The sequence below is a fragment of the Phragmites australis genome, chromosome 20, assembly GCF_958298935.1.
Source record: "Phragmites australis chromosome 20, lpPhrAust1.1, whole genome shotgun sequence".
In the NCBI taxonomy this organism is placed as follows: domain Eukaryota; kingdom Viridiplantae; phylum Streptophyta; class Magnoliopsida; order Poales; family Poaceae; genus Phragmites; species Phragmites australis.
The window spans coordinates 819323-1075790 of NC_084940.1; the positions used below are offsets into that span (position 1 = coordinate 819323).

At 44.8% G+C, this 256468-nt stretch overlaps 28 protein-coding genes, 1 long non-coding RNA gene, 1 other non-coding gene and 3 pseudogenes across 53 annotated transcripts; 14 read left to right on the top strand and 19 right to left on the bottom strand.

Annotated features, from left to right (window-relative positions):
- Positions 1-7479: 7479 nt before the first annotated feature.
- On the bottom strand, positions 7480-10707 carry LOC133902488 (uncharacterized). 6 transcript variants are annotated; one of them, XM_062344090.1, is made up of 6 exons: positions 10299-10707; positions 10074-10132; positions 9600-9765; positions 9356-9487; positions 8721-9113; positions 7480-7871 (listed from the first exon to the last, which is right to left on the bottom strand). In XM_062344090.1, exons 3-6 carry the CDS (start codon positions 9743-9745, stop codon positions 7733-7735), a joined length of 810 nt encoding a protein of 269 aa, XP_062200074.1. In that variant the 5' UTR covers positions 9746-9765; positions 10074-10132; positions 10299-10707; the 3' UTR covers positions 7480-7732. The 6 variants fall into 6 exon arrangements, with proteins under 6 accessions (XP_062200074.1, XP_062200075.1, XP_062200073.1 ...); XM_062344091.1 differs by lacking the exon at positions 10074-10132 and having other exon boundaries at positions 10319-10707; XM_062344089.1 differs by lacking the exon at positions 10074-10132.
- Positions 10708-10960: 253 nt separating this feature from the next.
- LOC133902289 (uncharacterized) lies at positions 10961-12319 on the bottom strand. The gene is made up of 3 exons (XM_062343895.1): positions 11628-12319; positions 11384-11515; positions 10961-10976 (listed from the first exon to the last, which is right to left on the bottom strand). The coding sequence occupies exons 1-3, from the start codon at positions 11780-11782 to the stop codon at positions 10961-10963; spliced, it is 303 nt and encodes a 100-aa protein (XP_062199879.1). The 5' UTR covers positions 11783-12319.
- Positions 12320-35311: 22992 nt separating this feature from the next.
- Positions 35312-37499, bottom strand: LOC133902111 (F-box/kelch-repeat protein At5g42350-like). The gene has a single exon (XM_062343693.1). It carries the CDS (start codon positions 37218-37220, stop codon positions 35532-35534), a length of 1689 nt encoding a protein of 562 aa, XP_062199677.1. The 5' UTR covers positions 37221-37499; the 3' UTR covers positions 35312-35531.
- Positions 37500-42008: 4509 nt separating this feature from the next.
- LOC133902031 (protein PIN-LIKES 7-like) lies at positions 42009-49620 on the bottom strand (annotated as a pseudogene).
- A 17766-nt stretch (positions 49621-67386) lies between these two features.
- Positions 67387-68735, top strand: LOC133901832 (RING-H2 finger protein ATL80-like). The gene has a single exon (XM_062343346.1). It carries the CDS (start codon positions 67598-67600, stop codon positions 68189-68191), a length of 594 nt encoding a protein of 197 aa, XP_062199330.1. The 5' UTR covers positions 67387-67597; the 3' UTR covers positions 68192-68735.
- A 10740-nt stretch (positions 68736-79475) lies between these two features.
- Positions 79476-84853, top strand: LOC133901210 (transcription factor SRM1-like). 7 transcript variants are annotated; one of them, XM_062342499.1, is made up of 7 exons: positions 79476-79529; positions 79612-79721; positions 79808-79861; positions 79989-80090; positions 81441-81564; positions 81678-82118; positions 83965-84853. In XM_062342499.1, exons 6-7 carry the CDS (start codon positions 81700-81702, stop codon positions 84584-84586), a joined length of 1041 nt encoding a protein of 346 aa, XP_062198483.1. In that variant the 5' UTR covers positions 79476-79529; positions 79612-79721; positions 79808-79861; positions 79989-80090; positions 81441-81564; positions 81678-81699; the 3' UTR covers positions 84587-84853. The 7 variants fall into 7 exon arrangements, with proteins under 7 accessions (XP_062198483.1, XP_062198481.1, XP_062198482.1 ...); XM_062342497.1 differs by adding an exon at positions 80708-80933 and having other exon boundaries at positions 79482-79721; XM_062342498.1 differs by having other exon boundaries at positions 79482-79721; positions 79808-79886; positions 81438-81564.
- An 8767-nt stretch (positions 84854-93620) lies between these two features.
- On the bottom strand, positions 93621-95711 carry LOC133902209 (uncharacterized). Its single transcript, XM_062343808.1, has 3 exons — positions 95554-95711; positions 94110-94217; positions 93621-94016 (listed from the first exon to the last, which is right to left on the bottom strand). Exons 1-3 carry the CDS (start codon positions 95614-95616, stop codon positions 93777-93779), a joined length of 411 nt encoding a protein of 136 aa, XP_062199792.1. The 5' UTR covers positions 95617-95711; the 3' UTR covers positions 93621-93776.
- A 1525-nt stretch (positions 95712-97236) lies between these two features.
- On the top strand, positions 97237-99054 carry LOC133901275 (uncharacterized). Of its 2 annotated transcripts, XM_062342583.1 has the most exons (3): positions 97237-98374; positions 98516-98595; positions 98698-99054. In XM_062342583.1, exon 1 carries the CDS (start codon positions 97496-97498, stop codon positions 98321-98323), a length of 828 nt encoding a protein of 275 aa, XP_062198567.1. In that variant the 5' UTR covers positions 97237-97495; the 3' UTR covers positions 98324-98374; positions 98516-98595; positions 98698-99054. The 2 variants fall into 2 exon arrangements, with proteins under 2 accessions (XP_062198567.1, XP_062198566.1); XM_062342582.1 differs by having other exon boundaries at positions 97237-98595.
- Positions 99055-100009: 955 nt separating this feature from the next.
- Positions 100010-104548, bottom strand: LOC133901274 (nicotinate-nucleotide pyrophosphorylase [carboxylating], chloroplastic). 2 transcript variants are annotated; one of them, XM_062342579.1, is made up of 11 exons: positions 104074-104548; positions 103034-103097; positions 102773-102906; positions 102598-102661; positions 102406-102488; positions 101951-102034; positions 101700-101852; positions 101311-101487; positions 101050-101117; positions 100641-100774; positions 100010-100559 (listed from the first exon to the last, which is right to left on the bottom strand). In XM_062342579.1, exons 1-10 carry the CDS (start codon positions 104527-104529, stop codon positions 100678-100680), a joined length of 1380 nt encoding a protein of 459 aa, XP_062198563.1. In that variant the 5' UTR covers positions 104530-104548; the 3' UTR covers positions 100010-100559; positions 100641-100677. The 2 variants fall into 2 exon arrangements, with proteins under 2 accessions (XP_062198563.1, XP_062198565.1); XM_062342581.1 differs by lacking the exon at positions 103034-103097.
- Positions 104549-105188: 640 nt separating this feature from the next.
- On the top strand, positions 105189-108249 carry LOC133901276 (nudix hydrolase 23, chloroplastic-like). Its single transcript, XM_062342584.1, has 7 exons — positions 105189-105552; positions 106043-106174; positions 106447-106523; positions 106962-107097; positions 107189-107329; positions 107430-107488; positions 107790-108249. The coding sequence occupies exons 1-7, from the start codon at positions 105352-105354 to the stop codon at positions 107848-107850; spliced, it is 807 nt and encodes a 268-aa protein (XP_062198568.1). The 5' UTR covers positions 105189-105351; the 3' UTR covers positions 107851-108249.
- A 490-nt stretch (positions 108250-108739) lies between these two features.
- On the bottom strand, positions 108740-114506 carry LOC133901273 (UTP--glucose-1-phosphate uridylyltransferase). The gene is made up of 21 exons (XM_062342578.1): positions 114332-114506; positions 114183-114230; positions 114006-114097; positions 113795-113885; positions 112430-112490; positions 112266-112343; positions 112118-112168; positions 111939-112012; positions 111659-111731; positions 111057-111114; positions 110904-110950; positions 110764-110829; positions 110518-110550; positions 110344-110396; positions 110199-110274; positions 110013-110069; positions 109836-109919; positions 109658-109756; positions 109373-109477; positions 109077-109148; positions 108740-108989 (listed from the first exon to the last, which is right to left on the bottom strand). The coding sequence occupies exons 1-21, from the start codon at positions 114409-114411 to the stop codon at positions 108963-108965; spliced, it is 1425 nt and encodes a 474-aa protein (XP_062198562.1). The 5' UTR covers positions 114412-114506; the 3' UTR covers positions 108740-108962.
- A 3755-nt stretch (positions 114507-118261) lies between these two features.
- On the top strand, positions 118262-118864 carry LOC133902282 (histone H4). Its single transcript, XM_062343889.1, has one exon. It carries the CDS (start codon positions 118368-118370, stop codon positions 118677-118679), a length of 312 nt encoding a protein of 103 aa, XP_062199873.1. The 5' UTR covers positions 118262-118367; the 3' UTR covers positions 118680-118864.
- Positions 118865-120305: 1441 nt separating this feature from the next.
- Positions 120306-129455, top strand: LOC133902345 (uncharacterized). Of its 3 annotated transcripts, none has more exons than XR_009906851.1 (8): positions 120306-120533; positions 120696-120801; positions 120932-121048; positions 123424-126103; positions 126798-126935; positions 127351-127496; positions 127867-127941; positions 128951-129455. It is a non-coding gene; the product is annotated as an uncharacterized LOC133902345 (long non-coding RNA). The 3 variants fall into 3 exon arrangements; XR_009906852.1 differs by having other exon boundaries at positions 123424-123478; XR_009906853.1 differs by lacking the exon at positions 123424-126103.
- Positions 121946-125157, bottom strand: LOC133902344 (NAC domain-containing protein 54-like). Its single transcript, XM_062343935.1, has 3 exons — positions 125001-125157; positions 124638-124915; positions 121946-122554 (listed from the first exon to the last, which is right to left on the bottom strand). Exons 1-3 carry the CDS (start codon positions 125155-125157, stop codon positions 122339-122341), a joined length of 651 nt encoding a protein of 216 aa, XP_062199919.1. The 3' UTR covers positions 121946-122338.
- On the bottom strand, positions 128027-130414 carry LOC133902342 (NAC domain-containing protein 54-like). Its single transcript, XM_062343934.1, has 3 exons — positions 130077-130414; positions 129603-129886; positions 128027-128728 (listed from the first exon to the last, which is right to left on the bottom strand). The coding sequence occupies exons 1-3, from the start codon at positions 130231-130233 to the stop codon at positions 128423-128425; spliced, it is 747 nt and encodes a 248-aa protein (XP_062199918.1). The 5' UTR covers positions 130234-130414; the 3' UTR covers positions 128027-128422.
- Positions 130415-135352: 4938 nt separating this feature from the next.
- LOC133902291 (F-box protein SKIP23-like) lies at positions 135353-137485 on the bottom strand. The gene is made up of 2 exons (XM_062343897.1): positions 136288-137485; positions 135353-135492 (listed from the first exon to the last, which is right to left on the bottom strand). The coding sequence occupies exons 1-2, from the start codon at positions 137483-137485 to the stop codon at positions 135353-135355; spliced, it is 1338 nt and encodes a 445-aa protein (XP_062199881.1).
- A 9120-nt stretch (positions 137486-146605) lies between these two features.
- LOC133902429 (U-box domain-containing protein 44-like) lies at positions 146606-150066 on the bottom strand. The gene is made up of 4 exons (XM_062344015.1): positions 149753-150066; positions 149134-149633; positions 148744-149053; positions 146606-148456 (listed from the first exon to the last, which is right to left on the bottom strand). Exons 1-4 carry the CDS (start codon positions 149790-149792, stop codon positions 146832-146834), a joined length of 2475 nt encoding a protein of 824 aa, XP_062199999.1. The 5' UTR covers positions 149793-150066; the 3' UTR covers positions 146606-146831.
- Positions 150067-152234: 2168 nt separating this feature from the next.
- Positions 152235-155648, top strand: LOC133902022 (uncharacterized). Its single transcript, XM_062343591.1, has 4 exons — positions 152235-152605; positions 153052-153840; positions 154773-154820; positions 154897-155648. The coding sequence occupies exons 1-4, from the start codon at positions 152393-152395 to the stop codon at positions 155122-155124; spliced, it is 1278 nt and encodes a 425-aa protein (XP_062199575.1). The 5' UTR covers positions 152235-152392; the 3' UTR covers positions 155125-155648.
- A 1620-nt stretch (positions 155649-157268) lies between these two features.
- Positions 157269-166118, top strand: LOC133901390 (DNA mismatch repair protein MLH3). 5 transcript variants are annotated; one of them, XM_062342762.1, is made up of 25 exons: positions 157270-157586; positions 157646-158014; positions 158102-158153; positions 158238-158285; positions 158878-159035; positions 159128-159185; positions 159395-159452; positions 159557-159649; positions 159746-159911; positions 159994-160009; positions 160091-160314; positions 160519-160597; positions 160696-160740; positions 160838-162310; positions 162391-162484; positions 162583-162682; positions 162784-162984; positions 163458-163502; positions 163582-163635; positions 163741-163847; positions 164319-164367; positions 165025-165084; positions 165288-165360; positions 165456-165541; positions 165630-166118. In XM_062342762.1, the coding sequence occupies exons 2-25, from the start codon at positions 157889-157891 to the stop codon at positions 165816-165818; spliced, it is 3654 nt and encodes a 1217-aa protein (XP_062198746.1). In that variant the 5' UTR covers positions 157270-157586; positions 157646-157888; the 3' UTR covers positions 165819-166118. The 5 variants fall into 5 exon arrangements, with proteins under 5 accessions (XP_062198743.1, XP_062198744.1, XP_062198745.1 ...); XM_062342759.1 differs by having other exon boundaries at positions 157269-157586; positions 163582-163847; XM_062342760.1 differs by having other exon boundaries at positions 157269-157586; positions 157870-158014; positions 163582-163847.
- Positions 166119-170800: 4682 nt separating this feature from the next.
- On the bottom strand, positions 170801-170872 carry TRNAT-CGU (transfer RNA threonine (anticodon CGU)). Its single transcript has one exon. It is a non-coding gene; the product is annotated as a tRNA-Thr (tRNA).
- A 1297-nt stretch (positions 170873-172169) lies between these two features.
- LOC133901204 (HMG1/2-like protein) lies at positions 172170-174098 on the bottom strand. The gene is made up of 8 exons (XM_062342487.1): positions 174008-174098; positions 173861-173906; positions 173626-173703; positions 173477-173534; positions 173348-173392; positions 172753-172833; positions 172573-172650; positions 172170-172482 (listed from the first exon to the last, which is right to left on the bottom strand). Exons 2-8 carry the CDS (start codon positions 173896-173898, stop codon positions 172471-172473), a joined length of 390 nt encoding a protein of 129 aa, XP_062198471.1. The 5' UTR covers positions 173899-173906; positions 174008-174098; the 3' UTR covers positions 172170-172470.
- Positions 174099-179296: 5198 nt separating this feature from the next.
- Positions 179297-182807, top strand: LOC133901887 (G-type lectin S-receptor-like serine/threonine-protein kinase RKS1). Its single transcript, XM_062343423.1, has 7 exons — positions 179297-180904; positions 181024-181125; positions 181203-181396; positions 181485-181695; positions 181786-182023; positions 182134-182284; positions 182432-182807. The coding sequence occupies exons 1-7, from the start codon at positions 179578-179580 to the stop codon at positions 182723-182725; spliced, it is 2517 nt and encodes an 838-aa protein (XP_062199407.1). The 5' UTR covers positions 179297-179577; the 3' UTR covers positions 182726-182807.
- Positions 182808-186501: 3694 nt separating this feature from the next.
- LOC133901646 (uncharacterized) lies at positions 186502-188129 on the top strand. Its single transcript, XM_062343081.1, has 3 exons — positions 186502-187565; positions 187763-187820; positions 187931-188129. Exons 1-3 carry the CDS (start codon positions 187250-187252, stop codon positions 187953-187955), a joined length of 399 nt encoding a protein of 132 aa, XP_062199065.1. The 5' UTR covers positions 186502-187249; the 3' UTR covers positions 187956-188129.
- A 243-nt stretch (positions 188130-188372) lies between these two features.
- Positions 188373-192553, bottom strand: LOC133901645 (formyltetrahydrofolate deformylase 1, mitochondrial-like). Of its 2 annotated transcripts, none has more exons than XM_062343079.1 (8): positions 192328-192553; positions 192097-192209; positions 191574-191724; positions 191337-191410; positions 191095-191254; positions 189141-189239; positions 188974-189060; positions 188373-188594 (listed from the first exon to the last, which is right to left on the bottom strand). In XM_062343079.1, exons 1-8 carry the CDS (start codon positions 192463-192465, stop codon positions 188448-188450), a joined length of 969 nt encoding a protein of 322 aa, XP_062199063.1. In that variant the 5' UTR covers positions 192466-192553; the 3' UTR covers positions 188373-188447. The 2 variants fall into 2 exon arrangements, with proteins under 2 accessions (XP_062199063.1, XP_062199064.1); XM_062343080.1 differs by having other exon boundaries at positions 192101-192209; positions 192328-192470.
- Positions 192554-193483: 930 nt separating this feature from the next.
- LOC133901350 (valine--tRNA ligase, mitochondrial 1-like) lies at positions 193484-201704 on the bottom strand. 2 transcript variants are annotated; one of them, XM_062342693.1, is made up of 22 exons: positions 201523-201704; positions 201333-201371; positions 200848-200895; positions 200561-200620; positions 200273-200442; positions 200094-200166; positions 199871-199936; positions 199693-199776; positions 199049-199126; positions 198727-198810; positions 198538-198617; positions 198346-198403; positions 197950-198252; positions 197665-197835; positions 196846-197036; positions 196327-196729; positions 195384-195635; positions 194809-195309; positions 194621-194718; positions 194434-194533; positions 194002-194147; positions 193484-193892 (listed from the first exon to the last, which is right to left on the bottom strand). In XM_062342693.1, exons 1-22 carry the CDS (start codon positions 201529-201531, stop codon positions 193727-193729), a joined length of 3180 nt encoding a protein of 1059 aa, XP_062198677.1. In that variant the 5' UTR covers positions 201532-201704; the 3' UTR covers positions 193484-193726. The 2 variants fall into 2 exon arrangements, with proteins under 2 accessions (XP_062198677.1, XP_062198676.1); XM_062342692.1 differs by having other exon boundaries at positions 201333-201374.
- Positions 201705-207009: 5305 nt separating this feature from the next.
- LOC133901888 (G-type lectin S-receptor-like serine/threonine-protein kinase At1g11330) lies at positions 207010-210329 on the top strand. The gene is made up of 7 exons (XM_062343424.1): positions 207010-208420; positions 208626-208727; positions 208823-209022; positions 209153-209360; positions 209448-209685; positions 209774-209924; positions 210027-210329. The coding sequence occupies exons 1-7, from the start codon at positions 207121-207123 to the stop codon at positions 210327-210329; spliced, it is 2502 nt and encodes an 833-aa protein (XP_062199408.1). The 5' UTR covers positions 207010-207120.
- Positions 210330-210949: 620 nt separating this feature from the next.
- Positions 210950-212053, bottom strand: LOC133901889 (chlorophyll a-b binding protein of LHCII type 1-like). The gene has a single exon (XM_062343425.1). The coding sequence runs from the start codon at positions 211970-211972 to the stop codon at positions 211184-211186; it is 789 nt and encodes a 262-aa protein (XP_062199409.1). The 5' UTR covers positions 211973-212053; the 3' UTR covers positions 210950-211183.
- A 917-nt stretch (positions 212054-212970) lies between these two features.
- LOC133901144 (protein GET1-like) lies at positions 212971-215639 on the top strand. Its single transcript, XM_062342409.1, has 7 exons — positions 212971-213133; positions 213499-213578; positions 213668-213738; positions 214020-214090; positions 214183-214264; positions 214903-214952; positions 215231-215639. Exons 1-7 carry the CDS (start codon positions 213053-213055, stop codon positions 215315-215317), a joined length of 522 nt encoding a protein of 173 aa, XP_062198393.1. The 5' UTR covers positions 212971-213052; the 3' UTR covers positions 215318-215639.
- Positions 215640-225053: 9414 nt separating this feature from the next.
- On the top strand, positions 225054-232384 carry LOC133901627 (uncharacterized). The gene is made up of 10 exons (XM_062343046.1): positions 225054-225470; positions 226043-226079; positions 226268-226343; positions 226439-226484; positions 226583-226681; positions 230326-230394; positions 230482-230860; positions 230998-231152; positions 231282-231783; positions 231890-232384. Exons 1-10 carry the CDS (start codon positions 225198-225200, stop codon positions 231955-231957), a joined length of 1704 nt encoding a protein of 567 aa, XP_062199030.1. The 5' UTR covers positions 225054-225197; the 3' UTR covers positions 231958-232384.
- Positions 232385-234690: 2306 nt separating this feature from the next.
- LOC133902293 (uncharacterized) lies at positions 234691-236086 on the bottom strand (annotated as a pseudogene).
- Positions 236087-236963: 877 nt separating this feature from the next.
- Positions 236964-239697, top strand: LOC133902294 (U11/U12 small nuclear ribonucleoprotein 31 kDa protein-like; annotated as a pseudogene).
- Positions 239698-239733: 36 nt separating this feature from the next.
- LOC133901298 (protein NLP1-like) lies at positions 239734-247756 on the bottom strand. The gene is given in 5 exon segments (XM_062342608.1): positions 239734-241331; positions 245298-246180; positions 246469-246516; positions 246720-247477; positions 247480-247756. Coding segments are annotated over 5 exon segments (2595 nt in total). The 5' UTR covers positions 247505-247756; the 3' UTR covers positions 239734-240450.
- A 3532-nt stretch (positions 247757-251288) lies between these two features.
- Positions 251289-253887, bottom strand: LOC133901160 (uncharacterized). 3 transcript variants are annotated; one of them, XM_062342432.1, is made up of 4 exons: positions 253696-253887; positions 251787-252553; positions 251571-251654; positions 251289-251418 (listed from the first exon to the last, which is right to left on the bottom strand). In XM_062342432.1, the coding sequence occupies exons 2-4, from the start codon at positions 252544-252546 to the stop codon at positions 251300-251302; spliced, it is 963 nt and encodes a 320-aa protein (XP_062198416.1). In that variant the 5' UTR covers positions 252547-252553; positions 253696-253887; the 3' UTR covers positions 251289-251299. The 3 variants fall into 3 exon arrangements, with proteins under 3 accessions (XP_062198416.1, XP_062198417.1, XP_062198415.1); XM_062342433.1 differs by having other exon boundaries at positions 251787-252559; XM_062342431.1 differs by having other exon boundaries at positions 251787-252568.
- Between the last annotated feature and the right edge of the window lie 2581 nt (positions 253888-256468).

Sequence of the window (256468 nt, forward strand, 5' to 3'; positions counted from 1 at the left end):
ACGTAAAATCAATTTAGAATATAATAATTTAAAAAAGTAAAAAAGTATAGCATTTCAAAAGAGAGATTTGCATGCATAAAATTCACAATATGATCATGTAATTTCAGAAGAAAGGAGAATGACGAGTTACTAGATAGGAGGGTGGAGGAGACCGTATCGCCCAGACTTAGCCATCCGTAGCAACGCTATGAAGAGAATCAAAATGGTGATCAATTTATGAGGAGATAAAAATAATTATTACATAGTATCTTGGTGTAAAGATAGCGCAATGGAGACGATCTACATGGTGGATGGCGGTGAAGGCGATGTGCGGACGGCGGCGCACCCTCACTAGAAAGTCAGTGATGTAGGTGAAGTGTGAGAGGCGACACACCATTTGAAGAAACCCAACGGTGAATATATGGAAGATAAATATTAAACGTCTAGGTATAAAAAACAAATATTGTATATGTAGATATGAAAGGTAAATATTAGTAGATTGAATGTATTTTTGAAATTTATGAAAGATAAATAATATGATATTAAATGTATTTTTAGAAAAAGGAACAAATCTAATTTTGCATGATGATTGTTCGATTAATTTGGATGAATGGTGAAAATCGATCGATGTATTTTTATAGTAGTATAGCTGAGGAACAGCGATGCATGCTTGCCTGGTGCAAAAATAACCGTTAAGTTTTTCATTCTTCCTACCGTGCATAACGTCAGCGTATCGCTTACGATCCCTTACCTTACTTCTAACAGCATAAACAGAGTATAACTACTCGCTAACCCGTGCATAGGATCTGGCAACACAGCGGTTCATATTTGTAAGATCCCAGTGAAATGTCAATCTACTTATCTATTCCCGTAATTCCAAGATTTAATATTTTGTATTTGTCAATATTAAAACGCGATGAATGATAGCTCTGGTGATAGCTAGCTATATCTTCTACAGCTTTTCTAGGACCGTGACACGAAGACACGTTTTAAAAGCTTGCATAATTCTTTAATAAAATCGGCAGATCGCGTATCGTTTTCGAAGAAAAAAAAGCTTGCATAATTCTAGTCAAACGCCTCCTTGCAATTTGCATGAGCTCAGATGAATCTTGAAATCTTGCGTGCTTCTTTCTCCCAAGTTATAGTCTAATTCAGCGCTGATAGAAAATGGTGGATGATACAATTGTACTTGTCCTAAAAGAAACAGGAAATTATTACGCTCGGGTGGTGGTAAAGCAGCGGAGGTCCTTTGCCCGTCCCTTGAACCGATACTTTACGTTATCTAATACTTTATCTGATTATAAGTACATATCGTTTTAGATAAAACACGGTTTTAAATGCATAATTTCGATCGCTACTTTTTATTAGGATATATTTATAAAATCCATTAAATTTATGATATTATAAAATTATTTTTCAAGATAAATCTACGTATACTATTTTAAGGTTTACAGACTAAATATTTTAAAAACTATTGTTTATTAAAATATTCAAAGTTTGATGATCTTTTTTAAAATGATATGTATTTATGATCGGAGGAAGAAACAAGATACCGAGGCCGTTGGTTGTGCCTGATTAGTGAGTGTTTATGGTGAAGGAATATATGGCATGCAGGAGGAATCCGCAGTACGAAGCAGGTGATGATTGATGAGGAGCCTTCCGTTTATCGTTGCCGAAATATTCTACGGAAGGGAACCTGCGGAAGGGACGGCTCAAGCTCGATATGCGTCTGCTATTCCACGGACAGCCGCACAGAGTTCTGACCTGACTGACGTTCATGTCCACCGCACATCGCGCAAAGCTGGTGGATGTTGGGAATGAAGCATCTGGTGCAAGGGCACGAGCTGCTTATTAAAACTTGAATAGAGGAAGAGGAATCACCTCGTCGACCAGTCAGTGCCAACAGCCATTTCTGAGAACGGGCCTCTGGCCCGATGGTACAGCGTTGTTTCGCTCACGTACCGACGAGCGTTCGAGCCGTTTGTTTCTCACCGGGGCTAAGCCCCATCTTCTCCTGGGTTGGATCCCAGTCCAGGGTACGCACACGCCTACGTGGGTATTAATTTGTGTGTGGGTATTTCTTGTTTCCAACATTGCAGTTTGCAGGATCTGAGTGATGGCACTGTGAATGATCAAATTTGTGTGTTGTTCTGGAATAGATCTTTCCATACAATGTTTTGTAGGGTTCTGTGAGTAAAACTGATATTGGTAAATATTGGGATGAAGAAGGGTTATTAAGTCGTAAAGTTGAGTCGAGTCGCCACGCTACCAACATCTCGACTAATCATGATTAGTCGCGACTAGGAAAAGCTAGTCGGTCCCATAGCCTAGGCTATCCAGCCCACTGTCAAAGCTGACCAGACCACTAGAGCTTCTTTTACTTACATGAAGCCCACAACACAATAACATACTAGCACACAGCTCTCTCCCTCTCCCGTAGCAGCTCTTGTTGTATTTTCTTGAAAATTTTAATGGGCTCATTTTGTTTCTGTCCGTCGGGCCTTCCTCTTCTATTTGGGCCGAGCTCCTTGGCTGGCCAGCTATAGGAGATGCCTAGGTTTTCTTGTGCTTGGCGCATTCCTAGGAGAGCTGGGCGCGCTGGGAAGGGGCTGGCGGCTGCTGAGCTTTGGTGGCGGACGGCGCAACTGCCTCCGCTTCCTTCGGGAACGGGGGCTGGAGGGCGCCTGTGCGCGGCTGCTATTTGGGGACGCCGGCCTCCTCTGCTTAGGATGAGTTTTTCCCCTCTTACTTCTGTTCTTCTTCACTGGTTTCTTCGGTGGTTCTGGGAATCATCTGCTAGTCCATCCGTGCGGGGCTTGGGCTGTGATTTGATTCAGGAAGGAATCTGTGAGGGAGTTCTGTGTTTGGAGCTTTTGGTGCTGCGATTGTCTAGGCTCGCCCGCACGCGCCGTCAGCGGTGTGGTGAGGATTTGTACCTCCGTCTTCCACATCGGCGTCAACGACGGCGAATTGGATTTCTGGGGCAGCGGCTTCATCGCCGTGCTTATCCTCTGTGACTGATTCACTTGCTTCACTCTCTGTGAGTTTCCCTCTCTGATCTGAACTGTAGAATGCTCTTATACCATGCTCTGTGATGATCCAATTTAATGAGATTAAATTAGAATGTTGAGTACAATAGATGTATTCTTGATGCTCTGTTTAGTTTAGGCAGTGACCTGTTTTTGAACTTGTTCGGCAAGATCACTATCAGTTTTTGGATCTAGCATTATTCTTTTGCTGTCACTGTTTGGAGCGCTATACTTGGGCAGGAACATTATGCTGTGATCTGTTTGTGCTATGAGATTTGATGACCTGATTTAGACCGCAGCATGCCATGGGAATGTTTCTGTCTCTGAGATGTTTCAGTCATCTTTGGATTGTGCTGTTGATAGACATTTTGGTTCATCTGCTGTGTATTCATCTGTTTATACAGGTGCTGTTCTTTTGCCCAAGTATATGCCATTTTCAGAGCTCACTAGATCAAGAATGCTATCTAGGTGTGATCTCATATTCTAATTTAATTGATGATATGTTAATTAGATCAGTTATGGTACAAATCCTTGAAGGTTTGAGGCCAACTGATATTAGTGATCTGAGAGCCACCTTAATAAAGCATGACATTCAGTTCAGATTCAGATACATATTGTTTTTGTACTGTTATTACTTTTTGACAGTCATTGTTTCCATATTCATATATCTGTTTTGTGGCTCTTTCTACTCATATTATATGTCTTGTGGAATATGTATATGTATGCTCCTTATATCGCAAATTCTACAACAGCTCTATCTCTCTCTCCAGCAGCGGAGCATCCATGGCGAGCCCTCCATCCTCCTCTCCCAACGGGTGCTCCATCCGCTCGCACCTCCTCTCCTCCCGGCCCCCGCCCCTTCCCACCGCCTATCGCCTGCCGCTGCTCGCACCTCCTCTCCGCTCGACGGCATCCAAGTCGAGCGTCCAGGCTTGGGTGGCTAATCGTGATGAGTCACCGATTAATCGGCCGATCGGACAACTAGCTCAATAAGTCGAGTCGCCAGCTCTAGTCGGTGCTCAGTAACCGACCAGATGACTAATCTACAATTAATCTACGATTAGTCGTTGACTTAATAACAGTGGGATCAAGTGAGTTTTTCGGAACAAATTAATTGTTATAGCTTACTCGTAGCTGAAGTAATCCTTATAACCCCTAACCTTGAAATTGATTTTCATCCTCTTCAGCTAACTGTTGAAGATGCGCGCAATATCCTGCCTATTAAGCCTATGAAAATCAAGGTCATTATTATACTAAGTTTCACCCCACAAAATATTGAGACAAAATTTAAAATTACGATGGAAATGCAAAATTTTCAGGGTCTCTCCGGCGAAATACTATACCGGCTGATTGAGAAAACTGAACCAACGGATCAATTTTACAATACTGCCAATGGAATGAAGGTATGGTCTGTTAAGTAAGCCTTCGTCCGCATGCATACTGTATTTATCTTCCTTCCATTTTTTTTTTTTTTTGCTCGGCAGGTTATTATCGATAGTCCTGAGAAGATATCATCGGATGAACTTTTTGCGTTGAGCGAAGACGTATTGTTCCATGTTACATCCACTTGATTTGTCTAACATTAAATTGAAACACAATACAGGTGGCATGGTGGTTTGATCATAGGGAGGCGGAAACCTTAAAAAGTGATAAGAATCTGTTGGAGGAAGACGCAGAAGAAAGCAGTCGCATGTGCTGAGTATCTGGGTGTACAATGCGGTTCTGCTCTGAGATCAACTTTAATAGACATCAACAAGTTCATTCAGAGGGTTCCAGTGCCAATCCGGTTTGTATATTTCCTATTCTTATGTATCTCTGAATGCTCCAAACATATTAAAGTCTGGAATTTTTTCAACTCATTGATGCTGTTCTGTAGGATATCATGTTGAACAGAGATGATATCAGTAACTTCTGGGATGATGTGAGTTATTTGCAACAAATAGATTCTTATAGCTTACTCAATTCCAGTTTTAATCCAAACCCCTAACTATGGATTTGTCTGTTACGCTATCCAGCTTACTCCTAATGAGGTTCGTCTGATCTTGTCTTTTAATGGAATGAATATAGAGGTAACCATCATTACTGACTTATCTCCACAAAAGTTTATTGAGACAGCAATCTAAGCTAAACTGGAAATGCAAATTTTCAGGATTTCCGAGGGAAAAAACTTGCACGGATTTTGGGAAATGTTGATCCATATTCTCCACTCGCCAATATTGCTCAGCAATTGAAGGTATGCCTTTTCTTGTAACTTGCCTTTTTTCGCATGCATATTGTCTTTTGCATATTGTATATAGTAATTTCGTTTTGTTTTCTCTACAGGCTATTATCAGTAGGTCTGAGAAAACAGCATCGAATGAGCTGTTTGCTGTGCTTGATAAAGCCAAGGAGGGAACCTTGTTCTGCACAGACGTGGTTGCAGAGATAAGTTAAGGGGAGTACATACTGGGAAAATATGTAGTGGAAACCACATCTTCGGTAGAACATACTGGGAAAATATGTAGTGGAAACCACATCTTCAGTGGAAACCGTAGAAATCATCACATAGAAGTTTCAAAAAATTTCTCAAAAATCACATACATGTAGGGAAGGGGATATTAAATAACCACACAAAAATTCAAAATCAAAGTCGATTTCATTTGTGAGATATAAAATTAACAAATATCGAAGAAAAAAATACTATTCCTGGTTTTTTGTCTTTTTCTCTACTATTTATCGATTTTATATCTCACCAACGAAATCAACTTTTGATCTTGAATTTTTGTGTGGTTATCTAATATCTCCTCCCCTACATGTATGTGATTTTTGAGAATTTTTTTAAAACTTCTATATGATGGTTTCCATCGAAGATGTGGTTTCCACTACATATTTCCCGGTACATACTTACCCACACCTAGTTTAAGCAACGTGCTTGGATGTAAAGATGTCCAAATGAGCCGTGCTACATGGGTCGGCCCGAGGCACGATATTGTTGGCATAGCCCAGGCATGGCACGACATGACGGCTAACGGACCAGGCCGGCATGGCACGATGACTTGGGCCGTACCTGGGTCGGAGCCGCGGCAAGACAGGTCGGTACGGCACGATCCATTTAACTGTTCATATTTTTGTAGTATTTTATATAATTTGTTTAGATCTAATACCACATAGGATATGTGGTGCAATAGTAGTGTGTTTGACTTCAAAGTAGAAGGTCGGGTGTTCGATTCTAAGTGAAAATAAGTTTTTGTGATTTTTTTCAATTTTCTGCGGGCTGATGGGCAAAAAAAATCATCGGGCCTACTGTGCCGCGGGCCGGCATAGCACGACCCGGTCTTAAACGGGTCGTGCTTGGGCTGGAGTCGCGGCACGTGGGTCGGCACGGCACGATCCGTTTAGCTAACGGGCCTAAACGGGTCATGCCTAAACGGACCGTGCCTCGATGGACCCGTACCGTGCCGTGCCGGACCGCGCATTTAGCCATCTCTGCTTGGATGTGTTAGTTACATGCTGGAGAGGAGATTGGTAGGTCCTTGCATAGTGCAAAGTAGTTGTACTGTTACATGCTTCAATTTCATTCATTTGACCTTGACTAATATACATACAAGTCGAGAAATGGTTTGATTTCAACGCTGCAAAAGCAAGAAAAAGTTAAGGGGCACCTTTTGGATGAAGATATACAACAGGAAATAAGGTTACAACTTTTACATGTTCTATTTTTTAATATGCTACCGAGGTGAAACCTATATTTACATTGGTGTTGTGCAATATGTAGTGATGCTTCAACAGCAGAATGCGTGGGTGAAAGGAGGGATCTGGAGATAAGGTTATCACTAAGTTCGACAACTTTTACGTGGTGTTATCACTAATTGAGATGAAACCTATATTTACATGGTGTTATAATATGTAGTGGTACAACAAAACCGGAATGCGTGGGTGAAGAGAGGCCTTCAGAGAAAAGGTTAGCACTAACTTTGACAAGTACTTTGTTACTAACTGATATGAAACCAATATTTACAATTTACATGTTTCTATGCGGGTACTTCATAAGTTTCCATCATAGGATGTGACTGTATAACTTCACTTTTCTCTTTTTCATACACCCAATTAGCGCTCCAGGCTCAGTATGTTGCTTGGCTACTGATTTCGGTTAGGTTTGGAGTTCTACTTTTTACATGTTAGAAGTATATATACCGAGAATGTGGCACTGTTTATTTTTTCCCTTCAATGTTGGTCATAAATATTGGTGGTTTCATTTGATTACATTTCTTTTTGCATGAATATCATGGGAGGACATTATCATGGGAGGACATTAACACAACAGGCATATAATTTTGGACCGTTGCAATACACGAGCACCTTACGAGTAACAAAAACGGGAGTAAGGTATTGATCTGGGACTTCGATTATAAAGCATATGGCTCTAGCAATGCGTAAGTGATAATCACTAATCACGTATAAAAGCAGTCATTTTTGTGACCTGTGCACGAAATTCTAGGCATGCATGCATATACTATCGAATATATAAACCAGTGGGTCAAAAAGACCCGTTCAGCTCAATATGGAACATCTCATGTACTATCAGGCAGCCATTGATAACACAAGAACCAAACTAACTATGCTTCAAACGACAAAATAATTGCTGAGACAAACTGAGCTAATTGAATGAAGATCTGGTCATTGCTACGTATGTTACAAGATCAGCGGCAACAAGGTACGCTAACAAATGTCCCTGCTGCTATCCATCAGGGCAAGCTTGGAAGAGTAACTTCATCGAAGGAGAGAAAGCTGACCCGTCCATTATCAACATGGCAATACTTCAGAGGAATGCCCCCGAAATTGTTTTCCACAGTTTCCAATTCAACCCTTGAGGGTGGCTTATCCCTGCACCAGATTGAAAAATAATATGTCAATGTCTTTCTTTTAGGATTAAATGTCAAAGTTTTGATAGAAACATGAATCATCAGAGTATGAGACCAATCCTAAACACTATGATGTTATTAATTGTATTCATGTACCGTGACCATTTGTCATCTTCACCTACTTTTTTTTACTTCCATGATAGTATTTTCTGCAGTTTATGACTTTGCGAACTCTTAGCCTACTGAATGCACAGAAGTCAGCTATTTTCTTTCCTTGGGAAAAAAAGTTGGTGACCAAATGGAAAGAAAATGTGATAAGTTGCAATTGACAGACATAGTGAGAATGTGCATGCAAGAAATCATGGTTGATTGTACAATTTGATGGCAACTGGGCAAGACAGAATCCAACTAACTGAGAGCCCACTTAGTCGCTTCAAATTTCCATTCAGCTTTGATACTGAGCTATTAATTTCTTCTGTTCATATAGCTAACAGATAGGTAACCATTGTGACTAGATGTACCAGAGTGAGAAATTAATTTATGTACACACAAATGCAAAGAACAACACATTATCCTGCATGCCAGGACCAATCTTGGGCCTCCATGAAACTCAGCTCATGTGTGCCAGGGGCACTCACATGCATTTCAAACAAGAAGATATTACTAAAATCACATCAAAAGCACCGCAAAAAAAGATGCATTTATGTTTAAAGATAAATAATTCAGTAATTCAAGTACAGCCTGAATGAAGATGTACCTTGTTCCTACACTAAAAAACTGAAAGACCCACAGGAGATGAATTATTGTAAGATGAAACTGCACATAATTTTTTAGCATAAATGCATAACTGACTGAATAAAAAGAACACTACCTTAACAGACACAAGAGGAAACTAGGGGCTCCTGGGGATGACTTTTTAAACTTGCTGTATGGAAGATAAACTTCAAAGGATGGAGATATCCCATCAATGTGCATTTCCTTGAGCAATTTGGTCATGTCATTGCAGGTGTCATCGACTCTATTGAAGCTCTGATCAGTGTCAATCATACTCGTGGGGGGACGAATAGTACCACTATTTGTCATTGTCCAGGGAACACCATATCGTCCAACAATATATCCAAGCAATTTCAAGTGCTTATAAACTTGGAAAGCATCCCAGGAGCACCCATACTTTCCCCCAGCAATCTTTTCATAGATGCCCTCCATTCCTATCGTTCCATTCTTATCATTGAGAAGAATCAAAGCACCTCTTTCTGCCAAGAACCTGTATGGATTCATCAACCAATAAGCCTATACTAGAAAACTCAATTATTCGAAAAATAAAACCCACGACATGCAATTCATGCATAATCCATTAACAATGACTTCAGAGCTTCAAGCAGTGCAGCACTATGTGCAGGTCTGCTGGATGCACATCACACCATGGCTAAAGGGCGAATACAATCAAACATGATGAATCTGACAAATGCTGCACAACTACGGCATTTCGTCGAACAAGTGGCGTACCCGATCTCCTCGACATTGTAGTACAGCTTGCCACCGCGGGTGACGCCGGTGGTCAGCCACAGCTTACCCTTGCTGTCTACCACCTCCGCGGCGCCGGCCTCCTCCAACCACCGCGCGCGCGACGCCACCTTCCTGTGTTGAGTCCGCCGCCGTCATAGAACGCAGCGAGCGAGTCAGACTCACAGGACGAGCCAACACAAACAGCACAGGCAGAGAGCAACCGCAAGCAAGGCAGAGCGCGAACCTGAACTGAACCCTCGAGGAGGCGGGCAGTGCCACGTCGAGAAACGGGTTGAGGTGCTGCTCCTCTCCATCCTCGTCCGCGGCGGCAGCGGGAGCGCGGCTCCTTCGCCGGCGGTCGCGCCCGCTTGCCGGCGGCAGGTCGGCCATGGTCACTTTTCTTCTTCCCCCTACAAAATTTTTCAAACTAGTTAGTACCCCGCGCATTGCCGCGGGCAAGCTATTTCAAGAAAATTGATGCAATATACATGGACAATGATAACAGCACATGTATGTGGACATTAGCCTAAGGCAGGTTCTATATGAAAGTAACATAACTTCATTTACATCTCTATTAGCACTGCATCATTTTTTTTGTGAGAATAATTGCATGTGCCAGCAGCCAATCAATTATGTATCTCAATAAAGAATGGTAGCAATACTTGTGCATAAACAGAGAAATCAGGAAATTAATCCGCAAAAGAGAATCGATGATTACATGTAGGGAATATATTGGCATATGATTTGAGGTTGCAAAAGGATGATTAGCCACACAGTCTGAGAAAGGAGCGACATTACTTTAGACAGTGAAAGATATGCATAAAGCACATGGAAATCATCTAATTGCTTGTATGGAATAGAACCTAGGGCATGATTTATTGACTAAATATTAGAAACCATTGGTCCAAAGATCAATTAAGTCTGCTGAAAGATTCAAGCTTACATAAATTAAACCAGGATTACAATGCTATGCAAGATCCATGCTCTTTATACTGCATGGATCCTATTTCACAAATGGCTTTAACACATTAGTAATCATATGGTGCCGGGGTCCGGGCAGGGGCGGATCCACCACTGTGGCGAGGTCGGGCGGCCGCCCGAGGTATCCCGGCGGCAGAACGAGCAGATGAACGCGTTGGCGCCTGTCGGAGTTGGAGACAAGGTGAACCGCGACGGAATCGGGCTAGGCGAGAAGAGTGGAGGCGGGGAAGGTGAGGTTGCAGATTGGGTAGAGAGAGGAGGAGAGCTCCGCTTTTAATCAGAAGAGGAGCTGCCGGGTCCGCCGGCGACCGAGTCCCAGTCCGCCGGGAGAATTCTCGGAAACCTAACGGCAGCCGAATGGGCTAAATGGGCTGCTCGGCATTAAGCCAACTGCTGCATGTTTCCTCTCTCTTTTCCTTTTTTTTCAATGAAAATTCCACATTTTAAATTTAGCTACAAACTCAAATTCGAAATTTATGGAAAACCTCCTAAATTTTCCAACAGTTCTTAATGAAAGATTAAGGTGTGGCCCATTGAGTGTTGTCATTGAAATATTACACTTGGATATTAAATATTCAATCTATATGTGGAATCATGCTTAAAAATTTAATTCAAAAACACACACTATGCCATATTGTACCTTGTTAGAAATATATCAAAATTGTTATAAGTTTTATGCATACTCTAATTTGTAATATGGTATAACCATTAGCAATAATATTTATTATACCTTAGTCAAGATTTTATTGTTCCCCCCACTAATCCATCTATATTTATCTTTACTTAATTTATAGGTTTATATTTTTCTATTGTCTTTTGTTGGGGAATTAATATGTTCTCTTCATTATTAAAGTATTCTTCTTTACTTAGACTCCGTGTCTCCGTCTTAGCTCAAAATTGTTCATGGATCTATCACTGACCAAGGTGGTAAGCTTCGCAATGTGACCACTTGCACTTGGTTTACCTTAAGTGATGCATGTCTCACCTTAAATGTTTCTTTATTCTCATAAGAATAGATATAAAATTCTTTCGTTACAAGTGGCGTACCCGATCTCCTCGACATTATAGTACAGCTTGCCACCGCGGGTGACGCCGGTGGTCAGCCACAGCTTACCCTTGCTGTCTACCACCTCCGCGGCGCCGGCCTCCTCCAACCACCGCGCGCGCGACGCCACCTTCCTGCGTTGAGTCCGCCGCCGTCATAGAACGCAGCGAGCGAGTCAGACTCACAGGACGAGCCAACACAAACAGCACAGGCAGAGAGCAACCGCAAGCAAGGCAGAGCGCGTACCTGAACTGGACCCTCGAGGAGGCGAGGGGCGCCGCGTCGAGAAGCGGGTTGAGGTGCTGCTCCTCTCCATCCTCATCCGCGGTGGCGGCGGCAGCCGCGGGAGCGCGGCTCCTTCGCCGGTGGTCGAACTCGCTTGCCGGCGGCGCCTCGGCCATGGTCACTTTCTTCTTCCCGCCACAAAATTTTTCAAATTCGTTTATGACTCGGAGCAAGATCTCACTGAAACTGAGGCCCCACACTGCATCGTGCGGTGCCCACCTGCCAGTGCCACCCTGAGGAGCCTGCAGATGTTGAAAAGTTGCATCAGGTCAGAATCAGAAAGGGAACGAAGTAGTTACAAGGCATCGCAAGAAGCTATAGTTTTGTGGCCATACTTTGATCCTGAAACATCAAAGCATACACACTCAACAGGAAATTTGCATCTAGCTACACATCCTATACATATGTAAATGCAGTGTCTCAAGATCAGTAAAATGGTGGGAATGCCATTATAGTTTATACAAATACAGTTACATGATCAACAAATATAAACGTTGAGTTGCATGCACACTGGACAATGTGGTATCTCTTCAAAGAGGGAGACACAACCAAGTAAAAGACCATGTAGAAACATACTTCGTTAACTGCTAACCAAGATGATATGACAACCAAATTTAGTGGTATGAAGAAAACTGAGGATACATTCAAATAGAAGGTACAGCAAAAAGGCCTCAAGATACACCCCAATAGCAGATGAAGCAACACTTCGTTACATACTACTCCCTTTGTTTCGCAATGTTTGTGCGGTACAGAAGTAGTAATCAAGAAAAATTGCAATCACATTTACTGGAATGAAAGAAAAATGATATAAATACCAAGAAATAACAATCAGACTAGTAACTAACTTACTCTAGCTTATCACTTCCACATTTATTTCCACAATTCCACTGCATCCAATGTTTTCAAGTTGGAAAGTCGAGTCTAGTCGCCTCGGTGCCAACTAGGACAACTAATCGCGATTAATCGGGTGACTTTACGACTAATCATAGTTAGAATCAAGTCGCCTCGGCACCGACTAGGATGACTAATCGTGACTAATCACGATTAGTTGGACGACTTGAAAACACTGACTGCATCACAAAATACGATAATGAAATAACAAGCAAGAATTGACAAATGTTGATGTCATTATATATTATTTGAATTATAGCTTAGGGACTACATTAGGAACTATTATGTACTCTGTAGCCGATGAGAAGATTACTTACTCTAGTTTACCACTTTCACATTCATTACCAATACAGCTCAATTGCTATAGGAATGACAAAGAAGACTTTGAAACAAGCTGACCTTATATAATCAAACCACAGTTGTGCACTGTGTATCCCAAACAAATAACAACACAAGCTGAATTTTACAAATATAAGTATTTCCTGATATGGTTGGTTGTCTCTAATCTAAATTTCTAATATCTTTGGTTATCTCATCTTAAGTGAAGATTTATAAAAATGAACGAGCACTCAGCCTTCTAGATCTAAAAACAACAAAGACTAAACCAGCAACGAGAAATGAATGATGCATCCGTCTTAGTTTTGAGACCTTTGTAATTGAGCAACAATTCATCACTGCGGTAGTGAAATCCCTAGTGACAATAGAATAGCATAGCAGATGGTAAAGAGAAACACCATGCCTCACATGTAAATAAGAACAACAAATGTGGTTCAATTTCAAATTATCCTATCAGTTAACAAATTTATTACGAAGTATCCTTGATCTGTTTAACCATTCAACACAAACTTTGGTATTTGCCAAATCTACTTGGTCATTTCAGTCTTCCCTAACATCCTATGTTGTTAACTTATTTTCAGATTCGTAATTCCATACGCAATACCTAGCATCAATTGCTCCCGAACCCATTTGACTAATATGTACGTACCATAATAGAAATTAAATTGCACGTACTATTGCATTGTTTGAACACAATATATTAATTAAATTTCACTTTCTTAAAACAACACGCATCTTAATGATGAATAGCCTAGAACAATCACCACAGAAACTCAAACTAATCCACCATCAAGAGAAAAACAATCAAGCAAAAACCATCCAGATTCTAGGCTGCATCGTGGAACCCTAGATATGGGATTACCTCGTATAGGTACCTACCGACCAAACCCTAGATTTAAAATGTCTCGTGTGGTCACCGGAATCGCACCGACCAAACACTAGAGCTAGACCACCTCGTTTGGCTACCGCAAAGCACTGCATGAAACCCTATGACCAAGCACTTGTCGAGATCTCGGACGAATTAACCAAATCAAGTGGAATTGGGGCTCAGATGAGACAATACAACCAAATAGTTTCCCTAAAAAAAATACAACCAAATAGGGTTAGAGTGCAGGGTGTAGTACCAAAATCATGAAGTGCCAAAGCGGCGGAGGGGTCGGACATGGGAGGATGGTGAACGGTGGTCGTGGTCTCAATGCAGGAGGGGTGTGGACCACGGCTACATTCGAGATCGTGGGATTCGCGCCTACGAGGGGGCCTGCGGCGTGAGGTCGGCCTCGGGGCTCTCACCGGAGGCAACCGCGACCTCAATTCCCATGGCGATCGTGACACGAGGAGTCAGGGAAGCTTCTAGATGGGGGGGGGGGGGGGGAGGAGGAGGGACGCGGCGACTGACAGCTGTTTCGTTGCTGGATCCTAGATGGACCGTGTCGTGAGGCCCATTGAATTGAATGATTCTTTATGCCAATTGTTGGGTATAAGGTGTATAAGGGTTTCTCTGGACTCCAGTAGCTTCAAATGAATGAGTGGAGGGGTATTTATAGCCTTAACCCCGTAGACTAGCCGTTGCTCCAATGCTCAACTTTACTGTGAACACCGGATGGTCTGGTGATAACAGTAGTACAAGCACTGTACCATCCAGTGTGTACATATGAGGAAAATAGCCATTGGAACTCCACTCACAATTCTTCTGATCATCGGATTGTCCGGTGTATACTCCATCTCCATCACTGAACTATCCAGTGTGTATATCTGAGCCTGACCGCGCCACTTCTTCTCTGCACAAATTGCTCCGGTGTTCATTGTCTTCATCACCAGACCTTCCGGTGTGTAGAACTTTGTTTTTTCTGAATTCTCCACACACACTTTGATAAATGCTCCGGTAAAGCCTCCGGTGTGTTGATCTTCGATCTTTGATCTTCCTCGTTGAAAGCTTCTCTGCAACAAATGCTCTGGCGTGTTCATTCCTTAGCACCGGACCATCCGATGAGGCTAACAGCCTTTTGGACACAATGCTCCGGTAAGTACAGTTCTTCCAGCGCCGGACCATTCGGTGAGTTCATTTTTTCTGAGACTTCTCCAATTCAATCAAATTTTGCCCCGGCTACGGTGGCTTCTTCATGTACTGCATTCATGAGACCTACTAACATATATTCTTGACAAATATGTTAGTCTCATTGACTATGTTGTCATTAATTACCAAAATCACAATCATAGCCTAATATGACCATTTTCGCTACAATCTCCCCATTTTTGGTGATTGATGACAACATAAACAAAACAAGAGGAAAATTATACCAATTATGAAAATACATGATTTCAAAAGTTCATAAAGCCATACCTCTTTGCTTGGATGCATGGTAAGAACAAATTATAATATCAATTGTAAGACAACCATGTTCTTACCAATTTATATCTCCCTCAACATTATGTCCCCCCTTTTTGTTGTGGCTTCGATGTATATGGTTCTTCATTTATTCATTACCACTATCTCCCTTGATTCACCCATACAAGAGTTTCTTCTTCTCCTTTGTCCTCTCAAGATACATCCCTCTTTGTCAACAATCTACCCGAAATAGTTCTTGCATCTTGCTTTGGTCTCAAAATTCTTCCACTTTGTCAACAATCTCAAAAAGGCTATAAACACATGTTGAACTAAAGAGAAAAATATTAGGCATTTGGGAGAGAGCTTCATAAATCATGATCCATATGAATGATACCACTTATGCGGCTATGAAGAATTATGAAGTATTGATACCAATTAAAAAGATATACTAATTGCAAGCAAATGACGTATTGATATCAGTTGAACAAAGACAAACAAGGATCATAATTCATGAAACTCACATGATATAATCTAAATTCCCCCTATATGTGTGCATACATATGAAGAGACCCACTTGTGAATACCACTTGTGAGTATGTAGCAATATATGCAAACTAGATAATATGTAGAGATAGAAAGTTTAAGATATATCATGCATAGAGGTAGCTTAAATGTAGAAATGAATTGACAATGATACCAATTAAAGTCTTTAACCATTGCATACCTAATCAAGGGATTTTTATCCCATATGAAAGGATCTAATGTCCCTAGAGGGGGGGGGGGGGTGAATAGGACACTAATCAAATTCTAAAACCAACTAGTTAATTCTAGAATAAGGAGCAACCTTAGCCTAGAATAAGGAAAAGCAACTAATCGAGCAAGCAAGCTAGAACAATAAACACAAACATGCAAGCATATAAAACATAAGTAAATTGTGGAATTGAAACTTGCATGAAGGAGAAGCTAGAAGTAAAATATGGAATGTAACAAGAGAAGGGAAAGAGGACACCGAGTTTTTCCCGAGGTATCAAAGAGTTGGCACTCTCCACTAATCCTCGTTGGAGCATCTACACAAGGATATCACTCGCCCTTGAGTCACCAAGACTCAAGTGCTCACTAGTGATTGCCACTTCTCCATCTCCGGATTGACGGGTATCAAACCAAGTATACGCTCTTCCCGGGGCTCCCACAAGAACTCCAAAAGCTCACCGAGAACACCTCCAATATCCACGGCTGGCTAGGTGTTGCCAACCACCAAGAGTAACAAGCTAACTGGTTCACTTGATCCCTATCAAGCCTAAACAATAGCTAGATGCACACTCGCTACTCTTGAAGCACTAATAAAGTCCTTAATCTTCAATTAGGGACTTGGAAATCAAGTCAAGTGCTCTCTCTTGCTTCTAGAAGGCACACACAATATATGAATTCTTCTGGGTTGCAAGAGAGCCGAATGAAACCAAGTGAGGGGTATATATAGGCTAGAGGTCCAAATCTAACTATTGCCCAACCACTCACACTTTCTGTGAACACCGGATGGTCCGGTGAACACGCCTCTGTCAACACCGGATAATCCGGTGAGTAACCTTTTTCCACGAGCTGGCTTGCCAGCTGTCAGTAGCCGTTGTAAAATGCTCTGGTGTTCCCTATATAGCTTCACCGGACAATCCGGTGAGTTATAATGTTCTGCACCGAGACAGAAGTCTCAAAATGGTCCAGTGTGATGTCCATTCCTACATCGGATCATCTGGTGCCTTAAAATCCATTTCCTCCGAAAATTCCAACATTTTGTTAAATAGTCTGGTGTTAAGTCCATTTGAGTCACCGGACAATCCGGTGCATGTAACTCACATTTTCTTCAAAAAAATGACTCTTCTGTTAAATGCTCCGGTGCACATATCTTCTCATCACCGGACAATCCGGTGAGGTCAACAGATTTCTTCACAGAGTGGGAAAATAGTCCGGTGAGTATACTCCTTCTCACACCGGACAATCCGGTGAGAACAAACTTTCTAAAACTCGTCCAATTCAGTTGACTTTGAGTTCTAACTTCTCGACTTCTCACTAATGGGCTTCTTTGAGCTACCTAGTGCTAGATTTTCGCAAGTGTTTCGCAAGTGTGCATCCAACTATGTCTAGACTCAACTAGGTTAAGCTACAACACTTAGCCCTCTTTATAGTACGGTTAAAAGACTAAAAAGGAACATATATCTAATCTAAGTGTCCTTTATTACCTTGTGACACTTAGAACTAGAAGATACTTAATCTTGCCTCAAATGTCTTTTAATCGTCCAATAGAATTTTATGGGGGACCAAGAAAACCCATTCAATCATTGTGAACTAAAATTTGATTCTCTTCAAAACACACTCATTAGTCACAATAAAATGGTTGTCATTAATCACCGAAATACTTACCACTTACTTATGGGCCTAGATGCTACAATTTCTCCCCTTTTGGTGATTGATGACAACATAAATAGGAATATGGAAATGGATTGGATTACACCCTATCATACTAGGCATTTAACGGCATATAACAATTAAGTAAGAGAAAGCCTAGCATAAGAACAACCTATCATGCTAGAAGAGTAAGAATTAAAACAGAGGACGAAAGGAAACACAATGCGATGACAAGTGAAACACATCGATTAAGAGTCAAATAGCTTGTTATTACATCAAAACCATGAAGATCCAATATTCCGACCCTAGACTACCCAAGTTCTCCCTAAGTCTACGAACTAGAAAGCTCACTCAACTATCTCTCTCCAAAAAAACTCCCCCTATCACCTAGACTCTCTCCCCCTTTGGTATCTAAGCACAATAAGAGCACAGTCCTAAACATCTGGAACCGGAGGAGAGGAGGAAATCAGCGTTGCTGGAGACGATCGCACCTTGAACTGTGAGCATGAGTCTGTATCTAAATCTAATAACTCAACAGTCGCGGGGTCAACAACTGGCTAAGGAGGCTGAACTAAATCTGAAGGTGCCTCTGAGACTGGAGCAGGGGCTGAGCTGGTAGTACTAGTACCCTGAGTAGCCATCTCCTGTAATGCTACATCGAGCTCCACCCGAAATACTCTTACGATCCACACAGCATCCGGCAAAATTCGAATCCGAGCAACCCAAGAATAGGAAACTAACACCTTTGAGATATCACAAGCCTATGCTAGGTGTATGCTTAAGATATCTCAAGATTCTTTTTACGGTGTTAAGATAAGATTATTTAGGATTAGCTTAAAAGCGAGCGCACATGCATACACTAAACATAATATCGAGTCTAGATGCGGTAAGGTATATGAGAGACCTAATTATAGAATGGTAAAACTTTTGGTCAATAAATTTACCTGATTCATCTAAATCGAGATGTTCATTGGTAGGTATTAAAGTCTTGATTAGCTTGCAATCATCCATCTTGAATTTTCTTGAGAATATTCTTTGTGTACTTCTCTTGATGGATGAAAGTCACTTTCTTAAATTGTTTGATTTGAAAACTAAAAAAGTAGTTAAGCTCGTCAATCATCGACATCTCGAACTCTCTTGACATTAAGCTCCTGAATTTCTTGTAAAATTCCTTATTAGTTGAACCAAAGATTATATCATCAATATAATTTTGATAAAAAAAATATATATTATCAATGATCTTTATGAACCATAGTTTCTACAATAGATGGCAGGCCATACATCTACCAACATATATAGATATAATAGAATACACATCCATAAGTCCATTTACACACATACAAGTCCTCATGGAAATAACGTCGAGCACATGCCGCGCACCCCACTTGCCCAAGTCTCCACGAGAAGAGCGCGATCCAATCCCTTTTGCTCTGATTTGTCGCAAATGATTACACACCTAGCACCATGAGCAGGCGATGCAAATCAAGTACAGAAAAGCACGGATTTTTAATCTCTCCTAATGCTTCTTGGAGTTGATGTAGTCCTGGAGCGCCTCCATCTGCTCCCTGGTCGGCGGCTGCTCGTTGTTCTTGATGGACCGGTGGACGTCGTACGTCGTCGCCCCAAACAACGCCAGCCTGCGATTCAATCAGGCGCGTGAACATGGCGCAAATTGAGGAAAATCGATAGGGACGACGGGCACCTACCCTGCGGCGAACATGACGATCTGCCTAGGGAAGACGTGCTTCCCGAACAGCCTCATGCTGCCTGCCGCCTCTTCTGTGTTGCTAGCCTGCCCCGGCTTTCGCCCTACTTATCAGTGGTTACAATCCATGTTCAGCCCATGGGCTGAGCGAGCGAGCAGGTTCGTGTCACTACATCGGCCTTGCATAAGCTGCCGCGATTCTCTGTTCTCGGAATTTATACATACATACATACATACATATACATATACATATATATATATATATATATATTCCCAATACTTTCAAATTTGTACGGCCGTTTTAAAAAATTGTAATAATAAGCTACCGTCGGTCTTACCTGATGAACGGGTGACACCTTATAGAATCCACCTGTAAAGTAATAAAAAATCTGGTGCTCCCACGTGTCGCCTATTCAGCGAGTGAGAATAAGGTCTCGCCATCTGAGCAGGCCCACCCAAAAGGTGTCGCCCACTGTTCAGGCGACACCTTTTGGTGCTGCTTAGCTCATGGCTGTGCGGGCCCAAGAGCGCATGGGCACGCGTGGAGGTCGCGGCGTGGCTTGAGCGTGCTCCGCAGGCGTATGGCAGCAGATGGAAACAAAAAGATCAATAGGAAGATTCCCACGCATGACGGCAAGAGAAATATGGTGGCCAATTTTTCCTTTTGTTTATTGTGACATCCCAGTTTTTAACCAAAAACCAAACTTCAAAATCTTCTCAAAATTCAATTCAAAACCATCTCAAAATGCATTTTCAAATCTAATTTCAAAATCAAAAACCATTTCTTCTCTCCTCGGGCTCAATCCTTCACTCCTTTCCCTTTTCCAGCCCGGCCCACCTTCCTTTTCTTTTTCTCCCCGGCCCGGCTTCCTCTTTACTCTCTGGGCCGATCTCCCTCTATTTCTCTCCCCAGCCCGCTCTCTCCGTTCCTCTCTTCTTTCTCTCCCGCAACCTGCGCGCTAGCCCAGCCCTCCTCCTGCACACTTCTTCCTCCTCGTGCTCGCGCAAACCCAAGCACGCGTGGTATCCGGGCCCTGCCGAGCCCACGCCTCCGCCACTGCCGTGCCACCCTCGCCATCTCTGCTCCCCTCCCTCTCACTGTGCGGTCGCTGCGCAACAACGCCAGCGACGAGCGCACAGGCCACCGAAGACTGCTCGAGCTGTTGTGACACCCTATCTCCCTCCCCCCCCCCCCCTTCTCTCTCGCTCTCCGAGCAAGCACGCTCGCGAGTATTGCTCCTCGATGATGTTGGCCCCGCCATCATCTCACCACACGCCATGGCTGGCATGCCCGCCATGTAACCCGGCGTTTCACTGTGGTAACTCCACCTCCTCTGCTTATATAAAGGCCAGCCCGAGCTCCTCTGCATCTCACCGCCCTTCACCGAGCGCGCTCAGGCAAGCCTCGCCCTCCTTTTCCCCCTCCTCCGTTGTACTTCCTCTTTGCCAACGGTAGCCACCGTTGATCCACTAATCAGAGCCGCCGCCGGTTAAATTGACCTCACGACGAGCTCCACCCGACCACCCTCGACCTCCCAAGCCCCTATTTCCCGCTTAGCTCCCCCTAGCCCGAGCCAGCACTGTGCCATCACCTCCGCCGTGCCCCATTGCCATCGTCGTCCATCGTTGAAGCATCACCGGCCAAGCCAAGCGTTGGCATACCTTCCCCGTACCACCCACGTGCTTCCAGTGCCCTCAAACTTGAGCCAAAGAGCCTTCCCGCGCGATTCCCGCGTCAACTGCCACTACCTCCATCTCCGGTGTGCAATTGGCATTGTTCCGGTCATCATCACCGATGACATGTCCCGTCATCACCTCCACCACGTCGTGAGGATCACAGAGATCCCTTCCCCGTCCTAAACCGAGGCCGGGAACCGCTGACGGTGAGTTCTCCGGCGAGCTCCCGCCATGGATCCCCTCGACGCCGCCGTCTTCGCGCCGCCCCGGCGACCCTGCCATTTGGCGCCATCAGCCGAGCCGCCGTCATCTTCCCCCTCTCTCTGTGTAAACCTAACAGGTGGGCCCAGCCGCTGATGCCGTCACCCGCCCACCGTTACCTCCCCTCAGGCCGAATGGGCCGCCTCAGCCCATAGGCCGATCCAGTAGCTTGAGCCCAACCGAAGCCCATCTCCACAGAGCCGGCCCGCAAGCACAATAGCTTTTCTCTTTTTCCTAAAAACCAGAATTTCCAGAGAATATTATGGGAATATTACCCCTTTTCTTTTTCTCAATTTAATATGCTGGCCTACTTCCAAAGCCCATATTTCCTCTGATTCAACTCTGATTTCGATGATTCTTCCACCGATATTCATCTAAATTCAAAGTCTATCTTTTCATACCAGTTTTATATTTATTTCAAATTTATTTATATTTTATTTGTATTTAATTATGTGTTTGCTTTGTTGTGTGCCATGTTTAGAGACCGGAGAGTTCGTCGAGGAGGAGGAGGAGGAGCCGGGAATACCGGAGTTTGAGCAGGACCTTCTCGAGGACTTCAATGAAGGCAAGTCTCAATCCATTTTCCCTTTGATCATATTGAACCCAATTTTATCACCACGACCCATAATAACTATTTTCCACCGATATATTGTATGAGATATTACTAGTTGACATATTTTAAACTGTTGATCTAGCTAAGACCTAATGTAGATTAGCCAGCCTATTTGTGATTATCCTAAGTATTATCTTGGTAACACTAAGACTTTCGTCTCAGCTACTTTACTCATGCTTAGATGATTACCTTATTACTAGTATGCTTAGGATGGTAATCTTTACTATTACATCATGCTTAATCATGTTTAGCTTTTCAAAATGTGTAAAACTTGGTGCTTAGTGCTGCGTGAGTTATGGGATGGAAACCCTTGCCGGATAATAATGATGATATTTGAGATCAGGTTAGAGCTGGGGCAAATCAGGGTTCTGTTGGAAACGTCTTGGGAATTAAAGTGTTGCCTGTGTTGCAGGCTTCGTATGGAGATATTTGCCTTGGCTCGCTTAAGGACCGAGTTGATGTGATATACTACATAGTCTTTACAGTACAGTCATTCGACCATGTATGTCGTATGGTTTAGTCTAAACCCACCAGCTAGTATATTGGTTGTCCAGAGGCAGGTGTGCAACGGGAGACCACGGAGCAGGTGCAAGCGGTGCAAGCTTGGTGACCCGGTTGGAGGCCTAGTTAAAGGTCAGTGTGAGGAACCGTCCAAACAGTATTCTAATTAATTATTAAGTTGATCATTTACTTAATTACAACTTCAATGATTAACATAATATTATTTCGGTAGTCCCAGCATGTGTTTTATGTCTAAGATCGGAACACATGTATTTTCAACATATTGCATCACAACACAGCTTAAGAAAGAGCAAGTAATTAAATTATATTACAAGTTCTTAAACATGCACCAAAGTTATTACAATTTACAGCAAAAGAGAGCTAGAAGGAGACTAAAATCTGCTCAACTCCTAACCAGCAAAAAAAACTAAGCAGCGGAAGACTAAAAACTGAACAACAAAAGGAGGATGGAGTCATATGCCCTTAGGCTCCATCGCAAAAGTACGCTAACTGAGTAGGGTGCACTACTCATGCCTGCCACCACCCTCGGCAAGCGTGAAGTAGCCAAAGATCAACTCCTCCTCACATGCAAAACCTGTAGAGTAGCTAAGTATGAAGGTACTTGCAAGACTTAATTCATATAAGGTACATATAAATAACCCAACTCCAAAGATCATGTATTGAGCTATTAGCAAGGAAACGACCACAAGGTTAAGTAAATTAATATGCTTAAGCAACCTAAACATAGGTGTGAGCACCTATACTTGACCAACATAAACTTAAACCCAACAACTGGTACATATGTGTAAATAGAACCATAGTAATGCATTAGAATTATCACCAACAACATTTCCCAACAATCGCCCATACCACCCTTACCCACAACGGAACACTACGATGGTGCGCATGGATAGAAAGCATGCTAATGACCGAGAACGCGGCATTTCAAAATGTTTTTACACCCTACAGGGGATACTCCTTTACCCAGACGACACGAGGATCATTCAGCTTGTGCAACCCGCTAAAGTCTACACAAGGGGGTACTCATGACAACATTTCCCAATAAGCCCCAATCATTTGATACATGCATCACTCAACGCGGAGGTATCTAGAACTACTCTCGGAGTAAACTAGATACCTCTACAAGCCCGCCCATTCGCACCGTCGATGTTCAGGCCCAAATGATCATAGCTATAAAAGTATTCGGCTTACCTTACCATTAGATTAACATGTGGTGAGTACGGTAAGTGCTTAAGCCAACAGTGGCCAATGGTCGGTGCTTAACCGATGCAAGACCGTCTACAGTATCCGGACTCCTACGCCGAACTACCCCGGGAACCTCCTCCAGGGCAGATGATACCCCTAACACCGCCCGCATCTCGCCTCATCCTCACCACTCATCCAACCAATATCATCAATATTATCAGTGTGAACAATAAGTAAACCTATAGCTCGCGAGCGATGGAACATTCCACCACTCGACTTCTACCGGTGACCTATGCATTTCTAAGTATCTCATATCTCTTTTAAGTTAGGCGTCATCATGTTTACACCTGGGCTACAAGGAATACGAATCATCAACAATATAAGGTAGAGGTAATACATCAATATAGGTTCTACCCATATCAACCCGACATCGACTCAAACTCACGCATACATACATAAAGCATATTTATCAATTTATATCATACGATCCAAAGTATTGGGAGAAGTATGCTTAGATGCTTGCCTTGCTGCTCTGGAGTTTGTCTTATGCTACACGCGTAACACTCGCAGAAATCCGGTATCTCGGCGTTGTCTTCCACCACGGCCGGGTCACGTGCTGGTTCTTCGTTCACTAAACAAGAACACATGTAATGATGGGCATGAATGAAGTGCAACAAAGTATGCCACAATATGCATATGATGAAATGCCATAAACTATGCTTTATAATGCAAGAAAATATCTTTTCTAGATGGCACTAATCATAATATGAACTGACCAAGACGTTTCATAATTTTAGGACATGGCATTAATTAACCGTGATCTAATCAAGCCAAAACACATTTATTTAATTAATTAATTATCAAAAGTATTTTCTTGAGTTCCAAAAATTTTAACATGTAGTTCATACTCATAGGAGGCTAACACATCTGGTTTCATGATTTTTGAAGCTTGCATGAATTAATTATGAAATTTTCGAGCTATCAGCACAAAAGGAAAAGCTTGATAAACAATAACTCCGGAGTCTCTGGAGAATTTCTCGGAGTCTCCAAACTTATCCGGACTATCCGAAAAAGTCTACGGACTCTCCGGATATGCGGACACTCCGGAGAAATATCCGGACACTCCGGGCCTTGCGCAGAAAGAAATTTCGAGGGGTAACTTTGGTTGATTCGATTCCAACCCAAAGAGCAAGGTTTTGCATTGGCTTACTCACTAACCTATCAACTCGATTCCTAACTCAATTCTCACCCAAATTCTCTAATTTAGCTCCAAGCTCAAGAACTCAAGAACTTCACAACCCTAACTCCAAATTTGAAATCCCTCCATCCAAAATGCGGGTTCTTGCCATGGATGCCTAGGAGACTCACCCAAAATGCTCTGCCGAGCTTGGGGACCGGTCGTTGAAGGAAGAAAACTCGGGAAGAGGAAGAACGCCGGTGTTCCTTGTGCTTCAACTATGAACACCAAAAGACATCAAAACCGGCTCGAATCCTTAGGGAAAATGAAAATAAGTTGGAGTGATGGATAGCTTACGAGCTAGTGATCGCGTAAACACCACATGCACACCTCGACTTCACTTCTAGAGAGAGAAAACTGAGGAGAAGTGAGAGAGGGAGCTTGAGAGGGAGAGAGAGCACGGTGGGGAGAGAGAGTGAGCTGGGAGAGTGAGGGAGAGGGGGTGGGTGGCTGCCCAAAGGGGTGGTTGGCCCACATGTGGGGCCCACATGTTAGTGAAAAGGGTCCATTTTAACTGTGAATTATATTCTTTTCTCTCCCGAAATTCTTTCTCATCCAAATGACGCAATTCTAAGTGCTCTAATGTTCCAAAATAAAAGTGTTCAATATTTAAGCATGATGCTTAATGACGCGCGCTTAGGCTTAATTTCATAATTACGATTTCGGGACATGACAAACCTCCCCCCACCCTTAAAAGAATCTCGTCCCGAGATTCGGTACGAGTCAGGGAAGAGTACGATGAATCTAGGAGCCACACTGTAAGGAGATACTATGCTGTGAGAAATGGAAATTAATACCCTACTCATAGGTTGGAGAAGAACTCAGGGTAATTAGCACGAAGCTGATCTTCACGTTCCCACGTCGCTTCTTCTTTGGAGTGATTACTCCATTGAACCTTGAGAAACTTAGTTGAGTGAAGTCGAGTCTTACGTTCCGCTTCATCCACGGCGCGGATTGGATGCTCGCGATAAGAAAGATCCGGTTGCAAATTTTAGTTTGCAACTTCAATGACCTCGGTTGGGACTCGAAGGCACTTCTTCAATTGTGAAACATGGAACACGTTATGGATCGCGGAGAGGGATGGAGGCAAGTCCAACTGATATGCCACCTCTCCATGCCGAGCAACAATTTGAAATGGTCTCACGTATCAGGGTGCTAGCTTCCCTCTGACTTGAAAGCGACGAACCCCTTTGAGTGGAGATACCTGGAGGTACACAAAATCTCCAATTTCAAACACAAGTTCTCTCCGGTGGCGATTTGCATAGCTCTTTTGTCACGATTGTGCCGTGAGGAGACACTTCCGAATAGTCAGAACATGCTCTTCTGCCTCTTTAACTAAACCTGGGCCTAGAAAAGCCCATTCGCGGGATTCAGACTAATTCAACGGTGTTCAGCATCTTCAGCCATAGAGAGCTTCAAATGGCAACATTTCAATACTTGCTTGATAGCTGTTATTGTACGAGAATTCTGCAAATAGCAAGTAAATCTCTCACTTCTTCCCATATGTGAGAACACAAGCCCGTAGCATGTCTTCGAGGATTTGGTTTACTTGTTCAGTCTGATCATCGATCTGAGGGTGGTATGCAGTGCTGTGGAAGAGCTCAGTTCCCATAGCTTCATGGAGTCTCCTCCAGAACTGAGAAGTGAACTGAGTGCCTCGATCGAAAATGATCTTCTTTGGAATCCCATGGAGGCAAACAATCCGAGTGAGATACAACTCTACATATTGCTTGACTGAATACATGGTCTTGACAGGAAGAAAATGAGCAGACTTTGTTAATTGGTCCACAATGACCCAAATCGAGTCATAGCTTTGAGAAGTCCTCAGCAATCTGTTAATAAAATCCATGCCGATTTTCTCCCACTTTCAGGAGGGGATGGGTAAAGGTTGGAACATACCAGCCGGCTTGAGATGCTCGGCCTTGACTCTTCGACAGATATCACACTTAACAACATATCGAGTGATTTCTCGCTTCATGCGAGTCCACCAAAAATGTTGCTTGAGGTCTTGATACATTTTTGTGCTTCCTGGATGGATGCACAACAAATAGTCATGAGCTTCATCCAGAGTTTTCTTCCTCAATGTCTTAATCTTCGGAACCACTAACTGGTTCCCAAACCACAAAACACCTTGACCATCCTCAGAGAAACACTTGGCCTTGCCTTCCTTCATTTTGTCTCGGATTCAGGCCATGCCCTTATCACCTTCCTGAGCTTACTTGATTTCATCCAGAAAGGTGGACTTGATCTCCAGGTTAGCAAGAAAACCATTCGGAACCATTTCAAGTCTAAGCCGACGGAATTCATCACAAAGTGTGACATTCCCGGGCTTGACCACAAGGCAATTGTATCGAGCCTTCCGGCTTAAGGCATCGGAGACCACATTCACCTTGCCGGGATGATAATGAACTTCTAGCTCATAGTCTTTGATCAATTTGAGTCATTTTCATTGCCTCATGTTCAGATCTGCCTAAGTGAAAATGTATTTAAGACTTTTGTGATCCGTATAAATACGGCACAGATTTCCTAGCAAATAGTGGCACCAGATCTTCAGAGCGTGCACAACTGCCGCAAGCTCTAAGTCATGAGTTGGATAGTTCTCTTCATGATGCTTCAACTGACGTGAGGCGTAAGCCACAACTCTGCCCTCTTGCATAAAGACACATCCGAGGCTTATGCGGGAAGCATCGCAATAGAGGTCGAAACCCTTACCCACATCAAGCTGAGCGAGAATGAGAGCGGTCGTGAGCAGTTTCTTCAAAGTCTAGAAAGCTGACTTGCATTCACTCGACTACTCAAACACACTTCCTTGCTTCAATAGCCCAGTCATTGGCTTGGCAATCTTGGAGAAATTCTCGATGAACCGGCGGTAATAGCCCGCAGGTCCGAGAAAACTCTGGATATCGGTGATATTCTTGGGCTGCACCCATTTTAGCACATCATGTACCTTGCTCGGGTCAACTGTGACACCATTTTCAGACAATACATGTCCCAGAAAAGCGACTTCCTTGAGCCAAAACTCGCATTTGCTGAACTTGGCATATAGTTGGTGATCTCGAAGGCGGCCAAGAACCACACGGAGGTGTTCTGCATGTTCTTCCTCAGTCTTGGAGTATATAAGAATGTCGTCGATGAAAACCACGTCAAGCTTGTCAAGTTCCTCCATGAACACAGTGTTCATCAAATACATGAAGAACACCCTAGCATTCGTCAAGCCAAAGGACATGACGGTAAACTCATAGAGCCTGTAACGAGTCGAGAAAGCTGTCTTTGGAATATCCTCTGGTCAGACCTTGATTTGATGATAGCCCAGTCTCAAGTAAATCTTTGAGAAAACCCAGGCACCGATCAACTGATCAAACAGAATATCGATCATAAGAAGCGGATACTTATTCTTGACCGTGACCACATTCAGTGGACAGTAATCAACACACATCCGCAGGGTACCATCCTTCTTCTTCATAAAGAGTGCCGAGCATCCCCAATGTGAGGATCTCAGACATATAAACCCCTTCTCTAGCAACTCCTTTAGCTGCTTCTTCAGTTCTGCCAATTCCTTTGGTGGCATCTTGTAGTACCTCTTCGAAATTGGGGCCGTTCCGGGAAAAAGATCAATCCAGAATTTCACTGCTGGGTCGGGTGGCATCCCTGGCAACTCATCTGGAAAGATGTCAGGAAATTCACACACCGCTGGGATATTCATGAGATCTGTGGTGGTGACGACCTTCAGGGCATAAACACAAGGATCAACGTCCTCAAGCTTCAAATGAACTCGGGTGCCGGATAGACCATTAAGGGTGATAGTCCGCTAAGCACAATCCATGACTGCCTTATTCTTGGTGAGCCAATTTATTCTCAAAATGATGTCTATCCCTTTGGAGGCCATCACTAACAAATTTACTCCGAAGGATGTATCATTGACGACAACTGATGCTCTAGGCACACAGTGACTAATCAAAATGTTGACTCCGGATGCATATACGAGATAGGGTGTGGAGGTGGCGCTAACTTTCAGCCCGTGCCGCCGTGTATAACTCATCGCTATGAAACAGTGAGAAGCCTCAGAATAAAAAAGAATGACCGTAGGAATGATGATAGAATTAAAACTCATAAGCGGTGGTGTGGCGTGCTCGTGAACTCCATCAGCGGTGGTGTGGCGTGCTCGGCCAGGCTTGAGGACATGCAAAGCCATGGAGGCTTGATGAACGGATGGAGGGGGTAGTGGTGGCCATGGAGCAGTCACCGTGGCACCCGGCTTTAGATGAGGGCAATCCTGTGCATAATGCCCGACACACCCATAATTGTAGCACGGGCCGCCGGCCCACCCGTCACACTTGCTTGAGATACGACGGGTCTTGGAGGGTGTCCCTGCGGAGTTGAGAAGGATGGACGCCGCACCATCCACATCGGCCGTGGAGGAGTCGAGGTCGACATGTGAGATAGTGGAGGCTAAATCTCCATACGCGCATGTTGAGAACTCCCGCCCACGGAAGGCGACGGGACCCTCTTGCGCTTCTTCTCCTCCTAGTGGTTCTTCAACTTGAACTCCACCGTGAGAGAGATGCTCACCAACTTGTTAAAGTCGGTGAACTCATGAGCCGAGAGGCGATATTCCATCTAGGAATTAAGGCCGTTCACAAAGCGGTATTGCTTCCGCTCGTCGGTGTTGACCTCATCCTGAGCATATTGTGCAAAGTGATTGAACACTTGCACGTACTCCATCACCGATTTGCCTCCTTGCTTGAGGTCCATAAACTCCCACATCTTGATCTCCATGAGGCCTTTAGGAATGTGAAAGTCACGGAATGCCTGGTGGAACTCCGCCCAAGACACCCGGTGATTGGTGGAGTACATGGCCAAGAAGTTGGACCACCACGCGCCCGCCACGCCTTGGAGTTGATGGCGGCACAGAGTGCCTTCTTGTGGTCTTCGCATCGAAGCAAAGCGAGCTTCTACTCGATAGTCCAGAGCTAATGGTCGGTATCCAGAGGATCCTCAGCCCACGTGAAGGTGGGCGGTTGAGTCCTAAGGAAGTCCACAAAGTCATCTCGGAGCCCGGCTCCACCTCCTCCATGAGGGCCAAGTTGCGCATGAGATCCTCGAGTAGCATCGTCTGAGCCTTACGGTTCTGCTCAATCTGCATGAGCACTTTCGCCATATTCGGTGGTGGAGGCGGCGGAGGGTTGCTCTCATTCGAGGCCTAAGGAAGGTCTCCGAGATCTCGATGGGTTCTCATCCTGTTTTGGCGATAAGACGAAAAAAAGAATGGTCAAACTTCGACATAGCATATTAGCGTCAGCCGGATACCAATCCCAAGTGACGCACACTAAGGCATCACACATTAACGAAAAATGCACTTCAAATGTGTGGAGAGTCCGCAAAAATTTGCGGAGTGTCCGCACAAATGTGGAATGTCCGCAAAATCTCCAGAGTCTCCGCACTTCTGCGGAGGATCCGCAAAAATGTGCTCAGTGTCCGCAGTTTGGCAAAAATTTCAAACTTAGATCTTGACAAGTAAAAATGCATGCTCAAGGGTATGGTGCGAAATGAACAATGGAACATGAAAGTATGCTCGATCCTTATCTTTGCGTTTCTTTCCCGAATGCATCTCCAGAAAGTCGCTCATCGACAAAGTCACTTCCAAACTTCCCACTTGGAAAGCTAGGCTCATCTCCAGAATCGGGCGTGTTACCCTTGTCAGGGTTGTGCTCTCCTCCTCCTCGCTGCATACGTTGATGTCCATAGTTGTTGCACCGTGGGTACTCAAGGAAGTCGACAAGTTTCGCAAGGGCTTCTTATGGATAAGTGATCGCATGGTTTCCAGGGGTCGCAGTACCATCGCTTGGCAAAGAGTATGCAAACCGACGCTATACGGCGGCCTGGGCATTGCCAACCTGCAGTTTGCCGGCATCGCCTTGCGCCTAAGATGGCTCTGGTTACAGAGAAGTGATCCTTCGAGACCATGGGCTGCACTACCTTTACATCATGAGCATGCTGCCTCCGCTCTCTTCGACGCTTCGGTCACCTTTCATATCGGTGATGGAAAATCAACTTTGTTCTAGAGAGACGCCTAGATCGATGGCCGCTCCATCCGATCCTTGGCGCCTGACCTTCTAGACCTTGTTTCCCCTTCCTGTCTCAACCGAAGATTAGTCAGCGAGGCTCTGCTTAATCGATGTTGGGTTTGGGATATCACCGGCCCTCTCACCTCTACTGCATTCTCACAGTACCTTCAGCTGTGGTCTGCGCTCCAGCACTTCAATCTCACTGAAGATCATGATCGAGTGGTCTGGCGATGGAATTCTTCAGGCGTTTATACAGCCAGATCAACATATAATCTCTTATTTCTAGGTTCTACCCGTTTCGCAAGGGTTGACCTCTTATGGAGAACTTGGGTGCCTTCCAAAGTAAAGTTCTTTGGTTGGTTATGTCTCCACGATCGCGTGTGGACTACTGCTCGAAGGAAGAGGCACGGTTTGCAGCCGAATGATTCGTGCACGCATTGCTTGCAAACCCCAGAGACTACAAACCACCTTCTTCTCCACTGTGTGCTGTCAAGGGAGGTATGGTGGCGAGTGCTTGGCACTTCCCCCTCTGAACACTTCTCGTTTCTCGACTGGTGGTCGAATCTTCATGATAGGGTGGCAGGTCACCTCCGCAAAGGCCTAGACTCCCTCCTCACAGCTGATTACTCCTTTTTTTCATTTTAAAGAGTGGCATCCTATGTCCACTATCTCCTCCTCACCGCTTGGCGCATTTGGCTCTCGCGTAACGACAGCGTTTTCAACAACCGCTAAATCTCTTCCGATGCCTTAGTGACCAACATTAGGGAGGAAGCAGCTCGTTGGTGCGATGCCGGGGCCAAGAACCTGGCTGCGCTTTTGGAGAGGCTAAGCACGTTTGGCTCCGTCGTTTAAATCCGTGTTCTTCTGTTTCTAACAATGGTTGATGCATTCTGTGATAGTTTATTATGATCCCTTTGTAAAGACCGGCTTACGGTCGCCGTGTAAACATTATCTTCTTTCTTAATTCAAAGATACGGAGCTCTCCTGCATATTCGAGAAAGAAAAAAAATTATATGAAACTTACCATTGGGAAGACATGAGAAGGCTCAGGAAGCTAATGAAAGAGTGGGGAACAAAAAAAGATATGGGTGTTACATGCATCCATGAATTTGGAGTGGAAGACATTAGGCATGAAAGTTCAAAGGAGATACATGCGGCAGTTGACCAGTTGTCATATCATTTGGTTTCTCTGCATGTCTTGGCTGTGCAACCAGAAGAACTATTTGAAGAGTGAAACGATCTCTTTGGGATTCTTGGCAGGGTCAATTAGAAGCTCAGAAGCTACAGAAGCAGGCTCTATACAAAACGAAGATGAATGATGTGCTTTGCCTGCACAAGCTAATATTCATTGTCAAGTTCCCTCTGTTGAAAGCCTGAAGGTAGGTAATGTTGACAGCACATTTCTGAAAGTGCATCCAGATTCATCTAATCCATGGATAAAATAACTGTAGACACTCAATTTAAGGTACAAATTCAACTTATATAGAAAATAACGCAAATCACAGCTTATTCTTTGTCCTTTGGCATAACCTTCATTTAGCTTGCTAATTAGTTTGATTTATTGCTTTCTGTAGATGTCATTGTTCGCGGGGCAATCCGCTCAGCCAACCATACAGATAATTGGTGGTTGTATTACGTCCACAAATTCAGTAGTCGCTGTCTTGTGTGATGTTTCAACAATATCTGGAGAAACATCTTCGAAATGGAAAAAAAAGCGATATCAGAAACAACGAATTCATCAAAGATTAATAAGGAAGCATTTTGATCAGCAACTGGTATGAATCTAAACTATTATCTTTTCTGGAGACTGACCTGTCTACTGACATGTGTATTTCTTGTTATTTTAGCTCACGACCAGTTTGATTGCGCCATGGTGATGTATTTTTTTTTTCTTCATATTTTGACCTTTTTTGAAAATATTTTCTGAAAATGAACCAGCGGCAAAACTATTTTCAGTTTTAACCCGAGGATCCACGTCATGACCGATGGCTGGCGCGAACACGGTCAACATCTGTTCCATCGGCTGTGGCGCCGTCAAAACCATTCCCAGTATTGACCCTCGGGGTCCGCGCCACAACCGATGGCGTTAATGTTGGCCGTGTTCACACCAGTCTCTAGGGGTTAAAACTGAAAATAGTTTTACAGTAGGTTTGTTTTTAAAAAATGTTTTCAAAAAGAGTCAAAATATGAAAAAAAAAAAACACCATGGTGATCATTAGTTTGAGACTCCATTTCTCAACCGACCTAAGGATAGTATTGACACCTTTGGTTGGTTGAACAGCCGCAAGATGGGATCGATCCATGCCCACATTAATCTGCTCGTGATGCTTGCCACATGCTTTCTTAATGGTGCAGCTTGTTACACTATAGCACATCAGTTAAGTAGGGGCCTGCACTTTGCCGCTGCCCGGTTGAACGCAATGCAAGGTGACCATGTGTTGTGTGCTGTCGCAGTTAAAGGAGTTTTTTTTAAAAATAATAGTAGTTTTTGAAAAATTGTAAAAATAATAGTTAAATTTATAAAATTGTAAAAATAGGTACATGTCGGTACGCGAAATGCCGACATGTATCTAGTTGGCATTTCGTGTGCCGACATATTACGTGGCAGTGAGTCTGGGACCTGTTGGCACGCGAGCAGTGAGTCTGGCGGCTATAGGTATTCCGTATACCGACAGGTTCTATGTCTCGTAGACGATATTAAAAAATAATCATAACTTTTTGATATAATCTCGGATGTAGATGATCTTTATATGAAAATTGTGACCCTTGATGAGATCTACATCTTTTTAGTTGAACACTTTTCCATCTGAATCATTTTAGATGCCCAAAAGGTGGCTACAAGTTACAGATCTAATTTTTTAATCTGAAATTTATAACCACTTTTTGTGCATCTAAACGGACTCAAATGAAAAGGTGTTCAACTATAAAGTTATAGATCTCATAGAGAACCATAATTTTCATCTAAAGATCGTCTTCATCCAAGTTAATATCAAAAAGTTATGGATTTTTCTTTAAATATCGTCTGCGGTACCTAAGACCTGGCGGCATGCGGAATGCCAACAGACCTCTCGGCTCACGACCACGTAGGATGTCGGTATGTGGAGTGCCGATATGTACTAATCGGCATACCGCATGCCAACTAGAGACTTATCAGTATTTCGCGTGTCGACAGGTCTTACAATTTTGTAAATTCAACTATTATTTTTACAATTTTAAAAAATACTATTATTAAAAAAATCGCAGTTAAGCGCCGAAAAGTTTTCAGTTGCCACTGGCACACCACGCACATTATTGGCCATCGAGAGTTCGAGAGTCCAGGGAGCCCACTTCACCTTCTCATCGATCTGGATTAGTAGCTTACTGGTTGGCACGCTTTTGCTGTTGCAAGTAGATGGCGAGATGCTTTGGTTCTGAGTTCTGACTAATGGGAAATTGGGAATACATAGATGCTTTTGGAACTTGCTTTATTCTTCTTTTTTCTTTAGAAAGCATGAGAACTGCTTTTTTTCTTTTGAGTTATGATATCGAATAAAGCATGTTCCGAAAGCTTGCTTATGGTGACTTGCATTGGGCCTTACTTTAGGAATTAAAAAGGAAGACAAAGTACCTACCAGAATGATGAAGATTTCATTTTGTTTGTCAAGGATGCCAGAATGATGATTATTTCATCATATTTGGCAAGGATGACCTATATGATCACAAGAGAGAGGAAGAATAAACCAGTAGACAGATCTATACTAGCTTATAATTTGCAAGAGTGGAAGATGTGGCCCCTCCCCATTTGTTTGTAGATTCTGATGATGCAAACATATCTAATACCTTTTCCGACCATGAGCACAATTGTTCACTGAGCAAAAGAAGCTACGATCTGCAAGTCCAGGTAACAAAGCTTCGATTGACATAACCCGCAAATGACTGTTTTGTAACATGGTAAATTTCTTAGACATGTCAGGATGCCTCCCACGGTGCATCTAACGGACAATTTGACACCATTTGATATTCCATACCGTACTCACAATATGCAGAAGCCAACTACTGAATCCATGGTTTGTACAGCCTGCAAGTGCAGGATCAGGATAATTAAGCCCCATTGCCCATGCCCCACGTCTTAAATTAAACCACGGCCTCGCTGGATCTGTACCAACCAAATGAATCAATGATATATAATCACCGAGACAAGGTTGTTAATGGTGGTTCTTGTCGAAAGGGATTTGACAACCATCAAGCATTCAAAGGTGTACAAATCCAGAGAAGTTGGTTAGTGTGGCTCTTGACAGAAGCAAGCAACAAGAACTAGGGCTCATCAATTACAAGTGGCTAAGAATCTTAATCCTTGGAACACTTATAACAAGTGTCGGAATTCGACTTGGATTCGGAGTGTCCGATTTGGCAAAAAAAATTGAACACTGCTCTTCAGGGAACACCGTAAGTAACTGGAATATGAATCTGATCAGTACCATTGAAACACCACTTCTTCTACAAACCAAGTTGGGAAAACATGAGTATGGATTGTCACTGTAATTTCTACAAGCAATGCAATGGCTGTTGTCAACTGTATGTCTGCTCAGGCTCAGGGAAACAACAAATCTGCGCAGAAAGAACAACAAACTGCAGAAGAGAGGGAGAAAGAAGACTGAAAGTAAGCAGCAATTACAGGGGCAACACGGCCATGGATTTCAGCCTGCAGGACATGGAGTCGGCCTCCGCCACTGCATTTTTTCGGCCAACCCGGCTCCATTTCTGCTCGGTGTCGGAAACCCGGTAGGCCGTCACGAAATCAAGGACCTTGCCGAAGATCCTGAACATCTCCACGGCGTAGACCCTGTCCTGGCCGACGGCAAACGCCGCATTGGGATCCATCGGCGCGTCGGGGTGCGCCGACGCCTCAGTCCACTGGAGTGAGCTGAGGTCAAGCTCAAATAGCTTCCGGACCACCTTTTCCCTCCGGTTAACCTGCCCGTGGCGGTCGCACCAGGACACACAGAGCATGAAGAGACGAGACGCGCAGCACACCAGCGTTGGGGCGTAGTCCCGGAGCCGTGGAGGCAGGCGGGACGTCTGGATGACAACCCAGAAGCCCTTGTCCAGATGGTACGCGACGAGCGTGTCAGACTCGCAGCACACATAGAGCATCCGCCCACAGACGGCGCCGGAGCAAGCCAGCCCGACGTCGGTGGGGAACCCAGCAATTTCAACCCACTTGTCGATCACCGGATTGTATATCTCCCCAGACACCAGTGGTTGATCCCAATGCCCACGCCCGCCGACGGCGATGAGGGCGAACCTTGGCTCAGCTCTCACCTCCTCTTGTCGGGCAAATTTGCCATGAGACGAAGCGAGCTCCATTGAATCAGTGTTCTCGTTCAGCATGTCTTTGAGACGGAGGCGCCGGAGGGAAAGCCGGTGTGGGTCCTCGTACACAACCGAGGTCCCTCCCAAGCGAGACTTGCCACCAGCTTTGGCGCGTCGGACATGCGTCTCGGCGCGAGCGTGGAGAATGCTGCAACTGGCAGACATCTCAAACACCCCAAGCACCGGCCGAGACCGTGCGGTCCGCATCGGGGCCGCCTTCCGCCACGAGCTGGTGAGAGGGCTGAACACCAGGACTCCCTTGTGGGTCTTCACCTTGCTGCCCTCCGAGCCGCCGGACCGGCCACCGACGACGTAGAGCTCGTCCCCGACGCCGGCGACGGAGAACAAGAACCTCCCCTTCAGTCCGCCTGCCCCGACCCGGCGCCACCGGTGCGCGGCCACGTCGAGCGCGTGCACGGCCGGGGCAGGGGCGGCACCCCACCCGACATCCCCCTCGACCCCGAACAAGAACAGCCACGGCGTTCGGTGCGGACCCTCCTCGCAGCGCATCTGCAGGAACTGCGGGGCGAGGGTCAGATCCCTCCACCGCCTGCACACACACCGCGCGGCCAGGAGCGAGGCCAGCGGCAGCCGGCACAGCACCATCTCCATCACGTCGTCCGGGAGGACTGACAGGGTCACCGCGGTCTCCATCACCGCCACCACCACATCCCCACCACGTCCCGACGGCCGATGCGGCGCGGCGGGGCCCCCCTTCTTCCAGGAGAAGCACTGCACCGCGGCGTCCTCCTCCACATCCTCCTCGGCTCCCGGAGGGCGCCGGCGTGGGGCCGCGGCGGCAGAGTCCATCTCGTCGCAGGCGCAGACGCGGCACCCACCGGCGCCAAGGGGAAACCTGATGCAGCTCCTCCGGCGGCGATGGCCATCTCGCTCGCCCCGCTTCGCGTCGGGAGCACCGTCCGCCGCCTCGGCGCGCAGCAGGGAGGAGAGGCTGTTGCTGCCAGATCTCTGGAGAGCTCTAGGCATCGGCGCGGCTCAAGCGAGTGTAATTCGTTAGGTGGAGAAGAAGTGGTGCGAGGATGGGAGCGTGGGGGCGTGGAGGTGGAGAAGAATGCCGCGGAGGAGGATGCCAAGAAGCTTGGCGAGGGAGGAGATAGAGAGCATCGCGCTGGGTGGGGGCGTGAACGTGGGATTGTTGCGACGATGGTGGTTGGAGTAGGAGTTGGGGAAAGTGGACGAGGTCGAGAGCCGACGAGCAGGTGTGTGGGCGCGGGTGACGCACGGATGGACAGGAGGACGCTACCGGAGAGTCGTTGAGATGGAAACGGATACTACCGGTATTGTCTTTTTTACGGTGTTGCTGATCTCGAGTCTGTGGCCAATCATTTCTCTGTATAGTCTCTGACAAATAGTCCTCAGGGAATGAATATTTTGTTTTACAACGTGGATTATAACGGTCGATGAAATATGTACCGTAGTTCTTTGTTATACTAAAGTTTGTTTGGGTGCTAACCATATATTACCATAAAATTCAGTGATGGATCCAAATTCAAACCAGGAGGGCTGATTTCTAAGCATAAAAATTTTCACCTCTCAATGGAGATGGGCAGATCAGGTGCTACTGCTACAGTGCTACCGACTAACTCAACGACTCACCACCCAACAGAGAAGAGTAGATCAGTAGAGCAAGGCCTCATTGGTTAGTGCCTCGACGGGTCACTGCTCGGCATTCATTGCCATCGGTTGTCGCTGGGTTCTCCACTCTCCATCTCTAGGTGACCAGGTCGGATGGCCTTGCTAGTGGGGCGATGGGATCTGTTGACGGGGTTAACCCATGATAGGATGCGATGGACTGTGTTTTACCCTAAATAATAGGCTACTGAATATTTAAGCCTAAACGTAATGGGCTGTGAAGGAGGGGATATCCAAGATATTGGGCCCATTTAGCAAGCCACCGGTTATTTTAAAGGCCAACATATTGAATTGTGTTTGGTAATTTCTGCTAAAAAAAGAAGGGGGCCGACTATATCACTCGACTGAAATCAAGGGGGGCCTTCAGTCGATGCACTAGGGCTATCCATTCTCCATCCAATGGCCTTGTGCGGTTCTTCTTCCTCTGGCCGCTCTCTTCTCCGACGCGACATCTTTCGATACGAGCTCATCGCGACGCCCCCCCATCTCTCGCTCATCGTAGACAGGTCAGCCCCCGCCACGCTAACCCATCAGCACATGTAACACCCTAATTTTTAAGTTTTGAAATAGTAAAAAATATATTCTTTTTTTAGTTGAGGCCGTTAATCTTTGTCTCAATACCCTAGGTGTAAATTTATTTTCTAAATTAAAGAAGTAATTTGGGCTATATTTATTTTAATGTGTTGCATTCATGCCGAGTAGAAGCACTAGAGTTTTATTGAGTGAATTTTTTTTTGAAACATCGAGGTGCTCTGTTTAGATTTTTGGCAAAGTTTGAAATTGATTCCATAAAAGAAAAATCCCTTTTTCTTTCCTCGGGCCGAATCTCCTTCCCTTTTTCTTTTTTTTCTTCCTTTTTCTTGTGGCCCACTCTCCTTCCTTTTCGGGTTGAGCCCGTTTTCCCCCTCTTCTCACCCTGCCTTCCGCCTAGGCCGTGTGCGCGCCTGGCCAAGTTCTTGGTCCATTCGACCGCGCCCCAGCCAAAGCGTTTCCCTGTTGCTTCACGCTCGTGCCCTTTTCCTCCGCGCGTCGCGCCGCCCATCTCCGATTCGGACACCATCACCGTGAATCCGATCCGGACGCCAACTATGCCACTGCCTCCTTCGTTGGCCCCACGAGCCGCCCACCTATAAATATAGGGGCCTTCGCTCCCTGTTTTTTACATCTCCTCAAAACCCTAGCCCTAGCGCGCCGCCACTGAGATCCTAGCCGTCGCCGCCATTACCTCATGTGGCCGAGCTCACCGCCCGCTGCTCTCACCGCCTTCCTGTCGCATCCGAGACAAGATCTGGCACCACACGCTCGTGAGGAATCGATTTTGCCACCCCTCATCGACTCTCTGCCGCCGGAAAGCCCTCTTCGCTGATGCCCGTGAGCCGTCGCTAGGCCAACCCGCTGCCTCTCCGGTCTTCGAGATCACCTAGGTGAGTTCATTGCCCTTCTGTGATGCCTTTTCACCGCTCGTCCTTGTCACCGATGAGCCAGAGCTCAAGTCCGACGAGACTCTGACCGTACGTCGCCATGCCCAAGCTCCTTCGTCATCTCGGTTCAAGCTACCAGCTGGCTAACCCCCTCCCCCAACCCTCAGCCGTTGGATCTAGAGGACACGGTCAAGATTATATCTAAATATACCCCTTCGCTACCCAATCTAAAGCCGCTATATGTCCACATGATCTTAGTCAGCCACAATGCCGACGTGGCATCCTTGTCATTAGCCACATCAACCGATGCGTCGATGTGTCAAACCACATCAGCATAGCCTTTTCCTAGTCGGCCGGATTTGTTTTTAATTTAGGAAAATTGGCAATTTTGCACTTTAGCCTCTAAACTTTTCTGTATTTTCCAAACAGCCATATCGTTTTACAGTTTAGCCCCTAAATTATTCCATAAGTACAAAATGGTCCCTCTATTTTACAAAAGGCCCCTAAACTTTCTGTTTTATTCAAAATAGGTCATTTTATTTTTCAAAATTAACCCTAAACTTGTTTTTAGCGTAACTTTCCCGTTTTAGCTCTGATTTAGATGATTTTCGCGCTCTCGCGTTCGTAGCAGCATGTACTATCTTTTAGTGCCTTTACATAGATGTTAGCTATTGTTTAGTGTATTATTCTTAGATAGTTTTATTGTTCTTTTTAGTGTGCATTGAGAGTAGATGAGGAGCAGTTCGAGAATGTTCAGGATCAAGTTTTTGAAGAGTCTGAGCAGCAAGTTGGAAGAGACAAGTATCCTTGAACATTCTGATTCTAGTTTTTCAAATATGCATGTTGTTAATTCTAAATCCCATCTACTTATAGTATCATGTTCCATATACCTCTTGTCGTCCTAGTTGTCAGTAGTGGTTATATTAGGTAGCTTATGCTTAGCTTTACATAAGGGTATGGTTGGGTTGTTGGTTAAATATGACTAATGATCTATGCAACTATGAGTTGAAAATACTGGTAATTGTGTAGCAACTTGGAACATATGGATATTGAGCAGAAGGTTAGATGATAATGGTGCGGGAATGCATAGGTGTGTGGAAGCACTATAGTTGGTGGTAGTGTCTACTCATTATTCTAAGGACCGGTTCATGGAACGAGTAACTCTGATTAACAGTTCAACCACGAGGCTTATATGGGTACGACTTGATCAATTAATTAGCATATCCTTAACATAGTATAAGCCAATTGTGGTGTAGAAATATGAGGAACCGACCAAATAGTATTCTAATTAATCACCAGGACAATCATTTGCTCAATCACGACCACAATGATTAACCAGAATACCATCCCGGTAGTCTCGACATGTGTTTTGTGCCTAAGATCGAAACGCATGCCTTTCTAACAAATAACATCCTAACAAAGCTTAAGAAAGAGCAAGTAATTAAATTATATTACAAGTTCGTAAGCATTTAATCATTTACAATGATTTACATCAAAAGGGATCTAGGGGGATAAAGAAACAGATTACCTCTTAACTAAACTAGAAATTACACAGCGAAAAATTAACATCTATCAACACCCAAAAGCTAGGTGAAGTCATATGCTCTTAGGCTCCACCTAAAAGCATGCCACACGACTAGTTTACACTACTCATTCCCGCCACCTATATCAGTGGGCGTGAAGTAGCCAAACACGAACTCCTACTCACTGGTAGAACCTAAAAGAGCAGCCTGAGTATGAAGTTACTCGCAAGACTTAATCCATAATGGGTATATATAATATCCCGACTCTAAGGATTATGCATTTAAGTCATTAGTAAGGAGTAGACTACAAGGTTAAGTAAATTCATATGCGTAATCAACCTAGACTTCTATGTGTGAGAATTTATACTTAACTCAAGGCACATCTACCCTTCAACATCAACCTGCACATAATTATAAAAAGAACCATCTCCTATAATCAATAAACATGAACAACCAAACCAATCAACCCAAATCTGGAAACTCTACGACCGACACAGATGGACAGAAGCATGCTTATAACCAAAAGAGCGGTAATTAAAATTATTCAACTTTACCCACATGACCTAAGTCTATCCTCTTGCCGCCCCCCCCCCCCCCCCCGAGACAACCTTCCTCGTATTCGGAATTACCCACTTGCACATACCCCTATGGCATCAGGGTTACCGCGAGCGTGTCCCAGACACCTTTGGCTCCCCATCATCTTGCTTCTCCTTTTATTTTTCTTACATGTTATAGAGCCGCAAGGCAAGTATCAGCATGATTTATAATACTCAGCTCATTCGTCCATTATCCGAATATATGGTTGTACAAAAAGTGCTAAAGCCAATGACACCGATGGACGGTGCTTAAACGATATAAGCACGAAGTAGAAGAGCACCACCACCACTGCCATTGCTCACCATTGTCTCGGTGGTGGGAGATGACATGTCACAAGATTAAAAGTCCTTAAATAAGCATTAGAAGTTCCTTAAAAAACTGAACATAATTTCCCTTCAAAGGCAAAAGTGCAGCATGATGTGCAACCTCATCTGAAAGTGTATAGTAGCTGTAGAAGGGAAAGAAATTCTACTAAAACATGTACATATATGATTTATCAGAACTATTTATTTATATTGATATTTATGCTAGAGCGGCAGATGAAAAACCATAGAATATATGACAGAATCAATATATAGATAAATATCACGTGGGAGTGATGAACGGTAGATAGACTCTTTGTGCGTAAAGACGTTGCATTTCCCTTGCAGATTATAGACACGGGGTACACTTGTGTTGTGTAGGCAATAGGTAAATTGTGCAGCGTGTCCTTGGGTCCCTGCAGATGTACACGATTCGGCACTTTGATTCCCTGATGTGCTGAGGCAGCAGGGAGTAGGGCTGGTGCGTGGAAGGCAAGCGCGGAGAAGGCAGCGGCGTTGTTGTCGTCGGCGAGCACGGAGCCCAGCTCGAGGAACTTGCCGTTGTTGTATAAGGTCTCCACTTCTTTTTCTGAGACCGATCACCATCTTTTCTCCCCACCCTTCCTTTTGTTGAGCTGGATCATTGAGCACCGCCATGTCCCACAAATGCAACCACGCCTGGTGACTTCAAGACAGAATGGACATGAAGGTCGTCGACCACGTCGTCAGCGCGATCGCGGCAACGAGGTAAGTCCAGAGAAAGATCACGGAGCATTCCTATTGTCCAACGTCAAACAGCTGAGCCATAGTTCCTGAACCAGAGCTCAAAGATGGTTAGCTTTGCTGGCAACCCAAGCAGACGTCTCTGTAAAAAGTTTCCACACAGAATAGAACGGCATTGGTTTCAGAGCTTCAGTGCTTACCAATGTTCATTTCAGGAGGCAGGGCGAACTGCACCATCAGCACATAGCGGTACAGCGGGTCGTGAGGCAGGAACACGACTCCATACGCGGCATGAACCACGGCGATCCCGATCACGAAGCGTATGCAGACGACTGCGATGCCGACCGTACGCTTGAGATTCGACCTCCGCAGCCCTGCGTGCGTGTCCAGAGTGATTAATTTCAGTAAATATCCAGGATGACTCACTGAAACTGCTAAGATTCTGACCAGTATATATAACACCCACTTGCGTCAGGTTTCCACCTAGGATGAGGGCGATGCAAGGTATCGTGCCATCGCTGCAAGAGAAACAAATTGTGAGCCACATTTGATTTGAATAAACACTGAAAATGTGCTGCAGGCTGGCTGCAGTCTGCAGTATGTGCTTACCCCATTAGTTGGAGGGAATTGTTAGAAAACGTGTTAGTTCAGATTAGTTTCGGTTAGTTAGCCACGTTCGCGGTGATCAAGTCATGGTGACCGCATCTCTCGTTTCTGTTAGCTGACATGCAGGCACGTCCCTGTTGAACTGGATCACAGATCCTGTAACGATGTAATCTTCCTTTGATTGATATAAATAGAATACGATCCCAAGAGGATCAGTGCGTTTTGGCAAACTCTTTTATGGTACCCAGAGCCAACAGATCCTCCATCCACGCTCTGCTATGCTCGGCAGTCCGCAATCATCGATCTCCGGCAGTTCATCCGCCACAGCAATCCACCTCAACTCCATGCCTACGCCCTCGATCAATCATGTGATCAACGTCAAACTCACGCAGGAAAACTACCTGTTATGGTCGATGCAGATCCTGCCATCTAAGAAGCCAAAGCCTCGTCGGCCATGTCGACGGCTCCTTGCCGGCGCCCAGCCAGACCGTCATGGTCACACCGTCTGAAGAAACCGGCGGCCGCAGGATCATCGTCAATCCGGAGTACACCAGCTGGTACCACCAGGATTAGCTCATCCTCAGCTTCATCAACTCCTCCCTCAGCGAGGACGTCCTCGCCAACATGGTGGGAATCACCACCGCTCACGATGCGTGGACCACTCTGGAGAAGATGTTCGCGTCAAGCTCGCGAGCACGGGCTATGCAGATCCGCATGCAACTCGCCACCATCCAGAAGAAGGACCTCAGCATCGCCGACTACTTCCGCAAGGTGAAACGGCTCGGCGACACCCTCGCCGCCATCGGCAAGCGGATCGAAGACGAGGAACTCATCTCGTACATGTTGCGCGGCCTCGGCCCCGACTACGACTCACTAGTGACAAGCATCACCACGCGCGCCGACACGTACACCATTAGCGACGTCTACGCACATATGCTTGACTATGAGATGAGGCAAGAACACAACAACACTATTATTCAGGTGTCTTCAGTTAACAATGTTAACAGGAATGCCATCCGTGGTGGTGGCAATACAAGCCGGAACGGCCATGGACGAGGCCGAGGCAGTGCTGGACGCAACCAAGGTGGACGTTCCAATCAGCCACCTGCAAGAACGCACAACAACAAGTCCAGCAACAATGACCCCCTCTGCCAGATCTGCCACAAGCCCAATCACGATGCACTGCAGTGCTGGCATCGCTTCGACCAGTCATATCAGGCTGACGACCATGTCAAGCAAGCGGCGGCCATTACCAATGGGTACTCCGTCGACCCCAATTGGTACGTCGACACCGGAGCTACAGATCATATCACCAACGACCTCGAGCGGCTTACCACCAGGGACCGCTACACTGGAGGAGATCAAGTCCAAGTAGCAAATGGAGCAGGTTTGTCTATTTCTCATGTTGGTCATTCATCCATTGCTGGTTTAATTCGACCTCTTCATCTGAACCACATCTTGCATGCACCTAAAATCAATAAGCACTTAATTTCAGTCCGCAAATTAGCCTCTGATAATGATGCCATTGTTGAATTTCATCCCAACACTTTCTTTGTTAAGGATCGAGCCACGAAGAATCTGCTCCTCAAAGGCAAGTGTAGGAACGGACTCTACGTCTTGCCGAACAACAGCCAAGCATTGTTGTCCACCACAATATCTCAAGAACAATGGCATCGAAGACTTGGGCATCCAGCATCACCTATTACTCTTAGAATTCTGCAAGACAATAATATAGCTGTAGACACCAAGATTTCTCCTTCCTTGATCTGTAATGCATGTCAACTAGGAAAATCACATCAGCTGCCTTTTAGTTCCTCACAACATGTATCCACTGCTCCTCTACAGTTAGTCCATACTGATGTTTGGGGACCTGCTCTCCCATCAGTCAATAATTCAAGATACTATGTTTCTTTCATTGATGATTATAGCAGATATGTGTGGACTTATTTTCTGAGGTGTAAGTCTGATGTTGAGGCTGTATTCCTTCAATTTCAGAAGCATGTCGAACACATGCTCAGTTCTAAAATTCGATCAGTTCAGTCCGATTGGGGAGGAGAGTATCAGCACTTGCATAAATATTTCCAAGCCACTGGCATAGATCATCGCATATCGTGCCCACACACTCACCAGCAAAACGGGTTGGCAGAGAGAAAACATAGGCATCTTGTTGAAACTGGACTTGCTCTCCTTGCCCAAGCTCAAATGCCGCTTCGGTTCTGGGACGAAGCGTTTAACACGGCCTGTTACCTGATAAACAGGATGCCCAGTCGTACAATCGAGCATGATACTCCCCTGCACAAACTCTTTGGCACACGTCCTAATTATTCTAGGTTGCGTGTGTTCGGTTGTGCATGCTGGCCCAACCCGCGCGCCTACAATGAGAGGAAGTTGAATTTCAGAACCAAGATGTGTGTCTTTCTAGGCTACAGCTCCACACACAAGGGTTAAAAGTGTTTTGATCGCACTACTGGCCGGGTTTACATTTCTTGAGACGTAGTGTTTGATGAATCTATCTTTCCCTTCACAGATCACACACCTCAAACTTCTCTGACACCACAAACTGCTCATCATCCCACCATTCTGCCTGTGCTAGCCAAAGCCACCCAGTACACTGAAAATTCCCTCATCATTCCTCAATCCAATGAAACCTTGAGCCCAACTGAACCAGCAGTAGATTATATCAACATGATTAATAGCCAATCTAATCCTGCTACTGACAATGATCTGTCCAGTACTAGTTTGTCTCCTGCAGGTATTTCAGCTAACAGGTCTGATGATCCAGATTCAAGTGTTTCGGCGAATAGCCCATCTCCACCACCTGACACTAGTAGATAGCACCCAATGAGGACAAGGCTTCGTAACAATATTGTGCAACCCAAGGAGTTTACTGATGGAACTGTCAGATATTCAGAGAATGCACGTGGATTTGCCTGTTCAGTACCTGACGGAATTCCGGCAAGAGCATTGTCTGCTGTCACAGAGCCGTGCAATCTTCAAGAGGCAATGGCAAGTTCAGAATGGAGAAAGGCAATGGATGTTGAGTACTCTGCACTGTTGAAGAATGACACTTGGGAGCTAGTACCCTCCAAGAAAGGGATTAATCTCATTGACAGCAGGTGGGTTTACAAGGTGAAAAGAAAAGGTGATGGTTCAGTAGAAAGGCTCAAAGCAAGGCTGGTAGCCAAGGGATATAAGCAGAGGTATGGTGTGGATTATTTTGATACATACTGTCCAGTAGTTAAACCTGCCACAATTCGAATTATCCTGTCACTAGCAGTATCTCAAGGCTGGAGCATGAGACAAATAGATATTCAAAATGCATTCTTGCATGGGGTTCTTCAGGAAGAGGTGTACATGAAGCAGCCTCCAGGTTATGCTGATCCTAGTAAGCCATCAAACTACATTTGTCGATTGAGGAAAGCACTTTATGGGCTGAAACAAGCACCAAGGGCATGGCATTCTCGATTGACCAATAAACTACAGGAGTTGGGATTCAGTTCTTCAGTAGCTGATGCCTCCCTTTTTATATTCAGACAAGGTGGAGTAACAATTTATATATTGATCTATGTTGATGACATCATCATTGTAAGTTCATCTAGTGCAGATACTGACAAACTGATTCAGAACCTAATGGCTGACTTTGCCGTCAAGGATTTGGGGCCTCTTGAATACTTTCTGGGAATTGAGGTCAAGCAAGAGAAAGATGGGATTTTCCTCTCCCAGAAACGCTATGCTCTTGACCTGCTGAAGAAAGCCAACATGGACAAGTGCAAAGTCATCTCCACACCAATGAGTGCCACTGAAAAGTTATTCAGAGATCAGGGGAAACTACTGACAGGAGAAGAACAATTCAAGTATAGAAGCATAGTTGGTGGCCTACAGTATTTAACCATGACACAACCTGATTTGGCTTTTGCAGTGAATCGAGTATGTCAGTATGTTCAGTCCCCAACTGATGCACATTGGGCTGTTGTAAAAAGAATTCTTCGATTTGTCAAGGGAACAGTAGACTATGGTCTGAAAATTCAGAAGTCTACAAATACAATGTTGTCTGGCTTCTCTGATGCCGACTGGGCTGGGTGCCTTGATGATCGACGATCCACAAGTGGTTTTGCAGTTTTTCTAGGGACGAACCTGGTGTCATGGAGCTCTAGAAAACAGGCAACAGTCTCGAGATCAAGTACAGAGGCTGAATACAAAGCAATTGCGAATGTCACTGCAGAAATGATATGGGTTCAGTCACTGCTGAAGAAACTTGGAATATTTCAACATAAACCACCTCGACTTTGGTGTGACAATCTCGGAGCTACCTATCTAACAACCAATCCCATGTTTCATGCAAGAATGAAGCATATTGAAGTCGATTTTCACTTCGTACGAGAGCAGGTAGCTCACAAAGCAATGGAGGTCAGGTTCATTTCGTCAGAAGATCAACTTGCAGATGTCTTCACGAAACCCCTCTCGAGGGCACCCTTCACCAACAATTGTCGCAATCTCAACGTCTGCGCTTCTCGTTGTGATTGAGGGAGGCTGTTAGAAAACGTGTTAGTTCAGATTAGTTTCGGTTAGTTAGCCACATTCGCGGTGATCAAGTCATGGTGACCGCATCTCTCGTTTCTGTTAGCTGACATGCAGGCACGTCCCTGTTGAACCGGATCACAGATCCTGTAACGATGTAATCCTCCTTTGATTGATATAAATAGAATACGATCCCAAGAGGATCAGTGCGTTTTGGCAAACTCTTTTAGGAATCTTGTATGACTTTGAGAGTAGCCCCGTCGCCGATGATTAGGGATTTCAACCATGGGACTAGACCAACAGCAAACCCAATTATCTGACCAAAAAAGAAGGTAGCATCACATAATATCAGATTTAGTGCAGTCTTGTGCTATTGTGAAGTGAGAAGTAGTGAAAGGCTGAGAGATGATACGATGACAAAAGTAGTGACTAGTTAGGCAAGAACGTACTGCAGATATTGTTGGAGGTGCCATCAGCTCCTCGATAAACTGGTGTACCGCATCCTTCATATTTGTCCAGAATCCTTTCTCCCCAACCTGGCTTTCGCAGGACAAGAGAGGGGCCTCCTGCATTTCTGACAAGTCAGTTTCTCCGAAGACGTCAATAGTAACAAATTATTGTCGCCTATGGATACAGTGGACAGTTTCTGAACTTACCATTTGGTTTTCCTCCCAGTGTTCACCAGGCTTAACTGAGGTCGGAAGAGGTGCCTCCTCGTCAGTGCAGGCAGCTGCACCATCTTCTTTGGCTTGCTCCGCGTCTTGCGAAGAATGCTCTTCGTCGCTGTCGGCTGGGCACTGAATGCTTTTAGACTGCATCTTGTGATACAATTTGCCCGCCTTCTGCATGAGGCTGTATGTATGCATCCATATGAAAAGGCCACCAAGCTGCAGAATACAGAGTAAAACAGCTCATTCAGACAACAGAACAACTAGCCTGTTCCGTCAGGCAAGATGATGCAGAGATATTTTCTTACAGCCATGGACAACGACGAGTAGGAGAGCCCGCGTGAGCGGCAAATGCTCCGATCCTTCCCAAACGGGTTCCCGTCTTCATCGCAGACAGCCGGAACAACGATCAAGAGCAAGTTTCCAAGATTTCCTGCATTTGACAGTAGAGGTCACTGCTAGTATCAGCATCAGTGAAGTAACAAGTAAGTATATACTCTATAAAAGGGCAGGAAATGAAACATAAAACCGCTGAGGAAACTGAACCTGCTGAGCAGAAGGCAATGATCAAGCCCCTGAAGTGCTGTGGTGGCTTCAAGATGTTGCATGCTATCCAACCTAGAATGCCACCAACCATAAATGTGATTGCGATATTAACTGGCATAAACCACCTTCAGAATACAAAGCTTGTGTTAGGGGCAGGGCACTCAAGTTACAGGCTAGCAAAAGTGCAGACTTGTAGTTACTGTGTTCTATCGTTGCTTTCCTCTAGACTCTGAAAACATGTCAATTATACTTACCAAGAAATGACGTCGGCAAGCGTGACATCTTCGCCAGGCTAGCGAACATCAGAGATGGGGTGAAGACAGTAAAAACAACCTGTCAGAAATTTAAGTAATTAGGTTTTGATAAAATCCAGTTAATTTTGAAAAGTTCTGTCATCATTAGAGCTCACCTTATTCATATCCCTTCGAGCGCTTGTCGTCAGAACATTGCTGTAACCAGAGGCAAGGTAGGCTCCAATGACACCTATGAGCAGGACCTGGATGATTGGCATAGAAGCCACAAGAAACAATGACAAGAAACCCATCCTTTTCTGATGTATGATCAAGCTTTTGTTTATGTCTGCCTTCTTGATCTGCTTGCTTGCTCTATGATGCCAAAGGACGATTTGAGCCGTCCCTTATTTATATGACAAGGGATTATCCAAATTCTGTACTAGATGTTTCACACGGTAGTATAATTAAACAATTGAGTACAAGTGTAGATGATAAGATGAACCGGAAGAGAGAGAAAGTATAATCCTACTTTCTAGAAAATGCTAGTTGAAATTTGAAAAGAACAGCTCCATATCGCTTGGATTGTCTTGTCAATCCACGCGTGGTGAAGTCGTGATGCACCTCGCTAGCTAGTTATGAGAAATCATGCCAATAATGACAGGAACAAGTTAACATGTTTCGTTTTCAAAAATTAAATGCAAAGGAAGAATTTATATATATAGAGAGAGGGATAAATAGCAGAGAAAATAAACGTCCATCCAAACTTTGAAGCCGCAAATTTCCATGCACGTCAAGAGCTTAAGCAGTTATCTTGTTCCTTTTAGATTTCCTTTGGATGGGCCTAGGCCTTGCGGGTGCGTTGTCTAGTCCAAACAAACCTTTAAACGCGACAAATGGTAACTAGTTTGTTTGATGAGTAGTTCTAATTATTTTTACATTTTAAGTCGTAACTAGTGGAACTCCGCATCTATAGGTGCATGTTCAAACGATCAGAGCTCAATCGGAAAAGGTTAACACGGGTATTATTTGTATACACTTTAACGGGTGACACAAGCCGAATGTTTCTCGTATCGTGTGGATAAAGATGTAACCCTGCAGGATGTAAAATGATTAGTATAGATTTTCTATAATCAACCATAGTTCTAACCTAAATGGTGAACCCAGGATATCTCCATGGCAATGGATCAAAGCCCAGGAGAGAGAGAGAGACGCAAGTGACTGTGATATAATATGGCAAGTCGGCAACAAGATGCGGTTACCTGAGGAACGCGCAAATGGTGGAGGAGACAACAAGAATAGCGTGCCGCCGGGGAAGAGTAGCCAATGGGGAGACGGAATTGTGTTCGGAGCCGGCAGGGAGAGAGCCTTGCCTCTTATATACCAGGCGGGTTTAAACGGCATGCAGGCAGACGCAGCCGCCGGGGGGGGGGGGGGGAGGGGGACGAAGGAAGAGATGCCGCATCCACCCGGGCGCCAACGCAGCAGTCAGCACCGTGAAGTTGCTTTTCTGATCATGTCCATACTTACGTTTGGTTTCGTTTTAGTAGTACCATTTGTTGGCCTTTTTTGTAGCATTTGGCTGCAACGATGTAATAATGGATGGCTATGTGCATGCCTAATACAGAGGCTGGAATAATAAAATATTCCCTAATCTAAAAATGTCCAACTCTTGCAGCTGCCAGTTCAATCTCGTCTTGGCTGATGCCGATTAATGGGAGCAATTTGCTTCGCTGCTTCCTTCCTTCCTACTACGTGCGCCTGTCGCCATCTCCCGCCAAATTGGGCTCCTGTGCATGCAAAATAACGCACGTGACTGCTGCTTGATTTCTCGATGCGACATCTCCTCTCGATATCGATCGCTGTGTATTTGCAATAGCCAAGATGATCGTGATGGCACATATCTCAAGAACTAACCCAAATCCTACTTGGTCTGCAACTGCTACAAAATTTTACAAATGCAGCAACATTTTGCATCTCAATCGTGGGAACTTGGCCACAACACTAACTGTTGGGATCGTCATTAAGAACTTAGATGTCTTTGTCTTGCAAGCCTACCGCCTTCGGATCACAGATCTTCTAAGGCCCATCAGGACTCTAGGCTTCGGGACTCTTCGGAGCCTCTGCCCTTCAAAACCTGGGTGGGTTCTACGGAACCCCTATCCTCCGAAGGATAGGGTAGCCTCTCCGAAGCCCGAATGATGAGTTATCAGGTCTTGGCAAAAGATCAACTAGAGTGGGTCCACCAGACGTTCTTCGCCTGCAAGCAAGTGATCGACATTTAATACCCATGCAAGTGGAGGCCATCCTGGCATCTCAGCGTAAGTGGTGACCGGCCTGACACCCTTAGATAGTACGGTGTCGTAATATGTGGTTGGCCTAGTACATCACTCTTAGGATCACTTGCACCATTGTATTTACCTTAATGGATAATATCTTCTAGGTAGGGGTAAAAATATGATGTCTAGACCGAGACTGTGTGATTCAACCGGCCCTAGGTCTATGTGGTATAGCGATGACTAGTATCGCTATCTCTGTAAGGGCAAACTTGTATACTTGCACCATGACGACACTATAAGTACAGACCCTTGGCCATCAGACCAAAGGGAGAGATCTTTTTTATCAATATCAACAACACATTTGATATTCTTTCCTCTCCACTGCTTCTCCAAGCGCGAGTCTCCTCTCTAGAAGAGATTCTCGCTGCATTTGTTTGTGGAAGACGTTTTCTTTCACCAACAGCACACCGTCTGTGGGTAACGAACGTAGAAGTACTAGAGATGTAGGATGCCACTAAAAAAGAAGACCACCAATGCCACAGTACAGGCGGCCGACTCCCCAGCCACGCCTATGTGAAGGTCCACACGACCGCTATAACTGAGCTTGCGATACGCCAACAACAGCCCCCCAACTAGTGGGAATGGGGCCCTGGGACCACCACCGGCCCGGCCACGACCCTTGTCATGCCTGACGCTAGGGGCCCACTGTCTCGGAGGCCCTCCAGCAGCAGCACAGCAAGACCCCCATTGCATCCCTAGGGGCTGCAGCTGAAATCGTCGCTGCAAGAGCCGTCACGACCCCAGTTGTGGCTGGCGCTAGGGAGCCAACCGTCCCAATGGCCCTTCAACAGCAGTGTAGCGAGACCCCCGCTGCATCCCTAGGGGCTGTAATCAGAGCCATCACCACAGACGCTGCCATGGCCGGCCAGCAGTCTTACGTGGAGTCCCTTCAGGCTTAGCTAGAGGAGCTGCAGGCCTGCACAGCAACCCACGCACTTGACCGCAGTTGCTCCCATAACAGCCAGCGTTATGCTGGTCAGGGCTCTGAGGGCTGGTGGGAACTTCGGGCATCCCAGCCTCTTGTCACCATCAGGCACCACCGTTAGCTGGTACGCGGGATCCGGAGCCTCAGGCCTGTCGGCACGAGGTTCCGTTACTAGACCATGATTCTTCCCCGTAAGCAGACCTGTAGGTCATACCCTTCCCAAAGGGGTTTTAAACCCCCAAGCTACCCAAGTCTAGGGGTGATTCGGATCTGAAGGAATTTGTTCGCTCGTACGCCCTCGCCATAGAGGCCAATGATGGCGGGCAGGACACCATGGACAAATGCTTCCCTCTCGCCCTTGAGGGAGTAGCCCTCCGATGGTTCTAGGTGCTGGATCCAGGGACCATGACGCCTGGGCCCAGCTCCGAGATGCCTTCTGCAACAATTTATGGGGCACGTTTGTCGAACCAATAACCTCTGAGAGCCTGTTCACCATCAGGCAGCAACCATAAGAGACCATCCATTATTACTTCTGGAGGTTTTCCCAAACCAAGGCTCAAATCAGAGGCATATGAGAGTTGTCAGTCATTGATGCTACAACCCAGGGCCTGGCCGAAGGGCCCCTCTACGATCAATTGAACCGACACCATGTGCCCTTGGTGGAGGCACTCATATGCAAATTTGAGGAATACGCACGAGCGGAGGAAGAAAAGCTCCGCTAAGGTTCGCACATGCTACAACCAGAGGGGGATATCAAAGATGTTCCAAAGCCACAACCGGAGGGGGATATCAAAGATGTTCCAGCATGTCTGGACCACCCCGACCGAACTTTCCAAATCGGGGTGAACCTCCCTCTAGAACAAGAATCTGGCTCCTAGCCATCCTGCGGGGCAACCTCGATGTCTTTGCATGGTCCCCAGAGGATCTTCCTGAAGTCGACCGCTGCATCATACACACCCTTCGGGTTGTCCGAGGGCCAGACCAATATGCCAAGTGCTCCGCAAGTCTCCTCTGAGTGAGAGAAGGCCGCTAAGGATGAAGTCTAGAAGCTGCTGAAGGCTAGAGTCATCAAGAAGTTATACACTCCGAGTGGCTCTCAAACCCCGTCCTGGTCAAGAAACACAATGGGAAATGGCGCATGTGCATCGACTTCACATCACTCAACAAAGCCTGCCGTCGAGATCCATACCTTCTCCCTCGCATCGACTGGCTGGTAGACTCCACCACTGGCTACGAGTTGTTTTGTTTTCTAGACGTGTACTTCGAATACCATTAGGTGTGGATGGCTACAGAGGATGAGAATAAGACTAGCTTCATCACCCCCTTTCGAGGTATATTGCTACATTCGGATGCATTTTGGCCTCCAAAATGCCGTAGCCACTTTCTCCCATTTGGTACACAAAATCTTGGCGCAACAATTAGGTCGCAACATCGACGATGTCATTTTGAAGAGTAAGCTTGAGGCTGACCATGTTGCCAACCTTCAGGAAACATATGACAACCTCCGGGCAACAAGCGTGCGACTTAATCCTGAGAAGTGCGTATTCGGCGCCAAAGCTGGCAAGCTATCGTAATACCTTGTCTCCTAGAGGGTCATCGAGGCCAATCCTAGCAAGATCCGCATCATCATAGAGATGCCACCCCCTACTAAAGCGAAGGGGGTCCAATGCTTGGCTGACCGCCTTGTGGCCCTTAGTCGTTTCCTATAAACCTTTATGATGGACTTTGAAATTCCAGGCTGCCTTCGAGGCCCTCAAAGCCCACATTTTCAACCTCAAGACGCTCATGATACCCCTTCTCGGCGTAGGGCTCCTCCTGTACTTATCCGCCTCTGCCTTCGTTGTAAGTGCTGCACTAATACAGGAGGAGGAGAGTGAAGGTCGTTCTATATAAAGAGCCGTGTACTATGTGTCAGAGGCCTTATTCGGGGCCAAGATACGCTACACCGAGCTTGAGAAAATTGTATATGCCTTTCTGATGGCCTCGCACAAACTTCGATACTACTTTCTCGCCCATGACATCACTGTACCAACCTAATGCCTACTTGGCGACATGTTTCGCAACCGGGAGGCGACCAGACATTGGCAAGTGGGATGTGGAGCTATCCCCCTTCGTGGTAAAGTTTGTGGCCCATACAGCCATCAAGTCACAGGTTTTGATCGACTTCATCGTCGAATGTACTCCAGCAACTCCAGGACCCCCCACAACCCGTCCTCAAGATGTATGGACAATATACACCGATGAAGCTTACTGTTCCACCGATGCAGGGGTCGGTGCGGTCCTCATCTCCCTCATAGGCCAGCGGGCCGAGTTCGCTGCCTGCTTGGAGTTCAAGACAACTAACAACATCACTGAATATGAAGCCATCCTCTTAAGCCTCCCGAAGGCCCAGGCCTTAGGAGCCGCTAGAATCATCATCGAGACCGACTCTTATGTCGTTGCTGGGCACATGGACAAGAGCTTTCGGGTTCGGCATCTGGACCTGAGAGATACCTCGAGGCCACCGAAGGGACGAAGTGTGCATCTATGGTATATCAGTACGAAGCATACCATGAGTGGACAACCAACAGGCGAACACCCTAGAAAAAGCTATCGCTGGGGACGGAGATATGCTGTTAGGAGCCTTCCATGAGGTCCTTTACCACCCGGTGGCCGGCACCCCAGATGAGACGGCTGCCACCATCCTCCCTATTGAAGCACCAGACTAGAGGGCCCCCCTCTTATCCTTCTTGAGCGGAGCGGAGGAGCCAAACGACCCCTTCGCGCTCCGTCGCATTGAACACCGTGTTAAGGGCTACCACTTGGTGGATGGGGCCCTTTATAAAGCAGGAGTCTACGCTCCCCTCTTCTGTTGTGTCATCAAGCAGGAGTAGGCCGCCCTCCTCTAGGAAATTCACGAGGGACTTTGCCGCAATCATCTAGCGCCCCACGCTTTGGCCGGTAAAGCACTCCGGTAGGGGCTCTACTAGCCAACAATTATGTCTAACATAGAAGCCCTTGTTCGCAACTGCCAAGGATGCTAATGGATGGGGCACCGGAAGCACCAGCCCCTGGTTCCCCTGCAACCGATCGCACCTGTGTGGCCCCTAGCACGTTGGGGAATGGACCTCATCGGACTATTCCCTCGTGCCAAGGGAAACCTTCGGTACGCAGTAGTGGCATTGAAGTACTTCTCAAAATAGGTCAAGGACGAGTCCCTCATGGCAATCAAATCAAAGAATGTCCAGAAATTTTTCTAGAAAAATGTAGTCTGCCACTTCAGCGTTCCACGACAACTCACAGTCAACAAGGAAACATAATTCGACTCCGAACCATTCAGAGAATTTTGCACCGAACTCGGCATCAAGCTGTGCTTCGCCTCCGTCCGTCACCCACAGTCCAAGAGGGCTGTCGAGCACGCCAATGGTAACATCCTCTCATGCCTAAATTGACACCTCATCGGCCTGGCTAAAGGCATATGGGTTGAAGAGCTTCCAAAGGTCTTGTGGTCCCTTCGCACCACGGTCACACGACCCACAGGTTTCACCCCCTCCCGCCTCCTATACGGAGATGAAGCTATGACTCGAACCAACATCAAAGGACGCTCACTTTGGGTCCGACTGCCACAGACTACCGAAGAAAGAGAGCTCTCCCTCGACCTCACTGAAGGCACGTGGCTCTACGCCATCTAGAATCTCGACCATTATATCACCAAAATCAAGGCCTGATATAATTCTAAGGTTGTGCCTCGAATAGGGATGGCAATTGATCTCGATTACCCGTTTACCCACGAGTAAATACCCGAATATGGTAGGATATGGGAAGCAAATGGTACTCACAGGTATGTTCATGGGTAAAAAATACTACCCGACGGGTAAACGGGTACAGGTATGGGTAAGGCATAGTCATACCTGCGAAACCCGTATACCCGCCATATATCTTACCTCCAAACCCTAACATTATATATCATATAAATACCCCGCTGCATCGCACCGCCCTGGCCCACCCCATCTCACCGCTGACGCCCCATGCCACCCCGCGCCACCCCACCACATCGCCTTGCCCTGCCCTGGCCCACCCCACCACCCTGTCTCACCACCAACGCCACCACACCGTTCTGTCATGTCACGTCACCACACCGTCCAATGGATAAACGGGTATACCCGCGGGTAACAGGTTTGGGGCTGACTCTTCACCCGTGGGCGTTCGTGGGTATACCCACGGGTGGGTAAAAAAACGGCAGGTACGAGTATAGGTGAGCACTACCCATCCCACCGTACTCGATTGTCATCCCTAGCCTCGAAGCTTCGAACCCGGAGACCTAGTTCTTCGGCGCCCCCAGGCTCTAGGGAAACTGCGCAACAGATGGGAATGCCCATACCTAATCCTTGAGTTCAACATGATAGGCTCCTACCGATTAGCAGACACCAAAGGGATCCCTCTAGAGCACAGTTGGAATGCAGAGACCCTCCGCAAGTACTATGCGTAGGAGGTGTCCTGGAACAGCCTAATGCACATACGATACACTCTATCAATTACTCCTCCAATTCAGCATTGTAGTTCACTTTCGACCATTACATGGCTTACCAATAACCTTAAAGTTGATGCTTGTTGTGAATAGCCAACCGAGCTGGGGATAGTATTTACTGCAATTAGCTATTCGCTCATAATAGTATATATAAAACTTAGCTAGAGATGTATCATTCCTCAAAATCGCGTTGATCCACTAGCAATATAATATTTAGATCCACTCCCACCAAACGCAACTAAGCACCTCTAAAATAATCGTATCCTCCGGCCTCTATCGGTCGCAAAATGCGAGGGGTCTAGGAAGGGGAGACAAACAAAGCGTCGGTGCGATAAAAAAAGGCAAGAAGTGAAACAAACATGCTGCAAGTTTATTCATGCACGACATATACAAACATTATACCCGACTAGCTGCCATATATTGAATCTAGGCCTAACAAATGCGCTAACCAACCATGCCTCCCTGGAGTACTATGGGATGTAGAAGGTGCTAGACCGTCGCTCCTCCCCAAAGCACCACGAGATGCGGAGGATCAGCTCCCATAGAGACACATGGAGTGGCGATGCGGATACCCCTGGTGCAAAAATCTTCCACCTAAGATGGAATCCCCCCAAGTCCGAGGAGGTGAAGGATCCGCCCGGAAGGGGTACGTAATGAAAGCCGAAAAATCCAGCTCTTCCTCTGGCAATGCCTCGCAGCCTCAACTTCCTCCTCCTTGATCTCGACCATGACGGCCTCGAGGATATCTGACGGCACCCTTCCGTCAAGACCCTATAGAAGAACAAGATGAAGAGAAATGTGTGGGCCAGAGGCCTCCCAAGCTATCCACCAATCATCCTTCTCAACAAAATATGCCACCGAGGTAAGAGCAGAAGCAGATGTGATGGGGTCCCCCGGCTCCCCCTTAACCAAGATGTCAGCGGCCACCTCTGAAGCCATGTGCCCTTAAGAACTGTGAGACAAGGTGAAGTGATATTGTTGTTGCCTCCAAAAAGGTAGGGTGACCCCGGACTATCGGAATGCACTAGACCCCTCCCCGGAGGCTGCATCCCGAGCACGAGTGAGGTCCCATCTAGCCTTGGGTCATCACACATGTAGGCACAAATCCTACTCAAGTTAGCCACGTGGCACGAGCATTCTAGAACAGCACAAATATAGATATTTACAAAGTAGGAAGCAGACATTGCCCCATTTAGTGAATGAAGCCAAATTACATAAAGCGAGGGAAGGTGGTCAACATACTAGGACTCCAACCCGCACAGGAAGAGAAGAAAACCAAAAATAGCAACCTACTTAGAGCTACCTCAACAGGCGGGTCATGCGAAGCATCGTCCTCACGTGGAGATTGTTCCTGCGGAGCGACAACCGGATGCGAAGGATGTCCAAATGACGGCGGTGTGTCTGGGAGCTCCAGACGAGGAGCCTGCCCCCCCCCCCCACGAAATAGCCCGAGCAAGGAGCTCCTCTGTCGCTTGGCTTCACATGAGCTGCCATGAAACGCGGCGTCATGGTCCGGCCATGCTTCCCCCAGACACCCCGATGGATGTTGTCCAGGGCCACGCGAGTCTCCGCAGGGGGCGCCTTTGGCTGAAAACCTGTGATCATGGAGTCCGGCACTAACTGCTCCAACGCTTTGAATTGGTGGAGCCCTGCCTGGTATAGCAAGGCCAGCTGGAACGCCAAGGCCACACGTATGCCTGACTTCGCGTAGGCCTCGACAACATTAGTGTTCACCCTCATGATAGATCGGAGCCAGCGGAGTGTTGGGACCAGCGCATCCGAGCCAGAAGGTATTGACAAGCCTACAGCCTCAAGTCCACTCAAGGCATCGTAGGTGTCTTGGGCCATCTCCGATGCACGCTCTGCTAGCCCGTGGCGCTCTGCGTGCAGTACCTTTTCCGCCACCTGATCCTGCCCCAGCTCCAGCTGGACTTCAGCCACCATAATCTGGAGGACTTGGGTATCACCCTCTGCTAACAAACGGCTATAACAACCGCTTCAATGGATGCCTCCACTTCCCAGAGAACTTCAGCAGTCTTCCACGACTCAGCCTCTACACACTCCCACCGTGCCACCTCCTCCTGTTGGAGGCACTCCTCACACTCCCGTTATGCTACCTCTTCCTGCAGACGACCCTCCGCAGACTTCGCTCACCTCTTGTCCTCCACCAAGGAGCTATGAAGCCTTGCTGCTTCGTCTCGGATCGCGTCACGAGCTGCAGCGAGAGCCTGGCGCCACTCACGTCCTAGCGCCCCCTTCAAAAGCAGTTACTGCGGAACACGATACATGAAAGATAAGGTGAGCAGCCCACAAAACCACGACCAAGGAAACCTTGGGCAAGAGCGTACCTTTCAGGCTGCCGCTTCTAGGCGCACCTCCACATCCTCCATAGGGCTCCGAGCCATAAACAACTCAATCTCTCTGCTCCTAAGGCAAGATGAGGCAGAGGCAAAAGTTTTCAGTGCCTCCAAGCGAAGCGCGAAGTCTTCCAAAATCAAGGCCTCAAAGCCAAGGCCCCCTCTACCGGTGCGATAGTAGTCGCCACGAAGGGATCGACTCCCCCGGTACTGATCGCGAGGGCCAAAGCATGAACTGGCATGGTGTCCTGGGGTGTCGAAGCCATCACCTCTGGAGTGTCCATCATGGACACCACCGGAAGGGTCATCATGTTCTGCTGGGGCTCTAGAACCTCTAGAGCGGTGGCCACGTACGGGTCTATCTCGGTGCCCACTAGAACACCCCAAAATGCAAGTTAGGATCCTGGAACATCGCTATGGTAGGATATAAACCAACAGAGTAACGTCTCACCAGGGCCCTTAGTCCATTCATCATAGGGGCCCATGACATCCTCGCCGTCTGAATCAACGAACCCCCAATCCATATCAAAATACAGGGAGGCACCGCCCCCTCTTTGGCTCTGGCTGTGGGTGGACGGGTCTGGAGGGGTCGGAACCTTCCCACGATCGCTTCCTCTGAGCCAGGTCTCACCTCCGGGCATGCCGCAAGCGACATCAACGTTCGTGACATGCCTCTGGTGCTTCGCCCCATCCATCTCTCCCTCGGAATACTCAATCGCAAAGCTGGCATGCGAACCTTTGGAAGCATGAGGGAGTCGTGCCAAGAGAGGTCTTGCAGAGATCGCAGAGGCTACGACACCAGGAACCGCATGCCCTCGCTTCCCGGTGACCTTGGGCTCTGTCGGATCTAGCCACGCTGGAGCCACCACCCCAAGGTGGAAGTAGATGCTATTGTACCGCTCCCAACTCCCAACCAGATCCATACGCTGGTCCCACTCCGCCGTGTAGGTGGGCCCAAGAACTCCTCCATGACTTCGGCCACTTGCTCTAATAGAAGGCAACCTCTAAAACAAAAACATATGTCACATTTACGAAGCCAACGATATAAACAAGGAAGACTCACCATAACTGGTGGTGGGCCCGGAGTACATGTTCGGCTCGTCGTCCCCACCTTATGCGAAGACGTGGTCCGCCCGAAGGGGCTGGATATGTAGCATCGTGAACTCCTCCGCGAGATCACACATGCTCATTCTCTAGGCCACCCTCTGGAGAAACACCAATCACGAAGCAAGCTAGGCATCGGAGATTTCCGCCATCGGGGTTCGAACACACTCAATGTCTCAATTCGTAGGATGGAGGAAGGACTCGATGCCAACATCGTAGTAGAACCACCGCTCCGGCCACCCGGTGTACCATCGGCTGTTGATGGCCTTCGCCGAAAACGCATCCTAATATTTCGACTGGAGCTAAAAGTTCACGTTGCCAAAGCTAAGGGCCTTCATCACTTCGTCCTCCATCCAGGTCTTTGGCTGCCAACTCACCTCATGGATAGAGGTGAAAAGTTATGCTCTCCCTTCGCAGCCCTTCGCCCATATGGCCTATTCAAAGATGGCAAGCGGCCAATCGTGTTGACCGCGAGCTGTGGTAGCTATACGTAAACAAGGCGGAGCACTCCCTCGAGAAGCCACACTGCTGGGAACCCGAGACCCACGTCGAAAAAGGCTTTGAACACCGCGGTCACGTGGCCCTGAGCCTCTAGAACTGCTTCATTCCGCGTTGCCCGGGCGATGGACCTAGAGGGGATCTTCCCCTCCTCGACCATCCAGTCAAGCTCGGTCTCACCGATGGCAGATTCCCCTAGCACGCTGGTCTACCAAGGATACTTCCTGCTAGCGCGACGGAGCTCCATACCCGGCGGCGGCTTGGGTAGTGGTGGAGGAATCACCGACGCTTGAGCATCTGTCGCCCCGCACACATCGACGGCCCCGCCTTGAGCACCGGAGCTAACCATGATGGTCCCTAGAGGGCGACGAGAAGCGTTGGATGACGATGGAAGATGAGAGTGCCATGGCTAGCCGCACATGTGGGCTAAAGCATATGTAGATGGAAGCGGATGCGTTAGATAGGGCTTCCAGTCGGCCAGGACCTCCACCTTATAAACTGAGGGGGGGTTATTTCCTCCTGGGAACACGCATGCATGCTCCGTCCTTTCACCCCATGAGGCCACGGTCATAGGGGAGCAAAACCGCCCCTCACAACCCTCCAACAACGAGGCACTACATGTCCAACTACTGCTCGATAAGGCGTGACACGATGACACAGGACGCATTGAATGCCCCCTCACATGTGTTACCAAACGCTCAGTTCAAATTGGTTGGTCTGACTTTCCAAAACAACTCAAGCAAAACAAAGGACCATAGGCCAGCCACGGAGCCAAAGACCGCCGGAGGCCCTGTTCCGAAAAACCGTGGGGCTGGCCGCTCTGCTGGTCACCCTCGCAAGAGGCTACTGTTGGGGGTCATCATTAAGGACCCCCCACGCCTCTCGCCCCGCCAGCCTACGACCTTCGGATCACGGATCTTCGAAGACCCTTCAGGTCTCTAGGCTCTTGGGCTCTCTGTAGCCCCTGCCCTCCAAAGCCTAGGCGGATTCTTCGGAGTCCCTATCCTCCGAAGGATAGGGCAGCCTCTCTAGAGCCCGGAGGGTGAGCCATTAGATCTTAGCAAAAGATTAGACAGAGGGGACCTGCCAGACATCGTCCGTCTGTAAGGAAGTAACTAGCATTTAATACCTATACAAGTGGAGGTCATCATGACATCCTGGCGTAAGTGGTGGCCAGCTTGACTCCCTTGGATAGCACGGCACCGTAATAGGCGGTCGGCCCAGTACATCGCCCTTAGAACCACTTGCACCGTTATATTTACTATAGTGGATAATATCTTCTATGTAGGAGTAAAAGTATGTTGTCTAGACCCAGGTTGTGTGATTCAACAGATCCTAGATCTATGTGGTATATCGATGACTGGTATTGCTATCTCTGTAAGGGCAAACTTGTTTATTGACACCTGACAACACTATAAGTGCAGACTCTTGGCCATCATATCAAAGGGGGAAATTTTCTTATTAATATCAACAACATATTTAGTATTTCTTCCTCTCCACTGCTTCTTCAAACTTGAGTCTCATCTTTAAAAGAGACTCTCGTCGTAATTGTTCATGAATGACTTTTTCTTTTATCAACAGTAACATATGAGTACCATCATTTGTTGGCAACGAGCGAGATTGGCGTTCCGTTTCTAGGATGAGTAATGTATGTCTAATACTTTTGTGGTTTAAGGTAAAATGATTGATACATATCCTCAATTGTCTTGTGCATGCAGCGCCTCTTTTTTTCTAAGGAAACGCTGAAGTAGAAACTTTGCCCAAGGGAGCCTAAAAATGCAATGAGTAATCAGCCATTCAGGCCAGGCTATATATCGTCCTCGAAGTTAACACTTTTGTCAACTCCAGAATCTTCCAGTATTTTCCTTTGTTTTGTTGGTTCTGATCGCTGCCAATTATGTGACTGAACCATGAGATGAATAGGATAAAATGGAAAGTAAACACTGAGAGGAACACATGCGGATGATATCGCAAAGCTCATAAAAGCATCTTGCCCCATCCTATGCGGAATTTCTTCCTCACCTTTTGCCTTTTTGGATACAAGTCAACACGATGCGATTTGAGGCGTGTGCACTGATTTTTTTTTTTTTTTTTCACGTGAACCGTGAGATACTGAGATGTCCGGGAATGATGGAGATTTGGGCATCAGGCCTAGCTTTTTTTAGATAAAGGGAGTCTTATTTCAGGCCTAGCTATACGCAGGCATCGTGCATCAAAGGAGCCTGCAGGAAGGCGGAAGGTAAGCAGTCACCAAGTCCAAAGTGTGTGCGCCCTGTGCTGGTTGACATATGAAACATTATGTACTGTGGCTTGTTATATTTTCTCCCTTTTGTTTCACAATTCTGTTATGTGGCAGGATACTCTGGTGCGACCGCCGCTGCCACTGCCGTCCGGCAGTAGTGGTGGCAGCCGGCGGCGAGCCAAGTGGCCTCCGTCGCCCTCCCTTTCATCCTCTTCTCTCCTCTCCCTTCCCTCCTTCTCTTTCTCTTTCTATTCTATGTTCTGGCGATGACGGTCTTGCGGTGCGCGGGCATGGAGTTTCTTTGCTCCGCGCAGCTCTTCTCCTGTAGGAGCGCAGCCGTCGGGTTCCTGGTGCTAGAGGGCTAGATCCGCTGCGCTGCCAGTGGGATCCAGCTGCTGGAGGGCCGGATCCGTTGCGCCGCCAATGGCATCCACGTAGGGGCATCCTCCTCCTTCTTCATGGCGTCCGGCCTTCACAACATGTCGTGTTCCACGTGTCGCCAGTGGGGTTTCGGGGCTGCCGCCTTTGCCGTTGGGCTACATGGTCAGGAGGCGGGAGCGCTAGGACTTTCTTTTTTTACAGGCGAGTAATAAGTGTACGTGCCTTTCCCTTTCCATACGTGTTTTCATCATCGGTGGTTGCGCCATAGCTGACAATGATGCGCTGGGCCCAGCCACGCTTCTGCTGCGTGTGCTCGTTGGCGGCGCACCGAGGGTCATTCTGGTGCTGGTGGCACCGTGGCGGCTTCACATTGGACCATTTGCGATGTTTCATTGGGGAGAGCGTTGGCACCTCGGACCCTATTGTTGGCAAAACAATGTTACACAAGTGGCTAGCATCGTCATGATGGCTATATCTCCCTGAGCCTATCAATGTGCCTCGTCTTCAGTGTCACTAATGTGCCGCTCGTGCGTAGAGTCAAGGACAACACCTTGCTGCTCCTGAGTTTTGTCTGTCTTGCTGCCAAGTTGAGGGGATGCCTCTTCTTGTCCTAGCGTTCTATCATCAGTGGTCGGAGATCCTAACTTTACATGCTCACCATGGTTAGTCTCCACCACGGATAACATGTGGTTCATCGTTTCACTGCTTCTTTTCTTCTCTCTCAAGCTTTGTGCGTTGGTGGTTCGTTGCAATATCTAGGTTGTCTCTGGCAATGTAGGCTCAGGAACACCTGGCAAAAGCTCAGTTCGGCATCCTGCCGATGCTAGCACCGGTGACGTCCTTGGGCGTCGTTTTCCTCTTTGGAGGCTTGTGTTGTTCCCTGTCAATCCCGAGAGGGTCACCAAGTGAAAACTCATTTCTGATGTGTTGAATCGATCGATAGTGGAGTCTTCGGCGGCGTGCCCTCCTTTGAGGTGTCAACTTGGAGCAGCCCTCCTAGTGGGTTCAAGTGTCTTTTGTTTCAAGACGTTGTCAACCATCTTAGACCTAGTTTTGCTAGGTAGATGGTTAAGAGTTAAAGTCGTCTCTTACTTTTTGTGATACTTTAGATCTAATTTAGCTAAATAGTGTATCTGTTGTGTCTAGTGGTTGCCCTTCTGCTTTTGGTGCCCTCCTGCTGGCCCCTCATGATCATGTGGTAGCTATGACGGTGTGACCTGAGGACTGAGGTGTCGGCTTGACTTGTCGACAGGGCAGGTAAGAATGGTGGCGATCGGCGAGGGTGGCTGCGATCTGATCATATCTGGTTGGCTCTACTGCCTTTTCCATTCATTTCTCCGAGCAATATTCTGTGGTAGCTTCGTAGGTAACAATGGCCGAGCCAAACAAATATATCCACAAAAGCCATCAAAAGAAAATGGTGTTCGATTATTCGTAACTATTATTTTAATCGGGATCGACAGATATAAATATACAAACTTAATTTGGTTTAGAAGTGAAAGTCGATGTGAGCTTCACTTTATAGCTTGATCCTACGCATAGAAACTCTGCATCTATTCATGCTGACAACTCCCTTATTATTATCATAAAATTATCATCATACAAATAGCTAATTATAATCTTAATTTTTTATCTATTCATACAGCATCAAATTCAATCGACAAAACAGAAACTCAACTCAGACTATCTAGACATATACAATCAATTAAACACTATTTTTTTCAATAAATATAACTCCACTCAACCTACTTTATATTAACCTACTTATATAATACAATATAGCTTTATAAAATCTCTTAGAAAAACCAAACACGGCCTAGTGTAGCTCTCGCCGAAGCCGCGGGTGATCTCCTTTCTCCTCGGTCGCATCACCCAAGCAACGTACGTCTCGTGTGTCCTAACTCGTGTCGAACCATCAAGCATTAATTCCGGCCTCCGGCGTTGCGCAGCTCACCTCCCAACACCGACGTCGCCGACTCCCCTTAGTCAGATCAATCAAATGACGCTACCCCTTCCGGTGTTCCCGGTGAACCTGCGCCTTGGGCACTTGGCCATCGTCTTTGTAGGCCTCTTCTTATTAAAGAGTCCAAAAGAAATGCAGTGCGATCAACAAGGATCCTGACGATCCAAAAAATAAACTGTACCTGCAGTAGTTGATATGAACCGCCAAGGATGCGGACGAGATCCTAATTGCATCGCATTTCTCATTTCTCTGCCACAAAGTGCCAAGAAAAGTCGCTCCAGCATCCGCAACTGTATTACCGCGTCAAAAGTCAAAACGGAGCTCGATCAGATAAAAAAAAAAAAAGTAGTACAATGCCGTAGAGACAAGCATCTTTATCTGAACAAGAAGGCTCCAATGCCGGCAGGACAGCAGAAAGACAACGCCCCGTCCCAATCCAGCATCTAATACCCAAAGCGCCCCTGAATTGACCGCCGAGGCAGCCGAAGAGCGAGCAGATCAGAGCAGGACGCGCCACCGCACCAGCGTCCAGTCATCGAGCGTTTCTTTGAATCTTAAGCTCTCGCGCTTTTGTTACTTAGCTGAACTGATAAAGGCATCGATCAGCAATCAGCAAGCCACATAATCAGTTAACCACAGCCCAGTGATGAGTGACCGTTGACCATGGGGATGAACAGGCAAATATACAACCTTATCCTTTGCCCGGTGGTGAGTAGGCAAGTGCACTCCTGCTCGCACTTTATCCCGTCCTTTGCTGCCTGCCCCCTTTCGATTTCTAATCGCCATGATTGCCACCCAGATTGGATTTGCGATCCAGATAACGCGCAGCGGCTGACAGAAAGAAGGGCGCGGCCAACTTGGCCTCGGCGGCCGTTGTGATTCGAGGCAGCCGAGCCGGGGCGGCCGCACTCGAGTGAGCCGAGCACCATCAGCTCGCCAGTCCACTCCGCTTTACCTGCCCTGCCGCCAGTGAGAAAAAAAAAGAGAGAAAAGCACGGCGTTCGTACGGCGCACTCGGCGAGGGGACGAATGCGCGCCGGCGCCGTTGCTTTCGGATCACGCCCACTTGCTCGGCATCGGCGTCAGTGAGGGATTTAGGTAGGCACGTGTGGGCTCCCAGTCGGCACCGTGCCGTGAGCCGGTCTTTGCGATGAGAAAACAATGCTTACTTCCAATAATATCGTTGCCTCATACTTTGCTGCTCCAATGGAGCTCTCCGGACCTGTTGGTGCGGTGTACTGTCCAGGATCACGTAAAATACTAGCTTCACTTCGTTCATTGAATCTGGACCAGCTTCATTAGTTTTTTTTTCTTTTTAAGCAGCATATCATGTGCCGTACAAGAGTACAGCCAAGGAATGAGAATGAACAAGGATAAGGCTGGTACAGCATTTCCTCAAAGGTGGGTACAGCGGTGACTGTGATCCACCCTTCTCTCTCCTTTCTCTTCCTTTTCTTCTTCTATCTTTTCTTGTTCTTCTCCCTCATCCATGGTAAAAAAAAAATTATTGAAGAGCTCAAGAAGCTTTCACTGACTGCGAAGTTGTAGATCCAGCGCCCCTTGGATCCGCCCCTGGTGTTATCTGAATGGGAGTAATATTGTACTCGCACTATGACATGTACCTGACGTGGTTGGGAGCCCTACACATGGGTATGGTCGGTCTCATGCTACGTAGGACGGTAGGGGGATACCTTTTCCTCTCCATCGTTCCGTCGATCTCGCGCTTTGTTTTTAGCGTTTCATCTTGGAATCGCATGCTTCAATTCTTGCATAGCTGCATGCCTCCTTTTTCAAGGCCACACATGTGCGGCAGGCCTGCACTTCATGCTCATTTCCTTAGTCCTATTCCCATTGCAAGTTGCAACCGGCTGTGGACTGTGCTTTCAAGCTTGACGGCCGAACTGCACCTCGGACAGAAACCGGACATGCCTGCACAAGATTAGCTCACACCTAATTTAGAAAAGGACTTGCATCCAGTTGTAGCAAAAGAGGTAGTAAAAGAGACTGAAGGAAGAGTGGAGCAATGAACCATGCTGCCAAGAATTTCTAAGAAGAAGTGTTGGAAAGTGACAGTACACTTATGAAGCTTGTGAATTATCCATATAATATCCTGCACTATCGCTCGCGCTATAAAAACGCAGCCCCGGCGCCTAACTCTGGCCTCCTTCCAATTCACCAGCTCCACTCCACTGACCTAAACTGGCCCCTCCTCCTCTGCACCAGCACGGTGGCATCGATCCTGTCCCACTCCCGCGCCTAGCATGCGGTACTTGCAATCTTCCGCCGAGCACCTGGCCGCGATAGCCGCCACGCCGCCGCCGGCGTCCGTGGGCGTCCACACGGACACGTTCCTCATCCTCGCCGGCGTGCTCTGCTTCCTGCTCTGCGTCATCGGGCTCGCCTTCGTCGCGCGGTGCTCGCGGCTGTGCAATCCCTCGGCCTACTCCGTCGACGCGGAGCCGCCCGCCGCGGGCGACGCGGCAATGCCGACGTGCAAGGGGCTCAAGAAGAAGGCGCTGCAGTCGCTGCCGACCGTGTCGTTCGAGGTCGACGACGAGGTGGGAGAGGAGGCGGAGGAGCGGCCGGAGTGCGCCATCTGCCTCGCCGAGTTCGCGCGCGGCGACGTGGTCCGCGTGCTCCCGCCCTGCGGGCACGGGTTCCACGCGGCGTGCGTGGACGTCTGGCTCCTGTCCACCTCGACGTGCCCATCCTGCCGCTGCGCCCTTCTGGTGGCGCCGGCGCCGGAAGCCACGGACCCCCCGCCGTGTTACGCGATGGCGCAGGCCTCGACTGAAGCAGAGTACTCCGTCGCCGTCGCCGGCGAGCGCGGACCTTGCCAGACGTCGGTACCGTAGGCAACAAGCGTCCGTCTTTGTGCACCTACCTTTTGTACATAAACGTGCATACTTGCTCTCAAATTTTTTCGTTCCGCTGCTGCAAATGCAACTGTACAGCGTGCAACATTAAGGGGTGTTCGATTTGAGGGATCTATCCATCCTTGATGGAATGGTCCTTCGTGGGTTAATCCCTGGTGTTTACAAGCAGACAGGCAGCAACATATTACAGACTATCAGCTAAGATATTATTGACTCGCACAAGGAGTGATTAGCACGATGGGATAGTAGTGCAAATTCACCCTTGAACTCTTTAATCACAAGGGTAAAGAGAGTGACCCCATTGAACATAATATTGTCCCGATGTATCCAAAGGGTTCAGCAAGCACTAATCAGCAGCTCCTTGAAACATTCGAGTCGTAGGCGTTCCTCGAGCTCAATCAACATGCCATGCATAGATAGGGACGTGTTCCTACCGATGTGAAGAAATGTCCATCAAAATTGACTGAATTCATACTTGAAAAAGAGATGCATTACAGTTTCTTCCAATCCATCAGTGCAAAGTACACAATTATTTCAATCCATCAGTGCAAAGTACACAATTATTTTCAATCCATCATTACAAAAACACAATTATTTATATTAATTAAGTGCTCGTGAGGAACAAGGTGTAATGAATCAACTCATCATATTCCTCAGTCCAAACGAGTGGACTCGGTTCGAAGGTAGGATCAAATGACGAGATGATCCATCACCAACTTATTTGTCAAACCAAACAACCTATAAATGATGCATCATTTGCGTCTGCTGTAACGTTTTAATCCGTGAATACACGAACAACTTAGACATTACCTCGCAAGTTTCTCTTATTCTTGCGTGCTCGCGATCTGCACGCGATTCTTCTTGGTTTCCTCTCGTAATTAACTGCAGATGCTCGTTACAGAAGAGCATCAAAGTGTCACTTTTTTTTACTAGGGAATCGATCATGGCGGCGGTCGTGTCACTCGATCACATCGTGGTCGGCATGGTGGCATGGTGGCATGGTGGCATGGGATATTTTGGCCGCTGTTTCGCCAGGGAAGGACCGTTTGGTTACCGTTTGGTTCGCGCATAAGGTTAGTCACATATATTTTTTTAAGTAAATGTTTGATTGATGTAATTGTGATAATTTATGTTTTGTTAGTTATTTAGCTTATACGTTTTTTTCGAGAACGTGCCTTAGCGCGTTATTTCATCAAAAGTAAAGAGCATAGCGAAACAATACAAGCGACCTGAGTTGCCGTGTCTGGGTGAATCAAAGCAGCTGAGAACGCATATGGCGATTACACAGAGAAACAAAGATGATCTACAACAAATAGAACACTTGACCTAAGTTTAGAGGAGCTCCAGCAACCACCTATTCCCGGCACGCACCCAGCAACGCCCTTCGTCCATGATCACTTTGCTCAGATCACCCGCCAACATAGCTGAATGATTGAAGATTTGTTAGTTTCTCTCCTACCAGATACACCAGCTGCCAATAATGAAAAGGGAATCAAAACCACATCTAATTTCCTTTTGAAGCTGCTTGCGAGTCAGAATCCACCAATCGACAAGGTCCATGTCTGCCCGTGGAGTGAAATGTTGAAGCCCTCACAGCCTTAAAAAGTGGAACTAAACCTCACGGCTGTAGACACAATCGAGGAGTAGGTGTTGAATGGTTTCCGACGCCTGATGACATAGGAAGCAAGGACCTCCATTCCTAAGGTTGTGCCTCTGCAATCGGTCATTCGTCCAGCAGCGCCCAAAGAGCGCCAACCACAAGAAGAACTTGCATTTTGCTGGCGTCTTCGTCTTCCATAGTTGTTTGGCTCCTAGGAGCCCCGTTTGTCCATGGAAGAAAGCTCTGTAGGTTGAAGATGATGAGTATTGCTGATTGGCTGACCATTTCCTGACGAATTTTATCTGGAGCATCAGACAAATGGACCTGATCTACATCATCCCAAAAACGGAGATACTCGGCCAGAACCGGCGTTGTCAGAGAACCTGTGATGTCCTGCACCCACCGCCGGTTGCATAAGGCATCTGTCACCAGACGTGTACACGTGACGCGCTTACTCACTGCTTGAAATAGATGCGGCACCATTTGCTAGATAGAAGCACCAGCTAACCATTTGTCAGTCCAGAACAAAGCCTTGGTGCCATTGTCAAATTCGACCGAGAAGGAATCATCGAACATTGAACGGACGATGTGCTCAGTTTTTGTTGGTACAGTTACCCAGGTTCGCACATCGTTCACTCGACGCGGCCATTCCCAATGGAGGCGAAGTGTGAAACTTAGATACGAGAGGTTGAAACCCCCAAACTGCCAAGCGAGATCGGTCGATAAACACGCGGCCAAGACACCAGGAAGTGCCCACCGCACACCATGTTAGTGTCGTGCCAGAGGAACGCACGTTGGAGTTTGTCAATAGCCTCAAGCGCCCATGACGGAAGGCAAGTTGCGATGGATATATAAATTGGAATCGCCATAAGAGTCACCTTGGTCAACATAACGCGGCCGGCGGTGGTGAGCAGGCTCTATTTCCATGTTAGCAGCCTTTCAGCCACGACATCCACGAACGATTGAACGTCGCATTTCAGTAGCTTTGTTAATGATAAAGGGATTCCAAGGTACTTAACCGAGAAGGTGGCAACCTGACAAGGGAATAACTTTCTCACAGGCAACATATCCCCCTCTTGGCATTGAATCGGCGAAAGCTGACATTTGTTCAGATTGGAATAGAGGCCCGATGCTACCGCGAATGCATCGAGGATGGCCTTGATCAGCACTAGGTCCTGCATGCGTGGCGAGATAAATACCACCAAGTCATCTACGAACAACAAAGCTCTATTCTTAATCCCAGCCACCCCAAGATCATCAAACAATCAAAGCCTATCAACCTTTAAGAACAAAGCATTCAGGGCCTCCATCACAAGCATGAACAGCATCAGTGATAAAGGATTACCCTAGCAGAGACCACGGGCATAGAAAACATGCCTGCCAGGTTGATCACTGAGAAGAATCCTAGTGCTTGAGGTGGATAGAAGAATAGCAGCCCAATTGATCCACCGACGTGAGAAACCCAGGTGACGAAGCATGTCAAAGAGGAACACCCATGAAACAGTGTCAAAGGATTTCGCAATGTCAACCTTCAAAAGCAGGCTCAGACACTTTTTCGATGTAAGAGTCGCGCCCCCAATTGAACGGCTCTAAAGTTATCATGTATATGGTGACCTCTTTTGAAAGTGGATTGATTCGGTTTCACCAGATGCTGCAGCAGTGGTGCAAGGCGCTTGTCGGTGATGTGGGATCCAGGGGTTCCCGAGTCCCGAGACCAGGACAACGCAGTGCCACATGGCGCCTTCCCTCGGGGACCACCTCCCCGAGGGCTCGAGCGAAGCCAGGTCCGGGAGGGGGTGCTCGGGGCCAAGAACAGTTGGCCCCAGAGTACCCAGAGTGCCCCGGGGACCCGAGAAAAGCCAGGTCCGGGAGGGGGTGCTCGGGGCCAAGAACAGTTGGTCCGAGTACCCAAAGTACCCCGAAGACCCGAGAAGAGCCAGATCCCGGAGTGGGCGCTCAGGGCCAAGAGCAGTTGGTCCCCGAGGACCCAAGAAGAGCCAGATTCGGGAGTGGGCGCTCGGGACCAAGAGCAGTTGGTCCCTGAGTACCTAGAGTGCCCCGAGGACCCAAGAAAAGCCAGGTCCGGGAGTGAGCGCTCGGGGCCAAGAGCAGTTGGTCCCCGAGCACCCAGAGTGCCCCGAGCACCAGGCAAGCCCCATGCCGGTGGACCCCGTAGGGACTCTACGATGGGGTGTCGGTCGGTGGGAGGCCCGATGCTGCATTTAATGGGGAGCGTGGGCGGTCACATCCAACCACTCTCCCCCACGTCTGCTGTACTGAATACGCCAATCCCCCACGCCTGCTGTACACAATTAATGCGGCGGATCCCATCGCATGTCCTCTCGCGGGGCCCATGAAGAAATACGGCTTGAACATATCTTCGATGGGCTTGAGGCTTATCACCTATCGCCCTGTTGCATCAGACCATGTCAAACCTACTCTAACCAGACGGGCATGAGAGGGTACTCAGAGGCTGGCCAGTGGGCGCCCCTACGCCTACTAAAGTTGGGACGTGAAGACCGATGGGACCGTCCGAGGGATGCATTTTCAACCCTCTGTAACATCAATTGTAGACCCATGATGGTTGCTTTCCATTTATTGTTTACGGGAACTTGTGATCCCATTCTGGGCACTCCCTGGAGGGCCTCCCCCCTGGTAGATAAAAGGGGGGGAGCACTTCATAGAGAGGGGACTTCGAACAGCCGAGAGATAGAAAAGAAGACCTTGTAACACAGAGAAAAACGAGAGAGCTAGAGATCCAGAGAAAGGCATTCGAAGATCATTGATGATATACTAGACACACAGGAGTAGGGTATTACGCCTCCGTGCGGCCTGAACCTGTCTAAACCCTTGGTGCATTCTACCAGCTGACGACGATCCATCCTGCCTAAGTCCTACACGCATTAACCCCACGTACGAGGTAGTTCCAGGCACAGCCCCCCCGGCCGAATCTCAAAGGGGGTCCCTCAGGATCCCTGCTTGCGGTGTTCATCCACCAACAGCTGGTTCAGGAGGCGGGATTTCGGCAGAATGCCGCTGATGTTCGACGCTTCCCGACGGCTGCCTCCTGCCCTTGGCATTTTTAGAGGTGGGAAGTGAGCTAGAGGTGGCTGGAGTCAGGGTGCACTAAAGGCTGAAGAGAAGGCTCCCAGTACTCAAGAATGACAAAGGCAAGAATGGCAACGGCAAGAATGGCGATTGAGGAAGGTAACGGTCCGTTGCCTCTCCCCTTTTCTATCGTTGGGAGTTCAAACGTCTTATTCCTCGGCGCAATAAGCGAGGCACGTCTTCCTCGATCCGCGCGAAAGCCTGGGGCGTCTCCCGCCTCGTCATCACCTTCCTCGAAATTCAAAAGGGCACATGGACTTTTGGCTCCTCCTTGGGTTATACCAAAAGCTTGGGCCTAAAAATTACAAGGCCCGCAAAGATTTCGGCACCGGGCGATAGAAAGCCACGTGGCACCAATGCTGTGATCGGCCTCGAAGAAATAGGGCCCCACCCGCAGTCTCTGGACCATCGCCTGCCGATGGGCCCGGGGGCTGCTGTCGGTGATATGGGATCCGGGGGTTCCCGAGTCCCGAGGCCAGGACAGCGCAGTGCCACATGGCGCCTTCCCTCAGGGACCACCTCCCCGAGAGCTCGAGGGAAGCCAGGTATGGGAGGGGGTGCTCGGGGCCAAGAACAGTTGGCCTCCGAGTACCCAGAGTGCCCCGGGGACCCGAGGGAAGCAAGGTCCGGGAGGGGGTGCTCGGAGCCAAGAACAGTTGGTCCCCGAGTACCCAGAGTACCCCGAAGACCTGAGAGGAGCCAGATCCGGGAATGGGCACTCGGGGGCCAATAGCAATTGGTCCCCGAGTACCCAGAGTACCCCAAGGACCTAAGAAGAACTAGATCCAGGAGTGGGCGCTCGGAGCCAAGAGCAGTTGGTCCCCGAGGATCCAGAGTGCCCCGAGGACCCGAGAAGAGCCAGGTCCGGGAGTGGGCGCTCGGGGCCAAGAGCAGTTGGTCCCCGAGCACCCAGAGTGCCCCGAGCACCCGGCAAGCCCCATGCCGGTGGATCCCGCAGGGGCTCCACGATGAGGTGTCGGTCGGTGGGAGGCCCGATACTGCATTTAATGGGGAGCGTGGCGGTCACATCCAACCACTCTCCCCCACGCCTGCTGTACTGAATACGCCAGTCCCTGCCGCCGCCTGGCACGAAGGCGTGGGCACAATTAATGTGACGGGTCCCATCGCATGTCCCCTCGCGGGGCCCATGAAAAAAGACGGCTTGAAGATATCTTCGATGGGCTTGAGGCTTATCGCCTATCGCCTTGTTGCATCAGACCGTGTCAGACCTACTCTGACCAGACGGGCATGAGAGGGTACTCAGAGGCTGGCCGGTGGGCGCCCCTGCGCCTACTAAAGTTGGGACGTGAAGACCGATGGGACCGTCTGAGGGATGCATTTTTAACTCTCTGTAACATCAATTGTAGACCCATGATGGTTGCTTTCCATTTATTATTTACGGGAACTTGTGCCCCGTTCTGGGCACTCCCTGGAGGGCCTCCCCCCGACAGATAAAAGGGGGGAGCACTTCGTAGAGAGGGGACTTCGGACAGCCGAGAGATAGAAAAGAAGACCTTGTAACACAGAGAAAAACGAGAGAGCTAGAGATCCAGAGAAAGGTATTCGAAGAGCATTGATAATATACTAGACACACAGGAGTAGGGTAGTACGCCTCCGTAAGGCCTGAACCTGTCTAAACCCTCGGTGCATTCATTACTACTAGCCGACGATGATTCATCCCGCCTAAGTCCCACACGCATTAACTCCACGTACGAGGTAGATCCAGGACCAGCCCCCAGCCGAATCTCAAAGGGGGTCCCTCAGGATCTCTGCTTGCGGTGTTCATCCACCGACAGCGCCCAGCGAGAACTTTGATGAACAACTTGCTAAAACTATGTATTAAGCTAATTGGGCAGTAATCTTTGATCTCCTAAGGCTCCCTTTTCTTCCTAAGCAAAATCATGAGCGACTCATTGACAAGGTTGAAACTCTTGCTATCTAGCGACCACAAGGCATTGAAAGCCGGTATGATGTCTGACTTGATTACCTCCCATGCCGTTTTGTAGAACATACCCGAGAACCCATCAGGCCCTGGAGCCTTTTTAGCTAGGATTTCCTGAATGATTCTCTAGATCTCAGCCTTAGGGAAACAGATGTCGAGTTCCTTAAGGCTTAGAGATGGGATGTCCAGAGAGTGCAAATTGAAAGCCAGGGACCTCTCCTCATTCGTGCCTAGAACCTCATTGAAGTAGTTGAACACCGTGACCGCCTTGTCATTCTCATTGACCATAGTTAGTCCCTGCACTTGAAGTGTCTCAATGAGGTTCTTGGGCCAACGGTGACACTCCTGCAATTGGAAGAACATTGTGTTGGTGTCACCCTTGGACAACCATAGGATTTGGGAACATTGGCGAGCTATGGTACGTGCCAGGGACGCCAAACCCAGGCACTTACACTTGAGCTCCTTCTGCAAATCATGTTCATCAGGTGAAAGTTGTTGTTTGTCCAGAGCGAGGTCTAGCTGGTAGACAACCCCTCTAGCTATGGCAAGCTGCAAACGCACATTGCCCACGAATTATTGGGTCCACCGTTTGAGGGCTTTTGCTGTATTGCGCAATTTGTAATCTAAAGTGCGGAAAGCATCAGTATTGTCAAACATGCATTGCCAAACTCCCCAGACTGTTTCCATGTACCCTGGAAACTGTGGCCAAATCGACTTGAATCAGAAGCAAGTTCATGTTTGTATGGAGGAGGATGGGAGCATGGTCGGAGCAGTCAGAGCAAAGGTTGCGCAATCGGTGATCCAGGAAGTCACCCTCCCACTCTAGAATGACAAAAACTCGGTCAATGCGTTCAAGAGTCAGGTGTTCGCGTTCGTTACTCCACGTATACAACCTTCCATGCAAGTGGAGTTCCTTGAGCTCTAGATCTTTAAGGAACTGCCAAAAGCGACCTATCGAGCATATGTGCAGCACTATTATTTTTTACCTCCGCCTTATATATCATGTTAAAATCACCACAAAGCATTCACGGCCCAATAACACCCTTGCTTCAAATCTCGAAGTTCTTGCAGGAAAGAGACCTTATCATGCTCCCTCTGAGGTCTGTAGACCGAAGTCAGTCACCATGACGACACGCTCGACAAGGGGACTTTGACAGTCAGCGAGTATTCCTTAAGCGTGATATTTGAAACAGCCCAAATATCAGCATGCCAAGCGATGAGGATCCCACCACGAGTATTCACAATAGGCAAGAAGCAAAATTGGAAGGCGACACCTAGCATATCCAACATAATAGTGTTCTCAGTTGCATTGAGCTTAGTTTCCTGAAGGCAAAGCAGAGAAACGCCTTCCTGATCCACAGTTTCACGAACTGCATCACGACGCATCCGGGCATTGAGTCCACGGACGTTCCAGACTAGAACAATTTTGGAGTCCATGGGGTTTGTAGCAACCCACCCCTAGCACGACCACGCCACTCAAACGGCCACCGCCGGCAACAAAGGCCTAGGCGAATCCCCAGGAGCTGCCTTAGGGAACAGCTCCCTAATTGTTGCCTGGCGTGAAGCAGACAAAGGCACCTCGAACATGCGCTTGTATATATTCAACAAACGTCGTAGCGTCGGGCAGTCGAGACTCTGAGGTAATGTCGAGGCTTCACATTAGCGTCCCGGTGGATTGGGACGCAGCAAGTGGCGTAGGAGAGGGCGCTAGTGACACTTCCGGAGAGGCAAGCACACGCGATCTCTCGGGGAAGGAAAATGTTCGCGGAGGTGGTGGGTAAAGGTGAGGCTGCCGAAGGGGCTGAGACAACGAGGGAAGACATGAGTTCTAATGGAAGCGCGAACCAGACAAGGCCACCCGAGAATGAGGACGCTTGCACTATCGTGCCTGGTGACCGTCCTGTTTGCACCTCAAGCATCGCAACGCATTACGGCAATCAGCTGCAACATGATCAGTGGAGAGGCAGTTGAAGCACCACCCAACTAAGTCAGTCGGCACCGACCGGGAGGACGGCTATGGTGGGTGAGGCATTCGAGACCATCGTCTGCGCTTCTTCACGACCAGCTACAAGCCATCGACATCAGGAGCTGAACGACGCAGTGGCGGGGCCCTTTCTCTAGTTGACAGCTCTGACGGTAGCTGGGATTCCTGCATGTTGTTGTTACCTTTGGTCATGTCGAGGAAGGACGGCAGCTAGGATGATGAAAGCACATCGGAGGCCAAGGAAGAGGTGGACGAGGGGTTAAAGAGCAACCAATCAGGTAGCTCCAAACCTAAGCTGGAGGGTCCTACCAAACCAGATCTAAAAGAGGTGGCATGGGGGTTGAGGTTGGACGATCCGACCAGAGAGGCTGACACCGAGACCAGGTGAGGTACCAAGAGTGGCGAGGCATAGGATGGTTCCGATGACAGAGGGGGGCTGTACAAAGCGAGCGCTCATCCCTCCCTTTTCACAACACTTCCAACTCAACCCTTTAGTTCTTGCTACCAATGGAAGAAAGACTAAAGCCATGTAGCTGCTTAGCACATACTACGTTATACACATAAATTTTTAATTAATTTTATCATATTTATAGATAAAAATATATTAGTCATATTTAATTAATAGACGTAGCAAATTAGATAGTGAACAAACTTACTCAAGTTAGGTCCCCGAGCCGTAACTTACCGAGAGCAGCGCGAGTGCGAGCAACGACCCCGTGCCAGCTGCCAAACGATACCTGCCTAAACTCTCCAACTGAACGTACGGCAAGCTTGTATGGGGGTACGTCCTTGCCGTAAACGTGGCATGGCCATGGCCAACGTTGCTTGCCATCATCGTATAACCCGAGGAAGAATTCGATGCTTTTGCACACGCAAGGTTAATCCAAGTGTTGGTCAAGACTGATTGGTCAAGGTAAGTTGGTTACTAATGTCTTTTTTGGGGGGAGGTGTTGTGTAATGCCCTTGTCTATTGTCAGGCACGATCATGCTGACATGCACAGTCAGCTACGTACATATTAAAATGCAAAAGCTAGAATAATTTTATTCCTTTATTTAAAAAAATGCTGACATGCACGTAAGCACGTTATCCCGGTAGATGCTAGCACTTTTGACGCAGACCGGTGGATTTGCGAATCGCGAGTTGGCGACGTAGTAAGAAAACTTGGTGAACTTGTTGCGCCCAACCTAGGGCACGTTGTAAACTTTGGTCTATTTGTGACCCTTTATTCTATAATAAAACGTGACACGCGTAGCTTTTGCGTGTTTGAAAGAATAAAAACTTGGCAACGAGTAGAAAAATCGGGCGTCGTTTCTGGATGTCGCTAATTCACGGACGCACGCTGGAAAGCTAACTAGCATGTGTCAACATTTATTTTCTTGATAATAGTGAATCTCGTGGTTATAAATTCTAGCATAATGTAGGCAGCTAATGTATTGGCTGTTTTTCCATGACTCCTCTTGTAATGTTTAGAGGATAAATTCTTCCATAGCTACCTGTGCAGAATCACAGGTGGTGACTACATTCGTTACAATCTTCATTAAATGTTATTGTGATTCACAATGGTTCATACAGCTTACATTGGCACTCACATGCAGGTCCATTCCCTTGCAAGAACGATCAAGAGCAGTTGCTGTTGTTTTTGGTGGTTTGAGCTTTGGAAGTGTCTTAGGGTATGTATTTTTAGAATTTTTTTGTAGGTCAATATGTTCGTGATCTTTTATACTACATTTTACATACTTCCATTTATACGCTGATGCATGTAAATGCTGAACTCAAAATATATAGTATTTTCCATCTATGTTCGGCTCTAAAGTCTAAACAGCGGCTTACATCTTTTCCGAGATAATTGATATGAGTACTATCTTAAGCTATTGTGTTTCTACCTGAATTTCTTGACGACCATTGATATTTTCCATTTCTTCTTTCAAGTAAAGAATTAAAAAAAGTATTCTGCTGTAAGTTCTGGGCATCTAACTTGTTAAATATAAAAATAAAGAAAATTCCAGCCATATGGCGTCGTAGGTCTTTCCACGATCCATTTACAGAATGAGCCGCGATCCATTCCAGTTGAGGCTAGGCTTTGGATCACGATGGTACTCCACGATCCATTCCCGTCTCATATGGGTCTCGGATCGCGAGTATTCTCCATGATCCACTCCCGTTTGAAGTTTTATTTTTATTTTTTAAATCTATTTTTTAAAAATATATAATTTTTTAAATTTTTTGCAATTATATACTCAGGTTACCCGGTTGGAAGGATGGCCTTGAGATTACGGTCCGTTCCGACACGAGCTGGACTGGACGACCCTCGAAAAATAATTTTATCAGATTTTTTTTTTTTTTGACACAAATCCTATCAGATCTGATCCATGTATTTACGACTTGGACCGTGTCCCATATTTCTTTTTATTTTTTCGTTTCAAAACGACGCGCAGCTTCGCCAGCTTCTTTCGGTCATCCGCTTCGGCTCCGCCGCCGGACCCCTGGCGCCGCCGCGCGCCTCTCGTCGGCTCCGCCTCGTTCGCCGCGCGGGAGGGCTCTTTTAGGCACGTTCTGTTATGATTATGTTGATCCGGTGCTGATTCGTTTCGATCTCATTCTCACTCGATGCCATTTCGACGTTGCAGTATCGGGCGGAGATGGGGCGGTGGCGCCTGGAGGCGCGGCGGGCATCGCGCCCAAGTCGTTCTCCGCGGCCTTGTACATGTGAGATCGATCTGCGACTCTTTGTGCCTGCTCATTTGGTGGTTTGCATCGTACGCAGGATGGTCCAGTGTGCGTGGCGACGCGGGAGCATAGGGGATGAGGGTGGTAACCGAGCTGTGGTAGATGGGCGACAGATTGGGTGGTGGAGCAATGGCTGATGCCGATCGGGTCAGTTTCACTTGTGTATCTGCATCTCTGCTGAAATCATTGTGAAACTTGTGTATTGAGTGGTGTACACTTTGTATTGTGAACAGGCCCTGTGAGTTCCTGAGTGCTAGGCTGAAGCTATACTTTGCATTATGAGCAAGGTCAATGAATTCGTGTCTTGTTGAGGTGTTCTGTAGTTAGCTTACCTCTGTCTCCGTGGATATTCAGTTTCAGTGCTTGCTACTGATTCGTCTGATGGATTGAAGCTGAATGTTCTGGATTTTGCAGGTACTTTATTGGCTGATGAGTGATTTGGATGTCATACTGGGTAGGGAAGCTCGGAGCGTTTGCTTGACGAGATGCCAATGGAACGGGCATGAGGCCATAATGGTAAAAGCTGCCGCTTTTATCCCTGTGTTGAAGTATACAAGTATTTGCCTCATGTCGCCCAACATATAGATAATGGTATCAAGGGTTGTCATTTTGTTGTTGTCATGGTCATTTACAATTATTGTCATCCCATGTGTTTGCATGGGCTACAATTTTCATTTGTGACAGTGTTAGTTTGATAAATATGGTCAATTAGAAAAGGATGATTCACTCATGCAGGGATGCACCTTTTCATCATCCACAGTAGAGAGAATTCATTTGACTCTTAGGCGTACGCCAGATACACTTTTGAAAAAGTAGTTCTGCACATCAATCATTTGTCATAACAGTGGCATTTTACTAAATGTGACAAATATTTTTCATGACTACATAATTCCACAACTTAATGTAATATAGCACCACTAAACAAACTATTTATTGCTGATTTGGTGTATCACATGCATAAGTAAACAAATTAAGCGGCTAGTTCATATGAGGCAGTGTCGGGTTAGCCATGACCTGTGCAGGCGGTAAACAACCCCCCCCCCCCCAACACACACACCCCAAGTGTTTTTTTCTCAGTCACATAAAACATCATTTGAAGGGTCAAGAATGTAAGTTTATAGCTATATTCGCAGGGTAAAGGATATCCAATCATTCATTGCAAATAGGAAGTGTATTACAAAGGAAATAAAGTTGATACGAAGTCAACATATGGCATTGGTAGCAAATGGCTTAGCGCTTACACGTAAGCAGTATCTCCCAAGGATATATTTGTTGGATTTTGGTAAGAGGGTCGCATAGGAGATATCAATGGATGCCAAGAAGTTTAATGCGATATCTTGAATCAAATCTTTCAGAGCTGTAAGTTTCGTCTTGAACATACGATACTTTTTAAATAAGGTGTTACCGTGTTCGGCAGCATCCAATCTCTCTACTTATTTGTATAATAGTTTGATAAATGTTGTTGTGCAATATCTAGATAATAAGTTGGGTGTATACATGTATGCTGCACAAAAGATTGTTCTCAATTATGACTAGTGCATCGTAGTAATGTTAAGCCCTCTATGTATTCCATACATGCAATTGGGAACATAAATGCATAGTCCCTATCTGATACGGCTAGATACATTTTTATTGTCACATGAGGATATTTGCACTGGACTTTGTGTTTTGATGAGTTCCTGTTGACCTTGAACAGTAACAAAGATCACTCATCAATGTGTATGATTGCCACGCGTAGCTTCATCAAAGCATTGCATGCATGCTTCGCATAGTTTTGACACCTGAATCTTCTATTCTTATTTTCCATTAATCAGAGAGTTCTATATATATTCCCTTTTAAGGCCCAACTCTTATTGACATTAGCAGATCCCAAGCTTTCCCCTTCCACCAAGAGTGAGAAGATTAGATCCTTGCTCATGGAGAAGTGCTAGATGGTTATGTTGTTCCGTTCCTGAATTCTTTTTTTGAGATTGAACAATCTGGATATAAGGTAAGGGGGGTGATGACTATGTTTTTTGCTTGACTTATTTCTTACCGATGCAGATCTCGACTGTCAGCTTTGATTGGATTGGTTATGCAATTATATCATTACCTTAACAACAGGGAATACAAATTCTTGGAAGTTATGGATCCAATGGCTATCCAAGAGTGGACATCCTGCGAAGTAGAGGAGTTCAAGGCACTCATTGCCAAGATAAGAAATGAAAAGTCATGTAACAGGATGGAAGCTCTTGCAAAGAGGTTCCCTGCAAAGACTATGCAGCAGTTGAGCGATCAATATGTTGAAGTCTTTGCGGAGATGCTCTGTGATGACATAGATGATGAGCCCAGCAGCGATGATGCGATTATTGACTTGAATGATTGGTACAAACTTCTAGAAGGAGACACACATGACTCACTTCTAGGCCCATCAGTTGAAACACCGTTGAACCAACCTTCCAAACTATTGGTGGTCGAAGCAGAAGGCAATCAGATGAAAATGCAACGATCACACTGCAAATCAACAGATAAGAGGAGACGGTTTTGGACTGCTGAGGAACACAGGTTCTTCCGTCCTCTTTTAATTGATTTTCATTAACTTGTCATTCCTGTCTTTTTGAAACTTTTTACTTTGCTGCTTATGTAGTTTTGTATGTGGTCTTGTTCTTTGTGTGTTAACTCACTAAAGAGATGCATATAGTACAAATTTATTTCTGTGCCAACCTGTTGATTTCTCACTATATCTGACGTTGATGTTCTGCTAAATGCATCAGAGTAGGTTGAGTTTAACTGAAACATCATTTGTTATGGTAACACACACCAGATTTTGTTTTAGCAAAGGTTGCTAGGCTAGGAGGGTTCACTTCCAAGTTTTTATGAAGAAAAAAGAGAGCCACTACTATATTTCTAGTAGAAGTTTTATTATTTGGATATTATCACCATATTCCCTCTAGTCTATTTTACTTGTTTAGAACATTCACACAGTCTCCATTTCTCACCTTTGAACTATTTTTCTTCTAATTATATGGTAGCAAAAGTTCTTAAAATGTATTCTGTATATGCATTGAGTTGATGTCCCATCTAATCCCCATGCTGTACAATACAGCCTCTCTTTGAATAGGGAGAAATATGTAGACAGACGCATGAAGGGTTCACCAATCCTATTTTTAAGGTCTCAAAACATTGCACACTCCATATTGTGTTTTTATGGACATGCGATAAAAAAGATGTAGGCATTTAACAAAAATTGGAATCTACTATCAACTAATCACCATTTTAGTTGCTACAGCAAATAATCATATGTATATCAAGCATGCTTTGTTGAAAAATCCTTTCCAGCGAGCACTTGTGTACTTAAATTGAACAAATTTGATCATTTTAGCCTTCTTTGAGACCTCTGGTGTCTGCTGTTAGCCTGTTATAATGATCTTCAGGTACATCACTAATATCCAATACATGTAAATGTGGTATCTTGGTAATATGATTTCAGTATTTTTATCAGGAAGCTATGCACAGAACAATACTTTAGTTATTCATCAAACAGTACGATATGGTTTTCTGTATATCTATTTTAAGAAACCTTGTGTTTTAGGTTGACATGCCAAAAAAAAAACTCGACTGGCCTAGGAGGAATTAGGTGGTGTTATATTAAGAAGAAATAGGCACCCAAATTCGAGTTGAAGAGGACTCAAACCTGGGTGGTAGAGGTGTGCACCCACACCTCCCACCAACTGAGCTAGGCTCAGTTCCTGGTTGACATGTCAAAGGAAAGACTTTTGCTTACATAGTATGATAAATATACCCTTCTAATAATTTGGCTCGTCTATTTTTAGAAACTTGATTTGGTCATCATTGGGAGGATATTTGTAGCTAGCATACACGGGCATTATTACCATGACAATTTCCTATAAGTGGAAGGTAGCAATACTTGCATAGTGTGACTATGGCAACTGTGTTCTTTGCCATTTCACTAAATTTGAACTTTCTTTTACTGCTAAGTGTTTGTACCGTAGCAATCCTTAGAGGTTAATTTGGACATGTGATATAAATAGTTGTATAAGATATGGGCTGGTAAATGTTTGCTTTCGTTATTGAGTCTAGAAAATATCTTGTAACTATTAGACCAAATAAGAGTCAGGTAACGTAGATATGAATATATGACCTTGCCTACGTCAATGCCCCTCTTACATTTTATATATCCATATGTTGTCAATAGAGCATACCAACATCCTTTTCAAATCGAAACATGTATTGTGGGGATTGTTATTATTCGCAAATTCCATTTGAGTCTCTCAAATGGAATTTCCTTTGATTATAGTGCTATAAAATTGTTCAAATGAATATATTGAGTTTAGAGCTGTCACTTCATTCCCTGGTAGAATGCAACTTAACAAGCTACCTGCACATGCAGGCAGTTTCTACGTGGTGTGCAGCGTTTGGGGCGAGGTGAGTGGAAAGCCATTTCTAGGTATTTCGTCCCTTCCAAGACCCCAGTACAATTAGCAAGTCATGCTCAGAAGTTTTTCAAGAGAATGAAGCAGAATGAGACGTATGACAAGAGGCAGAGGTATAGCATCAATGATGTCAAGCTGGTCAATCATGATCTGAGGATTCCACCACCAATTCCAACAGAGGACATGGATTTTCTGGATGATCTGGCACAAGGGATGCCTAGTTTTGGGCTGGCGGGTTACAGTCCAACCAAATTAGAAAGACAGATGGCACTTAGCAATCATATACTGGAGAGCCTGCGGTGGGAAGTCTCAAGCACCCCTTCACCCATAGAGCAGGGGAGTGATCTGCTTGATCAGACGGGAGGAATTAGCATAGAAAATATGAACCATCCTTCCCGTAGGAAAAGAACCAATCGGAGCCGCAAGAACAATAAAAGAGTACTCCCTGGTGCCCTCACTGCCCGAACCCCACCAGAAGTTCTGCCTTCTGGGCAAGGAAGCAACAGCGCAACCAACTTTACTAGTGAGATGGCGCCCAACAACCAGTACAATTTACACCCAACCATGCCACCATTCTGAAGCATGGTGGAAGCGCTGTTACTTGTTAGAGCAAGCAAATATACCCTGACTTGCTCTTCCAAGTCGATTATGTAAGGCTCGCAGTGGCCGGTAGAACTAGTATAATTGCCCGGCCACGTAATAAGGAAGCCGTGTTTGGCTTCACTAGCACCTGACTCATGGTGAGATGAGGAACCAGTTAATGTTTGCTTTATGGTACAATGATATTATGTGGACTTATCTAGCTACCAGTTTGTTCGAGACATACCCTTTGTTATATATTTGGCTGTGGTGTTGATTTATTTACGTATTATACGTTCTAACCACTACAACTTGTATGAGATTTGGGTGGTTTTGAATTCATGAAGTGCAAAGTTCTGGGCGAAATTTGATCCCTCTATGAATCTTTGGTAGTATCCCACTAATCTAAAGAAATTTATGATTTCTGTCATATTAGTCGGTGATTTTCAATCCGCGACTGCTTTGACTTTAATAGGACTCACTGCTACTCCTTCTATTATGATGTGTTCAAGGAAAACAACTTTCTTTAGCCAAAATTCACAATTGCTGAATTTGGCATAAAGCTCATAGGCTTTTAACCTTTCCAAGACTATTCGTAGGTGTTGTTCATGCTCTTTGGCACTTTGAGGGTAGATGAGTATATCATCAATAAAGACTACGACAAACTTATCTATCTTTTTCATAAGTATTTTATTTATCAAATTCATAAAGTAAGCAGGAGCATTAGTTAATTCAAAGGATATTACTGTGAACTTGTATTGTCCATATCGAGTTACAAAGGTTGTTTAGGTATGTCACTTTCTTGAACTTTTAGCTGGTAATAACCTAATCTCAGGTCAATCTTAGAGAAGAATTTGGCTCCTTGTAGCTAATCAAAAAGGTTATTGATCCTGGGTAGTGGATATTTATTTTTTATTGATACACCACTCCAGGCTCGATAGTCTACACAAATTCTAAGACTGCCATCTTTCTTCTTTATAAACAAGACTGGTGATCCCCACGGAGATGAACTAGGTCTAATATATCCTTTCTCTTGTAACACTCCTAGTTACTTTTTTAACTCTACTAGTTCATTTGCTGCTATTCGATAGGGTCTCTTGACTATTGGGGCTGTTCCAGGGACAAGATCTATGATGAATTCTATTTCTCGGTCAGGTGACATTCCTGATAGTTCCTCTAGGAACACATCTGGATATTCCTTTACCATAGGCACTTCATCCAGAGTTGTGGCTACCAAGTTAGACAACATGGGCCTGAGTTTAGTCCTTTGGGCTGACATTCCACTTTAATGCCATTGCGGTTAACTAGGGTGACCTTTCGGATGCCATAAGCTATGTTGCCTTGATACTTGACTAAGTAGTTCATTCCAAGGATGATATCTATCCCATCAGATTAGAGAACTACTAAGTTCGCTAGGAACTCTATCCCACTTATTATGATTTTAACTTAGGGACATCCTAATAGACACTTGATTTTTACTCCGGGAGAGCGTATCATAAGGGGTTTTTTTAAGTAAAACAGTTGGAATTCTATGCTTAGCAACAAACTTTGATGATACAAATGAATGCGAAGTTCTAGAATCAAATAATACTGTTGCTAGAGTTGAATTGATAATGAACCCACCGAATACGACATCCGATGCTTCCTAGGCATCATGAGCATCAATGTGGTTGACACGACCTCTCTCAAAGGATTAGGTGGTCTAGGCCCCGAGAATCTTTCCTAATGCCTATGCTTATGTTTTGGCTTCCTCTATGATGATGGCTCGATTTATCATCGTGTTGAAGTCCGAATAAGTGCTGGCAGACAGGTGCGTCTTCAGAATACTATGTAGTCCCCTTCTGAAACGGTATTGCTTCTTTTATCCGTATTCACATCTTATGTGGCATAGTGGGAGAGCTTGGTGAATTTGTGGATGTACCGATTTACAATCATGGCCACTTGCTTCAAGTTACAAAACTCTGTTGTTTTGATCTCTATGATTCCTTCAAGGATGTGATACCTCCTAAACTCCTCTTGAAATTCCTCCTATGTGATGGCATTGGCATCCTTTACGGCTTCTCGATAGTTTTCCCACCATTCCAAGGCTGCTCCCATCAACTGGTGAGATATCAAAAGAACCTTTTCACGGCCACTAGGATTTATGACATACAGGTTCCTATTGATAGCCAATCATCTGCTGCTAGTGGGTCATCTTCCGTGTGATCGAATGTGGCTGGTCTAAGTCTCATAAACTCGATCATCTTGGACTGTGGTGTACATTTTCACTGTTGTCTTATATTCCTTGTGCTATGGCTTCCGTCAAACGATTAGCCATTACTGCCATTCTTCAACAGACGATAGGGGTAGTAGCTATCCTCTCAACTAGTTATACTGGTCATATCCCTCGTGTCCTTGATTTCATCCTCATTGTCTTGCTCTTCCATAGCTACTCCTTGGGCTCGGGAAAACATGGGGGCATGCCTAAACCATCCACCTCGGTTCTGATGTCCACCTCTGGTTCATGATCTTCCTCTAGGTTGTTGTCCTACTTGAGCTTCACTGGCGGCTTCATGGCCAGCTTGAGCTTGATGCTCCTGATGTTGTTGGGTCCTGGCTGACCTCTTGGATGGCATCTGTTTTTAAGGGTATAACAAGGGTAAGACTTTAGAGGAGATAGCTAAGCATTAGGTTATTTGGTTTGTTTTAAGAACACTTAGGTTGATTATAGCACACAACATCAAGCACATAAGATTACATCACACAAGTTTCAATACACATATAGGCATTGGAGCTAAGGACTCTGAGCGACACTGAACTACTACAGGTATGGATTGCGTTACTATGACACGATACATGATACTACTAGAATAACTAGCACACGGTAGACTGACGATGCACTAGTCTTGACAATGCTCTTGAGTCATGCTGCTACTGCTGATGGTGGAGTGACTGCCTTCAGGGGTGGTCTGCATGCCATTCTACGGCGAGATTGATGTCATCATTGTTGGCTAGTTTCAGGTCCCGCATCTGCTTAAAAGCTCTAGCCATGTTCTCCTCATCACCATCCAGGTCTACGATGTTATCTCCAACGGACTCTTTACCACCCTTAGAATCATCGCCGTGCACAAACTTGCGCTCGATGAGGTCTTCTTCTTCAGAATTATCTTCATACATCTGGTCATCCTGCTCTGCTCCTAGAACTAGTGGAGGTGGCGGTGGCACTATAACTGGTGCTGGTACAACTTTGCCTGATGCAATCGCATTGGCTACTCCTAGATGGAGGAGGGGAATTCTGAGTAACTCCAAGCGTCTGACACTGTCAATTGGGGGTAGATGAAAAAGTCATCTTCCTTGTAGTGAGCTTACGGTGGGGTCCTCTGTGACTCCTGTGGTAAGACAAGTAGGCTTCGTTGAGCTCCTTGACATGATACTCAGATGTCTCTATCAGTGCCTTAGTAGTCTCCTCAGCACACTTTTCTGTAGTTGTTGCCTGCTCTCGATCTTGTTATAGCTATATCCTCAGAGCTCTCTCTCGAGTCTCAGGATTTTCAGCCCTATGGATGCATGCATTCTACTCAAAGTGATGAGTCTCATACTGCTGGTCTAGGGCAAGGAAGTATTTTACTGTGGCAACCAAGGTAGGGTTGTCCTCCCTTTGACCTAAACCTTCCAACTTTCTCATCCTGCTACACCACACAACGCGTGTGCGGTCACTGACTGGGAAGAACTTCACTGGGGTACTTACAATATCCTTCTCATGCCTTCGGTAGAAGTAAAGAAGGGTCTTGTGGGCTGCTGCCTGATAGGTATCATTGTACTCAGCTCCATAGGAGAATAGTGCTCCATGGTTGCCAGTCTATATACTCAGTTATCTCAAACATATGGATATGGACTTCACATTTGTTGGTGTTATTCTCCCAGAACTCTCGTCCACGATACTCTAAGCGCTGAGTGTACCCAAACCTCATCCGGGTTTCCCAAAGGATGAGGGGGAAGCCTTGCATGTCCAAGTAGTAGGTGGTGGTTCATCCGTCTCCTTCCATCTGCCAAAATTTTGAAAAAATGTGAGTCGGGATCGAGTGATAAACCTTTTTATAAAAATGGAACATCAAGGTAAATAGGCAATGGGGATGATAGAAAAATTTATTAAAATAGTTTGTTATAAAATTATCACTTATTTACTTGATCAATCCTAAGGTTTCGCCCTACAGTCAAGTATGACTCTAATACCACTCTATTGGACCCCTCCTTTGGGTCATCTTGTGCAACTCGTACCAGTCCCTAGATCAGTAGCTAATACGCATAAATTTTCATCAGAAGTAGAAATAACTGACATACATCGATTAAAGTATGATATTATGGTATAAGACAGAGTTCATTACAATAAAGGCCCGTAGGCATAATTAAACAAAGCCTCATAGTACAACAGAGACAACGCAAAAGCGACCTAAGCTCTACAGGTAGCTTGAGTGCGGATGAAACCCAGCTTTTCTATTCTTCATCTTCACCTTCGACAAAGTCGGTATTTGGACCATCTGAATACACATATAGCAAGAGTGAGTACATAAGTTACTCAGCAAGTACTACCTCAAGGGGAGATATTAGATGCATAAAGGTAGATTAAGAATAAGGTTGTAGAGTCTTTAGATTTTGCAAAAAGCTAGTTTTCGGTGCAAGATTCAATTTGCAAAGACTATCTTAAAATATTTTTTAAGGAAAAACATAAGTTGAGTTTATAGGGTTATTGGCCCTGGGGGAGATACTTCTACCCCATCAGTTCCCACACTTCTTTTGCCGGTATGAGGAACAGTCGCGGCTCAAACCTGAGAGGCTTGCCTGTGGTGCTGCCGCAGTTGCAGTAGAGGTGGCACCAGACGAAGAGCATCTCCTTGAAGTCGGCCCTACCCTGTTGCACACGGGATGGTATGGTCTGCACGGCGCCGTCACACGTCTCCTTCTTACGCACAGCCACCACGAGGCGCAAGCCGTTCATGGACGACAATAGGCCCTGTGCGGTCACCACCTCCACGGAGAAGAGGCAGCCCATCCGCTGAATGCCTATGTGCGATAGTGCGCGGATCGGCTTCCAACTCCATATCCCATTCTTCTCCCTGGCCAAGGCTGGTGCCATGGTCACTATCGAACCCCTCCTTCGGGTCACCTTGTGCAACTCATATCAATCCCTAGATCAGTAGCTGGTACGCACATATTTCTAACAAAAATAGGTACCATAGACATACATCGATTGAAGTATGATATTAGGGTGAATACAAAATTCATTACAATAAAGTCTCACAGCACAACAGAGATAACGCAAAAGCGATCCAAGCTCTACAAGCAGCTTGAGTGCGGACGAAACCCAACTTTTCTATTCTTCATCGTCACCTTCGACGGAGTCAGCCTTTGGATTATCTGAATCCGCATATAGTAAGAGTGAGTGCATAAGGTATTCAGCAAGTCCTACCTAAATGGGAGATATTAGATGCATAAAGGTAGATCAAGGATAAGGTTGTAGAATCTTTAAGTTTTGCAGAAAGCTAGTTTTCAATGCAAGGTTCAATTTGCAAAGACTATCTTAAAATATTTTTTGAGGGAACACATAAGTTGAATTTATGGGGTTGTTGGCCTCAGGGAGATACTTCCATCCTGCCAGTTCCTACACTTCTTTTGCCGGTGGAGACACAGTCCAGGATACTCCAGTCACATAGTCAATATTTTTTTTAAAAAAACACAGGTACATTGTCCACTCACACGCTAGGAGATACACACTCTAAAAAGCTAAGCATTGTGACCGAACCATAGCATGTCCTTGACTGAGGACGCGGCTATTCAGATAAGTTTAACACTCTGCAAAGGTTGTACACTTTACCCACAAAGTATGCACAAACTCTAACCTTAGCAACTAGTGAAACTATCATAACGAGACGCAACGTCATCACAGCATAGCCACAATATCCACCCACATGGCATTAAGATACCAGATGCCTTAGAATATTCATGAAAAAGACCACTTAGCAATCCCAAGGCTCTAGCATAGCCTAATCAATATCACCAGCTGGATCTTGGGTTACGCACTGCTCAAGTCTTCTTCTGGTCTCCGTTGCTATTATCGGCCTTCGAGTGGGTACTGAACTAAGTTGAAGAGGTTGGGTCAAATCCTACCAAGGTCATGTGGTTATACGATTGAATACTAGGTAGGATGTCATAACGAATCAGTCCTTATATGACCCAGGCAAGTATCTCTCAACAAGAACATCACAAAGATGAACTTTTATTCTAAGGTAATTCCCATCTTTATGGGGTACCTTATTCATCTCATAAAAAATACAATAGAGTTTTCATGAATATATCTTACACACACACCAAGCACACAACACTTCACACTTCTTGAAAAAGCATGATTAATATATGTAATTATCCTGGTTCTTTCTTTTGAGCAAAGCAATCCTAAGCGTGCTAGTAAACAAGTATTCATCCAAATAATTATTATAGTTGATATTAGGGACCTTCTAGGGTTTTAATAGAATAAAAGTGACAATATGAAGACATGGTATAAACAAGCTAGGTCATAACTATATTAGCATATTTATAAAATTACAGTTATTAACTTAAGCATTCATATCCCTATAATTTGAAACAATGGCTCTACGGGTTGTGTTTGAAAATAAAGAATCAACATGATCAACGGAGTATGACTTGTCTTTGTTGAAGTCCTCGTTCGTTCCTTCTTCAAACTCCAGATCCTCTAGGTCTTCCTCGAACGCGTCTTCCTCTAACAAACGCAACAAAATGACAAAAGCGCGCGCACAAGCAATCAATCAAATGATTATATTAAAAACTAATTAAATTATAAAAATTATGAAATTAGCATGATTGGGTAATCTCGAATTTAGATGAATATCGATGGAAGAATCATAAAAAACGGAGTTAGAACGGAGGAGAAACGGGCGTTTGAATCTTGCAAGGAGGTAAAATCAGGAAAAGGAAAATGAATATTCTCAGAATATTCCCTGGCTCGGCTAGCTCTTAGGTGGCTCGGCTTTAGCCAGTGGGATGGGCTCGTCTCGGGGTGGATTTTGGCTCGGCTCAGGTCAATATGGCTTGGCTTGGTTTCAATGGATTGGGCTTATTTTAAGTAGCTCAGCTCAGTTCTTTTTCTTTGGCTTGGCGCACATAGGGAGGTGGTTCACGGCTCGGCTAGGGGGCTTAGCTAAAGTGTGGGACCCACACATCAGCACGAAGGGATAAGGAAGAGAGAGGCAATGGTCATTCTGTGGCTCCGAACAGATCGAGAGGGAGACAATATAGGGAGAGAGGGGCGATGGGGCGGCGGCCAGAGGCGAATCGAGGCGGGCGAAGCTCTGGTGATCGGCAAAATGGAGCGAGGATGACTGAATCTACACCATGGTGGAGGCGGCTTGTGACGAGGCTAAGGTATGGCGCTGGATTTAAGGATTTTGAAGCTTCTCGTTTGGGGAAGAGAGGAAGAGGGGAAGGGTGGTGGAGCTCACTGGTGGCAGGTTTGGTGTGGTGGTGTCAGTGGTGCTTTGCTCGGGTGGAGGTGAGGGGGAGAGAGGGAGGCAGTGTTGTACGGTGTGGAGGAGAGTGGGGAAGAGTGCAATGTTCTTCTTTACAGGGGCGACGACATGGGCACGACGGCAGTGTGGGGTGTGAGGCGGAGCTCGGGGCTCAAGGAAGTGGTGCGAGGATGACTACGACGCATGATGATGACCGCGACGCATGACGATGGGACAGGTGGCGCGGCGTAGAGCTCTGGCACGTGCGGCGGCGAGCGGCGCTGGGTCAGGGGATGGGACGGAGGACCATATCTTAGGATTTTTTTTTTCTCAAAGAAAACACGAGTGTGACAGCCACCACGACAAAGCTCTGTCTCTTGGACGTCACCGTCACGCCTACGAGACCCAGCCCCGCGTCATCGTCATCGTTCTCATTCTTGTCCAGCTTAGGCCTCAACTGGAACGGCAACATGGACAAGCGGCGTCAGGAGAGCGGGCTTGTCAGGCCCGACCGTGGGGGGGGGGGTCGAGCGGGGCGGCCGCCCCGGGCCCCTAAAACCCAGATACCCCATATATATATGTATACTGTATATATTGGTCTAAAATAAAACTAAAAAATTAGATCTGTACGATTTATATTTAATATAATATGGCTTCATTTTTAATCTCGTCTCATGCCACTGAAATGTCAAGACAGAGCCTGGAGGGAGCGCGAGGGAGGTTGTTCGGCGCTTGGTGTGCGCCTGTAGAGCGTGTGGCTGAGCGCGTCGAGGTTTGGAGGATTTGGTCGTTGGACTTGCTGTCATCGGTCATGGCGTTGCAGCACTGCTCGACCTCACCCGCAGCTAGGTACCTAGCTAAGCTCGTTAAGCTAAGAAGCAAGTGAAGGCCGTAGAGTGGATAAGAGAGGGAGTGCCCTCCGAGACAGTGAAGTGTACGGAGCGGGACGAGAGGGTCGACGTTGACGACGCCATGGTTGGTGACAGTTTTGGAGGGATTTGGAGCGAGCGGATGGAGGAGAGGAGACGGGCAGCCTGTGGTTTTCTTGCGGCCGTTGGTTTGGCGCCAAATTGGAGCTAGCTTGAGAAGGTTTGGGGACCAGCTGCACGGTTGCAGAGACTTGGCACGGATACATGCCGATTTGGATAGTTCGATCCCCTGTGAATGACACAGCAGAGCTCATCGGGCACACACAGGTTCCAGAGGATAATGTGTGGATGATATGTTGCAGTCCACGTGGCACGTTGGATTAATAATCGTGGCAAACAATTCGATTGACTGGTAATGTGAGAAACTCGTGCTATCCAATGATAAAAAAATGTGCGTTTTCCAGACAATATCATACTACCCTTAGTTCTCTCTGGTCTTTTTGATCCAGGGAAGTGTAGAGACAATGCTCAATGATGTATATGCTGCAAACTTGGCGCATTTCAAGAGAGAAGTTCGACAGTTGCTACCTGCATACATTTCCGGCTTTGAAACTGAACTAGCAACCAGAAAAGTGACAGTCAAAGACCAGCACAAGGCCTCACGTTTAAATTTTATCACCTCGCTCATTATTGACTTATTGTACATGACAATCATGTGTGCTTATTGTTGATTTTGTCAAAAACTTTTGATACATGTAGTGATGTAAGCGCTCATTTGAATGAACATATGGAAGGTTGATACAAACTCACAAGGTGAAACAATTACAGCCCATGTGCAAGCTGTTGTTTGGAATTCTCCTGCTCTTCCTGGTTGCCTTCACTGCTTGTTCCTGCAAACCCCCGTCTCTCATCGGCAGACGCAGTGATGACGGGCATCCAGATATTAGCAGTGCTGCTCAAAAGAGACTTCACTTCCGGATCCGAGGCCATGGCAGATGATATCATCTTGTCGACGTTATCTAGCCTTGCTGATAGTTTGTCCAGCTCTGCAGCTATTTCTAGCTAAAAACGGTTTTGAACAGAAGCTAATGAGACAAAAGAGCAAAGGTCCATGGTAAGTAGGGCAATTAGAGATGATAAGAGTATCGCATTTACCTCATCAAGATGCTTAGGTGCCTGCTCTGGTACCTTAGTAACTTCTAATCCTAGTGCTTCAATCTTAGCACGCAACTCTACTTCTTCCTGGTTGCTCATCGACTCCACCTACATTTTCTCAATAAATAACAATTTGTTTAATTACAATTCAGTCATCAAAGACAAATGTTTCTGTATTTCTATTATCATAACTCGGAAATATGAAACTAGAAGAAGAAGAAAAAACATGCATATGTATGCATGTAGCCAGGGCCCAGTTTGCCAAAGATAATGAAATGTACAAATTGGCATGTCAATAGTAACAAAACTATACTACATGTAATGGAAATACTACTAATTTACTTTACTAGAGTGTAGATGCAAACAAATGGGAGTCCAATGTAAAATAAACAAACAAACCAGACATCATCACACAAATAAATTTGGACACTAAAAATGCAACGGAAACCCGTCTTGCTTTTCTCCAGATCTGTCATGAGACTGAGACTTCTTAACTAAAGATAAGTAGGCTCCAGACTCAACCTCTCTAGTTTGTGTAGGCTCCGGACTCAACCTTTCTAATTTGTGTACCTTGGGCGAGATTTTTACGTGCAGACTCTGCCCTTAAAGGTTAAGTGGTGAAGCGTTACCGTTGTCACCAACACTGGCTTCCAAGCTATTAAAAAGCAGAGTTATGTTCTTTACAGGGTAATCTGTCAAAACTGCTGGCAGATGTCCCTGGTTGTTTTCAACCAGACTGGTGTATCCAAAAAAACCCATAATGGATTTGCATGGACAGCCTGGTCTTTGTTGAACCCAAGGGAAGCAGCAAACAAGATTCTGGCCATCCCTATTTTGTCTTGTCACACACACACACAAAAAGTTCTTAAACGAAAGGAAAAGATGTTTTATTAGTCAGTCAATAAACCTGGGGAAAGGCGTCTCCACATGAAATTTTACTTTCCAAATAGCTGAAACTGTCAGGAATCACAGGGAATTGGGCTAGTTTGACCGCTGTGTTGTTTGCTCAGGTGGGTGCAAATCACTCATACAAAATTCAGCCAGCAATACTTCCCCTAAGCAGTAAGCTGATAACCATTGAGTTAAACGGCGTGATATGGTATGGTCTGATGACACTAGAAAGGAAAAACACCAGCGGCGATCCATGCTAGCATGCCTTAGCACTCTGACAGGTTACTTACAAAAGTCCCTAACCCAACCAAGCTAGCATGCCCTTCCAGCTATACAGTAACACAGGCACAGAAGATTAGGTTTTCCGAGCTAAGAGATGAGATACCGCAACTTGAATGACTAAGCCTAACGGGATCAACAAACAATTGGCAGTGCTAGTGCGTTCCTCTAGCTGAGATACCGACCGACGACGCGCGGCGATGCTCCGGATCGGCGGCATGACGAATCTCCCCCAGATCGGCGGAATTGAGAGATGGGTACGGTGGAGGCGTACCTGCTGGAGAAGGTCAGAGAGGAGCTGGAACAGCGGCAAGTCCGGCTTCGTCCCCTCCGCCATCGAGACTCGCCTGTGCTCTCCGCTCGAAACCTCCGTGGGATTGGCGCTCTGTTCTGTTGGTGCCCTTCCTCCTCCTCGCTGGTGTTCTTACGCGTGCACCGGTTGGGGATTTGCCGGTGCTGGCTGGCTTGGGCTTGGGCTCTCGTTGGGCTTCGGCCCAACTTGTTTGTGGGTTGGTCTTGGGCTCTCGTTGGGCTTCGGCCCAACTTGTTTGGTGGGTTGGGCTTGGTCTATCGTTGGGCTTCGGCCCAACTTGTTTGGTGGGTTGAGCTTCGGCCCATCCGAACAGTGCCAGGCAAAGCAACCGCCGTTTGCTCGGCGAGGTCGCCCACGGCTCGAGTCTCCATTGAGACCGACGAGGTCTCGGTGCCGCCGCCGCCGTGTGCACGCGGAAGCAGCCAGGCAGCCAGCCATGGCGTTGCCTACTAGCAGCCTGGTAGGCATCGACTTTTTTTTTTTTGGCGAGAGTCAAAAAGGAACTGACGTGATGAGGCTATTGGACCATGAGAGGAACGTCTAACGAAGGTTCTTTTCTTTTGACTCGCCGGCCAACGTGTTTAACTGATCACGACTTTTCTGAAATTCTCTCTTATTCACTTGGTACAATTGAAATAATGTGCATACACGAAGTCAAGTAAAAATTCTCTGTGGTCTTTATGCACGCATGTATCTCGCAGTCCATTTGTTTGGCGAGAGTCAACGAGAAAATTAGGGGCAAAACTTGAGCAGATTTTGTTCGAAACCTTAGCTTGACCCAAAATATGGATGATAGAAGGATCATAAATCTCTCGGAGAGCTAAACATGTTGGAGGGGGAGCTCATCGAAAAGTCCAATCTTCCTTTTTTAGCTAAGAGTTACAGAGAGTAACCTCTCGTTTCTAGCACATCTTGGAAGCCACGTATTATGGATGCTTTTGTGTGCAAAAAATAGCTCAGACTGTTTCTTCGTGAGTTGTGGTTATCATTCTTAGACACACAACTGTTTCTCAAGAAATTTCACGTGACACAACTCAGTACTTTAATTATAGAGGGAAAAAGTAGTCGGTATTTAGTTGTATTTTCAAGTCAAAAGGGTATTGTGCATTTTTCGAGTTGCGTTAACTTGTTTCCTGGTAAATAACTATTAAACCTATTTATACAAAATACAATTTTTTATTTGCTATTAATACCTTGATGAAATCACACATTTGCTTACGCCTGCAATGCATTACTTATTTATAAAATCAGTAAAAAAAAACACACAAGGTAAACCGCTTTATGGTATCATCTTATTAAGAGTGAATTGAGAGGATACAGCTTCTATCATTTCGCAGTTAATAAAACCCTTAATAATTTTTTTATTATAAATGAGGCAGAAGAACTTATATATGGTTTAAAAACCAAACATCTCATCGAGGAAAAAATATTAACCGTGCACCTTTTGCAGTTTGCTCCGAAGCACGCCCAAACCCAAACCCAAACCCAAACCCGAAGACGTCCGTTGGCGGCACAGCCCGTGCTGCCCGTCCGCGACACGCAACCGCACGCACCCCTGCCCAGTCCATCTCCACCGTCCGGTTCCCGCAACCGCCGATCCAGCCGTCCGCCCCCCGCCCACCTCCCTTTATATACCCGCGTACCCCCTCTCCCCCACACCTTCCTGACTACGCCGTCTCTCTCTCTCTCTCTTCTCTCTCTCCACCTCGTCTTCCTCCTCTCCCTCAATTCGGATCAAACGAATTCGTTAAATAATCTCTAAAAACACACGGTGAACGGGATCCAAGAGATTAAAACGAAACGTTCCGATCCGTGATTAGGGCTCGGAGCTAACCGTGTGATTTTTGGGGTCGTGATTTAGAGTTAGGGTTTCGGATCTGGAGGATTAGCTCCGAATCAGACCATGAATGAGCAGATGATGCGACCTCCGCCGCAGCTGCCGTACCAGATGTGGGCGGCGGCGCCGGCTCCGCTCCCGCCGTTGATGGAGCCTCCGGTGGGGTTCGTCGGGGGGAAGCCGGCGCGGCCGGCGTGGAAGCGGGCGGGGTGGAAGCGCAGGGCCCCGGCGCCGGCGGGCGCGAGGTGGGGCGGCGCGGCGGCCCCGCGCAACACGACATCGTTCCTGATCCGAGCGAAGCGGGCGGGTGGCGTGGCGTCGCTGGTGTCGCCGTGCCCCGTGACGCCAGCGGTGCTGCCGACGCCGCGGCTGTCGCCGGCGCGAGAGGTGCTGGTGGAGATGGCCAAGGAGGCGTGGGGCGTCGACGGGTACGGCTCCATGAAGGGCCTCATCCGCCTCCGCTCCCAGGCCGCCGCCGACGCCGGGGGCGCTGCCGGCGAGGACTCCGGCTCCGGCGAGAGCGACGTGGAGGAGCACGTCGAGGTGGAGCGACGCCTGGACCACGACCTCAGCCGCTTCGAGATGGTCCAGCTCCCGGCCGCGGCCGCCTTCGGTTTCGACGACGACGAAGCCGACGAGGACGACGAGGCACGCGCGGCGCGGCTGGAGGAGGAGAACCTGACCCTCCGTGAGCGCCTCTTCCTGATGGAGCGCAACATGGCCGACCTCCGCCGCCGGCTCCTCTCCGTTGAGGAGCTCTGCCGGGACCGCCACCGTGACGGCTGCGTGGTGGATGCCACCGCAGGTGCTGCCGACGAGGCAGGGCCCTCTGAAAGCATGGTCGATGTCGTCTTTGCCGGCGCCGGCGAGGCGGCGGAAGCCATGAAGAAGTGAAGCACACCTACTTGACCAGGCCAACTCGGCTGTACTGAAGCTGTACATACGGTTTGCATTTCCCTGTGCAGATGTCACTGTGGAGAGTAGGCGGCAGCAGCAGCATAGCTTAGAAATTTACTCGTTTTTGCATCTCGTTGCATCTTGCTCGTTTGATGTCTTGTAGATTGATTTCATTTCATGTTCTTGTAGAACCAATCCGTCCGTCCGTCCGTGGTCGAACGATGAAATGTGCAGGCAGGAACACAAGATCCTGGTGTCCTGCTGCTCTCGTAGATCTCTACCACCACTTCCCCAAACTCTTACCAACTTTTTAGTAACCTGTCGTTGGCTGTGAAAAAATTGTGATTCCGTCATGCTGCTTGTTTCATCAGTGTTGTGCCATTCCGCGCCGTGCTCACGGATTGTTTGGTGATTGGTATGGGAAGACGGTGCCGCCGAACAGGAGCATCTGATTGATGAAGCCTTCAACCAGATCATAAAATCTTTTAGGTGTGCGTGCGTTTCAGCGTTTGTGGTTGGGTGTGCCAAAACATAGCCTGTCGAACTGTTTGCTACTACTAGTAAATTGCGCCGTGCGGAATGTCGGTTTGAGATTAGGCTGGGTGATCGAACACGAAAATACCGTAAGGATATGCATACTAAGGTTATTTCTGGTAGATACATTAAAAATTCGTTTTTTATAACACTATTTTGTTACAATATTCTCTAATATTATTATAATATTTTTATTTTTTATTTCTAACAGTTAACTTATTTTTACGTTTCATTATTTTTCACGGACATACTTTATAAATAGTGATAGAGTTGAGAAACAGAATCGGCACATATATTTGTTACGTTTGCATTACTGTTGCAATTGAAACCTGCATCACTGTGCGTTTATTGTAGCGCTGGAATACGACTCTGATAGAGTTGGCTTAAAATTATTATTTGTATTGAGATTTATAAAAGATAAAAAATTAATCAACGAATGAATAACCACCCGTGTGATTTAGGAATTCATGTGTATATGGATGGGCCTGCCAATGCGAGGAGAGAATATAGGTAGCATCGCATCGGGAAAGCTAGCTTGAGGAAGATGCTGAAAGCTCCAACTGACCTAGTCGGGACGAGGCTTCCTGCGTCCCCTTTTTTTTCCCACTCGGAATTTTCATTCAAAGGAAAAACTTTGAATATTCTTCTCTCAGCTCTGCCTTTTATATGTGGCGCCAAGATTCTCGTCTCTCGCGGACTTTGTTAAACTAGCAACGTTCCCAAACTTACGTGCTGTACATTTGGTCATGGTCAGAACACGGCCTTGACACCGTTGGTTTTCTGCCCCTGAACGACTTGACGAAACTGACGACGCAAATGCGTGGTAGAATAGAATGGCACAAAATATGACCCAAATGGTAGTAGCCAAGGACAGCAATAAGCTCAGTGTGTTAGCAATGACGAGTTACAGTTACATCAGTGAAACCGCTTCCCTGATCAGAACCGCATGGCCCAAGGGTAGGGAGTGCGCGAAACACCTCCCTGTGCAGCAGGCTCTTTATATACATCAAGATTCGGGACTGTGTTTCTGATCAACATTAGTATGCAGTACTACCTAGCCAGAAAAAAAAAATCTAAAAGTACCTCGCGAAAAAATTGACCCTACGGCCTGGCCTATATTTTCTTTCTTTCAGCGAATGAGAACGAGAATTGAGAAAGGGAATTGATTATGTAGAGTACACGAGAATGAGATACACATTACCAGTACTAGGGGTGAGATGACAGTGTTAACTGATGTAAAGTACAGAGTTGACCTTCTAACCTCTCACTTTTGTTCATCGAAATAATGACCCTTCCTTTTAGTCACAAACGGCAATTCTGGTAAGATAGGCATCTTTATTCTCAAACTTCCATTATTCTGTGGTATTGCAGGTTCAGTGCGACATCCCGTTTACAGTGATCCACCTGTCGAGAAAGTCAATTCTCTTAACTGGGAGCAAGAAGAACTACCTGGCTAAATGCCGCAGGATGCAGCTGTCGCTCCTTTTCCAGCTTCCAAATTTGGTGCTAGAATATATATTCCAGAAACAACAGGTCCTCCTGAATATTATTCTGTTCTACATATATTGTGGTGTTGGTGTAATTTTGGAGAAAACTAGAAAATGGATCCCTTATATTTGCAGTCAGAGCTCTCAGCTCCATGAGCGAGGCGTGGATTTTAATATTGATCTAGGTTGATTTGCCACGCTAGGTTATCATCCTGGCGACACAAGCAAAAGGGTGGACTGGTTTAGAGAAGTAGGAAGATAAAAGTCAAGTTATATAAGGAAGCAGAACTTACTTGTAAATGTGGCAAGGTATACAATAATGCTGTAGAGTCAGGCACGATTTGTGCGTCTTCCAACTTGAAGAGCGAGTTCAGTGTCGATCTTAAGAGATATGTCAAGTGCCTTCACAGAATGAGTTAATGCTCCACTGAAACAAATCAAAGAAACTGTTGGACTAATTGCATAATGATTAAAACAGGGGGTTGTACATTAATTTCGAAATACGTCAGAGACAAAAAGGGCAAACAAGAGCTGTCCCATTAAATACAAGTTGAAATCAGTTAAAACCGCACAATAAAAATATGAGTTGATAAGTTGCTCCGGGAAGCAAAAATATTTCAGCTCAACCAAATGGCAACGCACATAAAATGGCTTTACAATGAACATAGTTAGTACATGTTTAAAGGAAGCAGATATTGGTACCTTGAAATATAGGTGACTCCTGTTTCTCCGATTTTCTTTACTGTATCAATTGTCACATTTCCAGATGCCTGCAGTAAAAAATAATGTCACTACCCTTCAGCCCCAATCTGCCAGTAAAAGAGAATACCAGTTGCTTTCAACAAACTAGCACTGCAACGAGCACAAATCGTCATTAAACCTATCAACAAACTCACAGCTACAAAGGTAACCAAGAAAAGAGTAACTACATTAAACAAAGGTAACCAAGTTCAATTTGCGTACCTCAGTCTCAAATTTACCATTTATCAACTGAACTGCATCTTTAAGCATTGATACATCTACATCCCCATTTGGAAGAGGGACAACCATATTGTCCAACATTATACGGGTTAATGAAGTTTTGTTCTCAGCAGCATACTTCAACACATCTTTTACTTCTTCAATTGTCCTTGTCTCAACCTGATTAATGAAATATGACCGTTGTCAAGATTTGTGCATTGATTTTCTTTCCTATTCTATGACACATATGCACATAGTTGAAGAAAAGTTTTTTCAACAAGTAAACAGGTGGAGCAAACAAATCAGACTAAAGAAAGAAGATGAACCACAAAAATATGAATACATAGACACATAGTTACATCTTTTTCAAAATGTGTATCACTAAATAGTACCTCGACAGGAAGTGCAAGTTTTTCCTTCTCCAAGAATTGGTCAACAGATCTCATTGCATTTGCAATCCCTCCAGCAACCGAAATATGATTATCCTTTATCATAACCATATCAAATAAACCAAGCCTGTGGTTCTTTCCGCCACCAATCAGTACCTACATGAGCTCGAAGGACAAGCAAAGCTGCAACATGAGGATTAAGAAAGAAGCTAAAAGTGATGAACAACAACAAAATGGAAGACAAGTATGCTTACCGCCCACTTGTCAACCAGACGTAAACCTGGGGCAGTTTTCCTTGTTTCCAGTATGCATGCTGGACGGGCAGCATCAGACATAGCCTGGACAGAATAAGCACAGAAGGTTTGCTGAAATATCAAATGACAAGGATATGATCTGGAAAAAAAGAAGAAGGTTTGTGAAATATTAAATCTGAAGAGCTAGCATTTGGAAGCTATTTGTGGCAATCAGAAAAGCAACAATATTAGGTGCAGACTCCAAGACAAAGGAAACAAACAGCTCTGTAAGGATGGAAGTCCAAATAACTGAAAATTGAATAATATGCATGTGTTGGACGTATCAAGAAAAGATGTAAGGAGCACATAGAGTTCAAAACTGTAACATTGTCAAGGCTCTACGACAAGCAAACAGCATTTAAATTCATCCAGGAAGGGGGTGCATCCGTAATTATGTAAATAAGGACAGAAATAACCTTTGTTAGGGTCGCAATGCCACTCATCCTCTGCATGAAATTGAGCACAACTCTTTCAGCAACAATGATACTCCGAGCGCACCCTTGATACAAAAAGGGAATTGGGAAAAGGATGTTAGACTTAAAGAATTAACAACTTCAAAATTTTAACTACTGCCAAGTACAACAGATTGTCTTTTACATGCATTTTACCATGTACTTTGCCAAACTGAAATCCTTTGTGGACAAAATTTCCATCACTTTCAAACCATTGGACCTGCAAAATCGGTCAAGAAAGAACAATTGGTACAGTTAACACCGCCTGTAATGCCTATAGAATCGTATCCTACCAAAACCTCAAATGGGAGAAAAGATGCAAAGTAGATACCTTCAACGATGGATCAACCTGGTTAAATATCATATCTGCTAGGCTTATTCCAGCAATGACACCATCTGCTTTAGCAATAAATGTGGCTTCAGCTTCCACATCAGACGGTATGGTGGCCAAACAAGACACATCCCCTGAAGGTGTTAACAATCAATCACCACACTATTGTACTAACAGATGTACATCCATCAAAATAGAAATAGCTTCACATAAAAAATATGAAGAAACAGCAAGTTATATCGCAACATGCGGAGGAAAGACCTGACTGGAGTTTACTGAAGGGACCCAAGTGGCATTTAACTTCTTTAGTCAACATACCCATTATCTACACTCTTAAAAGGGAGAAAACTCATGAGTAGGTTAAGAAGAAAGCAGCACGCACGATTGGATGAAAATCTGGACCCAGATGACCGAAATAAATAGAGTTTCTAGTACTGCTGAAGAACAGGAACTGAGCTGTGCGGATCATAGAAATTGCATATACATTGACATTATACATTGACATTTGTTCTCAACTGACCCTTACAACTGAAAGATTATTTAGAAGGCAGTGGTATGGATGTAAGAGATGAAAAAGTGAAGGTGCTTTTGGGTACTGGATCTAGTTTGGTGGTATGGGTGTAATTTCTTGTTAATCATTCTTGTCCATTCTGCCTTCGTAAATAAACTTTACTATAGCAGATGCATGATAACAAAAAATCAAATAGAAAACTTGAATTCTGCATCCCTATCGCAGCAAATTAGACAAGAAATTGTGGTCTTCTCTCAAATTCTTTAATCATGTGAGTGCTACCTATGGCATCCTTTGATACTGCATACTGAAAGCATGCTGATTATCGGATGCATAGTGTTATTGTGCACGAATAGCAGGTAAAGATTTAAGAATGTGGACTGACTAATTATTTGCTTCTACTCCATGTTATCAGTTGCAGACTAAAGTAATAGGACATCATCATCATTTCAGAAGATGAAAACCAACTTTCGTACTACTCTTCCTAAGATGTTAGCTCGGAAGCTGCTTTCTTTAACTTCGAGCACCAAATTTGCGCACCAAGGGTCAGCACCAGTCACTACGATGTCCGCAAGTCCAATTGCGATCACGACACGCTCACTAACGGTTTGAGATGAAGAACGTATTACATATATGAATGTAGCTAATACATAGATGAATGTAGCCAAAAAAAAAAAAAATGTGCTGCACAGTACAGGAACACGGTTGTGCTAGCGACAAAACTGGGGTAGTAGTGTCGTGGAATCCGAATCGCAAGGAGCGAATGGTACGCGAGAGTGACGCTGCGCACCTCGATCTCCGGCGTCCTCGGAGAGGGCGAGCGCGATGACGGCCTTGAGGTCGTAGGTGGGGTGCGCCGGCGGCGCCACCGGCGACTCGGACGCCCGCGCCTCGGCGGACATGGCAGCGGCGCGGTGGCGGAGGGGAAGGCGCAGCAGGTGGGTGGGGAGCTGGTGGTGGCTAGAGCACGGCGACGGGGAGGGGGAGAAGACGGGGAGGCGGCTGTGGCGGGCGAGGAGGATGCGGGCGGGGCCGGGCGCTGGGGCGGTCGGGATCGCGGGCATCGCTCGCAGCCGGCGGCCGGGCAGGGTTGGGAGTTGGGACACGCGCGACGCGAGAGGTGAGGGAGGGACGCCGCCGCCTTTTTTGTTGTGTGCGCGGGGCGCGTCGCTGCAGTGGATGGGATGGGTGACGGCGGCGCGCTGAGCGAGAGCTGGACAAGTGATTTGCGCCGCGCCTTCTTCATCCATCCAGGCCACCAGAGTCGTTCGATTCTAACATAGCTGGTCTGTACGGACTCAAGTTTTCTGTTTTTTTATTAGATTGATCTAAAACTAAATAAATAAGCTAAAATTCACTCTTGCCTAAGGTTCACGACTGCGTTTAAGCACGGAAATGCGTTCCAGCGCATTCTTCGAATATTGCGAATATCCATCAAAATTCAAAGAATTTAGTCAAAATTCGTAATTTTTTAATTTAAATTTAAATTCAATCAATATGTGTCGGTTTTCATAATACGACCGAGCTCGAATCGGTTGATATTCGTGAATATCGCTCGAATTGTGAACCCTACTCTTGTCTAATTAAGTTGAGAAAAAAATAAATTGATGATACAGAACTATTAATTAGGTATCCATTTACACCTATACTGCTCGGTCCACGTTAGAGACGACAGGAGAGATTTTTTTTTAAGAAAAAAAACGAAAGTGGAGCTCTGCCCGTTCAATCGAGCGATTCGCAGGTGTTTAGCCATATCTGACTATCGAGCTCTACGTTTTTAGAGCAACTTTTTTATTAATATTTTTTAGGTTGGAAAGGAACCAGGATAATCCTGACACGCCAGCAATTAATCTTTCTCCCTTCCTCGCAAAAAAAAACTAATCTTTCTCCCAACCGTCCCCATAAACCGGTGGCGACCAATCGCGCGGCGGAACGTGTTGGGCGGCCGACCTCACCCTCCCCCGGCCGCTCTCTCCCCCGCGTCGCCGCCATTCTCCTCCCCACCCCACCTCACCGCACCACCAACCCCCCGCGCCTCCCCTTACTAAAGCCGAGCCCACCACCCACCATGCTCCCCCTCCTCAGATCCCACCCGCTGCTCCTCCACCACGCCGCCCGCCTCTCCACGCCGCGTGCCAGCCTCCTCCTCCTCCGCTGCGCCGCGCAGCCGCTCCCGCCACCGCGCGCCCGGCCCCGCCCGCCGATCCACATGGCGGCCTCCTCCGGCTCCAACGCCAGCTCCCCCGCCCCGTCGCCGCCGCCCCCCGTGGTGAGACCCGCCTCCCCGTATCACTCTGCTGTGTGGCAATTAGGCGACTTGTAGTACTAGTAATAGCTGAGATGCGTGCTTGCTGCCGAGTCGAGCCAATTAGGGCGTTGACTCAAGAATCCAGTGACCGTGCCAATTGCCAAATGGGATTGGCTACGCGTGCAGCTCCAAACTCTAGGGATGCTCTCTAGTAAAATACTAGTGTTCTCTATGCCCCAATCATCTACCATGTCTTTGTTATGGCATCCAGAGTGCAGCGAAGTTATCAATTGTTTCAGCTCTCCTGAGCTGCATATGGTTAAAGCTATATTAGTGTGAGTGCTAACTGTTAACTGAACGAGAGTCATCTTCATAAAGGTTTGTGATGCTGCCTTGCCCGTCCAGCATGGCCCCGCAATGTTTATTTCCCGGAATATACATTCATTTAGCTGTTGCTGCGAGACAAGTTGCCGAATGCATGTTTAATCTCGGCCAACCATTCCCTCTGCAGGTGCACAAGTCAAAGATCCGATTTTGCCCTGCTTGTGGAAGTCCAACGAAATTGGCTATACCAGATGGGGATGAGAAGATGAGGGCTGTTTGTTCGTCTTGTGGAAGAGTTCACTATGAGAACCCGAAAATGGTATGTACCGAACCAAAAGAAAAGGAACAGATGCATATGCATTAAGATTTTAGATCTAAGTCACTGTAAATTGTTTGATTCAAATAGCTGACAATCGACTCCCAAGTCCCTACTGCTCCTAATGAACAGACCTGCTCCTCTTTTTTTTCATATCTTTGTTGAATTATAGTTGAAACAGGGGAATATAAATAGCAATAAAGAACTGTATTATATATGTATGACATGTTTTGGCTGTTATATTCTGTCTTTGATAATCTATATTATATGGATAGGTTGTTGGTTGCCTCGTGGAGCATGATAATAAGGTCCTCCTTTGCAGAAGAAAGATTGAACCAGCTTATGGCCTCTGGTAAGTTGCCTCCGGTTATTTGTTGTGGTTTTACTCTGCACTACATTAGAGAATGACGTAGCTGTACTGTGTTTTGATATTCTCATGCAACAAATTTTTGAAGTATGTACAAAAGATGTGGAATACACTGACCAAAACTTTGCCTGTACTGTTATTAATATGAAGCCATATTATAATATAGTTTCTTTTCATTGTTGTTATTTTGTTATTCAGGTTAGGAATGGCTCGTTTCTGTTTCACAAACCCCTTGCTGATAGGACTCTGTTTTTTCTTATGTTTTAACACAATACCCATCATTACAGTGCCATATCATGTTTCCAAGTCTTCCTGTCACATTTTTTCCTAGTCTTGTGCACCATGGCTAAATTTCTTCTTTATTGAAGAACATGGCAAACATTTTACTGCTGCCTTCCATTTTAATCAAGGTTGCGTTAACAGGACTCTTCCTGCTGGTTATTTGGAGGTTGGGGAGTCTGCAGCAGAAGGTGCCTCTAGGGAAACATTGGAAGAAGCATGTGCAGATGTAGAGATAATCTCACCTTTTGCTCAGTTGGATATTCCGCTGATTGGCCAAGTGAGTGAAAAGTGGCATAGTCAGAAAGTTGTGCTTTACTCCGTACACTACTAAGTTGATTCTTCTTGTGTATTACGATGAGATGCAGTAGAGCTACATTATTTTCCGAGCAAGATTGAAGACCCCCAACTTTTCACCTGGACCTGAGTCACTAGAATGTGCACTTTTTGCTCTGGATGACATACCTTTCGATTCTCTAGCATTTTCTTCAATCATCGTCACCTTAAGGATGGTATTCCTCTCTCCCATTCTCCCTGCCTACGCCACATTTGCTCTTGCCATTTCTAGTTTTAACATCATAAGCTTTAAACATGTCTACTAATTGTTTGCAGTATACTGAAGACGTGAAGTCCGGAAACATCAAATTTCACTATTGCACTATAAACAAAAGGTATAGCTTCACTTCCTAGTAGTCACTGATCATTGTCATCGTTGACAACTCTGATGGCTTATAGAACTTAGGAAGTTTGATGAACTCAAGAATTTTGCTCTAGTTTCCTCTATGCTCTGTTCATGTTTCTCTGCAATCTTTCTGCGGCACTCACCTATAAAACTTTTTAAGTTCTAGCCTTAATGTTTTCAGCTGCTATCAAATCCCATATGAACAATCTTGCAGCATCCCCAACTGAAGCATACTGTTTGATCTTGGTTGTATTCGCAGCATAATTTGTTTTGTACTACTTTATTTGCAGGCTAGGAGCCAGTCCGTCAGATCTTCGAAGTTTCGACATTGATAACCATATAGCTGTGTGAGGTCGGAAAGGTTGTAAACTTTTCGTGATTGCTGAGATTAATTTCGGCATACAGCAGTCATGAGCCATTGAGACAGCTGATTGCATCGATTATCATTTCGACCAGTCTTGAGTGTTGAACCTCCATCAGAACCTTGTTTGGCATCTCAAGGCACATTGGCACAGATTTCAAGTAGGTGCTGGAACTGTAAATGCTTGGGTTTCGTAAAGTTTTTTTAGCCTTCTAGGAGACTCCGCAATTCCGCATTTTGTTTTTTGTGGGAGGACCAAAAATCGTGGCGAATCATGCCATGGCTGTGCCGCTGTGAAGGCATCTGGGCGTTGTAATTTCGTGACAACTCCTGCGAGTTGTCTACAATATGTTGCTGCAATTTACAAAGCGCGTGCTGCATTCCGGTGATGTTTGCTCTGCGATTGTTTTCCCCAATTGAACTGGCCGAGTCCATAGAAGGCCTCAGGCGGCTTAAAGCTCCATTTCAGAAACGTCTCCCATTTCTCAAATGAGTTGAAAAGAGATACAATGCTTACACTATACCATGATCTAGGTTCAGAACCTAGATTATTGGCCGAGGTCCTGGCGATGTGCGAGTGCAGAAGCCATAGCCGCGGTGGAATGAATACCGGAGGGCTGACTTGTGGTGTACCTAGCCCGTCTCCTATGATGGAGATCGATCAACACTACGATCCACAGCACATCACATTCATGAGGTGGGCAGCAGATAAGAACTCCAGATCTGAGGCTACCATGGACCCGGCCAAGGACTCGGATTACTGATCTTGTTAAGCCGAACGCCCAAATGTAACCTTGGAGCAAAGACCACTTCGTGCATGGTGCAACGACCAGCGTGACAGCAATGAAAGACTATTCAACAATACAAGACACCTCTACGTTATGCAAAACTATGGTAGTGTCACTCGATCAAAATATACATCCCTGGCACACCCAAAACAGAAGTACAGATGCACCAAGATGATTACAATTATTCTGTAACGGGCTCACAAGACCCTCACAGTGGAATGCACATGACAATTACAAAAGATGAAACTCTGTGGGAGCGATTAGGGCAGTTCCTGTGACATGTCCTTGGAAAAACTGGTGCCGGTAAGCATCGCTCAGAGATCCTCGGGGCCATTGACATGCTGGAGTGAGCAAAAGCCATGTGTCAGACCGCGCACACCGAAACACATTGCAATTGGGAATTTCAGATGATGACACGAGGCTCATACCTTGTTCTCAAGCACAACTCCATCTGGAATCTCCAACTTCACTCCGGACTTGGCAGTGATGGTCACCTTGCCCTGTAGGCAAACATCAACAATGATTCAGGCACTTTTTTTAAAAAAACACAAATGCCACAACTCGATAAGGGGCCAGTATGAAGTGAAGTGAACAGATACGAGATCAGAATGGACAGATAAATTGGTAATTTAGCATTACGTTCATTTACAGGACAATTGACAACTAAGCACCACGGATGGCAACCATGGAAAACCAAGAAATCATCCAATCACTAGAGGTTTACCTTGAGTGTAATTCCAGAGCCAAACCAGACATCACCAGAAACCTTTAAGCTGTCAAGATCGACAATGCTGGGGATCGATTTGAACCGGGCCAGGAAATTGGCAACCTATAATTATTGGGGAAAAGAAAAACAGATAAGCTATGGCCGCACTCCAGTTTCCCCTGATCAATGATTTCATCAATATCCGTTCTCTATACTATTTTTTGAAGGAATAGCAGGACTATTCAACTGATGAAGCTCTATAGTTGAAAATGTCTTCAATATCTTGCAAACGAACTGCTTTACCTTCTTGAATTCAGGCCCAAGCTCAATGGAAGGGTTAGATGGATTCGCTCTAGCTGGGTTGCGGATAACAAAACCATCAACCAAGGTGTACAGATCAGACTGTGGAACGAAAGTGAGCTTAGCAGCAGGCTTATTGTGATATAAAACCAACAAAACTTCTAGATGATTTCAGAAATACCTGAACAAGCAATAAATCAGATGCAGCCTTCACCGGGAGAAACCTTGAGCGGGGAACATTAATTCCGATGGCTTTGTCGAAGAACTGGTTAAAGGAAAGAAAAACATTAGAGCATTAGTCAATGAAAACAAACAGATGGAGCACTGAGGCATCATATGATGAAAGCTGTTTGTATACCCGAATAGCTGCCCCAGCTGCAGTTTCTAGTTGCAGGACTTTCACACCATCAACTTCCTGTAAATGCCAACTGCTTAGTAGAACTCTAACATTCTTAATAGCATTCAATAAAGAATTGTACTGATGTACTCCTATATAAATGCTACGCATAAGTGCATATCATAAAAATTCAGACAGATGGGATACCTTGGGGTTTGGAATAATTTCCATCTTAAGAGCCTCAGCTTCTACAAGTCTCTTGATAGCCTTAAGGTTCACCCACCTGATGACACCAAACTGTTAGAGGCGGCATTTTTTTCTTAATTAAAGGCAGACAGGTCAGGTTTCATACAAGTTGTTAGTGTTGAATATCTTAAACTTCTCAATTGACTTGAACTCATTCACCTGGACAGAGAGAAATAGAATAAAAAAGTAGAACAGGTTGTGTTAGCTCTTACTACCCCCAAAGCTGATGAAATCATGGAACAAATTAACAAACTAAATTCATGCAGAAACATCAACATACATGCTCATCAGGTACTTGGGCAATCTCCAAAAGCTGCATAAATATAATAGAAAGAATCAGCATCACCTAATTGTCTCGCATGCCAGAACCATCAGGAAATAAGCATGATGCTCTGTTTCAAATATAAAATCGCAGCTTCAAGTTCTATCAAAGCCTTCCTTGATGTTAAAACCAGCAACAAGCATGAGAACGAAACAGCAGTGTACCAAGTACTTATTCAAGTTGAACAGCAAACAAGCAGTGTACCTGAACTCTTCCTTCGTAAGAGATGAGGGTACCACCTTTAACATCAGCCAGTGTTTTTGGAGTAACCTGGATAAATACAGTACTTGAGTTTTATGTTGCACAAATTCAAAAGCAACACAAAACAAGCTATTATTGCATACCTCCATGCAGTACTCATTCTGGTTATTGATCAGGTGGTTTAGGATCTCTGTGCTGGTTAAGGACACAATTTACAATTCAAAGCACATGACAATTTTAAGAAAGTATCAATTAAGTCAAGAAATTGCACAAGTTTGATCATCTTATTTGGATACTGATGTCAACTATAGCACCCAAGTTGTCCGAGTTCGCAACAAAGACGTACTCCTTGCCCTGGGATAGTAACAGGAAACAGATAAGCAAAGGAATATGCAATAAAAAAACAAGACAGATGTTCAGTCAAAGCTTTCCATGTGCTATTTCAGTTCATTAATTAGTCCCTAAAAAAGGTTGTTCAAGTTGCATAGTTATTTCAGTTTTTATTTCTCAGGAAAGTGAGGAACACGCTGAAATTTTCAACTGTCTTCAGAAATAGTACTATTGTTACTTTGCGCCTCTTTACAAAGCAAGCATTGAAGTGTTGAACACTAAAACATGATTTATGAATAAAGCATAAAAACAGTACATTATAAAGGAACAAAACGCCTTTTCTTTTGATCAAAAAATAGGGGACCCTTCGCAATGTAAGAGGCAGGATATGAATAGAACATAAAAAATAGGATACATGGCCACATTTACAGATATTTGAATTTAAGTGAAATCTAGCCATAACAAGGTTAATATTCTGGAAACCATAGACTACAGAGTACAGAACTACTTTTGGAACCACTTATGCTAGCCAGATATCAGGACAAGACTACTGCAACTTTTTGCTTACCTGTGCCAATAAGATGTCAAGTTTCCCACTGTTGTTCAAAGAGGGGAACACATCACCATGGCCTGGAGGATACCTTCACATCCAAAAAATCATAAGAAATTGATGATCAGATATGAGGGCACTGAATCTATCCAACTAAACTATAAATGGTGTAAGGTTCAAACTATACATATAAACCTTCAGTATAAAGTATCCATGAAGAAAGGTGAGATTTCATTCAGAGTATGCATTGACATAATATGGTGACTTTATAATAATTAAAGAAGAAGAAGAAACTAACCAGCCATCCTTCCCTGTTTTTCCTTTGCTTGGAAGTGGCGAGAAGTCCTCAGTAACAATACGAGGATACTGGCTCTGTTGAAGAGAATGCAATTCTATCAGCTAACATTGCTTGTCATGTAAAAATGCCGTGTAGCTCAAATAAATGAAGTTGATGTATAACAAAAACAGGCTGTGAACCTGATTGAAAGTGTGAATTTCAATGTTGGAGTTGGAATACTTCTCAACAATCTTCAGGAAAAAGAAAAGAGTAAGTAGCAAGCATGTTAGTACAAGTGCTAAGAAATCATCGAGCTTATGTGAGACAAAAGCAAAGGGAAAATGGAACCTTCTGGGTGTCATCGTGAGTGTTGAAAGAGTTCATTAGAAGTAAAGGGACATTACATCCATACTTCTTGTTCAGAGACTGCAGACAAGTGCAACTTATAAGGCACAGACCGGTACACATCATATCAGTCATTAAAGAAAATTGTCAGGATAAATTAATAATACCTCAATTTGAATCACAATAAGGTCAAGGAATGTGAAGCCATTGCGAACTTCAATGACAGACCTGCAAGGTACAGGAATCTTAATTTTGATACTTGCTTCAGGGGCTACCATCTCAAAGATGAAGAGATAAATATAATATTTCTAGTTTGCCAAATGTTTCCACATTGCAGTCCTGCAGCTAACATCTCAAAGATGAAGCAAGGGTTATAAGATTTCTAGTTTACTAATAATTATCATCTGCATCAAAGTGTTGCTAAAGCAAACCATGTTTGGCATACAGCCAATCACGACATTGTTATGAATTGATAAAACTCTTCATTGATCCCCTTGGACCAACAGTGAAAGATCATGTATAGCAGTGCAGACAATAAAACTATGTAAGAAAATACAGAGTATTCGGCCTAAGGCAGCCAATACCTAACAGAAAAATTAAATATATTTCGCTAGATTAAGTGAACAGAGTGATCAGTTTTAGAGCACTGGATCCAGCTCAACAAGCAATGCTGTATATGTCAAGGAGCTTAACGACACCTAACTAACCAACAAAACAATTATGTGTCAAGGCATCAAAGGTCAGCACATTATGACCTGGCCAGATAAAAAAAATCACCATACTATATCAAAATAACAATTATATCATGCAGACAACATAAATGCAAAGCCAGTAGCAAATTTTAGCCATTCATAAATTCATCTAGAAGCACAGAAGGTGGTCTACACCTATTGGAGCCCCAATACAGTGACCAAAAGACAAATGTATGAGCATATAAAAGCGACAACTAAACTATTCCATTTTCCATATTCTTCCGGATCACGGTCACAGACATTGAGAGCTCCTCAGCTAGGGGCATAAAAATCAGAATCAATAAGAACAGGTCACAATATGTCATAAGCCCAATACCGACGAACATTATATATGGCATTTGAGCAGGCACACCAAATTCTAAAGAATAACATTGATATGGTATTTGTTTACTCATTTGTATGCATTAGAAAGACCAAGATTTACTAAACGGAGCAACTACAAAACTAACGACCAGGGAACTAACGAACAGAAGTAACATAACCCAGAAACAGACAGCTAGAATATTATATACTATATTATTGGTGCTCTGCCATGTCACAGAAACCATGTTCAGGAAGATCAACATCTAGTTTGTTCTGCTGCTCAGTGCATGAATCTAACCAACAAATACATGATCCACACATGCTAATTAAAAAGCAACACGCTCTCTAGATTATTTCACAGTTCAGCACTTGCCTCACACAATTGTAATGAACAAAGCTAGATACGTAATCAACAGATCTCAGAACTGGTACAATTCAACTGATCAAAAGCAGTGAAGAGGATGGAAGTATGCTTACTTGGGGCCAGTGCAGCCCATGGTCGTCCCGAGCCCTCCATTGAGCTTCAGCACGACGAGCTTGTCCAGGAGCTTCTTCGTCGCCTCGAGATCTGCATCACACCAACACGATCCAGTCAGTGTTCACACACAGTCACTAAAACATACCCGATCCGATCCACAACCACCACCCCCACACTCATCTCGGATCAAATCGGAGCGAGTGATCGTACCTTCGGGAGGAGGCGCGAGGGTGTCATACGGCACCACCACCTCATCAGTCGGGGTCTGGATCTTGCTCCACTCGATCTGCTCCGCCTCCCCGCTGCCAAGCGTTACCACACCCATCAAACCCCCCAAATCAATGGTCACAAAGCAATTGAAGCGAATTTTCTACGGGATCTAAGTACCTGAGGTAGCGCGACACGAGGCTGATGAATCCGGCCTTCTCGTTCTCGCTGCGCGAAAAAAAAAAGGAACAACTCAAAAATCAGCACAAAAATCGGTGAAACGATCGCCCGGCAGGCGAGATCCGGTGGAGAGGGGGTGGGGTACTCGCCTGATCTGGTCGAGCTTGGCGACCTCAGCGCGAAGCTTCTCGAGCTTCTCGTCGGCCGAAACGGCGGCGGCGGCGGCCATCTCGTGGGCGCGTCGCGACGGGATTCGCGATGCTTCGAAAAGCAAGGCCGGGAGGAGATGTCAGACGAGCGGCCAAGTGCGAGCGAAGCGGTGTGCGTGAGAAAGAGGGAGCAGTAGCGCGGGCTCTCTTTTATAGCGCCCACGGCTTCCGTCACCCGCCGTGACGGAATGTGCGGCAGGGAAGCGGTATGTGCCGCGCGGGTAACGGCGTTTTACACGTGGCGGGAGGGGAGGGGACCGGCCGGGCGACTCTTGGCGCGGGGACGGCGTGCTCCGCCGGCGTCGCGATCGGGAAAAACGGACGGCGCCGCTGAGCTGGCGGTTTTTTTTTTTGTTTTGCGGGCTGGGGGCAAGGTTCCACTGCACGTCTATTGTACACGCGCAGCACGTAGGATCCGTATGCGGGTCACCACTTAACTATGCACATTTTTATATATTATTTCTTTTAAAATTTAATTTTAAAAAATATGAGTATTTGTGTCGAGTTTAGAACTTGACCGGTGAACATATGACCCTAGCCAACTAAACTATATTCAGTTCACTAATCATCATCGTTAGTATTTTCTTTTTTTAACTGAGATGTTGTGTTACCTTTTCAAAGGGAGTTTTTCTTTTTTTTAAAGACCTTTCAAGGAATTGTTACGAGTATGTTATGTGCATGTTGTCGTGGAGAAGTACAAGAAAAATTGGATTTTGTAAACCGAAATATGGTGGGCGCCCGTGGTCTGATCCTGCGTGATGGTGGTGAAACATTGAAAAGTTTAAGCCGCTGGTCAATGTCTAATAGTATTATTTAGTTTAGACTTTTTATGAACTGAACATCGATTAGTTTAGACTAAAAGCAATGCACTATGTAATTAATAACATCTTTTCAGAGAGAAAAAAACTCTAAACTCCTGATCAAGGCACAGTGTAGGTTCGACCAGTTAGGTAGAGGAATTCCATTGTGGGTTCGAGCATGTGCTTTACTGTGCCTAGGTCTAGAATGCCTTTCTCCATCTTTTTGTTTTTTGAAATGGTGCATCTTTGTAATTGATCTTTCATTGTTAGGAACTAAGATATTGTTTGGTTCCACAAATGATAATGTGAATGGTAATGAAAATGAATTACATGGGGAGATCACTGATTCCCTACTTAGTTTGGTTGCACAAGGTAATAGTAAGCGAAATGGATTATAATATTTGGTTGCAGTTCAGGGAAAGGAAGACATTTTTCAAGTTCGAATACTTTTATGAGACCTGGTCTACTGACGGACCAACCAATACAGTGCATAAGATACTCTGCTTCTCTTGAATCAGTGCTAACTAAAAATGATCATGTAAGCAGGTCAGATCATTTTAAACTAATCATGTATCAATTATGAAAGAAATTCAAAAGGAACATGCATGTTTACATTTGAATGCCCTCATGGAACTCATAGAATATAACTATGAGCTATCTTGAGAACATATTAACTCCAAAGTAGTACACCGTACTTCAGAAATGCTACTTGAACCCGAATAAGAGCTGATTACAGTATTTGCATATTTCAAAGCTGAAGTAACAATTTTTAAAGCTCCAAGAGCAAGTTGCATGCATCAAAGCTGAAGCTTGAGGTCCAAACATCCTGAATTGTGACACCCTCTTTTTTGTTTCTAGCTTCTAATCACTTCTTATTTGCTTCTTCTGTAAAAAACAAAATAAATTATAATATGGTATGAGATGCCATACTTTCGTACAAACAAATAAAAAGAAATGGCATACGGTGTGCTAGTACAGTCCTAAAAAGGACATGGAACAATAGACAGATGAAGGGTATTATAATCTAAAAAAGAAAAGAGCTCAGCATGATTTTCACATTTGACAAAAAAAAAGACAAGGGACAATAGTCAAATGAAAAAAATACATAATTAAATAATGAGCCCAGTGTCTATTAGAATACAGGTGTATTTCAGGTTTATTCACAGGTTTGTTTCACCACGTTTCTTTCTTCTTGTTATTTTTGTTTGTCATTGATCGCCATGTGGCATTTCTTTCACTCCCTCGAATTAAGCAAGTGCTCATAGTATAATATTATCAACACTAAATTCAACACTGGACTAATAGTTTTTTAAGAAAAAAAAGGTAATTTGTGAGAGATCATATGAATATCTGATATAATGACAGTTTCAAACATTAAGACACGCTAACCAGTGATCACAATCTGAGGCTACAAAATCTTAACCACTTAAGCTTTGCAAGGAACCCTCCCACAAGCAAGCTTTGCAGCTCATTGAGCCACACATCCTTCAATTTCCAACCATATATGCTATGATTAGGTGTCAAGGCGCACTTAAAATTATTGTACTGTGGTTTGTGCAAACCTCATGTTCCACGTAGGGATTAAATTTTTGGTGAAATTTTTCAAATTTAAAGGGGAACGAAATATCTAATTTTAGAATTTTCTTTCAGTAACATACGAGGCATACGAAACGAATGATGAAAAATGACCCAAAATTTGATGATATTTTGCGAATTTTGGTCTTTTCACATGTGAACAAAAATTTATACAACGAAATTGAAATCCCTGTTCCACCAACTATGTCCCATTTAAATATTTTTGTATTTTATTTTCCCGCGCGTGTCGGTTCATGCAAAGAGTGATGTCCAAGCTATATTTGTTGTTGCGTGAACAAAGTCTGGTAAGTATCACAAGATGAATCAAATAGTATTTTCTTTTCTTTTTTTCAAGCAGTGAAAATGTTGATCATTAGCTCTCACCTGGGAATTCATAACTGACAGACAGATCAGTCAAGAAAAATTGAACACTCCTTCAGAGTTCAAAGTTACTGTACTTTCCCTGCAAGTCTACGGATTGTATCTCGTTAACCTCCATTCAAACAAGCTCTTAATCTTATATGAAATGTATCTCGTTAGCCTCCATTCTACAGACCTGCCTTTGAGCAGTGCAAAGTTTGAACAAAATTTTTTGGCAAAATTAAGTGATACCATCATAAAAAATGTTTATATTGAAAAATAACATTAGCTATGAGAATGATATATGAACTCGATGATATTTTTTAATTTTTATGATATTTATGATACTACTTAGCAAATTGACATAAAAAATTTATGTCATCTTCATCACTGACAACGGACGGTGTGTTTGGATCCTCCGTTCGCTTGCCTCGCCTTGCTACGCCAGGCAAGCGAATCCTTGCCAACATAAACTTTGAGATAAACTAGCCACCCATTCAAACGCTTGGTTTTCTTCGTATCGTCGCTCAGCAAGGCGAGACCAGTTTTACCGGAGGTTCCAAACACTCTCGGACGAGGCATATGAAATTTCGCGAACTGCGAAACCCCCACCATCATGACTAACGAGTACGAATTTAACAATAACATTACTTCATTTTCTCTACTCAAACATATTCGATTTGAAGGCGTCCTTGCTTTATTACCGCCTTTAGGTACGAGTTGTGCAGAAGGAAGCCGCCAATTTTGTAAGCTAGCAGTAAACTTCTTTCCGCCTTCTAACCAGCAAACTGAGCCCACGGGCCCACTGTCATCGACGGATCAATCTAAAATTTGGCGACCCGCGAAACTCCCCGCGCAACTCCAGCCATCCAGAACCTCCCGGACCCACCTGCCATCCACCCACCGACCCACGAAAGACGAAACCACGTCTCCCTCCGAAATCCGTGGACCCCGCCACATCCTCACAAAAGAAACACACCTCCCGCTCCCCACCACGTCACCGATCCGCGCACCCTCACTTTCCTCCACTCCCCGCCATCCATCTCCCATCCAACGGCGGTCAACTCGAGTCACGCGGATCGCACCCCGTCGTCTCCACCAAAACCTCGCTTCTATAAAACCCAAGCCCACACGCCTCCACCACACATCTCACCGGCAGTCCCCTCTTCACACGAGCGCAGCCACCACCAGTCCACCACCCACAACATCTCAAGGACTCGAAGCAGCAGCGAGCGGCGGCGATGTCGGGGAGGGGAAAGGGCGGCAAGGGGCTCGGGAAGGGCGGCGCGAAGCGGCACAGGAAGGTGCTGCGCGACAACATCCAGGGGATCACGAAGCCGGCGATCCGGAGGCTGGCTCGCAGGGGCGGCGTGAAGCGCATCTCCGGGCTGATCTACGAGGAGACCCGCGGCGTGCTCAAGATCTTCCTCGAGAACGTCATCCGCGACGCCGTCACCTACACGGAGCACGCCCGCCGCAAGACCGTCACCGCCATGGACGTCGTCTACGCGCTCAAGCGCCAGGGCCGCACCCTCTACGGCTTCGGCGGCTAGGTTTCTACCTTACGCCAGTCTGGATGTAGAGAGAATCGAATCGAATCGGTGGTAGTAGCCCGCGTCTCCCTCTCTTTGTTCATGTTGCCGTTGGTGTAGTAGTTGTCTGATTGGTCACGGTGCCATGTCGTTGCAATTGGATTGGATGGGGAATGAGTAAAAGCCATTAGTTGTTTGCTCTTCAACTTTGCATTCAGTCGGTGCTTGAGTAAATTTCCACCAATCCCATTAGTCTCTCCTTGTGCAAGCATTGTGCAAACCGTTCTGTTACGATGATATGCCTGCTTAAAGAATTTTAAAGCCTCCCTTTCCCTTTGTGTTGGCACACGGTAATAGTTTGCTCAGAATTGTGGAACGTTTCACTCAAATTGATGTTCCAAATCATCATGAAATTGCTGCACTGAACTACCCAGAACTCATCCATCGCTTAGAGATGCGGCTAAAATCCGATCGCAGCGCTGAAACTGTGAATCGTGGTTGCTATTGGGAGTGGAATCGTGACGGTACTTTGGGTAGAATGTGCGATTTGGGCGTCCGTAAGATTAGAACGTGATTCAAATCGAAGTTTCAAATCATCCTGAAATTGTCGAATTCGAACCGTCATGAACAAAAGCACAAAAAGCGTCAGTGCCCAAGCTCCACCCATTGCGCCTACCAGCGGCACCGAACCAGCTCTTGAAGCACCGGCTCAAGCCCGCCGTGATTTGGAGCTGGGGAGAAGCGACGATGTGGCGGACGACGTGGGCCTGGGCTCGTGCGCATTCTGCCGCCGGGAGTTCTGGTCCGCGCAGGCCCTGGGCGGGCACATGAACGTGCACCTCCGCGACCGCGCAGGCGCAGCTAGTGGTCGCGTCACCGGCCACATGCGAGGTGCCCCGCGCCGCGGCGGCGACGGAGTATGCGTATGCGGTGCTGTTCCCGATACTGAACTCTAATGCTGCCAGCGGGGACTTACGGCTCTCCACACCCGTGGTGCTGGGGCCCGCGCACCACCAGTGCTACGGTTTCACAAGACCTCTGGTGGCTGTGACCGATTGAGAGAACAGAGAGCGAGAAGATGAGGATGACCGTGGACGCGCTGCTGCTCGGATGCCCTCGGGTGGACGACTGCGTTCGGCGAGATAGCGACCCTGGCGTGGTCGGGAAACGAAACAAAGACCGGGGGTGGACGGTAAATGAAATACTGACCACCAGTGGTGGAGCGTGAGCTGAAATCAGTTGCGGCGGCCCTCGACGAGCAAGGAGGCCGAAAGAGGTGAGCGCAGAGAAGGGAGCAGAGCCCAGTTGGTCTCCACTACGCTCCGCCCCTGCTAACCACCCCTGGGTAACTCGTGGCCGTTGGATCGGAGTTGTGTGGCCAGGATTGGCGTGGGTAATTTACAAAGGGGTACCCTTTTCGTCTTCCTTCCTCTACTGGTCTTCCCGCTCGACGATTCGCCGGAACGCGGCACCGGCCGGCGATTGGTGTGGGTAAGAACAACGCTCCAAATTGAGGACGCACGACTGTACTCCAGGTCGGCGGAACCAATGGAGACGGATGGAGCCTGCGCGGTGTCTCCATCGCGGATACGAGACGTGTGACCAGTGTGTGAGCAGTTTGGGGGGGGGGGGGGGGGCGCAAAACAAACAGCAGGTTGGAAGGGCTGCAGTCCAAATCTCCAGGCTCTAGCAGGACGCACCAGCAGATGGAGAAAGACAAGAGACAACGGCCTCCAAAGAAGCTTTGCTCCTTCTTTTGATAGTTTGCATTGGGAGAGTGGAATCGTGACAGTATTTTAGGTAGGACGTGCGATTTGGGCGTCCGCTTCGAAACCTTCCCCCTTTCTGATGGCACGGCACGATGCATTTCACTCCGTAAGTGTAGAATGCGATTCAAATCGAAGTTTCAAATCATCCTGAAATTGTTTAATTCGAACCGTCAGGAATCCTTCCATCTCTGAATCTGTGAATTCCTGTTGGGATTGGTGGAGTGCTATTGTGCTAACCTGACTAATTTTGGGGATTTGGCTGGAGAAGGGTTTGCAAACTAGCACCCGCAGCCTGCAGGTGCCCACCGCCACCAGCCCCAGACCGAAGCATCCGATGGTACGTACACTCGGCAGCATCCGTGGCGTGGGCACAGGTACGAGCTCAAACCCCTCTCCCAGTTCAGCGATTTCGTCGAGCACCTGTGAGGCGTCGCCGCCTGTGCTGTCGGAAGGCGCTGGCACACCGATCACTCATCCGTTCACTCATTCTTACGTCTCCTGCAGGCCGCGGCCCGTGCCCCGGCGCTTGCTTCCTCGTTGCAGGGCGGCGCGGCGGCAAAGTGCAACCAGGCTCGGAGTTGCTGTCCGCTGGGGCTCGGATTTCGCTTTCCTGCTCGATCGGTATTTGATTTCCCTTCCTTTACTTGTCCTTATTAATGCCTATCGGTGTTGATTTCCCAAAAGCTGCTCCGATTAGCTATCAGTGGATTAGTCTTCCTGAGGGTTCTTGTTCCCTGGGTGTGGCTTTCTCAGCCCAGCTAGTACCCATGCTACTTCCGTCGTTATCACGCTATCTCTGGTTTGTCGATTGAATCAGGTATTTCGGTTCAGCTGTTTAGGATTGAATCATGACCCTTGAGAGTTTGACACCAACTTTCTGGAATCGGTGTCAGTCTGGAATTTTTGAACTTAGCATCAGTGTCTGACCAAAGATATGGAATTGTGCTAACATGCAGATAGTTTTGTTGGTGGAACACTAAGATTGAGTGCAGGTATTCAGTAGCAATTTTTATTTTGAGACGAGGAGCAGATACTTCAAAATCATCGTGGTATCGAGTAATCGAAGTAAAAGTACAATTTTTTTTAGGGTTATACTATGTAAATCTAATTGTTAACCAAATTCTGAATTTGCAACCTGCCACGAAAGGCTCAAAGTATGAAACACTTTGAAAATGGTGTGGAGCTTAGGCTATGGAAATCTATTATTTGCTACCAGTCCAGCATCAGTCTTGTACTAATTTTGCAACTCAGAAACCTCATAACATTAGTCACGATGGTTCACTAGCATCCTCATACCATAGTGTTTCTAGTCTAAATCCAGAAATTGAAAGTTGACAGTTCAAAACCAATCGATTCTTCAGAACTGTACCATACTGCATTTCTGACTTGTGGTGCCAATTGTTAGGTCATAGTTTTTGTTTTTTTTGGAAAACTTTAGCAGGTGCTCTGCTATTTCATTAAAGTAGAGTGCCAAGTAATTGCATAGGTAACAACCCTCCTTGTGGCTGGACTAAAGATTGAAGGTCATATTCTATTTACTATGGGGATTGCCAACTTTTGGTGGCCTTTACTGTCAAATGATATTAATACCGTATATAGGAGTACAAAATTTATATGCATCAAATTAGATTTCTGCTTCTGTATCGTACCTTTTTCACTATAAATCACTGTGTTTGATGATAGAAACAGGAAAGCTGAAACGTAAAGTACAAAGAAGGATGTTTATCTATTACAGTACTACAAGAGGAAAAGTAGAACCTACATGAAGAGTTAAGAGTCCATACTTAGGTGGTCATCCTGTCCAAACTCCGAAGTGAGATGTGTTGTTATCAAACATATACAAAGTCACGGTACAACTGATAACGGAATTTCTAGTTAGATGAAGTTAAATAACTGGTCTTGTCGATTCCATTACTTTGCTTTGTTGCACCAAAGATCATCAGCTATGAACTGCATCCATGAGTTGTCTTTACCATGCTCATTTGAACCAGATGACTGTCCGGCATCCCTGAAGTTTGTAAATTGCTCTTGATTTCCTTTAGCCTGTGATGAGCTGCACTCATATTTCTTCTCAAATTCACCAAATGCCACGTTTTTCTTGAAAACCCGACACAGTGCAAATGAGTCCTGTAAAATAACAATAAGAATCAGCAATAAATTGACTTCATTTCTGTTTCCTAAAAAAAATCAGATGGGTTGTTTCTTTGTTGAGTAAATTTCGCAAAACTACAGATATTTTGACAAAAATTATCGCAAAACTACAGATTTAAGCAGTAGCTTCGCAAAACTATAGATTCCAATTTTATTGTAAAACTACAGATACTTTTTGCAAAACTACAGATTTAAGCAACAATTTCACAAAACTACAAATTTAGCACCGATTTTATCACAAAACTACATATTCTAGAGGAGTTATTCTCAGTCCCGTTACCATGATGACCGGGCCCTGCTTGCAGTCTCACAGCAGCTGCCAGCTCATGAAACGGGTCATCCAGGAGTTCATGTGACCGCAAATAGGGCTCATTTGTCAGGTTAATAAGTCTACGATAGAATATATAGTTTTACGATAAAATCGACGTTAAATTTGTAGTTTTATGAAATTGTTGCTTAAATCTGTAATTTTGCGATTTGCGATAATTTTGCTAAAATATCTATAGTTTCATGATCTCCCGAACGGTCCGTTTGATGAGCTGACAACTGTTGTGAGACTGCAAGCGAGGCGCAGTCGTTATGGTAATAGGGCTGCGGATAACTCCTCTAGAATTTGTAGTTTTGCGATAAAATTAGCGCTAAATCTGTAGTTTTGTGAAATTGTTGCTTAAATATGTAGTTTTGCGATAATTTTGCTAAAGATATGTAGTTTTGCGATAAATTTGGCATTAAATCTGTAGTTTTGTGAAACTATTGTTTAAATTTGTCGTTTTGTGATAATTTTATCAAAGTATATGTAGTTTTGTGAAATTTACTCTTCTTTGTTTTGCATGTATCATGGGAAGATTTCAAGTTTGACCATGTGGATGAAGAATTATTGCCATGCAAAATTGAATATAAGTATGTTGCTTCTTAAACTTCCTTCTACCCTTCAGTGAATAACATAAGTTTTGCTGCTAGAAACTTTTCTTGAGTTAAATGCCCTGTTTGTTCAAATTACACTTCATGTTTATCACTTGTCTTAAGAAAAAAAATCCCAGAGTCAGGATTCAGCATCAAGTGCAGCAGTAAATTAATAGTGCGCAGATTCTGAACTGATATCATGCTGCTGAATAATTCTCTTAGAACACGAGCAATCACCCATACCCCAAACAGTTTTACTGTGATACTTGCTTTGAAGCCAAATTAAAATTTCATGAATGGTTGTAGTTCAGCTCTTGTTTTGGTTCATAGAAAAGTCAACTAATGCAATTTTTTTTTTGACGAAACTAATGTACATTTCAGAGTGAGTAACATCCTAATTTCATTTTTAGCTTGTAAATGCCCTGTGCAGTTCGATCTAATTTACACTAAACATGGGATCAGACATTTTATCAGTCCTGGCTTTGAGTTTTTTACTATTAAGTAAAATAAGAGTGGGACATGGAGAATAAAGCGGAAAGCCACCGACACAACAATGGGGCACAAAAGGATGTCTAAGCTTCAAGGTAGCATCCACATGCAACTGACCTAGATTATGTATATTCTGAAGTCTGCATCATGAGGTGATGACGGCACCTAACCCGTACAATCATGTAGTATCATTTCATATCATCTACCAGGAATTGGATGTTAAATTTGTCTTATCAAGAGCACCAGAAAAAGCGTACCATGTCTGACCCCATTAGAGAACTGGAAAAGAAACTTCTGTACTTTGTAAAGTAGCTATGGTCTATGGAAGCAAGGAATACTTTATGGCTACCTCTGATGGATATGGGGAGAAAAAGGGAGAACCCTAACTTTACATGCACTCCATGCATAAACACGTAGGTTCCTTAAACTAAGAATGCCCTAATTTGTTCTTCTATCTGTCTCATCATCAAATTTCTCTTAGCATCATATCTATAAAAATTCTTGCGTATTTAAGGATATGGTTACTACAGCATTACATAAATACAGAGAATGCACATCCTTTTATCTGAGAATGCTGGCTAGAATTCTAACTCAGGTCACTAAATGCAACAGAAGCAACACACAAGGATTTAAGTGATACTGATGTCTAGGAGGATGAATGAGTCACCTGAATCCCCATGGTGTTCTCACACTCACTTTCCTCGATGCGATATTCATGCATCACCCAGCTGGTCCTGAGCCCCTGAGGAGCTCGACCCTTGTAATAGACCAATGTCTTCTTCATACCAATTGATCTGTTCTGGTAGTTGATCCGCCGATCTTTGCCAGTCGATTTCCAGTATCCTGCTTGGGTTGCGCGGTTTGTGCGGCATCCATTGGGATACTTCCTATCCCTTGGCCCAAAGAAGTACCACTCAGGATCTCTGCTAGGCAGGAATGATTTCTCTTCCAAAACAAAGATATCTCAAGTTCAGTCAGAAGTGATGAAATCTCAGGATGAGCAACTGAATGGGCTTGAATTTCAGGTTACCTGCCAGCTGCCAAGGCTCACATTTGTAGAGGTCTACTTCGGGGATTATGTCGAGCTCGATGCTGAGTCCATGGACCTTCCTCTTGAGATAGTAGTTAACAAGCTCCTCATCAGTTGGATGGAACCTAAAGCCTGGCGGGAGATCAGCCGGCGCCATGACCTCCCAGCTCGCCGCCGTCCTTTCTTGCTGATCTTTCTCTTTGTCTTTACCCTGTCTTTCCCTTCCGCCTCCGGCCACTGTGCTCTTTACTCTTTATCTCCTCCGTGAAACGATTCAAAGCCTGCCCTACAAGTAGCCGTGTTTCCCTTTACAGGATTCCCACACAATCTCTGGACGTCTTACAGCACCGCAGGATCTTCTTTTCTTACTTTTTAATGAAACCGACTTTCATTTTATTTTTCTTGATAACACACTTTTATGATATTTTTTTCTAAACACACAGGATAGCTACGCATCTTTGTATTAAGGGAAAATAGAAGTTTACACAACGACCTTACCGGGTCACAAACTTACAAAAAGAGGTAACTAGGCAAGGAAATTACGAGAGGCGTAACAACAAGGAGCTGAACCGGTGACTCAAGTTAGATTAAAGAACCGAAAGCAAGCAGCCATTCTTTGAGCATTGCTAGATTTGTCGCCCCTGCGCTGCACCATCACTCGATGTCATCCCAGATGCGAGCCACCATGGGGTCCGAAGAGATGCGATGGTTGTTGAAGACCACATCATTTCTTGCTAGCCAGATTCTCCAATAAATAAGCAGAATTATGGAGTCGAGGCCCTTCTAGAACGCTTTGTCGACACCCTTTCGTAGCTCCGACCACCAGTCCAGGAGTGTAGTGTCTGCAAGCGGCGTATGGATCCCCAGGACGCGTCACCAGAGCTCCCTTGCGGAGACGCAGTGCAGGAGGAGATGATCGGTTGATTCCTGGAGCTGAGCACACATGGTGTAAGAATCATCATCCCGAAGTCCGTGGCGCTTCCTGCGTGCCGCTGTCCAAAGCCTGCCATGGATCGCAAGCCAGCCGAAGAACCTTACCTAGATTGTGGAGGCCTGTATTGGGATTCGAAAGTTGTCACGGCACTGCCCACTTGCACCGTGAGGTATGTTCTTTTGTTCACTGATCTTGTTTTTGTGTCTCAGAAGCTTAGTCTCTATGAAGTGTCATAGAGAAGAAGAGAACTAAAGGCAATGTCAGGCTGCTATAGTAACATGTATCTGTATCTTGGGATCAGCATTGCAAAACAGAAAGTTTATGGATGGTAAAAAGAAAAAGAAAGGTTCATGTAGCCATGAGACCTTCCAGTGTCAATGAGCTTGCATTGCTTTCTATTTAGCCATCTATATCAGACAGAACTTTTAGGTTTAGATTCTGATAAAGGATTACTCGAGTACTACGGATCATCAATCACCTTTTTAGTTGAGCATATATATGTCTCTGGAAGCATAAGCTTGATTGTCTTCCATAGAAAGCTCCTTAAAGTTTAATAATAGATATGATCTAGATCCTTTCTTTGTTAAACCAAAGATTTAAATACAATGATCACAATCTCAATCAATACAACAGAGATTTTATTTGCATTGCAACCTTGGATAGGGGAAATGTCCTGTTCATCCCTTGGTAACTCGCTGCTTTTTTCTTCTTAACTTCCCCAACACTACTATGATAACAGGCATGCAAAGAGGTCTGCAAGTAGTCTTACCCAGTTTTACTGGAAAGACAGGCATCCTCGTCAGATGCATGTGATCTAAAGCAAGTTTTGTTGCTAAATGTAGTTTTGCAAATTACTTTTGCAGTCGATATGCCTGTCGAAATAGCGGAACGGTTCAAAGGTGGTGCCAGGGTACTGTTGACCTGAGAGGGGCACTCTGAAGTCTGAACATTGCAGAGGCAACACGCTCACAGCAAAGTTGCACAATGAAGATGCGTATAAGGTAGACCGCTGAACTTTGAGATAATTCCTTGTATGCCATCGATTTTTTTTTAAATCCTCAATTTGCCAAAAAAAAGTTCTTGTCTCTCATTTGCCACTGCTTGAAATTTTCCTTTCCCTGTGTACCACTACCGTCGTAACAGAGCTGACGGCAATGGCACACAAGGAAAGAGAAATTTAGTGTTTTCATTCACTATGTGCCATTAGAATTAACACTATTACGACGCCAATGACATTAGGATAAGGATAATTTCAAGTAGTGGCATATAAATTATGAGAACTTTTTTGGTGGCAGATCGAGGATTTTGACAACTATATTGATGGTATACAGGGAATTGTCTCCAAAATTTTTGTTTCACCAAAAGCTACAGAAAAGTATTCCTCAGCATATGGTTATTGGAAAACTGTTGTTGCAGCACTTCTCGGAGAATAATTTGCTGCGTCATGTGGAAAAATGCAGTCCAAGATTTTAAGGTTCGGAGGGTCCAAAGCATCTCTCTTATATTTATTGACCTGGAAGGAATCCTGATTGACATTCCAGGGCTACTGCCAACAGCATGCGGTAACCTTCGATTCTTGCTTGTGGAATAGTATTCCTTCAACCCTTTGCGAACCCAAGTATTTCAGCTTAGTAAGCCTCGCAACTGAAAGCATGTAATGGAACGCTGCTACTAGGTTTTTCCATATTACCAAATTTATAGAGTTCTTCATATGTGATATGGTACAATTAGAATCAAACCTGTTTGAAAAAGTAAGCCTTTCAGCCTTTTCAGTTATATATTTTTAAATGGCAAACCTGTTTTTGACAATTCTACAACCTCTTCACTAACGTTATATATGTATGTGAACAGCCTCATCTTATGGTAATGTGTACACTGATCAGTTAGTCTTTGAGTTGCGTTTTGTGTTCATTTTCCCTTTTTCATTTACAGACTGTAGATGCATTACATAAGACGATCAAAATCAGAGGTGCCAGATTTGGAGCTTAACACTACTTCAGAAGACAGGTATAGTTGGCATAATTGTCTTCATTTTTAATTCATACTAGGCTTTTTGTTAAATAAAATTATATATAGGCACAAAACAAAAAACTATGCAATGGCATAGCTATATTCACTCTGCTTCACAGAAAAGAGAAAAAACTTCACCCAAGAAGCACAATGCATTCGAAGAACAAAAAAAGGAAAAAAATATGAAGAAAAGAAAAAAAACATCAAGTAGCTGATTGTTCCTGTATAGTATAGAAAATATAACCCTCCTTATGAACTCAACTCAAGGAAGGACTCCAACAACCTTGAGGCAACGATCCTTCAACTCCCAGCAATAGGATGTAAGTTGAAAACCAAAAGGATGCCTTATTGCTATGATCTTACAGCTTGTAGCTTGATCGGTAGTTATTGATAGCTAGCCAGCAGCATCGATCACAAAAGGAAAGAAAAATAGTTATTAGTAGAATTTCCATGAACAGATCAGAGAGCCAGCCTCTCATCAGCTGGCCAGGGCGACGCAGGAGGTGCTCTCCTCGGCGCCATCCGCCGTGCTGGAGCACCAGGCGTCGTCGGAGATGAACTGCATCCAGGAGTCGTCCTTGTCCGCGTCGTCGTCGGCGCCGACGGAGGTGGACCCGACGGGCACGTCCGGCGACGGGGTCTGGTACTCCTGGCTGCCGCTGGCGAGCAGCTGCTGGCAAGCGCCCTCCACCAGCGCCATGCTGCACTGCGCTTGCAGTTGCAGGTCGTCCACCTCGGTGCCCATCGCGTTCTTCTTGAAGACCCGGCATAGCGCGTAGGTGTCCTGATCGAGAGAATGCAATTAAGCGCAGAGAAAAGCAAAACAAAGTCGATTAACACATATGATCTATCTATCTTTGGCAACAGTTCATGTGCTACACCGATGCATGATTATGTTTGTACTTTGTACTACATCCTACATACGCTAAGTGAATTTTGAGCAAATTAAACACAAACGATGCCCTTTACTAATGTTTACTGTGTTCTATTCTACTCTTGCTATCAGAAAAGAGAGGATTTGATTTGCTATTCAGCATGGAATAAAGCGGAAAGCGCGCGACACCGACATGCGTGGCCATGAGAGCGGGGGCGCGCCAAGAGGGCGCGCGAGATGGCTTGCTTTGCTTTAGTTTGCCCTTTAACACCTCATGATCAATGCACAGCCCAATCCAGATCGTGTCTGCTGATCTTAAGGAGAAGATTAGAAGATCAATATATGCATGGCAGTAAACAGCTGGTAATACAACTTGTTAAGACCCCGGGTAAATTTTCCCTTTGTTTCTGGTCAGCAAGGCAACAGATTTGTCTCATCGGAGGACAGAAAAGCAAAGCACGCCACTGCTACTACCGCGCGGTACGTACAGACGACGACGCAAGAAAGGAGTATTCAGAAAATTTGGGCCTTGTTCTCAAAGCCCTACTAGCTGGAGTGTCCTATATTATGTAACAAGTGCACGCAGTACATGATGATGATCATGTAACCATATGTAAAGAGGCAAAGACCAAGATGACACGAGAGCAGTGCAAACGAGCTAGCTAGTATTGTAGCTATTCAATTCTTATGACTGCAGTGCTGCAGTTGAGCGCTACAATGCAGATTCGATCGGCACTTACGTCGTGTATCGCGTACGTACGTACAGCTGCAGGTAGGTACTAACCTGGATGGGCAGTGTGTCCTCGGCGTCCTTGTCGTCGAGACGGTACTCGTGCATGACCCAGTCGGTGCGGACGCCCTGGGGCGCGCGGCCGCGGTAGTAGACGAGCGTCTTCTTCATGCCGATGGGGCGGCGGCCGCCGTGGTGCAGCACGCGCCGGTCCTTGCCCGTCGACTTCCAGTACCCGGCCCGCGTCGCCCGGTTGGTGCGGAACCCATTGGGGTACTTGCGGTCCCGTGGCCCGAAGAAGTACCACTCCGGGTCACGGCTCGGCAGGAACGACTTGTCTTCATCATATCACCATGCATGCAAATCGATTAAGACATGCATCCATCACTATGCAACGTATAGTACATGATCACTAGCCAGAGATCGATCGATCATCTATCAGGACACTAGCTTCGTTCTGTGGATGCAGGCATCATGCATGCATGCATGCTTGCAACAGACGTCGATCGCGAGTATATATGTGCGTACCTGCGAGCTCCCACGGCTCGCACTTGTAGAGGTCGACCTCGGGGATGATGTCGAGCTCGATCTTGAGGCCGTGGATCTTGCGCTTCAGGTAGTAGTTCACCAGCTCCTCGTCGGTCGGGTGGAACCGGAACCCCGGCGGGAGCCCCACCGGCGCCATATATCGTATGTAGGTGGTGATGATCGATTGATGTCGCCGGCCGGTCGGCGATCAAGCTGGTCAGCTGGAGGAGGGACGGCCGGCCGCCGGTGCAGCAGCGGCGAGCTACGAGGATCCCTGCGCGCGCAGGTTGTGGGCGTGGCCAAAGACACCTTGCTTCTTATCTGGTCCTCTTTGGGCACCGCTGCTGCGGATCGATGCCTTTGCCAGCTACCCCCCTTATAAGTAGGTTTTTTCTCAAGATCGCGCGCGTCAGCTGGGGAAGAGTACCAGTCGACACAGTCATGCCTCTGTCACGATTTTGGGCGATCGGATGGCCACCTTTAGTTCCTCTTTTCCAGATTCCCGAGCTAGTAGCCCTCACAAGCTTGACCCTTTTCCACGGGCTCCATCGATCGATCCGGCCCCGGCCTCTAGATCTCTCTTTCTCTCTCTCCAACCCCCTGATTTTGATAAAAAAACGTATGCCTGACTCTCTCATCTAACTGCAGTGGGCCACTGGTTTTACTAGACTCTAGCTATCTATGTCTTTCGCTGAGAATTGAGATCAGTGCATATCTTGTCCATTTTCTTGATTTATTTATGAGTGATAAATGGTTCTATGATCTATCTCCAAGAGTTGCGTCCCTCATATCCTGTGGTTTTTGTAAATGTATGTTGTGGGCGCCGATGATAGTCACTCGATCGGTGGATAATATTATTGGGCCAATCTAAACCACCGGATAAGAAAAATGGACGGCATGCACTCATTTAGGTGTACTGTAAAAGTCCTCTATATATATACGCGAATATAGTATCAGATCTTCTTATCATTAAGTTGCATTTATTTCCTCTTGATATATATCTCAAATGGTATGCGCAATACTAGTAACGAAGTTTTCCGCTCTTTAAATATTGGTGGCTACATATGCACATAATATTTTTGGATTTTTTTTGTGTAAAGGAAATACAATTAGATACACATGTGTGGTGGATAGAGTACGTAGTTATTGGGAGATCGATTTTGTACCAACATTTTTCATATGTATGTAGTGGGCTAGTGGCTCAATTGATACAATTGATGTATGCACTGCGTGACAAAAAGAAGAAACAGTGAAAGAAAGAATGGTTGGGAAAATATCTTTAGAAGTCTTGAGGAAGAAGGGGATACAGAGAAGCTTTGCTGTCGTAGCGAGCCGCGCTTGCTTTGGTGTGCGACATGCATGCATCAGCTTTTCCTTTGGGATCGGACAGAAGTGTTCTTCACCTTTCGATCCATGGTTCCACAACGCAAGTGATGATGATGATGATGAGCGAAAGTACATTATGCAAATCAGAGAAAATGCAGGTACAAGAACTGATGGACGTTGATGCATCTATGTCTTGTCAGTTTTTACTCAAACCAAAGCTATACACAATCGTCTAGTCTCTGACTAATCTGGCCGGTGGGGATATGCATGGAACTTTTGAAGTCCAAGTTTGGACTCTGGAGTTTGGACGATCCATCTGTCTTCATTCCGCTATATTGAGCGATTCGCACAGTCGTACTGTCTCGATTATATTAGGTAGGAACAGAACTGAAAGAGCATGCAATAATCTAGCTTAAGTACTCCATGGCCAACAAGCTCCAATAATTAAGTTTTGCGCGGGCGCGAACGGCGACTTGCGCGCCCTCGACGAGTCGGCCGGCGTGCGCGGGCCGCCGCGCCCAGGCATAGGAACAGGCCGGCGCGGCCGTCCGGCGAGAGCGAGAATGGCCGCCGTGCTGAGGAGGCGAAAAACGCAAGCTTCATGCAGTGCCGCCACGACCACGAGCATGAAAAGATCGAACGGGCTCGATCGCCGTGAACGCAGCCCACGTCGGTCGCGATCGGTTTCCCAAGGAACGGGGACGCAGCTCGGGCTTCTCACCCTCGACCCGTTTTCCGGAAGAGGCCTGCTTTTGCTTTGGTCGCGCTTACGCGAACAGATCATCGGCAAATCCAAGAAGACCGTAGTAAGCCTCCCTCATATTCATCTCTCATCTCTGTTGTGTTGTGAGCATAGTCCTTTCTCCATCTCAATCATATCGATTATTACTCCACCTAAGCCCGGGGGGGGGGGGGGTGATTCATATTCATATAGTTTGATCGGTTGATCTAAGCGGGTTTTTTTTTTCTTTCTAAAATTGAACCAGCAGGAAACCTGTCTGCTGTAGTAATATCAAGAAAGCTGACAAACTGAAATGTTCAGTTAATTAAGAAAAACTAAGTAAAAACTATTGTACCAAAAATAATCATATTAGATTATGATGGTGATTTTGGTAATTGATAATAATATAGTCAATGAAACTAATATGTTTGTCAAAAATATATATTAGTAGGTCTAATGTATGTAATATATGAAAAAGTCACCGCACCCAGAATAAAGTTGAATCAAATTAGAGAAGTCACAGGAAGATTTGGCTCACCAGATGGTCCGATGCTGCTCTAGGTGTTGAATTCACCGGAGCATATTTGACAAAGGGAGAGAGAGGCCTAAAGACCTCACCAGAAGGTCCGATGATTAGCAAGTGTGCTCACCGGAGTAATTCTTTCAGAGAAGGGTGTCGTGCTGAAAAATGAAGGCTAAGCCTCACCGGATAGTTTGGTGATCAAAGCATGGTAACACCAGAGTATTTCTGTCCAGAAGGCTGAATGGAACAACCCACTAGATATCCATTATGCATCTATTAATCACTTGAAGTAGTATATGGCTTGTTGAGTACCTTCCGTACTCAGTCTTATTGCTTTCAGATTATTGAGATGGAGATCAACCTCAACCCAGATGAAGTCAAAGAGAAGAAGCTTAAGGTCGTGTCCGCACCCGAGTTGCCTGTGACATTGGGTTACGCCGTCGTTTCGCTCTGCTGTGCTATAGGCTCTTCTACCTGGCGGGTCTGCTATGGATCCTTGTCCACCAGGCCATCTTCTGCCCCTTTCATATTATTATTATTATTATTATTATTATTATTATTATTTTACTTTGTTTTATTCGAAGTATGTATTTGATATCATTCTGTTGAATTCTATGCGTATCAGCTACTTGATCCATAGATTGATACAGGAGGCATAGGGGAACCTGGGTTCAGGGGAACCCGACACATATCCTGCCTTTTTGTTGCCTCCCCCAAGCTATACACTTCGTTTTTATGAAAATTTATTTTGAGTCCAGATATCTGCTCGAAGAGGTACATAATGAATTTTAGGTTCTTTTGCATCCTCAAGGTCATCTTCTAGGAGAAAAATAGTGTCATCTGCATACTGCAGAATGATCAACCCTTTATGTACCAAATCTGGAATTAGCCCTTTCACTAAATCCGCATCTATGGCTCTCTCAATCAAAATAACTAAAGTGTCAGCTACAATATAAAAAAGCAAGGAGGACAGGGGATCCCCTGTCTCAATCCATTGAAAGATTTAAAATATGGCCTAATCCTATTATTCACTCTCACATCTACATGTCCTCCCGACACAACTTTCATAATCCAATCACACCAAACAGTGGGAAATCCTTTAATTCGTAATATTTGATACAAGAATGGTCACTTTAATTTTTTGGACGCCTTTTCAAAATTCACTTTAAACAAAATTCTAGATTGTTTTTCTTTGTGCATAGTGTTCAATGTCTCATGTAGCATCAAAACCTCTTCCATTATATACCTCTCTTTAATAAAGCAGTTAAGTTTGCACCCTAAAGACCACAGGGCTAATCACTTTAACTAACATGTTCATCAAAACCCTAATTAGAATCTTATAACTAACATTTAAAAGACAAATAGACATGTATTTTTGAATTTGATTAGCATCCCTAGACTTCGGTAGCAAAGTAAGAATCCCATAATTTAATCTTTGTATATTTATCTTGCCGTTATGAAAATCATCCAACATATTTTTCAAATCTCATTTCCCCCATTCCCAAAATTTCTGGTATTGTAAATTCTTTTATCAGTATATCAGCATCATGCATACTCAGTTTACTAACATTCTCTTTCCCCATAGAAATGTTAGAAACCACACCATGTCCAAATAGGTTTTTTAGTATTCTGTAATGCATTTGGTAAGTTGTTCTTCTCCTTCCACTTTTTCCTCTCCATTCATTAAAGATAGAAATCTAGTCTTCCCCTACCATTGGCTTTGGCTTGGAAGTATTTAGTGCTGATGACAGCCTGCAAAGAAATTTCCATTTCAAGCATGAGCTCTAGGAATAAGTCTGCAAGAAATGAAACAAAAACGCATGCCTGCATCACATAAATTTCATCAAAAACAGCCGCTGCTCCAAAGAAAAAGGACGTACTAATAAACTTCATGTCCTGAAGGTACCCAATGACATACTAGCAGCCACTATACAGAACCATCTACACAATCAAGATGATGAACGTGATTCTGTTGCCAACTTAGACCATGATCGAGGCCGGCTCGTTAAAAAAAGACCAAAATTGAGGCACCACCTCACCTGAAAATGTAAGCAAAGAAGGAAAAATCCCACAAATCTGTCGGTGAGCACGCAGGGGATGAGGGTCTGTGCGACGTGCTCGTCGGCCGGCGGGAGCGCGACGGGCGCCGGTGAAGGGATTCATCAGCAGCTTCACGGATGCGGACGGGCACGCACGGCTGGGAGCGGAGCTAGTGTGTCGCTAATCAAGTAGCAAGCATACGCTGGTTGCATCACTTGGACAATCCAAGCTTGTGATGTTGTAAGGTGCGCGCGCGGCTGCATTTTACAGTAGTTTCTGTCTGCCGGGGAGGGTGCCGTTCAGGGAATAAGACTATGCTAGCCGTGAATGAATATCGTCTACGTGCCGGGGAGGGTGTCGTTGAGTTGGATTATATGTCGGGAGTTCTAGGACTCTCCATTATGATGATTTGAAACAATGACTACGTTACCCAACAGGATCCACTATGAAAAGAAAAACTAGCTAGACCATGATGGCTTTCACACGCCATAGTCATTTGTTCGATCACTGTTGTTTTGGTTATTTCACTCTCAACTAGTACCAAAGAATTTGCTTGAAAATATACTGGATACATTTGTAAGCGGAAGCTACCTGCTTTATTCCATCTATATATCTAAACCGAACAATATGAGGCAGCAGCTAGCCAGCTTTAACTAAATATGATCTCTAAGTGCTGTTGATCTGAACCACATCAGCTTTGACGACTTCTCCTGCAGGTTCAGGTTCAGGTTCGGGTTCGGGCAGGCCTAGCATGCTGGGAGCTGGTTCTTGTTGCGGTTCTTCAACGTTGCACTTTGACAGCCCACCTGAAATAATTAACAATCAGGTTAAACTCCTTGTTCTTGCAGAAAAATTGCGCTACACAAATATAATAAGATGAATCATTCTCGGACAACTACTCATGTATGCTCAACAATATATAATCGGTGTATTCCCCAAATAAAATCATAATACAATATTATCTGATATATATATATATACACACACACATATATACACACAGGGTTCCCCCTTTATCTATATGTACAAACGGAAAACACAAGTTGTTCAGAAATGAAAATTTTACATGGTCAAACAAAATCAGAGGAAAAAAGGTAGACTGGCTACCGAGTATATTTGGATCATGCGGACGGGTTGGTAGCCCAATGACAAAACTCTATGAGTGAAGAGAACCGGTGGAAGTTCGACTCCTATTACGCACCCCAAAAGATCTATAAAATAGACCGCGCATGGGAAGATGCTTGTAAAAAAAGTATATTTAGATCGTGGATGACACAATTTTACCAGTGGCCATGCACACTTGATCGTGATGTACCACACCATGTTAGTGTAGTTAAATTGCGCACCAAAAGTTAAAATAAAGCTGAGAATTGGACGCACTCGTCTTTACAATGGGCCAGATTATCCATGTTAGCAATTAAATTGCGCGCCAAAAGTAGAAACAAAGGCAAGAATCGGTTACGACTTTCACAACTCAATTCGCTAAACTAAATAACCAAATATAGCATATCTAACCCTTTTGTCGCTGCTTTACGACCATGAATTGAACACGCTCAGGTTTCTTGCCCTAATATATAAATCTTCAAACAACAATCACGTACCTCTCTTCCAAGGATTAGGTCTAATCCAACATAGAGCCTCTGAACGCTGCATCTTCTCGAGGAAAGGCAGCACTTCTGATGTGCCAGTGGCAATGTCAACAATCTCCAAACGATGCTTCCAATCGTTTTGATCCTCATACAAAGGCTCAGAGAAGTAGATGTTGTTCCTCCTGTACTTGGAGACGCTTGTTCCACTGAAGTTGTCACTGAATTCCTTCGATATGAATAGTGTTACGTCGCCAACGTCCTCCACCCTGGACCACACTGGTGTCCGGTCAAGGAGGTTGCACTTGTAGATCATGGTGTGGTAGGTAAAGCGTCGTGTCCTATGGCACGTGCTGCTCAAAATGGCGCCGACTAGGTACAATTCATTATCTGATTCCAAGTAGCTTCGATGACAGAGCTCATCTGGTGGCGACAACGATGGCATCAACATCACGGTTGGAATTGCACCTGCAGTGATGCTACCGCAGATGGAGATCTCTCCGATGCAGTCGACTGCCAAGAACCTCTCTTGGAAGTGGACGATGGAGTCCACAGAGCATTCCAGGTAGGTGTCGAGCAGCGTCCACGTGCTGTCAACCCCAACCCGGCAGAATGCAACCTCCGTGGAGCTCGCGAGCACTGCCATGGCCACGCACTCCCGGCCATCTACGTCAGGCGGCGAGGAGAGCACGATCTCATGGAAAAACACTTTCCTCATCTCGTCTAGCTTGACGGCATGGGAAGCAAGCGTGTTTTCATAGTCATTGGCGGGATGGAGCACCCACCGGCCGTCCACCTTCGACACATGTGTCAATGACGCCGCTGCGACATGCTCATCAGGCGGCGGAAGCACGACACGAGCACCGGTGAAGGGGTTCAATAGCATCACGGATGCTGCCTCGTTCATCAGCGCCAGCCACCCACACGATGAGCCACACGGCACCTTGCCGCGCACGTGTGGGAGCAGCAAGGAGAACACCATCTCCTCTGACATACTGTAGAAGGTGACGTTCTCCGACTCGGGGCTGAATGGGAGTAGCAGTAGCGGTGCGAAGCTCTTGAAAGGCACGACGTCGCGCCATGGGGAGCACGTGGATCGGAAGGACGCCGCGTCATGGCCGGATGCTAGATGCTTCCCGATGGACTCGAGGAGCTCCTCCGGCAGGCCGGAGCTCCAGTCTGGTAGAGATTTTGTGTGGGGAGGCTGAGCCATGGACGATGATATCAACTCCCACGCAAGAAATGGTGTCTACTCTCTAAGCAACGGATGCAATCATCCAACTGCGAAACCAGGATGGACTGGAGGATGGGGAATGGATTTAAACGAACGGATCCGTGGACAAGATTGGAGAGAAATGGCAAGCTAGGAGCCTATGAGAGTGAATCCAGATGAAACGCAGTGACAGACCATTCTTGCAAAGCTATTGAATGCTATGCCATTAAGACAAGCCAAAGTTAAAGCTGGCATTTTGGGCAGGATGATCAGAAAGGCTCCCGTTAATCGCATTGTTTTGGAATTATTAGCAGGAATTTTTCGCTTTCTCGCACCAGCATGCTGCATGCAGCAAGCATGCAAAGTACCAGGGCCGAAGAACCAGCTGTCACAGTGCCAGAAAGTTGAATGGTTCCGCAAGAGAACAGTTTATCGTTTTGGTATTGGGTTACTTGCTTGGTTGTATTTGTTGCAAAGTAGTTGCTTGAACATGTTTTGCAGTGACGGGGCGAAGAAGATATCTTTCACCTCCAAGCACCTTTATTGCAAGAGATATAGAGTACGTCACGATGGCCAAAAGGGTTGTTCACTTATTTGTCCGTTGCCAGTCTACAAAGATTATTGGTTCTCAATCCTTGAAGGAGCACATTATTATTTTTTGAGTTATAAACATCTCATCTTACAGACTACATACAAGTTTATCAGTGAAAAGTATAGGAAAAATTGATGTTACAAGGAAATGTAATAATAGGGCCTGCCCTATAACGTTGATAATGTGAGGCTACATTGGCCTGATGGAAAGAAAGCACCTGATCAGGCTAAGCTGACCATTATCTGACTTGGCTGCCTTGAGATGTATTAAAAAGCGGCCTGCATGGTGAGCTTTGGTCTTCGTTCTGAAGAAGGACTGAAGGAGATGCCTGATTTTCCTGTCTTCTGGGCGCTTGAAGGGATCACCATTCGTTGATAGTCAGAGATTAACCTCAGGCAAGAAATTTGCTACGTTTGAGCAAAGTAGAGGTTGGATGTGAAACCTGCAAGAATGTTAAAAAATCAGAACTTGGCGCCTGGATGTTTTCTTTGTAGACGTATCAAAGAAACATAGAAATGAGGAGCAATTAGCGAAGTGGCATATTTTCATTTTTTGTTCAAGCTGTGGCTTGACAGGCCATAGAATGGTAAATACTAACTGAATGGACAGTTCAATGGTACCATTTTATATCTCAAAATCTACATATTGCTGGACATATCGTTGGTCAAATATCTTGAAGTTTGGATCTTGAGCGCCTTATATATAGCAACAAAATATGAGTATGATGTAGTTTAATTTGTACTTGCACAGCTAGTAAGTAGTGCTTGAAAACCAATCGTCGCTTCGCAATTCGCATAGCTCAACTTTAGAACTTTATTCCCATGATCGACTGCAGCCATTGTTCTCTTCTCATCAACCGTACGTTGGTCATGTGGATTATTTGTCTGCAATGACGATTTGAATCTATGACCTATGAATTGTAAATCTCAAAATGATTACATATATTAGACAATCAACGCCACTATACGTACGGCGCTTAGTCACCCATGTAATCACAATTCACACCCTCCATCAGTCAACACCGTGTGATCCAGAGCAACGTTTAGATAAACGGCTTCCAAGTTCCAACTCATGGTATAGATCTGTGTCATACGTACAAACAGAAGATCGTAGCATGCATAGTGCTTTCCTTAGGCCTTGTCGTTTTTTATTCTGATTATAGATTCTAGCCTTAAAAATAAAAACAAAAATAAATGGTTATAATATAAAAACTGATTTTTACAATCCACATGTCAAATTATACTACGAAATCCTACGATACATAATCTGGTGAGAAGAAGATTTCACGGATTCTGCAAAATAAACTAAATTCTCGCAATCTAAAACTAAAACAAACATTCCTTTAGCCGATCGGTTTCACTCTAAAAGAATTAGAGCATTATGGCTCTCGCACGCTCAACTATTTCATACATCATTTGTTGGGAAATGCAATTCCGTATGAAAATGCTACACTCTCAGCAAGAGAAAAAAAAAGTTGTATGAAAACCTGCACATACATATAAACAGAAGCTGCCTTAATTCCATTGCCAAACCGATCGAGCCAATGTGAGGTAGCAGCTAGCTACAAGTACTTTTTTATTTGAAATAGGATAATTTGTCACTGCTATAAAATAGATTTTATATATCGATCTATCACTGCTGGTTCACTAAAAGTCGGCACTAATATAGTTATCACTGTCGATTCCTAAGTAAAATAGCATCACTGTCGGTTCTTAAAAAAATTACACTGCTGATTGCTTATCACTGCTGGTTCTTAGTACAAACCGACAGTGATAATATCACTGTTGGTTTTTAATAACAATTGGCAGTGAAGCAATATCCAGACTTGAAATTTTTATTGGATTCAATTTTTTTTCAGGGTCCTTATGTCCGCTCGATCGCGTCCCTTAAAAAATCTAAGTATCAACCCTCTCTCTTGTTCCCCACCGCCCTATCTTATCTCTCTCGTTCCCACCATACCACATCTCTCTCTCTCTCTCTCTCTCTCATATGTCTAGATGAGATCTACGGTGAGCTCACCAACGAGGAGATCCATGGCGAGCTTTGACAGGCAAGGAAGGAAAGGGCTAGGAGATCCACGGCGAGCTCGGCAACGAGGAGATCCACGGCAACCTCCACGGTGAGCACGGCAGTGAGGAGATCCAAGTTGACCTCCACGATCACCATAGCGATCTTGGCGACAAGGAGCTCAACCACAGCAACCTCCACTTCAGCGATGAGATTCAGGTGACCTCTCCCGGATGGGCTTACGCCAAGCTTCATGCGACAAGACGAGCTCAAGGGGTGGCCTGAGGACGAGCCATGGAGGGCTCGAGCAGCGGCAGCAATGTTGGATCTTTAAGGAGGGCAAGCGATGGTAAATGCGAGGTGGGTGACAAACTCGGCCCGAGCGACTATGTCCCTCCGCCCCTAAGCGCTAGGGGCTGACGCAGAAGAGCTCGTTGCAATAGGTAGCGTGGGTAAAGGCGAGGTCGCTACAGAGAAGAGGCCTCAGCCTTGCCATGGTCGCTGCAGAAGCGAGGTGTTGGTTATGGCTTTGGTTTGTGAGCAGCGGAGGGAGCTTGGTCTAGCGCGGCCAGCCCAGTGATTGTGGGGGCTCAGGCGGTGCAGAGAACGACCGCATGTGTGACCTCAGCTCAGCTCGCTGCGGGAGCCTGGGCGCTATGGATCTGTGGCAGCGGCCTTCTTACCACCGCATTTTTCTCTACAGGGCACACGTGGCGGAGCAACCACGGCGAGGAGCGGGTGCGGCGGTGCCGGGGCACGGTGGCACCATGGGTCATCTTTTTTTTGGAAAATACCATCACAGCCGATTAGATCTACAAATCGGCAGTGATGGAAACTTTCAGTACCAGTTCTAAAACTGACACTGATAGTCAGTAGATTAATCAGTGGCAATTCAAAATCATCATCAATGACAGGTATTGAACCATCACTGATAACATATTTTATAGTTATGTGTTCATTTTATTAAGAAACGGTACAGCTACAAATTCTATTACAACATGAGATAAAATCTTTAAGTACTGTTCAACTAAATCACACCAGCGTTGACTTGTTCTGCTGGTTCAGACGAGCCTATTGCTGGGAGTTACTTGTTTTGGTGATTTCTCCTCGTACTGTGACAACCCAACTGAAATTATGATCAATCAGGTTGAACACTCCTTGTTCTCGCAGAAATATTACGATACGACAAATATAATAAGATGAATTATTCGCTCAAAAATATAATGTAGTATTTTCTTCTTATTTTTTAATGTACAAGTGTGATATTTTCTGAATATATATATGAGGTCTCCCCCTTTTCTATTCATGCAACCGAGTTGTTCGGAAATGACAAGTTGATATGATCCAAAAATCATAAAAAAAACATAAAGAGAGTGACTAGTGACGTATGTTTGAATCACGGCGCCCGGCACATTTTTACAAGTGGCCATACAAACTCGGGTCGTGACGTGCTACACATAGTAGTGTGCGCCATTAACTTGCGTGCCAAAAATTAAAATAAAAGGAGAGAATTGGTTGCATTCGCTTTTATAACGGTTGAGCTGTATCGTTTTAGATTTTGTTACAATTCAGCTCACGAGCTGAAAAAAGCCAAATATAATGTACCTAACCCTCTTGCTGCCTTGAACCAAACATGCCAGGTTGCTTGCACTAATATATAAACCTTCAAACAACAAACAATAGTCACGTATCTCCTGTCCAAAGATTAGGTCAAAACCGACAGAGGTTTGGAACACTAAATCTTTTTTAAAAAAAGGCACCACTTGTGATGTGCCAGTAGTAATGTCAATGAGCCCATAACGGTGTTCCAAATCGTTTTAACCCCGATACAAAGGCTCAAAGAAGTAGATGATGTTACTCTTACACTTAGAGACACTTGTTCCACTAAAACTGATACCGAATTGCTTTGATACGAATAGATTCAGGTCGCTAATGTGCTCCACCTTGGACCACGTTGATGTCTGGTCGAGGAGGTTGCATTTGTAGATCGTGATGTGGTATGTGAAGCGATGTGTTCATCATGCTCACCATGATGCTAATCATATGCAGCTCGCCATTTGATTCTAGTAGCTACGATAGTAGAGCCACGTAGGTGACGACATCGATAGCATTAGCGTCGTAGTTGGAGTTGCACCGATAACATTGCTGTTGAAGATGGAGATCCACCAATTGAAGTCGATTGCCAAGAACTTCTCTGGCATCGGATGATATGGCCCACGGAGCATTTTAGGTTGGTGTCAAGCAGCGTCCAAGCGCTGTCAACCTCAACCCGACAGAACGCGACCTATGTGGAGTTCAGGAGCACTGCCATGACCACGCACTCCGGCCGTCGAGCGCTCATGGAAGAACACGCCCGTCATCTCATCTAGCTTGATGGCACTTGCAGCAACTGCATTCTCGTTGCCGTCATCGAGATGGAGCACCCACCGGCCGTCGACCTTAGACACACGTGTCGAGGAAGACGCCACCGCGATGTTCTTGTCGACCGGCAGGAGCGCGACGCAGGCGCCAGTGAAGAGGTTCAGCAACATCACGGACGCCTCTAGCCATGTCTAGGAGAGGCAAGGAGAACACCCTCTTCCCCGACACGATGTAGAAGATGACGCTCTCCGAGTCAGGAGCGGCGCGAAGCTCTTGAATGGAACGGCGCCACTAAGAGCACATGGATCTTAAGGACGTCACATCATGGCCAGGCGCAACATGCTTCCCGACGGACTCGAGGAGCTCGGGCTTCGACAGGACGGAGCTCCAGTCCGATCGCGATCTTGTCCGGGGAGGCTGAGCCATGGCCATGGACGATGACATCAACTTCCACGCTTGCGTGCTTAGTCTCTAAGCAGCGGATGGATTATATTGGAGGATGGGGAATGGATTTAACCCAACGGATCCATGGACAAGATTTGGCAAGGAGCCAGTGGGTGTGAACCCAGATGAAACGAGGAAGAAGATTTGGGAAGATAACCAGAAAGGCTCAAATTAATCTCTTTGTTTTGAATTTATTAGGCAAGTATTTTATTTTTTTTGGCTTTCGTACACCAGCATGCTGCATGCACCAAGAGGTCAAACAGTTTTGTTTTTGGGGGGGAGGGGGGGGAGGGTGATTTTTTAAAAAATATTATTTTATTAAAAAATATAAAAATAGTACTAAATTCGTAAAATACAATAATAGATATCTATCAGCACGTGGAGTACACGTGCTGACATACTACATGGTAGTGAGACCGGGGGCATATTGGCACTTTGCTCTGTCCCTTAGATGATATTTAAAGAAAAATTTATAAGTTTTTATATGATCTTAGATGGAGATGATTTTTATATAAATATTGTGCATACCGATGAGATCTATAATTTTGTAGTTGAATACTTTCGTATTTGAATCGGTTTAGCTTCTCAGAAGGTAGTTATAAATTTCCGATCTGAAAAACTAGATCTAGAACTTCAAGTCACTTTTGGTTATTTAAACAGATTCAAATGGAATAGTATTAAACTATAAAATTATAGATCTCGTCGATAGTTATAATTTTCATATAAGATCATCTTCATCCAAGATCATATAAAAAATTATTATTTTTCTTTAAATATTGTCTATGGAACACATGACCTATCGGTACACGGAGTGCTGACAGGCCATCGGGCCCACTGTCACGTGGGATGTCGGCAAAATAGAGTGCCGATAGGTCTAGTTGGCACTCTGCGTATCGATATGTACCTATTTTCATAAATATCATATTTTAGTTATTATTTTTATAATTTTTCGATAAAACAATATTATTTTAAAAAAAAAACTCTGTAGGAGAAGGGGTACAAGAAATATCTTTCATCTCCAACAACCTTTATTGCAAGAGGTAAAGTGGCGTGGCCAAAAGGGTTGTTCAGTTATTGTCCTTCGTCTGTCTACAATGAGTCATCGTACTCACCCCCTTCTGGATTTGCTGACGTTTCATCAAATTTTTGAAGGAGAAGATGATATGCTTTTTTAATTAGGAAAATATCATTTTGCAGACCACATATAATTTTATCAGCGGAAGGTGAAGGCAAAATTTGATTTTACAAAGAAATGTAATAATAGAGCAAGGCCCTGTATAACGAAGATAATGTGAGGTTACATTGGCCTAAGGAAAAGAGAGCCCCTCTGGCTAAGCTGCTCGTTATCTGATTTAGCTGCCTAGAAATGTTTTAAAAAGTGGTCTGCATTGTGAGCTTTGTTCTTAAGTCTGAAGAAGGACCCAAGGAGATGCCAAATGAAAGAGATCATTGTTCATTGATAGTGAGAGATGAACCTCGGGCAAGGAACCCGCACCCGTTGAAACATTGCAGAGGGATAAAACTCACTCTTTCCTTGCAAAGTGAGTTAGCAAGTGGCTCATCATTCGGACCAAAGGAATCCTCCAATATCATTGCTGGTGGTGGATTGCCCGGACTGAGATCCCCTAACTTTATATTGTCGTCACTGACGTATAAGGCTAGATCCACGTATCAGTGACAACGTCACCGACGTCATGATGACAGGGTCCCGATCCGATTGCCCCTCCTCGCTGCCCTTGTTCCCCGAGCTCTCCCTCCCCTAGTTGCTAGTATTGAGTTGTATGATTTTGGGTGATAGATGGAGGAGGCTTTTATTGATGTATTGGATCCTAGTAGAGGGGTGGCTCAAACAGCAACCAAGAGGACTGCTTTGCAAGAGCGAAGGATTGTGCAGTGTTGTATTCACATCAGCCAAGTGAGCTCTGGCTAGATACCTGACATTGCCCTATCTAATTACCTTCTATATCTGATGTATTTAACCTAATCTACCTTCTATTCTATTTCTATTCCTAATCTACTTTCTATTCTATGTCTAATGTATTTAACCTACTATTCTATTTCTAATCAAATTACTCTATGTAAAAAAAAAATACCTCCAATGTCTTCCGACTACGTCTCCCTCTCTTAGACCGATCGCAACCCCAACCTGCCGCCCTCTCCCTCTCTCAGCCCGGCCGCACCTCACCCCCACCACCCTCTCCCCCTCACTCTCTCTCTCTCTCGCCCAGTTGCGCGTCATTGCCTCTCACTCTTGGTGAAGACAGAGAATGGGAGAGAGAGATAGGTGGCCACGAGGGGGGTTAGATTCCAAGAGGTGTCAGCATACGGATGGCTTATACGACCCTGTCGGCACACGGATATCTGACAAGGCTACGTGGCCACTTCTCGACCGTGGGTGGGCTGAGAAGTGCTATGCGTACGCCAATAGCCTGGGTGGCTCCGACGTGGAGTGTTGTCCCCACCTTGTCAACACACCGAGAGCCGATAAGTGCTAATCGACACTCCAATTGTTGATACCACCCTAATCGGTGATTAGAGTGTCAACTGGCACCTATCTTTGCAATTGCCAATTTTGGATAATATTTATACAATTTTTTATTAAAATAATATTATTTCAAAAAATTCTGATAAATACTAGTAACAGGATGGATAGTCTAATCTCTTTTTTTTTACTGAAAAGGTAGTAATCTCCAGATTTCTATATCGGCCAGAGGTAAGATATGAGCTCCCTTCCAGTTTGACAGGATACCTGCTCTTACCATGAAATTATTCATTGACTGTTTTCAGTCAAGACTGAACCCAGATGGCTCTTTACAACTACTGTTGTGTCTATTGCAGTAACAGGTAAGGTTTGACCAAATGGTTTTCACAAAAGAGAATTTTTACCTTTACTTCATACATTACCTCTTCCTAAGTGTCAACGGAATCTTATATTTACTAATTGGAGGTTCCTTTTGGTACCTCCACATTAATCCTAGTAAAATCCTAGAAATTTCCATAAAAAAGCAAAACATCCAACCGTCGAATTGATTGATTGACTGGCTGTTACCATAGATCAACAACCAGACAAAACAACATAGAAGATTAAAAAATAAATCATAGAGTCCAACCACAACACTACTTCTTCCCTTACCTTTTCTTCTTTTTTAGTTGTAGATACCCTTTGTCCAACAAATTTACGTTAGCAAACTCCAACTTAGTTACATTAGCAATCAACACATTTTTTCAAATCAATTAAAATATGCCAATTAAATATGCGTGTAATCAAACATTACAAAATTAAAATAACAGAACGCAAACATATTACGGATTATCACATAAAAATAATATCAAAGAATTTATAATGTATTTAAAAAATAATATGAGATACGGTGGCGAGATTAATAATAATAATAATTTCAAAAAATCAAGAAACAAATAAAAATCAATTTGCATAACACATAAAATGAAAAATATAAATTAGATCTATTCACAAATAATAAACATGATTCTAATATTATGAACAAAAATTATATTTATATTTTACATTCTAATATTTAAATATAAATAGCTGATGTATTTTAGCATACAACCATTATTAATATAAATATCTATAATTGAGCTGTAAACTAAATTTCTAGCCTGTGCAGTCGTACAGGTTGATGTGCTAATTACTGAAAATGCTTATGCATCGATGGAGTTACTGAAAGCCGAATAAGGCAAATATTTTGAGACTAACCGTCACTAGATACACTGCTTGTCGAGATTACAGGTACAAAGAAAGTGATTTTTACATCATCATGTTTAGTCGACTATCAGTGCCTAACTGCCTACTTTTTTAAAAAAGAAACTGTGGTTCCCACTATAGCGAAATAATATATCAACTAGAAATAATAAGAGAAATGTTGTCCACGAGGCATAAACAGGCTATGTAATTCTTTTACATGGAAATTTCATACCAACCTAGCGATCGAACTTGTAAAAGCGTTCCATGCTTCCAATGGATGAACCTCGTCTTGAGGGACGCTTATCAATAATTTCGGAGAAAATTGGTATCTTTTCGACGTGCTTCAATGCTGCCTCTGCAATACGACGTGTTCTGGAATCTCCATTTTGGAAAGCATGAACAAGTGCAGATCCCAAACTACGATCAGTTTCAGCAGCTTTAGCAATCTCCTCCGCGCGCAGAATCCTCTCCACAGCCCACGTCACCCTGTGCTGAAGACTGCCTGTCGGATTTTCCTTCAAGATTTCAAATATTGGTGCAATTCCATTGGCCCTGTGGAGCACCAAAACACCTTCTGCAATCTCTACTCCATCCTCAAGTACAGTGCAAAGAGCAGCCAAAGAAGCTTCAACAACTTTCTTGTTACAATGATTCAAGCTATGGATCAGCCGCTCCACTGCTTTCCCTTCTAGGATACAGAAGTTATCCCTATTCGAGCAGATTCCAGAATGAACACGACAAAATTGAATACTTGGTGGTTTCCTCTGAAACCATGCAAGCTTAGACTTCTGTTCAGGTTCATCATATTTTGGTGTGCTAGTCAGATATTTGGATTCTAACGAGAGATTCATTAATGCCTTTGCAGAGACCACTTGTACCTCGTCCAGCCCATTCAGCCGAAGCAAGCTAGTGAACAAGGCAGCAAGGTTATACTCACGAGCCAGGGAAATGCAGCGTGGTTCCTCTCGCAAAATATATGTTATCCTTGCCAGGACTTTTACAAAGCCTTCAAGGAGTCTATTATCATAGATGCTACTTCCAGGCTCCCTCCGACAGATGCTTAACACCTTACGAGCAACTATCTTGAAAGCCCCTTGCTCCATTAGCTCTCTGGTGAGGTGCTTGTCCCTTTTAGGAAAGTTTGCCAGAATTTGAAGTGCAGCATCTTGCTCATCTGTGTTTCCATCATTTACGAATGTAACTTTAACTAAGCAGCCAAGCAGAGTTGGACTTGCTCGGAAGACTTGCGCTATCTCATGGTCCATGTGGAATGAAATTTTGTATATCAGCTTTAAGGATGCAATGCGGCTTTCCCGATGATCACTCTCAACAAATTGCACCAAGTTGGTGATAGCACCAGAAGATTTTATAGCTGACACAATGGATAGTATAGTTCTTGTGGAACTGCTCAGCGTATTGAAAAGTTCAAGCAGCTTGCACTGTATTGGAGGTGAGGTGTTACTGATCAAATGAAGTAGGCTGTGAACAATGTCTTCAGACACCAGAGTACGGTCACCATCAAGTGGTACTGTCGCAAAGTCAACACCAGATGCAACCAGATTAGATAGAACTGCTGCTGCAGCCTCTTGCAACCTCGGTGGAAGGAGATTGGCGTGATTGATAGAGAGAACTCGGAAAAGAGGGAGAAGGACACTTTCCTCTATAAGAACCTTAGCGCTATCCACATTGGCGGATATATGTTCTAACACCTTGAAAGCAACTTCTTTTGCTTCCAAGCTGCCCTTTTCAACAACACCAGCAAATAAGGAACCCACCCTTTTGGCCACTAAGATCTTCAGGTCATTAGACAAAACAATCTTTTCTAGAGATGAGGCCATTAGCAGCTGCTTTTCTGGAGAACCTGATGAATTTTCAGAATAAAATGTATTACGGTGTAAGAAACAAGTATAGTACTTCTACCAAACATAGTAAACTAATAAATTCACTCTGTTAAAATTGTGGAAAAATTAAATTAAATGTCAAAATAACGCACGGGATTAAAAAAATGCAAACTTACAGATACCACCACATAAATAAAACTTAAGTCAGTATCACAATGTTTAACTAACATAGATAACCCAATATGTTTTTTCTATGGGAAACCGAATATGTTTGGATAACCATAAGTGACAGGGAAGGAGATGATACCTTCAATAAGCAGGTTAAGTAGAGGTTCTAGTCGGCCATTTTCAGCCATCTGCACGGCATTTTTCTCGCACCGGTCCAAATTATCAAGTGTCTGTTCAGCCTTCTCAGCGACTGTTGGGTCGTTGGCTTTGCTTCCCGCCACTTTGCCCAATATAAGTATCGCTCCATTCAATTCACTTATCTTTCCGCATACTAATTCAGACTTTGAAAGCTCACACAAAGCAGACACTGCCAATTCCCTCTCCTGACAATCCTCGCAATCGATGAACTTGATGATTGTGCGAATGGTGTCCCCTTCCGACACAGCTTCCTGCAAAGGATGAAGACATGTTGTCAATACTACCTTGCAACACACAAATACTCAACTTCATTGCATCTTCTTCCACCTACCCTGTATTCATCAGTTTCTTTGGCAAATACTTGAATAGCTTCCAGCGCTTTCAGACGCACTTTTGCACTGCCGCTTCTCAGCATGCCACCAACCATCTGCATCATTCCCACACTACGCACAACATGCATGCCCACCCTTCCTCCGCTCCACCCGTGCATAACACAGCCTAACGCCCGCACCGCCTCTTTCTCTGAGGCATCCTTCGTCAGCCACTGGCAGGCCCTGCGGAGCTCGTCCCTTTCCCGCCTGTCCGTCCACTCCTCAATTGCAGCCCGCAGCGCCATGACCGGCTTGAGCTCCGTCCTGTACACCTCCTGCATCGTGATCGGGCAGCACGGCCTCCTGCCAAGCTCGAGACACTCCGAGAACCACCTGGCGATCGCCTCCCGCTCGTAGGCGTGGCCGGTCTCAATCACCACAGGGTCCCTCATCACCTGCATGGTGATCGGGCAGACGAACCCCGAGAGCACCCCGTCGTCATCGCTCCCGTCGAAACCGTCTGCAAGTCAAAATCAAAGAACCAGAGGCCCTCGTGAGCAATTCGTCGAACACCATGTGGGCATGAAAATGTCGTTGTGATCTTTGAAACGACGCAGCATGGTTCGTGCGACTGCGTACCTTCTTCTTGGCGCCGCGATTTTTGGCGGTACCGCTCCATGGCTCGTGGCTTGGGGAGGAGGAGGAGGAGACCGCCAGGCCGGATCTGAGGAAGCGAGCAGGGGTAGTGGCCGGTGGGGTTGACTTGGCGCCATTGGGTTCGCGTAGTTTAAAGCAGAGTCGAGATGGGACTGCGACTGGTTGGCCAATGGCGCGGCGAAGATGGAGACGGTGAGAGGCCGCGGCGATGAGTGACGACGCATTGACGCGCGAAGAGGAGCTGTTGGAAACGTGAGCAGTTGCGACTTTGCGAGGCTGACGGTGGGCATGGCGACTGGGCATGGCGACGTGAACTGCTCGGCTGCCATACCTTTTTTATGCAGGTTTCTTGCGGAGACATGGTGAACATTCGTCTGTCTCGTCATTGACCGGTCGTTCGCGAAATTACCGAATCATCGTCTGCCGTGTGTGATGAGCGGCTTAGGGCATGTACAATGGCCCCAGACATCGTATTCATCGGCATCATTTCTAGAGAGTAATTAAAACAACTCATATAATATATTGTCTATAAAAATCATCTGTGTATACAATAATATAGACATCAATAATCCTTTGACGGCAGCAAATTATCCAATAAACCATGTGTTAAATACTATGCGATATTTTTCTCTCATTCTTTTCCCTCTACATCATCTCAAATCTCATATGTCATCTTTTATAGACAGCTAAACATCACCGTACTGTACGTGTCCTAAGAAATGATAAGACAAATGGCAATTTCAACAGTTGACTTATCCAAAACCTTGACAGATAATCTAAATTGGATGAAAACGGGTCAAGACCCACCCCAGAGGTGCAATCTTTGTGGACTGGTATACCAATATAGACAAGCGAGCACATCAAACACGACCAAGTCAAAATAACCGTCCAATTCTATGTGATTCATTCTCTGAGTTGCCTGACAAGCCAGGAATATTATAATTGGCATAGGAGGCTCATTAGCCCATGTTTGCACGCCCTTTTGTCACTGTGTCTCCGCTGTCGTAGGGCTCGTGGATGAATAAGGTTAGGGCTACAGGGTTGCCAGGTTTAGGGGTCGGAGATTGAGTGACCTTCAAACTTAGAGGGAAGCCCTTGGCACCTGATCGACTAGCGATGGCAGTGGGCAGTGGGTGGGGCACCGTCGATCGTAAGTGGTGGAGGATAGTTGGTAGACGATGTCAACAATAGAGGAGTCAAGGAAACAACTCGACAATGCCAAATTAGCACAATGGGGGCAATAGAGGAGGAGGGCGGGACGGGGTAAGCACGATGGAAAAACTCATTGAAGTTGCTAGAGAAGGAAGGGTGGGGGCAGAGACCCACCAACATCGGACACGACACCGGAGAGAAGTAGGAAAACGACGGAGGGGCTGCGAAGATGAGTAAGGGTGTACGAGTACATTGGTGTTGTCGGATAGACCGTCACATGTATTGACACGTAATTTAACAAATTCCTATAGTAGATTGTGACAAATAAATATCGTGCATGTAACAAATAAATATTATGAGTTGTATCACAATAAATAACTGGTACAATAGTGTGAGACTAGTCTTATAATCCTAAATTTTAACTTATTAGACTTTTGTTTTACGAAACAACAACCTCATTATGTCACCTCTCTCTCATTCGAATCATTAAAATCCTACGTGACATTGTATGAGATGATTGGCGTACATCAACATACTTTGTCCTAGTGCAAGCTATATAATAGCCCCACGACTAGCGGGCAAGGCCCATCTGCCTTGCGCGCTGCTTGTTGGACGCGAACGGCCTCCTGCCCTCCCACTCCCAGGACCCAGCCCGCGCGGACGGCCAACGCTCGCGTCTCCGCTCACGCGCACGGCACAGCTCCGCTTCACGTCTCCGCTCACCGGCGTACGCGCACGGCACTGCTCCGCTTCACGTCTCCACCACGGCACGGCTCCGGACTACGGCTACGGGACACGAAACGACCAGTACACTCGTGTGGACTCACCCAAACGCGACCAGTACAACTCCCAGGATTTGTAGGCAATCAAAACGATGGAGAACATATCTTGCACGGGTAAAATCTGGCCGTGAAGACAAACTCTGCGTGAGCTGTTCCTTGACAAAACGTTACAGATTGGCTTGCGCTTTTCCAGTTGCACCGACGAGCAGTTACGTTTCTCCACGACATTACCGGTGCTGTCTGCCTGCCTGTACCATGCACAAGTTTTTACGGAGACAATGCCGTGTGAACTGCTGCCGGCCCAAAACTACAGCCCATCCACACACACATGCACCAAACCAAAACCCAGTCACTCCTACTGACACATGGCCCCACGACATTCCGTCCCCACACGTCAATTCAAATCGAGCAGCGGCCACGCAGGCGAGAGAGACGGAGGAAACAATTAGCACGGCGATTAATGGCCTTAATCCGGATTAACCAGGGGCCTTTCCTTTCTCGGTGGTGGCGGAACGGTCACTGCTCCTCTCCCCGTCCCCGACCGACCGACCCAACGAACGCGAGCAAATTGCTAAAGGTCCCCCGCGCTTATAAAGCGAAGCCAGCCTAGCCTCCTGCCTCGCTCTCCCCGCAGGAATTCGAATCCGCCGGAGGAGGAGGAGGAGGAGATCAGTGGGTCCGTCGATCGATGGCGTCGCTGTTCGGCAACGGCTACAGCTACTCGTCGGGGTCGGAGGGGGAGGACGAGGACGAGGACGAGGGCACGGAGGGGTACCGGAAGGGCGGGTACCACGCCGCGCGCCCCGGGGACCGCTTCGCCGGCGGGAGGTTCGTTGCGCAGCGGAAGCTCGGCTGGGGCAACTTCTCCACCGTCTGGCTCGCTTACGACACCCTCCACAGCGTACGCGCGCGCCTCAAATCTTCCTCTTTTTCTGTTTCTTGTTCTTGCTTTATAGATGATAATTTATTTTCCTATTTTCGCCTTCTTTCTGCAACTTTCTGTACTTGCTCGGTTGTTCCGGTGGCTTTTGGATTTTGGTGGAGTTGTTTGGAAGCTTGCTGATATCCGAATCCAAAACAGTGCAGCTTTGTCTTTTTAACCCTGCTCGATTGCTTTTTTGTGTGTGTTTAATTTCTGTTCCCCAGAAGAACTTTGCAGACATTTCAACCCGAAAATCCAGGAGCAAAACGGTCTTTTTGATGCAAAGATTGTAGCTTTCCTACATAGAAATCGTTTTGTTTGTTTCTGCTGCCCATGTGCAATTCCAATTTATGACCATTTTTTCCCTTCTCTCATCTATGAATGACGACTTACTAATTGCACTACTGCAATTGCAAAATTTGCAGAGATTTGTGGCTCTCAAGATCCAGAAGAGCGCGAGGGATTACGCGCACGCGGCTCTCCACGAAATCGAGTTGCTGTCGGCGGTGGCCAAAGGCGACCCGACGAATTCCAAGTGCGTGGTGCGGTTGCTGGACCATTTCAAGCACGCTGGCCCCAACGGGCATCACGTTTGCTTGGTCACCGAATTCCTCGGGGACAGCTTGCTCCGCCTGATACGGTACAACCGGAACAAGGGCATTGGGCTGAGCAGGGTGAAGGAAATCTGCCGATCAGTGCTGGTCGGCCTTGACTACCTGCACAGCGAGCTTGGCATCATCCACACGGATTTGAAACCAGAGAATGTTCTTCTCGTGTCAACGATCAACCCGGCAAAAGATCCAGTACGCTCCGGGTTCACACCGATCCTTGATAGGCCTGTGGGCAACCAGTATGGTGGGACAGTGATTAGCTTCAGTGAGAAGATGCTCAAGATGAGAGCAAGGCGAGCTGTGGCAAAGATTTCCCAGAGGCGGGTTTCGCTTGGCGGGGTTGCGGCCGAAGTGGAGAAGGAGAGGAGCCTGGATGGGATCAGCCTGAAGTGCAAGATAGTCGATTTTGGGAATGCCTGCTGGACCGATCAGCAGCTTGCTGGTGAAATACAGACAAGGCAGTACAGAGCTCCTGAGGTTATCATCGGTTCCGGGTATTCATATTCTGCTGACATGTGGTCATTTGCTTGCATGACCTTTGAGCTTGCCACCGGTGACTTGTTGTTTGCTCCCAAGGATTGCCAGGGATGCAGTGAAGATGAGGTAAAAGAACCACATTTGTTTGTTGGTTTGTAGAATAGTTTTGCTTACCAAATTCTTAGGATCAACAGTTCCCCACATGTTTAAAATACCACTGTGGTATTCTCTTTGTTGCCAAATTTCATGGGAACAGGCTACCCTACTTTTCATCATGCCTATATTGCAGACAGCACCATATTTTGTGTGTTCCAGCTTTTGTTGGGTTCATCCACCAGAATTTCAAATACTCCTTTGCAACTTTTGGACATTTTAAAAATTGCACTGATACAAGTAGTGCATCAGATTGTGGGCCACTTCAAAATTCAAACAATATGCAATCGTGCAAAGATGCACCCAACCTGACATGTGCCAACCTAGCTACTGAAATCTTTATAGAAATGAAATAAGAATGAATGGGTCCACTCTGGCAGTATTTAAATGAACTTACCAACTTTGATGTGCGACATTTGAAGCACACACTGTGGTTTTTTTTCCCTGGTAATATGCTACTTTGTTTCTTCTTAGCACGATATTGCAAAGTAACCTCCATTACAGCATGCAGTTTTGATTCGAAGACTTTTAGAAACATTTCATACTGAAGGATAAAAAATAGACTGGTCTGAACTTGTGAGTTGTTCTGTTTGTACTGATTTTTTTTTCTTTTAAAAAAACAAAATAGAACTATATGATTCTGGCAGCCAGATGTAATGCACATCGCAAATTGAAGCACCGTTGGACTGACAAATAATTATTTGCATGTACAACTTTTTTGTTCTGTTACCTGCTCAATTACTCTATTAATGTGAATTTGATATCATACCTATGTAAGATTCTGTGTCAATTGTTCTCCTAAATCAATCAACTCAAGATGTTGATTCCAGCCTATCAAGTCTACTGTGATGTTAGTGTTATCATAAATCAATCACTTCATTGGTCTATTTATTACCTATCTGTAGGACCACCTTGCTCTGATGATGGAAACTCTTGGAAAGATGCCTCGGAAGGTTACAGCAATCTCTCTCATTCTTTCCCTTTATCCAGTTGTCTGAATTTCACTGATCTTATTTTGCTGTCTTTCAGATTGCTAGCTCAGGGACTCGTTCAAAGGATTATTTTGATCGGCATGGAGATTTAAAGAGGATCAGAAGACTGAAATTCTGGCCCCTGGACCGTGTACTTGTGGAAAGGTACAATTTCACTGAATCTGACGCCCAAGGCTTCGCTGACTTTCTTCGGCCAATACTAGATTTCAGTCCGGAGAACAGACCTTCTGCTGTGCAGTGCTTGAAGCATCCCTGGCTTAATTGAATGGACAAGATTTGGAAGTCTAACCAGTAGAAGTTTATACATTCTAAGTGTATTCGCGATCAAAGGCTCTTTGTGACTGGTACTGCAGATATCCACGGACTTTGACGTAACATAGGTTTGGAGTCAGGAGCTACGTTTTTTGGTGCAGCTTGACGAGTTATTCTGATGAGGAGGCATAAGCTTCAGCTTCTTCTTTCTTCATAGTATCATGTGTTTTGATGTATCAAGTGTTCCACTGGTGTGTTTGGGGTGCAGAGCTAATGCCATGTTAACCTGCATGTGTGTTGGTAGGGCTAAATATTGATGTAATGTGACCTTTTTTCTTTGGCTGTGGAAGTGCAATGCAGTGCGGTAGTGCTTCAGCTGTTTGCTCGATGGAATCTGTACTGTAAAGCTGCTTACCGGTTCAGAACAAGCGTCTGGTGCACTGCATCGCAGCTTGCTTCCTAGTGTTGGTTGAACTTCAGAGCCAGTGTGCGTTTTCTGACAGTGTGAGGTGTAAATTTTAACCAGTTTCATGCTGCTGCTTTTGCAAAGCAATCCTTTTTTAGTTCGATCCCTACATTTGTATAAATTGCACTTTAACACAGACTTTTGCCTTAGGAACCCTAGTAAAGTAAAGAAAAACACAACCAAAACCCTCCTAATTTGCAAGTCGATGAGGAAGATTAAAACAGGAGGGGGGGGGGGGGAGGGTGGAATGCTGTCATCATCATGTAACACAACTGAGAGCTAAACCTATTTATAATGTGACACTTGGCATAACCAACCACCAAGCTCATCATGTGTTAAAAAAATCATGGGTTAAAAAATAAAAGAAGCCACAAAAACACCATGTGTCGCACCATAAATAGGTTTTAGCACTTAAAGGTATGAGATCAGTCTTATAGGATCATTTCACAGCACTAATGGATAGAATGGACAAGCTCAGAAAAATCATAGGTTAGAAAATAAAAGAAACTACAAAAATGTCACGTGTCACACCACGAATATGTTTTAGTCTTTAGATGTACGAAATCAGGTTTCGTAGGATCATTTTTACAGCACTAATGGATGGATATATGGACAAGCTCGGCTTTGCTGTAGTATGAGCATAACTGAGGAGGGGGCGTAGTATGAGCATTTACCCGAGTAGGCCGGCTCTTGGGCTTTGTTCGGTTTGTTATCATAGTGTGCCCAAGCTTGCCAAGCCAAAATTTTGTTGTTGGGAGCACATTTAGCCACCATTTGTTTCAGTGTCAAAATATGGCATGGCAGTTCTCTCACTTTGGCCACCTTAGTTCAATTTGGTGGTCAAAGTTGGCCATGATTTTGGCAAGCCAATTTTGGCTTGGCTACTAAGACGGAAAACATATCATAGAGCATCTGAAAAATATATTAGCCAACAATCAAACTCCACTACAGGAACGATACAATTTTCCCACAGAAAACTTAAAAGATATATCATGGAAATATCTCAATAATTCTAAAAAATAAAAAATGTAAGAAGCATTGACCAAACAAATTTAACTACAAACTAATCAAATAAAAAAAATATCGGTGTAATAGATAAGGGGTGCCTAACAAGACGGGCCTCACACCGCCAAATATCACTCAGCAGTAGATATTTTCAAAACCATATGACTCATTTCAGGACCACGACGGTGCTCGTGCGACTAGCCCTTGTTGATCACAGAGCATGTATTCACCAAACATGCTATAACGTATTTAATGCCATTCACTCAAGTATTTTCTTTCCTCAGACACTCTGTCTGACCGATGAGCGTAGCAGCGTTCGGTGATGGGTTAGGACGTGCATGACGACCAGTGCAGGGTGAGCATATATGACTATTTGATGTCATGATAGGTTAGCGGTAGTTGGTTTATCATGGGTAGGTCTGCCGTTAGGTCTGGCACGGTCTGCTTGTATATATTATATTTCCCCTGCTATATAAAGGGAGAAGGAAAGTTCGAAAAGATACACGAAAAATACTCGGTAACAAGTTCATCCACATAATATAGGATTATTATCCTATAAAAAATTTAAACCTAAATAAATTATTATGTTCTTAATCGTTCAATACACACCCGTAAAAAGCGTATATCAAGATTTATTGTCAGGGATGCCGAGCGACATAAATGGGCCGAGACGGATGATGCCTCTGGGCTGATTCGAGGGTGGGCGGCGAGCGGCTCGCGTCCGCGTCCGCGTGGGCGGACCCGAAGATTGCCGCCGAGCGTCCGAGCCATTTCTCCTCTCCACCGTCCTCCGTCCCGAAGATTGCCGCCGAGCGTCCGAGCCAGTTCTCCTCTCCACCGTCCTCCGTCCTCTCCGCCGCCTGCACCCGCTCCTCTGCACCCCTGTGCGCCGCCTGCCCACGTTCCTCTCGGCCCCCGTGCGCCGCCTGCCTCCGCTCCTCTCCGCCCCCGTGCGCCGCCTGCCCACGCTCCCGGCTCCTGTCCGCCCAACTTGCGGGTTGTTGGTAAGAAACCCTAACTATATTCACTTTCCCCCCGTTTTTCTAAGACTAATTTCCCTCAGATGTTTAACACTTGAGCTATGTGTTGGAGAGGCCATGGCCCCCTCTTGCCTGTGCAAAGCTCCGTCGTTGAAGATTGAGCCACATCTTCGATTTAACATCATTATCACTCCTTCAAGCAATCTACTTAATATTGAACTTTTAAAGCTTCGATGAATTTCCTGATTGTACCTATTTATTATGCTTGGATAATTCACTCTTGACAATTTTCTTATTTCATCCAGTTTTTTTCCAAGAATGTGCAAATGAAGATCATAAAGCGCTTGCCCAAGAACGTCCATAGCTCCCTGCACTCAAGCATTATTCTGTCTGACCTACCAAGGGTTGTTGAGGAGTTGATGTATAATAGCATTGATGCAAATGCGACCAAGGTATACATATGGAAAGGCAAAAATAATCAACATATAGTGTCTTTGATGATGTGTGTTACCATTTTGATACGCTGATACCCATTTCAGATTGACATCGAAGTCAATGTTAGAGCATGTTATGTAAAAGTCGCAGATGATGGTATGCACTTACCTTATTCCTTTGATTTCTTACTACTGTGAATTACATTTACAAAAACTTATTGCAGTACTGTACTAATTGCAGGTTGTGGTATTACTCGAGATGAATTAGTTCTCTTGGGAGAAAAATATGGCAAGTCAGAACTTTCCTTGTTTTTATTCATTTGCTTACCTATTGCCTTTTACTATACTCAGCGCTATTGACCTTTACGTAATAAATGGGGACTGCTGGATTTTCATCTGATTCCACAGATGCCAGATGCAGAATAGTGAATTCCTGTTTCGCTTAGATAGTATTAATGGAAGTGACATCCATACTCTGATATTTGACCTTGATGATTGCCATGTGTGCTTATTAATTGTGAATTTCCGACTGTCAGACACAGAACTTTGTAGTCAATAAAATAAATAGGATTTTTTTTTTGGGTCGGCCTGCTATTTATTGATGGAAACAGATTTGATTGATAAGTAAAACGAAAATTACATAAGCGATACAAAGTTTATTTATGTCCTATAATCATCATTGAAATTGAATAAAATGGACCCTTTTAATAATAGCAAGTAGGAAACCCTGCTGCCAGGATCAGAATTGATTATGTTGTTTTTTATTTAAGTGCAACCTCACTGCCTGAAATACGTGTAGGTTTCAAAAGAATGAATATACTCGATGGCATTATGTGGTCTTAACCGTGCTAATGATGTATAAATGCCTTCTGCTATGACAGCAACATCCAAGTTCCATAATGGCATGGGTTTCGGGGAACTTAGTTCTAGAACTTTCGGACAAAATGGAGAAGCACTCGCGTCACTTTCTGATATCTCTGTGGTTGAAGTTAGGACAAAAGCTCGTGGGAGACCAAATTCATACTGCAAGATAATAAAGGCACTACCTAAACACTGAACTTCTTAAATTCTGTTCATAATTGTGATCTACCCATGGTTAGTGTATCTGAATCTCTTCTGGCGATCATGCAGGGGTCCAAATGCTTACATCTAGGAATAGATAACCAGAGGGAATTTGTCGGCACCACAGGTAGTTCTATTTTTTCTCCATGAAACAAAGCAGCACCACTCTTATCAATGCATGCTCACATATTATCAAAGTAAGGCGTACTAGTTTATTTGACATATACATAATACATGTGAACAGTGAGATGATAATAATCTATCCAAGTCATCTGGGTTACTTATATTTCTGTCATATTATCGAAGCTATTTATCAGGAAGCTTTCACCTTTGTAGTTATTGTTCGGGAGCTTTTTTACAATCAACCGGTACGGAGGAAACAAATGCAATCTAGGTATGTGATTGTTATAAGTACTATTCATATGCAGATGCCTTTTCTTATTCACAATTTTGCTCAAAAGATTATTTGATCAATATTTCTCACATCATATTTTGTAGTGAGAGAAGAGAATTATATAATGTTAAGAAGTGTGTCCTGCAAATTGCGCTTATTCATCCACAGGTTTCGCTCAGACTTCTTGATATTGACAGGTAGTTTGACGTGCTACACTTGGTATTTAACTTTTTACTTACACTACATTTTCACATGTACAAACATGCATTGACATGCCGTTTTTACAAATGCAGTGAAGATGAGTTGCTGTACACAACTCCTTCATCATCCCCTTTGCCCCTTATATCAAATAGTTTTGGGGATGATGTCTCTAGATGTCTTCATGAAATAGCGATCTCTGATCAGGACTGGGTTCTTTCAGGGCACATATCTGCACCAACAGATTTGTTCTGTACGAAGGTAAAGTCCATGTGTAAGCTGTGAGCTGTTGAAACTAAAGTTAGACAAATTGTTTTCACCAAAGTGCACTTCTCCTTTTCAGGATTTCCAATACTTGTGTATCCTCCTCGGCAATCTCTAATATCTACTTTTATTTACTATCATTTCAAATTCTTGGTGGCATCCTTGACTTTCCAAAGACATCAACTCAAGATTCGTGAATAGAAACCCGATCCACAATATGCTTAATAATCTGGCAGCTAGTTTTCAGTCTTCTTTGATAAAGAGGAATGAAGAAATTGATGTTCGGAGCAGGAAGAGGCAGAAGACTGACGTCTACCCTGCATATCTGCTAAACTTGTGCTGCCCTAGATCTAGCTATGATCTACATTTTGAGCCTACAAAGACCATTGTAGAATTCAAGGTAATTCGCTACAACTCTATTCTTTTGAGTTTCCTTGTGTATGGTAGGCTTCATTTGTTATTAATGCTCCTGTGTGGGTGGGACAAATTCTCAGTAAAAAGAGTCTTATGCTTTTTTGGAAATATGATGTTGTTTCATCCCTAAATAAATTACTTTGTTATAGCTGGCTATTTGATCTTCCCTTCTTCTTTTGCCACTTTTCAGGATTGGCAAACTGTCTTGTTTTTCTTTGAACAAACTTTCACAAACTACTGGAAGAAGCATGCACTGCAATCACCAGAAGGTTAGAAACTGAGACCCCAATTTTCCTTGCTTGTTTCTTTGTGAAGCGAACAATTCTGGGCATGAATGCATTATTATTGTACCCTTCTCTATTGCCAGACAAAGCTTCTGCTGATGGTACCCATGTGCCTCTTACAAATGATGGTTGATGACTTCGTGAACATACTTCATTTTTTTGGTTTTATTGGTCCCTTTTGATCTGTTAACCTTCTGATCTTTTCTCATATGGTGCTTGTTGCAGTGAAACTGAATCAGGGCCTCCTAAAGCATCATAATGTGCAGAACAAGGAAGACTATGTTGAATTCCAAAGCACTCAGCAGAAGAATGCAGTCAGAGGCACCAATTGGGATATGAATGCCACAGCAGCACTAAAAGACTTGCGCCACATTTCGTTTGATACGGAGCCATCCATACGTCATGTCTCCTTTTCAGAAAGGATCACTAACACATCCCAACACAACGACAATGTTGCCACTATTGATTTCAAGACTGGGTATAAGCAAATGCATTCTCCTGAAAGTGGCATTTCTCGGTGGTTGGAGGATGGTACTTCTCAGTTAGACGATGATCTTTCGAGTGTTAATCCAACTGCTTGGAAAAGACGAAGAACAGAAGGTATATTTCATGAATATGCATATTCTGGTAATTTTGGAATGTCGGAAGATGTACCAACTGAAGGTTTTTTACCTCATGAACAAGAATCTGAGTTGATTGGTCCAGGACTTGAAATCCAAGAATCTTGCTTCAGGGCTCTCAGTAGACCAACTAGAATGACCTGTGATCTCGTTCAAAATCAAACCAATGTAAAGGAACACACATCGGGCTGGGATGGATTCTATGTCGAGTTTGACAAATTAAATGAAGATTGCCTACTCAATGAAGCCACAGAGACAATCACTGATATTTCTTACCCTGAGATGTCACAGTTGAGTGATCGATTTTATCATGATGATGGTAGCAGCAGCACCTGCAGAGGCTTCTGTAGAGTTTTGAGAAAGTGCAGCACCAGTAAGAAGTTAGGGAATGCAGCTGGACGTGTTGAAGGCTTTGATGCTGATACTGTTAGCCAGATGAACTTCCCTGATATCCATGCTCCGTGGGACAGTGACTTCATGGATAGATCCTCCTTCAAGTATACTCACCATCATTTTCCCCATCCATTCTCGTTGGCTGATACACCTTGCAGTCATGCAAGGACTGACTTGAAATTTCACAGGAGATCAAATAAAAGCTTTGGTTTTTGGAACTGCAGAAAATTTGACAGCGATCTTAGATTTACTTTGGACAAATTTAACAATGATTCGTCAATAATATGTGAAGGGACTAAACATTTGGATAACTTTGACAATGAAACACAGCTTCTTAAGTACTTCAATAATGATTGTTGTTCTACCGACCAGTTTGGTTCTGAAGATGATCTGATAACTTGGAAATCAAAATTTGACGTGAGATTGCCAGATGATAATTCTCCTGAGAAAAGTGCTAATGGTTGCCATGTGAATGTCCCTTCTTCTCAAATGGCGAATGGCAGCACGCTTACTCAAGATCCGCTGAATCAACACAACTTTGGATGCGATCAGCGATACAGGCCTTCCAAGGGTAATAGGAGTCATTCTGCTCCACCATTTTATAGAGGTAAACGGAAATTCTCTAGATTAAATGAGCCGCTGACCACAGATGGTGACAAAGATATCTGCATTAACAACCCAGAAGGTACATCTTACAACCTTAGCCACTCTTTGTTAATTGCATTGTTATGAGTGCTAACTTTATAGTCTTCTAATCAAATGCAGATAATGCACCAACACCTGTGGATATCTCACCTATGAGCGCAGCGCAGCCTATTCCTGAGACTGATAGCAGTGAATGCCGAGACCTAAATTTCAGGTGTGCTGCTCTTGCCTAGTTGTCTGCATCTACCTTTAATACTTGAAAATGTCTTTCTAAGCCTGTTACTGTACATTTGTTTCTCTCATTTGGGCCAGCTCGAATGGGTTTGTGAAAATGTGTGAAGATGCGTGTTCTGATGGGCTTGAAGATTCTTCTGCTCAAATAAAATGGCGAGATGACTCTGGCCAGCATACAGTTAAGCAAGCGTTAAAGTTCTGGATACTCGCATAGAGGAACTTTCATTTGTCATTATTATGCACCTTTTTCTATTCTTACTGCTTTATCTCCTTTTGTAGGCTTTGGAGTTGCCACATAGTCCTTTCAGATGCTATGATGATGTACTTAGCATTTCTTCTGGGACCTTACATCTCTCTTGTAGCTCACTAGTTCCTGAATGTGTTGACAAGAATTGCTTTGACGAGGCAAGGGTTTTGTTGCAGCTGGATAAGAAATTTATTCCCGTCATATCTGGGGAAACAATCCTCCTTGTTGATCAGGTTCATTTTATTTTATTTTATTTTTGGCGAGGGAATCAGGTTCATAGTTGATCAAATGATAATACTTTTTAGCAGTTTATTTGTTCCTGTTATTTTCTGTAATAATCATTTTATGGATATGAAAACTATTTTATTGATTATTGTATTTGTAGTAATCAAATTGTGGGCAAATGTTCATGATGTGGACCTGTTGCTGCTTCTTTTTTCAGGAAACATTTTGGATGAATTTATTATTACTGCTATAACTCCACTATTTATAGGGAAATACTTAGTCTTTAAGAATTCTTAAGCTTGAATATATAAAATAATTTTCAATAAATATGTCCTAAAACATTTGTATTATATTTCCATTACTGAAACGTGGAACATGCATTTCTTATGTTCATCCAGAACTAGGTAATACATGTGTGCTGATGAAATGCTTTTGGTTTTGAAAGATTTAGCAAGTTATGTCCTCTTTTCCTTTTTTACAGCATGCAGCTGATGAAAGGATACGTTTGGAAGAGCTCCGTAACAAGGTTGTTAATGTTATAGTGACCAGGAACATCTCTTCAACCTTGTTTCTCTTTCATACTCATTTAGTGATATGATATGCAGGTTTTATCAGAAGAAGGCCATGGAATCACTTACTTGGACTCTGAGGAGGAATTAGTATGTCATATTTATTTGTCAGCATTTGCTGCATTATGTCAATATAACATTTGTGAACATGTTTTCATACTAAGATGTGTCGTATTTTACCCCATTTGTTTTCAGTCTCTCCCTGAGACTGGGTTTCAGTTGTTCCAGAAGTATGCCGAGCAGATTCAGAAATGGGGTTGGATCATCAACAGTTGTAGCAATTCCTCTGAATCATTCAAAAAGTAGGTGCTTGACTATCATGTGGATGAAGGCTTTTTTGTGTGTTCTGGTTGTGTCTTTAACTACAGCACTCAAATTCCTTTCAAATGACCTGAGACTTGCTGTTCTGTTTAGGTTTTTTTTGCAATTTAGTTAATGTCAATCGTACATTTTAGGTTATTATTATCTGAGAATAGTTTGTGCACATGGTACATAACTTAAAGAATTTCATGATTGAAGCATTCAGTGTTAGGCTGTTAGCATGTTCTTGCTATTAAAAGGAATTTAGCCTAGCTCAATTGGTAGGTTCCTATCTTTTTAAAATACAATATTTACCTAGTTCCTCGATGGTAGTTTCTCTTTTTTTTCTTATTCAGCTATAAATGGTTCGATCCACCATTCTCTAACTATTCTGAGAGTGCAAAAACCAATCAGCTCATCTGTGTATATTAAATATATGACTGTCATTTAGTCATTTGCTTTGTATTTTTCAGGAACATGAACATTCTGAGGAGACAAGCCCGTCTTGTTACTCTTGTTGCTGTAAGGAACCTTTTCTTCTGTCCGTACCATTCAACATGTTTTGTAACCTTTGCTGATTGCACATTTTTTCCTTAACTCCTATCTGCTGGACAAGGTGGCCTATTGATTTGTATTTCTACATATTATCTGTTTACTTATTGGTAAATTATGTTATAGAACCCGTTAGAAGTTATTTGATACCCGTAAATTGTGCATAGACCACTTATCACAATAAGTCAAGAATGAAACGGAAAGGCAAAGCTAGATCTGCGTCCTGTCAAAAGTTCATATCAAATATTTAGAGGTAAAAAACAAATTTCAAACACAACATTTTGCATGATATTTCCTTGTAATCCTCAGGTCATGTAACCTTTATGATATCATTATGTCTTTTGAAAATCAACAAATTTAAGAGATAAATGTTCTCATTGAATTGGGCCTTCACAAGAGTTCCTATTTCAGGTAGTCATTGTGGGGATTTTTTTTATTGTTACTTCCTTTTTGAAGTGATATTGTTATATCAAGCGTGAGAGCGGAATGCATTTTTTCTTCTTATTCGGTGTTCTGTACAATTTTATTCCCAAATGCTGTTACAAATAGCAAGTATCTGATTAAGTCTTCTCAGATAAAAATGTAATGCGGTATTCTTGCACACTAAACATCATCTATGCTACACAGGTTCCATGTATTTTGGGTGTCAATTTAACAGGGAAAGATCTTATGGAGTTTATTCAGCAGGTAACTGCTGTTATCTTATGATGTTCATCTTAAATTATTTTTGAAGTCTTCTCATTCGCTTAGATTCTCACATAATCGGGTCTATGAGTGAATGAGCCACAGATTTTTATCTGCATGCTATCTGTAATGAAGCAATATGTGGAGATTCTGTTACAGTTACTTCATTAACCATTAGTCATCTTACATATTACTGTTTCTACCAGCTTGATGAGACTGATGGGTCGTCAGCTATCCCCCCAGCAGTTCTCCGTATTCTTAATTTCAAAGCTTGCAGAGGTTACTACTTATTTACCCCCTATATTCATCCATAGTCCAAGCATTTCTTTATATTTAAACTCACTTCATTGATGTTTCTTCTTGCCTTATTATAGGCGCGATCATGTTTGGTGATCCCTTGCTACCATCTGAGTGCTGTCTGATTATTGAAGAACTGAAAGCAACATCTCTATGCTTCCAGGTGATGGTTGAATCCTCAGTTCTTATTTCTGCTATTACTCTGTGGTTCAGTGATGGAAGCTCCCTCCAAATAAAAACCTCTCTTGCAGTGTGCCCATGGGCGCCCGACCACGGTGCCCATCGTGAACATTGCATCCCTCCACTACGAGTTGGCGAGGCTCGAAATGCTGAGCGGGAGGCAGACAGAGACTTGGCATGGCTTGGAGCACCAAGGACCCAACCTTGAGCGCGCTCAAACCCGCCTCAAACGACTGAGAAAGCTACGCCGTGGCCTGTAGCTGTAGGACAGTAGGATATTATGTAAATCACGAAAAAGGGAGTGTGTTTTGTATAGTTTGTAGGTAGTGGAATTCCGCTACTTTACATACATTAGACATTCATTCCTGACGAAGAGGAGATAAAATGGCGCCCATCACCGTGTGTACCTGACGGGTGATCACTGGGGTTTGCCATGGCGTATATTGTTGTAAACTTGTACATTGTGGTTTTTTAAGGACTATTCATATCATGTAAATATGTACATCTGCATCTAACCATGCAGCAATGTGATTAGTTGAAATTCAGATGGCTGCGACATCTTTTGAACCCGCCTTGTCTGTAGTTTCTTCTAGCGAAGACCAGAGACATCTCTAGTGGTCCATAATCTATCAGGCTTAGTACACACAGTGACACAGGCCATGCAAGGAACAGATGTATTCATAGTTTTAGCACTAGCACCACAGTGCAAAGGATAGAGCTTCTGCAAATGAAAGTTTTTTTTTTTGAAATTACATGTTTAATATCTGAATGAATAGGATTGCTGGATGAGACTAGTGTACAAGACGTCAGGTGAAGGAGACGGCCAGGATGCGGAGGCGCTCGACCGAGATGACATCATGAAACGCACCCGGACGCCGGTGAGGCGGTGACCGGAGTGGCGACCCGCTGCCGAACACCGACCAGGGGGTTCGGAAGACCGCTTGATCGGACTTGTGCGGCCCTGATTGCGTGGCCCGGGTATGCACGACTGCGTCGTTGCCAAACAGTAATCCTGCCGGTGCCGTGCTCCGAGTCCATGCGCGACAGGGCGCCATGATCGCCACCACCTTGGGCGTTGGGAGGTATTTCACAGCACCTCCGCCGCAGCAATGACGCCTCTGGACTCCGTCGTGCCGTCGACCACGCGTGAAAGACGGTCGCTGGTGGCGAGCCTCCGCACGAGGAAGCTGCACTGCGGGCGACGGCTGCAGCGACTAACCCAGCTGATCTCGGTTACGAGGCGAGGACGGCGCCTGGCGCCGGCGTACCATTGTCCACGGACAAAGGACGCCGAACGGCCTTAGCCCACCTGGACGACACCTCTAGTCGGAACTCGGAAGATAGACACCATGGCTGAAGCCGACGACCTCGCTTCGTGGCCTCCGCCGGCGCGGCAGGAGCACTCCCTGGTCGGTAAACGAAATGCTGTCCACCCTTGTTCCTGCTGAACCTTTAGATCGTAGTTGTACGGCTCAGATATACGCAGATCCGAATGAGGGGTATTGTGTAAACTGTGTTGACCGCAGTCCAAGTCTCAGGTGGGCAAATTTCTACCGTTGGATTGAAAATGTACGATCCAGATTGCGGTCCCTTGAGAAGCTGCGACCCAATCTCGAAAAAGCTTCGACCCGCCGTAGCCGTGGAAGCGGCGGCTCCGGCCTCCGGCCACCCCGAGCCCGTTCGCCTCAAACCCCTCGCACGGCCGCACACCCAAATGAGAAGAAGAAGAGGTCAGATACGAGAGAGATGGAGGCGAAAGCGGCGGCGGCGGCCATGGAGCTCCAGGTGTGCTGTGCAGCGCAGCGTAACGGTGGCTCTCCAGTCCCTGTCACTCACCTCGGTGATGATTTTGTTGATGCTGCGCCGCACGCGAGATTCTCCGAGGGAAGTGAGATGTCTGGGAAGGCAGGCACGCGATGGGGGTGAAGCTGCAGTGCGACGGCATGGAGGCGCTCCCAACTGTCGCGCACGTGCTCCCGCAGCCGCAGTCCGTGCGTATGATACAGAGCTCCTGCCTGCTCGCACCTGTCGTCGTTCATTGACCGAGGAGGCGGCGCGCCGGTGGAGCAGTACGTAGTACGCACGCTGGACAGCGCGCGGCGGCAGGGGTGGGCCGTGAGCACACGCGCTGCTCGAGTCGCCCACCGGCATCGGCGAGTCGCTCTCCCTCCTCTGCTCCGTGCCCACCTGGCAGCGACACTACATGCTGCCCCTGCCGCTGGCGTCGTCCTCCACGGCGGCGGCTCCGTCCTCCACGGCGGCGGCTCCGTCCTAGACGACACCCGGGCCAGCAGCAGTGGACGCTAGGCCATCGTTGCCCATCTTATGGCAATAGAAAAGGACTATTCCAGAATGTTGGAATTGATCTCGACCCATCTTACTATAGCTAACAAAACCTAGAGGATGAGTGAAATCTGTCTCCACCATATGTCTTGATCGGAGGTGTAACTAATAATTGGTTATACTCTCGATCCGTACAGCGCCAAAATATAAAAGGGGAGGAGCAAGCACCCTTGATGACTATTTCTCACGTGATCTTATCTAATCCTAACATACCGAAACCCCACTATCATAAGGGCGTTGTAATATGTCAAAGACTGTCGTCGCTATCACCATCGGCCACCACTATGTCAGCTACGTCTGAGCATCACCGGCAGACTACACGTAGGGTTCACAAATGCGATTGAGCACCAAAATGTGATCCCCTCGAATTACCAATATTCGCAAATATCAAGAAATTCGAGTAAAAATTCAAATGAATTCGTGTGGTCAAACCTAGTTGACCGAGGCAAAATCCACTCAAATCGGACTCCCAAAACGCGATCGGTTTCATCAATATTCAATCAAATTCCATCAAAATGCGATTGAATTCTTCGCATTTCAAGAATGTCGAGAACCAGTCTAATTCTTCGAAAACCGAACACATTTTTTGCATTTTGGTGAAGTTCAACAAAAAATCAAAAAATAGCTCAACTTTGTAAAATCAATACCTAATTCATCTGAGTTTAAAATCAAGTGAAACAAAAAATTTTGTTTCCTTGTAACATGATATACATGATAAAAGTATTTATACTCATGAAAAAGTTGAATGTTTTCTGTGAGAAAATGTATTTGCTAAACCTAGTTAAATGTATAGTTAATTATTTGCTAATCCAAAAAATAATGAAACCAATTTTGTTAGTTTTCTTACATGATCATATCTTTTAAAAATACATGAACTCATGAAATAGTTATTGTAACATGTAGGATTGTGTAAATGTGTTGCAACTAAATTAATTCATAACTAACCGATTCACACCTAAAAATTAGTGAAACCACTTTTATTAGTTTACTTATACTATACTTTATGTTGGAACAATAATGGTAGACATGTAAAACTTAATTACCATGCTGTTTCTTAACATGTTAACTTTACGCTTATGAATTTTGTAAAAATCATGGAGAAATTAATAAAACTCTAAATGAAATAAAACAATTTTTAAAGGGCCAAATGATCCTAAGAAACTCTTAAGATACATCATACACAGGAAAAATATGTATTTGCATGTTAAACTTTTCCTTAACATGATGAGTCAAACCATCCTATTCATATGGCTCATTTTAGTATTTTTCTTTTTTTTTCAAACTTCCTCCATAGAAAATATGATGCAAGCGACATTAACTTTGAATTTTTTTCGCATAAGATCTTATAATCGTCTCTAGTATTTTTAGAACTTTTTAGATTTTTTTTAATTTTTTGAATTCAAATTTCAAAAACCAGTCGGTTGATATTTGCACATTTCGAGTGTATTTGCAAACCCTGACTGCACGGCATCAACTCTTCACCGACCGATCATCTACATCACCGTTCTACACCAACGTCCACGTTTACACTGACATGATCACGCTCTTCATCCTCATATGATGGCGTCACCGAACAATGATATGTTCTCACGCTTCCACAATTAAGTGTGCCTGATGTTAGGGCTAATGATCATGTGAGTTAAGATACGTTATTAGCTTTAACACCTGTAGTATCTAGCTCAGCTCTGCTGGTGGCCTCCCAACAGAACTTGTCCAGGCCATGTCAAGCAGTGTTGGTGATAGCCTGCCACCAGATCGAACTTCACTGCTCACCTTGCGCAAGAAAATTTGACGAGCAAGTGCTGCTATGATAGTTCCTGTGATAAACTATATATAGCCATATGCTCTGATAGTTCAGTTCCTTTGATAGATGTATATAGATAACATGCCATCGGTTACTACCGAAGGCACTCACCTGATAACTGCAGGTAACAATCCAGCGGACCTTCATGAGAAATTGGCACAATCTAACCAAAACTGAGGAGAGAATCTGCAAAACCATCATTGAGAAGGAAAACATGAAGCAACCAAGGCTATCACATGCAAGTATGCAACTAGAAGTGGCCACCCCCAACTTTGCTCAATACGATTGCTGCATTCTATTTGACCCGTCATCTCTTCCTTTTGATCCTTACAACATGTACTTAATCCAGAGTTGCACGCTCCTTCAGTTGATGAATCAGAGCGTTATCATTCCTGCACCTCAACAGACAAAGGAGGATCCTGGAGTCGATCAGATTAGTTTCAGAGTGGAGGCTGGACGGTAGCTTTAAGTCCCATGACTACGCTGAGGCATATGTGTTGAAGTCAAGTTACAGGCATTGATGTGGGACGCTGATGTATGAGGATTCAAGTGATGAGAAAAAACATCTTCAAGCGAAGATGGTAATGCGGATCATCAGCTGTTGTTTGCTACAAGGCGTTGTTCTGAAGTTTGGACTGAAATATCTGATGGTGTGATTGCAAATTGCAAATATCTGCGTGGATCAATTAGAGTAGCTGTTCCCTGAGCTAAGTGAAATGTAAAATGCATGCCGTGGCAGTGCAATGCTGATGCAAATATATAGTTGACGATTGTGTTCCAATGTCAATTTATGTGTAGTCTTGTTTGAGGAAACCATTTCCTGGAACACCTGACATTGGGAATCTGTGCAAGGATGAAAATTTGCAATGTTAACCATGCGTGAATAAACCTAGGGAAGTCCAAGGAAATTCAGGACACCTAAGAAATTTCTGGGCAGATGCCTGATGAGTACATGTGATAAGTTTGCCGTGGCGGCAAGGACTTGCGGAGTGCCTGATAAGTTGGGAACCGGCAACTGTCGCCATCCTACAGTCCTATTCACAGCGGAGAAAGGTTAAAAAAGAAAAAAGGCAACGCAAAAATTTTATTATGTAGAGCTCCCGGCGAGGATCGAACTCGCGACCTTTCGCTTACGAAGCGAACGCACTACCACTATGCTACGGAAGCACCTTTTAACCAGTAATTCATTAAAAACATAATATATATTAACTTCCTGCCTGAAGCAGCGCAACGCGTTCAACACCCACCCTCTGCTGACATCCTGCGCTCAAGGCCCGTACGGATGTCACGTCCTAATCCAAAATGGCGAGGCCCTTGCCCGTCCAGGGGGTTCGGCCTGCCACCGAGACGCGGCGTGCGTCACCGGCTTCCTACCACGAGGGCATGAGATCAGTGGCTTCCTTACCACAACTCAGTGCGGGACGCGGCGTGCGACATACCACGAGAATGCGCAGCTGGACAAAAGGCATACGATGTCATTTGCCTTTCTCCAGCCTTGAGTTGTTAGGCCACGTCCAACGGATTCCTCTCGAGGATGAAATTCTCGTCGTGAAGAGATTTTTTTCTCTTCAACGCTCTAACGGTTTCCTTTCATAACGAGATTCTCAGAGTCATTCCGTTCAGGACGGAATTCTCTCTCTCTTTTTTTACGATTCTCCTCGAAGGGAAGCTGTTGGAGATGAAAGAAAAAATAAAGAGAATGAGAATGGGGAAAAGAATCGGGAAGGAAACGAAATGAAGAAAATATGGTTGGGAATGGTCTTAGGCCACGCTCCAATAGATTCTCATCGTGAATTAAATTTCCGTTGTGAAGGGATTTTCGTTCTCTTCAACGCTCCAATAATTTCTCTTCACGATTCTCTTCACGACAGGATTCTCAGAGTCATTCCTTCAAGACGAGATTTTCTCTACTTTCACTTCGCGATTTCTCTCGAAGGAAAACCATTAGAGATGCGAATAAAAAAACAGAGAAAGAAATCAAGAAAGAAACGGAATGAAGGGAATATGGTTGGAAATAATCTTATTCACCATTTTGCCAATGCCTAAGATTCGACTAGTTACGAATGCTGCACGTGTCACAGTGTGCAGCCACTCAGATTCTCTGTCCGCGTTGACGCTGCAACGAATCGGATGGGATTCAGGCTGTTACAGAACCAAGCATTGCGGCGGCGGGTGCGACAGTAAAGTACTGGCCGGGTTGCTATTCACCAGTCAAACACTACAGCAGAGGGCAACGAGCATCAAACATAATTTCGACTCATCATGAACAGACGTCGACTCATCATGATTTCCCAAGGATGCTTGAGGTCATCCCAACACCATTTGTTCAGACTCTATGCAGCAATTGAATGTAGGAACCAACAGGTAATCAGGCTGATGACAGCAAAACATTCATTCAGACTAACGACCCAAAGCAGAAAATCTCGCATCGCAACATAGAGCGATCCGAATCACCATCAAACAGTGAACACAAACGAGAGAGATTCTATTCTGTTCTGGGACTTAAAAAGGCACAGATACTTGGGTAAGTACAGATTGAGGATTGACTGGTCAAGTGCCGAAGAAGCGAACACTACAACTAAACTGCATCACCTGAAGACAGCACTTGCACAGACGGAAGGGGGGCGTTTCATCCTACCAACTCGAGACGGGGACTACTACTAAATCTAGAGAGGTTAAGGAGCAGCGACTGCAACGCCCGGTCACGCCGACGACGGCGACTTCACTACTGGCAGCGACAGCTTGGTGAGGAAGAGCTCTATCCATCACTCGTCTCCCTGCGAAAACAGCATCAGTGAGGTTGGAATTCAGAGCAACGTCAGTTAACATCAAGGAAATGGGCAGCAGCAGCAGCAGGAGACTCTCACCTCCACGCTGCCCTCATCCTCGTCGTTCACCTCGGACTTGGACTTGTCAGAGTCACCAGACGCTACGGGGCCTCCAGACTGCAACGAAGATTTCAAAGACAGCACACATCACTCACTCCGATGCAAACCACACTATCGAATCTGCGGACAATGGCAGGTGCAGAGGAGAGAATGGTATACCGGCTTGTTGTTGTAGGTGTCCATCTTCTTGTTGTACTCAGCCTTGAGCTTCTCGGCCTTGGCCACAAACGGAGCCTTCTCCTGCGTTACAGCACACAGCAATGTTAGAAGCACATCTCGATTCAAATTTCAAAAAGTAAAACGACCACATCCAACACTGAATGGACACATCTCAATGTGGAGCAGATCAGAACAGCAAGTAAAAGGGGAAACTGAAATTCTGTCCAGAAATTGGAGCGACTAAACTGAACTAAATGTGCAACCGCATCAGACATTTTTGAATCAAAATCTCACGGGTGAGCAAATTTCAACGTGAAAACACATATTTGAACTAACTGAACCCAACTCGAATTCCACGGCATCAACGCATCATCACCATTTGAGCATACAATAACCAAACAAGAGGACTAGCCCCAGGCATCAGCAATGTCATAGGTCTAACACCGCAATAAGTAAGCAGAAGATGTATGCGCAACGCAGGTAACCCAAACCAATTTAAAACGGAACATGCATCCAACCACCACCAAGCAGCATAACGGATCCAAACAAACTATGAATCGAACATTTCGCAGGGGATGAGATGGTGGCAACTTACAGCATCAGACATGGACTTCCACTTGTCACCACCTGCCTTGCCAATCTGCAATCCACAAAAGCACACGAATCAGAACGCAAATTTTCACAGCGAAATCAAAGCGAAATTTCGAATCGAGACGATGCTTACCACAGAGACTTGCTTCACATTGGGGTGCTTCTCCTTGTAGTCCTTCCTGAACCCTTCCCTGCAAAAAATGAACAGACCAAGCCGATCAGAACGAATTCACAACTAACGCGAAAAAAGCCACACAATAATCGCACGAATCTAACACTCACATGAAAACGAAGAACGCGCTCGGAGGCCTCTTGGGCTTGTTCGGGTCCTTCTCGGCCTTGCTCTTCCTCACCGAGAGTCTTCACCACCACCAAAAGCAACAAAACACCATCGAAATTTAGGAAGCGTGCCCATCAAAAAAACCCCACCAAAACGATCCCAAACCACCGCGAAACAGCAGAAACCGTCGAAAACAACACGAGAATGGAATAAGGAAGCGGCCGCATCGGATCGTACCTGGCGTCGCCGCGGCTGGACCTCGCTCTCGCCTTCATCTCGAGACCTACCAAACCGAACCAATCGAAACGAAGTGATTAGCAACGACCCGCACCAACAGCCTCAAATTCGAGGCGATTTGATCTAGGTTTCGAGCTCATGGTGTACCTTGGGGTCGGATCGCGACGAGGGTTTGGGTGTGCGCGCGCTCGCGTGTGCAGGTGTGCGTTGCGTGATGCGACTGGACAGGAGAGGGGTCAGAAAGGGGCGGCTTTTAAAGGCGGGGGCGGTGCGCATTTGCGCGGGATCTAGAAAAATTTTCGCCACGTCAGCGATCCGGGCGCTCGCCTCCCATTGGCCGCGCGGCGCGCTGATGGCTAATGCCTTACTCTACGATACCGTCGCCTAGCCTGCGGTCGCTGCTCCCATGACCGGGAGGTCGGAACGGAAGGGGGCCCATTTGTCAGTGGACGTGTGGGTGGGGCTCGGGTTATTTTGGGCTGAGGCGGGAGGCCTCCTTTCCTTTTCCCTCCCCGTGCTTCTTGTAGGGTCAGTTTGGGCATTTCGACACTCGGTCGAAGTTTCCAGGACCGCGTGTCATTTAAAGTGGGGGAATTGAATTTTACTAAAATAGTTTCATTAGCAGTCTGTTGTTAGAGCTCTGCTAGTAGCTCTATGACTGGAATTAAAAGCAACTGTATTAAATAATAATTTTTAGTTTTTAGTTTTTTCAATAAATTTTGTGACAGTAATTCGTGATAATCCGAATATTTTGAAAATAGATTTTCTTTATTAAAAAAATCTAGAAAATAGAAAATAGTTTATATAAATGTTTTCATATTTTTTAATAGGTTTTTAATTCTATTTTATTTCTGAAAAATAGTTTAAGGATAGAATAAATGTTTTTATTTTGAAAAATAGTTTAGAAAATATATATTAATTCTAATAATATTTAAATATGTATTCTTTAATAAAATAAATATTTTTAATTTGTTTTGATGCATATAAAAATTAGTTTATTTTCAAACAAATGCAAATAAATTTCATAAAATTGTTTTAATCAGTTTTATTCTATAAAATAATTCTAAAATTTTTTGAATAAATTTTTTAAGCCTTTAAAAATTAGGTTTAATTTTAGAAATAGTTTTTTGTCATTTTTTGTCGTTTAAAAATTCGTTTAGCCGTAGTTTTTATATCGTTGCTCCAATTTGGGCGGTTTTTACGCTCAAATCTTCCTAAAATCATGCTCTGGTTTGTTCTAGTGTTTGTTTTATGTGTTTGCTTTATTTAGTGTTTGTTCTTAATATTGTTTGTTTGCTCGCTTATAGAGAAGTTTATCCTAGAAATGTTCGAGAACATCCAGGATCAAGACTTCGGAGATTTTGAGCAACTCAATAAAGAAGGCAAGTGTCCTTGAATATTTTGCGTCTATTTTTATAAAGTTTTGATTTACAAATTGCATGCTCGTTAAACATGATATCCCATTTTTAGTGTTTATTTGTTTTTCATAACTTTCCTTGTAGCCATAGTCTGGTTGTCATGTTCTGAGTAGAAAATGTTTAGTTGTGCTTACTCATGGGTAGTATAGGAAAAATGGTTTTTGGTTAATAATGTTAAACATGGGTAAAATGCTTAGACTTGGAAAGTAGGGGCTGGGCAATTTGACATGTTGGTTAGCTTGTGGATATGTTCCAGTTAAGAGTATTGGCTTTATTGGATATCAGTTATCTCCTCATGTTGGATGCTAGCGGTCTTACTCAGACCATATTAAGAACCGGTTAATGGAGTGACCGCCTATGAAGATATTACAACCACAAGTCTAGTATAGAACAGGTCTAGCCGAGTAATTCGTTATTCTCTCAGCGTTGTGAAGGTTATTTGAGGGTACGGGAATGAAAGGATGTACTTCTTGGAATCGTAAGGCGCAAGAGGGGCTTCTGGGGTTGAGGATGTACTTCACTTACGTACGGTGGTGAAATCTCAGCGGATCGACACGTGCCGAGAGATGTATTCGAAAGACTTTGCAGTGGATTCCTAGCACACACCTCAAAAGTGTGCAGGAGTTATCCGTCGGCCAACAGGTACTTGATAAAACAGGAATACACGTCTTGTGGGTAAAGTGTACAACCTTTGTATAGTGAAAAACTGATATATTAGCCGTGCTTACAGTCATGAGCGGCATGAACTACTCACATGATTAGTTGGGTGGTTCCCGGGTTAGTTTTTGGTTGGATATGGTAGATCATAGTGGTGAAAACTATGATTCAAGTTAGCTTTGTTTAAAGTTGGTTGGAACCTCGGTTAGGGAGCAAGGTGGTGGGAACTTTAACTCAGATCTTAAAGAATCATTTACATAGGAAATAGATTGCCTTTATATTTGTTTTACTACTAAAATAGTATACATACAAATAAACCCCTGAGTTAAACCTACCTTGACTTTTAGCTCATATGTCATACTTTTCTACAGTTACTGAATATTACATATACTCACGTTTGCTCTCTCTCGTAATCTTTTTGTGCTCAAAAGGTGAAGACTACGAGTACTTCCTAGAAGATAGAGGTGAGTTCTAGGTAGACGCCTTTTCGGTTGATTGCCTGTGGAGTTGAGCGTCGTGCTAAGTTTATTTCTACTACTATGTAATCTTCTTTTAGATCCTTAGGTTATTTATGTAATAAAGTAATATTGTAATAATAGATATTATGTCTACTATTTACCTATAACGTTACTACATTTGATTTGATCTTAAAACTAGGTGTAACAGTAAAATGTGTCATTGCCATCTCCACCCTTCGTTGCTCCTCTGTCCAAAGTATGCAGGGATATTTGGGGTTGGAAGTGTAGTGCTTCCATTATCCAAGGCGGACACAACGGATGACATAAGTGGCCTATCATCTGGGTTTTCCTGAACACACAAGAGTGGCACATGACTGCAAAGAAAATTTTCATCTAGCAAGCTAGTATCCATAACTGATGGGTCTGCAAAATCTTTTGCCTTCCCTTGTTTTCACACATTCCATGCCTGAACCAAACCAAAATCAGTTGGATAGTAACTTTAAAAGTTTCAAACCCCTAGACTCTACTTAATTTGCAACTTCACAAAGAAGCATGAACTCACACAGATTATAAAGTTTGGAAAACCCATTATTTCATTAATAGCACTTCTATTTTTACCCGTTACAACCTCCACGAGCAGTACACCAAAGCTATAGACATCAGACCTGATGGAGAAGACGCCTTCCATTGCATTCTCAGGAGCCATGTAGCCATTGTTGGCCAATCTAGGAACAATTTTCTTGAACTATCTGCATACATAACCAAAGATAACGAAGTGTTTGTTTTCTGACAAAACGGGGAGAAGAACTCCCGGTTGATTCTGACTGAAAAAAAAAATCGCGGCGACGTCATGTTACAAAAGGGATGGGCGAAAATTAAGAAATTATGACGCATCTACGTTGCCTCAATCCAAACGGAAAAGGATCATGCCAGTACCCAGGAAAGCTCTCTGCAGGCTCAATTATGAAAGCTACCCACCTGGTTTCGAGTCCCAGACTCGGCACAATGCTCATATTTATAAAATAACTATATAAATATCCATGACATCATATTAGTATAGAGATCGAAAGTTATATTTTCTTCGTCTATAAAAAGACTCGATTATGAACGCAGAAGGTAAAATAATGCAGAAGCTTAGAAGTCCAGTGGGTTTGTTTTTACAAGTTCAGACTATGTTTTGTTTTGACATTTCTGCTGTTCTTGTTGGACCGCGCGGTAGTTAGGATGGAATTGTCACTGCCGCTATGCATTGATCAATACTAGTGACGGAAAATCTAAGCGCCTGAGCGCGCGGACCTCGTAGCGTCAGAAATCATTCGGCCTTACGCATGGTTTACCATTCCAGAAGAGCTATTTTTTTAGTTGCCGTGTAGTACATGGTCAACAGCCCAAGATGTTCGCTTCTTCCTTTCAAGCTGCATATGAACGCATACTCTTCAGATCGACCAACTAGTTTGCACTCACCCTGAATGTTGTCCCGAAACAAAAGAGAAGCTGAATGTCAACACCCTGACGTTGTCCACCGTGCAATCTCGAAATCCAATAACCACTCTCTAAGCGTGCCGCTGAATTATTGCTGCCTTTCAAGAACTGATCATCAGTTTTTGGTGCAAGAACGACAAAAAGGAAACACCGTCAATTAATTAATTTTATCTAATTCAAAGCCATTTCATTGAGTTTCTTTTCTTTACTATGGCACTGTTTGCTAGATGACCCATCTATTACGGATACTTGTTTGCTAGATGAAGTTTTGCTTTGCAATCATATGCCACTGTTGTTTATTCAGGAAAACCCAGATGACAGGCCACTTATGTCGTCTGTTGTGTTCACCTTGGAGAATAGAAGCACCACACTTCCAACCTCCAATAACTCTGGGCATTATGGACAGAGGAGCAATGACATGGATCAAATAAGAGACAATATTGAAAATTCCGTGAATACCTTGACCCTCACAAATATAGAGGGGCGATAAAAAAAATGTTGATGTATCAGGCACTTTAAAAAATATGGCTCAACAAAGGGCCATTCATCATTCTTGGTTTGAAAGTCATTTTTTCGTTACTAATTTTCTATTCCACTTTTGGCTTCGTTAACAACATCAATAAGCTATGACGATATTGTCTGTTACCTCGCATGATCAATAAAAGAAACTCAAATAAGTGAATTTGAATTAAACAAAATTAATTAATTGATTTTGAATTAAACAAATTAATTAATTGATGGTGTTTCCTTTTCGTGTTGCAATGGAGATCGGCGGGTACTTCCTGAAAGAAAGAAATAATTCATCAGCACAACTCGAGAGCAATTATTAAAATTCAGAATGTCACTGTTGGACAACATTAGGGTGTGGCATTCAGTATGAGAAAAGAACGTTGACTGATGCGAAGAGCATGCATTCATACTCAGCTTCAATGCCCTGCTTGGAAAGGAGAAAACTAAAACTCTAAAGAGATTTGATGGGAAACAGTTCAAATTTAATAAAATTCTAGAAAAATTCCGGCGTTTCAACCTCTTGATAGTTTTAGAAAACACAACAATGACGAAAAGTTCAGTGTGAACTAGACATATTCAGTAAACTACCATAGGTAAAAGGAAGAGCTCCAGGCGTGAGCCGAGCCCGCCGTGGTTCGATCCCCCGGGGTCGCATTCCCCATCAAAAAGCCTCCAATGAAGGCTCCGGGAAGAGGATCCGGTGTTAAAAAAAAATAGACATATTCAGTAAACTACCATAGGTAAAAGGAAGAGCACGTGTATGAAGCATAGCATTGAAGAAAATTTGTGTAGTTGAAAAAATCAAGAACTTTAAAATCATATGACAGAAATCGTGGTTCCACACCCACCATTCTTACCAAGCACAAGAAAATCAATGTAGTTGTTGGTGAAGATTACATTGCGCGTGACACATACAGAGAAGACTAGTTTGTCCATCCGTTTCTTAATCCAACATGTAGATGTAAGCACCTCTACCAAGCGTCGTTCTGACGCCAACTGCCCAAGTGTCAACCTCCGACCTTCTCTGAAAATCTGAATGCTGAGACTAGTCCAAGGGAACCCATAGTTTCTGTCTCGATGTTTTGCAGGCCAGGTCTCAAGGTACTTCATTTGCACCGTACCGGAGAGCCAAGGAGATGTGTGCACCTTGAACTACTGCCATGTTTTTGTACCGCACTGAATGACCTGAACAATGGATTGGTCACGTTCCACCTTCATCACGGCCGCCGTCCTCCTCCTCTTGCCGCACTTGTGCTCACCGGCCGGCGACCTGCTGTCCCACGGCGAGTCCCTGTTGCCCGGACAGACAGTCGTGTCCGACGGTGGCGCCTTTGCCCTGGGCTTCTTCTCCCCCTCCAACTCCACACCGGGCAGGCAGTACATCGGCATATGGTACAACAACATCCCCGTGCGCACCGTGGTCTGGGTCGCCAACCGGGATGCACTGGTCATCGTCGACGAGCCTTCCGGTAATTCCTCTTCTGCGCCGTCGCTCGCACTGGCCAACGACTCTAACCTCGTCTTGTCCGACGCCGGTGGCCGCGTCGTTTGGACGACGAACGTCACTGCCACCGCGAGCTCATTGTCGAGTGGTTCGACGGCTGTGCTTCTGAACACGGGCAACCTCGTCCTCCGGTCACCGAACGGCACCACGTTGTGGCAGAGCTTCGACCACCTGACCGATACGCTCATCCCCGGCATGAAGGTCGGGCTGCGCTACCGGACGCGCGACGGCGTGCGCATCGTGTCGTGGAAGGGCCCCGGCGACCCCTCTACGGGGCGCTTCTCGTACGGCTTGGACCCGGACACGTCGCTGCAGCTGCTCCTGTGGAACGGGACGCGCCCGTACTGGCGCAGCACTGTGTGGACGGGGTACATGAGCATCAGTAAGTACCACGCCACCACCGGCACGGTCATCTACGTGGCCGTCGTCGACAGCGAGGACGAGATCTACACGACCTTCTCCGTCTCCGACGGCGCCCCACCGACGCGGTACGTGGTGACCAGTACCGGCAAGTTCCAGCTACTGAGCTGGAGCAGCAACGCGTCCGCGTGGACCACGCTCTTGTCGTGGCCGTCCCGCGCGTGCAGCCCCTACGGCAGCTGCGGACCCTACGGCTACTGCGACCACACGGAGGCCGCCGCGACGTGCAAGTGCCTCGACGGCTTCGAGCCAACGAGCCGCGAGGAGTGGAGCGGCGGCACGTTCTCGCTGGGGTGCCGGCGAAGTCAGGCGCTGGCGCCGTGCGGCGGCGGGGATGAGTTCTTGGCGATGCCGAACATGAAGGTGCCGGACAAGTTCGTGCTCCTCGGGAACATGAACTCCGGCAACGAGTGCGCGGCGGAGTGCCTCCGCAACTGCTCATGCGTGGCGTACGCGTACGCGAGCCTGCGCAGCAGCAGCGCCAAGGGGGACATCGCGCGGTGCCTGGTGTGGGCCGGGGAGCTGGTCGACACGCAGATGATCGGCGCGCTCTGGGGCGTGACTGCCGACACGTTCTACCTCCGGGTTCCTGCAGGTTCAATTTTTCTTTTCCTTTTTCTGCCATTACAAGATGACGCGGGCACACCATGCTCACATATATCTTGAAGCGTCTTCTTGCAATTGCTCATCAAACTTCATCCTGTGTTTGTGCAGGCCGAAAGGCAAGGACAAATACTTTGAAAATTGCACTCCCAGTGCTGGCAAGTGTTTTGATGCTCACATGCATCTTCTTTGTATGGTTTCGTAAGTCCAGAGGTGCGATTATGTATCTCTTGTGTTTAATCTGCATATATGTTATCACAAGAGGAATGCTGGTAACACCAATTTTGCAGATAAGAGAAGAAGCAATGAAAGTGAGAAGAAGCTGATGCCCGGTAGTGAGCGTACTTCAAGTGAACTTGGAGAAGGGAATCGTACTGAAGATCTTGAATTCCCATCCATACAATTCAGTGATATCGTCGCGGCGACAAACAACTTCTCGGGAACATGTATGATCGGACGTGGAGGGTTTGGCAAAGTTTACAAGGTAACTTTGTTCAATAGTAGGCTTTTCGAGCAGAAATTCATGAAGTGAATTATACTGAAATCTCACTTGTTGTCCTACAACTCGGAAGGGAACGTTGGTAGGTGGTCGCGAAGTTGCTGTCAAGAGGCTCAGCAAGGATTCTGAACAAGGGATAGAGGAGTTCAAGAATGAAGCTAGTTTGATTGCCAAATTGCAGCACAGAAACTTGGTACGACTTCTCGGTTGCTGCACCGAGGGAGCTGAGAGGTTGCTGATATATGAGTACTTGGCTAACAAAGGCCTGGATGCTATCCTTTTCGGTGTGTTTCATTCATCATAACTGAGATTGCTAAAATGTCACGTCGAAGCAAACATAATCCCCATATGGTAGGTATTGTTGCTCAATGCAGATAGCGAAAGGAAATCATTGCTGGATTGGCCGACACGATTCGGGATAATCAAAGGCGTCGCTCGGGGACTTCTTTACCTCCATCAAGATTCAAGACTGACAGTGATACACAGGGACCTCAAAGCGAGCAACGTTTTGCTGGATGCAGAGATGAGACCAAAAATAGCAGATTTTGGTATGGCAAAGATTTTCGGTGAAAACCAGCAAAAGGCGAATACGAAAAGAGTCGTCGGGACATAGTGAGTATTACTCCCACTTTGAATATGTCTTCTTATTGCTCAGTTTAGCTCATGATCTGAACTGATTAGCATGTAACGATTCTGATTTTTTTTTTTTATGGTCTTACTAGTGGCTACATAGCTCCTGAATATCAAATCGAAGGCGTCTTTTCGGTAAAGTCTGACGTGTACAGCTTTGGCGTCCTGCTCTTAGAGATTGTGAGCGGTGTCAAGATAAGCTCTACGGATGACATCATGGGGTCTCCGGGCCTTGTAGCCTATGTAAGTATACAGCAAAAACATTTCTGAATTTGTCAGGAGTGAAAGCATGTCTGGAACACTTGGAGTGCAGTCCATGCATGCAATGATTTATCTGATCTCAAGTCTTGGAAGAAAAAATATATAGTTGATTTGAATTGATTGTTTCAGGCATGGAAGCTATGGAAGGACGGCAACACAAGTGACCTGGTAGACTCATCCATCGCGGGCTGTGTACTGGATCAGGTCTTGCTCTGCATCCAGGTCGGGCTCCTGTGCGTTCAGGACGACCCGAACGCTAGGCCGCTCATGTCGTCCGTCGTGTCCATCCTGGAGAACGGGAGCGTGTCTCTCCCAACGCCGGATCAGCCTGCGTATTTAGCAGAGAGAGGTCGTGATAAAGGACCAGGAGACGTTGAGAACTCAAGAAACACCATGACCATGACTGTTCTTCAGGGACGGTAGATAGAGCAACTTACCCTGTTGTGTTGGCATGGCCTCTTCAGATCCCGCGTGTTTCTGAATGGAGTTGCGTTTGAGCTTTTTTTCAGCACAACTGTCACACCTGATTTTCAAGATAACAAATCAGATGCATTCCACATGTATATCAGGATCAAGTTTCTAACAGTGTTATTACATAACGATAAAGTTCATTACAAAAGTACCCGTAGATCTTAAAGAAAACACTACGATAACTTCTAGCGATAGCAGGTCTTTCATGCATCCACATACGTTATCCAGGGGAGCACCAGCCTACAACATAGTCTTCAGATCGACATCTTCTTTCGACTAGAACTCATTTCCATCGGCCGGGATGTCCTCGAAATCCTCACCTTCTGAGCAGCATCAAGGGGTTGGGAGAAAGCAAGTATGAGTACATGGAGTACTCAGCAAGTGTGAAAAAACATGACATAAAGGTTTAAGACAAGAAAAAGCTTGACTCAGGTTGACTGCAACTATGCCAATCTAATCTAGGACTCAAAAGACATAACAAATCTATTTACTATGTGTGACGACACCAACATTAAAGAGACAGCTCATCAGATTCCATCCGACTACCAGACTCACCAGATATCCCGTATCCGGCTACCAACTCATCGGGGTTCCACCACCTGACTATCCAAAACCAACCATCCAAAATCCTCCACTAATTATGAAGAAGTCCAAGTTTGCTCTTGATCGTGAGCACAGCTGATCGATCAGTTTTATACTCTGCAGAGTTTGCACACTTTACCCACGAGTTGTGATTTTCGTTTTGCTTTACACTTCCGGGGTGTAGAGCCGAGGTCTCACTACAAGGCCTTTACAAAATGCCTCCAAATCCATATGCACCCACTAAGATTTTACTGCTAACAGGGATTCCATCAATTGCATAGGCCTCCTCTTGTACCACTCAACCGTCCATTGGTGCGTACAGAATAAGAAGTACATCTAATTAATTAGCCAGACTGTACTCATATAAGCCTCGTGGTTGCGATATTATGCCGGGTTACAGGCTTCATAAACCGGTCCTTAGGATCTACAGCAGATACTTGCATATCACCTAATACGCATACAACAGCCATACCAATCAAACCAACCTGCCTAGATATATATGATCAAAGTTGCTACAAAAATTACCCGAACCAGTTCATGTTGCATAGAACATTATTCAGATTAATATTTATCCCACCTGACTTAACAGCACAACTAAGCATTTCTACCCTTAACACTCAAACTATGACACATGCGACAAGGACAATAGGAAAAGTACTAGTAAATCCTAAGTATGAGATTTATATTGACAAGCATGCATCTATAAAAAAAAATAAAAGCTATAATTTCCTACAATGAGATCAAAGTGAGTAAGGACACTTGCTTTCAACCGCGGGTTGTTCAAACTCCTCGAATGTCTGGTCCTGCAGGTTCACACACTGCTCATCTCCTATAGCAATCGCGCATATCAAAAATAAACAAATACAAATATCTAAGAACAGTACACAAAACAGTAGCAATGCACTATAAAAAGATTACTAACGGATAGTACTCGCTGCTACGATCGTGGGAGCGCAAAAATCGTCTAAATCAGAGCTCGTATGAAAAAGTTATGAGGGTTTTAAACTATATGGGCTTTTCTGAAAAAAGTACAAGGGCTAAATTGTAAAAATAGAAAATTATAGGAACTTATTTGTAAAGTTTAGGGACCTATTTATAATTATACAAAAGTTTAGGGGCTAAAAGTAAAATAATAGTACTAACCATGGGCATAATTGTGAAAACAGACAAGTTTGGGGCCTATATGTAAATTTACCTAATTTTAGAGAATAAAGGAATTATTTTTGTATTAAAAATCCTAATTACTGTGTTAGCATGCTGACTGGGCTAAAAAGGGTGACGTGGTCGCGCCACGTGGGACAAAGGTGCATGCGTGGCAAGGCTGACTGGGATTAGGGCATTTAAATCTATGGTGCACGATCTAGATTGGACAGCTGAGATTTAAAACGTGAAGGGGTATCAGGGCTTCTAATATCGACCGCATGCAATACATCGGACAACCAACGACAAAAGGGGGAAAACGGGCGGCCGGCGGCGCTGCCTCGGACATCGCCGGAAAACGGCAAAAACATCGTCATCGGGCACGATTCACGACGGCGAGCGGCTGGGGAGAAAGAGGAGCGAACGACAAACCCGTTTTGGCGCATACCTTTGGCGGCGGGGCACGGGAGGGTGGTTGACGGCGGTGAAGGCGATGGTGGCGCTCGAGTTGACGTCGGGGAGGCGCTCCGATGGTTGAGAGGCGGCAGGAAGGGGTTGACGGCCTTGCTCTCGAGCTTGCGAAGCTGATGAACTAGTCGGCGAGGGCGGAGCGGCACCAGAGCGGCGGTGACGCAAGCTCGGGGGGTATGCGGCAATGGAGCTTGGCGGCGGCAGCTAGGGCTGCGGAAACAGATGAAAAGGAGGAGAGACGCACACATATATAGAGGAGGGGGATGGATAAGCACGTGGAAGACGGATTCGGTTGATGTTCGGTTGGGATTCGGGCTCGAGGAGGCGGCGGCGCAAGCTCAATCCGGACTCAGTCGACGCGGTGCGGGCGGAGACGACGATGCTGACAAGTGGGCCCGGCGAAACGACATCACAACAACCTTTTCTTTCTACATGGAGACTTGATGCCTTCGCAATCAGATGGCATCTGTAGGTGTAACATGTAAATTAGAGCAGAGTATGGTTACAGAAGGATTAAGGCTCTTTTTATTTTTTATTCTAATTATGAATTCTAACTATAAAAACAAAAAGTAAATAGTTACAATATAAAAACTAATTCTCATGATTCACATACCAAGTTATACTTACAAAATTCCACAATCCATATTTTGATAAAACAAGAGATTCCATTAATTCTACAAAACTGAATTGTATTTTTACAATATAAAACTAAAACAAACTTATTATAATTCAGGCAAAATGGGCTTTGAATTTGATCCCGGTGTTGGCACAGAACTCAGCAAGTAGCCCTGAGCCAGTGACTAACGGCAAAACCGTTCGAACAACCCCAAGAAGCAGAGCAGGAAAGCACTAGCCTAGGAATTTACCACAGATGACAGATTCACTCAACTGTGGTTGCATAGCAATCCAATTTAGGAGGTTTTATGAAAATATGTTGGGTCGCGACTATAGAGGGTTTTATGCAAAATGTTGGATCGCGATTATAATCACGATCCGTTTCAGGGGTTTTCTGCAAAGAGTGAACAAGTGTTGACCAGAGTCAACCGCCATGCGGGCAACCTGCTGACGTGAACCCGGGCGCCTCCTCCTCCTCCTCCTCCTCCATGTCCAGCTCCTCACCGACGGAGAGAAGCGCCCAGTAGAACCGGCCGACGACGTTGGAGAGCGCGGGCTCCACGACGGACCGATGTTGACCCTCACGCGTGCAGATCCTCCGCCCCGGCCCCAGAAGTAGTCCAGCGCGCCAGCCGGCCAGTGCAGCCGCAGCGTCTCCTTCATCGCGGCTCTCACGTACTCCAAGGACGGGAGTGCCCATAAATCCCAGTCCATGGCCGCCGCTTAGGAACACCGGCTACGTGAGATCCTAATTTTCAGGGAGCACAAGCGCTCAAAAAATCCCAGAAAAATACATGGAGACGGGGCATGTAGTCTCTAAGAATCATACAAAATTTCTGAGCCAGGTACGATCTCTACAGGGAGAAAGAAAAAGAAGAAATGTCTGCTTGGGGTGGTCAGCAGATGAAATAACGACCACCACCGTCACCTGGAAAACCCAACTTGACCGCGGCACAGGTGTGCGACATCCCCAAAAAAATTGTGAAAGATGGGGAATGCAGTGACACAGCATCACACAAAAATTTCAGAATCTGATTTGATCTCTGGAGAGAGAGAGACAAAAAAGAGAGATTTTTGCTTCGCTCCACCCCATCGCCGCCGTGGCGGGCACCCCAAGCACGATCCGCCGCGGCACGTCCTTGTAGAAGCCGCCAGGGACCACATCCTGGTACACGCACGGCGCCGTTCGTGCAATCGCGCTTGACCGTTCGAAGCTCGAACCAGTTCCTCCACCTCCCTCGCGGCGGTAGGCCTGCACCTTCGCCGGGCATCGGAGACGGCCGATGCATGTTGATCTTGCGCGCGTGGCGCCAGCACGCGGGGCCGGGGCCATCCGGCGGGAAGACGATGCCAGTGCAGCCGGACAGGAGAGACGCGCGGCTGGCGACGGCGCGGAGCGGCTCCCTGTTTCCGCGATTCGAGCCCCAGCCCCTCCTCGCTCGCCCCAGCGCCGTGCTTCGAGAGGACGCGAGCCGCGAGGCACGCGGGCGCGCAGCAGGAGGCCGGTGAGGCAGTCCGCCGCGTCCTCGCTCGCCTCGGCGTACAGGCGTCCAGCACGCGCCGCGAACTCTTCGTCCCACCAACCACCACAAGCGTGTAAGCAACGCCTCCCTTGATCTCTCTTCTGCTATTCATTCTCTGCAACATTCCATCTCAACTGTTGTACTTATGCTGTGGTCATCGCGCAGTTGGATGCAAAACGAGACAGGCCGGGTCAAACACAAGCACGGCAAAAAAAGGCAAGGCCCAAGTGCACGCCATGGTGTCCGTGGCCCGAGTGGCTGCCGCAGTTGCCGCCGTTTCTGCAGCCACGGCCACGACTCCAAGACGGCCGCAGCCATGGCGTCAGCCGCTGAGCTGCTAGCTTCACACTGCGCTGAGATAGCGCAGCTCGCAGGGGCAGGTCATGACCGGGTGTCCGATCTGCGCGCGGTTGATGCCACCAGCCCTGGTGATCTCATGACACTCACAGCAGCAGCGACAGGTGAGAAATCCAGCAATACTGCTATCACAATGCTGAGATCCATTCCATATGCTGTTTACACAAGAAACGAGTATCAGTATACGTTAACAAGAGGTCACAGGTAGGGCAACTTCATTCTGCATGGTAGTAAATTTTGGTTAATACTTTCATATTGTACTACACTGTCATATATTAATAACAAGTCTGAATAATTTCAGGTCATACTCAAGTTGAAGAGCAAACTCGTTGGAGGTGCACTCTCAAAAAACAACAAAAGTAGTTTCCAATGTTTAACAAACGAGCGATTTAATTTATATCTCAGCTGTTTGTACCAAAAGATGTTTTATGAATCTCAATACTGACCTGATGCTTGAAAACGGTTGCAGGTGTGGTTTATGGTGTCTACAGTGAGCTCCCAACATGGACTGAGCCAGAGAGAGGTTCACCAGAGAAGACATGCTGCTTTGGCTTGAGTACAGCACAAGGCCTGATTAAATTCGAGTGTGACAGCAGCACAAATAAATAAATTTGGGCTGATGGTGTACAGAACCTCCTTCAACAAGTTGATGTAGCTGATCAAGTAGGGCACAAGCTAGAATCATTCAAACTCAATTGATGCAGTTAGTATGTAAATCAAAATTTTGCAGGAGGGTGTTGCCTTGTCAATGTATGCACTAAATATAAATTGTTTTTCTTGTCATGAAAATTTATACTTACTAGGAAGATATGTTCCATGAATAATATGTTGGTATTGCTCAAGTATGCTCATAACACCGGACCAGAGTATGATACGCACTATCACACAGTGCTAAGGAGCAATCATGAAAATATTGAAAAATGAATCATTTATTGCTTGTTATGGAAAAATAATACACATCACAAAAATCCATAAGAAAAAATGGCTCAGAATACAACAGTTTTCTTCAGTTTATATGGTAGGACACGGAGCTCGCAGTATGACTTTATAGCTTCTGCTAGGCACTGCTTTTCAAGGTTCTCAGACTTCACAACAAAACTTTGTAATGTGTCTCTGTGAGAAACTCGTTCCACCTGCATCACAAGAAAAAAAGAAGAGAAAAATCCTAAATTTCAAACAATCTACTGGTCTTGGCAAGATTAAAAGCGGGATGGTTTAATAGAATTTCACGTGTGTGATCTTCACTACACAGCAAAATGGTGCAAAAGTTATGATGTGGAAGTGGTCTAGCATGGTAGATGTCATGTGGGGCCAGAAATGTGACAGTAGTAGTGCTAAAGAATAAAAGCGCTCACAAGAACTGTTTGCCTAGCACAGCAAAAGAAACCAACTGAGAATTATTTCAAACTAACATAGGCAAAGGCAGGCACATATATTTAACACTAATTTCATCTAGTGATGTGATCCATCAATTTTATACTTAAATTAGCTGGTATGTAAAGGTATGAATACCATTTGCTCAATGATTGGCCCAGCATCAAGTTCCGGAGTAACAAAATGGCTAGTTGCCCCAATCAACTTCACCCCAGCATTAAAGGCCTGAAAGATGTTACATATTATCATTTTTTAAAATAAAACTAGAGATCAGGTTAGGTTCACAAATCTAACAATTTCAATACCTGTCTTGAAGGTTGCCCTCCCTTAAATGATGGAAGAAGCCCATGATGAATATTTATAACATCTTTATGATATGCTTTGAGAAAGTTTTCAGACAGTATCTGTAAGGAAAAATGTATGGATCACAGATATATGGGTGGCAGAAGTCCGTAAGTGTTAACCTCATAAAGTCTATGCACCTAATGCAACCAGATCATCACACACCCCATAGAGATGAAAAGAACAATGATATACTCTTAAATATGCATAGCTTGTCAGCTCTATTGCAGAACTCTTTTATAGCTATAGAAAATATTTTAGTAGTAGTCTCAGTCTTGTATGCTTTATGCGATGCTAGCACTTGCTATCCCCCCCCCCCCCCCCACACACACATCTGATATGGGCGCAATATAGCATGAGATCTAGTTAAGAGATATGTTACCTTTTTAATTAGGAGATAGGTTTGGTAATTTATGATTTGATTTGTTTAGAGATAGAATCAATTAGGTGATAGAATTTTATTCGGTTTAAATAGTTAGTTGGATTAGGATTGTGACTCTTTAGTTAGCCGGCTATATATAGTTGGCAATAGTTGTGTATTAGGGCAAGCAAAGGAATAAACAAAGTAAATATCAGAGCCCGCAAGGCAGGACGATCTAGTTATCCCCAGTTACCGTCCTCAATATTTGGTATCACAAGTCATGTTCCTGCGCCTGTCTCCCATATCGCCTCCACGCCGCCGCCCTCCTGCTACACCACGCCGCCATCAACCTACTGCGCCACTGTCGCTGTTGCTCCCCACATCACCACTGTCGCCGCTGCTCCTCACATCGCCACTGCCGCAGTTGCTGTTCTGTTTTCCCCTACAGCAGCCGCTGCTCTACTCCACGCCATCTGCAACCATCGCTCCTCCACCTCTTTGCATCATCGTTGATCACACATCCGGTTTGCACTCCTCATCATGGGTGATGATGCCTATACCATATAACTTCTCGACACGATGATGGAGAAACTTTTAACGAAAGTTGAAGCAATCGAGGCTCGTCAGGATGCATGGGAGAAGAATTTTAGCACCTCAGGTTTGACTTCTTCAGCCACCTCGGGTCCTTATAAGGGCAAATCATCAAGCTCAGATGATGATCAGCTCAATATGTTTGAGATCCACGCCAACATTGATGTGTTGTTGATGAAACTGAAGGAGCAGGAGGCATTACGTTCCAATGCAGTGGACATGCTGCTGCCACCTGCTCCAATGGTCACATTAGCACAAGCCGCTTCGCCGTAATCAAGTGCCAGCTGAATCGCTACCATCTGCTTTCGTGGCCACACACCCAGAGCCTTCTATAGTGCTACCAACACATGCCGTCACATGCATGATACTGCTAGAGCCTCGAGCATTGTCACTCTCAATTCAGCTGTCCTTAGCTGCTCCAACAATGCCTAATGCTAAGAAGCAAGGATGATATCGCCTCCATCCTTCACAATGTGGGCGTGTTCAAGAACTACAAGGAACCTTACAAGAACATCAGACTTTCATTAGCGTTGGCGTTTCCATGGGTTGCAGCCATGGTCACTATCGCAGCTCGAGGATGAGCTGTTTCATGGCAAGGAAATGATATGGGTGCAGTATAGCATGAGATCTAGTTAGGAGATAGGTTACCTTTTTTAATTAGGAGATAAATTTGGTAATTTAGGATTTGATTTGTTTAGAGATAGAATCAGCTAGGAGATAGAGTTGTATTCGGTTTAAATAGTTAGTTGGATTAGGATTAGGACTCTTTAGTTGGCCGGCTATATATAGTTGACAATAGCTGTGTATTAGGGCAAGCAAAGAAATAAACAAAGTAAACATCAGAGCCCGCAAGGCGTGGCGATCTAGTTATCCCCAGTTACCGTCCTCAATACCATCTTTCCCATTCTTAAGAAGAGATAAGGAGCCAGAAAAGGAAAAACAACAAGGTGACAAACCATATTTACCTGCATGTATCTTGCCAGCACAACAAAATCTGTACCTTCAATCAACTCTAATATCTCTTGCTCTCGTTTATTCCCAGGAGTTGTTGGTAAGTAGTGATAGGGAATTGCATGTCTCTCAAGAAAACGTCTTATATGATTATCTGTTGGTCGATCATGGTTGCTGTAGGGGAAATGAAAACTTATCTGATTGTGGAGTGACATATTTTTGGTAAGCACAAAACAGGCCCAAGGATTTTCTTCACCTTATCACACAATTAATGTCAACTGGAAGCCTGCCTTCTTGCCATCTATACAACAAGTCAAACAAACAATGGTCCTAGAAGAAGAGGGGAACATAGATACTTATCAATATAACAGCACATGATGGGGAGAAGTACGCATAACTTGGAATGTAGTATTGAAGCCTGGTCGGTTTCTCAGCAAAAGCTAGTGTACTGAACCAAAGGCAGCGGGGAGTAAGTAATGCGAAATTGACAAACCTGCTTTGAAGCAAGGATTGCAATCTTGTATTTGGGGTCAAGATCAGGTACTCGTACAGTCGATCTTTGTGCATTGAAGCAGTGTTGCAAATTTAGGAAGTCAGTGTGAAGCACATCGCGAGGCCAGAGCCTTGGGTTGTATGTAAATTCACTGCAAAGGCACACAAGCTTTCAGACTGGTGAAGAAGAAAAGCAAACTACATCGAAGGGATAGTTGCGGCACATAATTGTAGTGCAGGAAACAGTCACGAATGTTTCATCCTCATGGTTTATAGTGAATGCAACGGCAATTTGAATCGAATTCCAGAAAGTTTTGATTGAAAATCGCATTTTTTGACAGTGTTCAAACAGGGACTCTTGACAGAACCTGCGGAAGCAATTAAGTGAAAATACGTGGCGCTTATGGATATCGATTCCCCACTATGCGCGCATGTTTTCCAGAAGGGGCGAGGCCGGCTCAATCTGATTGAGAGGAGAGGAGAGGAGACGAGTGGAGGGGCAATGGATGGATGGAACAGTCGACCTGCGTGAGTAGAAGACGGGCTTGTCGTCGGGGACGAAGACGTCGACGCTGTGGATGTTGCCGCCGCGGGAGGCGATGCACTCCGACAGCCTCGCCACGATGCCCACCGCGTCCTGCTCCGGCCGCCAATCCGTCCGTCCGTCCGTTCCAGGAAGAAAGAAATGGACACGATGAGCGAGTGGCTCGTAGATGGCCGAGGAGGGACCGGAGGAAGGGAAGAAGAATACGTACGGGGCATTGGAAGAGGTGGATGCCGAGAAGGTTGCCGGCGGGCACGGCGGCGGAGAGCGGCCGCCTCGCCAAGGACAGCATCCCGCCCACGGCAGTTGCGACAGCAGCAGCGGAGGCGGGTGGGTGGATTCGCCGCATCGGCGGGCGCCAGGATATGGCAATCCAGTGGCAGTATTGTATGGAATCACGCTCACGCGCGGTTGGTGAAGTGGAAAGAATCCGGTAAAGTTGGGCCGCACCGCAGGCTGCGCCTTTGGCTTCTCTAATGCCCCGTTGCTAGATACACGTGTCAGACTGTGGGGATTAGGATTGTTAATCCACTCAATGCAAAAGAGTTACTCCCTCCAGTATTTTTTTTTTACGTTTTGGACATCTAGAGACATGTGCCAGACACGTTTAAAAAAAACTTGTGCAAGTAGATGGAAAAAAAAACATGTTTTTTGAAATGGTATGACTGCTTCTCTAATATGGAGTACCACGAAGGTACGGTGCAATTTTTGTGATTTTAGAATGGACGATTCGCTCTGATAATTGGTAGAAGGACCCTAAACCATTCTCTTGTCATGCCACCACGGTCCGATGCCTAATATGTTGTCTAAAATTTATATTAATTATTTGGACACCTTAAAAACTTTAATTGAAAAAAACTCACGGTTTCAAAACTGTACATATCATCGAGAGCTATATTTTCTATATAAAAATTTATTATCATCCAACTTCAAATGAAAAAATTATAATTTTTTTAGGTTTATTGTGCGCTGTTGTTACACCGGCAGTAATGGTGACAAGATATTGTTATCGCACCCGAGTGCACCCTGTCACGCCATTGTATTTTTATTTGTTTTTAGATATTTTTTGAAACATGGATTTCTCCAAGTGGCACACCCTATCACGCAATTGTATGTGGTGTAACGGTGTGTTTGTTTCACGCCACGTAACTCGATGTGACCAAATAGGTTACTTCTTATAAAAATATAGAGATAGGTTAATAATAAAATATTAAATTAAAAAGGGTTAAAAAATCCATGTTTTTGGCAGTAGGTTGTGTGTAAGGCTTCCCGGAGCTGAAACCTGAAAGGGAAACACTGCAATTACATATTCTGACAGTGCTCATGCACGGATCTTTAGGTGCCGGGGTCCGCTTATTAAGCATCAGCATCATCAACAGATATCTCATTAGAAAAATATCAAACATACAAAAATACGGTTCTCTATTCATCGTCAGTATATTCTTACATGCTGCAAAATGTGGGTGAAGTGGAATTTCAATCTGAACCATCAATTCAAATTTATATAAACCTAAACATAGAAGTACATAGCTGATCTATCCGCAAAAAATTGTGGGAACTGGGAATAGCTTCAATGCAAGAAGAGTATCTTCAAAACCGACATCACAGACTCAATTGGTGCCAGTTTTGGCATCTAATTTCTTCTCAGCTTCACTGATGACCTCTAGTTGTTCCAATAAACTGGTGAGCTTTCTCATGTCTTCTTCCTGCACATTCTGAGGGGCCTTATCGCGATAACCAGTGGCGTCCATTTTCTGCGTCAGGGCATGTTGTAGCCTGCGTGTATGATAACAGACCATGTTACTGATACCAAAGAATAACAGAGAAACATGTGCTGATCTTTACTATCCAAAATGGACGGAGATGACAAGAAACTTGCACTCACTTTTGGATTTCATCTCTCTTTTTCCCAAGCTTTTCACGCTCAGCTTCTGCATTTAAAGCTCCTTGGAGCTGAAGGTACACCGACAAGTCTTTGTTCACAACAGCAGTTGCACAATCAGGTGGAGTTTCATCGTTCTCTGTCAGGATCTAAAGAATTTCCAATACCAGATCAGTGATTTTGTTTAAAGCTTTTCAATTTAGCTGGATTTTAATTTCATAAATATGTAGCATATAAATGTGAAAAACTGAAGACCAAGAGGAAATATTATTTGGCAAGAACCAACGGGTGACATGAACTATGAGGCCTTAAAACCCCATTCAGGTTTCAGCATAAATTTAAATCTATAAAGAAAAAACTAATTGCAGGCAGTGTAAGGAAAAAATCCATAACAAAAGATAATACAAAAAGTCATCAAGAAGTGTAAGGTGGAACCTTAAGATGTGATACGGAAGAAAGAGACACAATTAGAGATTGATAACACTGAATAGAGACAGCAATCTCTTGGCCTCGGCAAAGTGCAAAAGCAGGTCGTCTGTAAAAAGGAAAAATATAAGCAATAAGATATTACATTTTGCAAACCAACTATCACAAAACCATATAGATGATCATATATACACACCTTTCATTTGTTTCTGTTGGTGGCTTCAGCGATCTCAGCTTGTTCACAGCATCTAAGACAATGTCCATTTCATTTTCAAGTTTATCATTAGTCCATTCCTGTCATAAAGAACAGCATTTTCCCATGGGTAAATAGGTACTCGAAGATAATGTTATCTGGATACAGTCTTTCTAGGACATGAGTATTACCTCAACAGGAGATGGATATTCTGAAATCATAATGGAATCTTTCGTACAAGAATCTTTGGGCTGAGGTAGACGCTGCCAGAGCTCTTCTGTTACATAAGGCATGAATGGGTGGAGCAGGTGCAAACCAGCATCCAGGCAAACCCATAGGGTATCTCTTGAGGCAGCTCTTGCTGATTCAAATTCTTGAGAGTCATTGAAGAAGTAAGGTTTAATAGCTTCTATGAATACATCGCATAGTTGGTACTGCCACCATGAGTATATAGCAGATGTTGCATCGGCGAATTTGTATGCTTCTAAAGAGGTAACAGTTTTGCTAATGGCCTTGTTAAGTACTGAGAGTATCCATTTGCAGATTGGTGGCATCAGAGACACATCCACAGTTGCAGGTGGAGTGTAATGATCACCAAGCTTGCCCATTGCAAAACGGATGGCATTCCACAACTTATTGCACCATTGTCGATATCCAACCACTCTCTTGATATCCAGATTTATCCTGTCAGACTGAAACAAAAGGGTTGTAACAAAAGCTGAAATGCAAGCATAATACAGAATAAACTCATGGGTGTCACTACAACCTGAGAAGTGTAAGAAATCAGCGCGAAGCGGAGGGCATCGGTACCGCATTCAGCAATGCCATCAGGATAATCTTTCTTCTTTCCTTCTTTTGCAACGTTTAATTCATTTGAATCCAGATTTCCTTCTTCCAAACGTTTTAGAAGACCGTCAAGTGGCATGCCATTTATCACATCAAGAGGATCAACGACGTTACCAAGTGACTTCGACATTTTCCGTCCATGTGCATCACGGATAATAGGATGCAAATAAACCTACAATGAGAACACATTTATCATTCGTTAATTGTCGCACAAGAGATAATTAAAGCATGCTTTAAATTAGACTGCCTTACCTATTGCCAAATAATTTCTATTAGCAGCACATCATAGGGTTGGTTTGCTAAGTGAAGTTGGTGGCTTTATGCATTTACTATAACAGATATACAGGATAGATTAAATCAACCATGCACCAAACTCTGCCATGGGATAACGAGGACAAATGCGAGTAGCATACGTTAAATATTTACAAGCTATAGAGCACATTCAGAAAGAAATTAAGTATGGAGTGTAGAGACAAATGGCAGAGCAGATCACAAAGAATAATTCAAAATGGGCAGGGCAGATTCCTTAGTTCAGCCAATAAGCTTCTGGAAACTTAAAGTGCACGAATTTGTAAAACATGGATGGCAATGAAGGAAGTAACATCATTTGTTAAACTTCTAGTTTAAACTTTAAACATCCGCCAACGATGACTATAGGTGGATTGCTCTAATATTGGACTCTTCTTGATCATATTAGTGTTACACAAGGGCAAATTTCACCATGTGAAAGGGACAGAGGGAAGAGATAGCTTGTCATGAACGTACTGAATAAAGAGTATCAAACATGGATGACATTTACATATTGGACTGCTACAATCACAGGAAACAGTTTTGATGGCAAAGAATGGGTATTTGTGTCATACCTTCTGAAATGGCACATCACCACCAAGTTGCATTCCCATCATCACCATCCGTGCTACCCAAAAGAAGAGAATATCTAGTCCAGTCTCTAGTACCGAAGTAGGGTAGAAAGCACGAAGATCAGCGGTGTCATCTGGCCAACCAAGTACTGTTAATGGGAAGAGACCAGATGAAAACCACGTGTCCAACACATCAGGATCTTGATTTAGCTGGATTTTCTTCCCTGGATACTTTTTATGTGCTTCTAGGTTTGCATCGCTTTCATTTCTTGCGACTATCCAACGGTCATTGTCAGAACCCAGATCTTTCACTTGGTCATCTTCCAGTGTCACATACCATGCAGGTACACGATGCCCCCACCAAAGTTGCCTTGAAACACACCAATCACGTATGTTTTCAAGCCATCTGCAAGGACAGCAGTAATGGATGGATAATTTTTCTTCTGATTTATTTCATTGATTTAACATGATCTTTGCAAGAGATGACACATTTCTCAAGTAAGCAAAAGAGTATAAATATACCTATACCAGTCTTGTTCATACTGCTGTGGTATAATCTCAATTTTTTTCGACCTTACAGCATCAAGACCTGCCTTTGCCATGCTATTGCAGTTAACGAACCACTGGGGTTTGATCATAGGCTCCACAACATCATTAGTTCTTGAACAAACACCCAAACTCATTTCGTTCTTTTTTGTGTCCTTGTATAAACCCTTAATAAGCAGAACAAGACATCATTAGATTCCAGAACTACCTTAAAGAACATCCATAAGACAAAAGAAGACGGCAGAGAGACAAAAGAAGAACTGAAACTATTTAGTTAAGGTAAAGTTTATCAGTAGTTCCAACTTTCAAGTCATATAGGATATCTCTAAGACATAAGATTCTCATAAACACATAATAAAGGGTACATAATCCCAAATGCAAGAAATGATGCAAGTTTTAATTTTAATAGTACAAGCAATACGCCATTATCTAAAGACTAACACCGCCGCTTTCCAGTACTAAGAAATCATTAACTGAAACAGGAGAAGGTGATATAGCAATGTCGAAAGTAGGAATGCTCTATGCTATAATGTAATCTAAGATGAACCCTTATTGCTTATATAACTGAATTTTACTTTGTAATAAGCATGACAAATTAAATAGGAAAATCATTATTACCCTCCAAATATCAGTATATTTCACTATTTTAACATTTTCACTCTGTAAAAATACTTCATGTCATTCCATATAATATAAATGCATATATTCCTACAAAACTAAATAAACAACTATTTTTAGAAATTATGATATCATAAAACTATTTTGGAATGATAATTAAAACTAATCAAGTAATACCTTTGCCTTCAGTGCCTCAATAACTGCAACTCGAGCTGCAAATCTTGGCATTCCTTCAAATTGTGCGCCACCATTGCTGTTTATTTTTCCATCATCAGTGAAGATATTGATGAATTCAAGGTTATGTCGTTTTCCAACCTCAAAGTCATTGGGATCATGGGCAGGTGTAATCTGCATAAAAATCAGCAACCAAAATTACAAGCTAAGAAGGGATATTGTATGAGGAAGGTCCAACTAGGTGAAACAAAAATGATAAACAAGGTAGTCCTCAATATCAGCTCGTACCTTCACAGCCCCAGTACCGAAAGTGGGATCCACTAACTCAGCATCACAGATTATTTTGAGTTTTCGGCCATTGAAGGGGTGGACTGCATACCTTCCGTGCAGATGCTTATACCTTTTATCCTCAGGATGAACAGCTATTGCTGTATCACCTAGCATTGTTTCAATCCTTGTTGTTGCAACAACAATTTCACCCAATCCTTCTTCAAGAGGATAGGCAAAAGATATCAAAACACCAAACTGTACAGGACCGCTATAACCAGGGATCTTTAACGCAGTTTCTTCTTTAAGTTCTATGTGATCAACCTGAAAAAATAGTATTTTCCAACAAAAGAAAATTATTTTAGTAATGTGTGAGCAGAATCAATTTGTCTATCATAAAAAATAAAATCCACAAACCTCTATGTCAGAAATTGCTGTTCGAAGCGTGCAATCCCAATTTACAAGGCGATAATCTCTGCAACGGAGTAAATCATGATAAGATGTGAAAAACTAGACTAGCAACTAAAACAAGAATGTACAAGATAAGTAGATAAGAATGTACTCATAGAAAACACTGACACTTAAAGAAAAAACAGTGAGGACACTGACCTATATATCAGGCCTTCTTTATGCAACCTGACAAAGGCCTCAGTTACAGCTTTTGACCTTGGCTCATCCATTGTAAAAGCCTGTTTCCCAAGTTAAGATGAAGTTAATAGTCAGAGTTAGAATTACAAAACTATGCATAGTTCAAGCACAACGTATGCTTTTCCCTAACTGAACGAATAAGAACATTACCTCACGGGACCAATCAAGAGAGGCCCCAAGCCTACGCAATTGATTCAATATGGTACCACCATATTGATCTTTCCATTTGAGAACCTGTCCAAAAGATAATAGAGAAAATGTTATAAGCAAATATCAAACAGAAAATGAGTTAACTAATCAAACAAAGCAGACAACACTTTCATTTCAGCACACATGGCACTATGCTCAGTTGCTCGCGACGAATTTTCGTAACCACATAGGACACTGAATTCATAATTTATAGTGGTATATTGGAAATAATTAAATCATTGGCAGGGAAATATAATCATGTGTTATGGAAAATAATGCTTACTTCAGAAACAAATTTTTCACGCCCTATGTCATGCCTCGTCAGCTTCCTTTCACGCATAAGCTTTTTCTCCACCACAACCTGATATACAAGAGAACATATGTCAAAACTAAGTACACTGTACATAACATTGATGTATTCAATCGTCCGCCAACATGAAATCCAAACAAAAGAAAATTCCTGACAACAAATGCTAAAATAAATTATACAAATAATAGAGGTTGAAAAGGGAAACACATATTTGGGATACATTATGCAATACTAACTTGCTTAAGGGAAAAAAGAAGCAGAAAAAAGTAAGGCAATTTTTAAAAAAACAAATCATATAACCTTGTACTTGATGAATGAGCAATTTCTAAGTGTAACAGTAAACAACTAACAGTAGGATATAGGATTCGAAACATTACTTTGAAAAGTTATACTAAAATTACAGAAGTGGCCTTTATTAACATCGCATAACACCCCCGTTTACAGCTTTCTTTTTATGAGTAACACTGCCAGTATGGGGCCTCAACATGTATGTTCCATAAGTTGAATGACAGCATGTGCGGCCAAGGAATATATCAGCAACCAAATTCTATTATATGTAGTTGCATGTTCCATAAGATGAACTAAAGCAGATAATGAACCAATTCCTAGATGAAGACCTGTGTAGCAATGCCAGCATGGTCCACTCCAGGGACCCATAGAGCATTATAGCCTGACATCCTCCGCCAGCGTATCATGGCATCCTGCATTTAATGCATGGAGATTAAAATCATTGTCTAGTCAATATTCGCAGTGTTAAAATTGCATATAGACCTCTGCAAGCGTAAAAAAGACTACCTCTATAGCCACTGTAAGAGCATGGCCTATGTGAAGAGCTCCAGTCACATTTGGAGGTGGCAGAACCTGAAAAGAAATAAATTAACTCTTTCCTGGAAACTAATCCTTATTTATGTCACCTATCGTCAGTAGAAAAGATGCACTAGAGTGATTTTGAAAGATGCAGTTTGCAAATCAGCTCAAAGCACATTTCGCACAACCTTCAAGAGCACAAATCACTTACTATAACAAATGGTGGTTTTGTGCTTGCAGAATCTGCACCAAAATATCCTGATGATTCCCACCAGGTATACCATCTGCATTATGAAATACAAACAAATGAAGGCACACAGATCAGCTAGGCACTTCCAACGCTATGAATTATAAGATCAAGAAAGGCAAACTGCTAATCAAGAATCTTACGATTTCTCAACCGCACTTGGACTATACTGCTTAGCCATTTGAGGTGCAAGCAATTTCTTCGACCCAAGAGGAGTATTTGGATCAACAAAATTCTCAGGGTTTTCATCATCCACAGCTTTCTTCCTTTGTTTCTTCTCACTCTTTTTAGTTCCATCTGAAGTTGCTTGTGCCTACAGTAACCAAAGCGGTACGATGAAAGAAGTAAACTCATCTCCACAAACCATTTCACTGACTATATATCTGGATCGTTTGTTCAGCCATATACAAATTCATGAGTTATGTTTGAACCTGGAGTCTAGCTGCCTCCTTTTGTTTTGCCTTAAGTCTTTTCTCTTCTTTCTCTTTTGCCTGCAAGCGTAACACTCGACCCATTAATGACTATTCACATACACAACAACAAACAGAACAATCTTATAATTCAGCTAATTTCTGACCTCAGTGAAACTCACTGTTCAGTAAGATTTCAATTACAATTGCAGTCCATCCGATTACTGATTAGCCACTCGGGCCAAAACAAAATAATAAAACAGGGATATACGTTTTGAGAGCAACCCCAGATAGAATGTAATCGATACCTTCTGATCTTTCTTCAGTTTTCTTTCTAACTCTTTCTCGTCAAGTTGCTGCATGCAATCCACAAAGAAGAAAAGTAAATAGAGTGAGCTGCTGGGTTTAAACAAAACACAGTTCGACTAGACCATGGCACCAAGTACCTCCTTGAAACTCTTTTGTGTGTGCCCCGGCGTGTGTGTTGGTGTGGGGAAAGCCTTATACTACCAAGGGTATATGCGTTCCTACTTCTATTGCTCGTGCATTTTATCCGCGTTGCTACATATATGCTGATATGCATCGTAAGTAATCACAACAAACAGCTAATTCAGTTACTTAAATTTATGCATGCAACAATTTCATGGAACACGATCCAGCCAAAGTAATCGTGGAGTACTAGAGCTTGCGGTGGGAGTGCAATTCGATTCGTAATGCCCACACAAACGCCATTTGAGAGAAGCTAACCATCAGAGCGAACGTGAGGTAAGGTGAGACTAGGGTCTATACGAACCTTCTCCTCCGGAGCCTTCTCCGACCCTTGCGCCTCGGGCTGCTGCACAAAACCACATCCGATTCAGTTCCACACAAGCAGAGAGAGAGAGAGAGAGAGAGAGAGAGAGAGAGAGAGAGAGAGAGGGAGAGAGAGGAGATCCCCACGAGCAGCAGCAGGGGAACGGACTGCTCGATCCGTGGTCGCTTACCTTCTCCATGTCTAATATCAAGCCGGCGGGTTGGCTCTTTGCTCCGCCGCCGGCGGGTTGGCTCTTCGCTCCGCCGCCGGCAGATGCGTGGATGGACTGCGGAGGACGGCGAGAGCAGGCAGACGAGGGTAGGGCGGCTAGGGTTCTGCGGGGGGGGGGGGGGGGGCTCTGTTTGGATACGAAAGGAATTTGGCAGCAGGCCGGACGAGATGGTGTCGGATTAGACAAGTGGCTTTTAAATGTGCCACTGCCATGTGGGGTCTGCCAGTGTTGGGCCAACTGCCAAACTGAGCCCGTCCCAAACCTTCTTCTCTTTTATGGGGATTTTTTATTTTTTATATTTCGAAAATTAAAAATTGTAAAATTAAATGTCTATTTAAAAAAATTGCTGAACTAGCGCACTCTGTCATCGCCCTTTCAGGTCGGGAGTTTTGAGATCACCTGGGCGACGAACCATCAAGTGATCCTTATTCCTTTCCCTGAAAGCAGCGAACGATCTAACGGCATATGTCGTTTCTGGTGGCCTCCTTCTCAACAGCGACATGCTGATGTTGGAGAGGAACTGTTACACCTTATTTTTGTCCTCGTTTTATATAAAAAGATTAATCTAAAGATGTTAAGTTTAAAACACAAAACTTATAAGCTTTCTTGCTAAGTTTCACCCATTTTGCAAAACTAATTATGTATACACATGAAGTAACAATAAAGATTACAGTACTAAGCATAATAGTAGCAAGGTGATCGTCTTAGCGTAAATAAAATTGCCGAAACGAATATCCTAAGGTTACCAAGATTATATCCGGGTTGATAACAATTAGGCCAGCTAATCTGCAATAGGTTATAACTAGATCAACAGTTTAAATTAAACTGACAAGTAATATTTCATGCGGTTATTCGATGGAAAACGGTTGTTATAGGTTGTGATAACAAAATATGGGTCTAATATGATCAACAAGTGAAATGGATTGAGACTTACCTTCGTTGAAGTTCTTGAGGGTCCTGCTCGAAATCTTATGCTCCCAACTCCTACTCTTCCTTCTTCTCCTCCTTGAACTCTCTAGTTTCTAGAACATGGATACACAAACACACAAATAAAATTGAAATAAATATGGATTTGATGTAAAAAGATGAAATTTTAATTTAGAAGAATATCGGTGAAAGGATCGTCGAAATCGAAGTTGAAACGGATGGGATATAAGCTTCGGAAGTTGGTTGACAATTAAATACGGGAAAAAGGAAAGGGAGGCATATTCCCTGTAAAATGGATTTTCGAGGGGAAAAGAGGCTACTGTACTACGGACTCAGTTCTGGATCGGATGAGCTTTAGCCTATGGTCCATGGTGCACCGGGGGCGTGAATGTGTTGGTATGATGGTTGACTGGGCTAAAGGGGGTTGGGGTCGATGCTAATGTGGCATCGACGTGGAAGACACGGGATGAGTTGTCTTTAGGATGGCGCGGGGATGGCGGTGCTGGAGAGCTCGTGGCGGGGACTGACCGGAGAGCTCGCAGCCGCCAGCTCTCAGCCTCAGGTTGGATGGAGAGATGGTACATGTGGACCAGTGTGGCGCGACAGAGCTTGTGGGGGGAATGTCGGCGGCGATAATGGCCAAAATAGAGCCAATCACTCGTCGGAGTTGGGAGAGATGGCGGCTGAAGTCGGAAATAACGGAGGGACAGCTTGGGGTTGGGTTTTTTGGTGTTGAGAGCATGTATGGGGTGTGGGGAGGGCATTTCTAAGCTTGGCTTTGCCGGTGAGGTATCAACGGCGACCGCGCGACAGAGATGGAGCTAGATGGGCCACGGTGGCTCGGTGAAGGGCTCGGTACAGAGAGGGTAGGACTGAGCAGAGGGGTGAAGGAGGTGGAGAGGGGTCAGGTGGAACTCTCCATGGGGTCCAATTGGCCATTGACGGCGTCTGAAGGTGGATCGACAACGAGCACCATTGGCGAAGGGGAAAGTGATGGCGGGGGGGGGGGGGAGGGAGGGAGGGAGGGAGAGAGAGAGAGAGAGAGAGAGAGAGAGAGAGAGAGAACATTTGGGTCGGTTGGGTTGCGATGGAGTGCGGCGAAGGTTCAGGCATGCCCTTTTATAGGCGGAGGAGGGAGGATTGTCGTGGCAATCGGTCGGCAAATGTGGTGAAAGTGGGCCATGGTGTTTGGTTTTGGCAAAGAGCTGGGCCGACGTCAACTTGCGCTAGTGCCCACGTGCGCGTGTGCAAGCACAGGGAACAAGAGAGAGGGGCGTGGAGAGGAGCGGTGGGGCTGTGGTTGGTGGCGACTTGCAGAGGCCCGTACGCAATGGTCCACGGAAGCTCCGTGCGCTCGTCACTGGTGCTGTGCATAGCGACTTCGCAGAGAGAGGGGAGGGGTTAAGGCGGCGGGGGTGGAACGACAACCTGTCGTGGTGGTAGTGGCGGTCAGCTCGACGGGGTCCACGATTGGCGAGCTCAGCGTGCGCCCGTGCGCGCACGTGGCTGGAGGAGGAAGACGACGTCGACGATGAGCTGGGCTAGGTCGGCGCGAGCGACAACGGGAGAGAGGGATTAAAGAGAGAGTGGGATAAAGGAAAAAGAAAGTGGACCGACTGGAAGAAGAAAAAGGAAGGTGGGCTAAGAGAGATCTGGATTGAGCCCAGAAAGAAAAGGGAAAACGTTTTGGCTTTTGGAATTGATTTGAAAATGTTTTGAATCGATTTTGAATTTGAGTTTTTCTGAAAACTAGGATGTTATATTGGATCAGTTGCCTCCACTGAAGTCCTTGAGGGGGTCCTACTTAAAGTCCTGCATTCCTTGCTCCTCTTCCTCCTCGAACTCTTTGATCTCTAAAACGCGAGCACAAAAACAACACAATTAAATACACACAAAACTTAACTAAACTCCAAAAAATATGAAGCTAATGAGAATGGATAGAATTTTAATTTAGATGAATATCAGTGAAACAATTGTCAAAAACGGAGTTGAAACAGAGGAAATATGGGCTTCAAAAGTTGGTTGGAAAATAAATTCAAGAAAAATAAAAGAGGAGAATATTTCCTGGAAAAGGATTTTCGGGTTTTATAAATATTTTTGGAAAATAGATTAGGCTGAGAGGCTGACAGGTGAGGCCCAATCAACAATAAAGTTGACTTGGTCAATCTGATTATTGTGTTGTATGCTAGGTTCATGGATCTCTGGACTGGAGGAGCTCTAGTGTATGGTTCACAGTGGGCCGTGGTCATGGACTACGCTGACCTGGCAGTTGACTAGGTTAAAGGGGTGAAGGTTAGTGCTGAGGTGGCATCGACGTGGCACAGACATGGAAGGGGCACGCGTCATCACGAGGGACTTTGATCGCTGGGGAGGCGCATTAGTGGTAATGATAGGGAGTTCGCGACGTGGGCTCACCGGCGGTGGCTCCCAGCCTCGGATCGGAGCGAGAGCCAGTCCAGGAGGACCCGCACGGCACGGCGGAGTCGATGGCGGGGACCTTGACGGTGGGTGGCGGCTGGAACAGTTCAAGTAGCTCGCTAGAGTTGGGAGCAACGACTATCGATAGGGGAAAAGCGTGGAGAGATGGTTTAGGTAGGGTTTTTGGGCGTCAGGAGTGAGCCTGGGTGATGCGGAGGTCAATCCCGTCGTTCGAGAGTGAGCCTGGGAGTCTACAACGGGGACGGAGCACGACAGCCATGGCGGCTCGAGAGAGAGAGCGAGGGGCTAGGTAGAAGGGTGAGGGAGGTGGAGGGTGGTCGGGTGAAGTTCGCCATAGGTCCCAATTGGCCAATGGCGGCCCTGGGCGATGGATCGGCGGTGGTGGTTGTCGGAGGGGAAAACAGTGAGACATGGAGATAGAGAGAGTGGGGAGTGGAGGGCAGAGCTTGCCTTGACGAGCTTGGTGAGCGGGTGAGGTGTGGAGGGAAGCTCGGCTGGCTTTTGTATATGGGCGGAGGGGTGATAGTGTCGGCGGTGGGGTCCAACGGCAGAGCTTGCGTGCGGTTCAGCGCGATGGTTTGTCAACGACAACATGACATGGCGATGTAGCAGCTTTTGACACGTGCGGCGTGGATGAAAAAGTTGACGCGCCAGTCGAGGTGGTGGCGACCTTTTTCCCCACAGGCGCGCTCGTGCCAGCGAAGCTTTCAGACCCTGTTGTCGTGCGCGGCGCCAAAGGAAGAGGAGCAGTGAGGCGACAATGTAGATGGAGACTTTGTCGTCAATACAGGGTAGAGGTTAGGTGGGTGGTGGTGTCGTGGCTAGGCGGCGGGGTTCAGCTATTGCGCTTGGGCACGTGCGCAAGCGGCGGGAGTGAGAGAAAGAAGAAGGGGAGGCAACGGGCCGACTGGACTGGTGGGCTAGAGGGGCGAGCTAGGTTGTGGAGGAAAAAAAAGAGCAAAGGAGAGAGTGGGACGAGGAGGTGTTGGATCATATTGAGCCCATGAAGGAGAGGGAAAGAAAAAAGATTTGAAATTTTGTTTGGATTTAATTTTTTTATTTCAAATTTTGCTGAAATTTTTGAAATATTAAAAAAAAACTCCGACACATGGATCGGTACGACACGATCCAATTATATAGCCAAACAGAATAGACCGTGGCTAAGCCTGCCCGACCCGTTAAACCCACTTAGCCTGCACTAGCCCAACCAAATCTTACCAAACCAAGCCCTCGCGTAAGCTTCCCGTACGTGAACCTCCAAGGTCCAACCTCAGGCCACCGCCACCGGCATCCACCATGACATGAGGCGGCGCGCCCTCTGGTGTCACTTCTACTGCGCGTCCAGAGGCACATGCATTTCGTTGGATCAATCGGTCTTATCCAACAGATTTCTGCGAAATGTACAGGTCAAGAGGAGGTTGTTCACCTGCTCTCTCGGATTTTTTTTTTAAAAAAACTTACTGTTTGTTTGCCTGAGTCCACCATCTGTGTCCACTGAAACGGGCCATGTCCTATTATCTTACTCACGTCCGATTCAGCAGGCTCGCAGTGGTAATCAGTTGACTTTGGGGTGGCATCAACAAGAGCGGCAACGACTCTGGGTGGCCTCCTCGTTACCTGTCATGGTTCCGGTTGGTGCGAACCAATTTCACGTTACCTGCCGCCACCGTGTTCTGATACCAGCCGGCGAGCTGAAATCTGACCTTTTCTATGGACAGAGAGAGGCGGTCAGCTTATACAATACTTCGATATAACGTCTACTCCGGAACGGTACTGAAATTAACATATCCCAGCATCGTTTTTCGTTCAAAAAAAAAGTCCAGCATGTTTTGCCTGCTGCAGGTATTCTCCAAGAAGAAATGAAGCTTCAACTTGCTGCGAGATGAAGTATATTGAATTTTTTTGAGAGAACAGCAAGTTGTTGAATTTTCTGAGAGAACACCAGGTTATTGATCGAAATTCTCAGTTCTTAAAAACAAACTAGATTAAGAACGAATTACATAGTTTTGTATTGAAAAGAAATAGACAGCCAAATTTAAGTTGATAATGGCTGGAACTTTGCCGGGTGATGGGCTTGGCTCTGGTTCTTAAATTCTCTGCTCTCACATCCCAGCTCTACTCCAACCTTAAAGCTAGCAGCACTACAGTCCCCGAGTCTTGAGGACGGTGTGTGATCAACTGCGCACTTCGATGGATCCGCCATGTTACATTGCCGTTCTTCTCTTCTTGATCTCATGGCCATTGTGCGCGTCCGACGACCGGCTCGTCCTCGGCAAGGAGCTGTCCCCGGGCACGACACTCGTCTCCGACGGCGGTGCCTTCGCCCTGGGTTTCTTCTCCCCGCCCAATTCCAATTCATCGTCACTGTACCTTGGCATTTGGTACAACAACATTCCAAAGCTCACCGTGGTGTGGGTGGCCGACCAGGCAGCCCCAATCTCCGCCGGCCTTCCTTCATCCTCTGTGCCTGCGACGCTCGCTTTGACAAATGACAGCAACCTGGCCTTGTCCGACGCCACCGGCCGAGTCCTTTGGACAACGAACGTCACAGTCGGTGCGGCGGCAGCATCGTCGTCGGACTCGAGCCCTGTGGCCGTGCTCCTGAACACAGGCAACCTCGTCGTTCGGTCGCCGAACGGCACCGCCTTGTGGCAGAGCTTCGAGCACCCTGGCGATGCATTCCTGCCTGGCATGAAGCTCGGGATCACCTACCGGACGCACTCCGGCATGCGCATCGTGTCCTGGAAGGGCACCGAGGACCCGTCTCCGGGGAGCTTCGCCTTCGGCGCGGACCCTGACAGGCCGCTCCAGATGGTCATCTGGAACGGGTCGCGCGTACACTGGCGCAGCTCGCCGTGGTCGGGCTACATGGTGGACAGCAACTACCAGAAGGGCGGCGGCAGGTCCGCCATCTACACGGCAGTCGTCAACACCGACGAGGAGATATACGCCTCCTTCACCCTCTCCGACGGCGCGCCGCCCATGCAGTACCGGATGCGCTCCTACGGCGACCTGGAGCTGCAGAGCTGGAGCAACGACTCGTTGGCGTGGCTCACGTTCGTCAAGTTCCCTCCCCGTGAGTGCAGTACCTTCGGCTACTGCGGCGCGTTCGGCTACTGCGACGACAGCACGTGCCACTGCATCGAAGGGTTCGAGCCGTCGAGCGGCGCGGACTGGAGCCGCGACGACTTCTCGCGCGGGTGCCGCCGGAAGGAGCCAGTGCGCTGCGTCGACGGCTTCGCGGCTCTGCCGAACATGAAGCTGCCCGAGGGGTACACGCTCGTGGCGAACCGGAGCTTCGAGGAGTGCGCGGAGGGGTGCAGCCGCGACTGCTCCTGCGTGGCGTACGCGTACGCGAACCTGAGCAGCAGCGCCAAAAGGGATTCCACCAGGTGCTTGGTGTGGGCCGGCGAGTTGGTCGACATGGAGAATGTCGCCGGGAGCTGGGGTGACTTTGGTGAGACGCTCTACCTCCGGCTTGCCGGCGCAGGTACCATTTCTAGTACCATAATGTTTGCCATCCGTAAGAAAAATCAAGAATATCGCTATTGCGAGAATTCTAATGTTAGAAAAAAAAGTTGAGTAGTGGCCGAACAACGAAATCTTAGATTCAGCGCTTCGGTCCTTATACAAATAATGTGAAACTGGAGAGTATATGCATGAAAAGAAATGAGCTTCAATTCATCTTTTTGCAGGTAGGGGGACAAGGAGAAGTGCGGTGAAATTTGTACTCCCGGTGCTTTTAGCAAGTTTTCTTATACCCACGTGCATTTTCATATGTTTTCCCAAGTTGAAAGGTACATTTATATCATTTTTTTCATCTAGTTCCCATGCATAAGGTGGTATATTGCATTAATACAATAACACTTGTGCAATGTACTCATGAGAGTAGAAATGCTGAAGAAAAGAAACGGGAAAAATAACAAGAGGCGAGCCTTGCGAGTTTTGAGTATTTCCGATGAACTTGGGCACGAAATTCCAGCCCAAGATCTTGAGCTTCCGTTTGTCGGATATGATGAGATAATAATCGCAACGGATAACTTCTCTGAAGCGTCAGTGATTGGAAAAGGAGGTTTTGGCAAAGTTTACAAGGTAAGTCATCCAGTAGTAGTCCTTGTTGTTCACATTTACAATTTGTTCTTCTTAAAAGGAAATGACGTTTACATCTTGAAGTGACTTTGTAAGTGGACAACATATGAAACATTTCTTTACAATTCTGAAGGGAGTGTTAGGTTGCCAAGAAGTCGCTGTCAAAAGGCTTAGCATGGGCTCAAATCAGGGAATAGTGGAGTTCAGAAACGAGGTACTTCTGATTGCCAAACTACAACACAGAAACCTGGTTCGGCTTATCGGTTGCTGCATGGAAGGAGATGAAAAGCTGCTGATCTATGAGTATTTGCCCAACAAGAGCTTGGATGCTACTCTTTTCAGTATGTTCTAGTAGCATGCCACAAGTTACCGAATTGGTACAGAAATAATCGTTCGTCTTGCTCATGAAAAATGTTGTTCATTTGCAGATAATGCAAGAAAATCAGTGTTGGATTGGTCCTTGCGGTTCAAGATAATAAAAGGGGTTGCTCGAGGTCTTCTTTACCTCCATCAAGATTCAAGATTGACAATAATCCACAGAGATCTTAAGGCGAGCAACATTTTGTTGGACGCAGCGATGAGCCCAAAGATATCAGACTTTGGAATGGCAAGAATCTTCGGTGATAACCAAGAGCGAGCAAATACTAAGCGGATCGTTGGAACATAGTGCGTTCTGTTCAACCCATTTGCTCTAGTTGATTTTCTTATTAAACTCTCTGCATCGACTAATTTTCAAGTGATTTGGGTCCAATAGTGGCTATATGGCTCCTGAATATGCAATGGAGGGTATCTTTTCTGTCAAGTCTGATGTCTACAGCTTCGGTGTGTTGATCTTGGAGATTGTAAGTGGTGTTAGGATAAGCGACATCGATCCTGCCAACGACTCCCCAAATCTTATAGTCTATGTAAGTTGTTTACTTTGTGAATTCGTAAGGAATAGGGGCTTAATAAAGATTCAAAAAGCTAAAAATTAGACAGTTGAATTCCTCTGGTTGTTGTTGTTGCAGGCATGGAACCTATGGAATGAAGGGAAGGCAGAGATTATGATAGACTCATCTATTGTGACCGGCTGCTTATTGGACGAAGTGATGCTTTGCATCCATGTAGCACTTCTGTGTGTTCAGGAAAACCTAAACGATCGGCCGGCCATGTCGTCTGTTGTGCGTACCTTGGACCATGGAAGCAAGTCACTTCTTGCCCCAAAAAGGCCTGCGTATTTTGCAAAAAGGAAGAATGAAACAGAGCAGACAGGAGACAGCACCAAGAACTCTACAAACACCGTGACTCTTACAGTTCTGGAGGGACGATAGAGCTTACAAGTACCAAGCAGGTGGTCAATTGGGTGGAAAATATCCTTCATGTGAAATAATTTCAGGAATGTCCCGTCTCAAAAAGGGATATGGTAGGCGCAACGAGTTGTGGCAATAGCTTGTTGGATGAAGTTATGCTCCACATTCATCGCATAAGAGTACTTTGCACATATGCACAAACTCAATCTTCATCATCGATTTCAATCTGGATGATCCAGGTAAGGGTGGGAATTTCATCATCCCACTTCTGCTAACTTAGGTCCAATCTAACTTGGTCAGAAGAAAAGTTGTATAAGTGGGTTTAGAGAATTCTCATCTCCCACTTGAGCCATCTATATTGGAACAGATAATCAAGATTGAGATTGTGTATATATGCACCAAATTCTTGTGCACTTCATATTGCCTCTTCATGTAGAAATCATGCGCGTTCACAAAATCTAAATGATAAGCCATTCATGTCATCTACTTGCATTGATATTTGTCATTTATCCAAGCACTCGCTTATCTTGGCTGATTAGAAGCTTTGAAGAAGGAGATTTCTTTAGCACCTTATATATGGCCTTCGTTCAGTCAAATTCAGGACAAGAAAAAAGGAAAGAAAAGAAGAATTCAGAGTAGGGTAAGCAGGAGAACAAATTAAGATGCCCTTAATCTGACAAATGAGAACCACCAGGGAACAAAACCACTACTGCACAAACATCATCATCATCTTAGTGTACAGTGCCAACTCGCCATCTCGATTGCCCCTGAAATGCAACGTGAAACAAGAGACACATGCAGCTTGCAGCATCAGTCAATCCCCGTACGCCCTCTCCAGATCGAAGACGATGAGGTTGCTGGCCAAGCGCGGGAGCTCAGTTGCCGGGCACGAAGTTGGTGGCGTAGGACCAGGCGTTGTTGTTGACGGGGTCGGAGAGGTGGTCGGCGAGGTTCTCGAGCGGGCCCTTGCCGGTGACGATGGCCTGGACGAAGAAGCCGAACATGGAGAACATGGCGAGGCGGCCGTTCTTGATCTCCTTCACCTTGAGCTCGGCGAATGCCTCGGGGTCGTCGGCCAGGCCGAGCGGGTCGAAGCTGCCGCCGGGGTAGAGCGGGTCGACGACCTCACCGAGCGGGCCGCCGGCAATGCGGTAGCCCTCGACGGCGCCCATGAGCACGACCTGGCAGGCCCAGATGGCGAGGATGCTCTGCGCGTGGATCAGGCTGGGGTTGCCGAGGTAGTCGAGGCCGCCCTCGCTGAAGATCTGGGAGCCGGCCTTGAACCAGACGGCCTCGCCGAACTTGACGCCGTTGCGGGCGAGCAGCTCGGGGAAGACGCAGCCGAGCGCGCCGAGCATGGCCCAGCGGCAGTGGATGACCTCGAGCTCGCGGTTCTTGGCGAAGGTCTCGGGGTCAGCGGACAGCCCGGCGGTGTCCCAGCCGTAGTCGCCGGGGAACTCGCCGGTCAGGTAGCTCGGGGGCTCGCCGGAGAAGGGGCCGAGGTACTTGACGCGGTCGGGGCCGTACCACGGGCTGTCGGACACCACCACCTTGGCCTTGGCAGCGGTCTTGCGCATGGTGATGCGGGCCTCGCCGAAGGCGGCCACCTTGATCGGGGTGCCGGCCATCGTGGGGGAGGAGATTGCCATGGTCGAGGCAGCCATTGCTAAGCAAGCTCTGCGAGCGAGAGTGCTGGACCGGTTGCTAGCTGAGCTGCTGTGGGATGACGGAGCGGGAGCTGACGCGGCCGGCTAAATAGCGGCGCCCGGCGATCGGGTCCTTATCTCGTGGAATCTTAAGCCGAGTTGCCATTGGCGCGCGGGAGGTGAGGTGGGCGGATGGGGTGGCTGATGTGGCCGCGCCCTGGCCACCAGGCCACCGCCAGATATTCTCACCGCGCCGGGCGAGTGGTGGGCGGACTTTTGCCGGGCGCCGCGGTGAATTTTGCGGCAGCGCCGAGGTGTCGCCAAGCGTTGGGCTCGGTGACGTCCTATTGGCCGGTGGATCCGGGAGATATTCCGGTTGGAACAGCTAGTCTGATCCCAATTTTTTTTGGAGTAGGTGATTTTATAGATTGATCTTTTAGAGTGAATTTTACAGAGGAAACTATTATATGGGAAAGTAAATTAGAAAAATTAGATTTTTTAGCTTCTAGCATTTAATTTATTCTAGTTAATCCCTCTAAAATTAAAAACTACAAATTATTATTTAACAGAACTCACCCAAATTTTTTAGAGTAGGTGATTTGTTAGAGTGAATTTTACAGAGGAAATAATTATATGAGGTAGTAAATTAAAAAAATTAGAATTTTCAGTTCCTAGCATTTAGTTCATTCTAATTAATCACTCAAAAATTAAAAACTATAAATTATTATTTAACATAGTCCATCTAATTACATACTAAAAACTAGTCCGAAAGCTATGTCAAATAGATTCTAACGCTGCCCTGTGGTGTGTGGTGGTTGGGTTCACACGACGAGCAAGGCTGACTGTAGCGGCCAGATCAGGTGGGCTGGGCTGGGCTCAAAACTCCAGTCTTGGGCTGGCCTGATAATGAGGTTCCTTCATGGGCTTTGTCTGGCCCAAGCGGCCTGTTGGAGAATCCAAATGGGCCGCGTGAACGGGCGGCCTGGTGCGACGACGTGCACCAGGCTAGACCGGCTCCGAGCCGCCACCGACGCGTCGCGAGTCCTCCTAACCCAACCGGAGACGGGAGAGACCCGGCTCCGCCGCGCGCCGCCGACCATGTCCCTGGCGGCTATCTTCGTCTTCCTCCTCGTCTCCGCGCTGCAGCTGCTGGACCGCTACCTTAGCCTCGCCAGGAAGGTCAGCGCCGATCCCCTCGCGTGTTGCGCCTCCTATCCGTCTCGGACGCCGGATCTCCCGTGACCCGTCCATTCTGATTTGGCTAAAGAATAGTTGATGCTTTCGTTTTACTTGCGACGACGATCCCGTCTGTTTCAGCGACGGGTCTGACTCCAATTCTGAAGAAATTGTTCCTTTTAGCTCTACATTCTCTGAAGAATTTATATTTTGGGCTAAATTTCTGAGCGTGGGCGAGGAGTATGTGAAATGCAGGGTCGAGTTTTCGTGATCTGTGTATTTATTTGTTTTAGGCTGCGGTTTTGTTTGTCTTTTCCTGGTGTGCTGATCCACTAATCACTAATACATCCACACGCGTTATAATCCAGAGGGGATCACATACTGATGAGCAGCTCAAACTGCGGCTAGAAATCAAGCAACTCTTGAAGGAGGCTGATCAGCTATCAACGTACGCAAATAACCCTCCTTTGTTATTTTCTCTATTAATTGAACAAGTGTACCTTGTCACTTCTTTTCCTGAATGTGTGGGTGTGGCAGGCCCTCCACGTTTGCTCAAGCTGCAAAGCTCAAGCGGCTGGCTGCTGCCAAGGAGAAGGAGCTGGCGAAAAGTGAGTGCTGAACTCTTGATGTCTTGTTTGTTCTCTTTGGCCTTTGATGCAGCATCGGAATATGATTTGTCGGCCCCATATGTTTTGGAAGTGCTGGATAATTGTATGCCATAACATTGTTTTTTTTTCCCGAGGAACTATAGCATTGTTGTTGTTTGCTTGAAAGTAAAAAATAAATAAAATAAAAATGGTGTGTTCATTACCTTTGAGAAAAAATAGTCGGTGTATTACTGCATTTTAACTGTCATATAAGCATTTTTTTTCCTTTATCGATTTAACAGTACAGGAACAGGATATTAAAGGGAAGCAATCCTTATATGACCAATACGGAAGACTTCTGTTGATTACTAAGGTGTTTCTATGTGAATTACTACATTTTATGTTTAGTTTCTTGTTTTACCGTGTACTGTAACTTTCATGAGCACTAACCAATTTATCAAATAGGTACTTATTTATGCTGTGTTCGTTCTGTGGTTTTGGAGTACTCCTGTAACTACAGTTCCACAACATCTTCTACAACCCTTCGGTATGTCAATGCCACTTGCCAGTGTTGTAAAGCTTTTGTTTGTTGCTCAGTATTTGCTCCCTTAGTGATACGCTAGTTTGTTCAGTTTCATTAGTCTGTCTGACATTTTATTGACTGGTTGAACTTCGTTTATATGAATGTTTAAGTATGCCGTTAGAAGGCAAGAAAGAGCTGGAGAGCAAAATTTTCACCTCCCTCCATCTCTGGTCTCATAATTGGAGACAAAACTTGTTTGCTACATGCATTTTACAAGTGCTACTAGAATCCATGTTAAGATGGTTTAGCTCATTATTCATGTTAAGATGGTTTAGCTCATTATTCACTGCAGTAGAGAGATATGAATTGTTGGCTGCTTGGCCCCAAAAAAATAACTACTTTGACCCACTCCAAGTGATTATCTTATTTGCCAATATTGCATCAATAGATACATTTTCAGATCAGGAATATTTCTATTTGCCTTTTGGACTGTCAACTACTGACATCCTTTCTAGATTGATATCCTTATGCTTCCTTCACTATCATAAAACAAAATGTTTTTATTTTTATTGTTTCCTTTTCTTGTTTGCTTACTCTAGCACTCTGGCCCCTTTGTGATTCATGTAATCAATAACAACGGTGATATTTTAATCGCTTTACAGGAAAGATGTTTTCCTGGAGAGGTGCTGATTCTGCTACAGGCCATGTTGTGGTAAATACTATGGAACTATTAAATTTTAAGGGCCACTGGGGACATGGTAGTTTTGTATAATGTCTTGGTGAAATACTGGCATGAATGAAAGAAGTAACCTTATTGATTCAGTAGAGTTGACTTTATTTGTATGGACGAAAGTGGATTATTCATTGTATGATTGGGGAAAATTTGGTACGTTACCAAAATAGGCCCTAAACATGGTGTAGCTTGGATGCAACATTGCAGTGAAGTACCTTTTTCCGCAGTCCCTGATGTGGTGGTGCCTCTTCGTGCAGGTTGGAGTACTCCCATGGATATTTCTGGCTTCTCGAGTCAGCAAGTTGCTGTGCCAAAAATTCGACTTCATACTTCTGCGTCCATAGCTCATTTCCAGGAGTCAGCTTTCCCTGATCAAATCAATTTCAACCTGACTAGATTTTTGTATTTCCACTTCTTCATTTCTTGTCCATTTTGTAGACGTAACTGTTGTGCTTATGTGCTGAATGTACGCACATAAAACAAAGTGGTTGATGTAGAACTGAGGGGGCAGTATCCTTTTCTTCCCAGTACCCTCTTCCCCTTTTCTTCCTTTCACTAGCCGTGAGCCTCGGAAGTGTGTTGTTTTTGTTTTGGGTTGTAATTGGTCCACTTTCATCTTCTTAATACTGCGTGTTCGATGGGAAAAAGGCATAACTGTGGATGAGATGTGTTCTTTGCTTGTTTTTAATATTAAAAAAACCCTATGTCAATGTTGCTGCTTTTCTTCTGAACTGCAGCCGAAGACCAGAGTGGAGGTCTCCCAACGGCTTAAGTTTTACATTTGAAGCGAAGTGGTGATCTCCTGGGCGGGGAAGAGACTTTGGAATTTCTGAAGAAGAGGATACAGTTTGAGCGTCACATCTCTCTACCACGCCCTGCCCGTGCTCGGATGCAATGATGCAATTGGTCTAGGCATCCAGCCAATTTCAAAGCAGCCAACAAGCGGAGCGCCTCATCGGAATGCTGATTCGGCCGCTTCGCGGTTCCCCGTGATGTCACGATGCGCCACCCGCCGGAGTCCTACGCAGCAACGCCCAACGCTGCAGGGCACGCCGGACGGAGCACCTGGCCCGCGTCGATGGAGGCGGGGCGCGCGTACGAGCACAGCCGTGCAGTGGTCACCACGTACGCTGTCCGCCTCAGCGGCGCTGCCGCGCTGCTGCGCTGTGCCTGCCGGCCTGCCGGTACCGTGCGCCCGCGGGCGGGGGACGTCCTGCAGTGCGCGTGACCGGGCTTCGTAGCCGTGGCGCGGCGGCGCGGCTAAGGCTGGTGCGCCGGCCGCGCGCTCGGTCGTGGCGTTAGCACACGAGCCATTCGTGCAACCGAGCCCATGCGCCTTCACTCTCGACGTCATTTACCGGGACCAGGAGCTTCTGCTGATGAGAGGGGGGCCAGCTGAGGCGGTGAGGCCTGCAGCAAAACTGTCACCAGATACGACAAGAGCCAAGAGTGCCACCGACTCGATTGGATGTGACGCCCGTTTTTTTTTTCCACCGGTCCAGCTCTGTCTTCCCCACACAGCCTAGCACACTCCTCCCTCTCTCTCACTGACAACCCGGGTCCGTCTGTCAGTGCTTTCCTCCCGCTCCTTCCATGCCACGCTTGCTCCCGCACTCGCACCACAACCGCTCGCTCAAAACCGCCGGTGCACGCCTCCACCCCCGCGCCCCACGTCCTCCCAACGGCCCCGCACCCTCTCTGCTGCACCGTGCCGCCCTCCCTTGCCACATCGCCAAACACGCCGAGCACCATTACCGACGCACATAGCACCACCGAGCGCCATCCGCTGCACCCGATCCTTCCCCGTCGCGTTTAAGGTCGCTGCAGGCATCGCAAGAGCACGGGAAGCCTTCTCCGCCGCTTCTCGACGTCGTTTCGCTACCGCAAGCCAGCCTCGCGCTGAGCTCCGGTGAGCATCTCCACCCCTCACCATTGTCAGCTCTCCCTGTTGCGCCCCGAGACCTGCTGACCAATTCTTCAGCACCGCAGAACCCCGAGGAAGCTTCCCCGACCCCCAATTTCGTGCCTGCGTCCCAGCAACCGAGCCCCTGTCGAGCTCCGACTCCGCTGTCGCCTTCCGCCGTCACTAGCCGCCCTGAGCCCTCTCCGACCTTCGTGAAGCTCTCGGTGAGACTCCTTGTCACCATCTCGTCCTGTTGCGCCTTTTCCCGTCGAGTTTGGCAGCCCATAGCTCGATATCGCGCGTCGCCAGCGAAGTTCGGCCATGTCCAAGGAGGCGGTGCCGTCCTCTTGTCGCCGCCGGCCGCCGACTTCCCCCAATCGTCCTGGGCCGTCGGATCTCATATTTGCAGCCAAGATCGCATACCCCTTCGTGTGTGTAACTGGTCCACCATGGACCAGTGGACCCAGTCCACGGTGCCGGTCTACAAACCCAGTCAGCGGCCCCATAGGCACCACGTCAGCCGTTTTCACCTAGTCTACATCCTCGCAAGCCGCCACTTCATCCATTCGAGCTCAATCAGCGTGATGACGCAATAATTAGGATTTTCAATAAAAAATAATTCATTTATTCTCTGAAATTAGGTCTTATTGCAATTTAACCCCCCAAACTTTTCTATTTTCGCAAATAAGCCCTTGTCAGCCCTTGTTATTTTACTTTTAGCCCCATGTAGTTTTGTTTAATTGCATATAAGCCCTGAAACTTTCTATTTTTACCAAAACATCCATGTTCTTTTACAGATAGGCCCCTATAGCTTAAAACATTTGTAACTTTTCCGTTATAGCTCAGATTTAGATGATTCTTATGCTCCCGCGATCGTAGCAGCGAGTTCTATCCATTAGTAATCTTTTTATAGTGCCTTACTACTGTTTGGTGTACTGTTCTTAGATATTTGTGCTTGTTTATTTCCGGTGTGCGCGATTGCAATAGGAGACAAGCAGTTCGTGAACTTGCAGGACCAGACTTTCGAGGAGTTTGAGCAACCCACGGTTGAAGGTAAGTGTCCTTGATCACATCGATCTCATTGTAGGAAAGTGTATCTTTTATTTTTCTAGATGCATGCTTGTCAATATGAATCGCATGCTTAGGGTTTATTAGTATTTTCTGTGATTATCCTTGTCGCTTATGTTGTAGTCTATGTGTCAAGGGTAGGAATGCTTAGTCGTGCTGTCAACTCGGGTGAGTTAAATGTTAATCTGAATAATGATCTATGCAACATGACCCGGTTTGGGTAACCTTTTGTAGCAACATAGATCATAGGGATCCAGCCAGGTTGGTTTGGTTGGTATGGCTGCTGTCTGCGCATTAGGAATGTGCGAGCACCTGCTTTAGATCCTAAGAACTGATTTGTGAAGCCTGTAACCCAGCATAACGGCGCAACCATGAGGCTTATATGAGTACAACCTAGCCAATTAATTATATGTCCTCCTTATTATGTATGCACTATTTAATTGTTGAGTGGCACAAGAGGGGGCCTCTGCAGTGGATGGAATCCTTGTTAGTGCTAAACCTTAATGAGTGCATATGGATTTAGAAGCGCTTTGTAAAGGCCTTGTAGTGAGACTCTGGCTCTACACCCCAGAAGTGTAAAGCAAAATAGGAATCACGACTCGTGGATAAAGTGTGCAAACTTTGTATAGTATAAAACTGATCGATTAGTCGTGCTCACGGTCAAGAGCGGGCTTGGACTTCTTCATGATTAGCGAGGGATCTTGGATGGTTGGTTTTGGGTAGTCGAGTGGTACCCTGATGAGTTGGTAGTCGAATATGGAATATCTGGTGAGTTTGGTAGCCGGATGGAATCCGATGAGATGTTCATTTAATGTTGGTGTCATCACACATAGTAAATAGGATTGCTATGTCTTTTTGAGTCCTAGATTATGATGGCATAGATGCAGTAAACCCGAGTCAAGCCTTTCTTGCCTTAAGTATTCATGTCATATTTTTCCACACTTACTGAGTACCACATGTACTCACGCTTACCTTCTCCCAACCTCTTGATGTTGCCCAGAAGGTGATGACTTCGAGGATATCTCGATCGATGGAGCTGAGTTCTAGGCAAAGGAAGATTTTGACCTGAAGACCATGTTCTAGGCTGGTGTTCCTCCGGACAACGCTTGTGGATGGATGGAAGACCCGCTATGGTTGGAAGTTATCGTAGTATTTTCTTTAAGACCTACAGGTCCTTTTGTGATCAATCTTATCGTTATGTAATGACACTATTATGTTATCACTTATGAAGTCACCGCATGTATAGAAACTTGATCCTAGCATACATGTGGAATGTATCTGGTTCGTTCTCTTGAAAACCGGGTGTGACATTAGATTCCACCCATTCATCACAAACACGGAAGTGTATTTTTAATTCTAAACAACGGCTACATGTATTTTGAAGATGCAATTGAGAAGAATAGTAAGCATAGTCTACGAATAGCAAGCTAGATTGGAAAGAGCAGGGGATTGGGAACTAGAGAATTAGATTTGGGAATGAGACAACAATGGGGAAGAAAGAGCCAAGGCAAATGTCGTGTTCTGTTCGTCAATAACCTATACTATCGTCTTCGTTTCGATTATATAACAGCTCATGCTCCAGGTTGGGCCCAAGGGAGAGCTCACTGGTCCATTTGCGGGATCCATCTCCACAGGGCCCATTGTTCAGCCCATGTGATGTAGCATCCAGTGGAGATTGTGACATTCTTTTCCTCCTTGAAAATCGGTTTGACCCCAAGCCGATGCAAATGTACCACCACATCCCAAGGTATCTACAGGAGCTACTTGACACTGAAAGTGAACTGCCCATCACCAAGCTCACACTTGACTGCATCTTCTTCAATGTATTGCATCATTGCATATGATATGTATTGAACATGGTCCTCTTAGGGCATATATGTGATTTTAGTGATTAATGATAACATAGTCAATGGGACTGTCATATTTATTAAGTATATGTTTTAGTAGGTCTCATGAATATAATACATGAAAAGCCATCGCAACTGGGATAAAGATTGATTGAATTAGAGAAGTCCTAGGAAAAATGACCTCACTAGATGACCCGGTGTTCAGTATAGTGCACACACTGGAGTATTTTGTATCTGAAGTAGTTCTATAATTCAACACACTTGATGGTCCGGTATTAAGGAGAAGTATACACACCAGAGTGTTTTGACACAGAAGAAAAAGTTGAAGAACACACCGGATGGTCCAAATTTGAGGTGATGTATATATTGGAGCATTTTGCAGGAGGTATATAGCAGATGAGTTGTACACACCGTATGATTTGGCAATGAAGATGAGTGTACATCGAAGGTTTTACCGGAGCATTTTTCAGAAAGTTTTCAATGAAGAGAGGATTTGTACACATTGAATGGTTCGGTGATCTGAAGGTTGTACACACCGTACTAATGCACAGTGAGATGTGGCTCGATCGGCTCAAGTATACACACCAAATAGTTCGGTGATGGAGTTCAAGGTTACACTAGAATATTCAATATTTATAATGATTTTGAATGGGGTTCTAATGGCTAAATTTCTACTGCTGTACACACTAGATGGTCCGGTGTTTGTGTTGTTGTTAACGATAGATCATTCGGTGTTCACAGTCTTTTGTGATTGTTGGAGCAACAGCTAGTGCGCCGGTTTGAGACTATTTATACCATCACCTGGTCATTTGAGTGTGCTGGAGTCTAGGGAAGCTCATAGACATTTGAGAAGATATCCAGGCCATCAAAGTGCTAAAAGTGATTACCAAAGATAATTAAGAACAAGATTAAAGAGTGATTAGCGCTAATAGGCCTAGAGAGAGTTGTTGCTAGGTGTTGCTACGTAGAGAGGGGATGAAGGAGTAATCCTATATTATATCAAATGGTACGTCGGCACCTTAAAATCTTGGTGACTCGTCGGTACCGTGATATTTGGTGGCTTATGCTTGTTGATCCTCTTGACTTGGTGTGGAGTGACGCAAGACTCTTATACAGGGATGCAGGAATCCTTGCCTTAGTGGCTTAAGCTCCAAAGTGAAGGCAACAACAATATGATGAAATTTTGCCTTGGTGGCTTGGCGGCTTAACCTACTTGAGACCTAGGAGGCTCAAGGGTCGGAACCGAATGCCGTCCAGGAGCTATTGCCTAGGTGGCTGCTCCAATGTGGACCGGAGGTGTTATTTATGCTATCGATATCACGGGATAAAAGTTTCTTGTTCCGAGTTTGCTTTCTCTAGCTTCTTTATATTTCTGCATTTACATACTTGCAATTTACCCTTACTTGTTTACCTTCCTAGAGATGTTTGCTAGGATTGACTATACGTTGAAAACCTTTTGAATAGTATAGTAGACACACTAGATAAACATATGACACATTTAGATAGAAATCAATATAGATTTATCTTGTGAGGTTTTTGGAGCCGAAGAGTTTTAAATATCCTAATTCATCCTCCTCTTAGAACGTTACCGATCCTTGCACCATGATCGCACTTCCTATTGATCCTTTTGAACAATTAGCGCAATAGTCTTGAACAAGATAGAACATTTTGCTTGTGCCCATGCCGAAGAATTAGAACCAGTTGAGATAAGCAAAGCACCACTAGGATCCAACGGGGCTTGTAATTTCCAAGTGAATGTTAACAAGCAACATGTAACATCCAAGTATTTATACAACAAGAAACCATGTCAATGCCATCCACTTTTTGTAAAGCCACCGAATAAATCTAAGCCTGAACTAATTCTTCCCAAATTAACATTATGAGTAAACCAAAAGTATCACTACCACACTTGCGCTGCTTTTCCTCTTGAATCAGGAAACATCTTGGAGACTGAGCATACAACATAGTTCCAAATCTCGTGAGCAAAGGTGGTGGCCAAATGTTTTTTTTTTTTGCATGGAGGTGGCCAAGTGTTAATCTTGACTGATCTCACAAATATTGTCATCATGTATTCCTGTAATTCCATAATTTCAGCAGACAGACATATGCAACCTTGTAGAGTTAGAGGTGGCTATGGAAGCTTTCCAATACATCCATAGTACCAAATCACGGTACACCCATCAGCTATGTAGAAGGATAGCCATGGTGTTCGCCGCATCTCGGTTTTGCTACCCTCGATCTCCATTTGCACAAGTGATGACCATGGATTCAACCTCTCTCTACACCCCCATACAAGCAGGCTTAGCAACACTAGGAAGTATTTTCTCCAACACTATGCTAGCACTATTCACACAGCTGATCCCAATGTTTGGCGGTGGCCAAGGTGATAACAGCAGCGGTCCACCCTTGTTGAACATTCCATTGAACACCATTTGTGTACCGATACACATATTGTCCAATGCGTATTTGAAGGAGAGCACTAGAGAATGTGATGTGCAGAGGACGTCAAGAATGTTACCAATGGCCATGGAGTTAAGGATGGACGTGCAGTCCTCGACGGTGGTGAAACCAAAGGGCATGACGGTGAGGGCATTCGTGGTGTTGAGCGTGGTGGAGAGGACATCCATAGTAATGGTTAGCACATCGGTGTTATGATAGAGACTCGGTGTCGAATACGTGATGGGCACAACTCCTGATCCGTCTCCGTCGGCTCCTCTGAAGCCTCGTCCACATCATCCTCCGCACCCTGAGTCAGAGGTGCAACAACCTGTCCATGTGTCATCGTGGCCAGGGTAGTCGTGGACATCGTCAAAATGGTCGGTGGCATGAGCATTGCTGTTGTCGGGGTAGCCGCAACCATCATCATGCCATCGTCACGGCTCGGCCCTATTGTCAAACACTTGGTGGTCAACGCGTCAGCGCCTGCGCAGAGAAGGGGGTGCATGTGTTGTATGTCCAACAAGCAGCACCCGTCGTAGATGTTGCACCCGTGGGTGACACGCTGAGCTTGCTCAGCATCGTGGCTCATTTGAAACTAGACAAAGAGCCTCAACATGCCAAGCGTTTGTCATCCCGAGCACTTGCATCACTGTTGCCCCGCAGATGTTGTAGACTCGGTGCATCACCTTATTGGTCACCGGGTGGAGCACGTGGTTCATAAAGACACGAAGTCCAACGCCCACATAGCTCTCCACCTCACCCGGCATTTTATCGAACACCTGGCGAGCACCTCCTCCATGAACACCACCACTACGGTTCTGGTTGTTTCTTCCACCATCAGCAATCACCCTTATCATCTCCACACCACAAACTCCATGGATTAAAGGCTCTGATACTATTTGTCATCGATTCGATCGGATTCTACTAATTCACCACAAACATATAAGTGCATTTTCAACTCTAAACAATGGTTATAAGTATTTTGGAGGTACAATTAAGAAGAATGGGAAGCACAAGCTAGGAATATCAATCTATAGTGGGAAGAGCAAGGGAGATTGAGAGATAGTAATAGGAAAGAAAGAGCCGAGTCCAATGCCATACTCTGTTTATCGATAACCTCTCTTGCTATTTTCGTTTTGATTATATAACAGCTCATGCTCTAGGTTGAGCATAAGGAACAACTCACTGGTTCATATGTAGAATCCATCTTCATAAGACCCATTGTTCTACCTATGTGATGTAGCATACAGCGAAGCCCGTGACAAAGAGGCCTTCGTTAATACCATCTGTCCCCCTCGTGGTATTCTTTATTTATTTCTGAAAAGAAATACGATAAAAGTCCATTTTTATTGGGATTGCTGCTTGACTCAGCCGTATATTTTTTGACTTACGGACTGCCTTGCCAACTGGGTATCAGTACTAGCTGTGCTACAGCTACAGCTACAGCTACAGCTAGGTGATTACTGGCTGCACCATCGGCATTCACCGAGCATATCTGATTTCTCCAAATGCGTCAGCCAGGATGAGTTCATGGCTTCATTACCAAGTTTTCGGCGAAAACAGTGGGCACGCAGGTTCAAGCACCAGGTGGTGGCGCCACTTTTCTTTTCTTTTTTCTTCCTTGCGTTAAAACCACGTGGAGATGCTTTGCTCTCCTTTTTCTGAAGGAGTGGGATCGGGAGATACGCAAGATGCTATTAGCAATTTAATTTTACCTTTTAAATCTTAAATAAAGAGAAATCATTTCCCTTTTCTGAAGGAGCGGGATGCATGATAAGGTTTCCAGACTCCAAACACGCAATAGCATTGCATAGTGACGATGGCACTGGATATTATTTGTCAGGTTCTGACCGACTGAATTTTCTCTGGCTTTTGCTGATAGATGTTTATAATTTTAGATACAAGTATGTTTAGTTATCTATATTTACTATTTTAGTATGACTCAGTGAATGTAAATATACGATTTTTATTATAGTATGGGAGTGAAGTTTGATTCGGGTTTCACTTTGCATCCTGACTCGATAGATGTACATTCTGTATCCACTTATATAGATAGATTTATTTATAAATGTTAAAAAATTATCTTCATACGAGTAAATAATCACAATCTTAACTCTTTTATCCGCTTATACGATCTCAGATTCAACCAACTAAACAGAAACTCAGCTCAACCTGCCTAGATAGATAAAACCAATCAAATATTATTTTTTTAACAATATAACTCATCTTAGCCTGCTTCACTTCAGTCTATTTATACGATGCGACTTTACAAAACCTCATTTAGCAAACTAAATACACTCTAGATCGAACGTTTGGACTATGTATGCAGGTTAAAGGGAAACAGACTCAGCAGATCATATTTATTGAATAAAAAGATGTTTATTTGGTTCTATTTATATGAGTAGATTGAGCTGAGTTTCTGTTTGCTTGATCGAATCTAATACCACATGAATGAATACATGAGTTGTGACTGTGATTGTTTGCTCATATAAAAATGATTTATAACACTGACAAACAGACATACCTGAATAAGCAGATGCAGAAACCTACATCCACCAGACCAGACTGTAGAGCTTCCCTCCCTAACTAAACTACGGACATACATTTACATACCAAACTAAAATAATATATACAAATAACAAAACACACTTATCTAAAATTATACTTATTCATCGAAACAACCTATTATCGTAGGATCAACCAATCAAACCCAAACAACATGAGCCTCCCAGCCCAGCCCTTTTCAGCTCAGCCCAGCCCTTCGCCTCCACCCCTCGCAAGCACAAGCGCACACGCTCCTCCTCCCCTCCACAACGGGGAAAAAAGTGAGAGAAAACGGGAAGGAAACGCACCGGAAAGTCTACCCACCCGCGGCCTCCACCCCCCAACACGCAACGCAAACCCAACGCGCCGCACAAAAGCGGGGGCAAAAGAAAAAAAAAAGAAGGGGGGCACTGCTCGCCGGGAATGGGCAAGCAGCAAGCGCCACCGGCGAGGTCCTCGGCGATGTCGGCGCCTCCGCCGAAACGCCGGAAGAAGAAGGGCCGGCCCTCGCTCCTCGACCTCCAGAAGCGCAGCCTCCGCCTCGAGAAGCTGCAGGAGGAGCCCCAGCCGCGCCGCTCCACCCGCCGGAACCCCGACCCCGGCTCCGCCGACGAGGGGGATGTGCCCGCCTCCGGCTCCGGCCGCCGGGAGAAGAAGCTCCGCCTCGTCATGGGCCTCCACGACGAATCAGCCAAGGTGGGCACCCCACCCCTCCCCTCGCGCTCTGTCTAACCCGACGCCATCCCCGATCTGAGTCGAATCCTCAACAATTCGGTCGAATTAGCGCGGAATTTGCCTAATTTGGGGCCTCTGGCCTCCGGACGCGTACGGATCTGCGAAGCTGCGCGCCGCCCGAGGAAATTTCTTTGCTATTTTAGGCATGAAAAGGCCGCATTTATTTATCTATTTATCCGCGAGGCGCAGTGGTCAACCCAGCTCAGCTCTACCTGAGCTCTCCCAATCATTTGGGAGATTCCTAAACCTTAACCCTCGCATCGGCTTGTCGTCGCAATTATTGGCGCAATTTTTTTAAACGCCCCTGTTCGAAGCTTTTAAAGACGTGCCCTTTTCGGGGTGTTTTTGTCTGCTTCTCGCGCCAAATTTCGCTGCATTTCGCGCCGTCATTAGATCTGTACTTGGTAACTGGCGCTGGTAAACAAAAGCCCCACCTTTTCTGGTGCTTTTTTCTACTCCGGGTTTTTGATTCTTCTAAAGAATTTATTTTGGATGTTTTGTTTTAATTCTCTTTTCCTCTGTTGCTGCTGCAGGGAGAAAAGACGAGGAAAGCGACGGATGGGTGTGAAGGTTGGTGCTCCTTGCTCTGTGGCATTTACTCTTCAGAGTTCCGGAAGCAAAAAAAATACCTGGACAAATGTGCACAAAGATGCCATTTTTAATTCTCTTAGTGTTGGATGCATTCCCAATTTTTCGTGTTTGATTAATGCTCCTGCCTCTGATTGTGCTGTTCGTGGGTGGATGTGTTCATTCGACAGAGCCGTCAGATTCCGGGCCCACAACACCTCTGCCGAACAAAAAGTTGTTGCTCTTCATCCTTGATAGGCTGCAGAAGTGAGTTGCTGTGCTCGCTGCTTGTTCTTCCCTCAATTCGTTCATTCTCAGAAGCAATACCTCAGATCTGAGGTGGGTTTCCTGGTTTCTTGCAGGAAGGACACGTATGGTGTATTCTCGGACCCTGTTGATCCCGAAGAGGTTTGTGTCTTAGAAGATGATGATGCTATATGTTTGGTTTTCTTGCTTTTGATTTTAGAAGCTGACCGATTTACCTGCTAATGTGCATTTATGGCCAGCTGCCTGACTATCATGATATTATCAAGCATCCAATGGATTTTTCGACAATACGGAAGAAGCTCGATAAGGGGGCATATTCTAACCTGGAGCAATTTGAGGTGGGTTTTAGATTTTGGTTTGTTTGATTGCTGCTTTGCTTTTTCCCGTTTTGTTTAAATTTTCCTTCAACCAGGCAGCAAATTGAGTGTGTTTGGTAGGTAATAACAAGCTGTCACACTTTATTCTGAAAGCTTGAATCTTTAACTTTGTTATCTTAGTTTGCAATATCTTCTGGATTACTCATCTTATCAGCCTCTTCTGCAGCTATGTGGTTTCCTTGCTGATGCTGTTTTTACCTACTTAATAGACATGTTCTAGATTCTTATTACAGTCCCAGCAGTTCATAATATTGCCATCCTCCAGCTTGGTCACAAACTCTTTGTACTGTTGCCTTTGGAGTCTCCTGTTCTACACTGGTGCACAATGCACTGCGCATTTTAGGAGCAGATATTCACTTTCATGGACTTCTGCCCAGGGATGTTGAAACACTACCGCAAATAGTTCAATGGAAGTCTGTGTATTTTGCTGCTAGTGCTAGGTACTGTCTTTGATAGTGCTCCTTGTGTACAAGATCTCGTATCTCCACACCGTTTTTTCTTCGCTATCTGAACCTTTCAAGAGTGTTGCAACAAATACATTTTATCATGCAAATGCACTTAACAAATTTATTTTAAAGGTAAACTCTAAATCAAGGTTAGTCTGGTTGGTGTCATTTCGAGTGAAGCACTGATGCCCAGGATTTATCTTACCAGTTCTATCACAGGAGTTCTAATAGCAAAAAGTATGACCAAGACTGTGTTTGCATTCAATGACCTATCCAGTGCTGTTTGTCTTGATTTGCTCCGCATATGCATTTCAACCCTAAAAATTTGAAGTTACTGTGTTTAAAATATGTAAAAAAAAACACAGAAGAAAGAAAACACCTGTTTCACCTTTGACACTTTCCTTTGTATGTTTTATTTGTTTCTAAATGCAGTGAGAATGACATGTAGATATAAAATTACTGGCATGGAGTTGTGCTAGGCACAACTATTTGGATTACCAAGCGTGTCTTTATCCTGTCTGGATTTCTTTGATGGTGCTATGCAACCTAATTATTCCTTGGGCAAGATTTATTTGGTTTTTGTGTTTCAACTGCCTGGCTGAGTTTAAATTGTATATACTTTGTACATTTGTCCTGTTGATGTGCCTAAAAGAAACTCTCAAACAATCTGAGATATGCAAAGCCACTTTTTATTTGCTGCAATGTATGGTTGTGAGCTTAGCAGCATGTTCAACAAACAAAAATAGAGATGATTTTATACATTAGAGATTAGAACACTGTGATATATGTCATTTGGCCACCAAGTCGTACTTGCATGAGATCATCTAAGGCAGCTGATAGTATTTATGGTTCTAGTACAAAAAACTAGGAAGAAGCACTGAGAATAGTATTCCTTCTGTAGTTCTGTTAGAAAAATATATGAACTCTTCTGTAGAAATAAGTGCACATTACACTATCAAAACCATAAATTTATATTTTTTAAATGGAAAAGATTATTTAATGGAAGAATCTGCTGTTAAGCGACAGATGAACATGAAACCACTGAGATGGACTGTGCACGATATTCAGTAAAAAGCTAAAATATTACCTATGAATTTCGAAGTTCTAGATACACAATAATTGTATCCATGCAGCAGTGCACTACTTATGTTACTTTGGGTTGAACACTTGCAATTTAGCAAAGCTCGTTATTTGAAAAAGGAAAGGAATAGCTTACATCCTTCCGTTTTGCAATTCATATTCAAGTAATACGTTGGAAGATGGTACATTAGACAACAATAGATGTTTGGTCTACAGAAATTCAGAGCCCACTTTAGACAACAATAGTTGTACCCTTAAAGAAATTATACCTGAAAACAGAAATGTCACATTGCTGCTAAAGTGCTAACTCATGAATTGGTGTAAAGTATGTTGAACCTCAGGTGAATTTTTCTGTTGTTTGAATGATGAGGCTGACACTTGTTAAATCGAGATGAATTGAGTTTTTGTGATGCGTGGACATGAATTTTATGCTTTATGCTACCACTTTTAAGATTCTAGCTAATGAAGTTACTCATCTCACACCGGCTTTTACCACATGAGAATGATCTGATCTATATATACTGCCAGTTTGCCACCAACATCACAGATTTGCATTTTCATTGAGCATTTTTTTTTCTCGAATACGCAAGAGAGCTGCGTATCATTGCATTAAGAAAGAAGGTTTTAGAGTACAACACACCCACACACACCCATCACAACGAGTTACAGACGCGCCACAAATAGTACAAAACGATCATGAAACTCATTAGCGCAAGGATTAACCCGCAGCTAGCTGTACGATACTTCTAGCCCTGGCCAAACTCCAGAGTTGAGCTTCTTCACCGGCTAGACATAAGACCCTTTGAACATTTGGTGTTGCACCGTTGAACACGCAGTCATTGCGGTGTTTTCAAATCAGCCAAGCCCCAAGACTAACCAGCGAGTTGAGGCCTCACTTCAATGGATTAGCGACCCTCTTATTTATCTTAACCCATAAATAACCCACCAATCATTGAACATCATATCTTCAGGTTGTGGCGAGAGGTCAAGGAGACCAAACCGCCTAAATAAGAAGAACCAGACTTGTCGCGAGAAAACACAGGAGATCAAGATATATTGAATAGATTCATCTTCCTGGTCGCATAGTGGACAACGCTCTGGATGCGGCAATCCCCTACGAGCTAAACGATCTGCCGTCCAACAACGATTGTGAACTGCTAACCAGAGAAAAAATTGACACCACTTCGGAGCCCAGGACTTCCATATGAGTTTCCACGACTCGAAAAGGATGGCCCCATTGAAGGAGTTATAAGCCGATTTTTGCTGAATATTGGCCTGATTCTGAATGCCTCCATCGATGTTCATCTTGGATGTTCGGCTGTAAGACGACATCAGTTAATAAATCCCATACATCAAGGTACTCTGCAGGAGCTGCAACAGTAAGAGCACCTCGAATATCCTGAACCTAGCGGTGATACGTCATGGCCTCCTGGATAGTGCGCTTGTTGGCCCGCCGCTTGGGAACAAGGGCGAACAAATGAGGGGCAACATCCGCGATTGCCTTTCCGTGAAGCCACCTGTCAGTCCAAAACAAGGTGTTGCAGCCATTGCCCACCCTGGAAACTATCGAGATGGAGAAGAACGCCTTGACATTAGCATGAACGGGCACAATGAAAGCAACCCAAGGCTTGTCTGGCTGCGTTTTTTTGCATCCATAACCAACGTATTCTCAACGTCCAACCGAGTGTCTTGAGATCATGAATACCAAGACCGGCAAACTTTTGGCCAAGCAATCAAACAATGCCCTCCATTTGCTTGTTTCCTTCCTCTCCATAGAACTATCACTAACGCAAGCAACATCGATTTAGAATCAATTCGCTATTGGCTCACTTTGGAGTACTGTTGTGTCGGTGTTTAGTAAAAGAGGCAAATTGTACTTTGTGCAAAGTTTTCGTTGCATGTTGAATGCATTACTTCTTACTCATGCAGTCGTGCTAGAATGTCACAAGCAAAATATTTTTCAAAAGGTCTTTCATTCTTAAAGCCTATTCTAATGTGAACATTTCTTGTTGCTTTCAATGCAATTCGTGCCTTATACTTTTATCATCATTCAATATGACCTGAACTTTCAATGTACAGGATGATATCTTCTTGATAAGCTCAAATGCAATGTGCTACAACTCACCAGATACAATATACTATCGACAGGTCAAACGTTAAGCCTACTTGTTATGGTCTTTGTATAACATCATTAATTTTGGTGCGTATTTAACATCCATATGCCATGTATTATAGGCACGAGCAATTCAAGAGATTGCTAAAAAAGACTTTGAGAATCTCAGGCAAGATAGTGATGCTAGTGAACCAGAGCCGGAACCCGAGCCGGAACCAGAACCAAAGCCACAACTTCGCAGGGGCAGGCCTCCAAACAAGAACAATGTCAAACAAAAAGTTGGGAGGCCACCAGCAGAACGTGCTACTGCAGACTTTTCTGGTGCAACACTTGCTACTGCTGCAAATAGTGGGCGTCATGCACAGTCAGAACTTGATCTGTCACGGAGGGTAATGGATAAAGCGATGATTGCAGATGTACTGAGAGCTTCTTTTGCCAATCTAAGAAATGAGCACAATTGGTCTGGCGATGGGAAATCGGAGAGAATTGAAGATTACTCAGGTTTTTTCCTTATTTTTTTCAAAAGTGTCTTTTGAATAGTTGAACGTTGAGTGAGCATTCACTAAACCAAGGACTTCCGCCCAATCCGACTACTCATTTTTCTCATAACCTTCTTTGATGGTTCACCTTTGTTCCAGGTTACGGGAGTAAATGGTCGGCAAAAGTTGGGAAGAATCCACCTCTGATGGAAGATAGTCGTCGAAGCACATATTATGAGACTCAACCATCCAGTTCAATATATGAACTGCCGGTGTCGTCCTCGTACAATGGGACGAGGAAGCTGCTAGTACCAGTTGAGTGTCCAATCCAAGTTCTGTCCTCTAAGTAGTTGATGATATATTAATATAATTAAGTCTTCAATTAACATTAGCAAATAGCAAGACATGATCACCCGCACTTTAACACAATATTTTTTTATCAGGTTGGGGTTCAGCTCCAGCAGTCCTATTCCCGCAGCCTGGCACGTTTTGCTGCGCAACTTGGTCCTGTTGGTTGGGAAATCGCATCAAGACGAATTGAACGAAGCCTCCCTCCTGGAACAAAGTTTGGTCGTGGGTGGGTAGGAGATGGCGAAGCACCAGGCACATTTCAGCCACCTTTACTAGCTTCATTCTCAACAGCAATGGCACCACCAAGCAATATAGCAGCATCAAGTGAGCATCCAACTGTTATCAATCTTGCCACTGAGGACTGTTCTGCCAGCGCAAGCCATTTGGTGGGATCCCAGACACATGCTGTGTCATATGCTTCTACCAGCACTGCTCGGAGGATCGACCCTCAAGCATTAGCGAGCCAGCAGTGTGGATCAATACCACAGATTTCAATAAATCGAGGTGAACATGGTGTGGAGATGAAGGGCAACCATAATCTTCACGAACACCCAGCCATGCAGCAAAATGTTAATGGTTTCAATGCTGTTCCTGGTGCTAAGCTAGACTCATAATTTCACTTGTTGGTCTAATCGTCCATGTCTCATGTTCGTTTTGGTTCAAAGTTTGCAACCCTTAAAACCAATTTACCTCTTTTTAGGACCAATGATATTCCCACCTGCGGCGCAGCTTGTGGTGAATCAGATGCAGACACATACGGCTGATTGAGTAGCGAGTGGAGACCTGAGCTCAACGTTATCAACTTGACATTTGGATCGCTTTGCTTCCAGTCATGGCCGTCGTCATTGGCACCAAGCGACAAGGGCCTTAGCTGCATCCTGCCAGTGGCTTGGCACCCACCAACCTTAACGTTGGAGGGTTACAGTCGCTGTTGATCCGCCGCACCGTGACTGGTGCTACACCTGTGAGCCTGTTGTGTAATTGCGTAGTTACTTTAGGATGATAGCATGCATAGATGTGTAGGTGGATTTGTTGGTAGAGGGTTGTAACAACAGCGGTAAGTTGCAGTTGGAATTCAACGATTCTGATGTGTAGAAAAACCACAGGGGAACCATCTGTATAGATCATTCAGGAGTTCAGTGTTATTACTGGTCGCAGATTTGACCGAGCATGGAATCGTGCCATAGTTTGCTCATCATGTGAGAGATTGCCGGTTTCCTCCCCGCTATATTGACAAATAAATCGTGTGCAGAGTTGAGAAGATACATCCCCGCGAGGACGAGCGACGCAGAGCACGTTGCGCTTTGCAAGAGCGACAAGCAAGGAGTAACGTGCGTGGCACAGATAAAGTGCGCATTTCTCAGCTGGAGACGAGGGATCTCACCAACACCGGAGTCACACATTAACTGTACATGCATCTTTGATTTGCGAGACAAAATGAGTGAAAATTAAATTGCAGGCAGTTTACCATCTATCTATGAATCTATCTATCTCATCGTAAAGATCGAGCTAGCTAGGGACGAGGACGCATGCATGCCGTCCTTGGCGTTGCCGCCAACTACTCCAAGTCGAAGCCGGCAGCACGCAGCTTGCGCACGTACACGTCCCAGCAGAAGGAGGAGGGGACAGCCAGGACGACGGCGAAGCAGGCGGTTAGGGCCGGGTTGAGGGCGACCCGCTGGGCGATGAGGACGGCCATGCACACTAAAACCAGGCTCATCGCGATGTGCCCCTTAGACGACACGCGCTGCAACATCTCCTCGGCCAAGTCCATGTCCTCCGCCGCCGGCTCCATCTCCGCCGCGCCGCTCGTGGTTGCGATCATGCGATGGACAGCCGATCGAGCTCCGACGTGCTGCAGCTAACGTTGTACTGCCGCGCGCCGCCTCGATCTGCCTTCCGAGCCGTCTCGATAAAGAAGGTCGACTCGCTGTGCCTTGTCTGCCTTGATTTGGTTTCACGCCTCGTGCCTATATCTAGTCAATCTGCGTCTCCACAGTTTGGCTGACTCGGTTTCGGATGTCAGATCCGATTCAGCTTTCAAACACACAGGAAACGTTACTCGGACATGGACACGGGCAGCAGTCCCAGTCCGTAGTGTCCTCGGACTCGGCAATGCTAATCTCGCGGTCGACTTGTGAAGAGATAATAAATGATAGTATTTTTTAGAAAAAAAGAAGAAGAACGCATCAGATTCTTACACTACTGTAGAAAAAGATATCTACTACCTCAGAAAAGGATATTACAAAAGATTTTTAAACCCTATCACAGATGATTATATGTTTCATCTCTGTAAAAGTGTATGTGATATCGATCTTGTTACAGACGGTTACAATTTCATCTATAATAAAGATACATACAAATAGATTTTCTATAAAACCGTCTATGAGTAATAAAGGTCGCATACGTATTTTATAAAAAATTGTTTGTGAGTAGTAAGAGTCACATATGGTTTTTTATTGAAACTTGTATGTGTAAAGTAACTCAGATTGGGCTTTTTTTTTAAAAAAAAAAATCGTCTGTGCAACTATTTCCCCTATAAGTAATTTTTATGGGCTGCCTTTCACAAATTAAACAACATCACATACATTATTTACATATCACATATTGATATATTGCTCAGAATATTGATCACATATTATTCAGAACTTCAACAAAAATATATGCACATCATAAAGATTAAGAACATCACATATATGGACAACACACATTATTCAGAACACATCATAATTTCTATATTACGTTTGGACAAATCAATTCAGTTGCTTATTTGATCTTAATATTTGCTTATTCACATATTAGACTGTTTGAATTACTATAATTGCATAATGAATAAACAAAACAACATATTGACTTTGAAAAAATTTCTTTCACATTTTACAAAATTTGCCTTTTCACATCCTCATCAGTGTGTAAGAGGCCAAAATAATGTTAATTTTTTTGAGTGATTTTAATGTAATGTCCTGTTTGATATCGCCTCAATAGCTCTAGTTGTCAGCCTCAAGCTGATTGGCCACAGTATCATCTAAACTGTAGAGGCAATCATAGTTTTCTCTGTGTTGAAATATAGTTTGTTCCCTGCTTCTCAATGTAAAATTTGAGTGCGTTGATTGTAATGTCTTGTTCCATGTTGCTTCAATAGCTCTAGTTTTCAGCTCAGTTAGTTGATACTATCATCTATAGAGGCATGTCATAGTTTCGTCTGTATGTGGCAAGATCACTGCTGAAACTTATGTGTGATTTGGCACTCTGATATCTTCTTACTCTTCGTGGTTCCTTAATTCAATCACCATAGAGATTTTTAGAAAAAAGGAAAAAATGTACAAGCAATTTCACCAAAATGTCAAAGAGAATCATTGCTCTAGGGGGATGGAGATTTGCCAGGTAGCAAAACTCAATTAAACTGCAAATCACACTACACTAGTTCTTCACCAAAAAAGTTCAAATGAACCATACTGTAGTTAAAAAAAACTATATAACAGGTCAGCACAGCCTTACTTGCTAGTCTGTCACATGGGGACTCAGTGCCTCTAGGTTCTTATATGCTATGAACTGATTCAAAGCGCTATCTAGCAGAGCCTTCTTACTGCTGTCGACCACTTTCCTTGACTGTTTGAGCTCACGCTTGACTGCAATCAGCTCGTTCTCCAGGTTCTTGATCTTCAGCTCATCCCTGACCTTCTCGAGGCCCTTGATCTTCTCCTCAATCAACTGTAGGTTCCCATGATATGGTTGAACTACTGATGGTACTAGAGCCCAGGATATCTCATCTTGTAATGGTCGAGCTGAGGGTGTAGTGTCCCCAGTTTTTGAACTGCTTCCTAGAACCAATATCATTTTCTGCAAGCAAGTATAAGTTTTAGTTTCAGTTATGAAAATCATGGTAAAAGTAGGATCTGTGTTACTCCCTGGATTGTTAGAATAAGGTTAATTGTTCAGAAATCGCTTTGGCTTTATAAAGCTGGGGAGGCCTGTTTTCTTGAAATTTTTTTTGTTCAGGTTCAGTGTTTGGTCCTGAAGATGAGTCAATTTTTTGACACGGTTTTGAAGTTCAATGTCTTTTAAACTTGTGTCATGCGCTTTGATCTGTGTCACACATTGCCCTTTTGGTAAGCACACACTTTATACTATCCTTGTTGGCATAACACATTTTCAGGGGATATCAAAGAACATATGGGATGACATTCATATGGAAAATCAAGGACATCATGTTGCCATTCATTATGCTCTATTAGACAAAGATTACAAGAAGTACCTGTTTGTGATTCTCAATTGGAGAATCAGGATGGACAACTTTGACATTCTTCGTTGTCTTCCGCTTCAGCCAGTGGCAGATCTCTGTTGACCTTCCCAACCACTGTGACAATCCCAGTATCAACATCTGCCACCGAAGTTTTGATTCCTGCAGCTCAACAAAACTAAATGCCTCAATACTGGTTAGCAGACTTGTCCGAGGAAAAAGCAAAAAGAGATGAACAGTCAGCAAACTCAAGGTATAGAGATGTGAATGCGCTATGAGAGCGATGCTGTAGTGTTATTTTAAATGGAAACTAAAAAAATTAGAAGAGATTATATGCTAAATTTTCTCTTATTTTTTTTATTTTTATTAGTAAACACGTGTCCTGTGTCTGTAGCGGGTAAGAGGCAGAGAAACTAGAGAAATAGGGTGGGTGACATAAGTAAGTAAATTATTTGAATTTTAGAAGTTTTTATTAGATATGGGAAGAGTAAAGAAATATGTGATGCGAAAATCGATTTATGTTTTATTTAGTAGAGATTAACCCTGCAACGGAGGGGCATTAGCAGATAGATGGTGATAATGGGCTGAGCTGTAAACAGGATTTGGGCCATATATAGTCGCATCTTTGAACGGCCCATTTTCATGTAGGCCCAACATAACATACAGAGCCCAAACGAAAATTCCATTGACATCTGACAAGGGGAAAGAAGAAGAGTTTTTCTAATATATTTTTTTAATATTAATATGTAAATAAATAGATCTTGATAAAAAAAATTATAAAAATAAACAATTACCATCCTCTCGTGAGGCGATTAGTCTACCGTGGCTAGCAGCTCTCTAATGGGCCGGTTACCTCGTGTGAACAGCTCTGATAGTGCCTGGTGGGAACAGTGTTTTGTCGAAATCACAATAATATTTTTCTCTCTAATTTTTTTTATATAAATTTGTGATCTTCTGTTGCTCTAAAAATCTTAATTTTTTTATGTGTTTCATAATTTATGTATAATCCATTTTTATTAGATGCACTAAAAATTATGTGTAGAATTTAAACTAAAATTCTACAAAGAATGCTACTTTTTATAACTTTTAACAATGGTTAGTGTTCCAAATACATTTTTAAAAATTTGAAAAAATTCACTAATATTAATATTATGTGATGGATTAATTTTCAAAATTATTTTTAACACTATGTTATACGGTGAAAAAATAAGTTACTTTGTAATACCCTATTTATATGCATTTATACCATTTCATGTGAATAGAGTATTACAAAAACTCACTTTTTAACCATATAGTCTAGGGCTGAAAATAATTTTAGAAATTAGTCTATCATATAAGATGAATATTAGTGATTTTTTTTTTAGATTTTTGGAAATTTATTTGAACCCTAACAATTATTAACAATTATAAAAACAATCTTTTTTAAGAATTTTAGTTTAAATTTTGCATATGATTTTTATCGAATCCAAAAAATGGGTTGCACATACGAACAAAAACTTTTAGAATTTTAGGTAAACAGTGTTTTTACGAAACAATGTTCACTATTTATTTGAATATTAATGTTAGAAAATATAAAAATAAAAAAACTCGAAAGAAGAATACGAGCCGCAGGCAAAATGCTCGCCGGCGGCGGCAAGGCTCCGACTCCGACGGAGAGGACGACAGCTTCCTCTACCGCTACCCGCTCCCATCCGCCGCCGCCGCCGCCGCGTCCGCGGGAGGTGGCAAATCCAGGGGCGGCGGCGGGGGCTCGGGCGGCCTCGCGCAGTCCAAGTCGACGGTGTACGTGTCCAACCTGGACTACGCGCTCACCAACTCCGACCTCCACCCCCTATTCTCCCGCTTCGGCCGTGTCCAACCGAGGACGCCGCCGCGGCGGCGGCCGAGATGCGCGGTAAGGTGCTCAACGGGCGCACCCTCTCCGCTTCCATCGCCTCCGACAACGGCCGCGCCGCCGAGTTCATCCGCCGCCGCGACTACAGTGACAAGTCGCGACGCTACGAGTGCGGCGAGGAGGGGCACCTCTCCTACGAGTGCCCCCGCAACCAGCTGGGGCCCCGCGAGAGGCCCGCGCCGTCCAAGAAGTCGCGCCGCGGCGGCGCTGGTTCCGGCCGTGGCGGCGCTCGCGGGGGCGGGGCTTCGTGGCACTCGGACGACGAGGATGCCGCCGCTACGTTCGAGGACGATAGGTGGGCGTCGGTGGTGGACACAAGGGGAGAGGCGGAGAAGGCGGTTGGGAAGGAGGAGGCGAAGGTGGCGAGGAAGGAGAAGAAGAAAGGCTACTTCAGCGACGAGAGTGACGAGGACGACGACTAAGCTTCAGTACATGGTCCTGGCATTCTTGTGTTTTTGTAAGAGACCTAACGTGATCAACTGCTTAGTGTTTGTATCATAGCCTCTTGAAACTTAACAAGCTAACTAATGACTAATTCTTGTCACATACTTCGTCTCGTTGTCACTGTAGTTGTTTCTGTGATTACTAAGCTTATTGGTTATGAACAATGCCCCTGGTTTGGCTACTATGACCCGTTGAGAAAATGGTCATTCAGACAAGAAATAGATAACTGTTTCTGAATGTTAGATCTATCTTATGCTTTTCATAACTGCTAGTCCTCATTTTTATATTCTGTCTAGGAGTATGACTATTGTATACTGATGAGCAATTGCCAGAGCCCTGATTTCCATGTTTTTGTTAATGCTTCTAGTAGCTTGGTGCCACCTATAAGATGGTTGCTAGCTGTGTATGCTTGGTTGAACGCCATCTTGTATTCATAAACCAACACTCTTAACTGCTCTTCTTATATCAGTATATTTTGAATTCGTTTCTCTCTTCTGACTAAATCCTCATATTTCATTAAGGTACATTTGTTACAATAAATCACTGCCAAGGCTCAGGGGGGACAAATAAGGCAGCATATTATATGTGGCTTGTGTTGAGAGTAACTCAGAGATACGACTCAGCTTATACCTGAAACGGTCTCAGATCTGAATACATCTTTTTCAGTTACCCTCATTTAAGAAATAGACAAAGTTCATTCATAGAAATCATATCAACATTTGATGAAACCATTGCTTTTCTGTTGCTCTTTCTTGCTTTTTCTAGTGGATCACAGGAGTGTTTTCACTTCTGTCGATACAACTTCAAGTACAATTGGGCACTTCAATTGATATCTCAATAAACATCTGCATCTTGAACGTTGAAACATAGTTAGATTGGTATTCAGGCTTTAAGGTATGCAGTATACAGCTAAATGGAGTTGAGCATGTGATTTTTCTTGTGGCATTGTTAGTTCGTTACTACATCCATTTTGTTTACGAGGAAGCATGCTGTTTTCAAGGACAATGACTGGGAGCTTTGTTGCTCAGAAGAGAAACAGCATATTCACAGTTACTTCGTAGAAATAACCAAGTGAGTCTGCTAGAAATATTGAGAATGGTTCGAATGTACAATGTTGGATCCCTCGCCTTAAACTTGACCAGCAACTCTATGTTGTCAGGTACCAGAGGTGCTGAAATTTTGTTATAGATATCCTGGTTTGGAAGAAGTTGAAACTCTAGACTGTCAGTTTGTCAGTGCTAGTGATGTTTGGGCTGGTGATTTCGGAAGATACGTATGATAAGCTTTAGTGAGTGGCACAGAAGTTTAACATGTCTTAACTACTAAGGTGAAAACCAGTAGTATTATTTCTTGGGTAAGAATCTTGACTTCTGGGAACAGGAGAGATCCTTGAGGGCATGAGAAGAGGGCTAATTAAGCAGCAAAAGACAAATGCACTAGCAAATCTATTTACAATCTCTTTTTTAATTGTTGCTACTGATATAGTCACCTGGTTGCTTGCCTCGTACTTTTATATTCTGAATTGTCGTATCAATTCTAGAATCAATTTATTAGTCGCTGCATTTGAGATATGCGTGATATGATATGGCATGATGTTGCTTCTACATTATTTGACCATGCTGGTATCTCATGTAGAAGCATATATCTGATATGAACAATGTCTTAGTGAGAGCATCTAACCTGTAGATCGTTGCTTGATCTGTGTGGTGTGCACAAATATGGTACACTTCATCTACCCTTGTATGTTTCATTTACTGCACTACATACACAGTATTCTGGTTGCTGTGTACTTTGGATCATCAGCATGGGCAACATGAAAATAAAATGGTTACCTATTAACTTGAATTAATTTGTTGGAACCAGTTGCATTTTTTATGTAATAATGGCATTAGTTGCTTTCATGTGCAAGTTATTATAGTGGTGACATAATCTAAATTGTATATTGATACTTGGCATACCAAACAGTTCAGAAAGTAAAAGCTTATTAAGGAAAAACAATCTGTAGTGTCTACAGCAGCAGACATTCTTTCCAAAGAGGCCCATCATGTGGTATGAGTGTACCGTACATTTTTTTTTTCTAGAAGGACAAACAAATTGAACAAAATAAGTATCCTATCCTCCAATTTCTAGAACTAATCCTGAATAATTGCTGCAGAAAATTGCATTTTCATTTTTCAGGAGCAGAGCTTCATGTCCATTGAACAGGAGAGCATGCTGGTTACTGAAGCGAGGAAGGAATGCTTTAATGTCCTCTTAAGGGATGGCTGTAGATGATCAATAATCTGAAAGCAGCAATTAGGGTTATTCGTATCGGTATCCCAAGAATCAAAATATACTTGGAGAGTTATAGCGAACTTGATTTATACATACTTCACCCTATCAACCCAATCAACTGCATTTTCTTTCAGAGTTTCACGTGCATCGGTGAGAGTATTTACAAGCAATTCTTACTTTCTTCGGTTTATCCTAATTCCTAGAATTGACTTTCCCATAGTCAAGTACTCTAATTTGATCATCAGTTTCCAACCTGAGCAACAGATTGAAGACTAATCCATCTAACAGCAGGACAGGGTCCAGGTGGTACCAAGCACATGCTGCAAACGTGGACTTTCAGTTTCCCCGCCTCCCTGTAGCTGGTAGATTTCTGATCAAATCCCATAAAGTGGTGAGGCTCATACTGTCTTCATGAAAGCCCATTGTGACCAGTAGTGACCCTTGTAGCTGGACTAGCAGCTAGATGAACTGAAATTTTGATTGTTTCCATATCTGCTAGTTTGTATACATGAAGGCACTCTTGTAAATCTGCATCACATGTCATTAAAACCCACTCTGAATCATCATCCAAGTACTTTAAAACCAACGAACTTGTGTCTAATATACTCAAACGTTTTGCTATCTCATGCATCAGTTCATGAAAGTCGCACTCGGACTTCAATCTGAATCTCACCTTTTCTGAGCCAAATGTGGCCTTTACTCTCATATTTGCATCTGCATTCTGCCTGGGGGATGATGGGCTTCGAGAAGAGTGCTGTCCACCATTAGCCTTTCCAGTAACATCCTGTAGAAGATCTATCGGTGCCTCATGAACTGAGAAATGCTCATATAATGAAGTGTTTTCTGTTTGCAGAGTCTGAATAGGGCTGTGTTTTACAGGATTTCCTGACGCCATCAGATCAATTACAGTATGTGGCGCATGTTTTGTCTTTGTCGCTCCACCACTGCAGGAGGGGCTTGAATCAGAATTGTGGCTGCATGAAGAGTGTGTGTGTGAAGTTGATGGCACATTGGTTCTTGACTTGTGTTGGTGCTTGTCAAAGTCGCTAAGATTGCTTTGATTAGTTGGAGGGACCGTGACACTTCCTGACAAATTGTTGTCAGATGACATGGAGGTGTTTGTGAGATCCTTGTACAGGGTGTTGAGCTGAAAAGGTGTCTCTGCTCCATGAACTGAATCAATGATTTGTTGAAGCTTTCTTAGAGAGTGGTCTACCTTCTTGATCTTTCGTGATGGCCAGCGGGTTATACCATGCTGCCTGCATATTCTTTTGAGGGTTGTAGGGCACACTGTGGGGGAAAAAAGTGGTGAGTATATTTGCCAGTAGATCCAACACATATATAAGCATACTGATACTGTAATAAAAAATGATATCACAATCTGGAGATGCAATGTACACATGATGAGGATGCTGCATGCCCTCTTTTGTCTGGAAGAAATAATTTTACCTATGTTGACTCATGAAGCTCCAAAACCATCTATTCTATTTCTGGGAAGCTACAAAGCATACCATTATGATAACTTAGTTTATGTGCTTATTTTTGGAAAGTGTGTTTTCCTACGTGTACTGTCATGCCATTATGATAAGTTAGTTTATGGGCTTAAGGGTGAGATGTCGCACCATTTTCTTCCTCTCCTTTGTTTTCTCTCTGTCTCTCTCCTTGTCGCTGCCATGTGGGTCCCGTCTGTCAGCTCCCCCCCCCCCCCCCCCCCCACACACACACCAAATTCCCTCCTTTGCCGTCCGCCTGTTGGAAACCTGTCGATTCCGTGCTTGAGTAAAGGGAGGAGGCCACGCTCATTTGGAAACCGACGCCGCAATGAAGAAGGTCGTCAAGCCGGATTGATTTCGCGAAGGAAAGTGGACGAGAAAAGAGAAAACCGAGCCCAATTTTGCCGCCGCTATCATTATTCCTCGCCGGCCAGCTCGAATCACCCTCTTCCCTCTTTAAAACCCAAATCAAACACTTGGTCGAGCCTCCTTGCACCATGCCTCGCTCAAAACCCCTTTCCCCGTCGAGTTTCCCTCACCAGAGAGCTTTCGCGCTTCCACCGAAGCTCCACTACACCCCGTCATTGTCGCCGGACCTCTCTAAGCCTCCCCGACACCGCCCAAGTGCTCGATGCCATCCTCCGTCCGGACCTCGTCGTCCACGACCGATCGCCGTCGAGTTCCGCCATCGTGGCCGAGCTCCCGAGGCTGCCGATCGTCCGCCGTTGAAGCCCGTCATCGCCGAGCTGCTCTGGTCTTCCCCGACGTCCCACGACCCTTCAAACGAGTTCGTCGTCATCAGCTCGACCTCCTCCACCATTCACTGTCGTCTCCTGAGCGCCGCAGCGACATCTTTGCCCTTCTCCGACCATCTCCCGCTGCGCCCGCTCGTCGCCGTCGACTTCCCGCGCTGGAGCCAAGGTAGGTCGCTCCTTTGCTGTTCGATCTTAGTTTTCGGCTAGAATTGGAGGAAACATATCCCTTCACATTAGGCGATCTTAGCCGTCCGATCCAAGATCAATGGCTCCGATTTAATGAAGTACCCCATCAGCTCTGTTGCCTAGTCAGCATGCCTCGTGGCCGCTGCGGCCACGTAGATGTTTTTGTCCTGCGTGGCGGTCCAGTCAATGTTTTCCCGCCAAGTAAGCAGCCCTTTCAGCCAGTGATGTCAGCGATTGCGTAATAAACTCAATTTTCCTTTAGAAAAATAATTCCCGATAATTTGAATATTCCGAAAATAGGTTTATTTATTAGAAAAATTCCAAAAAATAGAAAATGCTTTATATAATTATTTAATATGTTTTTAATAGGTTTTCAATTCTGTTTTATTTCTAAAAATAGTTTTAAGGATAGAATAAATGTTTTTATTTTGGAAAATAGTTTAGAAAATATATATTAATTATGATAATATTTAAAATGAATTATTTGATAAAATAAATATTTTTAATTTGTTTTATTTCTAGAAAAATACAAATAAATTTCATAAAATTGTTTTAATCAGTTTTATGCTATAAAATAATTCTACAAAATTTTAAATAAACATTTTAGGCCTTTTAAAAATTAGGTTTAATTCCAGAAAATAATTTTGTCGTTTTTAGTTGCTTAGAAATTCGTTTAGCCGTAGTTTTTGCTTCGTTGCTCTGATTTGGGTGATTCTTGCATATAAATCTTCATGAAATTGTGCTCTAGCTTGTTCCAGTGTTTATTTTATGTATTTGCTTTGCTAAGTGTCTGTTCTTAGTGATGCTTGGTTGCTCGTTTGTAGACGAGTTTGTTTCGGAGGCGTTTGAGAGTATCCAGGATCAAGACTTCGGGGATTTCAAGCAACTCAACGGAGAAGGCAAGTGTTATGAACATATTGCACATACTTTTGGAAAATATTTGTTCTATAAATTGCATGCTTGCTAAATATGTTATCCCATTGTTAGGGTTTACTAGTTTTCCTCAATCTTCCTCATAGCCGTAGATTGGTTTTCGTGTTATGGGTAGAATGTGCTTAGTTGAGTTGGCTCATGGGTAGCATAGACAATTATGTTTTGGTTAGTAATGATGAACTGCTTAGTTGAGCTGGCTCATGGGTAGCATAGACAATTATGTTTTGGTTAGTAATGATGAACTTTGGTAAAGGTGCTTAGTCTAAGATAGTAGGGTCTGGGCAAGTTGGCATGTTGGTTGACCTGTGGATGTGTTCCAGGTAGAATTGTTGGCTTTCAGATATTTGATTATTACCTTGTTGTTAGGTTGATAGTGGTCTTGCCCAGATCATGTTAAGGATCGGTTTGTTGAGCGATCACCCGTGAAAACAGTATAATTACAAGTCTGGTATGGGACGGGCCTAGCTCAGTAATTCGCTTTTCTCTCAGCATTGTGAAGATCATTTGGTGGTACGGGGATAGAAGGGTATACTTCCTGGAACCGTAAAGCGCAAGAGGGGGCTTTTGGGGTGGAACTCCACTTATGTACAGCGGTGAAACCTCAGTGGGTCAACATGTGCTGAGAGAGGCGTTGGAAAGGCTTTGCAGTGTAATCTTAGCCGCACACCTTGGAAGTGTGTAAGTGTTTAATCGACACGGGTAAAAAGGAGGACACGTCTTGTGGGTAAAGTGCATGACCTCTGCAGAGTGAAAACTGATATATCAGCCGTGCTCATGGTTATGAGCGATATGGACTCCTCACATGATTAGTCGGGTGGTTCTCGGATTGGTTTTGGGTTGGATTTGGTGGATCACAGTGGTGGGAACTGTAATTCCAGTTAGCTTTGTTAGAGGTGATTGTAACCTTGGTTATGGAGCAAGGTGGTTGTAACCTTGACTCTTATCTTAAGAAATCATTCACATAGAAATAAGTTGTTTTTAATAACTGTTTTACTAATAAAATGGCGTTTATGCAAATAAAACTTTGAGTTAAGCCTATCTTGACTTTTGGCCCACATGTCATAATTTTTTCACACTTGTTAAGTATTTTATATACTCACGCTTACTCTCTCCTCCATAATCTTGTTGCTGCTCAGAAGGTGAAGACTACGGGGACTTCCTATAAAATGGAGCTGAGTTCTAAGCAGATGACTTTTCAATCGATTACCTGTGGAGTTGAGCGTCGTGCTAAATTTATTTTTTGCTGTTGTCTAATCTTCTTTTAGACCTTTGGGTCATTGATGCAATAAAGTAATGGTAATAATGGATATTATGTCTACTACTCACTTATGACATCACTACGTGTATGTAATTTGATATTAGAATACATGTAGTTTACATTCGGTTTGAGTCTTAAAACCGGGTGTGACATGAGATCAACATATTAAACATTTCAAACGCTGCTATACAGCTGAGTGTTTTGTTATGTCAAATTGCTTTTTATCTGTAAGCAATGAATGAGACCGTAAGAGAGACTGATCAATTCTAGGCTATATACACTGTCTGCTCAACCAGCCAAAAACCATAAAGTTGACTTTCTGCTGTGCTATACTTGCATTATATCTCTTCATGTTCATGCGTTTTCCATATATGGGCCTGGTGGTATACTATACGTGGGAAATGAAACACAGATCACGACAATGGTGATAAGAATGTTCATCTTCTGATTATAAGATGCATGTGATGGTTGACTTTCTTAGGGAAGATAACATTTTCTATTGATCAATCAGTTTAGCATGCTGGTTCCATGGCTTGTGCTGCTATGTTTAAATGACTGATGGTATTTACTGAGGCAGTAAAATATTCATAGCTGAATCTTGCATTTATCTGATGACTTGTTATCTACTTACCTCCAAGGCTCCTTGCTGCATCCTTCAGGCTACCAGCGAAGTACTGTCGAAGAACCTGCAAGCTCACGGTCTTCTCCGCCTTTGTACGCCTTTTTGTTTTGCTGCCTTCTGCAGTTGTCTGAACACCAGCTAGAGATGGACCCTGCCCTCCAGGTGATAACATTCCATGCATTCGCAATGCAGCTAACTCTGATTCTTGTTGTGAAGTTTCTGCTAGACTTGTCCAAGATGCCTCCCCTCTATGATCTGTTGAGTTGTCTCCCAAGGACAACTCAATTTTGTTCTTCCCCTGAGGAGTAAACGAGTTCAGCTCGTTCATTTCCAGCATCGCCTCGTCTTCCATCTCCTTGTCGGTGACCACACGTAGAGTTTGGCAAACACTTCGCATGGTGCCTGACAAGGAGTCCAGCACTGCTTTCTGCTCCTCCAGTGCTTCACATTCTGTTGGCAGAAAGAATTCCAGCACAAAGTCTGCTGTCCCAGTGCGCGTGCACCGCAACCGGATCGCCACTGCACCTTTTAAGTTGAAGATCTTAGCATGGTGAGACAATGGGTAGTCCAATTTAGTTGAGGATCCAATGTCCGGCAGGAAGCATGGCTGATTTGTGATGAAGGCCTTCCCTGCCACCCCCTGCCCGCGCAGCAGGTGGTGCTCGGAGCAGGCCTCATGGAAGCCCTGCATCTTGGCTTCATTCACAAAGCATGCTTCATCAATGGTGGAGATGCAGTACCGGTAGTTCTCGTCGGAGTGTCGGCTGCCCCGTTTCCCTTGTTGAGCACATGTTACCCAGGTCTGAGCTAATGGCAGCTTGTGGGAGAGGCAGGCTGCTCTCAGGACTTCCAATATCTCTGGTAGAGCATCTTTGTAGGAAGCACTGCTGAACTGGTCGATAATCAACAAGAGTGGCCATGAAGTCATGAGAAGATGTAAGTATCCTCGTTTTCTGTCTGTGTCTTTATCTACTCTTACTTTTATGTTTGAGTTGGTAGATTGACAATTACTTTCTGAAAAAAAGCAATTTTAACAGTAATAATGCCAACAGTAAGTGTTGGATTGCTGTCTATTATCATTTGGTATATGCAGGTACTATTGTACTAAGCTTTTTAGTTCTAACTTGCCAAAACCCAAAGCTGTAAAACAATATGAGTAGATTTTTTTTTTGCTGCTCACCTTTATGCGTGGAATGCTTGAAACTTCTGTGCTTCTCAGATTAACTGCCTGCAAAGAGCACTGTCATTAGGAAAGCCCAGACCTGGAAACACTCAATCATTTCCTACTGCGATAATTGTCATGTAGGTATTGAAAGCCCAGACTGCGCTTTTTTTTCTGCACTAAGCTGGTGATTTGATCTCATAACACACTTGCATATTATACTGCTGGTTTTCTGAAATTTCAGGGACAGTGGGATTGAGGCATCATACCTGGAGAGCACTGCAGATGGTGTTGAGCTCAGAGGTGAAGTTGAGCTTCTGCCTGGTCATGATCAGCTCGATGACGCCCAAGCAGGAATAGCTCCCCTTCTCGAACACCGGCAAACCCATGGTGCCGTGGACGTCGAGGTACTGTGCATGGCTGACCCTGGGGTACTCGTAGCTGGTGAAGTACCGGACGTCCGGCGACCACTCCGGGAGCCTGCCGATGAACACCCTCCCCGGCAGCCCCGGCGAGGTCCCCGACGGCGCGACGTCGGCCGAGAACTGGAACGTGGTGGACACCTCCCTGAACCGGATGAGGCTGTCGGAGCGGTGGTCGAGCGTGAACGGCTGCTCGCTCGTCGTCAGCACCAGCTTCCCGTCGTCGCCCTTGACCGGCACCCACAGCTGCACGAGGACGTCGCCTTCTCTCTGCGTCTCGCTGATGTAGGACAGCGCCTGGCTGAACCGCTCCCGGACGGAGTAGGGGCTCGCGCCGCCCGTTTGAATCCACCAGGTGCTCGCGGCCGGCGTCGCGGTGGTGGCTGTTGTTGCATCAGCCGCGAAGAAGGTTGGTGGAGGAGAAGCCAGCGAGTTCGGCGAGCGTGACGCCACGTCGAGCCAGGCGTTGTCACCGGACAGCAGCTGCTCGAGGAGGTCCAAGTCGACGGCCGCCGCGCCTTCGGAGGGGGTGCGTGCCAGGGAGACGCTGGGCAGCTGGGGGTCTCCCCCTTCCATGCAGGTAAAGCTCCCTTCAGAATCTGATCACATGGTTCATCACCACTGCACTGCATCAGTAACAACGATCACAGCCCTGGAAAATATAGTCTTTGGAAAACGATAACAAGAGCACGCTTGAGCACGCAAGTCACAACACTTCTCCACTCCTGCTCGGGATCAAGAAGCACAGCTCCATGTCCATGCACATCTTGGGCAAGGAAACCATTGGGTAGTAGCTCAAGGAAACCATAAGGGTACCAGGAGAGAACACATCTTTTTCAGCAGAAAGGGAGCAAAGGAAGAGATTGATAGAGAGGTAGTAAAGTAGCTCACTGTTTTTAATCACACGCCTCCCTCCCTTGTTGTCATCAAAAAGAGGGCCGGCCTCCTCTCCTCTTCCTAGCTTCCACCGAGTCGCTAAGCTCTAGAAAAGTTTGGGTGCTTCACCAGAACACCTCCCACCATTCAAATCCATAGGCATCTGGATCCTGCTGCTGTAAGATGGAAAGGAAAACTACAAATTTTGCTTTGCTTGGCCTGCCTTGGTTTGTCTCTGCCTTGGTTTTGTTTTGCCCTTCTTTTTCTGGTTTTGCCGTAGGCTCGTAGCAACAACAAAGCTTATGGGGCCACCACTGCATTTTTATTTTCTTTATTTGTTAGAATCTTTCGCTCTCACTGGGGGGCCCAGCCACGCCATGCAGGAATCCAACCAGACCCGCCTCCATATTAAAGTCAACTTGTATGGGTGATTACGCAGCTTGAGACAGATTCCTTAGTATCAAATCCTCTCCCTTTCACAATACCATGGGTAGTATGCAAGGTGGGGAGGGACTGAGGAAGGCTGTTTTTCCGTATTGAACTACTAATCACCTGTACCCTTGATTCTCAAACTGTCTATCATGTACAATCCTAAAATCATAGTAGATTTTAGGATTGTACAAAAGCATTAGTGGTACATGTTGTGATTATTGCTGATAGCTTACACATTCTATGAAGGCTGTTGGTGGAACCAGTCCATGTTGGTTATGGGGCCATAAGCCAGACCACTAGAAGGTAAGCAACAGGTCTAACCTCAGTGGTCACTAATAGAAGGGGATCAAGATTCAAGGGTGGTGTGCTGATTGGAGATTCTAACATATATTGGTGCAGGGCCAAAGAAGATTTGTCCTCTATACGCAAAGAACGGAAAACCACAGATTCCCACTGCAGGCGTCAGCTATCATCTGTATTTATCCAAACTAAAAAGGAACATATTTCCAAATGTATATCTAAAAAGTGCTTCGGTACTTCTGGTAAAAAGAAGGGACAAAATGATAAACTCCACACTAGATCGTAATACAATTATGAGCTGTGGGGCTCTCTGGCACCAAATTATTTTAGCAGTAGATGCTTTATGAGCTAACAAAAATTTCCTAGAGATCATAGAAGCATTTGCTTGTTTAAATATACTTTGTGCTTGCTCCTAGGATTGCGGCTTGTAAAGCTACACGCGTACAGCCAGATACTTGTCTATTTGGGATTGGTTAGTCCTCTAGTTGAATCATCTATATACTGTGAGATGTCTACTTCGATTGTATTTTCTGCAGTTCTTTACTTGGGAAGACTGAAAAGGAGGAGTTATTCCAAGGGCAACATTATTGTTGTTTTGGTGGAGGTACATGTGATCCGAATATCAAAGTCCAATTTGAAAGGTTTATTTCATGATATAGCAATAGATTTTTATTCCCAAGTCTGTTCCAGTTTAGGAAGGGCTTTAAAGATTGTGATCGTGATTCTGCGCCCCAATCAGGGAGGAAAGCAATACTATAGTGCTTTGATTCATTATTCCATGACATGTACAGCAATCTTGACGCCTCTTGGCGATGCAACAAGCCAGCAAAGTACAAGTGTATGCCTTGTATTTTATACAAACTTTGAACCTTTTCTAACCTTTTCTCCTCCCTTTTACATTTTGAATGTGCATCTGGTCTTTTGATCTTTTTTTTGGGTTAAATCAGAGATCATTTCGATGTAATCTAGCTTGTGATACAATCTTTTACATTTTGTGTTCGTACTGAGCTAATCTGTTTTCTAGTGGCCATCATGTGCTTGTTTATGATGCACTTGTTTGTTGCTGCGTAGAGAGGTGCACATTGCTCGGATCAATTGGATGAAGAGTGGAAGACACTCGTTGGAAAATGACATCAATGACAAAGTACCAGGCACCAAGAATGCTCATCTCTGAGGTACTTTGGCATCACTCAAATGAAAACAAATGGAGTGCACACTTTTCTTCGCTTGCTTTTCCCTTTTGTATATTGGTTCAGTCACTGTCATAGAGCTTATTGCAAATAGATCTATTTGCTATTGCTCATTGTTTGACCAAAAGCTTTGGGTTTTGTTTAGTGGCATGCCAATATACCATCAGCTCCCCTCCACCAGCTTTGGAGGTCTTCTTAATTCCTGCCAATCAGATACCGTTCTGGTTGTTAAAATTCTCCGGGCCCCACCCCAAGGGCCACCTAATTTTTGGGGGCCATGAGGAGTCACCAGCACCATGGATTCAAATCGGCATGATAATATGTAAAACTATAGTAGGAGCATTATTTCCTAGCAATGAACACTAGCGTGAAATATTTGCTCTCTATGTGCATCTTTTGCATGTTCATGTATTTTTAAGAGAGTAGTAAATCACTTCAAGATATTTAGTATTTCAGTTCTTGAAGTAGTTTGATAACGTTGTACAACAGTGAACAACTTTCTTCTTTTTTTGGACAAATCAACGGGAGGCAGAGAGCGCCCACCTGAACGATGTATTCATTACTGAAAAACCCGGGGGTGGTTACATTTTACAGTGAGCAACTTTCCCAGGAAACTTTGTGAAGAACTGGTGGATCTCAAGATCTGATGGGATCGATGGGCTAGCTCCCCTATAGTGTTGCACGCAATCATGGACACTTGGAATCTGACAACTAATCTGAAATCGAAATCTTGAGGCTGTACTGAACTGCATCGAACCCTGGGAATTTGAATATTCCGAGTCAAGGAAGTGGATTTATTCATAGAGTATAATTTCAGTTTTGCTATGTGCACCAGAAGCAGCATCCACTACAGGGGAGCTAGCCCATCAGGAACAGGCCGACATGACGAAACTCTGAAAACAACAGCTGCTGAAAGTTACTCCTTTTCCTGACGTTTGCAGAGGGGACTGGAAGTTCAATTTGATCTCCTTGATTGTGTGCCGATCGATGTCGTGAAGTCTAAGGAAGTTGTTATGATTGAAGTATCTGGTGACAATGCTGAGGGACTCAGCTCCCAACTCCACAGTGCTGAACTCATGAGGATGGTGCTTGAGCAGGTTAGAATTGCCTAGATATCTCTGATCTTTACCTGCTGATTTCATGATTGCTACGGCATTTTTGGTTGGGTAGAAAGGGCAGAAAAATATCATAGTCCTCTTTTATTTTAATTTCATGAATATCACTACGTGCAGTTCATACAGAAAGTCACACATGACAGCGACAAAGTTAGTCTTTGTGTTTTTTTTTTCCTTAATCACTTAACTATTATCCTGCTGCTTTGTGCAGGAGCAAGGATGGTTCTGACTTCTGCTCAATTATATCACTGAGGAGCAATGGTAGATGAGGCCACTGATCGGATAAGTAATATGGAGAAGGAACCACAATAAGCAGCCGTCTTGAGTTCATTGTTACATTAGATTTGCCCCATGATAGTATGTCAGTCAATCAAGTCTAAGTCATTCGGATTGATATACAAGGCTTATTCTCGCAGACAATACAACAATCATGACCATGTCACAGCATTCAGGTGGCAACAGTTCAGAAGAAACTTCTAAACACCTATTATGCAGCCACATAACACTCTTTTCATCAGCGGGCTGGGAATGGCAGATGCACAACAGAAGGGGGCTGACATGGAAATGGTGGTGGGTCAACGGGCAAAAGCTTGCCCAGTAAATTCAGAACTTTCATCTTCTGTAGCTCCTTCCCTGGAAAGCATAAGTAATTGTCAAGCTAAGTGCTCATGCTTTCATAGAGATTCAGTCATTCCAGAAGATTGATACGCAAAATTGTCAATACCAGAATGAATGGATATCGAGATAAAACATCAAAGCTGAAAAAAACAGATTAAAGGTTTTACCTTCCTCAACCAATAGATTGGCTGCCCGTTTCTCCAGCTCAATGGCATGCTTAGTTCGTCCAACAGAGGATAAAGACCGAAGCACTACAGTTTAGCAAAAGGACACTGTATAAGATAGCGATTGCAGTAAAGTACAATTGTTCTGAGAGAACACAAAAGATTTGTGTGGCCTGGTTGCAGTAAATTGTATTAAACTAGGATAAAATAGTTGCTTACTGCGGATATATTCTTCCTGGCCTGATTGCTCATTATTTCTCAAGAATGCCTGCAGCCGAATAAATCTGTCACTCCAATCTTGATTGCTTGATCTTGGTGGATCAGATTGATTAGGTGCCAGAGTAGTAGAACACATAGCATCACGAGATGCTGTACTAGTAGTGGAAACACTGCCAAGTGCTAAATTAGCAGCTACAGAACTTTGAAGCACTGGAGTAGAGGATGCCACATTGCAAGGTGGCAGACTAGTAATCGCATCATTAGTTGGCTGAACAGCAACCTTTCCTGGAGATTGCTTCCCAAAAGAATGGTGATCCGGCAAACCTGCAGACGGGAAAGCAGGGGAGGCAGCAGCAGGAGATGCAAATCGAGGAGCAGATTGGGTATGAGGTACATTGTTCTGATTCTTCAGACTTGGTTCCTGTGACTGCAATCCGGCTGCAACAGTTTTATTCGAGCTTATAGAACTAGCACTTTCTAGCCAGGCAGAAGTGCCTCCTTTGCTTTGATCAGTTTCAAGCCTCCTGCGCACATACACAAGATGGCCATTTACCCCTGAATTGCCCGGCATATGATGGTTGGTTGGACTCAAGGAGCCATTAGGTTGTGGTCGCTTGATGCCAACTATAGCAGAAACTTTGTCTTTAGGAAAAGGAGAAGTTCTGGGTTGCTCATTAACAATATTCTTAGGTTGTTTTGGAGACTCCCTCAATGCTGCCTTTTTCTCTGAGATCAAGTGTGGGTTGTCACCAGCAGGCATGGTGCCCCTGCAGCTAAGCAGCCTGGATTGAATTATCTAGTTATCAGTAGCACATAGGTATAATGTATAAGGATATTAGCCACCGACAAGTAACATTTAGACAACAGCTATAACCAATCTGTGTAGCCTTGCTTATGTTGTTTTCTAGACAACAATAGTGGCAGTTCCAGCGAAGAGCAGAGAGAACAACAAAGCCTCCAGGCAGTAAGATATTACCAAACGCGAATACAACACTTGAGACTAGGAATTTCATATCTATCAAAAAAATAAACCTTGCAGACCAGCAGAAATTACTAGCTGAGCTGGTGGACTGGGATATAGCAATGGTGCAATCAGTGATGCAACTAGCCAAATAGTGAAGGGGACTGTAGAATATAACACTCATAGAATGGTACCAGTTACATGTCTCAAAGTTTACTGCATATTCAAATCCCTTCATCTATGACAACGACGGAGCCATACCAGAACTTACAGTTTTTCAGACAATTTCAGTAGTTTTTTAAAAGCTTGCTTTTGATTTCATCTTACAACCATAGTGAACTGGAGACAGCTAACAGTAAGGTGTGCACTCTGCATTATTTTTTTAGATAGGAGGGGATGAGCCCTCGGTTTTTATTTAAAAAATCGTACTGTATACGTTCATTACAGACCGACTTCCGACTAACATCATAAAAAACTACACATAAGCTGTGCACTCTGCATTATACTGCCAATGTAACTTTTGCAGTACCAAATTTCTAGCTGACTAGCAAATAAAGTTCACCTCGCTGAGAGTAGAACAAAGACGGACAAAACGCCATCCTAGAATAAGAGTGCACGAGACAGCAAAATCGCCACTACTTCGGGGCCAAAAAACGATTTCCCCCGCAAGAATCGCACATCGCCACTCTTTCTGGAAGAAATTGCGTGGAGGTCAGACGGAAACCATCTAAAATGGCAGGGGTCACTACAGCAAATCCAGGGGCAAATGGCCCAATCCACCTTTAGACAACAACGGCAACCACCGGAACCATGCACTCTCGCTCAACTCAATCAAAGGTCAAGAACCCCAAAGTAATTTGCACAGGCAGCGTTCACGAACGCACATTGGCAATCGGACCAGAGCCAAGCTAAGAGAAGGAAGAAAAAGATGTGAGGTTAGGTCGTCACCTGGTAGCCCGGCGGGAGAGGCGGCGAGCTGGGAGGAGGAGCTAGGGTTTAACTGCGGGGGGCGTCGTGTCGGCGTGGAAGCTAGCTGGGGACTGGGGAGTGGAGTTGGCCGAAGTGCGGCTGGCTGGGAAGGAAGCAAGCACCAGCCAGAGTGGAGGGCAGTGCGACGGCGCCCCCTTGGGCTCCAGTCCAGACCCTGTGTCAAAAGCCACGCTGGATCGCAAGCATTTGTTTATTTTTATATTTCAAAAATAAAAAAATTTAAAACTAGACGCTGTCTGAAAAGGTTCCAAAACTAAGATAAGGTGTCGCTACAGGTGATATCTTTTAAAAAATAAAAATTTCGCTCTTTCAATGAACAATAGATTTAAAAAAATATTATGTTATATTACTCTTAAAATTTAAAATACAGTCAAAATACTTATAAAAATATATAAAATATATATTGTAGTGGATATTATAATCTAGCTCAAAAAAATTAGATAAAAATATGATATGTATAATGAGAAACAAAAAAGATAAGTTTTATTGTACACAGTCTGACGGATTGTATACAATGAAATCAGACTGTGTATAATAAAATTTATCTTTCTTATTTATTATTATAAAAGTAATTGTTTAAGTTGAATTTTTTTAAAGCTAGATCATAGAATTGTCTACACCATATTTTTTAAATTTTTTATGACTTCTGATTTTTAAAAGTAGTGTTTTTTTATTTTTTAATATGTCATTCGTTAGAAGAGCAATATTTTTTTAAGATGTCACTGGTACTGTCAACTTTACAAAGAGCGATAATATCCTATTTTTATTATTTTTTTCAAACGGTTATTTATTTTTTAATTTTTTTAACGGTTGTCTAGTCCTGAATCGCATGCAGGCAAGGTGAGGAAGAGCGCCAGCCTCGTCCACGGCGGTCGGCGCTGGCCAGTGGGGTTCTGCGGCGCCGGCGCCGGCGCCGCACGGGCCTTGTGCCCTTGACTACATCGAAACTGCCAGCGCCCACGGAGTCATGGCCGGGCTGTGTGATACTGTGATTCCCTTGTCATTTGTTGGTCCTGGCTCAGCATCTCAGCATGGAATGATGGAAATAACCTGAAGAAACATGCTATTTCGCTGCATTTCTTACTGTCACTTTTATAGACCTGTTCCTTCTCTTCTCGGAGGGCATTGCAGCTACCCTCGATCTGGTCGACAACACGAGCGCTAGTAAAACACACTTGGGAAGTACTCCTGCGATTCTTGTTATGTAATCGAGCGTATATGCTAGTACGACTGAATATTCATGAAATGCCAGTCATCGGTGGGAATGACTATATACTACCATAATCTTTTAAAAAAATCATTAATAACAAATGATAATCAATATTAGTGACGGGTCACGTACGCGTCATTCTTATCACTTCACTAATAATAGTTCATTAGTAACGGGTGATCCGTCATTAATGACTGAACATTAGTGACGGGTTGTAATTTTGATCCGTCACTAATGATCGATGAATATTTTTTTATTTTTTGATAAAAAATTCAAAAAAATATTTTTTGATAGGTGACTTGGAGTGTATTCGGTAAAACGGGCATAACTTTTGCATACGGATTCTGATTTTAACGTTTTTTACTCTATGTATATCTTAAAAAAAAGTTACATCCGTTTTTCCCTCACTTAGTAGGGTCGATGATTTTTTTTTAGGCTACAAATGGCTTGGAAGATTGAGTTCTCGCTCGTGGAAGTTTCTGTATTATTTTCGGAACGTGCGTTTGTGTACATAGCCGTCATCCCTTATATCAAACTTGAGTAAAAATATACTATGATTTATAATTATAGTGTTGTTGAAGTGAGAAAAAAAAAGAAAAAATAAAATTAAAAAAATTTGCAAATACCATCATTAGTACTGGAGTTGGTCATTAGTGATGGATTACAAGTTGTGACCCGTCACTAATGACTAGCCTAGAGAGACACGACACTGATGACCTTATCATTAGTGACAGGTCACAACTTGACCCGTCACTAATAACTGGCCTAGAACGATCCGTCACTGATGACCTAGTCATTAGTAACGGGTCATAATTTGATTCGTTACTAATAACTGGTATAGGACAACGCGTCACTGATAACCTAGTCATTAGTGATATATCACAACTTGATCTGTCATTATTATCATCAGTGACGGATCTATATATGATCCCGATCAAAAGGGACATTAGTAACATGTCCTTATTCGACCCGTCACTAATAGGACATTAGTGATGTGTGCTAAACAGTCATCACTAATGTAGTATCTCCTTTGTTGGTTTCTTACGGTGTATACCTCCGTTCTTAATATACATCGTTAAGAAATACATATAGTCAAACTTTATAAACTTTGACAACTATTACACATAAATATACAAAAGTTTGTCGCATGATAATAATATTAGTAGATTCTTCATGAAAAATACTTCCAAATGATTATATTCTCAATAAATTTCAAGAACAAATACTTTTAAAAAGCATAGTCAAAGGCATGCATTGAAGTCCATGTCAATGTTCTAAACGACACTGAAAAAGAATGAAAAAGGTATGTGATATGCTACCTTTTCTTTAGACCCAAGCAAAATGTTTGCGATTTGTCAACCAAGACAACTCCACTACTATAAAAAGAGGTCATCACTGCTAGTGATAAAATAAAATCACTATGAGTGATTAAAGTGGTAATGATATTCGGTAGTATCGCTGTCAGTTTTGGAACCAATAATAATAGAACCGACAGTGATATTCAATCTCAAATCCGATATT

Coding starts and splice junctions, on each gene's coding strand:
- LOC133901645 (XM_062343079.1), bottom strand. CDS start 192,465: ATGCGGCGAATCCACCCACCCGCCTCCGCTGCTGCTGTCGCAACTGCC. Junction 191,725..192,096: donor CCCGTCTTCTACTCACGCAG/GTCGACTGTTCC, acceptor GTGCCTTTGCAG/TGAATTTACATACAACCCAA. Junction 188,595..188,973: donor GGCCAATCATTGAGCAAATG/GTATTCATACCT, acceptor CTTGTGATGCAG/GTGGAACGAGTTTCTCACAG.
- LOC133902209 (XM_062343808.1), bottom strand. CDS start 95,616: ATGGCGGAGGGGACGAAGCCGGACTTGCCGCTGTTCCAGCTCCTCTCT. Junction 94,218..95,553: donor TCTCTGACCTTCTCCAGCAG/GTACGCCTCCAC, acceptor GAGAAAATGTAG/GTGGAGTCGATGAGCAACCA. Junction 94,017..94,109: donor CACCTAAGCATCTTGATGAG/GTAAATGCGATA, acceptor AACCGTTTTTAG/CTAGAAATAGCTGCAGAGCT.
- LOC133901832 (XM_062343346.1), top strand. CDS start 67,598: ATGCGGTACTTGCAATCTTCCGCCGAGCACCTGGCCGCGATAGCCGCC.
- LOC133902429 (XM_062344015.1), bottom strand. CDS start 149,792: ATGGAGCGGTACCGCCAAAAATCGCGGCGCCAAGAAGAAG. Junction 149,634..149,752: donor ATCGCGGCGCCAAGAAGAAG/GTACGCAGTCGC, acceptor TTTGACTTGCAG/ACGGTTTCGACGGGAGCGAT. Junction 148,457..148,743: donor ACTTAACCTGCTTATTGAAG/GTATCATCTCCT, acceptor AAAATTCATCAG/GTTCTCCAGAAAAGCAGCTG.
- LOC133901646 (XM_062343081.1), top strand. CDS start 187,250: ATGCTGTGGTCATCGCGCAGTTGGATGCAAAACGAGACAGGCCGGGTC. Junction 187,566..187,762: donor ACTCACAGCAGCAGCGACAG/GTGAGAAATCCA, acceptor GAATAATTTCAG/GTCATACTCAAGTTGAAGAG. Junction 187,821..187,930: donor ACTCTCAAAAAACAACAAAA/GTAGTTTCCAAT, acceptor AAACGGTTGCAG/GTGTGGTTTATGGTGTCTAC.
- LOC133902344 (XM_062343935.1), bottom strand. CDS start 125,157: ATGGCGCCGGCTGATCTCCCGCCAGGCTTTAGGTTCCATCCAACTGAT. Junction 124,916..125,000: donor TGAGCCTTGGCAGCTGGCAG/GTAACCTGAAAT, acceptor TTGTTTTGGAAG/AGAAATCATTCCTGCCTAGC. Junction 122,555..124,637: donor AGAACACCATGGGGATTCAG/GTGACTCATTCA, acceptor GTTATTTTACAG/GACTCATTTGCACTGTGTCG.
- LOC133901627 (XM_062343046.1), top strand. CDS start 225,198: ATGGGCAAGCAGCAAGCGCCACCGGCGAGGTCCTCGGCGATGTCGGCG. Junction 226,682..230,325: donor CTAACCTGGAGCAATTTGAG/GTGGGTTTTAGA, acceptor TTCAATGTACAG/GATGATATCTTCTTGATAAG. Junction 230,861..230,997: donor GAGAATTGAAGATTACTCAG/GTTTTTTCCTTA, acceptor CCTTTGTTCCAG/GTTACGGGAGTAAATGGTCG.
- LOC133901390 (XM_062342759.1), top strand. CDS start 157,889: ATGAAGATCATAAAGCGCTTGCCCAAGAACGTCCATAGCTCCCTGCAC. Junction 163,848..164,318: donor TCCTCTGAATCATTCAAAAA/GTAGGTGCTTGA, acceptor TGTATTTTTCAG/GAACATGAACATTCTGAGGA. Junction 165,361..165,455: donor TAATTTCAAAGCTTGCAGAG/GTTACTACTTAT, acceptor GCCTTATTATAG/GCGCGATCATGTTTGGTGAT.
- LOC133901144 (XM_062342409.1), top strand. CDS start 213,053: ATGTCCCTGGCGGCTATCTTCGTCTTCCTCCTCGTCTCCGCGCTGCAG. Junction 214,091..214,182: donor GACTTCTGTTGATTACTAAG/GTGTTTCTATGT, acceptor TTTATCAAATAG/GTACTTATTTATGCTGTGTT. Junction 214,953..215,230: donor CTGCTACAGGCCATGTTGTG/GTAAATACTATG, acceptor CTCTTCGTGCAG/GTTGGAGTACTCCCATGGAT.
- LOC133901160 (XM_062342432.1), bottom strand. CDS start 252,546: ATGCCTGCTGGTGACAACCCACACTTGATCTCAGAGAAAAAGGCAGCA. Junction 251,655..251,786: donor CCAGGAAGAATATATCCGCA/GTAAGCAACTAT, acceptor GCTAAACTGTAG/TGCTTCGGTCTTTATCCTCT. Junction 251,419..251,570: donor CAATCTATTGGTTGAGGAAG/GTAAAACCTTTA, acceptor TATGCTTTCCAG/GGAAGGAGCTACAGAAGATG.
- LOC133901275 (XM_062342582.1), top strand. CDS start 97,496: ATGAATGAGCAGATGATGCGACCTCCGCCGCAGCTGCCGTACCAGATG.
- LOC133901204 (XM_062342487.1), bottom strand. CDS start 173,898: ATGAAGGCGAGAGCGAGGTCCAGCCGCGGCGACGCCAG. Junction 173,393..173,476: donor ATGTGAAGCAAGTCTCTGTG/GTAAGCATCGTC, acceptor TGTGGATTGCAG/ATTGGCAAGGCAGGTGGTGA. Junction 172,651..172,752: donor ACACCTACAACAACAAGCCG/GTATACCATTCT, acceptor TCTTCGTTGCAG/TCTGGAGGCCCCGTAGCGTC.
- LOC133901274 (XM_062342579.1), bottom strand. CDS start 104,529: ATGAAGAAGGCGCGGCGCAAATCACTTGTCCAGCTCTCGCTCAGCGCG. Junction 102,662..102,772: donor AGGTTGATCCATCGTTGAAG/GTATCTACTTTG, acceptor CCGATTTTGCAG/GTCCAATGGTTTGAAAGTGA. Junction 102,035..102,405: donor GCATTGCGACCCTAACAAAG/GTTATTTCTGTC, acceptor TATTCTGTCCAG/GCTATGTCTGATGCTGCCCG.
- LOC133901273 (XM_062342578.1), bottom strand. CDS start 114,411: ATGGCCGCCGCCGCCGCCGTTTCGGCCGACGAGAAGCTCGAGAAGCTT. Junction 110,830..110,903: donor AGAATGAGTACTGCATGGAG/GTATGCAATAAT, acceptor GTATTTATCCAG/GTTACTCCAAAAACACTGGC. Junction 109,149..109,372: donor GCTCTGGAATTACACTCAAG/GTAAACCTCTAG, acceptor GTTTGCCTACAG/GGCAAGGTGACCATCACTGC.
- LOC133901889 (XM_062343425.1), bottom strand. CDS start 211,972: ATGGCTGCCTCGACCATGGCAATCTCCTCCCCCACGATGGCCGGCACC.
- LOC133902488 (XM_062344087.1), bottom strand. CDS start 9,802: ATGCGCGGGGTACTAACTAGTTTGAAAAATTTTGTAGGGGGAAGAAGA. Junction 9,488..9,599: donor TCCTCGAGGGTTCAGTTCAG/GTTCGCGCTCTG, acceptor GACTCAACACAG/GAAGGTGGCGTCGCGCGCGC. Junction 7,872..8,720: donor TTCCTCTTGTGTCTGTTAAG/GTAGTGTTCTTT, acceptor AATCTGGTGCAG/GGATAAGCCACCCTCAAGGG.
- LOC133902291 (XM_062343897.1), bottom strand. CDS start 137,485: ATGGCTCAGCCTCCCCACACAAAATCTCTACCAGACTGGAGCTCCGGC. Junction 135,493..136,287: donor ACCTAATCCTTGGAAGAGAG/GTACGTGATTGT, acceptor TAATTATTTCAG/GTGGGCTGTCAAAGTGCAAC.
- LOC133902289 (XM_062343895.1), bottom strand. CDS start 11,782: ATGGCCGAGGCGCCGCCGGCAAGCGAGTTCGACCACCGGCGAAGGAGC. Junction 11,516..11,627: donor TCCTCGAGGGTCCAGTTCAG/GTACGCGCTCTG, acceptor GACTCAACGCAG/GAAGGTGGCGTCGCGCGCGC.
- LOC133901276 (XM_062342584.1), top strand. CDS start 105,352: ATGCTCCCCCTCCTCAGATCCCACCCGCTGCTCCTCCACCACGCCGCC. Junction 105,553..106,042: donor CGTCGCCGCCGCCCCCCGTG/GTGAGACCCGCC, acceptor TTCCCTCTGCAG/GTGCACAAGTCAAAGATCCG. Junction 107,098..107,188: donor ATATTCCGCTGATTGGCCAA/GTGAGTGAAAAG, acceptor GAGATGCAGTAG/AGCTACATTATTTTCCGAGC.
- LOC133902282 (XM_062343889.1), top strand. CDS start 118,368: ATGTCGGGGAGGGGAAAGGGCGGCAAGGGGCTCGGGAAGGGCGGCGCG.
- LOC133902022 (XM_062343591.1), top strand. CDS start 152,393: ATGGCGTCGCTGTTCGGCAACGGCTACAGCTACTCGTCGGGGTCGGAG. Junction 153,841..154,772: donor AGGGATGCAGTGAAGATGAG/GTAAAAGAACCA, acceptor ACCTATCTGTAG/GACCACCTTGCTCTGATGAT. Junction 154,821..154,896: donor TTGGAAAGATGCCTCGGAAG/GTTACAGCAATC, acceptor GCTGTCTTTCAG/ATTGCTAGCTCAGGGACTCG.
- LOC133901210 (XM_062342494.1), top strand. CDS start 81,649: ATGCAATTATATCATTACCTTAACAACAGGGAATACAAATTCTTGGAA. Junction 82,119..83,964: donor TGGACTGCTGAGGAACACAG/GTTCTTCCGTCC, acceptor CTGCACATGCAG/GCAGTTTCTACGTGGTGTGC.
- LOC133901350 (XM_062342692.1), bottom strand. Junction 195,636..196,326: donor GTGATGTGCCATTTCAGAAG/GTATGACACAAA, acceptor TTCTCATTGTAG/GTTTATTTGCATCCTATTAT. Junction 195,310..195,383: donor TGATTTCTTACACTTCTCAG/GTTGTAGTGACA, acceptor CTTTTGTTTCAG/TCTGACAGGATAAATCTGGA.
- LOC133902111 (XM_062343693.1), bottom strand. CDS start 37,220: ATGCCTAGAGCTCTCCAGAGATCTGGCAGCAACAGCCTCTCCTCCCTG.
- LOC133901887 (XM_062343423.1), top strand. CDS start 179,578: ATGGATTGGTCACGTTCCACCTTCATCACGGCCGCCGTCCTCCTCCTC. Junction 181,126..181,202: donor ATGGTTTCGTAAGTCCAGAG/GTGCGATTATGT, acceptor CCAATTTTGCAG/ATAAGAGAAGAAGCAATGAA. Junction 182,024..182,133: donor AAAAGAGTCGTCGGGACATA/GTGAGTATTACT, acceptor TGGTCTTACTAG/TGGCTACATAGCTCCTGAAT.
- LOC133901888 (XM_062343424.1), top strand. CDS start 207,121: ATGGATCCGCCATGTTACATTGCCGTTCTTCTCTTCTTGATCTCATGG. Junction 208,728..208,822: donor ATGTTTTCCCAAGTTGAAAG/GTACATTTATAT, acceptor TCATGAGAGTAG/AAATGCTGAAGAAAAGAAAC. Junction 209,925..210,026: donor CCCCAAATCTTATAGTCTAT/GTAAGTTGTTTA, acceptor TTGTTGTTGCAG/GCATGGAACCTATGGAATGA.
- LOC133902342 (XM_062343934.1), bottom strand. CDS start 130,233: ATGGCGCCGGTGGGGCTCCCGCCGGGGTTCCGGTTCCACCCGACCGAC. Junction 129,887..130,076: donor CGAGCCGTGGGAGCTCGCAG/GTACGCACATAT, acceptor GATATGATGAAG/ACAAGTCGTTCCTGCCGAGC. Junction 128,729..129,602: donor AGGACACACTGCCCATCCAG/GTTAGTACCTAC, acceptor TCTCTCGATCAG/GACACCTACGCGCTATGCCG.